Here is a 260,101-nt window from a genome sequence, read left to right as displayed (position 1 = left end):
TGTGAGCGATAAATTTCAGATTCTCATGTCTTATCACACTTGTCCACATGGTCCTCCCTTCAGGCCCCGTGTACATTATACATACAGCTGGCTTATACTCCAAACTGTCATGAGTTTACACAACACTATCTTTTATTGAGCACTGGTGTCAATGCACATGTTCAACTTGTATGTATTTGGATAAGGAGTGCAGGCATGTGCATAATTTAAGATGACTAAAAATATCCAACAATAGCCAATGTTTTTCATTATTCTCCTGCCTACTTTTCCCGAATACTAAACTCAGATTTATCTGACGGAGCTGCATTTGGGTTACACATGACAGATTCCAGTCATTTTCGGGGTTCTGTCATAACCTCTCGCTGCCTGACAAAGGAGAGAACAACTGCAGGATGAAGTGTTTTTTTAAATCGTGTGACGGATACAAAAGTTGATTTTAAGGAGGATTATTAACTGTGTTGGACTTTACGAAATAAAAAATAAAATGTCCATAGTGCAATCAATGATTGGAAAATCAAAATGACAAATGGAAAACACAGTGTCATAAAAATATGTCTCATCTTCATCTGTATTGCCCTATTAAACTAAGGAGCTAGTAAGATTTTATTAAATACATTTAAATATGTGATATTTGTAACTCATCAACTCATCAGTTGCAGAGCTAGACCAGCTTATCTGGTGTTACTTTTCTTTCCATAAGGATTGGACTGGATTGGATTGAGCTACTGCCGGAATTATGTGGTTTAACAAACTTGATTACTAAACACGTCGGAGGAGTAGAATTGAGCCTTGACTCACTTTCCTCTTGTTTTTGAGTTTCTGCAACATTTGAAATATGTCGTCATGACATCCTTGCTTTGTAGTGGAGCAGGGTTTGCAAAGTAGACCTGAATTCATTTGGCGCTGGTTGATTTTAATCAAGATATCCAGACTGTGACGAGGTGTCAATCACAAACCATCTCGCCGCAGACAAGAGATGCTGTTCCCTTTTCACAAATAATACAATACTCATCAATCAAGTCACGAGCATACAATAGCTGAGCCCATTCCTGTTGAAGTGATACAATGCATTTTGTGATCTCTGATTACACTGTGAAAATGCTCAGGGCGCATTGACAGATTCATCTTTCAACATTCAAGTACAATCTGTCCGACTATAACCTCATCTCTTCAAGGCTCCCTCTGCATGAATCCTCAATGGGGGAGAAAAAAACACCAAAGTCTCCCTATACGGAGAACGTATAATAATAAATAACAATCAATGCCTTTTGCCTTAATCTGCATATGTTTCTGTGTCGTGTGTTTTAGGTGTTGTATACTGTACATCTGCATGCACAGTTTCGTAAAACAATTAAAGCACGTCCATTGACGTGTTTGCGAGACAAAACCATGCCCTTCATTTGCAAAAAGGCATTTTAGTCGCACATCAGACACGGAGATAAAGCTGACTTTTTCTCCATTTCTCTTTTAAAGAATGTTGTAAAAAATTCTCCATTATCAGTCTGTACTGTATATGCAGATCTTTCCATCCAGTGCATTTCATGGTTCAACATTGGCCAGTGTTAATAAGTATCACTTCAGCTGCTATCACAGCTTGTGATATAAAAAAAAGAAGAAAAAAATGAATCAAACACCCTGTAATCAAAAAATAGCTTTAAATTTGCTGGTCTCAATCCTATAATAATTATCTTCAGAGGAGAGCTACTTCATAGGGGATGTTTAGTACCGAGGCGCTTGCACATTTTTTCTGGTCAGTGATGCAAAAAAAAAAAAGTAGAAAGGAGAATTATCATATAGAAGTATTGACATTACTTCGAGACGACGGCCCGACCAATGTAGTGATGTTATAAGTGCTCTAAACATGCAGGGACTAGCTTTTAGACATTTTCTGTTCCGCGGATTTTTGAACTGCAAAGACATTGTAGCCAGTCGACACAGCAATAACATGACGTGAGAAAGGCTGTAGGTGAACCGCTCCGTTGCTCATTGTTTGTCTTGCACACTGCCCGTGCATATGCCCCATGTGGGCTTTACCGATGGCGGTGGCATTGTTCAGCCTCGGGCGACACATCATCTCGAGATGCTCATCGAGAGGATTGACAAAGCGTTGGAGAGGAACTTTACCTGCTGAGCAGGACGCGGCCGGACAGGTGCGGCACACTGTAGCATCTTCACGCTACGCTGCCTCTGTCTTCACTGAGACATCACCGCGTAGATTAAAGTCACTCTTGTTTTTGGCTCAAAGTCGGTGGCAGTATCTCAAACTTTGGTGTGCGGCAAGACACGAGCCAGCAAGTTGTCGACTCCACAGTTCTGCGAGAGGGATTCCCCGCCTCTACACATTTCCGTTTGTCCCGACGAGTCTTCCTGCAGGCTGGAATAACAGCATGTGAAGTACTTCCCCTTGTTCGTCATCCAGTTATCTTTGGAAGAACGAATAATACATTTCCTGCATTAAAGCAAAAAAAGTTTGCAAATTTGGAACCTTGCTTTTGGCTAAAACAAGAATAAGAAGAGTTGCAGGAGTCTCCCTCACCCTCATCCCCCAGAATGATAAATAGTGAATGGGCTTCTGCACATTATATTCTTTTATTTAGGTTTCTCTTCAAGGCATTTGACCCCCCTTCAAATTACCTCCAAATTACCATTACAGAGGGCTAGTCGTGTTTCACATTTTCAGTCTCGAGAACAGCTACTTAATAATCATGTGTTTTCTTTTCAAAAGCAGAACTGTTCTTACAGTCAAGCCTACATATTTTCTGTTATTAGATATAGCAGTAAAAAAGGAGAAATAGTCAAAACAAGGTGAGAGAATAACGTTCTCCTGCAATCAATCGTCAGTGATGGAAATGGAACTGGGGCATGAAAGTTGTCTGTTGTCTCTTTAAACAATTGAATCTATTGAATTTCTTTTTTTTTTTCATTCACATTTTAAAAATGCAGACATCTTTTAATTTCACGCAGCGCAAAAAATCGAATTAACATGTCTGGCGCCACGTATGTCCCTCCCTTACATTCCTTAATCCCAGAGGAATTCCTAGGCGCTGATTAATTCTATTAAAACAGTCTCTTTTGTTTTGTCATCATTGACAGCAACAGGGACAACATGTTGACTCATCCGGATGGGCTACTAGAATGAAGCAAAGTGACTTTTTTTCGTGAACACCAGGTGAGGCGGGCTGTAAAGTGTACAAGGGAACGGCCACGTACAGTATTCGAGTATGAAGATGAGCAACTCGCGGAGGTTTGAGCACCTGCAGATGCTCAGCCTGAGGGAAGTCTGTGATGTGCTTCGGATACGAGATAAGCAACCACGGTGCAGCAGTGTGCTATGGTGCATAAATCAAAGGGGGCAGATAAATGATATGGGATCCTGCCAGTTCAGCAGACGACACTTGCTACTTGTTTAGACTGCACTACACACGGGCATGTGTCCTGTTTGCGTGCACTGGGCTACAAGCAAAAATGTGGGACTCAAAAAAAATCTGGCTCTCGTGCCTAGAGGATATTAAGCTGCTTCAAAGCATTGGCATTATATTTAAATTATGCTAATCAAATGAAACACAGGCTATTGCCAAGCAAAGCTCAGCGGTTCCCACACCTGTTCGGTTTGGATGGAACATTTTGTTAACTTTGAAACAATTTGGCCCCACAGGCCTGTCTGTCAGGGGCACCATTGCTGTAATCTAAAGAATAAACTGCTGTTTTTTTTTTTAACATTCAGGTCAATTTTCAGCAAATTTTTAACAACAGCCAAACCAAAGCAGACTCTCAAGAGGAGGAAACTACACTTTTCTAGCCGTGATGAATGTCAAACTTTACTGTATGCTGTATTTGTCCCAGTTTAATGACAAGACGTGCCAGTCTTCACTTACCCAGGGCAAGAGCGGACGAACAAAAGTGGGAACATGAGTCACCGCAGCACTGGCGATGAATGACAAATGTGGAGGGACGGGGGGAAAAAAAGAAAAAAACGAGGAATGACTTCACTATCTTTATTTTATCCCTCACCACAGCTTGCGCTCATTCAAAAAGTAGATGTCAAAGGCACCGTTGATGGACACGCATTTATGATAAACACATCTATACTGGATTTGTGCCAGCGTTTCCTGGAAAGACGTGGGGAAAAACCGGCACCGTGAAAGTGTAAGACCTTCCGTTTTCCCAGCACATGGGACATGAGACACATTCTCAGACCACAGTCATGGCGGAGTGGTGCGCTCAGACAGCCAGAGTTCAGCCAGGGTAAGAGCCCTATTCATTCCTCCGCGGAGACAAAGTCTGAGTGGCCTGTTGAGCATTTCTCCCACGTCAGCCCTAGATTCGAACCTAGCGTGGTCTGATTCGCCGCAGCACATATTCTAATTTCAATCTCTGCGAGCATGGCTGTGCAGTATTTGCACATGCTTCACCAATCATTGTCTCTCCATCCGCCCCGGCAATATCTTTCCCCCGGGGAAGCTGCTGGACTCAAGGCAGCGGATCATCCCTGCGTTCTTTGCCGAATCTCTCTCAGCACTTTATTCAGACAAGGATGCCTTAAGTGAAGACGCTGAGAAAGCAGGGCTGAATATGTCACCACCCATTTCATCTTCGACACTGGGATTTCCTTCTGCGGCAGTGGTGCTATAATTACAGTATAATAAGAAATGGGTGGGACGCAAACAAATCCCCGCTGCATTTAAGATTTCATGCAGTCGCACAAATTATCACACCCATTCTTACACCGGGGTGGGGTTCCTCAATAATTTATTGCGTTTTGTTATATATTCCTTTTCTGGGTTATGGTGATGCATGGACTGTGTCCCAGCCCACACTGGTCAGTGGGCGACAGACAAAGCATGAACACAGAAGGCAGTTAAGGTTCTCCAGTGACTTGGCATATTGGCACAATGGAGGAAGAAACATGCTGCCCCTTCTAACTAGATTTGTGATGTAATTATGGTGTTGCAAAAACCCAAAAACCTTGAGATTGAAATACGTTAACAACTCTAAATCATTACAAGTCATTTATTGCCTTAGGATGAACTGTATCTAATTAAATGTTTTGCTTTTCTTTGGATTATTTCTTTCTTTCTTTTTCTTTTTCTTTTTTTAATAATAACCGCGGGTCTTGTTTTTATGTTTTTGGCCATTAGTCGCTCACTCTAACACAGTTATTATACTCATTATACTCAATTAATTGGTGAGGGCTTGAAACACAGTTATCGCGCTTATTTAGTTCACCGCTTTGGTCTGAGAATTACCCCAGACATGTACAGATGTTTCGTTGTATAGTCCATTTTGCAGTTTCTTGAGGTCAACGTTTTTACCCCCTCAAACTTAAAATAAGTGTGATCATGAACTTAAACAGCTTATTTTTGGATATTTTATTGATTTCGAGGGTGTTTAAGTGACGAAATAGAAGATTGAACATTTCGCATGTGTGCAAAAAATTACAATATTCAAGTGAGCCCACATTTTGCATATCAGCACTTCTAACGCAGTGAATGTTTGTGGATCCATGTGGTGCTTTCAGGCTTGTTTCCGTAACATCACCACACCGCAAACACATTTGGTGGCATCACATTAGGTGGACTTAGACAACTCTTTGGCTATGTGTTAAAACTGATTGCGCAGTGTAATGGCAAGAGAAAAACAACATCTGTGCATATATTGGACCACTATAAGTCTCGCTTTCTCCATGTTATTCTCTTGACCAACAGCAAAAGAGATAAAACGAGTGAACCTCCCTGGAACTCTCTGGAGAGGGCTCTGGCACTCGAGAGGCAGTTTGTCTCTTTCTACTAGATCTGTCAAGCAACACAACCAGCTCGCTTATTAATACCACTGGACGTGTAACTCGAGGTTATTTGTTCAAATTGTGATTATTTTCACTGTGGGTTTCCTGCTTTGGACAGTTGCCAGGCTGCTGGCATTGAGATAGCCATGATGCAAACGCTGCCGCTAGTTAAAGCCAGGAGCCGGGAAATAAAAGTAGGAGCTTCAGTGTGCATACTTCTTTCTTCTCCTCCGTTATCTCCAAAGAGATGTTGACAACTTCCTCAGTAGCTCTGAGGAAAAGTGCCTTACGTCCTCACAGGCGTCTTGCTGCTGCAGCGGCTTTGCGACAGGGGCCAGACATGATACCACGTGGAAAAGCTAGCGGGCACGAAAGTTGACTCCCAATCTGATGGTGTAGCAAATTGAAATGAAGAAATGCATTTCAAGTTAAAAAGTTGGCATTTTTCAAAGGCAGGAGATAAGACTTTCCTTTTATCTTCACCTTTTGTGCAGCCTGTTTGTCAAGATGTTCAGAGTTGCTCCAATCCCGCAGCTATGCCCGGTGCACATCGAATGAGGTTCTCCACAATGAGCGGACATACTTAAGATTCAAATAATGTTTATCCTGGGATCTGATACGTGCATTCTAATCATATCTTGTTGGAGGAGATGAGCCCTCCCAATGATCAGAAGTTAAAGTTTTGTGCTGCTGGGTCTTCAACTTATTCTTTTAAATTCTGAAGCGGTATTTCACCTAATGTGACATAGTCGAGGTGAAACAAGGTCGCAGCTTGACCAAAATATATCGTCTGTAATTTGAAAAACAATCTATATCTGAATAAATTTTAGTAAATTTCAAGTGTACAAAACTATATGGGCAATTATATATAAGATTTATTATGTTGTGCACATTCGGGTTTTGGCCTTGAGATGTTTAACAAGCTTTGTTCAACCCAGACAATTCAGACAACAACAAAACAGGGCCCCCTACCAAGTCAAGCCAACACTGACACACATGCACAGACAGAGACAGAGACAGATAAGGATGAACCCCCGGCAGGAGTGAGCAGAGGAAAGATGTTCACAGAAAGAGACAAACTGAGACCAATGTGTGCAGACGCAAGCACACCGAAGACAACCGATGCGGACAGACACAGGCCGAGGGTGACCCGCACAGATGCTGCGGGACAGCCAGTGGAGACTCAGGGAGGGCGGGCAGCTGTAGCAAATCTTAGGAAGGTGTTGATTATATATCAGTGAGGGCTTTAGGGTTTAACGATATCTGATAATAATGACTGGGAGCTCGTCCACTGCACGTCAACAACAGACGCACGTGACCCGCACCCAGTGAGCGGTGCTGGCTGTCAATCGCACGGGATCCACGCCCCAATACATGCGGCGCTTCGTTATTTATTTTACTCTAAATGGGACCATCGTTTACAAAATGAACCTCCTGCCGTATTGAAGAAGACTTTGAGATGAAGAGATTGAGACATATGTCATATGCTCATGGTCTTATATAGAAACTGGCTTCTTTTTTGCAACCAGAGGAGTCGCCCTCTGCTGGTCTTGTGAGAGAATTCAGGTTTTAGGCACTTGCGCATTGGCTTCACTGTCTGGACCCGGCGACTACGCTCATATTTGTAAACAGTCCATGGTTGTCCACTGACATGACATGCAGCGCTGCTCCTCAACATCCATCTTACTCTTTTCATTAATGTTGTGCACTTTAGCTGTCAGCGCCCTCCGCTCACATGCCCTCAGCCACACCGCTCACCTGAAAGCGATGCCATCACTCGCCGCTCGATTTTTTTTTCCGGAAGCCCGGCATCCACCCCCGCATCCACCTGTGGGCTCCGAGTCGACGTTCTCCTGAAGGGGAAAGTTATCGCCGTCACTCCCCACAACCTGCCGTGCTGAGATCCCCCCGCTCCCTAGTTGAGAGAGACAGGGTCAGACGAGGTCACGCAGTCATTTATTCCACGCGAGTTGGCTGACTGAGTTTCTGATTTTTCGAAAGGCTGAAAAATTACAAAATTGGATCGGAAGGACTCGTCCGTGTATTTCAACGGGGACTGGAGACGATTAAAAAAGGAGCGGCGCAAGCGAGGTGCGTTTCTGCACCTGACAAAAAAACGCAGTTTTCATATGTATTTCATATGATATGTAGAATACCTCTTTGATTGTCTTCACTCATGACATTGCACATATGCAAAGAACTGTATGTGACTGAAATTATTACATTTTATATTGTCATCACAATGCGTTTCATACACTTTATGATCAATTGCATGCTTTGTTTAATGCATGTCCTTAATAATCAGTAATGTGTGGCCAAAAGGTTGTGACCTAACAGAACATAATGTCTGAGGTGAAACGGGAGCCAGACTGGTTTACAGCCTTGTACACTGTTTATGCAAATGAGTGTGGCTCTGCGCATTACAATATAAATGGGGCATATTGTACTGTAGTGAAACCCATTGTGAAGTGGGTTCAAAATGTCTAGACTGCAGCGGAACAAGTGCGAACAGCAACAAGAGCAGAGATATTACATCCAACACCGTCAATCTCCTCAACAAAAAAAACCCGTTGATAACGATTCTCAGTGGGAGTTCACTGCAGTAAAGTACGTGCTCCTCGATGGAAAGATGACATTTTTGGTGATATATAAATAAATAAAAAAGAAAGATTAAAAAAGTAACTTCTCATTGTGTGGCATCCAACCTGTCTCTGCACAGCAGGGAGGGCCTGCTCCCGCAGGAGGTCGGCCTCCGTCTCTGCGCATTTAATGCCGCAGAGTTTATAATGTAATCTGGACCAGAGGTGCTCAAATGTTCTCACTTTGCCAGATAAGTCCTGCGATCTGTAAATTGATAAATGCCTTTATCGCGCTGCCACTCAACTTAAGCTGTCGTTGCGATTGCCGCTCGGGATTAGTACAGTATCTCACCTGGCAGCGGCGACTCAAACGTTTCACTGTGGAGTGCACAAAGAGAGCGGGTCGACTGGCGTCTGTCGATTTCCAACCAGCGCTCAATCACAAACCTGCCCCGTACAGAGCTCTCATAGATATTATTGTGAAATTGTATCGAGTAGGAACCTAATTTACTCGCACTCGTAATTGGGAGACAGTTCCTCCGTGTCATGACATTTCAAGATTGTGAAAACTTTAAAGCACGACCAACTTGTGACATATTGTGACTGAACTCTGACCCAATTAAAAGGCCGTTGTGTTCATTTGTATTTACATTTCACAAGATCTCGGCCTGTGAGGTCACTTTGTCATCAGTATTCCCTCCTGCTCTTGGCCTCTGACAACCCCTGTCCTGTAAATTACAAACGTCGATGCTTCAAAGAGCAGCGTGACAAGCCCCTCGCTGACTCCGACCAGAATTTCTAGCATTGGATTGACACTTTAAATGAAATAACCATCGAACAAGTGGAGAGGTGGCCATTTTTTGTCAGCGGAGAGGCTTCTGTACCCGATGAGTGTTAGACAACAAAGAGCCACGGGGGGGCCTTCTCGGGTGTCGATGGGGGGTGTTTGGTGGTGTGGGGGAGTACGACGCGGCGCTCAGAAATGTCACGTTCATGATTGTCTCTGGTGTTTCATGCCAGAGATGCAGCCTTCGTGTCTTTGAACGTGCGTCAGCAGATGAGATGCCTCCGGTTATGTGTTTCCGACGTGTACAGTTCACAGCAGTAAAGGGAGTTGGATCAGTGCAGTGTGCATGTTCCACCGTGGGGACGACAATGGTTGACAGACCAATGGTTGACAGATCGGTTTGAAGCTGCGATGCTGAAAAACCTTATTAGTGGACAGAACTGCGTCTAAAAATAACGACAAATGCAAATATTTCACAGTGAGACGTCATAGAACACCAGTTTCTTCTCTTTTGTATTTACATATTAAAACTTTTGCTGACCATTTACTTTCATCAATATGTTATGTTGCCTCCATACTTTGATTCTAATATATGTTCACATATATTAGTATTTGTACATTATATGTTTCCCACTTATCGCTCTGTGGGAAATGTACCAGCAGGATATTTACCCCGTACACTGTCATGAGCAAATTCAATCTGCAGCAAGCTGATTGAGCAATTTGCTCAGCAATTGTGCACAAAAGGAATCAGCATGCAGGAATACTAATGTTTATCACAGACCCAGAAATCACGAGGAGTTACAAGAAGAAGAGGCTGCGGCAAGGGTCCAGTATTTGTATTTTATCACCGATGATACAGAGGGTAATTATTGTTCTGATTCTTGCTGAACTCTCAAATACCAAGACACGCTCCGGTGTGGATTGCTTTTATTTATCGGCACAGCAATGGATCACAGATGTCGTACCTGAGTGTCAGCTGAGGAAGCAACCAAAAAGGGCACAGGCAGGCAGATCAGGACAAAAAGGGCGTGGAGCAAAGTGACGGCAGTATATGCCATCCTTTACAAGTGACAGAGAGCTGTTGTCTTTACACTGAGGCTGACTGAGAGAGTCAGGAGATGGACGAACGCGGGAGGCTTGTTACTGACGGTTGGTGGACAGGTGTGGAACGGCAGGTCTGGAGTGACAGGAGGGTTTAGGATCCGCAACACAGATCGATCACGTGAAGAAGAGTCAGCGCTGGGACGAGAAGACAACACACAGGGTGTAGTAGCTGTCATTATTATAATTATTCAGTTTTTTGGGATGCAAACCTCAGTTAACTTTGTCTATAGTACAGGCGGAATATCTGTTCCCTTTTTACTTTGAGAGAGAAGGACTATTTTTATTTCTATAACCCATCTCAAATCAAAATACACATGGTTCCTTTAAGCTCAACTACACTTTTGGTGTATCGGTTCAGCGTTTCTCAGTGGAATGTTTTACACTCAAAACTCCAACAGATGAGAATATACAAGGAACTTCAAATTCAATTTAGCTGCAATGCATTTTTTTGGTAAATTATAAATCACCAAGAGCGAATGAAAACAAATGACTCCTCGCAAATGGTGAACATGGTTGTAGAAAAGGAAAGATGGTGTTTACATTAAATATGATCAAATTCCGGAAAATATGCAGTATTTTTATGCAAAAAAAGAGGAACCTCAATAGAAACGAATAAGGTGAGAGCTGCACTGCAATCAAATACACCTGAGCATACAAATACACACAATATGGTGATTTATGGCACTGCTTATTTTGTACACATGCGCCATTATGGAGAGCATATTGTTTAACCTGCATTGGACTAATGTTGAGGAGAGCAAAGATGTCCCTCTCCATCTGGGCACCGTAATTTGTGTCACCAGTTTGAGGAAAGTCAGACACAAAAGCACAAATGGCTTTCTTACTTGCACTACAGTGTCCGCTGGGAGGGTGAAGGGTTTCGATATGAATACTGAATGGAAAAACAAGAAACAAGACATCCAGGGCTCAAACTGTGGGAGATAAAATAGGTTATTGGGCGCACACATACCCTCAGAGGGGATGAATAATGCAAAATAGGCTGGTTGTCAAAGGAAAGTCCTCGTAGATTTGGGGTCACTGTTATCAGCTCAGGAAAACTGACTTTGTTCTCATTAACAGTTCAAGGCAAGCTACCAAATTATAAGTTCCCATAAATGTCCACCATGGCTTATTTATTCCTCTTATATTAGCCCTGATTTCAGATGGACGAGATATGGGGAAGAATCCTTTTTCCACGAGGCCTGACCTACATGATCGGAGAGAATAACTAAACTAGGCTGTGCTTTGATGCGGAGAAACGCTGGCTCGGGTCCATATTTTTGTATTATTAAAGCATTTCGAGCATCTGCCGAAGTGACCAGTGACACTGAGTGCGAGGTGATGCTGTTGCCCAGACATGTGTGCGCATAAATATGGGACAAGCTGGTGGCCGTCCGCCGATCTATCTTGTTTTAGTGCGGTCTAACAGAGGCAGAGCAGAGAAAGGATTTGGAGGTAAAGATTGTTAAGCTACAGTTTGATCGCGCTGTTGGAAAAAAAAAAAAAGGGTCTGACACTCTCCACTGCAAAAATAAAAAAACAGATGACAGAAAACCAAACATACACGGACAACTGTTCCTCTTTCACTGGGAAATACAAATTTGGAACATTCAGTGTCTGCAGTAAAGGGGCTCAGTGCCTCGGGGATATAACTGTTGCCAAACTCCAACCATCCGTCCATCCATCCATCAACTACACAGCTTTGAAGGTCAGACTGGACCGCTCTGTCACAGGGCTGACACGTGCTTTCAGACATGCACTAAAGTTCGGACCTTTTTCTGAAATATTCCGGAGTAACATGCGAAGGTCTCTCCGGACGTTCTCCGGAAACGTCCTGCCGGCCCCCAGGTGAAGTTTCCCGGAAAATGGTCCGATGGAGCCCACGTGAGAGTGCGGCGGGAAATCTCAGAGAATTGCGAGGGAGCGGGCACGGCTTTAAACAGATACACTGCTTTCTGCAGCCGAAAATGATTGTCACGTCCTGCCCCCTGCATGCTCTACCCAGACGCCACAGAACGTTCAGGAAGTGTTCCTGTCTGTGCGAGGGCGTGGAACTCTGACAATCTCCTGCTGCGTTCATCACATGTGAAAGGCAAATGCAAGTTTTCAGACATTTTCCAGAGTTCGTGTCTGAAAACAGCCCATAAAGACAAACAAACGCCCACGTTCACGAGTCACCTATTAACTAACCTGCATGGGTTTGGAGTGTAGGAGGAAGCCAGAGCAGCCGGCGGAAACCCACGCCGGCGACCAACTCCGCACAGAAACGCTCTGGTCCATAATCTTCTTGCTGTGAGGCTGCGCCTCCGTGTTGCCCCTGTTGCGAAATCAACCCTGACATTAATTTGGGTGACCATGACAGGGGCACCTCTGAGTCCAGGGCAGGTGTAAAAAGAAAATATAATTACGTGCGCTCTGGCCTGCTCCCCCACCCCACCATCACTCTCCATCAAATTAAAAGGCCAGAATCTATGTCCTCGCTCCAGAGTATGAGTCCCTCCTGTCAAAACGTAACAAGTTATTCGCTGAAGGTTATTGTTATCGTATGACATTTAATCCAAGTCATGATATTAGCATAATCTCCCGACCAGTCATTTTAACCTTTAGTAACCTAATTGGTCACAGGTTCTCTAATGCCCATGTTTCACTTTGCGCTGAGTGTATCTCTTATAATTGTCATGGCTGCTGCATTGTGCTGCTGGACAATTGCCATAGACAGAACAGCACCAAGTTAACAGTCAGGACACACTGCAATGAAATATATTCTCCCGAATTCCTCATGGGTTTTGCTGTAACTCGAACACACTCACCTTCATGCTCATTACTGTCTATTGATTGAAGCGGGAGCACAGTTCTTGAGAAGCTGTTCTGGGGCCTCAAATTTTAAAACAGTGTGCTGGATCCAGACCTAAAGCGTAGGTTTTCTCAAAGGTGTGTAATATATAATAATCACATTAATGACAAAAACGTGCAAATACAGACTTGCGGACGCTGTCCACATGGAAATGTGTATGTGCTCAGCCTCATCCCCCGCCCCTCTTCATGGCCACATTGAATTATATAGCACCTCATGGATGTTGATGCGTAGAATGGAGCGTGCTGATCATTGGTTCTTTGCGGTGACTTGTGGCAACAACCCCGAGGAAGTCTAAGAAAAGCAGACACAGAAGTCGAGGTTTGTGATTACGAGAGAGACGGCCATGGCTTTTTATTTGTTTTTGCTTTGCAGACTTTGCTCACTTAAACAATCCATATGTGCAGGTGAAGACGTTGCCAGGTGACTAGAGAAGGCAGACAGCAGCCACAACTATGAATCATTATTATTATTATTATTATTATTATCACAGTTTGATATTCTGTAATGTTGCTTCTTATCTTGGATTTCTATGATCATTAGGGAGGCCTACTTAAGGCCACTGAAGGAGGAAGTAGCCTACATTCAGGTTCAATGTTGGGGAAAGGCAAGCCGGACTTTCGCGCGCTTCGCGACGGACCATAAGTCATCTGCATTCCTGGGATTAAAGCGTTAAGACAGTGCCGATGAAATGGTGAGCAGGATTTAATGTGCTCACTCGCACAAGCACAAATAACACTGCCCGTCTAGATGTTTATGATGAAGTGGATCTGTAAGTAACGTGTGATGTAAAATGAAAATAAATGCGTGAGAGGCATCTCACATTCAATTTCTCCCTCACCGTCTGCGTCATCCCCCCCCCCCCCCGTCTCCAAAATGTTTTGTATGCATGGATCAGACTTTGCGTACAGGTGCACTGTTTCTTTTGCACACTTTGTACGTTCACAGCCGTTACACAAAATGGTCAGCGCGTCCAATGCAGCAGAATAAAAAAAAACAAGCCATCAAGTGAGCAACCATCTGGGTACTGCTTTGGGTAGCAGATGTGATCAGCGGCAGATATATGGACCCTGCAGCACCTTGCTGTGTGGGAGCCTTGCGCTCCCGTCTTCCCTTGGTAATGGTGTCTTGGAGATGTGTTAACTCTTGGTGGCATGAGTGTGGCAGTTTGCAGCCATGCTGTCGGCCAGGGCGTGACATGCCTGTTTAGAAGACGGATCAGCTCTTTAACTATGTGCTCCAGAATCACAAACACTGGAGAACAAGTGGTAAAGAAATGTGGCTCTCGTGAAGAGACACATGTAGATTTCTGTAAAATTAGCATCCAGTTCTAATCAAAAAGAAAAAAAAAGGACAATCAATTTTTTTCAGTATGCTTTGGAAACAAAGAATGTCATGTCTCATTCTTCGCCTCTCCTCCTCGTCTTGCTTGCTTCTATTTTTAATTTCCTTAATGAGACACTGAAATAACAAACTTGATGAAATACCATCTTAAAGTAAATTGTCTGGCAGGACAATAACGGCCACATTCCTATTTGCAAGTCTTAATGTTCAGTTCTGATTTACTGCTCACATTTTTCAACGAATAATACCAAACACATTTACGATGCTCATGCAGAAATGCATACTATGAGAAGTATAATTGCTTTCTTTGCACCAGATATGTCACTTCAAGTTTTACTTGCCTTGAAGCAAATCCATGACCTTACTCTTCCTCCCGTTAACTCACCCCATTTCAAAAGTTGAATGAAATCATCAGACTAAGGTCATATTGCCAAAACGCAAACAGTATATGTAGGATGACATATGACAGTGGCCTACAAATGAAAATGTCAGATTCAACCATGTGTGAGTCATGTGCTGTATGAAGGGGGGAAAAAAAGGTTGAAGAGTTTTATTTTCGAAAGAATCATATACATATTTATGATTTCTGTGACCTTGTGTGTACTGCAAACGCACGGATCTCCTGTTTATGTGAAATTGGCTTTTCAATAAACAGTCTGTCTCCAGTGTAAAGGATTCAGCGCAAAGCTCCTGTAAACAACACAACTAACACACGCAAATTGTTTTCATATTCAAAAACATAAACTTGTATATTTTCCTCGCTACGAAGACCTTCAGCGATGCATTTCATCATCACGAGTATCCGTGGTTCAAAATGACCAGGCAACAGACTCTTCCATGCATCCTAAACACTCTAACTTCCCTCCGTAAATGTGTTTTCTCCATCCTTCCACCTGATTTGCAACTAGCATTTGGTAATCATCCAACCAGCAGCGGCCACATCCACACGTCAGGTTCCTCGGAGAAGTGGTCAGCCTCAGCCGGTAATTGACCCCGGAGTCTGTTCTATACACTTGCCTGACCTGTGAGGGCAGTAGCTGCCTGCTGCTCTCCTGTTACGCTGGCAACGTGTTGACAGCCTTTGTGCTCTCATCCAAAACTGACTAACCCATATAGTGGGACGTAAGAGGCGTTTTTGTCTTCCCCCTTGAGAAACTGCACTTTAAATCAAGAAGCACAAAGTGCTTCACTTCTAAGACATAACATGCACTGAATGGCTCACATGAAAATAGAATAGACATAGAAGGAACATTATATTACAGAATAGTACATTCAAATCAATTGTAAATGTTACATGATGCCAGTGCAGAGCCGCTAGAACTGGATTAATGCGTGTTCTCTTCTTGGCTCTGGTTAATAGCCGAGCTGCGGTGGGGCCAGTAACGGCAAGGCCAGTAAAAAAAAGTGTGTACATTACAGGAATCAGGTCCGCTTGAAAAAAAAGGTCTGAATCAGCATAATTTCACTTTTTAAATGGTTGTACTCGAGCTATGTGTCCATGGTCGAAAAAAATATATTTTTATCACCGTTTTAATGTATGATTTTGGATCTGATTAGATCTGAATGTAACACAACACCTGATCAGACCAGTAATTTAATCCAGAGTTAATTTCCCCCAGATTATTTGATAAAATGTCTCTTTTTTATTTAGTGCTGATGAAAATGATTTTATTCTTAATAAATGATTGCTCTATCCATTGCCAAAAAACGGGTAGTAATAAAGATGAAGTTTATGGATGCAGATTAATTTGTATTCAGCCGATATTTACACTTCCGTATCGCCCCCAAAACTTTGTGAAGTTTCGCTGCTCTCTAATGACGTCCCTTGTGCAACCCCAAAGCAGATGTCACACACATGATCTTCAAGACGGACGTGGAACTTAGTCCCTGATGTATGTTTTGAACCAAGTTTAACACACGGTAAGAAACAATTAAAAAAAAAAAAAGGAAACCTGGTCAATCATATGAAACGCTGCGCTCTTAAAGTGGAAAGAATCGAGAACTTATTTTCATCTGAGTTAAGTCGGAGGTTGCAGATCATTTTAGTTAAAGCAGTTTCATGTTCTGACGCCTGACTGGAATTCCTCCAGGACATTGTTTTCTTTGAGACGGGAGTCTGCACTGAAACGATCCTCAGCGAGGCGAGCCTCTTTTCTGATTGACTGACTGATCTGTTCCTGCTGGAGCTCCAGAGAGAAGCACGAGAGACGAGAAGTAAAACTACTCTGAGATGTTTTGTGGTAGGAACCACAGTATACATGTATATATATATATATATATATATATATATATACATACACACACACACAGATATACAGGTATATATATATATATATATATACAGATATCAAAAATTCTAATAAAACACCAGAGAAAAATGTAAGAAAATATGTTATTGTTTAACCATGGGGAGATTCTGACAGTCGGGCTCTTTTTAATTCTTAGTGGAGCCGCGGTATTCAAAGTGCTGTTGGAAATTTTGACATTGTCATTTAAAGAGCTGTCACAACTGTACGGCACAAATGATTTCATAGCATCAGAGAACTTTGCTTCTGCTTTTGTCGGAATCACTTTTGAACTTAATATTCCCTTTTAGTCCTTGTTAAGATTGGGTTGGCGTCACACAGTGATGATCAGAAACAGGTAATTAGATCATCAAAACACGATCCATATTCAATCCTGTTGTTATTGCTGTTGGGTGGCTTCATTTACATGGTGGTAGAGTTCGAAACTGTCCAGTGGGTTAATAAGCTCCTTAACTTGAGGGTGGTTCTTTCTTTCATTAAGTTGAATATTCGAGTCTTCACTCTGGAACTCTCTATCATCTCTCGTGATTCCAGTTGAGATCAACTCTGAGGATTCCTGTCGGAAAAGTGATGAATATCTTGGTGACTGATGTAATGTAATGGGGAGCCCTGTTGCTTCTGCTTTGAGTTCAAGAGAAAGATATTCAAATGACGGGGTTTCACCCAGGTCAATGTCATTATTCACAAAGTGTGTTGAGAAATTGACTGTGATCCCTCCTCCTTTCCCGTTCTGTCTGACTGACTAGTAAGAATTACAGTTGGGGGAAAAACCTCCATCAGTGTTGCTACACCAATGGTGCTGTTTAGCCATATGGTCTCAACTAAGACATACAATGCAAAAAAGGGTTGACTGGTTATTTCTGAATATTGACAAAGTTAGAGTCAAACATTTCTTTGTTCGATGTGGGACCTGATTTCAACACATGCAATATGGGGATAAAGTGGCCAAGCAGCCTTGGCGGAGGCAGGCTACGCACTTTCCGAGTGCTGTTCTAAGTTAGATTTATTTTCCCATGGCTCAAACATAAATTTATTAAGCTCTGAAATTCCACTACAGATGTTTTTGTTAATAACCGGTTATAGCTCTCTGTGGAAGAATAATCACGAAATTTCCAATTGAAATTAAAAGAATGATTCTCTGACAAATATAATTTGATTTGAAGCACTTTTAATTTTTCAATTCAAAGCCTACGCTTACATCCCTCTGGTCGAAAGTAGTCATGACACCGCTGAATGAACGGGTGTAATGATTCGTCCTGTAAAGGAAAACACAGTCCACTTATGACCACAGGAACAGCGAAGCAGTGCAACCTCTCTTTCTTGCATTTCTATTTAAAGTGTGGTTATGGTTTCAGGTTAATGCTTTGTGCTTTGGCCTCCTCCCTTCAATTCTCCAGTAGTAAATCCATATCTTTCCTTGCATTCTTTTCCATTTGGTTGAGATGACAACATAATAATGATGTCTATTATGTTGTCTGTCAGGACGATGAAGGGTGGCAATTTTCCAGTCCACATCAATAATGTTATTACTGTAAAATGAAACAGATCCCATTATCACGCTTTGAGTCCATTCACTCTTGGTCACTTCATATGTCTTGAGTAGAGCTCAAAGCAATATCGAAAGAACAAAGATATAGATGAAGTATCGACCTGGCACGTGAGATCGAGTGAAACCAAATTCTGACGTAGTCTGAGGTACGTTTATAAAGTCAGATTTTGAAAAAGCGTTAATGCACATACATAGGTCTTGCTCTTCCCAGGTATACAGCAACTATGTCCATGTGCGGTCTGTGAAAGTAGCCTCCACAAGACTTACCGACTGTGATGATGGCAAAATCGCGCTGAAATTATCCGTCATCCTACCTCGTTTCACTTAAGTGACAGAAGTGGCCCAGGCGATTTCAACCCATAAGGTCGCACAGGTACACTGTGCTATTGAATTTGGGAAATGATCTCCATGGGTGAGAGAGTGGTGGGAATGATTCCAGCGAAGGAGTGAAGAGGATGAGAGTTTCAGCTGTGTGTTTGAGAGTTATTGACTGAACAGCTAATTAAACTGATATGATTATAGTGAAATTGCCAAAGGGCAAGTGATTTGCATTTAGCCCCAAAAAAAGATTAGATTGAAAATCAGATTTGGCCAGTGGGGATGCATTTATCCAGCGAATTTGAATGTATGTGGATTTTATTCAGATATAAGACAATGGTAAATGGGCTGTATTTATATAGCGCTCGTCTAGACTTATCAACCACATAGAGTTTCAATGGCACAAGTCACATTCACCCATTCATACAGTGCTTCTTCTGTCACATTCACACAGTGCCCGCACAACGGTCAGAGGCAGTCCCGGGTTAAGTGTCCTGCCAAAGGACACTTTGGAATGCTGACTGGGTGAAAGCGAGGATCGATCCTAAGCCACAGCTGCCCCCCATGAGCGGTGAAAATTGGACTATTGACACCAATATTGCTCTTATCCAGATATGAATCAGCTCTGATAGATGTGGAAAACCAAAACAAATCAGGCGAACCGAGCAGAGAAACCCCAAAAGTATTTTATGCATATTGATACGATCCATGGATTTGTAAGCGACAGCACAAGATGTTTAAAATGACATGGTCAACACGAGGTTTTTGGTTTGTGTTTGGACACACAGACGTATACAGTCACCTGCTGCGAAATCTGCCGTTTTAATAGAAGGAACCGACACCGCTGCGGGGCCTACTGAAAGGTGAATCGGGTGATACAGGGCTTGGGGGAAAGAAAGAAGAAAAGAAAAGCTTGATATCATGGCTGAGAGCAGTACAAGGAATACCAATGAGTGACCTCAAAGATATTTGTCATTGGCAGGGGTGAGCCCATCTGTTAGCTAAGCGGCTATGAAGATTTCACTGGTGTATTTGCCCGTGGCCACGGTTGCAGAAGCAGAATATACTTCATCCGACGTCGAGTCATTTACGTACAGAAGTCCTTGCCGCCCAGTTGCCGGCGCTGTTGTTGCGATACGATTTGAACGATTTCAGGAGGATCCTTTCAGTGGTTGCATCTTGTGTGTGTGCAATGTGGCGGCAAAATAACCATTTGGCTGTCATTACCTCTTGTAGCGAGATAATGGCATTAAAGCCTTATGATCCCCATCCAAGGCTGCCGTGTGCCCGGCAGAACTCAGCCACATCAGTGGTTCTCTTGCTTCATCCACTGCGATTGAAATCAGCAAACGAGATTATTTCTGCCTCTTGAGGTTTTTTTCTTTTCTTTTTTTGGTCTCCTCGGAAAAAGAACAAAACGTACGGGACAGGAGGACGGAGAGGTGAGGCAGCGCTGCTTAAAGTTGGTCTCCCCAGAGCACAGGTCACCTAGCTGAGCTCATTTCCGACGGTTTCGCCCTACCTGTGGCGTAAGATTGATTCAGGAGGCTGCCTGCCTCATGTTGTCTGCGCCCGCCGTCCACCGGGGCATGTGTGCGTTCAGCTTTTTCGTCTTTGCTACAGCGTCATTCCTTTTCCTCCCACGCCAACGTCTCATGTCCTGGCAGGAAGTGTAGCTCTAATGAAAGAGAAAAATATATATATATATATTACGGATGCAGGGGATGTGTGCGGAACTGAGATCAGGCGTGTTTAAAATTGTTATTTTAGCGTCGATCACGTATCAAGTGGCTCAAGCGTTGAGCCATTCGGCGGGCTTAATCATGAATAATCATGCCCAACCGATTCAACTGCAGAGGGCAACACTTTTTTTTAAACGGTTTGACGATAATTTATTCTGACATGGCAATTTCCAGCTGTACTGTAAGTAGGCTTCAGATATTTCAAGGAGTTAAGGTTTAAGGTTATACATCGTCTTAATTATATGTTTTACATATAACGCTGCATCCTTTTACGACGGAGCATTGTGGTCACTTAAAGAAAAAATGCTTTGCTAATAAGGTCATAATTTGACGAGAATAAAGCAATAATTTAATGAGAAAAAGACGCAATGTTGATCCAATAAAGTCTTAATTTTATTCCAGAAGGAATATCAGAAGATCAAACTGCCGCCTGCGCTAAAATGAGGAATGTGGAGCATCTTGTTGAGTTGTAGTGTAATACAGGTTTCAGAGATAAAGAACTATTTTGGCACATCATCACCACATTGTTATATGTATCATGACTTTGAGAAAAAGGTGGAAATTTCTTTCAATAATAGTATGATTCATTCTTGTAACATCATTACTTTATAAAAATAAATAAAAACCTTATTTATGTAATATTATTTATTTTTCTTGAAATATGACATTTTTCTCATTATGTCTTTATGTTGAAACATTATGATTTTCTGGCTAATTACCTCTTTATTCTCGTAGCATTACAACATTATTTTTCTTCAAAATGGCCACAATACACCGCAGTATCCTTGAAATGTAGATGCAAAAATATTTTTTCAAGCAGATATTGTCTGTCAGCTGTTTATCTTATTTTGACGCTAATAAAACGCAGTCTACCATATGTAGGTCAAGAAACTTGTATGCGGTGGCGGGGCATTGGATCCGAAGACACTAAAAAGCTGCTCCCATGTTTCCGCTGACAAACTGCTGTGACAGATGTCAAAATATTGGGACAGTCAGCATGATGGTAGGTACACATCGGTTCCTGAGTCACAAAGTAAACTTTGAGGCAGCGATGACGGAAGGACAGATGGAAGGACACTGGAGAGAGGCAGCTGGGCCTGTCTTAAATTAAAAATGGTCAAAAAGGATATCCAGGTAAATATTTACCTCTCTGGGGCGACACTAATGCTTTCACACACGAGCACAGCATGAACACAGATGTGTCCACAACTTCACCTTGGGATTTATGTATTCTGAGCCCCCCATTACCACCACATGCCTGAGACGTCGTGTCTCTTCAGTGCCACTGTAGGAAATGTCACCTCAACAAATCCCCTCTGCAGAAATAATTTCCCACCGGTGGTGTTAGCGGTTCCATTCGCTCTTCATCCAGCCAAACATGAAGAGCAAAAATATTAGAAGTTTTAGAGGTTGGCTGACTTCCCAGTCGACTGCCACATGCAACCAATGTGCCAGTCAACAACACCCCCCCCCCCCCCCCCCCTTTTATCCTCTCGGAAAACAATCAAGCTGTGATTTCAACTGGGAGAAGGCCGCGATTTGGAGCGACTGCACAGCAACTGAGGTTTGGAGAAACAAAAAGAAAAAGGAAACAACTCAGTGGCTCTAGCTACTGGTGTAAATTGGTAAGAAGCCTTGACGTGGTTCTTCAACAAACAGCTTTGCTTTGCAGTGTGTCTATAGTCTAATGGTTCCCCCCAATCAAAAGGGACACAGAGCCATTTCTACTTGGTTTAATCTAACCATAAGACTGGCATTGCAGTTATTTCTGCAAAGATGGAACAGGTGTATTATTAACTAATTTGGAAGTAACACAGATCTGCTGAGAGGAAAAAAAGCAAGTCAAAGCATAATAGCCCTTTTGTGTGAGACGGCGTTGCTGCCATAGCAACTGCTACTTGTGTCCTCCCTTGGTTAAGTAGTTTTCTCCCCCCCTCCACCCTAAATCCTGTTTGAATCAGCAACATGCCTTTTCCACTCCGCACAACCAGTGTTTTTCTTCCTTTTCATTTGTAACCCTATCACAAAAAAACGAATTCAAGATGCAACGGAGAAAATTAATGAGAAGCCGCAACCATCAACCGTGTGAGAGGAAGCGGGTCAGTCCGGATGTTTTGCGGGGGAATGAGCAGCTAGTGGTGGCAGCGGAGAGAAGGGGATGCCTGATAAAATTTTGTTTCATCCTCTCCATATATAGCATGGATAATGAGAGGCGGTGCCCTTAGAACTCGAGGTGAGGTTCTGTACAGATGGCATGTCCTCAATTTTACTCTATACGACAATATGCTTCACAAACCCAGAGCGGAAACAAAGTGCAGCAAATCAGCAAACCTCTTTCATTCCTGTTTCTACCTCATCAAAGAATCGTTTCAAGAAATGCACCCATTTCATTTTATTTGTGAGTTTCCGATGACAATATTGGTGCCAGTCTTCTGAAAGGTACATTAAATATGGAGCCGGAGCTGAGAAATCTGGACGCGGGGAGAAATATTACTGCCAGCACACAATTTACTCGATTTCCTCCGGAGCTTTCAGCACTTCGGTGAGGAGCATCTTTGGCTCTTGGGCTGATTGTCTGGTAACCTCATGTGACGACAGGACTGCACGCAGACATAGCTGTTGTTGGATACAGCACACATATTCCCCCTTAAATCTTCAGATATTATAATTCTTTAACTTCACTGTTTGCGTATAGAAAGCAAACGACACCACATGTAACGTGTCGAACACTTAGCTTCACCTTTGTTGGTTGATGTATTTTGGAAATTTGGAGAGAGCCTGGTTAGTTAGTACCTGTTTCCAGGTTTTATGCCAAATTCGCCTCTTGGAAATAAAACGAATAATAGTATTCTCTTCTCTATAGCGGCTTTCAGACATGCACTGCCTGGACATTTGCTGCCAGCCCACTAGTACAGTGCCCCTGTGAGCCCATGTGCAGGAAAATCTCTGGACAAATTCCCATTGAGCGAGCGGGCGCGCTTGCGACAGTAATCAAAAACACTGCTTTCCGCAGCGGAGTTATCGTCATGCAACCACCGAATGTTATGGAAATGTTCCTGCTTTTGTGCAAAAAAAGGCCTGCTCCGGCTGCGTTCATCGTAGAAGGACAACAAATTCCCAAAAATGTCTGAACGCAATTTTATTTTGGAACATTTTTCCAGAGTTCATGTCTGAAAACGGCTCCAAAATGTCGACCCCTGCCTTTTGATATCAGGAAACGCCTTTGGTGAAATGCTTATTATTTCCGTGGCGATGCATTCGGCAAAACCGAATGAAAACCGAGTGAATACCTGGGGATAGGCCTTCGCGGAGATGTTCCATACCTTGCTGGTAATATCTTGTTAGCAATTTCAGCGTTGGCCAACAGAGGAGGGTGCGGCTTCTGATGACATGAAGAGAATTACAGCCGCTGGACGGTTCATTCTTTTTTCATTCTCGCACACAGACAGTAAACACAGAGTCGCGTCGGCAAATGCGTTCGGCTCTGACGTGTAATTATTTAAACGGTCGGTCAATGAGAAACAATTAATGCTCATTTCATAAATTGGCGTGCCCGCTGTGTGCAGCGCCGCCACCTACGCTGGAGACACGGTTGGGCTGGGAGTGGTTTAATGAGGGGTTGTGCGCTGGATCAGCAGTCGACGCTGCAGCCCCGCCGCAAGATGTTTGTGTGTTCGAGACGTGGCCGAGCTTCCTCTCCCTTGGAGGTTCACCTCCCGTTTGTGTGGGTTTCTCCTCCTCCTCCCGCTGATGCGATTTCCTCCCACTCTTTCCGAACAGCTCAGGTCATGAACCTCTAATTTGACCTCAAATGTAAATCTACGAATTTCAACTTTTTTGCTGGTCACTGCCGGGGCTTACACACCCCCATGACTTCAAGTAGGAACTGGTGGCCATTAATAGAATTGATGGTGTAAATCTCAGCGTAGAGTAATATTTTGGAGAAAAAAAAATGCAGATTTTCACGGACTTGCATCTAATTTGAATAATGTGTAGAGTCACTGTCGAACTTTCAGACTTTTATTTTGTCTGCCCTTGTATTTGTTTATATGAGCCGACCATTCATCACTGCTGGGTTTGGAACCTTTTTTTCTAAACCACACAGAAAAAAAGAGTTTTCATCCTTCTCAATGTTTCCCTTTAGTTCCTGGAAACTGTGCCATTCTAACTACAGGTATGTGCACTGTATATCATAACTAATACTACCATGAGATATGGAGCTATGTGTGTATAATATGTGTGCTACATATAAGGTTGAGTCTTGAGAGGATGTGTAAACTCAATCTACTGCATTCAGAAGTACCTCATGCATTTATATGAAAGAAAAAAGTGAGTGTGCACATGGAAATCAGATCAGTCTGAGACACATTCAGACTGATATATTGAGGCCTTGCTTCTCTGGGACACTTTTATGGAGCATCTAATATATTCACTTAACAGTTTCAAAAAAAAAAAAAAGTGCCATTGAACATCAACTAAGATAAATGCTTTTGTAGTGAATTATGAAGGAATCACATTAGCAATGTTCAGATGTCATTTTTTTTGTTCTTTCAAGTCACTTTAAACATCTGTTGAAATTGGGATTTTACATAATTTAACAAGAAAACCAAGTGGGATCTCTGTTTTCTCTCCATGTGTCAAAGCTTTTCCTTTACAAAGGCTGGCATGGATGGACTAGATGGAGGGACATCTAAGTTGCCCCCACCACCACCACATTTTTGCATCGACAAATCAGTCCTCGCACTCCTCCACCCAGCCACCCAGCCGCCTCTCACCGACACAACCTTCACATCTATCGAAATCGAATTCGCACCAAATGTCCATGTGCGAATGCTTGAAATAGGCATGAATCATCTACACCGGGATGCAGATCTGGGGATTAGTCCTTCATCACATCGTCTCCAGGGTGCAATCATGTCATTCACAGTGGCGCTAATAAATACCAAGCTCATTTCACACCACGTTTCACTTCGATGTTGATGATATCAGAAGCATTATCCACTCCCGCCGTGTACTGACTCCGGGAACGGAAAGAAGGGTCGATCCATCAGCTATGTGTTTTTCCGTGCTTCTGGGAGGATGGGGGTGTGGCAGGGTGCGGCATGGGGGGGGGGGGGGGGGGGGGGTTAAACCGTGAAGTCTACATAAACAGATGGTCTGACAAATAGATGATGAATGGAAACAGGGAGTAGAAGCGGAGGTCAAGATACTCTGGGATGACAGCGAAAATACAGTGGCGTGAGAAAAAGAGACATTAAAGACAATGATTGCAGGAGCAGTTTACAATTATGTGGGAAGGGTTTAGTTTGTGTGTCATTAATCATTAAAAAAAAGATCACTCAACTGTAAGGTATTTTTATTTCGTAATTACCTGAAACCTAGCCAAATGATCGTTATTCTTTTCTTTTTACTGCATCATTGAGTGGCTGGCAATTTAACTACTCATGTCTGATTACAAAGGAGCTCTTTAATTTTGGCAGCAGGCCAGTTGGAAGAATGGCTAATTAATACAACAGGTTAACCGCTTAAGAAGCGTGCGCGCTTGATCCGTTGGTGAAGTGGCCCTCTCTCTCTCTCTCTCTCTCTCTCTCTCATGGAAATGTTGGCCTTGAAGTGCCAAATCGCCACAGCCAAGTTTCAGGAGGTTTGACGTCGCACCATTTGAACATGAGCTTTGAACAGAAATGTGGAGGATATTTAAAGTAAAAACCTGCATGTTTGACTTGCTCAAAGTAATTTGTCAAACGGTGTGGGCCGGGACTGTCAAACTCTGTCTCCGAGAGGGACGCAGTGAGGAATTAGAGCAATTAAACATTTGTCTAGACTTGAATCTTACATGAGAATTTTTGTAATTCATTATGGTGTAAAAGAAAATTAACATTACAATCATTGTCATTGAATGTATTTATCTTTTTTTTAATATGCTACATGTGGAGAAGAATTCAAATTGCCTACCAGTGAATGAGTTTCTCTGGGAGTGATGGATGTAATCTCGGGATACTATTTTTTGCTTTATCTTAATGATATCGGCATCACCGTATGATGTTCAGTCTCCTAATGCCACATCGGGGCTGTATAATATTACTGCAAATACAAAATTAACATTTTTTTTCTGCTGCTGCGTCACATAAAAAAAACATTTAACAGGTGAAACATGGCATGACTTAGAATATGAGCAGTCACTGTCAGGTTAGAGCTGAAAGTGACCGTCCATAAAACGAGACGTGTGCTGTAAATACATAGATCTTTTCTTGATTCTTCCTGGGACCTGCAGTATCAAACTGCACAGTTACTGTGACAATCAGTGACACTGGGGGTCACCAAGAACTCGGACTGAAACCTAATTTTGCTCTTCTGGGGTCGTGGTCAGGCTATTATTCTGGATGTTTTCGTCTTTGCACAGTCCAGACGATGTAAGAAAGAACAATTAAAGACCAAGTGAAACAGATGATAGAGCTCTATTTGTTTTGGCATATTTATGTGTTTCCGGTAAAAACCACAAAGCTACAGAGGGAATTATCGACTGATACTAATTCATGTTTACAGTAGTCAATAGCGCTGAGTGTGCTTCATGCCCTGTGCCAGTGGCTAGTAGGTCAACACGGAAAGCCATGAGGATAGCCTGCTCTCTGTTGCCACCACCTTCACCTATGCCTGCGAATTTAACCCATGAGTCAGATAGGAATCAAACGGAGAAAGGCGAGAAGTCGAATTATTTTTGGAGGGAGGCCATGTGCGTAGTATGTTTGAGTCGTGATCCTAAGTTGGCAGTGCATTTCAATTGGACGCGAAATTAGTAAACTCCTCTGAGTGCATCATGACTCATCAAATATGATGACTACAAAGGACAGGGACTGTCGACCTTGATGTAATAACATTATAGTGTTGGATTTGTGAGATATATTTGCAATAACTGCTGTAAGCAATACATATACAGTTATATAAATTGCATCAGTTTATGATTTGAAAATATTATGCATTTTCAAAAGGTTAAGATGACAAATCAGTCTTACCGCATTTGAATATAATTCATGTGAATGTAAATTAGTGTGAATTAAAGAATAAAGACATACGATACAATGCGATTTACTCAAATCCAACGAATCAGAAGCCGGTACAAGTTCAACATAAACTGCACCAGTATCATCAGAGATTCCCATAGATTATACATCGCCCTACCCCCACCCACCCCCCAACCCCACCTTAAACACACACACACACACCTTCACACAAGGTTTACTGAGTGAGAGCTGGCAGTAGATCTGCAGATCATGTCACTCGATTTGCTGAGAAGCTCGTTTTGACCAAGGGGTGACAAATGGGAAGCATGACCAACCATTGCAATCTGCAGGGGTCAGTGGATGCTAATGAGTGGGAGCCATTTTTCATTAATCACACATTGCGGCGGGTAATAAATGCTCCTCACACCGGTGCTATTGGCTGGTGGGCAGAGTAAACAGCCACGGCCATTGATCAGACCCGGAGGATCCACATCTGCTGTTTTTGTTTGCATGGTTGCTCTGCGCCTCTTCCCCGTGCCCCCTCTCAGATTTCTTTGACCTTGGGTATTCTGTGTTTCCTGCTGTCTGTAATGGTGACGTCTTCTCCTGCCTTGTATTTATAAAGCAGTTTTTTTTTTCATTATTATCATTATTATTATCAGAGGGGTTTCCAGGTGGCTGTGTAAATGAAAAAGTTGCTGGGATCTCGGATGAGAGGCCTGCCTCTCTGTGCCCGTAACCATCTCATGAAAGGTGAAAAAAACAAATCTTTACCTTCATTTCAGTGTTGACATTGTAGGTCAATGATTGTGGACTCAAAAAATAGAGGCAACATTGATGTAAATCCAATGCAGACTGAACTCTATTGCCCACGGTATAATGAAAACTATGTGGAGCCAATGTGTGACAGGTGGCTAATGGGGCGCTGCACACTGATCATGGATTTGAGCGTCAACATTAAATGCCACTTGCCTCAGCAAATAATAACGCTCTCGCCCCGAAAAACCCTTCTCACAAAGACATCAAAAGCACAATTGAAAAGCGCTGCCACTTCAAGGACAACTCAACAAAGTAATAAATGTTTTCATGCCAGTTTGCTCATCGATGTTGCAGGCAATTACACCTCTTAAAGCTATTGTTAATATCCACAGCTTGATCATTCACCTGAAAGAATCAGAATGAAATGTCAGTCGGATGTGGGTGCCATCCACCAAGTTTGAAGTATAAAAGACTTATAAACCTCAGATATGAAAGGATTAAAAAATATAACTTACTACTGTGAATCTTGCTGCTCCTGTTATTCTGGTTATTGTAAGTTTCTGGACTGATTGTATCAGGGCTGCGATTACTCTTGCTATTCTTCTGCTAATCTCCAGGGCCCAAGGCCAAGCTTATCAAGCCCCCCCCCCCGATAACAATTGAACAGGAGAACCATTTGACTATCAGTCTGTCCCCCTGCCCTCAAGATATTACTGCTACCAAATTTCTTAAAGAGGTGATGGAGAGTTTAGGCCTCAGCTTCTCTTATACCTGTATTTCTACTATTCCAGCTTCTATTTAAAGATGGCAAACATTCAGTATCCTTAAAGAAAGGGTATATATAAGGATATATATGATATGAGGTCTACACTGCAACTCGACTGGCTGACCACCATTATTACACATACAATAATTAAATCCCGCCTTCCAAATATTCGTGCCTGGTGACATTCTGAAAGGCCGTGCATTGATCAAATTAACCGCAATGTCTCTGTGGGATGAGCGCTGACAGTGGGTGGTCCATTTCTGATTTGATCGTTCTATAGACTTTTCACGTTCCTGCGCTTTACTTAGTTTGACAGTGTCTATTTTAGGTATTTAATAAGGTCTATTGGTGAAGCAGCATTGATCACTTTGAGCGGGGGATAAAAATAATTCAGCAGAGGTGGGGATATGAAGACCAGAAGGGGGGAACTCCCACGCATACCCCCGGCAAATCGCACCCTGTATATATATCCCAAGACATACATGTGTCCAATATGAACACAAAGCTCAAGAACCACATTTTAAACGGGGTCTTGAATTGTTCCTCTCCTTGCCCGAGGTATTTGGATTCCTCTTTGCAAGTTGGAAATACGGTGGGAATGTGTCTGTCACGTATTGAATTATTTCACATGTCACTGCATCAAATTGTATTGGACAGCATTAGATTGGGTCGCATCGATCTGTGGGGGATTTATAAATGATTCGAGATGTATCCGATTGCCGCTCCTGTATTGAAATGTGAATTGAATGGGTCTCAGTGGGTGAGCAGCACAGCTCATCAGCGGTTCTCACCCGTCTGTGATTGTGGCGTCATGGCCCTAAAGCCTGCATGGTTTCAGTTAGCAAGTATTTTCCTCACTTCTTAATGTTGTTGTGTCATGGAGCTAATCAGTAAAAGCATCATGTATGGTCCTGTATATAGTTCTTTGTATGCACAGGTTTGTTTGTGCATGTGGTAGAAGTACAGTATTGATAGAAGGTAGACTATAGTCCAAAGCTGAGATTTTGACTTTGGTTGCAGTTTAACTGCGCAGTGCAATAATTGCCAATTGATCATCATTTAGCATTCTCAGTTATATATTCATAGCATCCTGAATCGGGCATTTGGAACATGTTTGGACTGAAATCCTCACATTTACATAATCACCTGCAGGGTGTAACTAACGAAGGCGACACACTGTTGTGGCGTGGACTTGTGGAGGAAGCAGAGCAGCAGGACAGAGGCCCTAAACATACAGAGAGACAGCAACCAAAGCAATTTAATGGCCTCGCAACTGAATGGTCTGAATGGTCAAATTAGTCGTCCAATCTCCCTCCAATTGATCATGCATTTCATATGCGGCAGACCAGACTGAAAAGCAAAAAAAGCCCCAGGGGCGAGAGAAAAAATGAAGATGGCAGCAGTCTGCTGTAGATTGCAAACCACATTTTCAACACGACGACGAGTTTGTTACCTTGTCCAATTACTCGCTGTCGCCTAAAATCTTGCGACTGTGTACGATGGGCGTCAAATTAAAGCTGAAAGTCTGAAAGCTTGCTCTCAGAGCAATTGTTTTATGTCAAATGTAATGTGCTGGTGTCCAGGGCCAAAAAGCCCCAAACAGACAAACAAAAAGTACAATAATACAATAAGTACTATAAAGTCCTGTATGCTGATTACAGCTGGAGCATTTCTTCTCTAGTCATGATGGATGTTTTTTTTATCTTGCACAGCAGAAGACAAGCACCATGTGACAAAACACAGACAAACATGGACATCACGGCTATTGTCCAGCCCCATAGCAGTAGATGTGACTACCACAGTGCCACTGAGAAAATGCTTAATATAGACGCAGTAACCTTGGATTGACTGATGAACTAAATGAAGCCCTGTGACCCCACCGCGCTCATAATTTCCATATAAGAAAGTGTGTTAAAGTTAACAGTGCATTTGTCACCCAGCGAAGCCGCTTCCTTGAAAGGGAAAGGAAAGGTGGAGACTGTTGATAAGAAGAGTCGAATGGCTCGGAAATTACATGCTTTTTATTAAAATCCTTTTTAGCTTTCAAAAGGTGTTATTACCACTTGTGGACCTTGGATGAACCCTTGGCAGAGAGATAATAAGGACAAATCTTTGCTGCCTCCTAAAAGTCGACAACTGAGAATTCGAATGGCAGACAGTATTTTGGGGGATTTGTTTTAGGCTACCTATTCATATCCCGGGTTAATCCAATTAGGATCAATAATTTAAGTTTCCTACTAGAAGACTCGACCAAGAGAGCAGCCTCGGGCTCAGTCACGGAGTAAAAATATAGAGTTGAATAAATTCATAGAAAGCACAGGGCAGGACAAAAAAAGTGAGAGGGCAGAATTTGAGATTTGAGGGGGGAAAGTGACGCAATCCCCAAAATAAACAACCCCAAAGTTTTTTATTAGCTGTTTAGATAGATAGATAGATAGATAGATAGATAGATAGATAGATAGATAGATAGATAGACAGATAGACAGACAGACAGACAGACAGATAGATAGATAGATAGACAGACAGACAGACAGACAGACAGACAGACAGACAGACAGATAGATAGATAGATAGATAGATAGATAGACAGACAGACAGACAGACAGACAGACAGACAGACAGACAGATAGATAGATAGATAGATAGATAGATAGACAGATAGACAGATAGACAGACAGACAGATAGATAGATAGATAGATAGATAGACAGATAGACAGATAGATAGATAGACAGATAGATAGATAGATAGATAGGAAATAAATATAAGGAATACTAATATAAAGAATGCACATAATATTAATGCAAATGTTAGAATTAAAGTGATAGTTTTGACATAATGTCAAGTATACCACTGACTCTTCAGGGAAAAAAAATGTTTTCAGTTGTCAGCTCTTGCTTCTCAGACAATATTGGTTAGGATTCATATGACGTCACTGGCAGGAGTCAAACACTCTGAGGTTCTGATGGACTCCAATGATGAGGTACATGTGGGAACCAGCCCTGTCAAGTACCCTGAAGAACATGTACTGTATCTGTTGTGTACACATATAGCTAAATAAAAACAACATTTAACACAACCCACAAAGTATCACAGCAGTGCTTTAATAATCCGCATTAAGGTTATAACGTTGTCAGACTGTCCGCAGATTGCTACTTCTCACCACCACAGTCGAAATGCAAATGACTGGAAAGCACAGCTGGTCTGCGAGGATATACTGACAGGTGGGTATGTACATTATAATCAGAAAACATTTGGCTCAAAATCACCAAAGTGCTGTCAGCGCGCTCAAACATTCCCCACGACACTGTCACCGCTGCTGACTTCAAGACCTTAATATGTTATATATAAATGATATACGCGTCAATGTGACAGTTTTCACTGTTTTCTGCTGCATCTAATGGCATTATTTACTTTTCCCACTTAAGGTAGACTCCTTCATATCTTCGGACTTTTGGCATTCAAGGTGAAGACTGACTAATGACAGACTAATACCCAGATTAAAGTCATTGTCATTTTGCCGTTATCACCGTAGTCTATAATGGGATCCTCTTAAAATGGAGTCCTTGCTACGTTTGAGAACAAACCAACTTTAATAATTGCTAATCAACCACTCATAGTAAGGTAATATTCAGCACTTTAAGGCAGGTATTTGAACATACAATCCATAAAATGAACTGCCGGTCAGCATGGGATGTAATTGTGCAGCTACATCCAACTGCACTCTGCTTCTTCATTAATGTTTTTTTTTTAAAAATACCTCAGCATCCTCCCAATTTTTTTTTAAGACATTATGGAAATAAAATAATTCAGCGTCTGGCCACTCCTATGCTGCCTTTGGCCCATGCCTCTTTTTTCTGATGCTATCATCAGCCTCGCCACATTCCGAGCCCGTGTCTCGCTCCCAGGAGATCGAGATGTCCCCCGCAGCCGCCCATCTCACCCGCAGCCGTCCTCAACTCTGGCCCCTTTTCATGCCCCGGGGTTTGAAGCTTTGCTCAGCCACCCCACCATCCAAATACTTGTAGCACCAAGCCCGAGGACAGGTCTGAGGTCAGGAACTCAGGCAGAGAGAACTCTGCCTTTTGCGCTGAGACGAAATTCAAATCACACAATATCTCACCTCATTGCCCTTCTTTTTATTTTTATCGAAGAGTCAATTGTCCAAATCCTTCTGCGCACCTTCATGATAACTTTCTCTGTTTTCAGTCTTGTGGAGCAACGGAAGCAACTGACGTCAAATCCGGCATAAACCTTGAATTTAGAAATGAGTCATAAAGTCAATGTTCGATATTGTACCAGATTCAGGCGACAGTTGTCCCATTTAACTGTGAATATGCTTGATTATGTCACTTCTGTTTTACTCACGCATGCACCAGAATGATAAACATGCTCCGTGTTGAACGCAGCTCTGCAGCGCAGCGTCTCATTCTTTCGCGGGTTCATGTGAGGCAGTGCATATTTAAAAAAACCCGGATCGGATCCATGTGACGAATACTGACTATTGCAGCTCCACTGGAGCCCCACAGGTCCCCCGAGGGGCCTTGAAAAGGACTAAATTTGGCGGTCGTAGAGGTCTGCGCTTCAGCTTGGCATGTGGACACATCACACGGCGCCGTGCGTGTGTGTGTGTGTGTGTGAAAGGCTGAGTCAAAAGTATGCTTGGTTTGTTGGAGATGGTCGAAACGCTAAAGAGAATTGCCGCGAGCAATTGAGCAGCTTGAACTCAGAGTGTGCTAATTCTGGTCCCTTTGCCACTGAATAGTCAACACTCTCATGTATATATCACTAACAGTATATGTGGATTTGAATAACATGACATGTGAATATTAATGTAATGCTAACGGTGTCGTAAAGTGTGCTCTGAACAAGATTTAAATCTTTTTGACAATTCTGCTGTGTAAGGAATTTGACACTCCTGAACCACTGGTGCTTTTTCTGTTAGAAAACTCCAAGTTGCTGCTTAAAAAAAGTTTTCTTTTAAAAATATGCTGGGGAAGAAAAGAATAAACAAAAATAATAGTGAGAAAACCGTGAAATTGTAAGACTTTCCAAGTGAATAACTTACTTTAAGGCAGCATCTCGACTCTGCCCGACAAAACCAGGATCCTGCTTTTATAATGCTTTCAGTATTTTCTTTTGAGGAGCGTGTATCTACATGTGTGACCAACAGGAATTTTTTGAACAGACAGAGGCCAGCAAGTACATGAAAAGAGCAGTTGGTAAATGGACAATGTAAAATCTGCCACACCTGAAGCTGTCGCGGCTTTCCGCTTTCCAAGAGTGCGAGTGTGTGTGTGTGTGCCGGTGTTGTCGGAGCAGTGGCCGAATGTCTGTGCGGAAACATAAGCAAGGGAAATTAGAATCTTAGTGTTTTTGTACTTTGTCATTTGTCCTGGGAGTTTTATTTGTTGCTGCTTTTTTGTCTGCCAAAACAATAGTGCTTTTCATCGGAGCCCCTGATGATGAAATGATCCTGCATCTTTGCCGGATCATTCAGGGAGGAACAATTGCTCTGTAGATGTGTGAGCTGCCTGTTGGGTCTGTTGGTCTTGAATTGGTGTGGATGATTGCTTTGAGCATATCAAATTGTGTCTCGATGGATGGGTTTTTGTGCACACGGGAACTAATGAACTGACATTTTGTGTTTTACTGCTCTCAATTTGTGTATGCTGTTGGATATATGCATATGACTTATTTTTCCAATGCATGGTATTTGTTGTATAGATAAGCTGCTTGTGAGCCTTTTTCATAAAACTGATCAGAAACATTAATCAGAAAAAATATTGGAATCGGCAAGTGACATAAACACAGTGTCCACCGTGTTGACATCCATTAATTATGAACATGGCCCATGCATTGATTTTTGTCAAGAATGTGCTACTTTTTTGGCATCATTTGGTTTTGATATCAGACTCTTACTTCTGGAGTTATTACATGTCGGTGATTCTGACAGCCTATTTCAATGAACATTTGCAGACTGAAGTAAGTCTCACAGTGTCGTCCTGGCTCAGTGTTTACATCACACCCAAGAATTAATCCGCTCCAAAGGTGTTGCTGTTAACAACTTAACGATCTGCTGCAACTTTCCACGTGAACATGATTTGCTCGTGTCACACTCAGACACATGACCCTCAATCTCAGTGGGACACCCCCTTGGTGCTTCTTTTCAATCATTTGTGGTACTGCTTCATGTAATCTTGTTCTTTTCAACTCCACAGTTTCCGCTCAACCGACTGGTGTGCTGTTTGAAGAAATAGTTTCAAATGACCAGCTTCCATTCATACTCTGAAATGCCCTCAATTTGGTTCCCCCCAGTTAATTGGAGTCAAATACAGCAGACACTTTAGGCCATTAAGCCGCTACTGGGCATACTGTGAAGGCAACTTGTCATCGGCCAAGCTCACCCGAATTCAGAAGTCACAATTTTTCTGAAACATTTCAGATAAGTTACTGCTTTTAGATAAACTCCTTGTTGGCTTTTGATCCATTTGATGGGTAACCACATTAATGGACTGTAATGTAAAGCGTGACTAAGAAGAGGAAGATACCGGCTGAAAAATGACAAGTGCAGAGAGATAAACATGACTACCTAGCTAACTAACTTTCAAAGTAACATTCCATCTCTGTTGAAGTCTCATCTCATCACTTAGTGTATAATTGTATATGCTCGATTGTCTTAATACACGTGAAAGTACACAGGGATGATTTTGTTTTTATGTTAAGGGCTTAATTCAATTCAATTCCGAATGACATGCTTCTATCTAAAAGAAAAACCCCAACAACATAATAAATGAAGGCATAAATCTAAATGTATTCTTATTCTCATGAAATAAACACAGCAACACATTAACATCTGCAGCAGGGCATCTCAGATGCCCCACATCCATTTTGGGCAGCTGTTTTCCCATTAAAGGCAGAACTTAATGAACAGAAACACACTGCGGCAGACAACACAAAAGAAGCAGATGCATTAAAGTAAGAAAATAAATAGATAAATGAACACACCAGAGAGAATGTGCACCTTCCTCCCGGCTTAAAAGCCTCAGTGGTAGAAATCACAAAGGCTGAAGGAGAACAACAGGAAATAGTGAGTCTATGGCAGCATTTCACATGTGACAGATGAAAACGAGAGCTTCTGAACAGAGCTATAACGAAGGTAAATTATATGGTAAGTAGAAATGTAGGATGCATGGAAAAAATATGGGCATGGCAAATGGTAAAAAATTACAAAAGATTAAGTTACAGTGAGTCTTAGGAGTGAAAATCTGCGCGTCACGAATTATGCAAATCGGGGACTGTAATGATAGATGGCTGAATGGAAACAGAGACGGGGACACAGTAAGCTCAGCACCTTGCTCCCTCAAAGGAACAAAGATTAGAGAAAGGCCCGCTCAGTTTCAAATGTGGCTACCGTTCCATTCAGGTGTGAGCGCTGATGGCCGCATGCCTGTTAAGCTCCTCCGGCAGCCGTGGGGCATTGTCCTGGAGTTTCCCTGCAAACGTGAAAAGCAGGAGACTATTGTGGGATTTGGAGTGAAATTGAATGTTGTCTTTTGTCCCCAGCCCAGCGGCGAGGTACAGCGTTTGAAACGAGAGATAAAACAAGAAAATCACCCAGCAGGAAATGAGAGATAGTTGTTGTTTTTTTTGATCCATCACCATGAGAGATCATTTCATTCCAATTTGTTGCTGGAAGGAGGAAATGAAAGCACGTAATCATAAAAAGGCCCCCCTCTACCTGTGCGAACAGACAAGTATTTATATGGATGGCTGTAGTTTACATTGTTGGTCATGTGCAATGCATGACTCTAAAAACCTCTGTGGAGTTCTCTACTGAGACAAATAGTTGAACAGGATTTTAAACTGAAAACATGGACATATCCGGGAAATATAATTTAGGCTGCAGTGAACTTGGTAAATGAATAATCACATTCATTAATCACATTAAGGAACACTTCCATTTTCTCAAATGAAATAAAAAGCCCTTCACCTTTTTAACTCTTATCGCGAAAGCCTTTTCAATTAGATTCCGCAGTGAACTAAGCCAATCACACATCCTGAAGGCTCTTTCCGCTTCCCACACTGATAAAGTTGGAAAGGACGTGCGGTGAGAATGTGCAGATCTGGAAGTGCTAAATCGTGTCAAATTCACACAAGACTTCGGTTAAAGGAGAACACGCTACAACTGAAGCAGCAAACCCAATTTTTGGTTTACGACCCGAAGGACATGCTGAAATATTCAAAAGCAGTTTCGGCAGATTTTCTGCTGATGAATCTGCATCTGATTAGTCGCCCATGCCCAGAAGTATGGGTAACTAATGGGTTTGCGTGGAAAGTTGTAAGCAATGTCACAAAACTCATTTGTCTTTAGGTCGGGTGCCAGGGTCCAACTGACATGATTGAGTAATCTATCAGTTATTTATTATTCTCATTTAACAATGTAAAATGTAATCGTTTTCTTTTATATTCATTTCAGGCCTAGAAATAATTTGTCCGCGAAATATTAAAAATCAACAGTCAGAAATGCAAAGATGAACATTTTTCTGTCATTCAAGACAAAGAAGCAGTAAATTCTCCCATTCAAGACTCAAAAGAGAAGTAAAACGATAAATTGATATGTTTATCAAATAACAAATCAATCTATTGACCACCCGACCGACCTTTCTATCCTTTAAACCATCTTGGAGTGCATTGAAAGGCAATTTGAGAATATGCTCTTGCGAGTATTGGTATTATTAAAAATCTTAATTTCTCAAAGTTCACGGCTATGTCTTTGTTTTTTGACCAAGCTACAGTCTAAAACTAAAAAAAAAAAAATGTTTAAGACAAAACAGAGAAGCAGGAATTCACATTTGAGGAGGTGGAATCAGAGAATATTATATGCATGGGGCATCATTTTGCTGTTGCTAATTAATTTTCTGTTAAGTTACTAATTATTGAATCAACTAATGCATTGCTTTGGTTTCAACCCTGTTTATACGCGTCCTCCATGTTGTTCAGTGATTTGCTCTCATAATACACTGTATGCGTGTGAAGAGGAAAGGTGTTTGAAGTCGCTGTGTGTGTCAGTTTATCACAGCCTGATGGATAAACTCACCCTTCTCGAAATACTCGCCGGAGCCTCTTGAAGTCTCTGTCTCTCTTCTGCGCTTCAACATCGCTATGGTTACAGGCAGCGTTCAAGGCTATGTGGAACTGCCTCAAGAAATATACTCAGTTTTCTTCTTCACACACACACACACACACACAATGTGCTGAATTCACTAGGCTCAGCTGCAACGTGTGCTGCACATATTCTGAATCACTCTCACAGTAATTATTGTTTTCAACGGCAAACACGCAGAGTGCGATTATAGTCCATGACTCAGCTGAGCTGGTTGTGCAACCATATGATGATTGACTAGCTGCTGTTCTGTGGACGCTTGCTAAGAAAAATAATTGAAAATATTGGAATCAAGGGCAAGAGTTTTTTCTTCCTTCCTCCGGTTTGGACACCTGATGAAGCACAAGTTGACATTCATGAATTATGAACCTATGGTACATCTATTTTTGTCAATAATGTGTTATCAGACTTTTAATTTTGTAGTTATTACATGTCAGTGAATCCGAAACGCCTACATTATGGAGGCATTTGTATCATTTGCAGACTGAAGCCGGTTTCACAGTTTCGGACGCACTGTTTACATCACACCCAAGAATTTGTCCGCTCCGAAGGCGCCGTTGTCAACAACTTAACAAATCCGCAGCAACGACTTTCTCTTACCCTCTACATCTCAGTGTGATACCCCGTTGTCACTTCTTTTCAATCAGTTGTGCTACTGCTCATATATTCTTGTTCTCTCTGACTGTTTTGATTGATGAAATAGCTTAAAAGATAAGTACCGATTCGCACTCCGAAAACCGCCCTCAATTTTGTTCCCCCTCAGTTCAATGCGAGCAAAATGGTAGCATTGGTAATTGCAGTCAAATACAGGCCCTTAAGCAGCCTGGTATCCAAGAAAGCGGCAATATTATTTCGCATGTTACACACTTTTTGCGTGTTCATTCATACCAGGTCATTTCGCTACTGACTCACGCTTAACCCTAACCACCCAACTCAAGCAGTGTTAAATGGCGTGTGAAAAAAACTCAAAAATGCAAAGGCCTGACACGCGAAAAGGTCCTGAAAACTGGCGCGCTATTTACACGCTATACGGCATAATATCGGATGGACCATTAAGCCATTTCTGAGCATAGAGCAAAGGCTGTTCACGCTAAGCTTGTCGACCATCAGCTCGCCTGAAGAGCCAATCTCTCCCGAATGCAGAAAAAACTAAAGCCAAGGCCTCGTCTGGAAGCAGCCCCCTGAATCGCTGCTGACAATCTAGGAATTTATTTTCAATTCAGCACCCCGCTGAAGCACTCAATTCAATACTGCTGCTTCTTGTGCTGGTCGGAGAAGAGAAGAGGATGCTATTTGCAAATTTACAAAGCAAATCACTATGGTAGCTGCATTTGTCCTTGTTCAAAATATCAGTGCTTTGGCGTATGGAGGAAGGGATTGCAAATGAGAGCTGAACAAACTGAGGCAGAGGCCTAGAAAAAAGACTTCCCTGCCCATCTTTCTACAAGATTAAATGAAACAAATCTAGTCGGGCCCTCGAGGTACTGAGTGTGGGTAGTTCGAGTAATCTGGAAAGAATCTGCTTGTTTGTGCTGCCATTGAAACGTGGGAGAACACTGTGGCATCTGAAACTTTTAACCGCTTTTAAATTACAGTAGTTATTATACTTCATGGTAAATATAGTCTTCCACCGTGGCTGTCGTCTCGAATCATTCAGTGCAACCCAGCGATGTCAGCATCAGTCCCAAAAGGCACGGTCCTTCAACGCCTGCAGCAACGCGTCTGATTTAATTGGAGAGACTGTAAATACTTCAGGAGTGAACGATTAAAGTGTGAAATAAACAAATGACAATTCGATATCTAAATATCACTATTTCAGAATATAATGCCCGCAGTACTAATGTGATTGTGGGAAACGTATACAACTCTATTTTCCATGACGGTACCATTGCGGCACGTGCACGGGAGACTCGAGATGTGGAGGGGAGATGTATGCAACAGTGTCTTCTCACTGAGAAGGCACCGAGTGCCACGTAATTTGTCAGCCTGGAAAAATTGATCTGCCTGCCTCAGAGTTGGCTCTTGTTATGCATACACCCACCCCATCTACATACATACAATATCCAATACAATCAAACCTCATTGGTCACAGTATGTATGCAAACCGGGAAAAAAAGAAGAGAATCCTTCTGTCCGTCCGTGTCTGTGTGTTTTCTAGATATTTTTTTCCTCAATACACTGTGTGACTTATTGACTGGCTCTCTGTGCGCCCAACACTGTTCACTCCCAGGTTGCAGGACTGCAGGGAGATCTAAACATCAGAAGGAAAACTGTGAGGCCTCCTACCTCTGGAACGGGGCTTCTTGTCCCTGTCAATGATTCAGACTCGACAGTTTTCATATCGGCGCTCAAGACCTGAAATTCAGCACAGCTTGCAACCTGCGCTTGACTTTCCTCTGCTGCAGACTGTGCCGGTATTGTGTGGGCCCAAACACATAGTTATATACTTTACACATGCGTTATCTCCGTTACACACAGACACGCACACACTCGCTCTGTCTGCAAATTAGCTCTGCCTGTCCTCACTGCTTTCTTTGCATTTGAGCCATATTTTATTATAAAGCATTTTTTCAGGAAATGTATTCATCTTAGGCCCTGGCACTGAACAAAAACTTAGTTTTCCATCATTTGTGCAAAACAAGTGATGCTGAACAACGTTTTCTTAAACCATTTTAGCAACGTGGCTTTAGGGATACCGCTGTCGGCAGATTGGTTGCTCCACCACTTTGGTCTGATTGTAAGTATACGCTTGATTTAGTATGTGTTAGCCCTGAGACAGGCTGCTGAGGTAAAACACGACACACACAACCGGAAAAGTGTAATTATCTGGTTAAAAAACAAAAAGGAATACAATTACATCTATTGTACACCTTACCCCTCGGTGAATAATCCAGAAGCTATGAATATGCAAATATTTCTCAGTTCAAAAGTTCAACCTCTGAGCAAAATGTCTTCTACTTCCAGTTGAAGTGACAAGAATCAAAACACATTTTTAATGGAAGGCATCTAAGTATGAAATTGCGCATTGTTTTGAAGGAGTTCAGTCTGAAATATTTTTTACAGGGTTCTCATTTTAAAACCAGGCAGCAGGAAACAAACAAACAAACAACAAACATATATATATATATATATATATATATATATATATATATATATATGGTTGTGCAAGGTATCTCTGAAACTGAAATTCACCTGCGTTCAATTTTAAAAATGTAAAGCTGCATTACAGTATATGTATTGATGAGAGTCTTGGTTCAGACTTATTCAGTCTGCATTATCACCTACTCACTTACACCAATTTGAGGTTTCAAGACAACTTTTTAGCTTTAAAGCCGAGAAAGTGCTTATCTGTGAGAAAAGCTGCAGATACAGTCCTGCTGTCTTTTTTCTTCTGTCAACCCAGAGCTGTTATATAATTTGAGTGTGAATGAGGGTTTGCCTTTTGAATCTCACCCCGATGATTGCACTTTTGAATCCACTGCATGAGGAAAATAACAAAATTATACCTCTATGGCTGAATCGCAGTAATGGGTTATGCTCTGCTGCAGATTGTGGGTGGAGTTGTGGAAGTGTTTTGATAATTTGTCAGTCACGCATGATTTCACATACTGCTTCCTTAAATTTTAACCTTGTGAATTATGTGTCTTTGACAGCACTTACAAAACAGCAAACCGAGTGGCCTGAGGTGTGCAAGATGCAATTTGCTGCTTAATTATAATTATTTCTCTTATTGCAGAAAACCTGTACAGGAGCTGTTATCTCTGAAGCAAATACACCTGTCAGTATTATTAACTCACGATGCAAAAGAAAAAGAAAAAAAAGGGAATCTCAACTCAACTCTTAAAACTTGAACGAAAACCTTCTGAGCATTTACAGCATGATGATTGTCACATCATGAGGAGTTTACAATTCTGCATTGTGGAGGCAGAGTTCTCCGGAACACATAAGCAGATTGGTAAGACTGCGTGCCAAGTGGGTGTAACTCAGATAATTATGTTCTCAGGAAAAAAAGATACGTTTTCTGTGGTTCAATGTGGGGGCTTGTCGATTCGCAGTAAAAAAAAAAAAAAGGCTGCTGGCGTCAAAACGGTCCTTGTCCAATCTGGGGAAACATCCACCTCATCTAAGGCTAATTTATGGTTTGTGCGCCTGTGCAGTTTTTGCATTATTCTCTGCTAGACTTGGCAGAGTGACAACCATTTACCGCAGCGCAGTTCATCAAGTGATGATTAGTGGTCTGCGAGAAACTATTAAATATAAATAATAATAAAAATACATGGAAATAAACCTGTTTTGTGCTTGTTAATAGGCCGGTTAAAAACATTTATGAACAGTATATAAAAAACTGCTTCAATTTGTGTTTACATTTCAATATTTTCTGTGGACAATCAGCGTTACAGAACTTGAGATATGCTTAACTGGCTCTTTCTGTATTCATTCAAAAATTATTTAGGTGCCATGAAGAAAAAGAAGATAAAAAAAACAACCCCTTTTCATGGGAAAGCTTCCGCCGTAATATTGCTTAGGGTGCTATCTGTCTTCATGCTGAGGTGGATATCAATTAAGTGAGCCAACCATGTAATTGATTTCCACCCTGTTACCTTTAGCTCGGGTATTTGTGATGTTCAGACAGCACTTACTGTTGCCTGTCTTTTCCTGCTACCTTGTGTCAACACCTCCACACGTACACGCACTTTATTACAATCACAGGAATAAATATGATCTATGTAATCCATTTAAGACACATGAGCTGCTGCTCATTGTGATTTCATTAACTTAAGCTGCGCGCGGCGCATGATGGACACAGGGTCATTATCAAGCCACTATTACAGCCATTACAATAAAATCAGATTGGAGAACAAATTACATTTTTTTCCAATCTAAATGACGGTGACTGCTGCTGCCGGACCAGCCCTCCCCTCGCGCAGGAGGAGAGGGTTGTCTGCACCTCTTGGCTCTTGGCAATTTGAATAATTCACTCAGATGTGGGAAAGCGATTGGTCCTGCGACCTGTGTCTGTGCGGTCCCCCTGACTGTATGCACAGCGGAGATAAGGACGTGAATCACAGACGAGAGATACCTCAGGGGCGCTTGAGGATCAGAGCAGTGAGGGGCAACCCGGGGTCAACTGCCTGGCCGAGAATGACAACTCGTGCCAGGGAGATGTGGGAGACTTACAAGATAAGTCTAGGTTTTCGATAGGTCGAGTTTTGAGAGGGTATGATAAGGAGTGATTTGGAGGTTTTCATGTCCCCTGTCCGACTCTATGTGTTGTAAAGAAAATGGAACAAATTCTAAACTGCGCTGTAATAAATCTGCTTGTACAGAATAATTCCGACTATGATTACTTTCACCACTAAGATATTTGCATGCGTCTCTTTCTGCGCGCAATACATCAAGGAGCTGAATTGTTTAATTTCAGGTATTCTTATTAGATCCAGTCTAACAGATTCATGTCGGCATATTCTGTCACATAAATATCCGCAACTGCTTAATTTGTATCCCATTTATGGAAATTAGCCAAATATCTTATTTCTCATCTGTGTTTTGTCTTCCAGGATCTTCCACACCACATCATGTTCTTATGATTGTAATAAAAAATATAGCAATGTTAAAAGGAAATTTATATTGTAGGACATTGTAGCTCATGCTGTTTTGTTGCTTAGATGATTTTGGCTGGATGCTGTTAAGATATTTTTTTAATCTAGCAGTATTAAATTGAGCATCTCTCTATTTCCCACAAAACTGTATCCCAGGAATTTGGACTGAATGAAATGGCGGAGTGATTGTGTTCTGTGAAAAGATCATATATTTTTGGATGGCAAAATGTCCCAAAGTCAGCGTGTATATTTTGTGTTAGAATGTCATGCAGAAGTGTAAGTGTGAGTCTGTTTACTTGGACGCCATTCATAGAGGCATCGGTCCACAGAGAAGGGGAAAACAACTTCTGTTGCGGAGATGGAGTGATGAATGTCCTCTTTTTCCTACCCTCTCTCACCACCCTCTTTAATATTCTGTCAACATAAACTATGAAGGGTCACTCATGGAAACAAAGCAGCAGAAAAGGGAGGTAATTTTACTCTTTGCAGCCTGAAGGTCCAATCATTTGTTATGTGGTCCTTCTGGGTTCTCTCGTACGGTAAAGGCAGCGCTGGTCAATGCTTCAAGGTTAAGACTGAAGTGCTGTTTTTTCTCCTGCTAAAGCCGCCAAGTGCCTCCGTCACTAAAAGCTCCTGTCTCTGTCTGCCACTCTGCATGTGTGTGTGAGTGCTTGCAAATGAGGTGGTGTGTGTCTTTCTTTCCTTTGTGCCTACGCACTTGCACCATCTATCAGAGGGCGCCTCTGTTTTCATGGGCGGGCGGGGGGGGGGGGGGGGGGGTGTTCCTCCGCCACATAATGTTGAAGACAATTACAAACACTGGCAGTCTCTATTTAGCCCTCGCATCGGCCTAAGTTAAGATGGATCTTAGTCATTTTATCACTGAGTGTTACCTGGAAGGACCTGTCTGTGTGTGTGTGCGTGTGTGCGTGCGCCCGCCTTCGGAAAATTGATATCTTGACTTGCCTCAAATTATTGCCTGCAGTATGTCACCGTGATGAAATGACTCAACAGTTTCCCATGTCATAGATCATGCGCTGATAAACCGTCCATTGACTTTCTGCATACACCACACCGTCGGAAGGTGAGACTGACAGGATCATCATCGGCAGGAAAGCCCGTTACACTGACCAGCAGTGAACATCAAGGCCAACCTGAGAGGTGTGGAATTGATCGAGACTTTGAATTTCTGTCCGCGTGAGAAGTTGCCGCTGGAAGCCGCAACACTCACTGACGATAAAAAAAAAGAAGAAGGGAGGGTTACCTTGATGCCATCAGCCGCAGGGAGCCTGCGTCTTCTTGCATCATAAGGATGAGCATTGTATCGTTATTTTTTCTTCACTGTGCATCTCTTGCTTCTTTGCACACATCACAGCGGCTGACTGTTTTTTTTTCAAATTGGCAACTTCCCTGCAATCCAGATACAGAGTGTTGAACAAATTAGCTAGCCGCCTGTCATCCCAACTATCAGAGTAAGATAGGAGGTAGGTGGGCCCGGTGTCAGAAATGTTGTGTGACAGTTTGACAGCTGAAAATGCTCTTACCAGGGCGGCGGTTTACCTTTCGTCTGTGCTATTATCCTCGAGCTTCTTTGTTGTTGTTTTGTCTCTCTCACCACAAGCATAATGTACTTTGCACTGATTATGTTGCCACTTGAGAGCAATAAGGCAAAAAGATACCCGGTAGGCCATTACATTGCCCTGGTGTCCACTGAACTTGGTTGATAATATTTCTGTTTCACGTTATAGACTTCGGTTTTGTAGGCGTATGTACCTACTCACTTCAAAATCTTTAGATGTTGTTTGTGAACGTTTTGACGATACAAAAATTGACCTCAGCAGAAATATGACAGCAACAGGCTGTAACATAATAAACATCCAAGTGAGTAACAGGAATAACCATATACGTATTCTAAGCTCTAACATGTGACACTATTAAATTCGTACAAACTAAGAAAAGTTGCCCATAAAAGTCATCAATATAAATTAGTGAGCATGTAAGGAACATGAAACACAGCTTCCTGAGGGATTCCCGACAAGGATTACATTGGATTCATAATGGGAGGGTATACGTGCTCTTTTCCCTTCCTACTTCTGGTTTCCTGTCTCCCCTATCTTTTCAGGTAACAAAATGAAAGCTCATCAATCTTCCATCAAATAATGATACAAACATATCTTAACAGATACTACTACTTATTCTTTATTTTTGCTTTTAACATATAAAAAAACATTCAGGGCAGACAATTATTGGTCAACTACTATTTCGGAGGTTAAGAATTAACTATCATGCTGCATAATTTTTTGTTGATATGCCTTTTCTTTTTAGCTCATCATGTTATGTTTGGTTTTTTTTTGGTACAAATCAGCCAAATACAATTTCAGATATTCTGTAACTGCAAAGAAAGAACGACTCTCATTTATATCTCACTTGTCTCTTTCTCTCTCTCTCTATCTGTGTGTGTGTTTCATGTCAAAGAGATGCTTGTCAAGACATGTAGGAGAATCACAGAATGCGTGGTCACCCTTTAAACTCAGGACAGAATTAACTTGCTGCGTATTGAACTGATAGATGTAATATCTGAGACAACGGGGGGCTTCAATGGTCTGAACCATGTGTTTGTGTTTCATCATTTACTGTTTCAACTTTTAGTGTGATTTCATTGTTTTACTATTTTAAAACATTTTGATATACCGATCAATTAATTTCAGAATTTGCTTTTCTCTCACGTTTGAAATTTTGCTTGATAATGCTAAAAGGACTGATCAATTAATTGATCAGTTGCTCTCCAATAACAATTAACCATAATCACTTGATCATTTATCGTGTGTGAAGCTTTGCTGCTCTTCCCCTGTTTTGTATCACTCTAGTCCTAAACCGAACATCTTTAGGTCTTCAACCATACAGCTGAAGATGATACCAGAAGAGATAATCACTATCATTAGAGTTATTATTGATGAATATTTTGGCATCTGTGTTGGACTTTCTTCCAGGTGTCCTCCTCAGCTGTTGGGCTTTGGACCAAGGGCAGGTACTGTGACACCTGGTCTTTGTACTTGACATGATTTACTTGTCAAGTTATTGGTAAAAGTCGTCAATCTGCCGCTTCACTGTGAGGATATTAGCTCCAAACTCTTGGTTGTCCTCTTGGTATGAAGCTCTGACTGGCTCCAGTTCTTTAAGGAGAATCTTGTTTTTTTCTCCCTCTGACATCTTTAGGTGACAGGCGTCCTGCTCAGCGCTTTGGTTTTGGACCAAGGGCCCGTCAGTCTGCCACTTGGCCCACACTGGTAAAAATCTCAGTAATGATTGGATGGATTACCATGATATTTGGAGCTGAAATTGTTCATTCAATGGGTCATTCAAAATCATTGTGAATTTGATGATTCCCTGACAATTCATGCCCAAGTTAGTCTTTTTAGGACAGAACAAGATAAAAGGAGCATATTTTTCACTTTACACTTTGGATTAAACAAGTTTATTTACACTTCATTCCATGTGTTTTTCTCACTATATGTCCTCAGGATGTGACAGTGGTCAGTGAGCTACTTCCTCTAGCCAATTAAACAAAATCCTCATAAAACACACACACACACAAACCAAACACACGATCTAATCACGGAATATACCATGCATTATTAAGCAAGGGTTTGAATAAAACATAAAGGTTAGTGTTTCCAAAATTATTCTCACAGGGAGAGGGAAAAAAACTCGGAACATATTTGTATGGGGCTGTCCTGCAGCTTGAATTAATGGGACTTTAATCTGTGTTGTGCTCTCAACAGTAAACCAGATTCTTCTTTAATTGTCATCTGTAGGGATGTCAGGATAACAGAAGTTCGGTACTTGGTACGGACACCATTAAAATACCACGACTCTCAAATTTTATATCAATGCAAAAGGTAGAAAATGGTTGCACACAGTGTTAACACACTCACGTGTGCACATACAAAGGTTGTGTCCCTTATATTCAGTTCCTTGAGACTCACTCCAACGTTAACCATAACTAGTTACTTACCTTACCCTAACCTTAATAACTGATTGCACACTTGCACTACGATTATGTACATTCATATCTATATTCCTTTACTCCGTTCTTATATTTCTACATTTGTATTTCTTATATTTGTTATATATTGTAAGGTGTGTTGTGTGGCTGATACCTGCTGCTGTTACACTGGATTTCCCAGTTTGGGATCAATCTACCTACCTACCTACCTATCTGTCTATAGCTAACCTTAAATGTACATACTTGTGAGGATACTCATTGAAATAATGCATTCCCTGGCCCATGACCTAAATTATCACAACTAAACGCTTGGCCTCAACCCTTATCCTGCCCTTTTGGCATTAACTTGCTACTGAGTTGCCATCCCCCAGCACATGCACATCACATATTAAATTCCGTTTTATAGTTATTATTCCAAAAAGGTGAACAATTTCACGTTGGTATTGTTTTTTAGTTTTTTACTGTGACTCAGGAGATTTAGAAACATTTCATTTAGAGCCCCTTGGTATCAAAGTAAAATATTGTGTTGGAAATTGCTCTTTCCATTAACCGTGGGGGAAGATAAAGGCGGTAGGAAAAACAGCAAAGGACAGAGGCTTATACTACCTCCAGGAAATATAGTTGTTTCACAGTTCAACAGAGATTTACCGTCCAGTGATTATGCTCCCCAGAGACAGGACCACCCTTTGAGTAAGACACAAAATGGTCGCGGATAGAGCTCTCATCAATAAGTCATTGGAGGTCAGCTTAGTGTTTGTGTGTGGGAAACTGGTAGCTAATCAAGTAGAGTCAAGGTATTGGCTTTTTACGGCGTTAAGGCAAACAAATGATGTGTGAAGGACACTGTGATAAACAAGTCAGATGTGAGGAGAAAAATTGCTTGTATCTGTGCTCAAACTGGTTTTTAAAAATTCATGGGAGGCTGCTTCACTTCACTGCAAGTGAATTCTCTTTGTTTGACATTGACAATTTATTCAGGCAAATCCAAGCATGAATTTGTGAATTTGCAAAAGCATGCCGATTTTTTTGAAGGAAACACTGGATGGAAAACCAACATTTCGTACGTATTCTATATAAATGAAATATTAGTAATCTGACATTGTTGGTTTTCTTTGTGATGTTTGTCATTGTGTGTGGTCAATGAGAACGGAAGAATGAGAAATCACATTGTGATATGACTTACAGCAGAAATATGTTACTTTTTAACCTTCATAAAAATATGTTAACCAAACACTGTTAAACCTCATGTTCGGGCTACTCAGTCATCGCTGTGGTGTTAATACAGACATGCCCAGCTTGAATAAAGAGCCATCCTCTCTGGCAAAAGCCAAATGGCTGGTCTGTAGATGGAGTTAAATTTCAATATGAACCGAACATAGCACGGTTGACACATGCAAATTGAAAGCATAGTTTGGAGTTCATGTGGAACACTGTCCCCTGCTGTGATAACCAAATGACCCCCCCCCCCCCCCCCCCCCCACCCCTCATCCCGGCTCAAGAGTGGAGAAGAAGAGTATTAATAACTGAATGATGCAATGTGCCCTCTAGCGGCCATGTTGGAGGTCCACTGCTTTTGGCAACAACAGCTGATCCCATTTGCGAGCGTATGACTTGGCTCCCTCAAAAATGTGGAATAGCCATGGCTAATTTCTGTTTTATTCCTAGTTTGGGACAATTTAATTACCGCTGCATCTGTAATAGTGTCCGCCTGCTGCACCGCACTGATAAGATGGGTCCAGACTAACTTTCTACAATGTGTTTGCAAAGAATTATCGTAGTAAATGAGAGTTTTGCCTAAAGCGATACTATTGTTATTATGGCCACATGATTATGTTGATGTTGTTTTAATCACTGTATAAAAAATTTAATTTGCAATTAAAATCTAATAGAATTTGGCTAATTAAGAAAAATATATTACTTGATCACTTTACAGAGGTATTCATTAGGAAGAACATTTGTGAATCAATCATGTGCTCCTCCATTTAAATAAATGGCATGAATTTGGGGATGGTTGTTATGTTTTCAAATTGGTTTTCTTCTCATTTATTAATCTGATAGCTGAGACGAAAAAAATATTTTACGAACATTCAAATTTGGGAATTTGACTACAAGTCCAGGGGGAAATAACAGACACTGTGCAACCTCATGGATATAAACTGTATATATTATAGACAGTGGCATGCAATAGTCTTGAGGACCATGGAATTAAATATGGGAAAGTGTTTTTTACACACTGCAGTTCAGGAAATGGCTTGTGTCTCGCCACTTATAATAGGTGGAGTGCTTGTTGAGCAGCTTATAGATGACTTCTGCAGAGTTACTTCAAAATCAGCACAATAGGAGGCGCCCTGTTTAATACTATACCTCTCCGATGGAGCAGAGTCCAGCAGCTTGTGTTAGACAGTGTTTGACACCTGTTGAGGGTACATTTTACTCTGTTAATACATACTATGTATTACACTACACTAAATATCTTACTCTATATGTTATACTTACTGAAAGGGCTAATTTGTCTGTCATGACTTTCGCTTAGACATGTTAATTGCAATTCTTTTTCTTGCTATGTTTCTATAGGAACTCTTCTTGTAAAGCACTTTGTACCAGTGTTAAGAAAAGTGCTGTCTGAAGAAAGTTCATTATCATCACTTCAGAACTTCTCTACCCGTGAACTTCCCCAGCCCCTCACCGGCTCATTATGTTCTTAAGGTCACAAGAACACCTCATTGCAAAAACCAAAAGTCGGGAGAGTGGATTCAGTCTTCATCCTGCGTGTTCACATTGTTACAGTATATTGACTAAAACAGGGAAGTGAATTAAATTCCATGTCTGCCTCAGTGGTAAGTCTGTGACGAATGTGTGGACCTGGCATTCAATAGGGCAGCGCAGGCCCTTCGTCAGAAGGAGACGTGATTGCCTAACAAGATCCTCTGCTCTCCTGGTGCCACTTCTACCTTCTACTCTGACAGGTATCTCGTCTGACATTCAAATGGACACTTCCCTGTGAGCAAGACCTGTGGGGTATTTTGAAGTGTGTTAAGATTGATGCGGCCAGGCAGCGCAACTATTAACCCTCTCCATCTGCTCATTTAACTGAGCGTTAATGGGGCCAAGGAGAAAAATGCAGTGGCACCTAAAGAAAAGAAAGCTTCCCAGGAATGACATGAGCTGATGGCCAGCACAGTGACGATAATCGTGTGGAACTCCATCTATTAGTGGATCATGAGGAGACATGAAGATCAACGTGCGTGTTCTGTGAAGGCCTTGTCTGCTTCTAGAGTTCAACGGTGGCATGTCGTGGTCTGAGTAAGTGTATTATTACGGGCAATTGTAATACGCTTCTCGCTGAACCACTGGTAGAAACTGGTGAACCTCATTAAGCACTAACCCTATTTCACAGAGTCAGACTGGAGCCATCCCGTGACTGCATCTACCTATTCTAACTCCACACACATCTTAGAAGCCATGCGGATGTATTGCAGGAAGAAGACACCGCAGAGTAAAGTGACTGCTGAATGCTGAACTTGCTTGTGCTTGTTCTGGGAATATGCCTGGATGAAGACCAAGAACACAAATATTAGCATTTGCCATGCTGGAGAAAAAGGACCGAGCAGCACAGGTGACAACAGGAGTGATGTGTCTCTCCCATGATAAGCACAAGGTTACATATTCGGGGGAGTTGCGCTGATCTGTCTTGGTAAATAGTGGCTCCCTGGAGATGCTCAAATGCAGACACCAGCGGTGGGAGAAGACATTGGTTCTAAATATTACGCAGGGGGCAATAATCAATATAGTAATGGAGGTTGCTGTAGTTTATGCCCACAAGTTGAAGTAGGTGAGCAAAGGGACCGCAAGTAAGCAACTTATGTTCTTCAATTTTGGCCGTAGAAATAGGATGACAGTGGAGTCACAACGAAGATGCATGGGAGGAGAGGTCGCCCATTACTCACTGAAGACCTCACGCACTTCTCCATGCTCTGGTGGAACACACTAGCTGACCCTTTTGAGTCGGAATCTTAAAAACTTGGAGTGGGAGGCCTCCTGGAGAGGTTTTAGACAGAAATAGTGACACAATAGACATATACTGCAGCTTCCCAGGAGCCCATAAAAACCATAAATATCTGCAGACCAGGAGACACCCAGGGGAATGGACTGGATAGAATGATATCTGCCTCAGGGGACAACCCACCAAGAAAAGTGAGATGGCAACGAGGTGAACTTTAACTGACACCAATGGACATCCATCAAGGGCAGTAACCTCAGTGGCTCCCTCTGGACAGCAGAAGTGAATTCCCCTCCGATCAACTCAGGAATATGGGACATAGGGTATCTGCGTCCAGTGACCCAGTCACAGACCGTAGTATGAAGGTGATTTGAACCACACCAACTCATTAGGTGAATACAACTATATTAGAGTATATAACCTTTGGCTTGGGGCCTTCATCACTGGCCCCACCAGAAATACTATTTGAATCTTCAATAGGAATTAATTCTCATATTGTATATGTACTGTTTTTTTAGCTCAATATCCGGTAGCATTTATACTCTAGAGCAAATCTTTAATCTAAAAACTTTCCATCCTAAGGCCTTTTTAAAAAAACAAACAAAGTTAAACAATTGAAACCAATATTTCAATGATTTGAATAAATTCCTCGGCTGGAAGTCCTCAGATATCTTTTTTCTTCTTTTTTTTCCCTGAGTATCTTCAAATGCGCGTGGTGGGGTAAAAGGAGCACAGTGAATTCCTGAGAGGGAATGACTGTCGACAGCTTGTCAAGTTCAAAGGCATCTTCAGAGCGGGACGTTACCTCTATTCCTAAATCAGTAAACAATGCCTTCAGACTCATGCGCATTAGCAGGGCCGATAATGAAAGGCGCGATCTATACAGAAATATGAATAAGCATAGATATCACAGCGCTGCAGTCGTGTCAGTCATTTTCTATAATTCATGAAGATCCTTTGACAAACCAAGCTCGGTTTATTGCAAACTGTTACTGGGAAAACGGTGCATTCAAAATGGCATAATTCTGGGGCCATTTGGGGAATTTGAGGAGTTTGAAATGGATCAAAAATGTTTTGCCATGAGCCATTAGCCATTGTAGGAGTGATTGTGAGGTGTTAGATCTTGAACTGTGAGTTGCAGATGCTTATATAAATCACGTTGAAAAAAAAAGAAGAAAAGCAGCAGACATTTTCCTCATTCTGTTCTCATTCTCCTACCTGTTATTTGCTCCCTCCCCTCTGCCTCGCGTCCCTTTCTCTCTCAATCTCCCCCACTTTCTTTCATCCTCAAACAGAGGCACATAATGCACACATCAATTTCCAGGGGTTATTATTACAATATACATCCTTCCACGTTTTCGCTGACAACTGGGATCTTCTTGAACTTGTCGACAACTCCGCTTTCATAGTTAAAATCGAGTCATGTTATAAAGAAGCAGATGGCAGCTTTAAATAATAGCACAACCCCTACTTATGCGGAAGCAACGATGAATGGGAAACCAGAGAGAATGTCTGTATTTGTCAACTTCAGGGTCTTCATCTGCACGCAACACAAGACTGGATTCAGTCAGTGCCACTTTGAGAAAATCTGAGACACGGCTACTTTACGGATTAAGGGAACTGCATCAATTCCATAATCGTGGAAAACCGCAAAGTCCTCCTTTAATTATTTAATAGCACTGTTGTGTCTCCCATGACTACAGCGTGTGTGTGCAAAAAATGACTGTGAGTAGGAAGTTGGTGTTGCAAGTTGCAGCAGTTTCATTTTTTTTTTTGCTGCAAATATGAGGCATTCTTAGTGATATTGAATTGTATCCATATTTTCCACACACCTAAAGCCAGTTTTCCATGAATATTCATGTAATAAGAGGAACCAACAAGCAATAATGGCTCTAACCTGGATTTACCTCACACTGACCCTATCAGTGCCTGGTTGCTATGTTACCGGCTTTCGAATCAGGCAAATGAACAGAGCTTATCACACCTTGAGCGCTTTTTTTCACAGCGTGTGCCATAAAAAACCCCTTGGCTGTTATCCTAAAGCACTACTGTCCCTGGTGCACTGTAAAAAAAATAAAATAAGGGATTCATCCACTGCCCACAGAGGTATCAAGTTGAAGTATAGTGCTCTAACTCGCCCATAAATTATGAGCCAGGCGTTTGGTTTGTTTGCTCTTGTGTGCCGCCGGTGGAAGACATCGGGGTGGCGCCTCCTCCCTCCTCCCTCTCCATCCCTCCTCCCTCCTCCCTCTCCATCCCTCCTCCCTCCTCCCTCTCCATCCCTCCTCTCTCCTCCCTCCTCCCTCTCCATCCCTCCCTCCCTCCCTCCATCCCACCACTCCCTGGGGTGTGTCTATGGCAGCGCCTCGCCTCTGCACACCGTGTGTGTATGAGTGTGTGTGTGCTGCTGCCTCCTGTCTGCTGCTGCAGCCAACAGCTTCCATGCCCTCCTTCTCATGTGTTCCCACTACACCTGCCAGTTTCTACCCACCAGAAGAAAAAAAACTTCCCTTCCTCTCTTTTCTTTTCTTTCCTTTTCCTTTTCTTTATTTCTTCATTTGCTTGCTTGATGATGATGATGATGATGATGATGGTGGTGGTGGAGTCATCGTGCAACTCCAGTCGTGGGGTCTGGGGCGGGGGTGGGGGGACGACGACATGGGGCAGTCACTACACTAGTCGTCACTTTGGAGTACTGAGGACGGCAGCGAACCGGAGGAGAGCGCCGGATGGGAATGGGATAGGAGCCGTGTAACCCACATCACTCACCGCGAACAATTGAGCAAGCCCCCCCCTCCTTCCTCTCACCACCTCTCCATCCTCTCTCTCTCTCTCTCTCTCTCTCTCTCTCTAGTCTGCAGCCTCCAAGAACAGCCGCCGCATCATTTTTTTCCCCCCGAGCAGCAGCAGCAGCAGCCCCCTCCCTACGCCTCCTCCCTCCATCCTCTCGCTTCTCTCCATCTCTCTTTCTGCTGCTTGCACCACTGTGGGAATGCAGCGAGGGTAAACGAATCGCAGAAGCTGACCCTTTTTGGTTGTTGCTGTGTGTGCGTGCGTGCGTGCGTGTGTGTGTGAGTGTGTGTGCGTGCGTGCGCGCGCGCGCGTGTGTGTGTCTGCGTGCCGGATCTATCATCACAGTGACGGATTGCAGGCAGACAGCGCCGGGAGACGCACACACGGCTGTCACTCCGGGAGATCCGGAGTCGGGTGGTCGGTCCAGGTTGGATTTTTTTTCTTAGCCCCGCGACTCCGGACATCAACACCGCCCCATCCCCTTCTGCAGATCAATTCAGACCCCCCCCCCCCTCTTCTCTTCTTCTGCACTCGTTTCTTCTTTCAATTTCGGTGGCTTTCCCCCCACCCTCCCAACATCTGGATTATCAACAGCTGGAGTCGCCAAAAAAAGGGGGTGGCCGGGCATGGAGAGCTGTCACAGGCAAAACTTGAAGTAGCCGACAGAGAGACACCCGCGAGGGGGTAAAACGGAGCGGTCGGACGCGATCCCATGGACTCAGAGAGTAGAGGAGTAAAAGGACCGACCGGTGATTCTTTTTTTCTTCTTCTTCCGTAGGGACCTTCTGCGGCCGATGATCACCCAGCTGAGTGCTGGAGGGTGCCGCCGGAGCCCGGCTTGTTGATGTACGCGCGCGCACGCACGCACGCACGCACTTGGATTTACAGCTCCGGTCTGACGCGCACGATGCAGCGGATCGATATCCTCCTCGGTTCCCTTTGCGTCGGCTTTTTTTAACAACCGAGTGCAACGTCCTGGGATTTATCATCGCTTCGTTAGCGCCCAACCACCACAGCTTCCCTCTCTCACCTGTCCATAGCCTGTCTGCTCCCGTGGAAGTGTGGATATTCTTGTGCATATTTGTGTGCGTGCCTGTGCGTGTGTGTGTGTGTGTGTGCGTGCATGCGTGTGTGTGTGTGTGCTTGTGTGTGTTGTCCGCCAGAGGGAGTGTAGGTTATATTGCTTGTGTGCGCATTTGATTGCCCTGGCAGGTTTAAATTAGAAGTGGCTACGTGACTGTCGAGTGATTGTGTCTGCCTGTGTGTGAGTTCCACGTGTATACATCTGTGCATGTGTCGATACAGTTGTGCCGGCCAAGGCATTGTGCGCGCACCAGCTTAAGATGCCCGGCATTTCTTTCGCACCACATCCCCTTCCTCGTGCATGCCCTTGTGTCGTTCGGCCACCTGTTTGACCTCCCGGACACATATCGAAGAGGCGGAAAGCTCCGGCAAGATGAGCGAGCGCTCCGGTGCGAGCACTCTGGCAGCCATGACGCTGGAGGAGCCGGGGGCTGAACAGGAATCTCCCAGAGCCCCGGGCCCTCTCCGCTGTGGCCCTTGTGCTGTGTGGCCTCGCCAGCAGACCTGGCTGTGTGCCGTTCCCCTGGTAATGGGCTTTGTGGGACTGGGACTCAGTCTCATGCTGCTGAAATGGATTGTGGTGGGATCTGTTCAAGACTATGTCCCCACTGATCTGGTGGATCCCAAAGGTAGCATTGGACAGGACCCCATATTTCTCTCTAAACCCAGTGCCATGCCCAAGGGGCCCGACATTTCCACTGCCACCACGACTTCAACTGCCTCTACCACGACAATAGTTTCGACTACCACGCAACTAGCTGCGGACGGTACTGCCCCAGCACCGAGAACTCGAATTGGGCCACCAGCAAACCACTCAGCGAACGGCAGCACTGCCAATGGAGATGGCAACCGCGCACCACACCTTCACAATCGTGTCGGCACCCGCATTAGCGGCACTGTGGTCACCACCTCCACCACCCGACTCACACCGCCACCCAGCGGCAAGGAGGTCACCCCTCGCAGCACTGTTAGGAAAGGAAGCAACGCTGGTAATGGACACAACGGGGCTGCCAACTCAAAGCCGGGGCAGACTTCTGCCACCATCGCCACCACAGCATCCTCTTCAGCTACCGCTAGTGTGAAGACCACCGCCAAGGTGCAGCCGACCACGTCCCAACCGGCGCCCCCGGTCAAACCCACGTCGCGATGGAGTCACGGGCGCCCAGGCAAGGGCCCAGCCACACGCCCACACCACCGCTTCCGAACGCGTAAGTTCCCTTTTCGGGTTGGAGTTGGAGTTGCATGGAGTTGTATGAGTGAGTGTGCGTTTGTGTGAGGTTATCTGTGGAGCTTGAGATGAGTGTCTCAAAAGAGCTCTTTTCTGGGCCTTTACGGTTTTAATAATAGTCTGTCACTATAGCTACCAGTTATCACAAAACTATATGCCTGGGTAAAAAAAATTGCTTTGATATGACTCATGGTTTGAGAATATAAATTATTTCTCTTCATATCTACATGGAAAGTGGATACTCCAGCAGCTTAACATTAATCATATTCATTAGCACAGACAGATATCAGGGGATATTCTCAGTATTTTCACCCCTCTCGTCTTTATCTTTTACTTGTGCATTAATCCGATATGAATCTTACCTCCGGAGGATTTTTCTTTTCCCACACACTAGTTTAAGCGGCATCAAAGGCAGGGTTCCATCCAGTAGAATTTATTTTGTTTTGCCTGCCAGACTCGGGGTGTTAAAGCTTTGTGACGTGTGCTTTGACCAAGGACAGCACATTTTTATTATTAAAGCAACCAACAGGAGCCGGAGAGGTGTCGAAGTGGGAGAAAGGTTAGCTCTCACCTCCTGTCTAGAGGAATCAGATATAGCAAGGCCACACATCCCATTTAGATGAGAGGATACCGGGAGCAGAGTGTCGCAGGTACTGCTTCCACACTGCGGGGAGATACGGAGAGGGGGGGGGGGGGGGAGAAAACGAGAAGGCTCAGTGGCGGAGTATAGATGTAGAGATGAGAATAAGGTTGTAAAGGACAAGTGGAAGACGAGGTAGGAAATAGCGAAAGAGAGCGGGAAAAATACTCTGAAAAGCAACATAAAGCTGAAGATGGTGACGAAGGGAGGAAGAGAATGCGGGAAGCATAACAAAGCAGGAGATTGAAGAGTAGGAGCCGCGAGTAGAGAAAGATGGCAGATGGAACGGGCTAAGTGTGGGAAAGGCTTGAGGGAGGTAGAGGGTATAAAGCAGGGGAGCTGCGAATTTTGCATATTTAGCATTGTGTAAAGAGGGAAGGCTTCCTGATTATTCATTCCACAAGGGACATGTTTTTAACATCACTAGAGGTTTTTGTTTTTTTCCCAGACGTAGGCGGGGCAGGATGTAAGTGTAATCATGACTACAAGCTGGATATGACAATGTAGAATTCCGTTTTTCCCAAACTCAAGTTACTCCGTTTTTTTCTTTTTTTAAGCTCCCCTCAGCACACGCTCATCTCAGTTACTTTGCACGATCGCCTTAGCGTCCTGCAGGTGTAGCAATGCAAAATATCAAGTGACATACAAGTAGTGTGATTGTCAGGGACCAAGCAGTGAGGCCAAGAGGAAACAGGAGTTTTTGGTCACATGGTTTTTATATACCCCCCAAAAATACAAAAAAACTATGTTAACCAACAAATCTAACAGCTTTAGGCCTACAAGAGATGGTCAACAAAATAAAACAATCATATAGATACCAACTAAACAAAATAAGGTGTTGACTGAACAAACTGACTTAAAAAAATGACATATGAGGGGATATATAAACTGGTTTGGTCAAACCAAATAATAAACAAAGGGAAGACAAGATGGACGCCAACTACGACTAAATACCAACCAAACCAACTAAACCCAAATACCCCCCATGGTATCGCAGCATATGGTTCAGCCCAATGAGCTGGTTCCATGTGACATCAGGCCTCAGCCACACCTTTTTGCTGAACCAGGAAGAGACCTCCCATGCCCACGGTAACTCAGACAAAGGAACAAACAATTCACTTAACAGACTAAGAGGAATGAGTATCACAAAGAAATGAAGTGTAATGCTAATGAATTGAGTGTGGTTGACTGCAAACGGAATTAAACTGCATGGCACACCGAGGAGATGAAGAATGGATGAAAACAACTATGTGGGCAGCAAACTAGTCAGGTGAGTGTTCGAGCAACATTACCATGTGTGGCCCTGGCAACATGAATATGCAATGAATGGATTTACCATGGGAACAGATTATTATATTGTCGGTTTCCTGTTTGCTTTTGTTCCTTCGCCAAAGTGCAGGTCTACTGTGCGATGGCAAAACATTAACATGAAAACTGAAACCATTTCTCCACATTTCTGGTGTGGATCAAATGTTTGGACGGCAGTTCCGGTTGACTAAACAGTATCCTCTCGTTTATCTGCTGGATGCGTCATTGGCATCGATTTCTACAAGCAAACAGTGATCAAGTGACATCATTTTCTTCTTCTCCTTCATGGCAAAAATATCCGAAGCATAGCTGGTTGGACAATGGACATCAGATCACATGTACCCTGTTGGCAGTTGCACGGCACATGGAGAAAAAAATACGTTCTATTCGTCCCAAACTAGGCTGTGGTTAGCTTGAATTTAGCCAGCAACAATGGATTTAGATGATGGCAGAAGTATAGGATTGCCCGTAGACAGTCTTTAGACTCCTCCCGCAGCATAATGCACTGCGCTGGAGTCACTTACGTCACTCGACGAAGAGCCGCTGAACAGCCTAGTCGCTGCCAAACCAGGCAGCCCCCTTGTGTGAACATCGGGAAGCATCTGTTTGTCCTGTATACAATTAAAGGGCACTGCCTTCAAAAGCCAAAGCATGCCTGGTAAAATTTCCGTCTGTTAATAATAACTTTCAGATATTAAAAAATAAAATAAAACTCTGTTATTGATTTTGTTGGTTGGTCTCCAGCCTCCGTGTTGACATCATGCAGAGCGGGCTGACATTTGGGCCCATTTGTAAAATCTTTATCCTTGCGTTTCATAAATTTTTTGGCAGGCAACAGGTGGCATTTTACAGCCACCGAAACACATCTTTTCCAATGGAGACGGAGTTGTAGCTCAATGGGGACTGTTTTCAAAATGAAAAAATAATCTAAAAAAAAACCCTATGAAAGGTGTAAACTCTGCCCCTTTCCTGTGTTACAAAAAACGTCAGCATGGCAGCCCAAATCTTAAAAGTAAAGCTCTTTGGTGTAAGCACTGGCAATAATTGCTGACGTCAATGGCAGCGATTGGAAAAAAAAACCCTACTGCAAAAACTGAGATATCTGTTAAAAAAGGATTCTGTGGTTCTGCACCAGTTTGGTACTTCTTGGGAAAAAGAGGTTGTGCATATGACATTTGAAGAAAGAAGTTGAATGACACAGGGGAAGAATGATTCGAACAAAAATCATCTCTAATGGTATTCAGCAGTTTTAAACTTGTGCAGTGGTTTTTGTGCCAAACCCGAGGCGAGTGAGTCCACTGTCTTATGGAACTATCATGTGTTATCTCTCCCGGGATCCGTGAAGGATTTGCATAGAGTCAAGTCCATTGAAACAACAGTAACATCTAGAGAATATGGTTAGAAATTAATTTCCCGCGTTCACTATGGATTCCCACCACTGTTATTCATGTTTGTCTACCCTGTGCCCATCATTGACACTGTTGCTATGGGCTCAAACATTGAAGCATTTTCTTTACTGGATATTACTTGAAACCTCAATGCCCCTGTGCTGTTAATATTTATTCACATAACGCTCGTGCACAGCATTCATATCATACTACTTCTTCATCCTCTTCTATAGCTTGGCTGTTTTCAGCTTAATGCACGGTAAGATAGTACGTCGGGTTGGGAGTTTTTGTAATGGCGCACAGAGAAAACGTTTTCGGCTGATGATGAAACGCTCTATAAGATATGGCTTCAGGTGCAGTCTTGGGTCTCAGATAACCCAGGCCGCATATAGGAGGCAAGTAACGTGATTTTTGTTCCCATCTCAACTCGTTGCTGTTGTCCCTGGTCCTTGGTGAAGATCTAAATGAATCTCTGTGTCCTGGGAGAAAGACAAGCTTTGTCCTCAGGGGATAAAGACATATTTTACCTACTCCTTTTGTCTTCTTTTTTTTCTTCTCTCTCTCTCTCTCTCTCTCTCTCCCCCCCTCTCTCCTTATTTCCCCACGGTTATTGTGTCTGCTCCCGGTGTCATTGTATTTCCTCCATCTATTTTTGCTTGGCTCTCATGCTGTCTTCCTTTAGACGTTAGCTCCTCAGCTCACATTTATGAGCATATGGGCAGATGCAGGAAAAACCCTGGCCCACTCGGGAACACAAAAGCAAGCATGCAGCATGTGTGTGTGTGTTGGCCCGTACTCATTAATCTATCATCTGGGTTTGTGCATGCGAGGCTGCCATGTATCCTGCTCCGTTCTCTACATACGAGCCCCATTGGCTCAGAAGTACAGGGAGAAAGCAGACGAATGGAGCAGTGCACAGTAAACGCCTATTGGGAAACCATGCGACACGGTGCTGGCTCCGGTCTCTCATGCACCCGCTCGACGGTTGTAAGAAACCTTCCTAAGTAGAGTGTGCTTGTAATTCCTCGCGCATCTCACCAGCCTGAGTGCAGACTTCGCCAATCGCCAGCCACATAAGAATTTTTTCGGCCAAGCCATTTTAACGGTCTGGTGCTCTACAACTGATTCAATGTCTGTTTCCCCAGTTGAGGTACAACCAAGTCAGTTGGTGCCTTCATGGGTAGGATTCATTTTGGTATTGTCATGGAACAGAAGACGTGGATAGTGACAGGGCCATCAGGGCTGCTGTAAATCAACTGACTGAAACAACAGCTATTAAATCAGAACAGCTGTGCACTACAGTCAATATTAAAAAGATGAAAAAGTGTTGTTGCTGTTCTTCCCGTGGGTTTAATTCATCAGTTGGCTCCTTTGACATCTGAGGAAATGAATGGGGGAGGATGCCGTGCTTATAGTTAGCCCCACATCTTTTTTTTCTTTCTTTATGGTTTACAGTGAGGAACAGAATTCTTGAGTGTGTTATCACGTCTTTATCCTATGAAACGATTGAGCATAAACAAACGGCCGGCTGACTTTTTTTTCGTAGCCGGCGCAAACACAGAGTCTGTGTTTCCAGGCAGTGACATTGGCAGATGGATACATAGTCTCAACAGTGTCAAACTGAACACTGCGGTTTTAACGACATGGCATTTCAGTCAGAATAATGTGCTGGCAACGTACAGTCATGAATTCAAACGCATAGTCAGACATTGTGCCACAGCTGATTTCTTGTCCCCAGACAGGCAAAATACAGGAGACTGACACAGACGTTGCTTCTGATGTCACATTAAAGAAAACAGATGTTTGTTTTTCGCGACACGAAAGCCCCTGTATGTTTTGGGGTTTTTTCTCTCCTCTTTCTGACTATACATGAAGCCTGCACAAAAAAAACCCTACTCTAGAACCAGTGGAGCGTGTAAAGGGGATTAAAAACAAAGATATAAATCCAGTTTGCCTCTCTCCCTTTCTCCAGGGAGGTCAGGCTCAGATTTGCCAGGCGGCCTCTGAGGCCCCTCTGTCTCTCCTGAGACATGCTCTGCTTGTTCGTTGTGGCTGGCCCAAGCAGGGCAGCTTCGGCACAGTGTGAGTGTGCAGCTGCACGGATTTACAATTACTGTATCTGCCGGCTATGCCTCAGCTTCTATCATTTTGGGCGGAAAAAAAAACAACTTTAGAAATATTTATGCCCAGACTGTTTTTTTCTTGGTCTTAGGTATGTGACTTGAAGATCTGCAGGAGTCACGCAGCCTTGTTGTTGCGGTATCCCTCAGAAGAGTAGTGTGATGGTGCAGTCGATATCTCAAGTAATAACGGATGATGTTTATTACAGTAAAAACTGTTGTGCTACTGGGAGACACCCAATTAGAGCTGCAACAATTAATCGATTAATCAATGAGTAATCGTCTAATGAGATAACAGCAAGCTATTTCACAAATTATTGCTTTAATTAGTTTTTATGGGTGGAAAAGGTGAATATTGTCTGGTTTCTTTGCTCCTCTATGACGGTTAACTGAATATCTTTGGTTTGTGTACAAAACATCAACTTGGGGTTTGGTCAATGCGATTGAACTTTTTCCCCAAACAACCAATCGATCAATCAAGAAAGTGTTCGACAGGTTAGTGGATGATGACAATGATCGTGTCAATGGCAGCCACTGTACATCAAGTTCTCACTTTAGTGGTTTTGAAGACGTTGGCAGTAAATGGCATTGGAGTTATTTCAGTATCCATACAGTGCATGAATATTATGATTTCAATACATTTCAAATGTGACAAATTATTCATATTGCCATTGTTATTGGAGATATTATAAAAAAAACATGCCTCTACACATGCTACAGTCCAGTTTTTTGACAGTTCTCCAGATGCCTTCCATTCGTCTTCCACTGTGCAAAACATGTACATATAAAGGCAGAAAACAACAAAGCTTTGGATTCTTTAGCCAATTCATCTGACTTCTTCTATTTTTTCATTGGCATGGCTGAGATTCATCAGACAGTAAAAGATACGTGGAAATACTTTGCACATGCAAATGTATATCACCGCACAGTATTTTTGCAGTGCCGACCCTGAATATCAAGCTGGCAGAGACACTTGACACTGATGGGCGCCAATTACAAAGCAGAATACATCAGTGTATTCTGTGGGGTGAGCCTGCAGACAAATTATCCCAGAGTGACAGCCCAGCGAATGCTTGAAATTTTGTGGGAATTGATCCCGTGCCCTTTGCATTGCCAGTGCCGCGCTCTACCCACTGAACCTCACAGAATCAATAAGGAAAATGGAGGAAGAGAGCCTCGGGAAAGGAGGGCTGTGAGAGACAGAAAAGGAGAGAGAGAGAGTAGAAATAGAATGAAAAAGAATTTATTGGGGCAAAGACTGTCAAAAACCATAGAGCATGCTCCAGAAGTACAGATCCATGCTGCAAGGTGAAGGCATACAGACGTCACACCATTCATCTTCTTCTATTATTATCTCTCATTTTTATGCAGATTGCCCCCAAGGTATAATCCATATTTGAATTTTTTAAGTATTTCACTTCAATCCTGTCACCACAATGTCTGCATGATGTATCCCATACAGAACTGAATCAGCAGGCTATGTAAATCAGCAGAAGGTTATCAGTGCACTGTACTATATTATACATTTCTCTGTACCATAGGGGTGCGTGCGCGTGTGTGCGCGTGTGCGCATGCTTGTGCGCGCGCGCGTGTGTGTGACTGAGAATCTATGGAATATTTTTCAGCATAAAGATAATGAAGAAAGCTGGTATTACACAGTCTTTTCTACTTTTGTGGAGGTGAACTTGTTTAATCAGGAACTATTTTCACTATCAGTTAATCATTTCAAGTGGCAACTATGTCTAGTTCCACAGTCTCATCATCTCTTAGGTTATGGTTGAATGAAACACCTGAGGATGTCCCCTTTGCCTCTTGGAAATTATACCAGACTTTTGTGTGTTTCTGTATGTGTGTGTGTGTATATATATATATATATATATATATATATATATATACTCTCAGTAAAATCCTCTCACCATTGAGAGGATTCTATAGAGAAACAATCAGGCATCAACAGGTACATGCACAGGACTGTGTGAAAGGTTTGGACACACAAAGGTGTAACTGCTACCAAAATATGTCAGGTTGGACTCGCGCTCCGGTCACACAAGGGACATTTGAGTTAGACCTCTTAGGCAACACTTCCCCTCAGGGTGTTTGCATATCCCTCCTCCTTCAGTCAAATTGGCTGAACCCAACCGCAGCCGTGGCCCTAACCCTTCCCCTTACCCTAACCTTTTACGACCTAAAGCACACAGGGCTTGTTGGGGGTGCTAAAAGGCCCGGGACCAAGTGCGTCCTGAGGGACTTTGGCTCAAGAAACCCAATACTCGGACTTCTCTCTCCCTGTGTTTTTTTTATACTCTTCAATATTTACTGTGCATTACACAAAAAGACCTCATCACTTGAGAAGAAAAAAAAGGACTTCAGCTGCGGTTCTCAACTTTGAAACAAGATTCATTATCCAACCCGGTTCTGTCTGAAATTACAAAATTGGTGTCCATTACATTCCATGTAATGTATGCATTTACAGGCCTACCGGTAAAACCAACGCTGTGTTCGTTGCTGTAACGGATACCTTTGTGAAGTTTATCTGATGCTTTCTAGTGAAATTGACTTTGACTCTCAGCAGTAGTCGGGGATTCGTAGATCGGCGCAGGAGAAGCTTGCCTACGATGAGTACTGACTGAGGCCATCTTAGGGCTTCTTAATGTCACTGTGTGATTTATGTAGACAAAATGTCCACCGGGAGGTGGCAGAGAGAAGAGGAGGCAGGGCGGGGTTGCACAGGCTGAAATATTAATGTATGGGAAGAGAAAACGTGGAATGTGTGTTGCCGGAAGTGTGAATAATTGATGAAGCTCCCCTTTTTATGAAGTGCTTGAGATGTCCCATGCTCAGTGGTCTAATGGCAGAAACATGGTGTAGGATTTTACTGTACAGTGCTACAAAGCTACCAATAGTCATAGCTGACCTTTCATATAGAAGTCTGTGGACACATAGTTCATATTCTCCTTCTTTTTCTTTTTTTTTTTTACCTCCTGCGAATCACTTTTCATAAGGCCCTCCCACTGAGTTGATGCTCGCTAATGTTTCCACAGGGAAATAACGGTGTTCTCGGCCTAAGGAAAGAAATCATCCCAATTGAAAGTAAATAGTGAGATCATTATTCACGACTCCCCCACCTTATATCTTTTCAAATTGGAAGAAATGAAGAGAACAATTTTAAATACTGGTGGTGTGTGTGTGTGTGTGTGTGTGTGTGTGTGTGTGTGTGTGTGTGTGTGTGTGTGTGTGTGTGTGTGTGTGTGTGTGTGTGTGTGTGTGTGTGTGTGTGTGTGTGTGTGTGTGTGTGTGTGTGTGTGTGTGTGTGTGTGTGTGTGTGTGTGTGTGTGTGTGTGTGTGTGTGTGTGTGTGTGTGTGTGTGCTGGGGGAGTACTCACTAACCCGCTCATTTTAATCACATGCTGTCATGCCCACTTACCCAGAAGTCTTCCACAGTGCTTGTTTGTGTCTTAGCAAATAGGAACTCGGTTCTGGCCTGGTTCTAATCCACACCAAAAAAAGAGACTCATGTATTCCTTCACTCGTGCACTCGCTCATTCATTCATTCATTCATTCATTCATTCATTCATGTGCAGAAAAGAGAGAGAACACAGTGACTTGCTGGCAACTCGAGGGGGGGAGATATAGTGGCCTAGCGCATGTGGCTGCGGTAGTGCAGAGAGGATTACAGTCCATCATATCTGATCTCAGACTGTTAGATCCCGATATTGAATTACGGACCCTGCGGGGTCTCTGGTTCCGTTATCAATTTGCAAACGAATAACGTGGGAAGGAAGGGGATGGGGGCTGGAGGAGGGCGTGTGTGGCTCTCAGGAAGGTTTTTGGTTGGATGGGATGAATCCAATAACAGCCAATTTTCTTTTTGACTAAGGGACCGCGAGTGGCAACGCGGCTACAGTGCCACGTGTGATTTAGCTATTATGGAGCTTGCATTCTTCCCCATTCAGTTGGATATATGGTGCCATTTTGGAGGGATTACAGCTGCCGTGGCTGCATAAAGCCTTCATTAACCACCCTAAAATCATATTTATGGCCCGCAAATACTTTAAAGCTACATTTTGAAAGCTGTATGGGGGGTTATAAAAGCAGAGCAATGTAAGATTGTAAGATGTATACACACACACAAACACACTCATATTTATGTATATTAGTTGTTTTTTTTAAATACATTTCTGATTGTAGATAATTACTAATCTTATACTGTCTTATTCAAGTCTTGCACTTATCTTGGTCGTATGAGAACCAGCCACCAGTTTTGGATTGTAATTTAGCCAGTGTTGCATCAATTCCTCCAAACTTGTCTGTATCTAAACCTCGATTATGCAGCATGGAGAGACGCCTAAGTCACGACTTCGAACTGAGGTATGCGCGCCATGTGCAACACGATTTCTCACTAGCCCTGCTTCGCACATAGCATCTGGCTGCATGACGAGCCTGCGGGAAAGTGTGGATTGCGGAGGTTGCAGCACTCGGATTGATTCACTGCAGTGTGTGGCCCGCTGCCACCCCCAGTGACGGGAAATGTGCCATGGTGCCCTGGTTGAGATGGAGAGGCTTGTTGTGGTGCGTGGAGGTGGAGATGGAGATGGAGGTCACCTCTGTCTCTCTCTCCCCCACTATCATTCATGTCTCTATACTTAGTTCCTCCTTTTTTAATCTCATCCTCCTGTCCTCTATTTTAAGGCACCCTCTTTGCTCTCAGTTCTTCTTTGTGAGATGTCTTCCTTCACCTCTCATCGCTGACAGTATGAACACCAGCCAATGAGAGCTCTTTACTTAGAAGTGTACAATGAGATATAAAAGCATCATTCCATATTAGCTATACGGTGAGCACTTCCCGCAGATAATTCCCATGACAAGGGACAAAAGCTGTTTCAATATTACCATCAATTGTGCTGCTTTTTCTTATTGGCCTCTTAGATACTTGCGTCCATCACATTGTACTGGACCTTAAAGCTGCATAGACATCACATGCTTAGTCATTGCTTTCCATGACAGCTCAGTGCCATATATAATCATCTACATTCACATATTTTTGCCCCTTACTGTAGATGTCAAATGGGAATACACACAGATGATCACATCTGTTATTTTCCAAGCATTTTATAATGGTAATATGTAATGTCTCAAATCCCCAGGCGGAGGAATTAGCCAATTCAACCAATAAACAGTACATTTTACAGTTTTTTTCCAACTCTCCATGCTTCAAAAGAGAGACATGTCTTCCCACTACATTTTTTGGAGCGTGACTTTAACAGTGTCGCAGCTAATGTCCTGAAAATTAAAAACAGATCCCCTGAGAAGGGGATTGTCTGAGACTCTTTTCACACTGCATTCGGTGAGACAAGTAAGAAAACTTAACCTAGACAGCGAGGTCCGAAGTGACTTTCCATTTTCCTTAAATATGACACTAGCAAACCTTCATGTGAAATGACAAAAACCTTAAAACCGTATCCGCGTCTTGCTGTAACAGTGCCACCAGCAAAGTTATAAGTTGTGGCTCTGTTGAAAGTTTTCCACTTACATTTCACGGAGGACGTTCTACGGAAAGGAAACTGTGACATGCCCCGACATACCTTCTTCTAATGTCTGTTAAGTACAGTATACTGAAGTGGAGTGACAAGCTATTTTAACACAGCGCGACGTGTTTTGAAGAACGCTGTCTCCATGTAGCATTAGAATCAAACTTTAAAGTGCTTTTAAATTGTACATAAAGCTTTAAGTGGCTGAGGTTCAGCCTGCATGGCAGACTCTGAGCCGTTTTATGTTTGTCCACTATCAGTCAGACCCTCCTCTGTGGATTCCTTTAGATCTTGAGAACCAGGAGAGGAAAATTTGAGATGCAAAACTCTGCTCCCAAACTGTGGAATCATATCCCAAATGACGTTATGGAGGCAGCTTCAGTAAAGATGCTTGAAAGACATCTATTTTTGTTGGCTTTCATCTAGTCTTTTAACTTTCAATGTATTCATGCTTTGGTCCCTCTTTTTAGTATTATATTACTTTGACTCAAGCTAAATCGTGCCACCTTTTACATCAGTTTGCCTGTTTATCATGTTATACACTTGAAGCTTCATTATTCATATGAAGACTGTTATGTGTGAATATACTGTACTGTCTTCAATAAAACCTCTGCATAGGGATGTAGATTTGACCTGGCTTCAAAGATTTAGCGACACCTTGTTTGGGTTTTTGAAGTGCCAGATTATTCAATATCAACTGTAAGATGGACTGTCAGAAGCCTCGGTCGTACCCGATCATGGCATTGATGAATAGTGGAGAGGGCGTCCTCTCATGTTATTTTTTTTCTGGGGGCGTGCACAGCTTGTCTCATGCGGTAATCCATGCATGGAAAAACCTTATCCACGGGGATAATGTCAACTCACTCCCGAAGATAACAAGACAAAAGCCCTTGCCTAGCACTCACTCCACTGTGTGTTTCATATTCCCCTAATCTGCCATCTTACATTGGTCTGCTGTATGGATTTGTTGGCCAAGCTTGCCGATTAACACACACACACACTTAGACACACGCACGCACGCACACACACACACACAGCTTTGCGATAGTTGCTTTTAACAAAAAAAGATGACAATGATTTCATGTCACTACATTAAACGCCCTTTACTGTTGGTTGGTTGACGTTTGCATCGTCAATTGGGGACAATCAATGGGGAGTAAACACCCCTTATCAGACGTCTTGTTTGCCATTATTAAATATTATTTTAGCCTTGGATTTAAGCATAAAATATAACGGAAGGGAAAAGAAGTATGTACACTGAAGCTCCTACTTCGTTTTTTGGCCCCATATAGCGTTAACTAGCGGCAGAGTTGGCATCATGGCTAACTCAATGCCAGCAGTCTAAAGAAATAACCTGGTAGTTTTAATAAGTCGACTGGTTTTGTTACTTACTGATCTAGGTGAAAGAACATAAACTGCATATGTCGTTTTTGAAGCCTCTCAAGTCACGCAGCTACGGAGTGAACGCCCGTCCGAGCTTCACTCTTTTGTCGTATCGTTTTCCATCGCTCTCCCTCGTCGCCTGTTTTTGTTCCTCTGTCAACAGAATTCTTTTTCTCTTTGCGAGGTTTTTGTCAATTCCGCTGTTCCACCATCTGCCAATTCCATCACTGGGGACAGAGACCGGGAGAGCCCTACTCTCTAATTTTGCTTGGGGATGGATGACGTAGTTCCTTTTGTGCCATAAGTCGCAGCATGGTGTAAGGATCAAAAGATCATAAAAGGACATTTGGCAGTGCTCAGAGTGGCCCAAGAGATCCAAGGTTTAAGAACACTGAATCTTCACCAGACTGAAAGAGCATCCATCACATTCACACCCAGCACGTCAGACAACGCAGTGAATTATATATTGAAAGATCCTCCCCCCCCTCCCTCCCGAACATCCAGGCAGAGACATCTTTCTCGCTGGCTCTCCCTTCCATCTGATGCGCTGCATTGAATCATTGATAGGACATCCACAACAACAGTGCTCCTCCCTATAAAACACCTGTCACAGACAGCCTGAAAGGAATAGGAGTAGAGCGAGATGTGGAATCTGTTTTGATCTTGTGAAGAGTGAGTATGCGGCAAAATGATGCATGTTGGGGCTTGTAGGCAAATGGTGAGGTTTTACTGTTTACTGCAGTACCTGCAATGACTCCTTAAAAGTCCTGTTTCAGGCTGGCAGCTGGTAACAGTTTTTCAGTTCAATAACCGAGAATAAGTTGCTGCATACATTGTCAGCATCATATTTTCACCAAAGAACTCCAGCGTGTGTGTGTGTGTGTGTGAGTGACATACTCCTGCAGTGGCTTTTTGTACTCCAGTGTTATGTATCAATACTTACTGAGGAAATGGAAACACCAAACCCCATCATGTATCTTTCCATGACGCCTATTAATGGAATGGAATGAAGGGCTCCGCGTGCAAGTGAGACACTGCCGTTGTAGGCACTAATATGAGCTCCTCACTCAGTCATCAAGTATACTCTTTGATCTCAGCTGGAGTCGGGGATGCTTCAGGGATATGATGGAATATTTTATTGCAGTTGGGTGGAAGCAAGTGGTGCGGTTGCCTCAGTCCGACGGATTCACCCTCTCCCCCTCATAGTAACTTAAGCTTTAAAGCCTCAGCTGGGTACCCAAGTGACTACTTTGCATGTTGTTACTCCTAAACTGTCTGTTTTACAAAAGGACTGAGTTCTCTCTGAATCTTTGGTGTGTGTGTGTGTGTGTGTGTGTGTGTGTGTGTGTGTGTGTGTGTGTGTGTGTGTGTGTGTGTGTGTGTGTGTGTGTGTGTGTGTGTGTGTGTGTGTGTGTGTGTGTGTGTGTGTGTGTGTGTGTGTGTGTGTGTGTGTGTGTGTGTGTGTGTGTGTGTGTGTGTGTGTTGCGGCGGCGGCAGGAGAGGCTGGGAGGGTTAGTGAAGATGACGCCAACGGGCCAGCCAGAAAGAGTCAGAGGCGTTACAGAGAATAATGAAGATTAAGTTGAGATTTGGTAGTTGGAAGATTGGAGGGGTCAGTGTGTAAGATCAATGCATGGAGGGAAGTTAAGATAGATGAAGGTGAGGGCAGACAGATTTCCCGTTTCTCACAAGTGAAAACCATTTTAATTAAAAGAACCCACATTTCTCTGAGTGGCCACATCACGGCTTGATCAGATAAGAAAATAAAGCACAAGGCGTAGTTCGTGGTTTTCTTCTCGCCTGAGGGGTTGGAAGAGTTATAAGCTGCGGGGTTTTCGATCACAAACACTAGCATCCCTCTATTCAATCCCCATACGTGCTTTGTAGTAAATGTGTGGCTAAATTCTGTGGGTTGAATTCAGTTTGAAATATGTCGACTGCAAACTGTTGCCTGCCATTTATCACAATTCACTCAAGGAGCCTTTTCCTTCCATTTGCACTCACCTGCACATCTTAATCTTGCAGTATTGGAGTACATAATAATAAGCAGGCCTGCGCCTTTGTTTTGGGTCATGTCCAGGGCAAGGCCATGAAACACTGGGCATCAGTCAGAATATAGAGCCGCACTTGTTCTTTGGTAATCCACAACAGCTGGTGTGTGTGTGTGTGTGTGTGTGTGTGTGTGTGTGTGTGTGTGTGTGTGTGTGTGTGTGTGTGTGTGTGTGTGTGTGTGTGTGTGTGTGTGTGTGTGTGTGTGTGTGTGTGTGTGTGTGTGTGTGTGTGTGTGTGTGTGTGTGTGTGTGTGTGTGTGTGTGTGTGTGTGTGTGTGTGTGTGTCTGATGGATGGATATATCACTTGTGTCCACGTGTGTGTGTGTGTGTGTGCGGAGACAGAGGAGAGGAGATGGCAGGGCCAGATGGGTCCAGCTGTGGATCTGGTGGCCTAGATAAAAGGCTAGATGGGTGCCACCACCTTCATGAAGTGCCAGCAGAACATTTAGAGGTGTAAAAAAAGCTTGAAGGCTCTTTATTAATTTTTTAAAATATTTTTCGGGCCCAAACTTCCAGTGCCAGAGCTGCTCCTTTATGAATTCTTAAATGAAGAATGTTAAAAATTGACCTGCTGACTGCAGCCTTAGTGTCCTTTTAAGATTCAAATTACCCTAACAACTTTGAATGCTTAACTATTTATCTCTGCAACTTGGGCAGAATTTTTTTTTTTTAAAGTATTGATGAACTATTTCTTATTGGTTTTGTAGCGTATAATTTGTCAAATATTTGTAAAATTGAAAGGCTAAAGATAAGGTTCAAAATGGACATATATATATATCTATATATATATAGATATATATACACACACACACACACACATATATTTCACCATAATGTTTTGGCTGCAATTTCCATTTTTTGTTCTCCATGAACTTTTCTGCAGATTCTTTCTTTCTCCCTTTTTTTTTTTTGCTTCATCATTTAAAATAGTTTTAATGTCAAATCTCAAAAGCCCTTGGTGATGTTTTCAAATGTCTCGTCAGCAGCTTTTGCAGCAAAGTCCTGCTGATGGGGAAACTGAAACCAGAGAAAAAGTGAAACTGAATCGTTCCATTGTCAGAATAGTTATTTTTCTGGCCCTTGACTAATCAATTAATCCACTTAACTGTTTGCATTATATATAGAAAATTAAATCACCAAAATGTGTCTTGTATTTCTAAATATTTTTAGATACATTTCTGTCAACTGATCTATCAATCAAATAATCAGGTCATAGCTCTTCCATTTAAATCTGAATTCAAATACTTTCGAATTTGGCCAGACAGCGCGTGACGGCCATATAGCGACCATTTCAGTAAACCTTAGCTCACAGCACAATCCCGCACGAACACTTCAATGGCCATTGTGAAGGAAAAAGTGGAGAGCCGGTGCTGGCGTGAAGAGGAGGAGGAGGAGGCGGTGAGGTAGCCGGTCTCTGTCCTCATTCCAGGGAACTCTAGGACAGCAGGAGTCCTCACCAGCACTCCAGGGAGAGGGAAGACAGATTAATGCAGAGGCTTTAATATTTCAGATGAAAACGTATGACTGCTCTCTTGCTCTTTCTTTCCTTCCCTGACTCAGAGATGTGGTCCTCAATTTGCCGTGCTCTCTCCCACTCTCTTCTCCCCGTCTTCCTCTCTGGCTGGAAGCATGAGCATGTTTTGCAGTGGGGTAGATCCCCCGCCCCCTGTCCAAGGCCACTGTGTCTACCCATCGTGACAGAGAGTGGTGGATCAGTAAGAGACAAATCTAAATGAATAGCAGTGTGCGTCCGTCTGTCTCGCCGTCTGCGTGCTGGTGCACTTTCTCTGACAGCTCTTGACCTTGCAGCCGACCCTTACGCTCCGTCTTTATATCCACAGTGTATGTCACCTCGGATCAGATGTGCTGTTCTGTAGTTCTGTCCACTCGTGTCTTTGCCATGAAAACCTCTCAGAGAGACACCACGTGCAGAATTGCGTCATCGCCCAGGCAGCCACTGTCTCCAAGCATCACAAGCATCCATTGTGATCCCATTTTTCATCTGATCCAGTGGCAGATATCCTGGCTTAGGACGAAAGATTCAACTTATCATATAGTACGGCCTACATAGGTTTATAACATGTCTGCTGGCAAGTAAATCCAGCATAAGAAGATTAGGACAGAAAAACCCCTCGACACGTGTGTATGGTCAGATCAAATAAAGGAGCTCCATGAACATACAGGGTACGTCATAGTGCGCCTCCCATTGGACTTGTGGGCTGTGCACCAGGCTTTTAGCGACATATCTTTCGTATTTGTGCATTATCGAAATATGTGAAAAGCCGTTGGCAAGGACACTTAAGTGGACACCTTTTATAAAGAGCCATCTCTGTTATTTGTAGAAGCCCGGATGTTTGTGTGCCTCTGGTCCTGCTGGGAAATGTATTCCCTGCAGTGTATCTTGGGTCAGACCCTTGGTCTCCCCCCAAGGCACCGTCTCCGCGTGGCCCAGTGCAAACCTCCGCCTCAAGGGAGATCTTACAGGTGTGCAGCCCACCCCTGCGTCTTCCCTTCTCCATCAGGTGTTCTGGCAGGTTGATTGTGTTTTTTTCTTATGTTTCTTATTTTTTCTTCTTCTTCTCCTTCTCGTGGTTTTCAGTTGATGCACACTATTTAAGATGTCATTCTTCATCTCCCTCTCCTCTCGGGGGCCTGAGGCTGTATGTCAGGAGAATGATTTCCTCCACCCACGTATTTCCAGAGCCGCGCGTCACACGCACAGGAGCTCACATTTGCCCACCTATGACACAGGAGGACACATGCTCACACTCTGTCTCATGCATGCATTTAAAAAAAACACAGGTTTTGCTCTCCTGCTCTTTGTCCCCTTCAATCTTACCATTGTCTCTCTCGCTCTCTCTCTCTCTCCCTCTCTCTCTTCCTTACACACACACACACACACACACACACACACACCTCTGCAGTTCTTCTCCCAAGAGGCGTCCTGGCTCTCTCCAAGCCAAACACTGTGCTAATGTGCTGACTTGTTTGACACACGCCCTCCTCTCCATGTTCCCCCCCATATTTCTTCGCTCTCTCCTCCTTTTACTTCATCTCTTTTCTTTTCTTTTTTCCCACAGCTCCCTCCCATCTTTGTGAACTCACACGCAGAAACACTCGTGCACACGCACCCCTTATGCTTATATTTTCTATAAATGAATGTGAACACATTGATAACACTATTACGGATCCTTTTTCCTGCAAGTGGAACCCGAGAGCAAGGTGCAATCCTAATTGTCAGGGATTTCATTGAATTCAAGATTTATAGTGTCTTTAAAGCGGGCTGAGATTTGTAAGGAGATACTAGATGCTGTTTAGTTGCTCAGCTATCAGGTACTTTATCTTCGTAGTGTCTTAAATGTGGAGGTAGTAAAACATTAGTGTTCATTGAAAGTGTTTTCTTCTGTGCAGACACACATAGTGGTTTATTTATTGTAGATTCACCTCTATTGTGTCTATCCATCTAAACAGTTAACCACACAACGTCCGTTGTAATATCTTCAGCCTTCTCAAAAAGACTCAAACAAGTCTGATTTTCCTTGATTGTGTGAAAAGAAGCGCAAATTTGCTCTTTGCCGTATGTGTGTATGTGTGTGAAGAAACACTTCCGCCCAGAGGTGTGGCCACAGCCAACTGGCAAAGCAAAGATAACGAGAAAAGATTAGTTGATTAATTGATTTTCACAGAAGTAATCATGAAAGTATTTCATTATCCAGAAAATCGTTTATGCCATCAGTAATTCTCCGTTCCCACTTTCTATTGCTTGAACAAAATGAATCTTTCAACATTTTCAAACATTTTGTAGTCTACAGTAAGTGCTTAGTCAATTAATCTGAAAAATCATTAAAAAAAAAAGATTGTTCATTTCAGACGAAATAATAAAAAATAGTTTAACTTAGTATACGTGCGAAATCATCAAAAAGCAAGATTTTCAAGCAAAAACAGCACGTTGAAGGACACGATCAGTTCGTTTTTTGTAACCGGCCCTTTTTTTAGCATCACACAACCCATTTCTCTGAGCAGATTCCCCCGTTCGGCAGGGCGATATGATTTGTCGGTTCCCTCCAAAACCATTATGAATCACTGTTCAGGAAATCATATATATATATATATATATAGTCCTCTCACGCTACCACTGAAGCTTGCACACATTTGTACTGTCTATATTCTCGTTGTTGTGTGGTGAGGTGGACAGCTCCATCCTTAACACCGCTGCCATATAGCTGCTCCCTCTGCCACGGCAGCGCTAACAGAATCACCGCTCCGCAGTCTTATCTCGCCCTTCCTCTCGAAAAAATGGAGTCGCTCCGTCCAGTGGACGAGCTGTTCAGTGCTGAGAGCTGTAACGCGGGCGGCTACGGCGCCGAGCTTTTAGAGGTCAGCGCGAGTCAGCAGAAGAGACGGGGTGCAACAGGAACACGATGTTGAGAGGCCGAGACACTCTGGGAGCAGCTGGCCGAAAGAGGAGGGGGGGGCTTGAAGTCAGAATGGGAGGGAAATGTGAGGGTAGAGGGATGGAGGACAAAATGGGGAACGGAGCAATGAGAGTATCAGTCTCAGTTACACTGTTTCACATGGTGGAGCCCCTCTTTAAAAGGCCAATTACTCTGTAATAGTGCCAGACTGACTAGGTGATTTCTCACTGTGTTGAGTGGAATGGTAGAGCAGGAGTGGAGTCAGTCCAGTGGAGAGACCCAATCATCATCGCACTGGAGTGAAGGGAGTCGAGGGACACGCACGCACTGTATACACACACACACACACGCACACACGCGCACACACACACACCGGACACACGCTGTATATGAGTGCGCGTGTTCCTGCTGAACAGTTTGGGTGTATAATTGTCACTAGTCACACCGAACTCACTGTTGAATGTGACCTTCAAGCACCACCAGCAGTTGAACCGAAACGTTGAATACGCGTGCTCTTACATGCCGGTGAGTGAAATAACCCTCATCGCAGGTCAGTGACGTGAACATGTCCCGGTACAGTTCAACACGGCAAGGTGTGACACACACTGCCAGGGTGCTGAATTCTCTCCTCAATCCAACACATTGAATTTCGATTTTTTCCCTCTATTCCTTTTACGCGGCTTTAGTCTCTGTATTAAGCGGATTTAATTGAATGTTAACTTAATTTGAAAGGGAAGAAAAAAAGCTTAAGGAACCGTAAACTGACAGCCATGATAAATGGTGGTTCACTGTCATCTCTCCTCTTCTGAATCATGCTCGCCTGTACCTACACTAAAATCCCTTTTACTCCTCTCTGTGCCTCTCTGATGTTATTTATTTTTTTCTATCCCTCTTCTTCTTTCCCTGCTGTCATGCTCATCCAAGATGGTGGTACTGTGGGATTTAACACACACAGTATTCAATACTAATTAGTTACTTTTAATTTTGGTGATGTGGGGATTTAGGCTTATTTCATTGCTACACTACTTTGGATAGGAACATACCTTAAGTATAAATGGACAGGGCCGAGAGGATTAAGGTGTCTATATAACACAACCATAACTCATCCCGACAATGGATAGATTATAGCCAGTGAATACTGTCTACAGCCTGTACTATGAACTTAACACTAATTAAAGGAAAACCTTCAATCTAATTGGCTGTCATACAATTTCCAATGTGCTTCCAGATGCTGTAGATCGTTATTGGAAGAGTAATTTCATCATTATTGAGGGAAAACATGATTAAATTCCTGTGATTTGGGACAAGTGAAACGTGAATACGGTGGTGATTTTCAAATTTCCATGAAAAAGGCTAAAATATTCTTGCGTACGGATGATCGAAAAATGTTTCATTTATTCTGTATGTCACACAAGGGAAAACCTAAGAAAAACATCAGTCCAAGCTCAGCCAATCAGGAACTGCATTTACTAACCGACAGACTAACCCTTGGTAGCTGCTGTTCATCTGGAAAAAAAATGAATACATTTGAAAAAATCTGAATTACAATCATGTTTAGTGCCTAGTAGCTTTTCACACACAAGGAATTTGCTTCGGTGTTTTGGTGCAGAGCCAAAACTAAAAAGCAAATAGTGTAAGTACAAGGAGAAAGATAAAAACAGGAACATGAAGTGCAAGAGCAAAATTATTTTTGTAAAAATGAAAGATTTTCAACCATCCAAACGTCTGATCTAATTTGATTTGTCGCTGGAAAATAAAAGATCATGCCCACAACACGCCTAGACACAGAATCCCCTGACCTCCCAGGCTGACTGCAGTGGTCCCACCTCGGCTGTTCCCTTTAAAAGCAGACTTGCCTCAAACTAATGGCTGTGTATGAATGTTTAAACACATATGGATGGGATCAGAGATTTTCAGATGTGCGTGACAGCACCCATTCCACCCACGGTGGCCTTTGCTGGCCTCAACTAAAGATCCTCGAGTGAAGTCATGCTGAAAGAACCAGGCGACACTGCTGCTGCAGCAGCATTAGGACTGTGCGCGTGCGTGCGTGTGTGTGCGTGCATGCGTACTCACCGGGGGAGTGTAGAGAGAGGTATGATGGAGGTGGAGGAAAAGCTGTTTTCACACCCAACAACCGTCCAAGATTGTGATTTTTAAAATGATACAAATGCATCGCGTGCGGAGAGATGCAGCAGGTCCCAGATGCAGAGAAGGTTAGGGCTATACCTAAATGGACTCCTCCCAAAACATCCGGGCTTCTACAAATAACAGAGATGGCTCTTTATAAAAGGTGTCCACTTATGTGTCCTTGCCAACGGCTTTTCACATATTTCGATAATGCACAAATACGAAAGATATTATTGTACTAATACATCGCTTGCCAGAGCAGCATTTTCCCATCACACCGTTTTTTTTCTTTTTCCATCAGGCATGTGCAATAGTGGACAGACCTGTCTTTGCCTGTGTGCTTGGTGTGACCTTGTTGTTAGCTGAGTGAACACGCATGTGCATGTGTTGTTAGGATGTCCATGGATGTGGACTAGATTGCAAATGCACTGGATGGGGTTTGTTTTAGATTGATGTTGCTGCCTTTTCACCCATTTGACAAGTTGACAAGAGTTTTTAGTGCGCAGGCATGACAACCGAGGCGCTGGGGAGAAAAAGACTGCAGACATCAGAAGGAAGCATTAGAAAGGAAGCACCTGTAGAAGTCACACGTCTAGATCAAAAAAAAAAACCCCAGCGATATCATCAAGGAAGCCGGGTTGTTTGGGATATGATTAATCTGGAAATAAACTCTTGACTTATTTAGTACCTTGCCTCTGACTTGTCAGTGCTCGTTGCCTTTATTGACCGGGTTGGATTAGGTATGAAGAGTAAGGATTGATAAAGGTTAGGGTGAAAAAAAAAAAAAAGAACTTTGAAAGTTCAGTCATATTTCTGATTTAAAGACAATTACATTTAAAATGATAATGTCTTTTTTCTCTGTTATCTTGCAAAAACACTCTTATTTTGCTCTTCTTGTGATGTGAACAGTATTGACAGTAACAAGTATGAAAATGACCAAATTGTAAGTGTTTTTTTTTCTCTCTCTCTCTCTCTCTCTTATTAAAATGAGTGATTTTCTAGCAAAATACATTGACAGCAATGTTATTGTTCCTGGAGACCACACATCATTTTGAAATGTTTTGTGATTATGATGCACAGAGTGAAAATGATGCACAGTGCAGACAGGCAGACACTCGGCTTCCAGAGTTTTTTATGTCCAGATGTGAGGCAAACAGTTAAAACCTACCAAGTGTCTTATGTCCCTGTCATACTGTGACATATGGTGCAGCAAATGCAAAATTGCCAAAACACATCAGCGCAGTGGACCAACTAGATTTCACAAGTCAAGCTGCTTTAATGCATCAGTTACATGTCCTTATTGGCAAGCCTGGGGGGCAGCGAAGTAGAAAAAAAAATGCATTGCACCTATTTCTCTGTTTCCGCCACTTTCCAGCAAGTCAATAATATTCCAATTTCTCAAAAGTAAATGCAGAACGAATGATGTCGATCGGAGCAGTGAGTCAGGGCAGCCCTGGCTGGGGCCTTTTTAAATTGAATCCTTCAAGATCAGGCGTCACTTTTTTCGCCCGAGCCTTGTAAACAAAGACCAGTAGCAAATGATCTAATCCGGGATTAGATGCACCTGTAATTGTGCCTGCGTGGAGTGAGTTAACTGTTAAATTGCTCTTTAGTGAGGGGATGCCACCTGATACGCCTGGGCCAGCCGCGCGGGAAAACACGGTGATGAATCTCTAACGAGATGGCAAAGCGAAGAGCAACGAGCTGCCTACGAATCAAAAGCCTCTCGTAGTCCTTTAGGCTGTTTGGCAACACACACAGTAGATTCAGTACCGCGGCGGGCGAGTGCAGCAGGAGAATAATTATCTCTGTCCAGCAAACCCCTCATTGGCCCACCAACACTGACAGCGGACTATGGACTTTGTGCGGGGAAGTTGTGAACGCATTAGCTGCATTCATTGGTGCATTTGGGGGAGATTTCACAATGATGTAGAGTGGCAGCCATTAGGGTTGTGGTGTGGTAATGGTAATAGTCCAGCGATTGCAGCAGGTGCTTACAGGGGTTATGGGCCCATTCAGGCCTTAATCATTACAGAGCAGTTAAGAACTGAAAGAGGATTCACTTAAATCTGAATGTGAGGCAATTTAACACATGCATGCTTCATGTGTTGTTGTCTGCAGTGCCCGCTCCTTCCAATTCTACGGCTCCCATTGATCTGCACTGTCACAAACATGTGACCTGCTTCCTTATGCTTCTCCTTTCTCTGTGAAAGGATTGGAATTAAAACCTCAACACGTACAGTATGTGAACAAGCTATCATCTTTTGAATAGGTCATGAATAGGTTTTTTTCTTTTAGTTCAGTCTGCTGAGTTCTCTTCCCTTCCCATTCCTGGGGGTCTTAAATCACTGGGATCCCATTGTATTCATATGCTCAGAGCTGCCCATTTGGATGGGATTAATATTCCGGAGGGGTGCGGGTGATAAAACATTAGCCATGCTCCTCTGCAACCAGACTCATCATTCTGGACAGTGATTTAGCCATAGTGACATATTACAGAAGGTGGTTTGAAATAGACACCACAATACACAAGACAACCCAGCCTGACGGTACGCGACGTCAGCTATTAGACGGCCAAAAGCCAAGGCATTACATCAGCCCATGCTACTGTCTTTCCTGTTGTTTGTGTGGTTGTATTGGAACACATGGATGACTGCACACTGGTGTTAATGTGTTTTGTTTCCATCAGACCTTCTCAAAGTAGGCCATTACAAAAAAATATGGGAACCATAACTGAAATTCAGAGAGCTGCAAATTAAATTCTAAATATTTGATATAGATGTCTTGGAGAATCCATAGCTAATACCTGCCCCAATATTCCCCAGTGGCTCTTATGTGATTTAAAAAGCTAAAATGTAAAAGTGAAAAAAGGTCGTTGAAAGGTTTACATCAAATCTATCCAGTAAAGATAAGAAGTGCAGGCTCAGAAACAATATAAGAACTTCAAATTAGCATGATGGTGAGCAGGCACAACCTGAAATTTTAAATCACCAGCATTCATTTTCATCTACCACAGCTAGAAATACAGCGCCCCCTCTGATGGGATCGCACCTCCATAGCGGCTATCGTAGCAATATCTTCACAAGCTTTATGAAAGGGGTGGGCACCTATAATGGAGAATCTTTAAAATATCACATTTTCTCTCTTCTCCTGTGATTACTTTGTCTGTATGGTGTGCTCTTTGCTTGGCCTGCAGACGGGGAGTGGCCCTACAAATCACATCAATTATACCTCATTTCCCTCCCGAAGAAGGCCCGCACATCTTAATTTGAAAAGCGCACGCGGCCATTTATCCTGTCGCACCTCCGGGGACCGTGCGCACACCAGCTCTGCGCTCTGCCATCCTGGCCCCTCTGCTGATCTTGTGGCGTGAATCCAGAGACAAATCGCTGCTGTCGGCGTGGACAGATTCTGGGTGGTGAGGATCTCTCGGGCTCTTGAGCACAGTGTCAATATCTTTGATCTTATTTAACACAGAGATGTGGGAAATGATCAATGCATTTCTGTCATGCGGCCGTAGTTTCCCTGACGTCTCGATCCTAAGTAGTTATCATTTAAACATGACCATTTGGCAATCGTCCTTCTGTCACAGTTCATTTGTCACCATTCGTCAGTTTTAGCGCTGAATGAAGACCAATGTTTAAAATGACATATGCTCCAAAGCACTAATTCCTAGATTCCAATTCGTAGCATAATTTCTCCTTAATGAAAACAAAAGGGAAAGTACAAGTTCATTGAATATTAAATCATATACATTATAGATCCAGACAGTATAAGACAGTCAAGATGTTGTGTATCTAAATGGGATCATGCTTTGCTCAGTCATCCTGCAAAAGATTTGTCATAAAGATATTGTGTGCTTGTGGGTAGAATAAAGCTTGCGCATCTAATCTTTGAGAGTGGGCCTCTTTTGAAATCACATATATTGAAAGAAAACAAAATGTGTGTATGCTTGCCTGCTTTAAATTTTTTGTGGATAATACTCTGTGACTTCGGGAGCTGGATTGTCTTACAGACTTCAAAGCTTTCGGGTAGAAATGTGAAGGATTAATCCACCACCACTTGGAAAATGTGGTTTTAAATGCTTGACTGTCTGGGATGATGGTGTTGATGGAACTGCTCCACATTACAATTTCATATCCTTTTATACTGTTTTATACATTTTTCACAACTGCAGCTGAAGACACACAATTGAGCTAATTCATACGGCCTTCTAGAAATAACTGCATTTGAGGATTGCAATGAGAGATGAGCCTCACATTGATGTAGCTGATTTCTATTTTTTCCTGCCTGGATTGAAAACATAACACTTCAGGTACAACACTGTAGGTTGAATTGTCCGTGTGAAGGATTACTACTTGCTGAAACTGTCGAGCAATGCAGTCAATTTGCGTTGCTCTTGTAAAAGTAACTAACATGACAAACGTGTAATGTTTGAATCAAGTTATTGTAATTCAAGAAGTATGCTGTTTATCATTATTACTTCTCTATCTCTCTATCCCACTGTCCCAGCCAGACAATTGCGCTCACCTGGCGTCCCCAGGTGTGGTCGTATCTCGGTGGATTCGTTGTTGGAACGCGGAGCAGGCAGGGCTCCGCGTTGCTGAGATGAAGAACGGCTTCGAGCACTCGGGCGGAGGGCAGCTTCGGGCTCTCCGGATCTATTGCCGTTGTCACGGTCCTGATTAATGTGGACCAAAGGAGCAGGCAGCTCTCCCTCTGCCCCGGCCAGACCAGCCGTAACGTTGCTGAGAGCCGTAGAGGCCTTATACCACCTTCATCAATTAGCCATATTAGCAGCAGTCACGTCTGACTTTTCTGCCGGGAATGGCCCTCACCCCATGTTCGCCGTAACATGCCATTTCCACTTATTTTTCCCTTTACTGCAACTTTGGCGAAGGATTAAATGCGTCAAACTTTGTCAGACAGTGATCTGAGAGCGCGATAACTTTGCATAAATCTATGACTTTTTCCCTATACCCGTGATGGTTTGACCTTTAGGAGGCGATTCACAATCGTCTGCGGGGAGTGATCAGATTCAGACGGGCAACGTCTTAATCGCCCCCTGGCCTTTCGCTCCTGAGAGGCCTGTCAACAGCGTTTTTCCGCTTGACCGTGTAACCCAACAAACAGCCGCACGTCTTTACTATAAAGTTGTCAAATGTTGTGTCATGAGCGCAATTCGCACCTCTAAAGAGAATCCCTTTCTTGTTCCAGTTCATTATTTTGACTGATTGAAAATCCACCCCCTCGCGGTGGAGGATAATGTGCCTCTCCGCTTTTCCACTTCCGTGTACCGCGGCTCCTCCTACAAATGAACCGAGGGAGCGATGAAGAGAAGAGATTTGCGCATGAATCTTATTGACCAAGTGGGACATCCTCGCTCTGTCTTTCGTCATTTTAAGAGACATGAATTACTCCTGGTGCACAGCTGTATCACCTGTCACCTGTTTTTTCCGTGTCAGAGCTTGTTTTCGCTTCACTAATGTGACGCGGGCTGCTGCCGCCTTGACTGATGCGTTTCTCTGTCATGTTATTGCTGCTCTCTCTTATTCTTTTGGTCATATTCCCGCCCGCAAAGTGGCAGATATGAAACTAGGGTGTGAGGTATTATTCCTATTTTACATGAGAATTGCCCCATAGATCCACACATGCACAATAACCTGCCACAAGAGGAAGTAAATAGAATCAGTCACACCAAGCTTGTGCATTTCACCGTGTGTGAAAGGAGGATTCCATCCATTCCATCAATCATCGGGCCATCCATCAAGACCTTTTCGAACTGACTTTAAGTACAATGAAAATGTTATTGAGCATCTTCAGGACTGTCAGTTTTCAGTCTTGCTAGCTGCTCTTAGTTAGATTAATATATTATTGTACGATCAGAAAGTGATTTTCTCTTCATATTAAATGTTCAAACCTACGTTAGAAACAGGAGCCGCTCTCTGCGCCTACAGTTCTCCTATTGTTCCCACTTTTTAATTTTCATGGAGCCTGATTATGCTCAAGAATGATTTACAGTTTACAGGAAAAACAAATATGGGTTTGGGAAATGATATTAACAGTTAAAGTGTTTCTGCCCGACAGTGACTGATTATGCTTTCTGCTCCAATACTGATGATGGATCGATTGCGGGCGTCAGAGTCTGTGACTAAATGAAAATAACACAAATGGAGGGTAAAAATCTTTCCGTTGCTGAAAGGAAAGAGGTGACATGCGGCAGCATTCAGAGCAGCTATAAAAGCAGCTCCGAGTGAAGTCTATAGCTTGTGTGTTTTTGCATAAGGAAACAGCTGGTGCAGTATCCTTTTAAGCTTTTTATATTATAGGACTAATGAAAGCTGGTCGATTAAGGAACAGAGGAGAAATGGTGTCAGATAAACACACGTCTAATCCTTCTGACTTCATTACGGGGAAGTGCGAATCACGTAACGCCCACGGTTGGTGCTGTTGTTTGTCCTGTGCCCGCCTGCGGCTTCGTACAGTCACAGTCTCTCACCGTGCCTTTCACACTCTTTTTACAGTCCAATCAGATGAGCATTAGTGACCAATCAATAAGCAGATTTAAAGTGAAGAGGGGGACAAAAAAAATACTTCTGCACAAGATACAACTCTGTATATTCTCCCTCCTCTGGAAACCTTCTCCCTCTTTGCCCCCCCCCCCCCCCCCCTCCCCCCCATCTCCTCTGACCTGCATCCGGCCAATTGGAACATCCTCTGTAATGGCCGACCGTGATTGATTCATAGGTCACAAAGTGGAGAGCAAAAAAAGTGGAGTGCAGCAGATGAGGGAGCACAAATGGAGCTCATAGTCGTATAGTTCAGGCAGGAACAGAATCATTGACGCCATCCACATCAGCTGAGCATCGGCTGATCTCCCTAACTGCCATCTTTACACCTACACACACATTTACCTATGTAATCTATTTAAGGGCCCAAACGCACTTATGGTGCGCCCACGCAGGTGCTATTTTTGCCTGTTAGACGTCTCCACAGATCGGTGCATGGATGAGTGTGCTCCCCTCGCTGTCCTTTCACCATTTCTGGCTTATGGCAACCCTTGAATAGAATGGAGTCGGGACGGGGCAATTTTTTACAGGCATGAAATGAACACATCAAAGCCTCCCGTGGTCCAGCCGGTGGCAACATTTTCCGAGGCAGGGACAGCAGAGGAGCCGGGAGGCCGAGTGGGATCCACAGGCTTTCGGGCACCGACATACCGGATCAAATAACATGCCTTGTGAAGGGTGCTCATTGAGTTCGTTAATTGTGAGTAGAAGCTCCCCTTGACTTATTTTATTTCCGTTTCGTTTTGATCTCCTTTCATGTAGATTTAGCCTTACATCTTCTCAGTGACGATCTAAAAATAAGTGCACCTCGTGGTGCAGCAAACTGTATTCACCAATTCGTGCTACACTAAACCCAGAAAGTATACTCAAAGTGGATTCAAAACATCAGCTACTGCTTTAATCAAAAAAGACAATAATATCTGGAAATAATACAAATTTAATACGACGCAAAAATAGGAATGAGAGATATGGGGGCTTCTACTCACCAATACAGAAACATAATTTACAAACTTTCTTGATGTAGTCATTTCATGCCTGTAAAACGATTGTAGCATCAGGTCCCACCTCTCTATATTTGTGTCACCGCATTATCATGTTATGACAGCATCTTCGGCACCGGGGGCAGATGATCGATGACTTGACGCACTACATGGGGGGGACGGACAAAAACCGGTTGTCACCAACCAGTATTTTGGTGATCATCATGTGGAAGACACGGCGTTCGCTGCAGTGAGGCGTTTAGTTTGCTTTGACAACTTAAAGCTGTATAATGTCTAGGTCAAAAAGGTCAATGCCCAACACACTGTAGCTCCAGTGAACATCCACCGGAGCAGAGGTGCAATCAGCCTCAGTAACCGTGAGCGCTGCGGTTGGTGTACAGCGTCCTACATGTCCTCCTCCATCTTGCTACTGCCAATATGCTGCTGCTACCACCGACTGCTGTTCTCTGTCATCTTTGCAATGCAAAGCTGATTCACGAAACACGTCGGATTTCATGTGAGAACATGTAGCGCGCGTTGTGATTTGTGCACCAGTAACACCGGCCAACTGTGTTGTGCTAAGGCCACATTCACCCTGCGTCCGTGCTTCTCGTTTTTCCACTCAGCCCAAAAATATGAAATGATTTCCTGATTGAGCAGCAGCACTGTTGTAAACAGAGCCATTATACCCATTTCAATTGTATATTGCCATAATATTAGCTACAGCGTCATGATAATGTTTCTGGCTGAACTAACTGTGTTGCCTCCTTTGGTTTAAAAAAAAAAAAAGAATTACATGGACACTTAACCTCGTCACTAAAACGGGAGGGGAATAGTACCTCTGCAGCTCATTCATACGAGTAGTAGAAACCAAACTATATGCCACTAGAATGGTATGAATATTAAGTATATTCATGAACAAATGGTACATTTTATTGATTCTAACATGGCGTTCAGTATTGTAAGACGTCATCCTTGCGTACAACTGCCAAGAAATTGTGAAGACAGCTTGTGCTCATCTGTAGGAAATTTAGACAAATATGTCAAGTGGGACCTCTCCAGAACAAATAACGCCTCAAAAACTGCACCAACTGAAACAGAAGTAGCAGTGTTTTCTCAACTTTTTTAATTCCGTTTTTTTTTTCTCTCTTGCAGTGGGATCTGGGATGTGATATAACAAGTGAAAGAATGAAAAGTCCTGCTGGCCGTCAGAAACAAGTGCCGTTTTAACAACAGATATGAGGGTTTATTAATGACACGGAGGGAATATCCCACTTTCCGTAGCATTTGTTCACTGCCAAACATCCAAACTGTGCCGCGGCTGCCCCACAGAAAGCACCAACATCAGCGATGTCACAGTGAAGGCCATTCGACCGCGGGGAGGAGGGGGCAAGTAATGAGCACTGATCCTGCAAGAAAGACGAAGGCAGATTAGTTTAGACAACTCTGGTCCTTCCTACGATCAACATTTAAGTAATAGCTATAATACTATGATAATAAAACCCCCTTCAACAGTAATGACAGAGAACACTGCAGCAAATTGAAGATGCATGTGAAGTGCACTGTAAAGGAGCCGACTGTTCAGCAGCACAGCAGCCAAAAAGGCTATAACTTTTTCTTTTTTTTTGCAAATGGCTGTTCCTCAGTTTCTTTACACATCGATTTTCCCAGTGTGCATAGTGATTATAGCTGCCAGCTCTCTGTTTTTGTGTGAAAACATCTTAACCTAGACCTTTTCCGCAAAGCAGAAAGAAACCCCACTGCGACCCTGCTGCATGACAAACAAACAAACAAAAAAAAAAAATCACATTCAAATGCACCAGCAGAATTATCTGTAAGCCCGAAGCCCCTGTTGCCAGTCCTGATGCTTGGTGTTTGGAGGTGGCAGGGCGCCACGGTGAAAGGGACACCATCCCTCAACTGGTGGATCCGGGTTTAAGCTTCTGTGTTGGTAAGCATTCGCCCTGCTTAAGCATCCTTGAGCAAGACACTGATCCCTTGCAGCTTTATAGCTGCTCTGTAGCTGACTCTCGCTTGCAGGGCGGCAAGCTGCAAAGACAGTTTGCTTTTGTTACATACATTACATTTTCAGTACGATCATTGCCTGGTTAAAATGGGTCATCTAGACTGGACTTGTGACTCTTTTGAAGTCGCCAGATCGGTAAACTTGTTCACTCGATTGCATTTGTATGAAAGTAGCAAGCCAGGACAATTATGAGTTGGGAAATATACAGCGTATGAAGCGTCAGGACTGTGGCCTGTTTCCATGGAAAACACACTTTGTGGCTTCTTCTTTTTTTAGGAGAGAGAGATGAATTCATTGGGAAAGCACTCTTGTGTGGGGACAGTAGTTTTCGCATTTTTCCTGTCTGGCTTTTTTGGAGACACTGCTAAGTGCTCTACCTCCTGAACTCCAGGGAGGAGATGGGTAGAGCGAGGGAGAGCGGAAGGGAAGGGACGTGCTGTGGGGCCACTAGTGTAAAGACTTCATGTGTGACCGAGCTGAAAGTTCCACGGTGGGAGGTCATTTCATCCCCTCATGGAACCCAGATTGAAAGCATTTGTGATCTTCTGATCCTCCTTAATCTCTGCACAACAGATGCCCGACTTTCAGTCAAAATGGCTTCTATGCCACTGCAACACTGTTACAGTAATGATTGACAACGATACTGGATTACAGAGCACTAATAAAGGAGGGATTATGTAGAAAGAAGAAAAAAAAAAAACAATGTTCGGATAAGTAATGAATTACTTGTGTCAAATATTTTTAGAACCAATTTTGCCTGCTATCTTACAGGACTGGAGGGTTCATGTACAACAACAGTACAAGTCATTTTTTTTTCTCTGCAAGCGAAGTTGATGTTTCTCTGAGGATTTGTGGACACTTTTCGCACACACTCGATGTACTTTGAAAAACCAGAAGCGTGCCAAGAGTTTAACACCAGGAAACATTTCTTTGATGAAAATGTGAACATAAGGTAGATTCACACAGCGAGGTCTTAGGCCGTTCTTGGCTCTCCTATTTCCAGCCTTTGGAGGAGTGCCGATCAAATTTTCATCAGGTTTACAAGGTTCACAAGATTTCTGTTTCAAAGGGTTCTGTTTTCTGCTTTTCATCAGGCATTATGCAAGGAAAAAAAGGAATTCATTCAACCTGTTTTCATTCAGGATGCAGTACCGAGAGGTCAAGGTCAATGCTCTGTGGACCAACGAATTTGAGATGTTGTCTGTGTTGAGCTCGCAGTGACCTTGAATGAGCGAGGAAGCATAGACTGTTGAATTCACGGTGGGTGACTCAGAATAATCGGTTCACTTTGCCAGCAGTCATCAAGCAGGCAGCCCCTCATCTGCATGATCCAGAATTAATTATTCATGAGGTCTTTTTCGACACTAAAAGGGGAGCACATCTCCCACCGCTTTTGTCACAGTTAAACTCGACGATGAGGGCTTACAGTGGGTGCGTCTGTCGTCCCTGCACACGCTTTGATGCGTTGATTGTACAACAGCAAGCGACACAACCTGCACGTAGGTATTAACAACAACATCAAGTTTGGATTCCATCTAAACGTCAGCATTTATAATGGAATTTGGTGAAGTTCACGGTCTCTGTAAAATATATTCTAACACCCGTTATTTTGGAGTCAAGAGCAAATTTTTGTGAGTGTTTCTTTTATCCCGTATGCAGTTTTTCCTTTTTTTGCTCTTCCCAATAACAAAGCAGCACTGACTAACAACATAAAGGCCTTCTTGTGGGAATACCTCCTTGGTAATTTGTGGTTGGATTTCCATTTTATTTGTCAGATTCACTCACAGCTTACCCTCACCATTTATATGATGGAATCTAATAAAATGTGCCTGTGTTTGTTGGGAGAACAGGACGGGGAGGTGTCATATTGAAAAACAAGCATATTATACCATGATCTGAATGTCCTGTAATGTAAGCTATACGCAGAGCAATATTGGAGCAAAGCAGGGAGCTGTTAATGCTTTCTAAAGATGGTTATTGCATAATGTATGTGGCACAGTTGAAATAAACAAACAATTGTAGGCAAATAAATAGTTTACAAAACAAATAATTGAGCACAGCATTCGAGCAATACAGTAACACTAGTAATATATATATATATGAATAGACGAAGAAAATGATTTTTCTTCTTGCTCTAAAATCAAAATGGTTTCTTGTGAGGAACAAGAGGAGAAAAGGTCTGAATTGATTAAACTTGTATGGTAATATTTGATGTGTTCTAGGGCTGCGACTAAAGATTGCTTTCTTTGTTTATCTAATCTGCTGGTTATGCTCTCGATTGAGTGAAAAATGCTCAATACACTTGCCTGAGCCAATATCACAAAATTTGCTTCTTGTCTGATAAAAACCTTAAGATATTAAGTTTACTATCACCAAACACAAATAAAACCAGCATTTCTTTTAATTTTTTAATTGAAATTAGAGAGTGTTTGGTATTTTGGGGTTTGAATATCGAGATGGTCAATTAATTATCAAAATAGTTGCCAGATTTTACATGACGCGGAGGGAATCCCAGCTCATGATTAATTAGAATGCGCCCCCCCAATAAAAAAAACCCTTTAAATAATAAATCTTAAATGGAGCAATGCTGAAATCACTCAAGGATTACTGCTACCATTTGTACAGTACAGTGTATGGCAAAAGGCTGCCCGAGGTAAGATTAACTTGCGGCGTTATGTAACCCAGATGTTGGAAGATGTTCTCGCTGTTCTCTGTGTTGTCCCTTTGCTGTTGACTGCACTGGAATATATTTCCTACGCTTGTTATGTGTATCGCTTTCTCTTTCTTGTGCGCTTCTTTGACGCAAACATTAACTAACAAGTGACAGACTGTGCCAGTGCGCATGTTTATGTGTTTGCTTGTGCACTCGGGCTTATTTTGCCCGAGAGTTTCTTCCTCCGTGGATGCAAAGCATCCATCTCGGATAGATGTATTTTTCATGATGCAGCTCTTGATTATTCATTTGTGTGAATGTCAAGTGTGCATTCATAAACGTCTCAGTGAAATCTAGCAGATTCTGTTTCAAGTTTTAGAGGGACTCCGGCAGCCATTTGCAGGATTTACAGAACTGATGCGAGGTGTTTTCTCGCAGCTGGCGCATGTGGCTATAGTGTGTTTTCACAGTTTACTAGCTGGCGGAGCTGCAATGAAATGCATGCAGGGATAAACAGAATAGCATGAATGCTTTTAAGTGGGCAAGGTATATAAAATGCACATGCAGAGTAAAGCCTGCAGCATGTAAAAGCATATGCTGATCATAACCGCTAATATTAAATATCCAGCCGGCATACACATGCTCCAGTCAGTTCTGAGGTGAAAGGTTATTAATATGCAGAGCAGAGAAAAAAATGTTTTTTTCTCATGTTCTTAGCCACAACTGAAAGAACTCCTAACCCCCCCCACACACACACACACACACACACACACACACACACACACACACACACACACACACACACACACACACACACACACACACACGTACGCACACGCACACGCTCACGCACAATACTATCTATAATTCAGTGTCCGAGAGTGTGATGGAGGCTGTGTGTATCATCAGGAGTGGGTGCACACATCCAATATCTTCTAGAATTCGCCTGATCAAAGTATTGCCGGGTCAGAAGGTTATATGCAGTAATCAAAGGTGGTGTGAGGCATCTAGAGAGCCTTCTGCATGCAGAGCTCCCAGTCTCAGGCCTGCTACTTACAATATGTTAAGACTGGTTGAGTGGATATAGATTTTTTATGTTTTTAGTATGGCACATGTGTCGCTGTCAGCCGTGAGAGCTAGTTACCTGGGATTCAGGTATTTCCACACAATATATGGAGGAAAACCAAGGATTAGCTGCTTTCATATAACAAATCCCCAGCACTCACTGGGTAGGAGACATTTCCAGAATAACTTAGTGCTGTTTAACAGATGTGAAATGTGTACTTCACGTCTGTTGATGCATGTTTGCTGTAAAGCCAACAAATGTCCATTGTAATTAGAGGCTGTAAAGAGACACTTGCTAAGTCAGATACAACACATTCAGCAAAGAACGGCTATCCGCTGAGCTCGTTCCTCTCCGTTTGGCAAATAAAATAAAATGTGCTCGTTTTGAAAAAACGATCCACTTACTTTAGAACATTAATTCTGCTTGTGACAGACTAGGTACAAAATGAACTCCTTTCCAATCTATTTACAAATAGGTATTAGAAAATAGCAAGACTGTTACGTTGCAGATACATTACTACATTTTCTCAAACGTTGCAGCTTGTTACAGCCTCAGGGACGTTTTAATACGGAATTATGGCCACGATCATTTCATGGTGCACCTCTCTACTTGGTGGTGATCTAGCTAACTAGAGTTTGGAGACAAATCACCGCTCCTTTTCCAGATAGAGAACCAATAAGAGAGAGTTACCTTTCAGATGGGTTAACTAACAATTCCTGCTGTAAATGTTGTGTCCAGCAGTAAAACCCCTGAGTGTTAGCTTTTTGTCAGAGCGGCCTCTTTGGACTCCCATCTCTCCAGGCAAAGAAAGAAGAGTCAATATAAAGTAATCAGAAAGTGTCATGTCCTCCATTTGCCTGTGGACAAGCCCAAATGAATGTTGAGTCTGGCTGGCCTTGGTTGGTGGCTGCATCGTTTGTCACTGAAACACTGAGGGGGCAGAATGTCTGAGGCTTTTCTCAAGGGTCATTGACTAATTTGCACTCAAAGAGCTTATTCTGTTATTGCACCAGTGTGACCAAGGACCATGCCGTGTGAATCACCATGGCACCAGCCAAATGAAACTGTTTGCTCAAAGCAATTTCTCAATGTTCAGATGATCACACCTGCCTACATGGCTTTATATAAAGAAATGTCTCTCGGGCATCAAACTTCATGTACACATGCCAGATGGGACCTTTTTACTTTTCACCCTTTAAAGCGCTTTGCCTTTAAAAGGAGCCCCACTCAGGTCTCCACCAATCGTAGGGGTTAATGTATCGCAATCAGAAACACAATGTAAAAGTGGAAGTAGTCAGCGGGTCCAGAAAGTGAAGCCGATACGGAAGTGCATGAAACCTGTATCATCTCAAATGACCAGCATAGGGAGACTCAACTGGTTGCAAAAATAAGTCAGCTTCTAAATAGGGGTATGTGAATATGGCCGTACTTCTTACTTGATTCATAATGTCAGGAGTGAATGGTCTCAAGCTCTAGTTACAAGTCTTTTTCAATACAACATGATATTCAGTTTTATACATGATGGTCCATTTAGAGTAAAATAGAGGGAATACTGCACGGTATGCATAGGGGTGTGGATGTCGTGTAAATGACAGCAAGTGCTATCCGATAGGTGATGGTCGCAGGCAAAGGTTGACGTGCAGTGGACGAGCTCTCAGTCAGGCTCATCCCCCGCTCTTCCAATTTCGGTTCCTTCTGGTTTCGACGAACCGGGTTGGACGCTGGTCAATACGGCAGTCCGCAAACCAACGGGTGACGTGACAATTTGTCGCAATGTAGTCTCGCGCAAACAAGACGAGGACCCTCCCTGCGTTGCCGAACGATTGTGTAGCGCGTAGTCTGTGAGCCCAGTTGTATCACAGAGTAATTATGTTGTCCATATCTGTTAACACAGGAGGACCGCAGTTCAGCTCTGAATGCTAATGAGCCCTGATCCATCTTAACCCTATCAGTCCCAGTGGAAGCTGGTGTTCCACCTGCTGTGTCAAGTGAGGCTTGTACACCAACTGAATGCACGACGAGTATCTTAATGTCAGTCAGCACATGATTATCCCTGGCCTTCAATGAGCTACTACACTTGGCTGTAACTCCTCCTGTTGTGCTGTAATGACCAAGTGGCATCTGCGCATGAAGTTTGTTGCTTGCTTCGAGGAAATAGGCTCCAAAGAGTTGACTAAATAACTGCCGCTGTTATTTTATGCATTGGTTATGGTGTGATCTTGCAGCTTTTTTGTCCTGGGACCACGGGGGCTCTTGTTTTCTTCTACTGTTACCGATTCTATTAGTCACTTAAAATTGGGTTGCAATTTAAGAAAATATAAGAAAATTACAACAGTCCAACATTTGGATCTTCATCCAGTGGTGAGGACGGTGACAGAAGCGATCCAGCTTTAAATGTTTATTGGATCAAAAATAGCTTTTACAGTGCCTAGCAGAGTTATTGACCCAAATAACCCGGATTAATACAAATTTAGTATTATTTTGAATGTTCTTTTATGTTTTATTTTGTTTAGGTTATTAGTTGAATCAGGCTATCTAAAAAAATTGGAGTATCCATTCTTAAAGTCACTTATTGTTTAAATCCAATTTTTTTTTACATGTATGAAACAGATAATATAACCAATAATCTAATATTCAACCCATCATCCTTGATTTTATTGTGTCTTACATGCACACAGTGTAGCTCAAAGAGCAGCTGATTTAAATTACTCTTAAAATATTATAAAACCTTTGGATAAACACTCCTGGAATTAGGTTGCATCACATGGAAAGTAGTCCTCCTTGAAGCCTCCACTGTTATCTCCTTGGTGTGGACAAATTCCTATACCAAGATAAATGTGAGATGGTTTGGGGCAAAATTTCATTCTTTTGCACTGGCCGCTCGAAAAAGGAAAAGTGAAGGACAGTGGGAAGAAAACGTGTTTCGCTCCCTCCAAGCGCCAATCCTGTGATACTTCATAAGTTAACTTAAAATGGAGGAAATCAGGCTTGCCCAGGGTTAAGTTTAGGAGCAAGTGCAGAAATAGTAGAACTCACCCAAATGTCAAATGAGGTTCCACAGACGTAACTTTCAGAGAGCTGCCTGCAGTCTCTTCGTAAAGGTTCAGTAATAGCTGCCCGTTTCTTTTCGTCAATCAGTACCCACTCCACTGTGCTCTATCTACATAGATCATACCAGCTTCCCTGCACCGTCACCTCTAGCTGTCCAAAAAAAGTTTAAAGGTGGAGCGAGAGGTGTTTGTGGGGTTCACAGCAGCCGAGATCGAACCCTGAAAACCCAAACGTCCTGTTTTCAACGTTGCTCATAGAAGAGAAGCAGTGAGAATTTGAGTTGGGTATAAACAGGAGCTTCCTAGAATCCAGGATGTATCCTCTTTCTTTTTTTTAAAATCTACAACTCCTGCTTGTTTTTGAATAAAATATGAACTCTAGCTATTTTGTGTTAGCAATCTATTTATTCACTGTGTGCAAAAGGACTAGAACAGTCGGGTCAAACATTACAAACAGCGAGGGAGTCCAAACAGGCGTTAAGATGATTATTTAAAATTCACAAGAGAACAAACCTGACTCATTCTGGAAGACCGTTTCTTTCTCTGTGCAGTTCCGGTGAAAGGCCCGTCAGCAGACTTTTCTTTCCTTTTGAGACAGGACGGCCTGCAATCCACAGTGGGAGGATCTGAGAGGCCGAGCAGTGCTGCAGGGGATTGCTGCTGTGGGGGAAGTTTTCAGAGACCGTGCAGAGGTGTGAAGACAAACAGTCGCATTATAGAGTTTGGAGCAAGTGTAAAGAGGCTAGCATTGGTGTAATGCAGTATATAAATATCTGAACAACTAAATTCATGTAAAAAAAGGGAGAATTGCAGTAGCCATGGAGGATAAAGGTGCAATATATAACGGACAGGGGCCGATTCCAGAGATAATCCGTTGGGAGAAGCCATACGTCACAGTTGAGTTGATCTGTGTGTCAAACCGGAGTGCAAATATCACCTCAAGGTTTTTTTTGCCATGTGGCCCGACATGGAGGGAAAAACCAGATCCAAGCTCTGGGCCATGACAACAGCTGCGGGCCCAAACAGTATTCTCGTTCAACCGTGGAAAGTTGTTTCATCCAACTTTTGATGCTGTGTTTACAAAGAGCATTTAAGGCTTACGCTTTCTGTTCTGTGTAGGTCATAGTTCAGTGGTTAGTCTCAGTCAGTTTTCATGTAAAGGGACATTCTTTAATTTTGGAAAACGGGGCAATAGCTATAATAATGCTTTGGATTAAATTACATAGACCGGTGCGTCTTGCCAAACCATGAATGAATCCGAACCCTTGTACAAACTCATTTCTGTAGGCATGCATTTGTTAATGCTGGGAGGCTTCAGGGTCACATTACCTGTCCTGTAAAATGTTCTCTGAACATCATGCATGATTTATGTACAGTACAGGCGTTTACAGCCGCCATGCAGCACAGGGTGATCATCTTGCAGCAGGAACAAAATGTTTACTCAGTTGTGACTCGAGCTTAGCAGAAATAAGCGCTGCTTTCTGATGTAATTGCATAAAATAAAAAGCCGCCAAGCGGGACGTCCTTAAAATCAGTGTGGCATGATTGAGAGGGAGGGAGGAATCTTCTGGAGTCACAGCTGGGAGTCCCTGGGTGTATGAAGACTGGCGGCTGTGGCACAGTGTGTGTAGGTTCATGGCTTTGTTGTTTGCATTTGCACATTTAAGTAATATGTCTGGGTAAACAGTTGAAAATCAGAATAGGATGTTGGTCGCTTTGTGTGTGCTGGTGTTTGCGTGCCGTACGCGCAGTGAGTTTACTGTACTACACTGAACAATGCATGTGGGAAGAGGGAACAGGACACGTGCGTCCTGGGAGTACATTTCTTGTGGCGTGATAGTGAACATATAGAGTTTTATCATCGAGGAGGCAGGTGAAAGCCTTAATTACATCACAGCCAGCGCTGACATGCTTGGGTGAACATTGCTGGCCTAGCAGGTAATGGCTACTATACAGTTGGCATAGTAATAAGGCTATGTGGGGTGGCCTCTGATGAAAAGCTTCCCCTTACAAGTAAGTATTGTACTGGCAGGGGTATGTGGACACTTTTTCCTATCTATTTTTTTCCCTTTGAACCTCAACACCTCAGCACCTCCATTCCAGCAAGCCTTTATCTGGCGATTAGAGATCCTTATATGCTGATGATACTTGCGTCTGCAAGGCACAGGGTCCTGTCGGTTCGTTCCACATTCCGTAGAGAAGGGAATGTGGAACACAATTCACAATTCACAGTGTGAGAAATATATTTTTTACGAGTCCCGTCATAAAAGCTGGATGACTTAACCAAATGGAGCTGGTCGGTTGTTAAGAGCTTTAGAAATATTTTTTGGCACCCCTCTCCACACAACAGCACTGGGCCTCACTGCATCATTTAATTCCCTCGGAATAAACTCGGACACAGGCTGATGAATGTCTGAGGCGTTTGTGATTCATGTAGATACATTTTTTTTCAGTTAGATTTATAGTAAAGAATGTGCTGAAATGCAATGCATATTAAATTGTCGGACATTTGTCTTTTGTCGCAGGACAAATGGTCCAAGTTTGGGAGCCGTTCCGAAGAAATTCTTGGTCAAGTTTTACATTGACAATAGTTAACGGAGTCGAAAGGTGGTTAAAACCAAACATGAATGCATCTGCAGGCATCTTTCTAAAGCAGAAAGTATTAAATATCGTACAAATCACAACACAGACCACGGGCACTGTGACACATTGTATCCAAGGTGTTTGTACATCACAATGTTGTTCCTGGTAAAAGCACCTTTTTTCAGTTTGTAAACTAAAATCTTATTGCATTTTTATGAATGCCAGGAGACTCCTGGCTTTTCTCTCCACCACTCCACTGCGCGCAGCCCATCTCGCAGGCACTTTTTAAAGTTTAAAGAGCGCACACGGATACAGTAGAACACACTCGCACACTTACCTCGATGTTGTCCCGTGTGCATGCACTCTGCACCAACCGCACGAAAACCCAAAGCCCAGTTTGGCATGCGAGGGCGTAAAAAACAAACCACGGAGCACAGGCTCTCCTGCAAATGCTTGGTGAATTTTGTCCACACTGTAGGCAAACATTGAGGCCATCTCATAAATTGTTAAGATGGCTCGAGGTGAGTAAATTAGGGAGTAGACTCATTACCTGCTTTGTAGAGTAGCCTAGACAGTGCCTGGAGCAGGAGCAGTAAACACACCATTACCACAACTCTGCAGTCTGCTGCTGTGCTCTGCCCCAATCACTCTCACTCCTCCATCTCCCGCCTGATTTTCTCGCTACCTTTAATGCTGTTTTTTTTTTGTTTCTTGTGTAATGTAAAGTCGGACCGAGTCGTTTTTTTGAAATCTGTGTCTCCATTCTCCTGCCAGCAGATGATTCACTCCAGGCTTTGCATTTCGCTCACAAACATGAGAGTGGTAACATTCTTCTAATCTAATGCTTATCAAGGAGGCAAATAAGTGTGTTTCCTGAAATGTCAAACTGCCCACTAAATAGTCCTTCTCAAATGAATACATATGGTATATTCACTGGTATACAGTGAAGTTAAGCAGTCAATTACAGCAGGACTCCTCGTGGTTAACACTCTGATACAGCCTGATAAAGGGATCATAATTCAGTGGAAAATGTCCATTATAAACCCGCTGAGTGGATACGTTCCAGGTGCAGTGACCTTAAATGCTGGACATTTGCCCAACTGGATGAACTTTTTTTTTGACAGTTTCCCGAAAGGACGCTCAAGAACAAATTCGGATCACGTTGGTTCATTTTCTCTCCGTGTAAAGCCCTTAGTCTCCATTGCAACTCAGTTTCACCCACATTGTGAAGGGACAAGAAATTGAAATAAGGGAAATGTACAAATCCCAACCTCACGCCGAAGAACGAGGGAAGAGCACAGAGACGTGGCTGGAGTTAACCCAGAATTGTTTCTGTACAGAACAAACTAAAAAACCCTCATCTGAACATGTTAATTATCTAAGTGCAGAATGTGAATACATCTATAATGGGGACCTTCAAAACATGCTTTTTTTGGGCTATAGCCACCTGTGTCTAATGTGGCCTGTGTTTCTGGGCCTTTATTCAATTTTGAAGGCTTTCAATGGGGTCAGTGTAAATGCAATATCATTATGCACCACACAAGATAGGGCCCTTGTCTCAGTGCTTGTTTAAATGCAGAACATGCACAGTATTACCACACTATCTCACAGGCGCTACCACGCCACTAGCACACATGCAATGCAGAACAACACAGTATGGGGTTGAATCCAGCTGGGGAACCGTGCATTACGGGGAACGGTGTATTGAAGGAGGTCTATAGCAGTGGGATTTATTCCAATTATGTGTGTGTAAAATGAAATGGAATGAAATGAAATGGTCTAAAAAGTATTCTAACGCCTTCTTGTATAGAGAGAGCTGGTGTAAAAAATACATGGAGGTGAACAACGACGGTGCACGCTCCCTCCTTCATCCGATTAAATTGGTCCACTTTAATTACAACAGTCATTGATTTGAAGACGGGTTATTACCTTACTCATCAGAACCCGCTGTGACCTGGTCAGCCACCGAGCATAACTAATGCAGGATTAGCTATGCTTTGTTACGGAGCGTATTGGCGTACGTCTGCAGGCTCTTGGACATAAAACGCATCATAGTGACTACCTCACGGTGCCCGGCGGTGCGCCAATGGCTGTCTCTTTGTTCTAATTCGACTGTCGAGGATGAAAATTTCTCCTCTTTTTTTTTAGACGTCATGCAAGAGAAGGCAACGGTGATCAGATAAAGCTTATGCTTCGGAGGATTCAAAAAATGATACTTCATTCACCGTTTTGCAGCACGAAGATTAGCGTAGAACATTACCCTGTAGCCAGTGCAAGTTTTTACCTTTTTCTAACCAAGGCTGTCCCCAGTTGCAGGATGAATGATAGGACGCTTTGGCAACTCATGCGCCCAGCAATTGCTGCCAAAAGAATTCTGACATAGTATGTGAAACGGATTGTAAAATACACCTTTGTATTTTTCCATCCTCCTATTGTTTTCCCAGAGAGTTGAGCCTCTTTTTTTTTTATTCTTTGGTTTCCAATCATGCCTTGAACAGAGCACAACATACTGAGGTTTTAGAACACCGTTTCAAAAAAATGGAGATAAGGGGAGAATTTGTTGACATGTCACTTCATTCAGTTCCAACATTTGAAAATTCACCCTTGTGCATCGAGCAGATTCTCAAATGCAGACTGCATTGGACAAAACTGTGCCGAGAAAGGAAAATACCTCAGTATCTTGGTGGTTGACTGTAGGGAAGTTGGTCCAAATTTAAAAGTGTTGCTTAGTCGCACAGATCCAGATCTAAACTGTGTTGTGATATCAGCAGCACCATGTTAAACTACAATATTTCACTCTGACTTTTTCTTCTAAAGGGACAATGCCGTAGTTAGAACTGATTTCATGTCGTGTGGTTTCTTGGGAACTATCTGGGGTTCTGTTCGGGATCTGCTTTATTTCTGGAATCTGCATAAACTGCGTATTTAGACCCCCTTGTTGTTTGTTTTCTTTCAGACTGCTAACATTTAATATTTTATAGATGGAAATGTACACGATGCAATTTAAATCCTTTTAGATGGAATAAATATGCACAGATACACGTTGGAGATACAAATAGGGAATTCAGGGAAGAGACGAGCACCATTTCCAAAGACAAAGCAAACTGAAAAAAAAATCTTGCACACCCCCACAATGCCCTTCCTGTGAACTGAAACTGGCACGGATAACAATTTCTTCATCTATCAGGTTACGAGCCTCTGGAGCAGAGTACTGCTTGGTTAACAGGCTACTGCTTCGGCTGGAATCAGTTTAGACTTAGTCTGAGATCTTTTTGGTTCCATTTCCCATGATTTCTGTGGTTATGTTACAGGGCCACTAATCCTGTTAGTGTATAAGGAATGAATGAAAAGCTAAAAACTGGGATTGCTTTGGGTTGTGTATGTGTTTGTGTATTTCAGTAAGCCTCAAATTAGCTCATTTCTTGCAGTACTCTCCTCAGCAGCAGTCTTTCAAATAGAAATTACTTTTTCAGAAAACACAAGTTAGAGACATTTGATGAAATTGATTGTCATATCAAAATGTTTTTATTTCGTAATGAGTCTTTGTGAGAATTCAAATGGAAATAAAGATTACTTTGAAGGCAGTAGGGGGCTGCTGTCTCCTATCACTTGCCCCAATGAGATACAATGAAGACTTGTCCCTGACGTCGCAGTGAGGGACAATAGCCTCCAAAATGTTTGATGGCATCGCCTGGTGTGTGTGACACAGGAAACATCACAGATAGACTTTCCGCTCCTCTTCGGGGAAAAAACTCCAAAAGAAAAACCTTGGTTAATATGTCCCATGCAGTGAATGGGTTTTGTTTTTTTGCCGTCTGACATTTTCATGTCGGATGGCATGTCAGGTCATAGGTCAGTTAAATGGTGCAGTGTTGTTGTTTTTTTGTCATCCTTGTAATAGCCCGAACAATTCTTTTGACAACAGGTGGCATTATTGGCAATTGTACTCGCATGTTCCCGGGGTTATTCGGTGCACTCCAATGCAAGGCACACATTATGGGTCTCCTCGCTACATGTCGTCTCCGATATTCGTGCTTGCCCCTGCCCCTCACAGCTGATGTCATGTTGGGCATTAGTAATGCCAGCACAATGAAAAGCCAAAGCAGTACAGTATCTCTTCAGCGTAGAACACGAGGATGCTTGACTCTGTACAACGACAGAGGGATAAGACAGCTTTTGACTCACCCAGTACTGTTGTCGCATTGCCTTTCTTTGACTCATTTCTGTCCCTGGCATTTTATGTACTTGACTTCTGGCCAGAGCCACACTGGAATCTTGACTGTCTTTCAAATGTGGCCTGATATCTATTTATCTGTGATATATTTTCCGATACGAAGAATGGGAACCCTCGGCTTGATTTTTGGAAGCTTTAACTCGTGTACGCTGAATCTGTTTTCTGAGTCGGATCACATCAGTCTCCAGTGCTGTTGTTTTCCAACGAACAGACTATTCAAGTTAGGCATGGTGAATCAGTCACTGGTGGCTACTTTCAAATATACCAAATGACGAAATGATGATTGAATAGAAATAATTATTATTGTAATCATCCCTGCTTCTTTGTGGAAAAAAACAAAACTGCCTTGTAATTGGGAGCTGGAGAATCTGAAAGCTGCTGTGCAGTTTGTCATGCATGTCAGCCCACACATGCTCAGCATTGGTCGAAAAATGGTTCAAAGAATCCAAGCATTGCTCTGGGTACATGTTTCCCCCTGCAGTTGAATGGCATCGAAGTGAATGGAGGGTGTTGGAAGCATTTAAATGGGTCTTAAGTTGGAGACATTGATAGCATACATCATGTCATGTGATAGAGTTGAACGGGAAACGGAAAAGGGCAGCTGTCGTTTGACGCAAATTAAGTCACAGATGAAGAAAATTGTGAACACAGACTAGGGTGAAATGACATTTTTCTTTTAGGTGATGCAGTTACATCTATGTAGAGGGCCACAAGCACCGACCTGGCTCGGTGCAGGAGTCCTGGCTTGTCCTACAGTGCTACAGCTGCCAGTTTGTGTTCCACTATGTTGGATGGAGTAGCCCCCTCACAATTGGATGGTAATGAGAGTGACTGACGGGGATGCTTGGAGAGGCTGCCAAAACTAACGTTTTGTGTTTCTCTCGCTCTGTCTGCCTCTACGTCTGCTGCGCCTTGTTTAACGCCACGGTCTGACAAAAAGGCAGTGAATTTAGCAAGATGAAAATTTCCAGTGAGCTTGAGTGATTCCAGCAGGGAAATGTAGCCATTGCAGCAAAAAAGATGGGACAGAAAAAAAAATAGAGCAGATGTCATGAATATGATAATGTGCTCATTTTACGTCACTAAAAAGTTGTAAAAAAAAAAAGGGCACACATTGACAATGGACTTCACATTTGGAGGGCAGACCTGCAACTGCATTCTGCTCCCATGAGACGTACAAGTTAAATCAACCCGTGGAAATGTGTCGGTGAAAGTTGTGAGACTGGTGGAGGCATGATTGAAACCACGAATGGCACCTGGCTGCAGTAGTTGCAATCTCTCGGTTACAGCGTGCGCCGCGTTACACTGAGCATCTGCGTGCGCTTGACAGCAGAAGGGTAACAGTGAGAGCAATGGCTTGTGAAAGCAGTGCTGCTTTAAACCCCTGGCCAGAGGTTAAACATCGCAGCCACAGATATGTGCCTTCGCGTCTGTGCAGCCGGGATTACAGCATCTGCTGCTGTGGAGGAAAAAGGCGAGACCACATTGCGTTTCCCCCACCAGCCTCATTCTCCCGTGGGCGCGCCTGCACTGTGCCACAGCTCTGGAGGGGCCTCGGCTCTGAGCGGCAGTGTCTGAGTGAGGCACACCAAGCCTCGCTTTTTCCTCCCCGGTCTCACTCATTATTCTCACTGAGTCCTGAGCGTTAAGGACAGAGAGCTCACTGTACTATTTCTGCAGTGTACTCCCGTAATGATAAATGGGGGACAAAACTTGAGTCTCCTTCCCTCAGCTCTCACCTTAACCCCAGGGCACTTCTCTGTCCAACACCGTTTAATGATGTGAGAAAATGACAACTTCCTCAAGGAAGAAGAAAGTATATGCAGAAAATGAAAGGGATGGCGTTTTGATCTTTCGACTTGCACCGGGCGCCCGCGCGTCTGTGCCGTGCCGCTGTAATCCAATCTGATGTGCACTCGTGGCTGCTCCACTCCCAAGCGTTGTTTTGTGCTCTGATTTTAAAATGACCATGTCTCGGGAGAAAGAAAAATACAGAATGGCATAGGTGAACTGCCACGAAGGCTGCAGTACCTCTCACAGCCACCCGGACGTTCCCTGGTCCTGTTATTATGGTGTCATTTTGAGAGAAAAAAGGCACGGTGCAGTGAAAAGCATCAATTCCACCAAGTTATCAAAGTCCACCCACGTGGCGTCTGTAACAGTGATGTGATGGAAGGGGGCATACACTAAGGACCATCGTCATCTGTCTGATCTCATTATGCAAGATGGACTCTCTCTTGCTTCCATTTTAGATGTGAGTGCTGGTAGGAGTGATGCTGTATAAAAAATACATTTTAAAATCAGAATTATTTTCACGGAAAAGTGATGCATTGGACATGCGTGTGCATGCTGGGAAAGGCTCCCGTTTCTGAACAGAAGTAGCGGTGGACGGGCCACAAGCCGAGGATGGGCTTGTGATGCAGAGATGTAAACGTGGCCATGATCAGATACGCTCAGTTTGACTGCCCGACCAATGCAGCTGCTAAATTATCCCCACAGCGAAACCTACACGAGATTAAATTATACCTGGAAACAAAATTCTAACATCTGTAGTCCTGTGTGTCATGATTTCAACTCCTGCTTTCAAATATACAGAACTATTCTTATACGGCATAAATGGTTAATAAGACTAATATGACACTTTGCCCCCCTTTCCCTTTGGGGCGGCTGTGGCTCAGGAGGTTGAGCGGGGTTGCCCACTGATCACAAGCTGCATGGTGGTTCGATCACCGGCTAATCCAGTCCATGTGCAAGACCCACTGTGGCGGCGGCGGCGGCGTGTGAATGGTGTGTGATAGAAGAAGTGCTGTCTCAGTGGGTGATTGCGACTTGTACTGTCAAGCGATATATACATACACTCCATTTACCTTTCCCAAATTTCTGGGGGGAGCAAGTTGTTGCCATTTGTGCAGATTAGTTTTGCCTCAGTAGTTTGAAAATCTTTGTGCTTCCTTTAGTGTTCCACTTTTACCCTTGTTTCAATGTTTCTTAATCTTGTTAACATTATTTCTCCTTTCTAATCTGTGCCGCTTTGATCAATTTATCCCTGCTCTTTTTTTTCTTTGTAAGCAGTTTATTGACTCACATTGTTTTCTTCCTGTTCAGTATACAGATGAAACTGCTGAAACAGTGATGTCTGTAGCGCAAGGCTTAGGGGGTTGCTGTCGCCCACTGGGTGAAACACAGCAATACGGTTGCAAAAGAGCTCTCTGGAGTTCAAGGAGACGAACAAGGTAGGAATAAAAAAAAATAAAAAATTGCAGGCACTAGCATGAAGGGGGGCAGTGAACAGAATGAGAGCTAGAAATAAAAAAGCGAGCAGGGGGTTGAGAAGGGAGACAGACAGCGCAGGATTGAAAGTTGAGGGATCAGAGATTAAGCCAATGTCATTAGGGAGGGGTCTGCCAGCTGTCCTGCCCCAGACACCTTACTCAGTGGCTTAGGATGGGAGAGGCCTCTTAGTCTCATCAAAGTCCTCCAAAATGTCAGTCAAATTTCATGAAAAGGCCAAAAAAACCAAAAAATAATCTGCAGCATTACATCGGATAAATACACATAATTCCAATAGTTGTGCCGGCCTCTATTTTTAGGACTGCAGTTTGCATTCATGAACAAGACATACCACACTTTCTTTTTTTTTATATTCATGTTTCAGTACGTGTTGCACACACATTTCACCACTGTGCACTGTCTGCAGGAATAACTGCAAGGTAAAAATGTGATGTGGCGTCTGAGAAGCGGGGGATTATTGTTCAGTCGAGTATGTGGGACTCCATGGGAGAATCTTTATAGCAGATGTGCTCCACGCAGCATAGTGTTTCTCATCAAAAGGTAGCCCTACTTGCAATCCCTCCGCAGGTTTTTGCAGCGCTCACTGTACTCAGACGTTTTGCTCTTTGGCTAGATGTCAGACAACAACAACAACAGCAACAACAAGAAGAAGAACAGATTGGGAGGTCTGAGTCTCACTCTCCTGCACTGTTTCATACTGCACAAACTGGTATTGAGACCTTAACAATCCCTTTAGTGAATAACATACAGCGGATATGGTTCGGTTTGTCCAAATTAACCAAACGAAGTAGACGGAAGGTCACCCTACCGAAACTTTCTGTGCTGGAGATGCTTGGAACTCATTCAAGAACCAGAGGGAAGAAAACTCTCCTCACTCCACGTGTCAGCTCGGAGAGACAGAGTTGCATTTAAACGGTGACAACTTTTGCCCAAATCTGTCTGGATACATGGTGTTCGTTTCAAGCCCTGATTGGTGATATTTCCTGCTGTTCGAAGACGAAAGAAACAAAGAAATGCAGTTGGCGATAGTAAAAATGACCTGGCGCCAGCAGCAGCAGCAGCTACAACCCACTTGCCAAGGGGAACATCAGTTTTTCGGACAAAACCCTGGATTTTGTCCAGTGGCAATGTTTTGTGTTCATACACTGCACGGCAGCTACGGAGGATCTGAATCTCCTCAGTCAATGTTAAAGGGAGAGACTGATCATAGGTGATCGCGAGGGTTAATCATTGCAACCTAGGGTTGAGCGGCTGAATACTGTAGCTTACTGTAGTACATAATATATCAAATATTATAAAAAGACCTTTGGCAGCCATTTTGTAGGACATGCACATCGATCTAATGTGGTCTGTGATGAGTTTAAATCTATGCATGGTAACTTATTAGTCCAATAATGTTTGTCAAGCAACTTTCCCAATTAGGTTGGATTTGTTATAGGCTACTTGGAATCTTCTTTTTTTTTAATGAGACATTTAGGTGTGCTCATTCTCCCAAAGAAATGCAGATAATCGGGTTAAACTGGGAATTCCTTTTAGGCATTGCCCGATGCACACATGACCCAGGTTGTTTTTACACGCACTGTAGGTGTTTGCTCGTTTCGGGGACAAACCACTTAGGTTGTTCGCAAATAAATGGCCTCCGAATTCTTCCTAGAAGTGTTTTTAAATCCTCCCCCGGCGCCGCTGACTCTCAGCGCAGGTACATACGTCAGGGAAGCCAGCAGAGGGCTCAACTGCTGGTGGGAGAGGAGGGATTTAGATACTCCCTTGTGAGGACAGCCAAACCCCTGTGATTACTGCGTAATCCTCTCCAACATATCATGTGCATCATGGCAGCACAGTGAGCCTTTGTAACATCGTGGGGGAGGCTGATTTTGGGATGTTTAGTCCATATTTCCCACTTTTCACTCTCTCGGGCCCATTTCCTCTTTAACACTGTTTCCTCGCTGTGCATTTCTACTGTCAGTCTCTTTATGTCTCTCCCTCCCTCTCCATAGTCTGATTCTTTGATGGAGGAGGGTGTGTGCAGGGAGGAGATCAGTGGGGATTAACACTGTCTGGAGAAACACGGATGGATTTGTCCGCCATCTCCGTAGTTGGATGTTGTGCCAACCTGCCCGCGACTAATGGGACGGCGGTGCACTCTCGCAGCACAAGTTGATATCGGTCAAAAGCTCTTAACCAACAACAACTGACCCTTTCGGTGACTCGCGTGGAAAACCTTTCGTTCGGCATAGCTTCACGTGATGTAAGACACAACAAAAGATTCCACACCAAAATGGGGATAGTGAGACGATGAGGGGATGAGGTAATGTCCAAATTTAAAAAAAAAATACACTCAAAAATACTGAATCCGCTTATTAAAAAGAGTAAGCCCCTGGCTCACTTTCCCCTCTATAAATCTGCCTCTCTGCTGTCTGTTTTGTGTCCTGCTCTTCGTCGTCTATCTCCCTCTCTCACTCAGTCCTCCAATCATGCCAGATTTCTGCCCTGGTCAACACTGAGGTCAAAGAGAACTTGATGAGGATCTAAAAAAAGAGAAAGAAGATAAGAAATGCAGCCACAATCAGAAAATCAGTGCAGAACGGGAACTTCCAGGTCTTGATTGACTGCCTGAGGGTCCTGCGGTTTACTTCTCTGCTTTTGATTTTAAAGGCTTTTCTCTCTTGTGTCAGTGACCCAATGTAAGAATGCATGTTCAGGGACTTTGAAGTGATTCACGGGAATGTAGCATCGAGCAATATGTCTGCTTTCATTGCGGGCTCATGACACACCATCCTTGGTATATTTATTTAGACTTTTTCATGTCAAATATGAAACAAAACAAACATCAATTGGACAATCACGGCTTTTGAAAATGACATCTGAAATGTGGCCTGCAGGGCACTGTCTGAGCATCGTCTCCCCACTGATGCTCTTCTAGCAAGCAAGTAGGAAGTGATTTTAAAGCACTTGTCATGTGTATTTCAGGAAAATCTAAAATTATCTGTATGTGGATTTGCTTCTCGGCAAGGATAAGAATCCTCATGATATTTCTAACGGGCATGAGTGTGTTTATACAGTCCTTATTCCCAATCACAGAAGGCGTGGATTTTATATTTGACCGTATGTGAAATTGAGAAACCTGATGATGAGTTTTCCTCTGCTTTGCAGAAGAGAGGTAATCGTAAGCCCATGTGGAAACCAGTGGATTGATTCAATGAGACATTATGTGTTCATTTAGTTCCTTGGCAGGAAAGCCAATAAGCATATTTCCTCAAATGTCAAGAAAAACGTGTTTGTTACATACAGATTCCATCATTAAACACAGTCCCTGAACCTATACCCTGTAGCTTTCTAACCTATTTAATTCCTTACTGACACATTCCTGTATGATGCATTTCTGACAGAATTGATGATTTTTTTGGGGGGGGGCTGCAAATTTGATTGAAAGAAGCAATGAGCGATAATGTGACGTCTGAAATAGTCAAACCACTCTGTCAACTGTATTTCTGACTCCTGGAAAGTGAGGTGATATGCCGCCCAGCTCGTAGGTGAATCCTGAATATAAAGTCAGTCCTTGGTGTTTGAGTTGTCAGTCAACTTGTCAATTAATCACAGCCGTCAGCGAGGGCCTCAGAGAATGCCTATATATGTATCCCTGCATGCTCTCAAAGATGAGAAGAAAAAAGTCCATGCAATTGACAGAGACATTTTTCCGAGTCTGGATGCAATCACAGTGGAATTTCACAAAAGGGTGGTTGGATAAAATCATCGCTGAATCTTTCAAAACCTGGTGTTTTAGAATGCAAACATTTTTATGTGAGGCCCCAATTCAGTATCCATATTCCTTTGCTGATCAGAAAAATTGATTTTACTGTAAGTAATTCTGCTTGTAAAAACATGACAGTTAAAGATTCCTCATTTATTTTAAAAACATTTAACTGCAAAATGGCAGGACAAGACAGAATCTTAATTGCCCACAGATTTATTTTAGATGTAAATTTAGGATTGCAATTCATACTGTAGGGTTAGGTTAAAGTTTTTGTTTCTTCCTTGCATATATTTATATTGTAGTATATAGACACAGAAGATCATTTTTGATGTATATTTTATGACATTAATCTTCATACATCAAGAAACCCACTGGTTCCTTTTTTAAATTGCTGTCCCCTCAGCTGTTGGTAATGGGCGCTGCTAACCCTCAAAGCTACCTTCGCATATATTAACACGCTCAATTCAGAATGTCATTTCAGATGAATATACATCAAGTGAACAGTGGGAGTGAAGACCGGGGATGAAGCCACATAGGATAAAGGATAAATGTCAGATTCTGAAGAGTTAATAATAATCGACCACCCTCAAGGATCAGCTCCTGCACAGAAAAGACCTCACAGAGCTTTGTAAATGTATATACCATGGTTATGATTCCAGTGATTTATATATATTTTTTTTTCCCCACTGCTCCCCTGGTGATCTTTTCATCGCATGTGATATGTAGGAGACTGTGCACTAAGCCGATGCGGGAAACAAGGAGGGGGCTGGCATTGATGGTGAAGGAAAAATAAAAAAAAAGGATGTGGAGAGAAGTAAGTGTCAAGTGGAACATGAATTATACAACTGGAAACACTGAATTTAATCATTTGTCTCATTTTTAGGAGGTAGAGAATATTCTCTGGCACTAGTTTTGCTTACTGAAAGTAATTCATAATCAATAGCTTTTCCCTGTTTTTTTTCTATACCTGAAGATTTTCTGAGCTGTCCTGTTGACAAAAGTTTCTTATTGATTGCAAACTAGCAGTCAGCATCTTCTCCCCCCCTCTTCTTGCAGGAGAAAAAAACCCCAAGAATTTTATACAAATCTATGCCTTAAAAAATACAGTGAAGAACATCTGCAAAAAACAGTAGTCATCATATATCCCTCCATGGAGTCAGCACAAACCCAAACTGAAATATTATTATACAGGAAATATACACAGTCTACTGTTGTGTCAATGGTAATGTTTTTTTTTGTGTCTCGCCTGAAGAGAGGTATATTGAAAATCGCAATACTGAAGGCTTTTGACAAATTGGTTAACAGAAAAGGCTTTTTAAAAACCTTTTAAATCTCATTATAAAATCTCAAAATCAAAAATTGCCTTTTGTATCTAAGGCAAAGGTGCCTGTATTTAGTACACACTCAGTGACTTTGTTTGGTGCTGAGCAGCAGAACTGCTTCCTATAAAAGGCAGATAATGAGAACACGGGAACACAGGAAATATAGGCACCACATTATGTAGCACTGATGTGAAGGAGATGGTCAAATAAGGTTGCAGAGATTGTGCACTAATTTGAGTTGAGTGTTGGCCGACCTTTGTGTTCCGAGTCTATTAAAAAAAAATGGCAGCAAAGGCAAATGAGGGAGAGAGAGAAAAGTGATGCCCAAACAAGTCAAGTGACACTTCACCCCGTAGACCAGCGAAGTCTGAAGTGGCTACTGGTGAGATCCCATTGGCCAGTTGGCCCTGGTGTGCTGTTAATGCTTTTCTTCATGACTGGCAATTAGACCCGATGATGTAAATGAGCCGACTGCGGTGCCGAAGCGAGAAGCCACGGTAGCTCGTTTGCGCACGTGAGCTCCATGTGGCAGGGTGTTGTGTGGCATCGGTTGTAGTACCGCGTTTCCAAAAGTAATCTTTGCTTCCAAATGTGCTTGGAAGGTGTGGGCCTACTGCAGAGTGCGGATGATAGACGGGCTGCCAGCGTGGATGGATGAAGTGTGCTGGCAGTGCTGACGCTTGTCTGTGCCAGAAGCCCAGTGCACATTGTTCATTCTTGGCCTCTCAAACATGTGATCTGAAACAGAGGTGCTGACTCCAGTCAAAAAGCCAGAGCACCGTCAGAGAAGTAAGCTACCCCCTGCTTACCATTAGACGTCATGGTTTAAAAATAGCGCCGAAGTGAAAGAACACACTCTCTCGTCGGTCCAATTCATATTGTCCCTCTTTTATTAGCACTCGGGATTCTGATTACTTTCCAATCTTAAATTCATGCCAAATCAACACCAGTGGTGTTTGCATCTGATCCTCAGGGCAGAAAATAGTCTGTCCACATTAAGTTGACAAGACCCGCTGAAATCCCACTGTAATTCCATGTGCAGTTGCTTCGTAATGTTCTCCTTTGTACAGCATTTTCTTTTAACTGTGGGTTTTAAGCCATATAAAAAAAAGTGACGCAGCACCATCAGAGGAGGCCCTGTGATTTTTCTTTTTTCACGTACTGCAGCATCACTATTTGTAGTACACCAGGGAAAACATCTCGCGAGTATTGCACTGGTCTGCATAGCACAGCTTTGAAAGAATATGAAAAGGTAGGAGGTTAATGAAGCCCTAATCCGTGTTATTTCCAAGCCTAATGAAATGTCTAATCATTCGAAGAAAAAAAATACTGGCCCTTACTTTTGTTTTCTCTTAAGAATATTTCTAGTGTGCCTGCAGGCACCAACCTAGACTTTGTTCTCTCGAAGTCTTATTACTGCGATTAAATGTGAAATATGTTACTTCTACCCATATAGAAAAGTTAATTGAAATTGGATGAGAAAAGGCAGCCTTTTTAAGGTGAGTTATCAACAGACTGCTCATTTTTTTATGCCCTGCAGCAAAAATCTGAAATTAAAATCAGTTCGAACTTCAAGTCAATTTAAATCAAGTTAAATGTTGGCTGCGGCAAGTATAATCAAGTACATTTCCAATGAACATGACTCAGTAAACAATGGAAATTCATGATAAACACTGCAGAGCTCTCCGTCGCCAAGGGACATGTATCCAGGTCATGGCTCTTCATGTTCTCTGCACATGGCCAGGGGACACATCACATTGCATCATCTGGCCATAAGTGGACATGTTTGTTCTGACTAGTCCAGAGGATCATCGACCTCTCGCCCCCCCAGCCCCCACTTTGAGCCACAGATAGCCCGCACTTCAATTCTGTTCAAACAAATCCAAGTGACTCGCCCGCTCATGTCAAAGTCATCACCTAGCCGAATGAGATCATGTCTCATCCACCCACACTCAAAAGCAGCAATCTCACTTGAGAGGAGTTTTTGGAGTGCCGGGGAGAGACTCTTTGAGATTTGAAAGGGCAGAGACAGCGGCCTGCATGCTGGGCAGCTGGGCTGGCTGATGTGACCATTCACTGCATATTCTCTTACCCCACGCAATCAAAGAAAACAGCGATGGTGATCTGAAACCAGAAGGGTCCCTTGATCCTGACATTTTCATGGTTGTGACGGCGCAATCTGACATCAGCACGTCAGAAAATGGAAGATCTGTAACATTCCCTTCAATCCCCTTTGCACAAACTCATTTCTATGCTCAATTGCAATTTATGTCAAATGAAAGATGCCACAATTAATGTTGTGTGGGTTATTGTTTCATGGGGCGTTGAGCTTGATATTTGTTTAAGGGCTGTGAAGACAAAGCATTGTCATCTTGTCAATGCCAAACATTTTAATCACTTCTTCTTTGCTTGATTATGTCGTGAAGCACAGTTTTGCATGGATTAAGGAAAGGTCGTGTCAACTTGCATACTAAAGAGAGAGTCCGCCATCGGATTGTTTGCCCAAAGAAACCCGATTGTAAGTTATCTTGAGATACCATTTTTTGTGAGTATTGGTGCCATCACATTTCATTAATTAGCGGAATTCATCACAGACTGGGAAACCGCAATGCATTTTAATGCCTGCACACTGATGATAATGCCTTTTGTCTTTTCAGAGGCTGAAATACAAAGTGAGATTTACCAAAATGAACGTCTTGCTTGAATGAGCTTTAGCAGACAAGTTTATTGTATACAGGACACTATGTAGTTCACTCTATAAACAAATTGAATCATACTAGTCTTTACCACATTGACAGGTTACTCAAAGTGCTCTACAGACAAATGATAAGAGAAAAAAAAGATTTAAAGGATGAATGTATAGTATAAGATAAATACAAGTACAGACACGTATGAAACTGAATCAATAAAGTAAATAAAACTAACATTAAAACTGATACATTTAAAGCTGTGGGAAATAGACTAAGGCATATCTTTGCTCCAAGAGGAGCTGATGCAGCAGTGGGCATCATGAATGCTTGAAGCCTTTTTTCCCCATGTTTGATTTACCACTAACCACTAACTGACCACTCCTTGCAGAACTTATACCAACTTGTATTCAGTAAGTAAATGAGAAAGTTATTAATATTTTGGGAGAAACATGTTATCTCTTTTTTGAGTTTGTTAGTATTCTAGCAGAAGCATTTCCAGTGAGTTGCAACGGTATAATGGTCTTATAATGGATGCCAGTAATGAGTTCACGGCAGTTATCCACCCAACAAAATTTTTTTTTGTGAATAATCTTTCCCAAAATCAAAGTTTCTCATTTTAGCTTCGTTCTTAAATTGCCAGATTGATCATTTTGTTAAAGCTGTCATTCAGTAACTGAAATTTAAATCCTCCTGAATGATTTCATCAAGATTCTTTACCTGGTTGTTGGTTTTTATTGTTCTGGAATCAAGACAAGCACTAAGCTCCAGCCTCCATTATCTTTTTAAAAATTTCTTTGTTTAGTTGAAGAAAATATTGTTGCATCCAGTTGTTTACTTCTTCAAGGCACAAACATAACACTCCATAGGAGCATAGTCATTATCTGAGACTGCAAGAAAGATGAGGGTGTCATCTGCATAGCTATGATAAGCCTTATAGTCAGTAAACTTGAAGGTTGAATATTAAGGGCCCAATAACTGATCATTGTGGGACTCCATACATCATGGGAGTTCTTTCAAATTCATAATTTCTAGAAACGACTACATTTGGCCTGCCATCTGGTCTGAGCCACCTGGGGACTGTTCCAGAGACCCCTTCCTTATTTTCCAAGCTTAATAGAAGTATTTTTTGATCAACAGTGTCGAGTTCTGCACGAAGATCCATGTGCAGTTTCAGGAGACCGAATTGAACTCTGTAATTAAACAATTTTCTCAATAATCTTGCTTTTGAAAACATAATTTGAGATAGTTGTTAAATACTGAAGCATCATTTTCTTGTTTCTCTTTTTAAGGACAACTGTCATTCTTTTTGATGCTCTAAAGTTGCCTAAGAATAGTGATCTATTTATCATATGCAACCAATCCACTGCCAAAGACCTGAAAACCTGTTAAAGGCTGTTGGGCAGAATATCTTATGTGCACATGGATGGATTAATATGCTACACAATTTCTAAGAATTTTTGTACAAATGTAATCAGTATTGCTATTAATGCAGAAAAAAATCATACATAGAGGGGAGCCTGTGGGCCGGCACCAACGGAGAGAGAGGGAGCTTAGTTCTCGCAGACACCACCTCCTCCTTTTTCTCCTTTTTTCCCAAGTCGAGGGATTTGTGTTCCAGGTGATTGGGATACATCGCGGCTCTTGTCCTGGAGGAGGAATCCAGCCTGAGTCATGTCATTGAACAGACAATCCAGCGGCTGTTGTTTATCACTGTGTTCCTCAAACACAGCCATATCATCGCTGATGGCGCCAGGAGGCCGCAGCACAGCGATGATTATGTCCTTGGGCATTGAGTGTTCTGGCGGTACTCTGTTGTCCTGTTCTTGCTTGGTTAGAGGTGGAACGTCTTCCTGCAGCTCGGCAGGGGCCTGTGCCCTGGCACTGACATGGGTGGCTGAGTACGTAGAAATGGCCACACAGAGTTGTTGCTCCAGTTCTGTTGGTTTGAAAACATGTTTTCTGTATCCATGCATTTAAAGCTGAGTGAAAGAAGGAGCACATCGCTCTCCCTGGCTGTCATTGGGTCACGGAGGAATATCTGTCCTTTAAATTTGCGAGTGTTGAGAAGTAGGGTGAAATCTTTCTTTAAGTATTCCGTTGTTTCCACGTCGAGTCATTCTTGACACCCTGCACAATAGTCCGACCGATCGTCTTGTGCTCTGACAGGATCTGAGGAATCAACTTGTCATGTCAGCCACATTTGCATTGGGCAGATAGTTGCTGTGTCTCAAATCAGATACTTAATTAGTGCACTTATTTGTGATATACCGTGTACATAGTATACACACTAGTGTGTGAATTTTACAGGGTAGTTTTGACTTAAATCAAACTTGGCTGATTTGAACTATCTAGAAATTATGATTACAACACTTGACCACAATTGTAGTCAAAATATCTACTGGCCATTTTGCTCCCTTGACTTGATGGGTAAAAAATGTATTAAATTTGACTTTATTGTGTGTCCACCCTGACGCCATAGGAGCCACTGTTGGAGTCCACCGTCTGAGTACGCATAGTGCACTGCGTGTTGTCAGTGTGAGTGCACTGCGTGTTGTCAGTGTGAATGCACGTTTGCACTCAAAAAAAGCGATTGTGATTGTGGAAGTACGCAAATTGAGAGACGGTAAGCACATGTTAATACATTCCGTCCAGCCACATATCTGATGGTGGAGTCACAAATGAGCAGAGCACTGTTCCTGGCTGAGTGCCGCTGCCTTGTCAACCTTTTAAGAGCAATGTTAGACCTCTCAGTCGGCCCTGTCACATTTGTTACATTAAGACACATCCCGAACTGTTTTGATCTAAGTGCAGTGCCACTTCTGACATTATCTGTCTAATAAACGCTGGGGTTCTGGCCTATTGGCATGGTTAGCTCCTCTGAATGCAGCGCCTCTAGATTTCCAGACTCTTGTAGCCTTGCGAGCAGCTTTGGATGCCCAGCAATCTCTAGCACTGTTGCCTCAGCAAACCGCCCCGCATTGCCAGAGCTGGTTGTGTACGGTTACGTTTTGGTTTAGCACCAAGCTTGTGTTACCCACTGGTACTGCCATTCGATCGAATCCACTTACAAGGCTCTTGCTGACAACACCCTAGTAAATTTGGGGCAGTCTATGGTGCTTGCTGCGTTGCTCTTGCACAGGCACCATCGGGCTCTTCTTAGCAGGGGCTCCAGATGATCTGAGCAGGCCTACAAGTATACTTGTATCCAAATCACAATTTTCTGACAAAAGCCTGTCGCATCTTCTACATCAAGGGGTGTTGTACAGTTTGAACAGTGCTGAACAGTTTGTCAGATTATGCTGTAAATTGAGCGAGCAGGCAGGTACCAACATGGCTTCAAAATTAGTTTAACCCCTGTGTGCACTAAGTCAAATTAGATTATCTTGCTCTGTTCTGTTCTCTTCTGTTGTATAGAGCATATCAATGTGTTAGTTGGAAGGTTCGGATAGTTTTATTCAATATATAACCTCTATGGATTGTATTGTCAAAACTTTTTCCTTCATGTTCTATGCTGGAAATACTGTTTTGCTTTCCCCCATACACCAGAATAACATTCAGTCTCACACAACAAACCGGGCATATAACAATAAGTTTTTAAGTAAGTAAATTCACATTCTTGTGGACAGTGTCCGACCTATCTTTTATTAATAGCAGTGCTGTGAAAGCTGGCCAGTCCAAGGACACAAGAGATTTTTTTTTTTTTCTGGTTTTGTCTTCTGTTTTCAGCACCAATAAAATAATAACACAGTTTAAAGCAAAGTCAAGTACTCACAGTACTATGGACCTATACAATAACATTTCCTCTCCCGTCTTTCCCGGCTGTTTCACACTTAATCAAATCACTTTGTATCTCCAAAGCTCATTTGCCAGCACCGTCTGAGACCGAGCCAGGTTTAAAGAAAGGTTAATTGAGTGGATGTACCTCAGTGACCCTCTAGTCCACTCCTGACTCTCCCCCTCTTGACCAGTGCTTGTTGGAGAGACACATACCGTGCATTTGTGGGCATTCTTGTGTTGTTTGTTGAGCTTCTTAGACAATATCTAATAGCAAATTGCTTTGATTTTTAGAAAATTAACAACAACAAAAGCCAAGCAGAGAGAATAGATAAAGATCTGCTGAACCTGCGAGGAAAATAAACAGTCCTTTGGTGTGCCTTTTGAGTCCACGACCTCAAGCACACAGTTCCTCTCAAAATCTTAGGATGTGTCCCCCACTCCCGATAGGTCTGCCATCTCTAAGCATAAACTGTATATAACAATGTACAAGGTGACTCCACTTCCTCTCGATTTAAATGAAGCTAAAACATCCTGGATACACTTTCCGCAATCTTGCGCTTTCGGCATCATTTGAAGCCAGAGTTTGCGCATCAGTGATCTAGATGCAGAGCCATGGTATCCAATCCTGTGGCAGTCTTAGTCAATCATGATGTTTCACCCTGTCTTTAAAGCATCAAATTGTTAATTTAATATTAAACTTAGCCAAAAAATGATTGGACATAAATGTGATAAGACCTACAAGAAATGAAAGAAAACCGTCTTTGAGAAAAAACGTACTTAACATGCTCTTGACTTTTTTATTTGGTCCAAGTCCCATCCACTAACATGGAGGAGGCAGGATTTATTACCTAAAATGCAGCCAGCCACCAGGAGATCAATGTGATTTCATATTGTCCATCTTTATATATGGTCTATGTCTCTAAGACTCAGAATATGTTCCACATGCATAATACATATAAATACACAGAAAACCATACCCCTACTACCCCAGGTCATCATCATTAGCATTGTCCGTATCTTGTATGTATGCAGAAAAACCTGCTTCATTACTACTGAATAAGAATGTCTGGAGCAGATGTTTTGTATTGTGATGTTGTAAATTGTTATCCATTTCAGATTTTAGTCTGGGTTGACTTGGTGACAGCCCTTACAAATTAATTTGACCAGATGCAATTTAATAATACCACCTGTCCCAGAATTCTAGGACAAAAAATACTGAACTCTAATAATGAAAACTACAATCTAGGGAGACAAATTCAGACTTTAAATGCATTGAATGGTTACCAAAGAGGAAAATGCTGAACACTATCATCAATGGGTTTTTGTATCTTTGTAAAATCCCAAGAGGATTAAAACATAAATGTTTGCATGTTTTCTTTAAGGTCTGGGATGATTTCTGAATCAGATTTCCTCTGAACATAATTCAGCTCTCATTTCTACCTCTCTTTTTTCTTTTGGACATTTGTTGTTGTGTTAGTGACATACAGTTAAACCCCCCCCCCCCATTATGAAGATGTGAATTTTGAATATACCAAGTACAGAGATACACACGAGATGAAAGGGGAACAATAGTATCCCTCTCAGAGTTTTTTCTCACAGTTTCCTCAAGCTAAATGCTGAGTTGGTGACATACACTCAGCTCATGAATTATTCAATAGCCTAGTTTCATTTTTTTTTTGCGGAAAACTTGGGTTGGATGTGATTATTATATCTACTGTCTTCAGGGTGAATAAACACCCCCCCCCCCCCCATATTCTTGAGTGTGACGAGGATGAATACATCAGCTTTAATATGAAGTAGCTTTGAGCTATGTCTTTATACTGTATGGTGTGATTTTCAAATGTGTAAAACTGAACAAACGACCTTGCAGCTTTGTTTCCTAAAATTAGGATAATTTGTCACAGTGAGCACATAGACCTGATTGTGCATATTGACTAACTTGTCTGATCTTATCTGGTGTGATATAATGTTTCCATTCCCTAACTAAAGACCTATATTAATTAAAGGCATTACTTAAATATGATCTTACAGATCAGATCTTAAAGTTAACATTATGCAGAGAGACTTCAATAAATCTTTCTATTGTAAACAGGCTTGCACTTCTTAATTGCTGCCCGTCACATTTAATTGCTGTTATGAACACAAATGCATGCAAGACCTCTGTGCAGACTGTATACGTTTCTTCACCAAAACGGAACTAAACAGGCAGTAGGTAAACACCCTCCTCGTGGTTTACAACTCAAACAATTCCGAACTACAGTCTTAAATTAGAACTGCGATAATTTGAGGATTAAACATATGCTGATAAGCCGATGTGGAAAACAACATTGTAGGTGAAAAAGCACCAGGAGACAGTAAACCGAGTTTGTAATTGGGATACTCTGGATAATGAGGAAGAGGGCTGGTTTTGGTAATGAGGATTGCAAAATATGGCACGGTTCAAAGACTTCATTCAACTTGAAATTCATTCTTCAAAACAAATGTAGTTTGGATACTGCATGTTAATTTATTGTTTAATACGTCGTCTTACTCAGTCTAAGCTGAGCTAGAATTGCTTGTATGATTTGAATACTGTTTGTTTTTTTCACACGGCAACATATAATTTAGCCAAATGACAGTGGATTAAGATTATATGCTTTATATTTGCTTTCCCATGCAGGCTGATAGTAAAGCATTTATGGTAATATGCTTGGTTGGTTCATGAGTGGCCTGCTCTGATAAAGCAGTGTGTCTAATTAACACAGTGACAGCAGCACTGTCTGGGCAATCACACTCTTCCAGTTTATTAAAGTGGTTAAGGAAGTCACTCTGGCCCTTGGGGGACTGGTACAGTAATTTTCCCCCTGCAAGCCAGATGATACGCCCCGAGATGAGGCAAACCAAGTGTGACTGTCTCTCCCTCTCGCTTTCTTTCTTTCTCTCTCATCTCTTTTTTTTTCTCTCCATTTTCCCCATGCGTCTCTTACACATCAATATCTCTCCTCCTTGTCCCTTTATCCCATTTATGTTGCCTTCATGTACGGAAAGAGAAACGTCCATTTCAAACGAGGTTACCCCTCACGACCCACATACTTCAATGCGTCCTCTACGTTGGCGACTGTGGAAGAAGTTCTGATTCCATACATCATGGCAGTACATTATGGCAGAGATGTATGTAGTTTCTTACCAAGTTGCAAAGTCTTTCCTCAAGTAGTTCCGGCATTGTTGAAATTGCTTCCTTGTGTCATGGGGTCATCTCGCTTGAGCTACTGGCTACACTGCCCCCCCCCACGATTTCCGGTGGTACTGCTCCCTTCCATCCTATTTGTAAACTCGGAAGACGTGCAAAAATACAGACGCAGAGGCTCCGTTTGTCTGCGTATACGTATCTAATGTTGAGCATTAAATGGGGCCTTAAGAGACATTAGTGCTTAGCTTTACCTCCCAGCTTGTTGGCGAACAGGGGATATCAGCTGGCCTTATTATATGCAATGGGAATTCAAACTGCATCTCATGTGGAATGGATACGTCTCTGTTCCCTGCCAGCAGTCCCTTTGTAGGGGCCGGTGTATTTTAACAAAGTGGTTAAGGCACGACAGAGTTGAGGCCCGGGGACTAAAACATATCTGTCTTAAAAGAAATCCAATTCCAGGAAAAAAAAAAGAAAAGTTAATCTTCACTGTAGCTGCCATAATCTTGGGGTCTTGCATCAATTCTCCTTTGTGAAATTCGTTTTACCTCAGAGGCATGGAGGGAAATGTTTTCTGCTCTATGTATAGACTGCGATAGGACTCTGATATGACTGTGGCCAAAACCGTAGCTCGCCGAATTTCAATATTTTCCACTCACCGGTTACCGGATGATAAATATCCTGCTAACATTCGACAAGCAGTCGCACTGGCTCCGGATATCTGGCATCATGCGCTCTGGCTCAGAGATCGACCGTGGGTTGACGAAGCACCTTAATGTTTTTTACAGGAGAAGAAACCCCGCCCCCATCCACTCTGAGAGACCTCGGGGCACTTTTTAGCACTCCTCCAGCTGATCAAAGGTCAACTCTTGGCAGGGCAGTGACACTGACCTTAGGCATGTGTGTCGTGTGAGGTGGCAAAGTCTAAGGCCTTGTGACATGAGCCATACAGTGACTCAGTCAGGCTGTAACCCTCAGCGCACACTGACTAAACTGTGTCATGTACGTTTTGTTTATCTAGCATTCAAAGTGTTCGCATCACTGACCAGGACCTTTTTTTTCTTTCTTTTTTTCTCCCAGTAAGCTTAACTCATCGAATCAGGAAGGTTGTGCTGCACTTTGCTCGGAGAATTTCATGATTATTAATGTTCACGCAAAGCTAAAGATGGCAAACGCCAAAAGCATTTGGCAATGGATGAAGTAACAGCAAGGATGTGAGCTTCAAGTATACACGCTGCTAAACATTTATAAAAATAGAAACCATGTAATATGATGTGGTTTCTACTTTAATAACCAAATAACATTTGTACCATATTGGTTTTTGAATAGACAAAAAACCCCAAACATTTTTAAAAATAATTTAAATTTAAATTTTAAAAGTTGAATAGTCATGTTACCCTGCTGTTGTTTGTCTTTTACCTGCTGCTTCTAAAGGTTAGACTTATCACAACAGTAATGATGATTACAGGGAAGATGAATTACCATCACGCTTTTGTATATGTGAGGCCCAAATGAGCAACTCAGCGTGCGACACAATGTGGCTCGCGATGGAAACAACAACCGAACCAATCAATTTCCCGTCGAGCTAATTATGCACATGTTTGTTTATTCCATGTTTAATGATGATAAGGTTATACCTCTGTGATATGGATAATGATGTCACGATTTCCCAGAGTTTCCGGGGACGAGGGAGGAATGCAACCGCAGGAATGTATTGATTTTGTAATCTCTTTAAATACTGACTGTATTTTACCTCTTCACTAGGTGACAGGAATAGCTAAAAAAGATTAAACTGATGTAACTTCATGATACTGGGAAGAAAAAAACTGTCTGTTCTACAATTGACTAGGAATTATTCCATATGCCTGCAGCAAGCCCGGCATCATAATCTTTAATTAAGCATTATTTTTGTTTTTTAAAGTGATAATGGATGGTTTTTATTTTTTACAGTAAATTCATGTCTGCATGTCTGCTAAGGATCACATACAGTAGCTATTATCATAAATTTGCTATGAGTAAATATGTGCAACAAGGGTATTTGGGCTTATGCAGGCTATTTCCCTCTTCCCCAGTGGTAATCAGTCAGTGCACAAAGCAAGTCACTGGGACCATAATAGCTTCCGACCCTTGATTTCGTAGCATTGTGTACAACGTGCCCTCCTCTTGACACCTCATCCCAAAGGTCTCTTTCAATCCAAGGAGATCCACTTTGTCGAAAGGGGCGGGGGGAGGGGGGGGTGAACAAATGCATTCCACAAGTTAATGTCTGCTTACACATGCGGGCAGACAAGGATTAGGTAAACATGAAAAATCCTGTCAGAGCCTCACTGTTCTCCAAGAGCCCACCCCCCCCTCCCTCACCTCCCATCCTGAGGATGTCATTTTCTCCCGTTTTGCCCCTGGAGTGGTGGTAACCGTGACTGAGGAGGCACAAATACCTCGACCAAACACAGTAGTGGGAAGCCTCCTTCATGCCTCATTGACTTTGTTTTCTCTGGCTAATTTTCGCCTTCTCCTCGCTGCCCCCTGCCCCCCCCTAAAAAAACACACGCACTGACGCACATTCACAGATTCGCGTTACATTTTTTCTCCCTCCCTCCACTCTCCATGCCTCACCGTTTTGATAATGATTTTGACACGCAGGCTGTCATGCAGCAGTTCTCTGGGAGGGTGGCGATTAACAGAGCTGTCGCCATATGGAGTGAGATCAGCCTTCAAAACCAAAACGTAATTGGCTCAGGGAGGAAAAATGCTTAGGTTATGGTGGCTGAGGGAGGGGAGGGAGTTAGTTGGTGAGGGTGGACACCTTGCGAGGGTCCCTGCATCCACCAATATTTTATTGCCCAGTGAGACACTATCAAATGATTCATTAGTAAATGCATCGTAAAAACCCAAAGGAAGAGAGTTCACGTCTTGCTTTCAGTGTTGTAGAAGAAGAAAATTCCCCTTTGCCCTGGAAGAGAAACTAGTGTAACAGAACAGAGGCATTAGACAGTAGTGTGTGTAGCCACGGGCCACATAGAAGAGTGAGGGAGAACAATTTATCACATTCACACAGCAAAAAACTCGCATTTGATGAACCCATTGTCATGTCTGCACTTAATACTGAAATGGACTTCAAGTCTGAGCCAGGGGTTTACATTGCTGACGGCCTAATTATATGGATTGGCTGCAGTGGAGCGTAGCCTATCAGCTCTGGGGAAAAATTAATTCTGGTACAGGGGAAGAGAGAGAGAGAGAGAGAGGGGCAGGCTGCAGTCAGCTTCACTGCTGTGAATTGATGGCTGCAGAGGGCCTGTGTGTGTGTGTGTGTGTGTGTGTGTGTGTGTGTGTGTGTGTGTGTGTGTGTGTGTGTGTGTGTGTGTGTGTGTGTGTGTGTGTGTGTGTGTGTGTGTGTGTGTGTGTGTGTGTGTGTGTGTGTGTGTGTGTGTGTGTGTGTGTGTGTGTGTGTGTGTGTGTACACGCACAGTTCTGGTTCACTTCAAGCTATACAGGGCTTTACTGTAGGGTGTATTCGTTGTGATTTAGAAACTGCGTGCAGCTCTGACAGGTATGTGCTGAATTATAAAAACACCTTGAAGCGAGATGTAAACGCAATTCCGTTGATTCACTGCCATTTCCTGCGAGCCTCGCTGTTCACGGGCTGATTTTGTTTTCTCTCACCGAACAGTGTGCATTCATTAGCCCCGTTAATTTCAAAGAATCCGAGCGGCGGTCAAAGGCATGCTGCAGATGTTCACTCACAGTGTCACTTTAAGGCATCAAGTGCAGGCAAGGTAAGCTTGTCACTATAGCGTTTACTGTCAGAAGCAGATAAGTACATAGATATAGGACCATTATAAGTATAGACAAGTAAAGGTAGTCAAAAATGCTTGATTCAGACAAAGGTAATTGTTGGAGAAAAGATATGGGCTACAGATAGGATGAGACCTATTATGTTGGATTCCAGTCATTGCATAGGCATAGCAACAGATCTAAGTGAAGATAAGCCTGTGCCTATTGACGTTACATTGAACTCCAGATACGGACAGCTGTTCCCAACCTATGCGTCTTTTCTGCACCAGTCCTACTGACATTTCCACGACAGCATGTGCAGAAACCCTGTTAGGCAGAGTTTTATGTGTAACAGCTTCGGTTATGTAGTGAGGCTGATTAAATGACATTTATGCATGGTGGCACTTTCTTCCTTTTTTTTTTGCTCGCACTGATTGGTCAGCCCCCTTATGAATCAAATATGATATGCAAGGGGCTACTGCAGGGCTTATAATGTTACACCCTTACAATCTTTTTTTCAGCCCGTTGGACCCTAACAACAAACAAAGCAAATATGCAAAGTCATGACTTTATTTAAAAAGTGCTAGTAGCACAGAAGACGATAGTTTTTATGATGAGAATAATCATGGCTATGAACCAGATGGAAATCTGAGGTCTGTCCAGTAATTGTGTATGCATCATCAAAATGATGATTGTGACAGATTTGAGCTGTTGTCACGTTTCCCTTACAGTGTACAAACATGGTTTACAACCCTGCATAAACAGTATCTCTTCTTTATAAAACAGGGACAACAAGTATACAATTAAGATGTTGGAGAAATATGAGCCAGATGAGATTTTGTGCGAACAGATGCCCTACGGATAAATTGGGTGAATATGAACTAAGAAAATATCTTGACTAGTTCACAAGGGCAGTGGAAGCATCCTGCCCCAACACCTTGTTAATTGGCTGAGCTGGAGGCTGTTTGGGTGGGAACCAGTGCACATTTTTTTGACTGCTGTCAACACAAACAAGCACGTAATATTCTCTTTGCTGCATGTTCCATTCTCAGGCAGTGACTCCAGAGTCCAACAACATATTCAGACTTTTTAAGAATAGTAAACTTACTCGTGCCAAGTGTCGAAACCTTTCCCCCACTGAGTGTTAACCCGCTCCTATGGCCTCAACTATCATGCTACATGCTTAGTGCATGACTGAGAGAGATGGGAGCGGGCTTCCCCATGATTGACAGACTCTAGTGTCGAACACACCCCCACAGGCCTGAGCCTTCCGAGCAGAACATCCGTCTCTGGCCTTTGCCTTATGATGCTTCCATGTCAGTCCAGTCAGCCTGACCAGTTATGTTATTTATGTGTACCATCACCTCTTTCTCATGCTTTGTGTTGACAGGCGTCAGCGGCTCCCTTAGAAATCCTCTGCTAGATCCTCTGTCTTGCTTATGCTCAGCTGGGGGTGGCTGTCATCGATGGCAGCATTGGCTGGCACTACAAGAGCCCAGTGTCTCTGTAGCATGACATGGGCTGCCTCAACAGAATGCACATATTTCTCGAGATGCTATTCATATGCTACAGAGGTTTATATATTGCACAAAGTAGTATATGTTGATGGCTAAGCTTACAGTGATTCTGTTAGGAATAACACTTCATAGTGTTAACAAGAGACCAAGAAAATGCATGTACACTTTGTGGGTTTAAGAGCGGCATATGTAATAATAATAATAATGGTCACTTTAAGCAAAAGCAACTAAGAGACAAAAGCATCTGAACCAATCCTTCTATGAATTGCTGGTGGTCCAAGTGTCTGTCCCACAGGATTGATGCTTCAAGCAGTGTAACAGCCAGCACATCCATCAGCAGATATTTGTCCTATCAAAGCGAGACACTAATCCCCTGCCTGCTCACTATGTGTCCTCTGCTCTATACGCTACAAATGTCAAGTTCGCTGATGCTACCGAAAACTGCCCAATCAAGATTTGGATAGCCGGAGGATGAGGTTCGACCACCACGGACTCGTGGTTGCTGAGTTGGCATATGGATGAATTGTGGTTGTTTTTTGGTTGTTTTTCAAAGTAGTGGCATAATCTTGCTACTAGATTTTTTGGGGGGATGATGCAAACCACAGTCATCTTGTTTTCAAGGCTCTGTTTTATCCTCCACATCTATCAATATCATTAGATCACCTCTAGTGATCCAGCGAATAAAACATCTGCATAATCTTTGTAAGTTATTGCTAAGATATTGTTGATCCCAGCCATTGTACACATTCTGAACATGGCGCAGCCTCGGCGCTTGACCTCTGGTTGCACTGGAACGAAAATAGTGAACATGACAAGTTGAGGGTCTGGCAGAAGAAGTTCGCAATCTTCCTCGGAACACGTACCCATCTGACGAGAGCAAAGACTGCAGGCTGGTCGGGGTTGTCACAGCGGAGCAGTCAATAAGGCTACATAAACCATTACCCACTATCAACATCAGTTTTGACAGCTTATTTTTGGGAGCATTTTTGACAATTGTCGCTTTTGCTCTGGAGGCACAAAGGCGAGATCAGCGAGCTGCCACGTGAAATTGCAGTCAGGGCATTAATGTGCGCTGCTGTTGTGGTGTAACTGGATTAAGGTATGCTGCACAATTTGTCATTGCTGCCTTCCAATGCCCTCCCATTTGTCAATCACGACAACAGTGTAATTGCTATTTTCAGCCCGAGCATTTGCCTTAACGTGTTCGCATTATACTAATAATTACATTGAAACACAATATGCTTTGATCTCATCAATTCAGTCCTTTGTAATGCCAAAAGTTGCATTTGAAATTGTTCAGAAAACAATTCTATTTTTCCTTCTTCTACCCTGATGCAATCTGTATCATCTCATCTTATAACAGTATTTGCCACATCTGCAACCGGCTTTGCTGGTTGTTAAGACTTTGGGTTGGTTATGTTTAGTGCCTGGATAATGATTTAATGGTTGGTGTGGCTAGTGCAGAAGATAATATGACAATACAGTTCACTCACTCTACTGATGCCATGAATAGAGAATGTAAAATTGAAATGCCAAAAGGCTTTTATCAGTAGCATCACATTTTTACTTGTGTTAGTATAAATGCTTAAATGACATTATGAAAATCTAACTATGGCATCATTCAGGCGTTGTACTTTTTTTTAACCCTCTGCTAATGAAGCCAATTTTTACTGTTAATGTGGTTCTAGCTTGCAGTGACCACGAATGTCAGTAGCAACCGCTTTCCTTGATTAATTGCGAGCCACTCCAATGAAAAGCTCTGTTTGTTTGCCATCCAAAGAACTTTATCTGGTGCTTCAGCTTGAGAGTTTTCTGTTCTCTGCTTTGAGCCGTGTCTTCTGTCTCTAACGTGACAAATTTGACAGAAACCAAACCAAAAGACAGAGGAACATCTGCATTTCTCACTTTGTCCACGGAGCCAGAATTCTCTACCTTCGTTTCCTCAAGGGGAAGTCGTCTGCGGTAATTTGGAAACAAACACCCAGTCAGTAAAATAGATTTGCCCCTGGCAATCATTGCTTGTGACATATCAAGAAGCGGCGATATTGTTGTGTGGAGGAACGATGGGGACTGTATTGTATTCATCCCCAAATGGCTCTGAGCGAAAACTTCTTTGATTAATATGTCTGTAAGGGAATGCTAGGCACCGGAGAGAACCGCTTTCTGAAAACACGACCATCATTCACGCGCAACATTTTTGTCCGTCAGGTTTAATGTTTTTCGTGCGTCCTTTGATGGAGGCCGTAGAGGAGAATGGAGAAGAATATTTCGGGCGGGGGGGATATGTTTTGGAGGGATTTTAACAACTCCTGTGTGACAGGAAAAATCATCGCCATCAATCACTTTGCGCACTCGTGCTGGGCGACTTGCATTAACGTCAAGTCCCATTGATCACGCTGGTCATTCTGAAGCCCTGCAATTAACAGACCATGTTGTGAGCACTGCTCAGTATGCATGTTCGGTGGAATTACGGGAAAATGAAAAAGTGTCGGAAAATCATACTTAAAAAATGAGCTCGTGTGCGTGTGGGTCGTGCTTACCCAGACAACCAGGTCGCTCCTGTGCAGTTACCGCACTTTTTCCTGGCTTAGCTCTGAACACACGCTTCTCCTTTCTCTCCCGTCCCCACACACTCGTGCACATAAACACAGCAGGTGGTGAGGTGTTAAGCAGACCATGATTTGGCTCGAATTAGACAGCAGACACTCCCTTAAGGAACAGGATTTCAGTTATTGAGCATCGGGGGCCGACGCTGCCACTCTGGCACGTCTGCACAATTGGAGACAGTATGTCAGTGTGTGTTTGGCAGCGCTGCGTCACGGTCAAGCCTGGAGGTGCATGTGCGCTTATAAAACCTGCGGCATTAACTTAATGCTCCTCACAAACTCGTTGTCACAGCCCCCTCCCACTTAACGTTTTTTAGGGGTTTTTTGCTAAATCCCTTTAAAACTGGCCCATTATCACTGCTACGACAGTGTTCCCCCCTCCTCGCCAAGTCATACCGATGACAGGCCTCGCTCCCGGGGGAGGCCGGGCCGCAACCTTTTCCTTGTTTGTGCGTGTGTCGCCATGATTGGATCAGAGCTACGTCTCTCTGCCGAGAGTGAGCAGTCTGAAAGGCACGTAATCCTGTTCCCACTGTTCCAGTGAGTGCAGACGGGCGTCTGCGGGTGTGTGTGTGGCTGCGCGTTCCCTCCCGAGTTTATTTTTGTACAGCTTTGGGGTTGATAATGCCAGGGCGAATTTGCGGCAACTCTGCGTGTGCGCGCAGAGAGGAAGCCACCCCCAAGACACGGTCGGCTATATTGAGCGACATGGCGTGACATGGGAAATCTGCCTTGTTTGAGGCGGAGCACAACTCGTCGGGGCCCTGCTTTGTCCACGAGATGCACAGTTAGTGGGATTTATAATTGGGATTAACTTCTGTCCCCTGGTGAGTTTTCCAAGCCAGTTATCATTAATGTAATCCAATAAGCCCATTCATTGTGTTTACAAAAATGACTCAATGCAGGTGTACATAATGTCGACTCAAATTAATGAATCCACAGTAAATAGATTTACTTTATATAGATTACTGCATGGTATTGTTCTGCGATCAGTCATATGCTGCATTGCTTTGGTGCAGACAGCAATGTGAATTTAAGTTCGTAAATTAACATTTAGATTGTTGTTTTGGTGACCCTCCCTCACATGCACTCTCAGGGCTTTGTCACTTGAATTTCAAATGCCATTTTTTGGGGGAGTTTGGCAATTAATAAGCATTGTTGTTGGGAAAGTAAGCACAAAGAGGTTTGTGTGGCTATAGTGCAAAAGCTCGTTCCTGGTTGCACGAACCTGTGCAATCACTCTCTGACAATTGTTTTCTAGAGAATGTTCTACCTCTGCGAGGTTAAACTTCGGTCAAAATGCTGATTTGACAGATGCTGTATTTTTGTCAGTGAGATAAACCCTTGTGAAACATTTTTTTATTATTTTGTGATGTAAAAAAAAAAGAAAAGTTTAATGATTAAAATAAAGATATAAATCATAATATGAATGTATTAATCCTTGAAATACATGAAATGATCTCTCTTATTGGGCGTGCGGCTTTCGCAGTGATCCCCTCGAAAAGCACTGCTGAGCCCATTTGATCTCTTTCCAGGCAATCCTGGCTCCAACGCTAATGAGAGACGCAAGTAGGTATTGATCTTCCCTGGTGTTACTGCTGTAATTGTAAACGTAACTTTTTTTGACTCATCTGCGCCGTTAGACGTGCCTGCTGGTTGAAGAGTGTATAAAAGAAGAAAAAAAACTCTAACGCGGAGGCAGACATGAATGAAACGGGGCGTTTGCGTGATTTCTCGAAGGGGTCTGTTGAGAGTGCGTCGCCACCAACGGGTGTGGCGTGTCAAGTGACCCGTTGACCTCAAGGCGGGCAGGGGACGACACCAACGTGACATCGAAATTACAGTGTGCCGCGCCTCTCCCCTAACTGCAGCGCACATTGACTCACCTAAATAACAAACAGGCCCGGGGGCCAAAAAAATAAAAACACTTTGCAATGCACCCACATCGTCTCTAACTATACAGCCGCCTGGGATACTTACCCAGCTAGACCACTCTGCGTCAAATACAGTACAATGTAAGGCAGCACCAGCTGACAAACCCCTCCTTCCAAACTCAGAGGAGGGCTGTTTTAGCTCCATCATATCAATACAGTAGAATCACCGGATGAGCTGGTGCAGGGGCTAATCACACCTTCCCTCCAGTAAGCGTGAGTCCCACACCCCATCTCTGTCAATGTTTTACCCCAGCTCCTCTAATCCCCCTCACTTGTGATCTTCCCCTCTGTTAGTATGAAATCCATAGAAGATAAACGCAGTGACAACGCTCTCCTCCACCTTCATCTTGGCAGCCTGAGGAACCAGTTGCCGTCCCACTGGTCTCAGGAGTCGCGGAAAGGAGGAAATTGTATCAGTGGGTGTTAAGACTAGCCCCCCCCCCCGCTTTGCTCATGCTCATGCTCATGTATGCCCTCGGTGGCTCCATATGCCAAGAGAGCTGCCAGGGGAGCGGACAGGCAAGCTCAGTGACTGCCAATCTGCAGATGCAGGAGCCGTCCGCTCATGCATATTAAACCCACACCACCTGCTCGTCGTACATCACACCCTGCATTCTTGGTCCCAGGAATTTTAATCAACTGCGCTGACAGGAAGCCACTCTCTGCTCCGCGTAGCTGAATCGTTCGACTCTCTGTCTCTCTCTCTCTCTCTCTTACTCCCTCCCGCTCCTGCTGAATCGGGGATGCATGTTGATGTTGCATCTCTGCAACATCTCGCAGCTCCCTTGAGGACGGGCGGAGAGTTCGCAGAGGCACAAACCGTAAAAATCCGAATTTATCCGATGTGTCTCTTGTGGAGTGCTCACATGTTGCATGCTGGCTCGCATGTTGCATGCTGCCCCTGCTCTCCTGTCGTCTTCGCTGGTGTTCGTAATTGCCTGCATCTTGTTGGTCGAACTCAAACGAGAGAGCGCCAGCGAGACCGAAGAAACAGAGGGTAAACAGAAGTAGCTGGTGACCAAAACAACCTCTCAGTCTTTGTATTCGGCTTTATACCCGTTTGGTCGAGGCAAATTAGGCTTCTCAACTTTCCCTTCTCCGCTTTTCTTCCTCTCTTTTCATTAGTATTAGAGTATTTGATCTGTTTGCTTCTGCGAAACCGCATCTAGAGATGAGTGCTGCATAAAAGACTACTTTGAGTCATTTCCAATTCAAATACTTTTGGCAGGCATAGAGGGGGCGCATGGCGAATACTCGGGGAAGGAAAATAAAAATGGTGGTGTTTCACAATGAAGCCGTTCAACACAACTGTGCTCTGATAACACTGTAATTCTGATTCTGATAAGTTCAGATGCATGCATCTCCTCTCATCAGCATGAGGGAAGCGGCGTTGTTTAGCTTCGACTGTCATGGCGTCTGTGATATCACAGTAAGTGAATGAAGACACAGTTAGGTTTTTTCATTCAGCTGCACCTCGCAGTCTCTCTTCCAGATTCCTGCTGGCAAAGCATAATCCTCTAGAACCCCCAGGATTAAAGTTTTATGCCATCTTTTTGAATATAGTCTTACATGCAAAAAAAGAAAAATGAAAAGAAAGAAAAAAAGGCAGATGGAGGCAAACACTGCCAAGACAAGTGTGGTATCAGCAGTGTGGCGACAGTTAGATGCCCATTAAGCCAAATATGTCACGTTTGATAAATGTTTTGTTAGCAATGTTAATACATTTTAATGAAGAGCAAAATACGTTTTCATGGAAATTAATGAAATGTTTTGACGGAGGCACACACACGCACACCGTTTACAGATTGCAATAAATCACCATATCAGTAGATTAGTGTTTTCATATAACTTAAACTCATTTTGTTGGTGTTATTCAGTAGGTGAAAGAGCTGCATATGAATTTAGAGCAGTTGCTTGAATAGGATGTTTGGGGCTGTATCCTCCTGATCTTTCCAGTGAATATTCCCAAACGGCTATTATCCCATCAGTTGGATACGAGTGGATATTGTGTCTCCTCTCAAAATACATCAAACGCCATACACTCTCGATTTAATGTGTACGTCCGTCGGTCGACGGGTGCTCTACACTGCAGTATATCCCGGCAAAAACAACAGGAAGCTTTAAATTGTGTCTCATTTCTTAAGGGTCCTGTCCTGGAATCCAAATCTAAATGTAATGCCATTGGTGTGGCAAAAGCACTAAAGCTCATTAAATATACATTTGATAGATTCAAAATTTATTTCTCCAGTTGCTGGTTATCCTCCGTTATTTGCCCTGTAAGTAATGTGGATAATGGCATTAAAGTACATCGCCCACTGTTGAATATGAGGTTGAGGCACTCATTCGATTCTTAACAGCTTTTATGAGTTTCCTCCCGCAGAGTGATCGGACGCATGTTCATGGCTGTTTTGGTGTCTACTATACATCCCAGTGCTTTAGCTAATGTGTCGCACATATTTTGCCGTCACAGCTAACAAAGCTATCTCAAACCCTACAGATCTGTCACCAAATAAAGAAATACGGCAAACACATGAACATAAATGTTAGGCTCCGCAAACAGCAAAGCAAATGGCACATTTGTTTGATTTCTGAGACCATAAGCAGTGACATAGCTCTGTCCCTCCTGGTGGTATATTAAGATAATTATACCCCAAATTACAATCAATGAATCAGGATAAATTATCTGTCTAGTTCCATATTACTGCAAATGGGTTGTGAAGACAAATTAGCGCAGGAGAAATTGCATCTAATAATACTGTTGTGCGTTTGAGCATTCTTAGAAACCTCATTACGGATCCTGGTCGTAAACAGTGAGTCTATCACATCTGACGGGATTACATTTTGACCTTGATCGCCGAAAAAACAGCCGCAGGAGGATCTGCAGGTGGAAAACAAGAGAGTCACTGCTACGAACTCCAATTTGAAGTCGGTGCATGGGCATTGTGGCTTCATCACCACCCCGGTCGGAGTAATGTGCAACTGAGGTGGCAAATCATCTTTGACAGCCCTGTAGGCAACTTCACAAAAACACACCACTGTACTCATAATAACCCGACAGTATTCATCTTTAATATTCATGCACCCCTATGTGTTCTTATTATCTTCTTAAAGGTGCTTTTACAATACTCCATCTATGGGAGTAACAGTTGTAGTTCCAAGATCATGTAATCAAGTAAAGGATGCTCATGAATACATGTTCAATGTGCTTTGAGCTCCTGCTGAGGAAAAGAACAAACTCTTTTGAGTTATTTTGTGTTCCTCCTCCTTTCTGCAGGAGACGGGTGCGTTGAATTTCTGTGCTTTCCTCGAGAAACGGTTCCACTCAAAATTACACACTCGCTCCGGTGTCAGCGGCGGTGGCAGCTCCCCCGATGTTTGTACAGTCTCCTCTACCGGAGATGCAGGTTCAGTCTGACAGTGCAGACACCTCCGACAGAGGTACGGTGCACATCAGACAACAAACAAGCCGAGCGCTCTGATGGAGCGCAGCACAGGCGATTTGGACCAACTGCGCGGCCTCTTGGCTGCAAAAAAACACTTGCGCTATGTTGCGTGGGAGAAATCTCACGGTCACTTTATGATCTGTTTCGGAGCCGGTGTGGGAGAGAAGGGAGGGGTTCCGAGCTGCAGGGACTCACTTGTTGTGCGGATGCTGATCGTCCAAACTTTAATCAAGATTCAGCTGACACGGGGTCAGGAGATGATGTAGATAATTAAAACTTTTCATCAGGGGGTGAAGTGTTCCCTTAAGGTTTAATGCATGTCTGATGTCTTCTGGGGGTCTACTTTATTAACCTGCTGCTTTGGGCCAGCCACTGTGGACATATTCAAAGCCTTTGACTAATAATGATAGTAGTAGATAATGACTGGACCCAAAGGGGTCGCAGTGACCAAGAAGAAAAACGGTTGCTTTGGACTCCTGAATGCAACCTCCAATGAAAAATGAAATTAAAATGCATTTCTCTTATTTCCCTTGTGGACTATATATACATAGAAAAACAACCTTTGCGGCTGCATGTCTTCAGATGGCAAATAAGTTCAGGATCAACTTTTGTGCATTTGTAAAACATTTAACAATGAATGTACAGTGTGTCACAACTGGGGTCGGCTGGGGGGGGGGGGGGGGGGGTGGGGTTCCTATAGCCACCACCAATGGGAATGGAGTGAAGGACAAACCGAGTCACTGTGACGAATGTCCCGTCGAGGGGCCCATCACTGGGCTGTCACGGCCACCAAGGCTGTGTGCTCTTTAACCTTGCTTACAGGCCCCCACGGCCACCTCTCGCCAAGTGTTCTGTGGGTCAACCACTATTTGTTCTGTGTCAGGTCAGGGACAGAAGGTCTCCGAGGCTTGTCGTCTTGATAAACATGCAAGGCATACAGTACAGAATCTGTGTGCGCGCCCGTGTAATATTTGACAAACAGACCTCACAAGGTTACCCCGCGTGTGTCTATTGAACTGTAGGCTTATACGTATTGACCATGGCTGTGTGTGAGTGTTATGTCGGACGGCGACAAGAAGTCCTTACCCCTCGTCCGTCTTTTGAATAATTTGCCCACCGCTTGGAGTTTCAAGGTCCTTTATTCACGCTTACTAGCTCGATGTATATTTCCTTTTGCTTTTGACGTTTATCCCACTGTAAGTATTATTATGAAACTTATTTAAATAATAGTATATAGCATTTAACATCTATTTTGTTCGGTTGACGTTGGATTATTACTTGCTATCGCCTCATAGGGCCCGAGGTCAAAAACTAAAATTGACTTAGACAGCCAAATTTTATAGAGAAACATGATTGACATGATCAACATGATCCACTTTTTTTTACAAGATACAGCATCTGCTTCTTTATGCAGTGGGCCGTGGCAGATCCACGCCACCGTTAGATGACATAACTTCGACCTTCAGAAAGATAAGAGGAACTGAGTTGCACAGCCTTTTGCTTTTGTATTGACCTCCACTACAATAATGCACCGCATAGTGGTGGCGTTGTGAAGAGTGTACGTGAGAATGATTCTGTTCAGTCGTTGCTTTACGAGGCAAAAATTGGTATTTCAGAGAAAGCTTAAATGATAATGCCGGAATCTCTGGCATCATTTTTGATCAGGCGATTTTCTGGCATACGAAGACGATGTGTTTGGCCCCCCCTTTTTCACAAGACATTGCAGTCAAACGATCTGAACATGTGTCTAAATATGTTTTGGCTTTCTGTCAAGCCCGATGTTTTGTCCACGTCCACTGGACTACATATTTTCTCTCTCCAAAAGGCAGCGGTGCATGATGGGTAAAGCAATCAGCCGGCTCTCTTAGGACTCTCCCTTTTACGTAGTAAGGCTCTCTTTGATGTGTACCGCAGTAAACACAGGCAGTTCTCTCCCGACCACCGTCTCCTGGGGGATAAGGCTCAGCACAAGAACACTAATGAGCACATTAGAAGGAAGGCATGGAGGGAAAATGCTAGTTGTAAATGGAATTGTCTCTTGTGTTGTCTGTACCAAGGAGGCTCTGTCTACAGTCCGAGTATGCGTCTGCGTGCATTTCACTGCATCCGTATAGTATTTCGTGGGTGTGTGCCGAGTATGTATAAGATATGGAGGGCGTCCATGGGACAATTACTGCATACAATTTGATTGACTTCTCACCTCGGGAGGGCGTAATACAAGATTTTAAAATTGTATTTGAGTCGCAGCCGCTAAAAAAACCTGTCACATAACAACTGCTTTCAGACGCACTATAATTTACTGTCAGGGGTAATCATGCAGCAGAGCTAAGATGTGAAAGTTGGACGGTGAAACAGAGAGGTGACTTGTGCCACTGACCATAACGGCAGCAAAGCATTATGAATGGAACGTTCACCATTTATTGCATTGGAGATAATCACAGGGCATGGGGAATTCTTTTCATAGCTTTGTCAAGGCGACCGTAACCATTCAAAATGATGCTTGTTAAATGGATCTGTGTCTTGGCGAAATCTTCAGAGTTCGCTCCATGCTGTTCTACAAACGATCAAAGTTCAGAGCAAGTAGGTAAACACCGAAGGAGTCTCTGTGGTAACCACAAAATATCGTTGCAGCATGATATCTACAGGCCCCGGGCCACTTTGGGTGCGCTTTGATTCGATGTGTTTGAATTGCTATAGAAGAACGTGTAAGTACGGTCTCTCTTTTTTTTTTTATGTCTGAATGAAAAACACAACATTTTCTGACACTGTCCCATGTGTCTTTCTCAACAATAATATCATTTGTCGTGTTAGCTTACACCCAGCAGTACACGCACCTTTATTTTGATTCACTAGTTGCCCTTCATGGGACTTTGCTTGTGCTCTTGAGTTATTGTAACCTTCACGCTGACACGACAACAGATCTCCAAGCAACGTGATGTTTCCCCCGTCAGAAATAACGCCACATATTGGAAATGGAAAAGAAATTCTAATATTTACTCTAAGCTGTTTTTCTCTTTTCTTCTGTTTTTCTTTCCTTTGCTGACTTTAAGAAGACATTGCACAAAAGCGATTCAATAGTAACGACTGAGAAGAAGTTGTCGCCTCAGTATTCCTCTCAGATGACTGTGATCTCTCAAGCATCATCTGAATCTGGCCGATCCCCAGCCAGTGGATTCCTTGAGAGTTACCGAGGGAATTGGCAATCTGGATTTGCCTTTGTGCAGCGGGGGAGGGGGAGAGACGTGAACACGATTTCAAAGAGTCCGGGATTAATCACGCTCCCAATGCAGCCGCCATTTATTAGCACATTTTCCACAATGTTTTTTTTTTTTTTTCTTTCTTTTTTTTGTTACCAAAAGGGCTGTGTTTCATTGAATTTGCTTGAGGGGCTTGCATGAGGAGGGTTATATTTTGAAAAAAAAAAAAAGGGCTTCATTAGAAGTGTTGAGCCCATTGGCAACTTGTATGGTACGTTTGTCATAATTAGTCGTGGCACTACATCTCAGTAATAAGAAAAAGCAAGGGACACATCATTTATTAGCTAGTAACTCAATAATGAAGATGAAGATTCATTTTGAAAAAAAAACAAAAAACTGTGACATGCTTTCACTACTGGTTTAATATCGAAACGTGCACAAATCTGTCTTCACTAAAAACGGTGTGTAATTGGTTCGATTTGCTTGGATCATTTTACAGGGTTTACACTGATATCTTCAGGGTCAGTCCCTTGATAGTCAACAAACGACAACACAGCGAAATATCACATCAAAACATGCAAGCCCACGTTATCGCCATTCTGCTTCGTCAAATTGAAGAAACTGATTATTATTATTATTATTGCTTTCTTAACTCGCTTATTTTTTTCTCCCGAGGGAATAGTTAAAGAATATGGCATTTTAACTGTATCCATCTTGATGGGTTCGTTCAAAGATTTTTATTTTTTTTTTTACCATTTCTTGCCTGTCACAGTGATGAAAAGAGAACCCATAAGAAATTGACAGCCCGTATTGCTCGAGGCCAACATACTGTATCTGAAGACGAGTTGATGTCGTCAACAGGGCTGGAATAGTCGAAGTGAGACCTACGAAGTTTCACAGATTCCTTTTCGGGGTAATTAGCACCGCTCTGTTTGTTTGGAGACCTCACACCCGGTGAAGAATAGCAGCGCCTTTATTTTGTAGAATGGCAGAGAGAAAGAGAGCAGGAGTTTTAAAGATCAAATTAATCATGGGCTGCTGGTATGGGCACAACTCATGTCTGCCTCCATCTGTACTGGGTATGAAAGAGAGAACAAATATACAAAAGGTGCTGCACTAATGTCCCTGAGAGTTTTTCGGAAGCTTCGGCTCTCTTGAATAAAGAAGAAAAATATATATATATATATATATATATATATATATATATATATATATATAAGGAGACATCATACATCATCATCGATTCCCAAAGTGCTGTGTCATTGGTACCACGGTGACCTTGTGTAGTTTACGTTCTGCTCTGTCTCCAAAATGTGACAAATGAAAATGACGGCCGCGCTTGAACCATTTTCCGTACAGGAGAGAACAGGAGCAATTGCAGATCAGCCAAAGCTTTCGGCACTGGCTCTTTTGGGTGGAAAAACAAGATAAGATGACAAGTTTTAAAAAAACACAAAGTTTTTGAAAGGCTTGAGCACGGATACGATTACTTGATACAGGTGCTAAAAGGGTGTTTTGTGTCTGCATGACCTTGACTTCTTTAATGTAAATATATCAGAGGTTAGGCTTACAGCACAAAATCAATTTTGGCTTTTGTCAGGAAAGCTCTGCCTCATGTGCTTAAACCTGAAGCGCAGGCCTTAAAATAGCTGCCGTTGTCTTCGTGTATCAAACGTGTCATTTTTCACTTGTGGTCACTGTTGCAATCTGATTAAAAGCTACAAGGGACTTTTGAAACGCCATGACAATTATTGCCAGGGACGTGCACGCCACAGGGGAAAGTTGTGTTCTATTTTCTATTATTAAAGTTTCATCTTGAAATAGATAACCTTTTGAACACGCCGCTCTGGGAATTTGCGGAATTAATATTACAAGATGTAATGCGGTGTGTTTTAAAGCCTAGAGAGTGAAAGAGTCATCGTGGGTTCAAGGCCTACTTTCATATGCATCAAACTCTAGGGGCTGATAAATATGAACTGATCCAAGAATTACTCTAAGGAGCATTCAAAATGCAAGACGTGCAACAGATAGGCTGCAGATTATGAAAGTATTACTGTCACCACCTGTTAAATACATCCTCAAACAGAAGTTTACCAAAAAAAAGAAAGAAAACCCGAGTGAATCTGAATATCTGGTCTGAGCTTCTACACAGAGTGGTTCAAATAAAGTCTTCCAAAGTTTTTGAACTGACACGGCAGAGTCTTGCTTGGCCCCGGGAGTGCCACATTTATCTTTTTTGTGTTCCCTCTGATCTCTCATCATCTCTTGGGCCTAGCATCAGGAGCCCCAGATTTATCGATCAATGGCCATAAACAAAACACAGATTGAACCGGGCACTGGGGCACGAAACAACGGATTACCGAGTCCTTTTATTCTGCCTGCACGCGATTGGTCGCCTGAGCCTGAGCTGAAAAAAAGGCCAGTGGCCAGCACATGAAGCAGATTGGGCAGCAAAGATTTGGCAGACGCACACAAGAGGATGATAGAAAATAGGCCCGGGATGACAGTTAGAAGAATATGGTGCGTGAGTACACGTGTGTGCATTTGTGTCTGTGTGCATAATACAAATGGATGAAAGCAAAATCAGATGTGTAATCCCATTGTATTGGCAAGGCATTGAGCGTAATACCAGCCAATCCAATTTTCAATGCTTGACTACATGATGGAGTGAAAGTCCTCCTCAGTGATAATTTATGTTTCTGTATACGCGCGCGTGCATGAATGATTCTGATAGAATATTTGCACACAGTGGCGTGTGGTTTCACATGCTAGCACACATTATGTGCACGCCGCTGTGGCCACATGCCTGACAGCTGTGCATATTTCACAGGGGTGGAGAACCCTGCATTGCAGGGTCTGTACATGGCAGCCACATGCTCTTGATGCGAGTGCCGCTCGGGGTTTGGAACCAGAGGAAGAGAATCAAGGGCCGCCTCACCGCGCCCGTCTCTCGCCCTGTTCTGCCTCTGTGTAGTGTAACATTACCACCGTCTCACCGTCTATAATTCATTTTTGTGTTATCCAACTGTGTTTACTAAAAGCACCAGACTGGGAAATCCACTGAAGAGTCGAGGTTAAGCGGCCTCACTTGAAACAAACAGAGGGAAAAGCACCAGCAATGAAAATACAATCTATATATATGTATATATATATATATATACATACATATATATATATGTGTGTGTGTATATACCAAAAGCAGTGCAATATCGATAGAAATTACAAGACTATAGCATGTTACAGCAGTGAAGAACATGCGTCACCACATCATTACTTTGTTTTTCTCTGTTGCGTCGATCACAAATCTTGAGGCAGAACTTGCACATTTTTTTCTCAGTCTGAAATGAAGAGAGTTCATCCTCCCAGAGGCCCACAGAGTTTTTAGAAATCAACAAGGAATGAAAAGTCTTCTCTTTCAGTCTGAGGAGAGCGGTCAAATTAGTACAAAAAGGAAAAAAAGGAATGTGTGGAAGAAACTACAACCAGTGGCACATCAAAGAGACTGAAGAAATGAGAAATGTTTGAATTGGTTTTGATTTAAGTTGAAAGAATTTAAGCAAATTACCTTTTTTTTTCTTCTTTTTTTTTTTTTACTGTTTCTAAATGTGTCTCCCATTGTCTCCGTCTCCAGCGGTGGCCCCCACACTGCCCAGCCCACGCTCGGAGGTCTTCAAACCATGTGTGGAAGACAAGGACCTGGCCTTTTGTCTAAACGAGGGAGAATGCTCCATCATTGAAACCGTGGCCGGGGTTCACAGACACTGCAGGTAAGCGCGATGGCACTCGCCCTGTGTGCGTGTGCGTGTGCGTGTGCGTGTGCGTGTGTGTGTGTGTGTGTGTGGCATTTGGTTACTCTCTCAGCATCGACATGTCCTCTCTTTGCCCTTCCCCTCTAATCACTAACATTGGGGTCATTTTCATTCAAGCTCTTTTTCTATCTTATTTTTTTTTCCCCCGTCTCCAGTCTGACAGACCCCGTTGCTAGAGCGATGACACGCGAGAAAATCGTTGTGCAAATGCGCCTAAAATGCACTGAGGTTCCAGAGATTCAATGGATGTTCACTGAAGAGAGCCACTGAATCCATAGCGCTCCCTTGACAAAGTGAGCGCTCACTTCATCGAGGCCGTCCTGAAATGATCCCTCACTGATCCCAGATGATCCCACTGCGGGACAGCCCCCCCCCCCAAAAAAAAATAGACTTACAGTGAATGGATTTGAACTTCAACTTTTTTTCCCTTCCCCCCATAGACATCTGACAACCTCACAGCGCACACAGCTCCTTCCCACTGACCACGGGCTAGCAGCTGACTCTCTCACTCTCGTTCCTCTCAGCATAATTATTTTCTTTGACAGTTAACATTTTCCAGACTTCAGTGTTGTGGAGCTCATCGTCTTTGACAGCTGTAATTCTCGGCTGTTTGACAGATTTTCTCCCCGGTTAATTCCTGCAGCAAAAGACGTCGAGGGGAGCGGAGCGGGGGGGGGGGGGGGGGGGGGGGGGGGGGGGGGGGTGAGTGAAGGCCTCGTTTTCACTTGTCACGAATTAGTTTCCTCCTCCGTGGCAGCGGGACATGTTACAGCAGCCGTCAGTAAGTCCTGCAGGTTAAAGACGACTAACCAGCCACTTTTAAGGCTGGTTAACTCTGAAAGGCTTGGAGTGACTTTAAAAAAAAACACACACACACACACTAGCCTGGGAACAAAACAAAGCAACATATAAACTGCAACGCAACCTTGACTTATCAGCGGCACTATTGAGTCCTCGCTGTCCAGAGCGGTCGAAAGCCCTCAGCGTGATTTTTCCACTCATTCAGTTTCGTGTCGTCTCTGTGCAAATGTATGATCAGAGATCTCCTCTGCATTGGATGCAGCTGATTCGATGACCGGACCACTCAAATGTTTCCATGCGTAGTCAACTAGGACGCACGTGTGTGTGTGTGTGTGGTGGGGGGCAGATGTGACGAAACCTCTGTCCTCAATTTGTCTGACAAGTTTTAATAGTGGTAGCAGTCTGACAAAAAAAAAAAAAAGGATTTTTAACTCGTGTATTAACCTTGCATGAATGTGGTTCGATATGACCTCTTTGGTATGAGGTGCATTTTAATGAGGGGTGTGAAGAAGAAGGCTCTGGCAAGAGCCTTCTTTGATCACCCTTAAAAGCGGCTGACACTTTTTTGTTTTGCAGTTTTCCTTTTTCTTTCTTTTCTTTCCTTTTGTTCCCCGAAGGCAGATACTCAAACTCTGACTGCCCAACAGCATAAATGCAGGTATCTCCTGTTAATAGACCCTTGACATGCTTTTAACACATCGTACAGTGTGCCAGACACAATTAAATGGCTAAAATGAAACGAATTCTATCACATAGTTTTTTTTTTGCCCTACATTAGCAAGCTTTTCTGTTTTACCCCCTCTGCCACATGTTTCTTCATACTGTATTCACTATGGAGAGCACATCACGCAAAACAGAAGATACAAAGCTCTTTAAAGGATCATCAAACTAATCAAACGCAAGTTATTTTCAGGGTTTTTACGTTTTGTTAGCGATCATTGCTTGCATTTGTGATAGCCAACAAAGATGTTCTTGTGTACTGGATAAAACACATACATAAAACAGCATGCCAGGAAGAAGTCTTATAACTAATGCACATGTGCTTGCCTTGTATATGCTGTATATTGCAGCTTTATGGACGTGCATGAGCTATTAAGTTGTGGGTGCAACCTGCTAAGACCTTCAGCTTCTCTCTTAGTCTATGCATGTTCCTGCATTTCTGCAAGAAATGTGAAGAATTCTGCTGAGTGGCGCTGAATTGAAAAACAGCGCATGAGTACACCTACCCGGACTTAAAGGGTCTCATCATAAATGACATGGGCATTATTCCAGTTTTCTCAGAAAAGGAAAGGAAAGTTGAAAACACCCAGGGAATTGTGCATTTAATGAAAACTCACCTAACCATGGGGTTTGACAAATTGAGAAAGGAGCAACACTTTGGTAGCTATAAAAAATGCTAAATTATTATTATTATTTGTATGACGTGAAACAGTACAGATTTAACTGTTGAAATATTCAACACTTATATACCATATATATATAATATACTTTTGAATGATATAATATTTCAGCGGTACGGCTAAGGCTCTGTGAATAATTGAATGATAAGAGGGACAGCCTGTGTGTGTCCTCTCAAATTCGGTGGCCGGCACAACACTTTGGAAATGTGCCGCGTGTGCAACAGCAGCATCAAGAAACCCCGAAGACTCACAGCAGCTTCCCCCTGGACTATAATTAGTGACAGTCGAATGACTGCATACCACAGGACTCGGGCCAGACTGGAGGGCCTAACCTAGTTGCGCTATCTGGCGATTTCTCTTCAGCTGAGCGCCTGTTGTGTGAAAAAAAAAAAAAAAAGATTACAGGTTTGCGAATTCTTCTATTGGAAGGTTGTTTCTTTTTGCCTGAGAGAAGCCGAGGTGGTGAGTCACAAAAACGTTATCATTTCCCTCTAAAATCTCTTGCCATGTTAATGTCATATAGCCACTTGCTGGAACTTGCTGGTGCACTTGTGATTTTGAAGCGGCGCTTTTGCAGGACAGTAAACCGCGAAATAGAATGAAGACAACTCGCAAATTTACAAAATTGAATCCGCTGTATGTGTTGCAGGTTGCAGTAAAGGATTTCTGACCACAGCAAATTCCGAACAACAATTCAAGTTGCACTTGTATTGTACTGTCAAACCTTCAAAATCATTCCCTTTATTGAAAGGCATAAAATAGTGTTCACTTGTCTTTTATTCACATCTGGTCCAGATATCTGTCTCTTTTTTTTGGCGTGCGAAAAGCTCCACTCTCTTCACCAGCCTTTTGTTTACTTTTGATCGTAGCTATTTCACGCTGAGCAGGTAATGCACAGTTTACTTGTGTTGTGCTAAAACTGACTCCCCACGGTTTCATTTTTTGGCGGAATTCAACTATATGGACTGTCAAACCGAAACAACATGCTGCAAACAATTTTAGTGTGGCTGTTGTGCCATTAATATATTCATGCAACACACAACATACATAATCTTCATTTCTTCTTCCTGTCAGAGAAACTTTGAAATAAGTTAAACCTCAGAAATTGCCTATCCACATTGCTGGATACAACTAAAACAGAAAAAAAGTTACTTGTGGAAATTTGTTCACACTCATGTTCAGGGTGCTTGAGATTCTACCGTTGATCATTAATCCCTCCAAGCAAATGTCAGATCAGTGTCCTCATGCTGACAGCCACCGCTCGTCTCTTGTCTTGTGAGCAGAGGAAAGTAAAAGCTAAAACGATCGCTGCCTCCATTGACGTCATCCCCCCATCTCGTCCAATTCCTCCAAGCCACAGTGCAGAGAGCATAACAGATGTCCGGATGTTTTCCGACATGAGACAAGTCGAGATGACTGAACAATCTTGAGTCATTGGGTGCAAACACAGATTTGAATATTGGGAGTCAATTAATTTGGTCCTGAAACATTTCCTTTGCTCTCCTCCCTCGCCAGTGCCCCAACCCTCTTTTCTTTTTTCTTTTTTTTTTGCTGAATGCTCATGTTTGCCGATGCTAATAAGGAGACCAAAATAAACATGCAAATGTGAGTTTAAGACCTACTTCCACATCAGCACAATGCCCTCCGATACAACAAGTAGAATAGATGGACATTAATTCAAAGATCTGAAGATATTTGGGGTTCAATACACGACGGACAAGCTGCATACAGAGTCATCACTGTATACTATAGATATCTAGAAATGACACGCCTGAGGGTTTGTTTTTATTTAACCAAATTGTTTCTTAAGTGATCTGCCAACCCCCTCCTAAAGTCCATCCTTTTATTCGTGGAAAATGGAATGCACAGTATGTAATCTTCTGTCACTAATGGTTCCTCAATTAAAACAAAAACAAAAGACATAGTTTGGTGACACCATGTTGTTGGATGGGATTATGGGAAATGTTTTTTTTTTATTAACTGCTGGCGTTGCAGTCAGCCTCTCGGGGATTCCTTCAGTCTTTATCGTTGAGGGTCTCCTGCTTGAAAAAACGTGGACAGTCAGTGTTTTCGTTTTGTGGATGGGAAAGAGGAGAGTATTACATGATGACTCGCTCACTGAGGGCACAAAAGTAAAAAAAACTGCATATGTTCTTTGAAAACATAAATGGGCCACAGGAAGTGTGGTAGAACTCACCGTCAAACCCAATCATGTCGTTGAATCGTGTTTTCCTATTCGCGCGTTCGGCACCACAGCATTTTGATGGTGAGTCTGGCAAAATATCTCCAACCAAAGCACTTCCTCAAGGGGGAGGCATGTCCCCATGCCAGGGTTAGAGAATGGCCACCGGCGTATATAGGGCGCCCTAGATTAAAAAATAACACATGTTCCTGTGATCCTGAGAGAACTGATGCCCAGTGTAAGAATTCCGTGTCAGGACATGGAGACAAATAGAACCTGCGGCAGACCGTCGGGACACCTTGGCTTTGCCAGTGTAGCATGGACCTTACCTGTCTGGGCTGGGTATTGTTTTTCACTCCAGATGAGGGATTCGATGTAAAGTCGCCCAGCATATCATCCACAAAGAGTTTGAAAAGGATTTGTTCATGCATTTTCTTTCTTTCTCTTTGAAGAAAAAAAGAGGCAACCGACAACTTCCGTGCCCCTAGTGGTTCCAGGTGGTATTTGTTTTCCGGCTCCTGCCATTAACTAGCGGCAGCATTGGCATCATGGCTAACTCAACAAATAACCTCAAGTTAAACATCCAGTAGTATTAATAATTAGGCAGGTTCTGTTGCTTCCTGATCTAATGGAAGACAAACTGCATGTCGTTTTTTTGAAGCTTCTCAAGCCCCTCAGCTCTCTCCACGGAATGAATGCCTGTGTGGAGGTCACTCTTGTTTTTCTTTTTCTCCCTTCACCCGCTTTTGTTCGTCCATCACAGTGATTCTTTTCCTCTTGCAAGGGTTGAGTTGTTTTTTGTCAATTCGGCCCCGTCCACCGCCTGCCATTTCTGTCACTGGGGATAGATACCCGGAGAACACTACTCCGTTCCTTGTTTTAGTTGGGCAATAGGTGACGCAATTCAATTTCATTGTCGTCAATCCCGTTGTCATTTTTTTCCATGAAAGCTGCGTCCCGGTGGCCAAGAAAAATAACATGGTAAAGGAGGACTAAGAGGAGACCAATATAAGCGCAGATGGTTTGATTTTTCTATTACTATTTCACTGTGCAGGCAGTTTTACTGATTATAATGAAAAGTTTAAGCGAAAAAGTTGTCTTATATCTGCTTTAAAGAAAAATAGCATATACTTGTGGCTTAAATCCTGCACTTTTGCAACGATTTATAAGTGGGTGGTTCAAAGGTAGATGTGTTAATTCTAAACTCCGGAATATCAGTGCTGCATAACAATTTCTTCAAAAAAACAACGCTTCGGATCTTTTCCTTCCACTTACACAGGCACATTGATGGTCATTCGGCAAAATATCCAATCTGTGTTTTGTATCGTCGTGTAAAAAAAAAAAAGGGGAATAAAGCAACAGTTCCAAGTAGAGTTACTGGGAGGTTAAATGGTGGTGCAAAGAGTAATGCATTGGTGTGCTCAGTATGTGAGGTCTGTGAATTACAGGAGGGCATGTGTGTAATTCAGTGAAGCGGCGCTTGCCAGAGCCACTTAAAGTCCTTGCAGAGCACCAGACTAAATAGGACTTTATGGCCTCTGATAATATCTGTTGGAAATAACTGTGTTGTAATTGATCATTCCGCATGGACGCCGCGCATTCAGCTTAGCTCTTACTGACGATACGCCCGAACCCAAGTTAGGTTATTTCTGCAGTTTTCAATACGACCTTTTCAGTGAGGTTCTAGTTTAAAAAATACATAAATACTGGAGCTGTTCAGTGATGCAGGTTTTTGACTTTGATGTGAGGTCTCGGCAGTAACCGTTTGACATGTGCTCAGCAAACCAAAAGCATGCATTTAGCCCCAGTCGGGGGATGTTGTAGAATATATTAGTTGGAACGAGGCAGCGCTGCAGCTCTGGCCACTACCTGCTGTATTGTGTTGTCTTTTGATGATACAGAGAAGCGGTCATAACACTGAGGCATGACGAAGCTCTGCAGAAAAAAAGAAGATTGATCCTTAATTCATTCACATATAACAGGTACTTAGGTGCAGAGTCTCAGCTTTATTAAACAACTGATCTTTCTGCAGTAAAATAATCCGAGGCTGCAAAATCTTTCTCTGTTCTTTTTTTTTTCTCACATAAATGGAAAAGATTTCCTTGCATAAATCAGATGGAGGAATTTTTAGTTTGAAATACTTGCCTCCCTTTTAACATGATGTTTCCTAACTTGTATGGCCATTGTATCAACATCGCATGACACGCAGGCTCGGTTGTGTTGCACAGATGATGCAAAGCTGCTGCAAGTTAGTGTTATAGTTGAAACAGCTTGATGCTGCCACCTTGCCAATGAGAGACATGAAGAGAAAATACAATTTGTGTACGGGAACACTTTACCTGGCAAAGCAGGTTTACGATATGTATTTCCATTAGTAATATATTTGAATTCCTAAGTTGTTCTAAGGTGCGGATATTGCCAAAATCAAGGCCATAGTGGCTTGTAAATGTGAGGTCTTACATGTGGAACCAGCATTGAAGAGTTTAAATACAGATTTAATGAGCCTCTGATAATGGGTGTTTGCTTATGAAAAATTTATCAGTGCAAGTTTGGCATCAATTATAGGTTTAAATATAGTCAAAGCGAATGGAATTGCCCTGCCGTGCTTGATAAACACTGGACAGGCAAAAGTAATTTGATGCTGCATTTAATCACGATGATTATAGCAAAGAAGTCGTACTTGCCTTGCTTTTTTGGTGTTTTTTTTTTTGTTTTTTTTGCCATGCCTTTGAATGACCATTAATGGTGTTGCTTTTATTCACCTCGACACAGAGGATGAACTCTCTGTCCTTTTGTGTGGATCGTTGTGCGTGTGTGCATTAAAAAGCCTGGCAAAGCTCAAGGTAGCTCGTGTCTACTATTACCATGGTAACTTCTTCCCTGAGAGGAGAGAGGCAAGAATAGGTGTTGTTGACTCACATATATAGTCCTGCTACATTCAAATGTTCCATAATCATCTTTCCTTTATTGTAGTGTGTGTATTGATTCTGATTGATCAGACCTCACCATGCTGTCGAGAATGATTCATGACAAAATCAGCACATTTGATTGCTTCAACTGGCTTTGCTGACATAAGATATTAGCTCATATTTAAATTAACATTGATCTATTTAATGTGCTTTCCTTCAAAAGCCCATCTGTGCAGATGGATTACAAGTAAAACCGGCACTTCAAGTGTGCTCGCGCCATGTGTTTGTGTATGTGTGTGTCTGCGCGCGCTTGAGAGAGCATCAGAATGCTTCAGCAGCCATGTCCATCTATCCTGATGAGGAAGCACATGCGGGAAAAGGAACAACAAAAAACCCTGCTACTCCTCTCGAGTCTCCATGATGTGAAATGTACTGTAGGTTTAAGCTTAAGGATACGCTGAGAGTGCCAGTGTGTGTTTGTCTTTGTGAGCCTGTTTATGGGTTGTTGTTTTTTTTCCCAGGACTCTGGAGATGTTGACAGCAGTATTAACAGAGTCTGATATGACAAAATGAATCACATAAATGAACACCACAGCCTCTTAACTTCCCCATCCTGTTTTTCTTCCTCTCATCCCCCTTTTTTCTACGGGGAGCCAGTCCAGCGATTAAATTGTCACTGCACCGTCAGACCTTGACAGGCTGCACTAATCCACGATGCTGTCGCTCCTCTGCTGATCCATCCTGCTAGGGAGGACGTTCTCTAGGCTTAAAGCCAATGGGCCGTGTCCCACACTACCCCACCCAGCTGCTGTATGAAAGCAATACAATTATGAACATGGGGGAAAACTTACCTGTTGGCAACATACAGTGGCGGTCCCATCGTCAGACTTAGGTTAATTAATTAAGAAAACAGATTTCGGTTCCCCCCAAAATTAAACCATCTCCATTATCTTCTCTTTTCCTGACCTGAGTTAATATATTGAAGTATCTTTCAATACATGTGTGATTTCCCCCCCCCCCCCCCCCCCCACCACACCTGCATTTTTGTCATTTGCAAGTCAAACATAGTTTTTCCTCCTATATCTGCTTACGAGTTCATGCATACAAATATACTAATTATACAAACATCTTTATTCATGCTCCCGTCTTGGTTGGTTCACCATCATTTCGTAGGTCCGTCACGAACACCGCAGATGAAAGACTCACCCATATTCAGCTAACGAAGGATGCCTTTTTTTTCTTTTTTTCTTTTCAAGCTAAGCGTTAACAAGCATGGGACAGACATGCTGGAAAGAAATCCGCCATGCCTGCAGACAATTGAAGTCTTTCAAAGGTGTTGGTATATCGTTTGCCAATAATATATTCAGCTTACTTTCAAAAAAAAGGAAAATTAAATTGCTTTTTTGATTTCACTGGAAAGGAATGCATGCTTGTGTAATACCATATTACAAGCTACTGGAATGTCAAGTGTGATAAAAAACCTTCTTTAAAGTCTGGTGTAAATCTTTGGTGTATGTAGGGAGGAATTAGGGAACCTTCCCTTGCAATTTCAGAAGTCATGTCAGCCTTTTCATAGCCATGTCCTAACTCTCCTGCTCATAAGGGAAAATGCTTTTTGGGCCTTTGCAGTACTGCAAATGGCCACAAGGACAAAGTGGCAGCAAAGCTGGGTGGTCGTGCCACACCTACAGTAGCTTTGTTCATCCATGATCTCCTAGCAAAGCTGGCTCTGCGCTGCACACATGCACTGCAACCCTGAACCTTTCCAGACATCCCCCAGAGGCAATGGCGGACAACCCGTTGGGAGCAGCGGGACATTTCCCGGCTGGCCTGGCGGTCGTTTTTTGGCGTGCCCTGAATAGTCAACTAGGACAGCCGCGATATAACGAGCAGGAGTGAGCCACTCTTACCTCACCAAGCCGCTGAGGCTCTTGGGCGTGTGTGTCCACACTACCTTGGATAACTGATAAACTAAAACCTTGCACCTAATGCTTTATGAACTTATTGACATAATTACAACATACACTGGGTTTTTGCTTTGACTAGATAGTAGCCTCCACATTCTCCTTTAATATTATAAAATTGGTTGAAAAAAAATGATGTGAAAAAATAAAAAATAGTTGGATCACTCACAAATCTTTGTACCTTTTAATCTAGATGACTTTCCCAATCGAATGATGTCATGGTTGCCGAAATTTCCCCACCAGGGTAATGAACTTGTGACATGGTGTGTCGGATTACGAGAGACATTTTACAAGAAAAGACGCGAAGTCGCTCACACCTTCCAGTGTCTGACTCTGGCGGGATCTTATACTAATTAATCTTTGGGTGGAGCTGAGGAATGTTTGCGGAACAAACTATAAGGAACTTATAATGAAATATAAACAATGCCGTGCGGGACACACGGGGGTGGACTGTTGGCATAAGAGGGCGTGCTGTGTGTTCTGGGCCCCGGCTCATTGGCCACTCACAACCAACTTAGTTAATGTGCATTAACCAACGCAGTCTACTGCATTGAGTATGTTTAATTAACCTCCACCCACCTTTTGTAACTGATGGTTATTTTGGTTATTTTTATGATTTTGCTTTAATCCCTGTGAGGTGTATGTGAGAACGCAAAGACCAAATCAGTTGTACTTGACATGAAATGGACTGTACCCTACCAGCTTTCTAGTATAGAGTCTGTGCAAAGTCCAAGTGAGCTGATATATGAATGGAAAAGTTCGAAATGACTTGAGAATTCAAAGAGGGCATGTGATGATGTTTACCTTTCCTCCTGCCCGCTCTACCGGGTCGAGTATTTCCAGTAGTTGTGAGCAGATCTGACACGGACTTATGTGAAAAAGGGCAAATCCAATGTCCGGACCTGATTCTCTGGATACTGTCCCGAGTTCACATGTGAAAACGGCTGAAGTCAAACACTGCAATGGGAAACGCCCGCCTATAGCTGCTAGCTGTTTCAACAAACATCTTTAAAAAATGGTGGTGGTTTCTTTTGATAAACTGAAAAATAGCTGCAGTATTCAAATTTCCTCATAAAAAAAAGTGAGTGGGACTCAATTCGACTCGAAGACACCTTATCCAGGGACTGAGCGACAATACATGCGCTTTTTGCCGCTGCCATGGCGCCGGTAAATATCACAGGAGACCCAAAGGAGATCACAAATGAGATGACAGACAAACCGGCGCTAAGCGCTCTCTCTTCCCCCTCATCAAATGCAAGACTTTCGATTAGGTAATGACGGAGCATTTGAATGCAACCACCACAAAGAGACTGCGTCGGGGTTTTGAAGGAGGCAGCACAGCCCGCGTTGGTTGCCTGCAGCATTTAACTTGGCATTTCGTTGTGGGCTCAGCTGGTGAAGGGGAACGGCTGCTTCTCATTACTGATGTTTAGAGTAAATGATTTTTCTGCGGTGGAATAGAGACTGTATAACTTTCCCATCATATTTGAGCACGGTAAACACCTTGACAGCTGACTTTGATAACTCTGTTGCCACCACATGCAGATTCGAATCTGCCTGCTGTGTCTGTGGATTGGGTGCTGGGTAGTGTGTGATAATTACATGATTTTTCTTTACTTTAGTAGGGCGGGAAATGAAGAATGTTGCTCTCATCTCAGGGGCATCAGATGTTAGAGTCTCTCAGATCAGGAGTTCAGGTGCAGTTAAGACCCAAAAGTGCACACAAGAGTGCCAAGGATTGTCATGTTTACTCAACCAGAGGGAGCTCCGTTTATTTCATCGTGCGTGCGTGCGTGCGTGCGTGCGTGCGTGCGTGCGTGCGTGTGTGCGTGTGCGCGCGCGCGTGCTCTCTAAGGTGATCCCAATGCGTTGAAGTTGATATTTCCAAGTGGGTTTGCAGTGCATTGTGTAAATTCCGTTTTGTCAAATACAGCTAATCAGCCATTATAATTACAAGTGGCCATGTGCACATCCACCAATCCGAGGAACAGGATACAGAATAAAAAACGTATTTTCGTCGACATTCTCTCATGTGTTCCTCATTGCTTGTTCTCTGTCAGACGTTTTGTTCAGTAAGCCGCTGGCCTTCTGTGTAGCATCTTTACTGGCTTTACCTGAGCTGCAGCTTGTACATTTTTTATCCACAAAAGGGTGTCATATAAGATCAACAGACCAGTTAGTTGGGAAACACGAGGCAGGGGATTGAAGAAAATCAAATACAGAATGGTCCTCTCGAACTAGTAATAGAAAATGCGTGTGTGAGAGGATAAAAAAGAAGAAGAAATAGATGCGGTCGGTGGTTCTTAAGCAAGGTGATATTTCATCATCAAATGATCTGACGTGATTCTCTGTCTTCCTAACATCTCGGCTACTCCGCATGTTTATCGAGACTGTTTGCTTTGGTATCGCACCGGGAGAGTTGTCCATGTTCATTGATAGAGCGCGCTGGACTTGAATTGGAATTCAATTAAGTAAAGTAGCAAATAAAGAGAGACAGAGAGCGGCAGAACAAAGTCCCATTGTTCAACCTCAACCTGTCTCCGGCCGAGATCAATTATCTAACAACAGACTAGTATAATCCAAGTTCCCCGGAAAACAGAAAGCAAACGGGGGATAAATATTCATATGTCAATACTGATAGATGTTGAGTAAGAAAGCTGGGATTGAAGGAGGTTGAGCTGACTGCAGAAACATGCAATTAAAGCAAATTTAAATCATTATTTATACAAGAAATTTATTGTGTTTCTATTTGGATAATTTTCTTTGCTTAAAATTTGTAACAAAAAATTAAATGGTGTTCACCATCTTATCTAGGTATATGCAAATCTCAGTTGAGGGACCTTTTTAGAAAGCAATACACTGTACGTCTTTGTTGTGTATACTTGGTAAAAGAGGTTGTCACGCTTTAGGTTGAATCGATGAATTCATATGGAAGGTCAAAAGCAAACATGTGCCACGTTTTTAAAAAGTAATGTTTTATTTAATACCCAATGCTTCTTTGTGTAATGGGCTTGCGCTAGAAATAACAACGACAATGGCGGCTATACGCCAATGGCGGCTATGTCTAAGTTTGGTTAGCACTGCTAGGTTTAATTACAAGTATTAAACACATTTACCATCACTACACCACATTACCAGCATTCAAAAGGTGTCTGCCTTGCCCAATACTACTGATGTCAGATTAATTAAGGTGAAGTTACTGACGTGGAGTCGCCCTCTGCTGGTCATTCCAGAGAATACAGGTTTTAGGCACATCCGCAACTACGTCTGTTTTTATATTTGGTGTATCATCACCATGCATGCTCAGAATGTTTTCTGATATTTGACATATCGTTGATGTCGACTTTATTGGCGTCGTCTTTTGTTCTTGTTCACACGGAGATATTCTCGCAAAAGGTCGCGTGGACACATTCTTTTTTCTTTTTTAATGGAAGGGAAAGTTTTCATAATAGTGTGGACAAGGTGTTAGTCTCACTTGTTGGGAATGGAAGGTTCAGTGTCCGGCCTCATCAATATGAAGGAAGCGAGATCGAATCCAGGCCTGTTCCCTGTTTCGAATGAACTCTGATGAATGACAGAACTAATGCTCCATGCTCCGCTCAACCTTAGCACAACCTTTGGCACAGTAAATAATGAACTGAGGAATTGCCTTGGCGACTGCTCAGGACTGTTTATCTGTCAATATGTTTTTTGGGTTTTATTGGTGATTGTGTTACCTCTGCTTAATTTAGTATGTGCAGTGAGCCACAAGGTGTCTTTCATCACTGTGGATATTCCAGCAGTCTCTATAATGAGTGTCTCCCAAATTTCCTTGAGCTCCTTGTTCCTGGCTCTCGTGCCTGTCATCTCTACATAAATTAAGATGTCTCTGGCTCGTCTTACTCTGCAAACTATATCAAGTCTTAATCAGAAAATTGTTGAGTTTCATTTGAGTAATGTTTGCACTTTCAGTAACATAATAGACGGCTTATGCAACTGGGTTCTAATGCTACGTGTTCATCTTTGCGATTGACATAAAATTAAACCTCAATTAAATACTTCAAAGTGCTTGATGTTTGAAAAGACAAATTGCATTGTAATTATTAAATCACAACATAAGTAACATATGTGGAAGCTGATCTTTAGCACTTCTCGACAGACTTCTGACTGTATTCAGTTTTTGTCTGCACCCAGGAGTTCCATTCAGTTGAGGAGGCTGTCTAAGCTTTTCAGTTCAGTGGATATGAACATTTTACATGAAATCATGACAGTGATTACATGTTTTGACGTTTGGCGATGGAGCTTTGTTGATGTTCTTTTTGCGAGCGTGTGCCACTCTGCTGCGAGTCACTGCTGTTTCCATTAATCTCAGTAGAACTTTTGAAAGGTCCTGCCATCTGCAATGAGATGTTGTCATTGTGTCCAAAAACCAAAGCTCGTAGAAACATTTTGATATTTCCAAAAAGGGCTTTGCAGAGCACAGCGGCTTTTACATGTCCTGACTTTGTTTTCACAGCTGTATGAAACTTAATGAAACACATACAAGTACATTCATATGTATGATTAATCAAAAGAACAGTATATCTGGCCTGATTTAATCTTTCAAGGTTGTCCAGTGTCGCCACTGTTTACATGTGAGCTTTGAAGTGCCTTATGCTTAATTAGATTAGAAGTGTAATAACATTGTTGACAGAGTTAATCAGAGTTGCGTGCGCCTTTCACAATAAAAGAAATGAAAAATAATAAGGTTGCCTTGATGCTTGATCGTAATGTAATACTACCGCGCTTTTTCTGATGGACATACACACAAAACCACACAAAGGGGACTGAGGGAGGGAGTTTGTTTAAATATCTCTCTTGTAAATTAAATTAGCCTGGTTGGCTACAAGTTTCACAGGAAAGCAAGAATCTCACACACGCAAACACACACACACACACACACACACTACTGCTACAACACTGGTCTGAATGGCATGGGGAAATTTTGATTAACGGATACATTGAGACAACCTTATCAACCAAAATACTTGTTATGCTATGTATTGGTATTGGTTGGCTTTTTTTGAGATTCCATTTTTTTTCCTTTTTCTTTTTAGCAGCAGAGGTGAATTTAAATAAAGTCACACCCAAAACACAAACACATCATACATTCCAGTGCTCCAGAAGCTGTCAGGAGTGTGAACAGAAGGTTGAACTTTCTAATTGATGTCCTGAGCTTCCTTAATCACTGCTCATGTGCGAGACCTGGGAAAGGGTACGACATAGAGAGAGAGAGAGAGAGAGAGTGGGAGAGAGAGGAAGATTAGAGTGTCTTGACAAGGAAAGCCTTTCAAGTTTGTTGGTTTGAAGTGCTAATGACATGCAAATGTGTGCAAATGAGTGTGCACCCACCCCCTAAAACTCTCGCTGAATACTTGAAGTGGAGTGAAATTCTGGTCTGGTGTTTGTCTATAAATAGTGAAAGTTTGGGGAGGTTGGCGTGTTTTTAACTTTATTACAGATCACTGGGGAAAAAGAGAAGAATTAATGTATAAGTACATCTGTGAATCAAAGTAATAGTAACTTGACATGAGAAATAAACTTGCACGGAGTTATACTGATAGTGATGATCTGCTTATATACGGGTGGATTGGAGCTCAAACTTGATGAGGCTGAACTTAATTACACAAAACACCAACTGTATAATGCAGCTAAACTTTCGAGAGAGAGAGAGAGAGGGAGAGAGGGAGTGCAGTTTTACTACATATGACAAGACAAATAAAGGGATGAATGCACAGATCAATGATCCAATTACCTTAGCTGACACCCAGATCCATTGACAGTGTGGAGAAAGATGGCAAACTAATCCATTTTGCAGCGCTTAACCACTTTTCCTAAAAGTTAACTTAACCAAAACGACTGTGCGGCACAATGAGAGGTGAGACGAATGACGGATCCTGACAGAAAAGAGGCCGCGTTGAACACCAGACTGAGACAGCGCATAGTGTCATGGTAGATTGAGAACAGCAGTCGCTTTCCAAACACTGGGGCCAGGGGTGAAAACATTTTTTAAAATCCTTTGAGAATCATTTTTTTGAGTTGGAGAAGCAGAATCGTACACGACGATGTGGCGGAGATAATCCTCCCGACTCCTGATATGTCACTGATGTCAAAACCTCTAATCTCACGGCGTTCCTGTGTGATCACATGCACATTGATATGCATATTTAAGCAGCGTCAATTGGTATGCAGCGATAAAAGAGAAATCCTCAAAAATAGGATTTGCCGTGCAGGTGAGAAAAATTGATCCCCCCCTTTAGTGGACTTGCACATTTGCTGATATGTAGGCCCCGTGTTGTCGGTGCGGCTCGTACCAAGCAAGTCAGCAAGAGCGATGGCATGGATGCATCTGTGTATACGTCCTAACCGTCAGTCCCAACCAAGCCTCCATTGAGTTGACATTTGATTGTTTGGGTGAAGGTATCTGGCGGAAGTGGTCACCGTATGGCGACATTCACTGTAATAAGTAATAACACGTCCATGACCAGTGTACTGCAATGGTCGTGCGATCTGCGTTTTTCAGCCATTAGTTTGGAAGGAGATTATTTCTGATACGGGGCTGAAACGCCCTCCTGGCTGGAGATATATCTTTGGCTTCAAGATGAAGAAATGTTAGTGTGGGTGCAGCCTAAAGCATTCGCTGAGTGCCGGCGGTGTAGTAAACAATAAGATGACAGTGTAATATTACCCGTACAACTAAAATGTAGTTCTAGGACTGGGCAGACTTGGCAACAAGCTCGTCCTTGAAATAAACTCAAAAATGTGTTCCGATACGTATCGGCAGAACTTGTGACTCTCTTCAGAAAACATCGATCTTTCACATTATTTGAGTCAGTGTCAATCCTCTGAATTCATCCTTTGACTACGACAGTTTGCCGTTGTTCCATTGTGGTGGTAAACAAAAGGACTGAAGTCCTCTATTTTTCTCTCCACCTGCTGAAATAAAGTCAAGTTTTCACCGCAGCATTAGGCTCTCTGGAAGTTATCTGTCCCTTACTTTCTAAATCCTCCACTTATTTTTCTTTTACTTTGGCTCCCTGCCTTTTTTAAGCTATGCAAGCAGCATCCCATGAGATTGTGTACAAGGAGCAGCTGGCCAAAGTGTTATTACGGCACACCATGCATAGAATATCTGAGGGCGTTTACTAGAACTACTGGGAATCGATGAGAACAACGAGCTTCAACATCAAATCTGCAAAAAAAAGCTGCAGAACTCAAGTTTGAATTCTCACTGGGAAAAGGAGCAACCTTTTTTAAATCTAACTCAAAGATAATGTCAATTTATGTTGTTTTGTAGTGCTTAAGTAGATAAATAACTAAACATGTATTGATTTAATTTGTTAAATGTTTGCCCTTTGCCCATGTCAGGCTCAATAGGGAAAAAGTATTATTGATATTGAAAGTCTTTTTAACGTTTAAATGTTATATAATTAGATATCTAATATATCTAATCAAAAGCCTGGGAGAACAATTCTGTACCTTTTGCCTGCTGCAAGGTGAAGTTATTTCTCTGTTCGTTTCAAAGAAAAAAAAAATCTAAATGTCACCACATGCTGGTGCTTTCTTTTTCTTTTTTTTTGCTCTTCTGCTGAAATGAAAAGTCAACTACAAATATATACACCGTGGGTTCTCTTTATCATGTTTGTGCTGATCTATTAAAGATGCCTCTTGGGCATTTTTGTAAAAAGAAGTCGTGAAAAGAAATTGTGAAGTGCTCTCAGCTTGACATGCCGGTTAAAAACACCAATAAACCAATTTTGAACTTGTCTTTGTGCAAGGAGGAAGGCCATGAGGAGGCCGTCAGGGCCGTCCGTAGTTCAATAATGCTGTCTGTCCATCATAAAGGTCAGCTGAATTTAGGTGTGCTCTTAGAAATTGTGAGAGTTCGATTGAAGAGATGTAATTGTTGGTGCTATTATACATGTCAAAATAAAATACACATATCTCCTTTGACCAGGTACAAACAGATTATTTTTTAACATCCAATAAGAAATGTGGTTGGCTGCTTCAAGAAGCGGACTGGACGAGCTCTTGTCAGGAAAATTCAAATACAAGTAAACAACAAATTAGATGCAGCAGTACATTATGAAAGTAATACTGTTATTATGTTGGAGGTCTTTTGCCCGACTTGTGGTTGTTGAATAGATATCTCCCGTCAAAGTGCAAAAAATGGTCTGCCACCATTTTGTAGACACCATCCCCACGGCTTACTGTAAAAAAAAACAAGTATTTAGAGCAATAAGGTGAGGGGCACCTTAAATACTTGTTTTTTTTTCCTCTTTATCTTTTGTTCATTGTTTGACAAAGTAGCTGTTGTCGAGCCACGATTAAAGAAGCTCATGAGCAACACCGAAGTCTGTAAGATGACAGATCAATTTACAATCGTGAGCCCACTTAATTTCCCGGTACCAAATACAATCAGAAGGCAAATACAGTATAGTACACAGAGACAGATCTAATGAAAGTAACTGATAACCTGCTAGGTTGACCAGGCCTTTGCATTAGTCCTTGTATTCTTTGTCTTAAGTATCCCCCTCCTCTTCCTGACTGATAAATATGAATACATAATCTCCAATATAGTTGTTTTTTTCTCTCTCTTTAACTCCAACGAAGACAGCATGTGACATACATCATGGTGGCACTGCATTCTTAACAAGGTTATCCTAAAGGTTAGTTGTCGTCCAACTGCACTGTGGCATGAGAACTCCGGGATATTTGGCAACTATGCCGCAGTCACCCGCATCGGTTTCCTGTGTGGATCTTATCAATCACGACTCGACTACCGGTGGTGAATGCAAAATGTTGCTAACAATGACGGTCAGAAAAAGTTAAATTTTTCTGCAACTAAGCAGCTGAGACTGCAGGGTAGACTATCTGCGCCTTGTTTTCACCGGCGTGAGCTTGCCCAGTGGACGTGAATAGTCATGTGATATGGCTTCCAAGTGTGTTGGTGTGGACGGAGATTACTTCTGATGCAAAGATCGTTTTTAGTTTTATTGAACGCCATTTTAGAGCTCAGGGTATTTGTATGCATGAAGCCTCAGCCATCCACAAATATGCAGCCCTCTCATCTACAAAAAAAAAACAACTAGAGAACACATTAAAACATAGCCTAATCTCTTTTCACTCACTCTCTGCAAATGCACATATCGATTATGGCCTTGACAGATTACTCAATCCGGCATTCAGACCAAAAAACCAACAACCATGGCAACAAAGACATTTGACAATAGGAACCCCTCTTTGTGGACAAGCGTCCAACCATTGTGAAGGGAACCAGACGCTGTCTCTGTATTCAAGTCCACACTCCATTTATTTAGCACGGCATTCGGCCCACCTCAACTCCCACCTTGTGAGCCAGTCCCTTTTATCTTCTGCCATGCAGTGTGTCGATCACTCCCCTCTGCAGATTGTCCCTGCATCGCGCGCATACGGTTGCCGTGGGCAATTGCGCAGACATCTTGCCGTGGCCCAATTTGTTTGAGCTTGTTGAACAATTGTTGCAATGCACATGTGACAGTTACCCTCGTTTAGCAACGAGGTGTAATTCACAGAGGAATTAATTAATGCCTTTCCTCAGACATCGGTTTCGCTTCACGTAGTTGAACATCCAGTGAATGTGCAGATGAACAGAAGTGATGAAAATACCATCAGCACCTTTGTCTTAAAATGCGCTGATGAGGGAGGAATGAATGATAAATTAACAGCAATATAAAGTGAGATTTAAAAAACAAAGAAAAACAAAAAACGAAACACCCAGATGATCTCACTCTCTAAAAATCTAATTTGGATAGCAGCATGTGATGTGGTAATGGGAAGGAAATTAAAATAAATAAATAGTGATGGGAATGTGTGGAACAGCATGTCTACTGTAAGCGAAGAACAGTAGAATGACAAAAAAAACTGTCTTAATGAAAGCAGAAACCATTACTTTATATTATGAGCATGGGTTTGCATGCATGTGGGACTGTGTATCAGCCATGTGCAGTATGTTTCATATCCGTAAACGGCCACAGCCTCTGTAACCAGATTACAGCTCTGTTCACTAATGCTTCTGTTTTCCACCCTGCAGCTGAATACAAGCTGGCGAAAGCGTTGCGTACATCATGATGGCTTAAATAGTGTTTTCCGAGTACTGTACTTGAACACATAAATATACTTTATCAGAATCTTCACACGCTGGGAGAAGTGACTCGGTCAGATCAGGAAATGAATAACACCAACAAAAAAGGCATTCAACTGACGGCAGTTATGGGAAAGCGTAGTCTGTCTGAGAGGTGATGAAGTGAGGGGGCGAGCAGAAGGAGGAAACAAGAATAAAGTGGAAAATCACTTAATGCTGTTCATCACGAGGTGAAGTGGCTGTACAGTCCACTCAGGGCTGTTGCTCGTCACTGGCTAGAAAAAGCTACTGAAAAACGCACACAAAGTGCTGTTTTCTTTCTATAATTTGGGCCGTAATTCCTTTTCACAAAGCCGAAAACATCCGTTTCACGTGGCAAGTGCTGAACACCACGAAAGGCAGGCAATGGAGTGTGATACGATTATATTTCGCAACAAAAATGTTGGAAATCTTTATTTCCTCTGGGATAAAAATAAGTCGCAACAGTAACGTCATCCCGTCTTCTTCAAATTTCATTAGGACACAACTAAAGTGCTTGTTTTTAATCAATCAAGAGCTACATTTGTATGTGGCAGCTGAGTCGCAGGTAGGTTAATAAGTTAAGACAATTAATACATTTAAGTTGAACAAACTTAATTTAATTACGTAAATTGAAGTAATATTCTGAACGTTGGTTTATTTTTAATTATTGTTAGATTTGGGCAACAAAAAAGCACTTTGGATGAGGTTTGATTTGGATTGTAAAAATGTTTTATAGTAGGTAAATAATCTTGAACATGATGGACACCCTTTTATCAAAAATATGAGTTTCAGAAGTTACATAATAATGAAGAAAAGCCCTGTGTTTTTTCTAATTTTCACATTTGTGATTTTTTAAATTTCGCAAGATACATAAAGCCCTGATTTGTTGAATTTACCTCATCATTATGTGTGTTTGCGTGTGTTTTTTTGTATGGTTATGTTTGTTTATATCTAGTTGCACATAACTGATCCAGAGTGTATGGGTATTATTTGTGCAGGCGTGTGATCCCCCCCAGCCAGGCCAACGGTTTCTGGTTGGTCCTGGTGTTCACTGTTCAGAGTTGGCTGGTGACAGATCGGTCCAGGGTTACCGCAGGCCACTGACATTCCTTGTAGATTTCTGCTTGGACGGGTGTATGATTTGTTCATGTCTTATATAAGCAATGTTTCTGCCTCTCTCTCTCTCTCTCTCTCTCTCTCTCTCTGTGTGTTTCATTTGTACGATCAGTTGTTTATTGTCATTTGTTTTGTTATTGTAGAACATTACTAGAAATAAGAAGGACAAATTGAATTGTCACAATTCAAACTTCATAAGTCTTATTTTATTACTCTTGCAGTGGATTGCCTACTTATTTCCTGCTTCATATTTTAACTATGGTACTCCAGACTATAGCTTCGCAAGATTCACAGTTTTAAAAAAATCAACTCAGATCTCCCTGCTTCATGCAGCCCCACATTTCGCCCCACAGGGATTGCATTTACATACATTCACTTTGGCCACGTTAAAATTTGACAACTGAGGTTGTAACATCACATGTACAAAACAGACAATAAGGAAAAGCATAATAAGTCTGCTTTAATTGGAAAAAATATTCAAAGATGTATTTTTCAAATAATAATCACCTGAAAATTACCTCCTCTGCTGCAAAATGCTCCACCTTGATACCTAGGTAGTGTAGAGTGGATTTATCAGCATCTGGAAAGCAAAATGATGAAGTCAAAGGCCAACAGAAAAAAGAAAACAATATCACGATCATTTGCAGTGTCTCACAAAATTAATTTATATAGAGTTTGATCTTCATATGTCCTCACCTGGTCAGCCAGAATAGTTAACACTGTTACATCTACACTTCTGCAGATGGGCAACAACAAGCAAGTGTTATCGTGAACAGAAGCATCATTTCTACATATTACTGCTGCTTAAAGCTCATTTAAGGGCAGTTAACTGATGCGATTGGCTGAGAATCCCATCGAGACAGAAACAGTATCTTACATCAATTAATATTTGTATCAAACTTAAGAAGAGTATATAGGTTTCACCATATAGAGACCTCGGACTAAATGGAGACATACAGTTCAATTGATGCCCAGTTAATGGTTTTCTCTCTTATGGTTCATATAAACTGTCATTATGCATAGTGATTGTGCTCTACTCAAAATATTATGGTATTATAAATATCACATTATTCATATTGATAAAGTTGTTGTTTTTTAAACTTGTAAAAATCCATTATTTTAAAGTGTTCCCACAGTAGCACTTCACATGGCTTGCAGACAGATCGCGATCGCTCTCCCAGCAGATAGGTGCAGGCGATAGCAATCAGATATAGTGGCAAGACTGTGGATCAGTTTCCGGACCTCATCTGTGGGGAAAGGAGATAGATAATTTAAACTAAAGTCGGTAAGGTCAACAGAGGAAGAAGTGGACGAATTGAGGACAGGGCCAGTGGGTTTGTAAAGAGAAAGATCTTTTGAACAACTTCTCGTCATGGCGGGTGACAGGACATTTAGAGGAAGGAGGGTTGGGAGGCCCGAGGCGATGGGGGTGAAGAGCGATATACCGAGAATTATTTGCTGAGGTCAGAAGCGCAGGACTGGAATTAGATGAAGTGGGTTGAGGTAGCAGCTGAAATAAATGCCGATAAGAAGGTGAGTAGCAACTGAGAGCGAGAGAGGTCATCAGACAAGCCAGGTTTGAGCCACGTTCTCTCAGCGACCTGAACTCGTGTTTGCTCAATTTGCAAGGCCTTAGACAGCAAAGAGGCTGTCGGATTGACAGGGAAGTATAGAAGAAAGTGAACAGACAAGGTTAGCAGAGGTGGACGGGGCACACGGAAATATGGATTTAGTGTAGTCAGTTCACAGAGACAGGGTGTCAGGTGGAGGAAGTGAGATTATGGTGGAGAAGAAGAACGGAAAGTTGCCACCGGCTATTTTGCCAGGTGGTGATAGTGTGAACCGTGATGTACATTGAACTTGAGCATCTTGGGAGTTAAATGGAGCAAAAAATAGACGCTACGTTGAATGTTACTGTGCTCTGAAGAAGTCTGACAGGACCGTTTAGAGGAAAGGTAAAATTTACTCTGCCATCTTAATAGAAATCTATATCATCCCTCCATTTAACACTGCAGAAAGTCTATGAGAAATAAGCGCTATTGATAGCAGTGCAGAAAAGGGGGCAATGGCAGCCAATTCAAGGTTTAGTGTGTACTTGTACAGCACAAATAATTATTCAGTGTTACTATGTTCTTAACCATGACATACTGTACAACTACATACTGCAGAAGGTGGAATATAGTGCAACTGCTATTTGCCCAAGAACAATACATATATAATATTTTCTTTTAATAGTTGATACACATTAATAAATGTTGCTGTGTTGACTGCAAAATATGGCCAATGATTTGGGACTTGAATAAATAGTTTGATTTCCTTGATGCTTTGCATTTAAACTTATTCAAAAATGTTCATGAATCAACTCTCTTGTCTCCCTCCAGTGCCTCGTGGACAGGCTTGTTGTACACACCCATCCACTATTTATTTATAACATATGTATATTATGCATCCTGAACATATGTTTCAATCAGCTGTTGTCTTCTCGCTGTGAGCTCCAAATGTATCTGTCCAAGCGATGACAGCACTAATTCTAACTCGGCTAACACTCAACATGATGAAATGCTTGTAACGCTGCAGCCTTTCTGTTTAGAGCTACAATTCAATTTAAAATAATGTTGTTGATGTTGTTGTTGTTTTCTGTTGCACAAACATCATATGGATAGTTCCTACCTTTTAGTAATTTCGAGGTAACCTTAAATGCTAAAATTGAAAACGAACAATGTGATCATACTCTACCACGTCCTGTTTCAAATAATCACTTGATTCATCCATTTACTCATGATACAGAAATATAATTTATTGTTATATTCAGACCTACATCACAGAGAGAGCTGATGCACAACCCCCCTCTATTAACAAATGATCACTTACTATTACTAGTCTTGTCTGATGTTACGATAATACTTGCTGCTAATAAATAAATTCCATCTCCTAATACATGTGTTTACCTCCTGATGCAGTATAACTACACCCAATAAAAGAGAAGCAATTTTTTTGCATTGTATTACTCGTGCAAGTTTAGCTGCAAGATAATTTGTGTCTACACGCAAGTAAACACAACCTGCAAATATTTCCCCTTTCTCTTTCGGACTCGGACGATCAGTCACGTCGGAAGAAATTTCAACGATTTCAATCAAATATCTCAACTTGAGCAGGTGGAGCCAATGACGCAAAATTTGCATCCACTCGTATCTTTGCATTGACTTTGTATACAATCATCGTCGCGCAACATATTTATTTTAAAGAGGCACTTTGCCAATTGAACACATGAGGTTCAGTTCTTTCTTCATGAGGTGAACTATTCAGTCTGTGAACACTATTTTGGTTGCTTGATGGGAAATGTATGACCCAAGTGTTTTGGAGCTTGACCCACACCAAGAACTAAAATTCAAGATATTTTTCGCGACAATGATTCCATTTTGAAAAGTCTCCATTTAATCTGCCTATTGTAAGTTGCCCAACATTTTGTTGTGTTTCATCATACCTTGCGCTCTCTTTCCGCCATAATTATGAGCGGTTAATATGTGCTTACACTTTTATAGGATTGGCAGAGGGTTAGAAAGATGATTGTTGAACGGGACAGACCAGAGCTCAGGCTTCATTGAGTTTGACTCACAGCGAGGGAGTAAATGTGAAATTTAACTTCCTCCCTGGCAATCAATAATTATCAAACTACAATTTCTCAGGCGACCTGTTTGATGGGTGATGGTAACTGAGCCCTGACAGAAATAAGATTTGGCAAAGAAACTTTTTTCAAATTAGAGTTTAATAGTGCCGGGCCTGTGTACCGCACACAACTGTAGATTTATTCCAAGGGGAAGATATTACTGAATCTAATGGGAAAATCACATATCCTTTGGCACACAGTGTAATTGCAGGAAGTTACATGCATCCAAATGTGAAAGGTTAGGAGTAACAAAAAAAGGCAATTAGCTCTCTCCAGCCATTTTACAGAAATTCCCCTGAGACATGGTAAACAAACAAAAAGCCCAACTATTTTTCCTGTACAGGCTCTCAGCACATGCATATTTAAGGCTCAAGTGGAAAGCATCCACTACATTGAGCTTACAGTCTCAGAAGACTATAAAAGACCCCCCAAATTGCACATTTTACATTTGTTGCTCTCTGTGGTGAAATTCTTTCTTATTGTCATTCTCACAAAGAATCCATAAAACGTCTCTTTGGGTTTATGGAGGGAGTATAAAAAGAATAATACAGAAATCCCGTTTGTTAGTATTCTTACCTCTGCGGCACTTGTTTGCAGCAATTGGCCTTTACAGTGATGCGCCGCCGAGTTCCAGTGGGGTTTATAGTTACTTTATCGCCCTCCATTAGCACCAGTGTCCTGCGTTACAGCCATGTCAGTGACAGATCAATATGGTGCAGGGGAGTTTGAATTGGCCACAGAGAGCTCCTTGATTCATGCTATAAATTTTGTGTGACATGGATAGTTTGACGCTGTTCGCTGTGGTCACTAAAACCACTGAATAATATTTCCGGCCGCAAAATGAGCAACCGAACAGCAACCTCAGTGGGCCATCCGCTGACCCTTTTCGCTTACAATAGATGTTGTAAACAGGAAAATATAAATTGGATCACATTGGGGTATGTTTTTTTCTCTCCCACAAAACGCTTTACAGGCTACTGTTAGTCGTGGAAATTGCGTAACTGCATCTGGAGGCAAACATTTGTCATGTTCACAATTGCCTGCATCCTTATATTGTTGAAGCTTGCATGCCTTTAGATTTTATTACTTAATTTATTTTGACATATATCATACCTACATCTGTATTTTTTCCCCGGATTGAAGCAGACAAAGCAGAACTCTACTCATGAAACCAGCATGGCCACACATTTGTGGCATTGACAGTGTTCTAAAACGGCAAGAGAAATCCTGGCCATGACTGTGAGAGAAAAGTCGCATTGAAAAGAGTCACTGGGTGACCACAGCATTTTGAAAACACTTCCAGTCGCAATTAATTACCCTTATCCTTTGTGAGGTTATGCAGCAAAGGTTTTTCCTTCTATGCTCTTAAAAGTATGGGGTTTGGGTTAGGCTGAGCTAACTCTGACTCGCGGGTCAAACCTATATAAAATTCTGTTCCAGTTTGCTTAAGCAAGACATATCACAGCCCAGCTTTTCTTTCTTGTCAGAATCGGGGGCACAAGGGGGGTTGTCATTTCATTGAATTTAGGACAGGAAGGGAGATGCTTATCTTAATCTGTTCCGAGGAAGTCTTAGAGTAGAGCAGGGTTCCAGGCTGCATTGAAAATTGACCCAAAAATCTATTGCTCCAAAGTCACATTTGTGACAGGATCCCTTTGTAGTACAACTGAGCGGGATTTCTCGGCGACACATCACTGCAACAAAGATTGCTCCGCTTATTTCCCACGACTCGTAATAATGTGAGATGGATCACCGGGACTATGTCGTGCTGGAAGGGTGATTTATAAAAACAAACAAAAAAAACAGGTGGACTCATCCACATGTGTAGGAGAAAGTATTCATCATGGGTATATCTCCTTACATGATGTCCATCCTCCATTGTTATGTAATCTTGAAGGAGACTACCTCCTGGAACCCACTTATCCTCATCCTGTTGTCCGGCTCTCTGAGCCTCTGCCTGGGAATGGGGCTGAAAAGACACTACTGTTAATGTACCATGGACTACAGACTGCAGCTGGAAGTGCTATAACCAGGTGGAAGAAGCTTCCATGTGTGTCACCGGAAAGATTTGCAGAGTTTCAGCGAGATATCCCATTGTTAAGTTGTGCTTTCTTGGTGAGCGTCCTTTGGAAAGTTTATCACACAATGGACTTATTACGCATTGCCGTTAAGTCCTGGCTGTTAAATTTAAAAAAGTAAAGTTGGATTTTGAACCATTGAGTTTGTGTAAAGTGCCGCATTGATAGTCATAGAAGGTCGTCTCATGCTAAATGTCAATTTACATATTATATAAAATTCTGTTCCAAGAAATTTATCGGATAGGTGATTTTCCTGAAAATCAATTCTCACTCTCACAAATCCAAGTGTTTTTTGAATAAGGAGGTCGTGCACTGTGACCTACTCAAATGGGATGGATTTTTCCTCCTATCCTTGACCTGTCCTTACCTCCAAGAACCGACAACGGTTGCGAGTGACAGTATTAACTTTATCTCACAGGAAACTGACTCTGCATCATCAATGAGTCCCCATTTCTGTCCATACTAGTCTGCTTAGTTATATTCAAACCATGCTTTAAAAAAGCAGAAGGAGCGTGCAATAACTCAAATTATCATATTGACTCATTGAATATTTTGAGGTTGAAACCATGGAACATATTTAACAACAACAGTGTTTATATAATGCGTAGCCTACCAAAAATAATCATGTATTTTACGGCCAAAGTTGACTCTCCCTGCAAAAATCAAATGCAGGAAAATATTATTGGGATGTTCATTCATGATGAATATTTTAACTGGAACCAAATGGAATATCAAGAATAAATTAGTTTTTAGAAGGAATTACTTTCTTCATACTCCATAATTTCAGATGGAATTGCTTTCCATTATCACCAGGACGAGACAACAACATAGCACAGAGCTACAGCCTATTAATCTTTTGTACATAGAGGGGATGTACTCCGTCTTTGGAATAAAACAAACAAATCAGTGTCTGTATATTTCCGTTTAAAATATAACACTAATGTGAAAAAAGGTTGTTTTTGTAAATCGTCATTATGAATTTATTCTTTGTATTCTAATAATGTCCTTCTTTCCGAGCACTCATTTTACATTTCCCTTTGCATCCTGCAATATTTAAGATATTATATAATACCAGTATGAATAAGATTCAATAGAATATGAATAAAAATGAGCTCAATAAAATGAACAGTCATACTTGTCTCGCCTCTTCTTCCTCTGACCCTTCGTCACGCATGACTGAGATCAGAATTTCTCTCAGCAGAGGCTTTCTGACACGGTATGTAAATATGGCTCAGAGGAGTGCATTTTTAAATCTTCTTAATAGGTATGCTACTCATCGTGCATTTGAAATGAATTTCCAAAGAGTTTCATTTACCCTCACTCAAAAGGAACAACAGTGGGTGTGGACTAGACGGAGAAATGCACCAGTGATAATTCAAAAAGTGTAGGTTAAAAAATAAAATTACCATGGAATAAACACAATCCGATTGAATATTTAGTTATTTCTGGAGGAGTTGTGGCACTCATTCCTTTACAAAACACACCCTAAGGAACCCCAACAATCCAATAATATGTCTTTGAATTAAAAATAGTCTTAACTGTTAGATGCTTTCGGTAAATGGGACCATGGTGTTCTTCATTTAAGTAAAAGGTCGGCTACAGAACTGCTATTAAACATGCATGGATATGCCGGTTTGTGGTGCACACCTAAAAGTTTCCCCATCTTAAATGAAGAATGTGATTTGAAAATTCCCTGTGTGTGACGACATGCAAGTTTGAAAAATGTTGTGATCCGTCTTCTAGGTGTTTCATGCAGTGTGTCAGCAGACAAAGGATGAAAGCGTTGGGGCGAGACAGTTATTTTCTAATTTCATTGCCCATTTAATTTGATTTCCGACGTAAATATTCTGCACAGGACTGGGACAGAGATAAGAGTTTGTGTTTGTGTGCCCATGCACTGTGTGAGGACATGCACAATGAATTCTTGTGTGCAGAGCTTGCAGGGAATATTGCCAAAACATGCACATATACTGCCAACAATGCTAAGGGGTGGCTTAAAATTCACCCGCCCACCTTACCCCCCCCCCTAAAGTTGACAGCCCGCTGGCGTTTTGCACTGAAATGTAAAGCTTCTCACTCATTTGTATCTGTCTGGAAAGGTATCAGCGAAGAAACAAACGATTCCCCTCACAAAAACCAAAGGTGTTTTCTTTCTTCTTTTTTTTCTGTTGATATGCATTGAGCCACATGCCGTTTCGTCAACCCTTCTGATAGCAGTTCGGGCACAAATTAATGACACCAGTGAGGCCCCTTCAGAAACCACAGATGTTCGGTGACTCGACTTTAAACATTCATGTGTTCCTGAAACAATTTTCTCTGTCTAATCCGAGGACGTTAGCAGCGGCGTAAATTATTCATTAGCAGGTTGTCTGCCAGTGAAAGGAAGGTTGCGGAAAAAAGCAAGAGATCAGTCACGTTGGGCATGCGGGCACATTAGCACACGGTAATAAACATGCAGAAGGTAACTTCGCATGCATGCGATTTAAGTCAAGCAGAACCAGACCAACGTTACATCTAGAGTTGAAACATAAATCGCATGGTGTTATTACCTGGCCAGAAATGATTGGTTGATTGTTCCATGTGGTTTGCTTGAAAATGTAAAGATTTAAATGATGAATTAATCAGTAAATCATGCACTTACAAAAACACTACGTGTGCCATTAAGGCATTGATTGTTTCATGCAGTTTATTATAATTGTCCTCCCCATTTCACAATGATTTATCATTCAATTTGGATTTGAGCTTAAGCTTGGTCTTATTCTGTATTTAATTTTCTAATCTTTTTTTTACATTTGTGTGTAATTACTTCTTTTTAACAGCACTGCACAACACTTAAAAGATGCTTTTCTTTAGAATATGTAGTTCATGATTACACACATAGAGCTTCTATACACATATACATTTTGATGACAAAAAATATTTAGACTGGGTTTACACGATTTATTCATCATGGGGCACTGTACTCTTTGAAATTTATTCAGCATGCATTGTTGATTTCCAAATTAACCAATAGTCCAGCAAACATGAATTAATTCAACAACAATAATAACAAATAAATATTATACTTGTTGCTTGAGCTGTACAAAATGTGAATTCTGTTTTCCTGCTGTGGTCAGCGGTGCCGTTTTCGAGTTCATGTGAGAAAAAATGGATTGTCACGGTTCGTCCATAAATTGTTAAACGTATACAACATTAATCTGGCATCTTTCCGGCTTTTTCCAGACAAATGGTGGTTTCTCGGCCCGTCTGTTTTCAATGCTTCTCGGGTCGTTCACTGGCACTTTGGGCGGAGTGCCATGCATGTCCAAGTGACTGAGGAGTTGGCTTTCATAGTGCAGGCTGGCAAGAGGATGTGTTAGAGTGCTGATAAGAGCAACCTGGGGACCCCCCCCCCCTTCACATTGAGTTGATGGAGGGTGTGTGTGGGTGTGTGTGTGTGTCACCTCCAGGATAAGAGAAGTTATCTCCGGACTTGCTTGTGTTCTCACCGCAGGACCAAATTAGTAAAATAAACAAGTGTTAGTTAGTGATAAAAATCAAGCTCGGACCGAAAGATGTGTAACAAATAATAAGGTTTCTAGTTTTCTCATTTCCCCCCACATCCTCCAGCCTTCGGTGTATGTGGACCGAGTCCTGATTGTATTTGGAAACTTTGGTTCTCGCCACTTCATCTTACCTGCGAAATCAGACCCTGTTAAACTAATTATTTTGTATTACACATTAATCACTTTTTCTTCCTTCCTTTCTTTTCTTTTTTTTGTTTGTTTATTCTGGCATTGGGACAATACAAGCTGTTATACTCAATTTAAATTGCCATGTCGTTTTCTAACAATTTCCCCGGCAGCTGTTCTCAGAAATGACTTTTGAGTCAAGATTGTTTCTCTCTCTCTCTACTGGTCGGTTTGGTCCAGAATGCAATACGCTTGACTTAGTCAGGTGCACGGGCAATCAGTTCACCGGGTCTTTAATATGCGGCACTGCATTTGCATAATTATATCATTGGTTATCACTTGTGCTGTGTGGATCATAGAGTTGCCATGGTAACTTCACATATACGCAATAATTAACAGGTCACAGATTTTCCAAGGTGGGGTTGCTGTTATAGTTGTTCCATTGTCAACAGAATGACCATGTGTCGTGCACAAGGAAAGCGAGACATATGGCGTAGTAAATATTCAGATTTGTGATTAAGTGATCCAGCTCATATAACCCTGTGACAGTTGTGTGAACTCTTGACATGTCAGTGTGATGTTAACCCAGTTCATTTGAACTATTTTACTCTCCACTGTGCAGCGGGATATGTTGGGTCATCTGAATTATCTCAAAGGAGAAGCATTATTTGCTTGCATCGCATTAAGCGACGTTAACCCGTGAAAAATCGCTTCACTACTTAAATGGGGTTTAATCTACTTTCATGCCACCGATCCGTAAGGTTTCAAACCACGCCAGAGGGATCCCCCGTTTGCATCTATTAATCTGATCATTAGCAGCTCCGAAAATTTAACATTGCTAATTTGTACAGAGCTCATTTACATTTACTCACGTGTAACGTTGATCAAGCCCTTAACACTTTCCTGTGGCTAACCTACTTATAATATCTGATCTTTCTCTGATGTACTACTTTGTACTACTTTCAGCATCTGCACTGTTGACAGGTTACAATAAGATTAATACCTTACAAATATTAGCACAAAAATAATGAAACATTTTGCGACACGTGGTCATTCTAAGCCATTGTTTATATCCAACACGACCCTGCAGGCTTGTGGATGCACAGTTGCAATACTGGTGTACTGGCATTAAAAATACTTTTAATATTGAATACATAATCAATAGAAAACAGAAGGAAACAGTAATCATCGTGCAATTATCACTGACCTATTTAATTACCATCCATAATTAGCCATTGCGTCTTTAGAGTGTCATCGCAGATACCCCCCCCCCCCCCCCCCCCCCCCCCCTTGAACATAAAGACTACAACTACGATAATTAAATCGTCTATATTTACTACGGTTACACAATAAAGGAAACGTACCAGCTTCCATTACTCAGCATAGATCTTGGACAGTGGAGGCAGGTTTTAGGTGCCTGAGGGATTTACGTATCAGCTGTGCAAACAGTGTTGCAGGCTATCTATTAGCAGCCCAACAGTGTTAATGATGTGTGCAGCCTGTGTGCGTCGTCTGAGACTTTGTTTGGATCACGGCAAAACAGCAAGGTTAGATATGTCCACGTTAGTTATCAAAAATGTTCAATAAATCATTTCTGTACAACCAAGTACGTAATTTTATGTGGCGGTACACACAGTACATAATCAGTGATGTAACTCTCAATGTAGACGTGTACAGTATATAGCGTGTTTTCTCTGTTTGCTTTACCGTATCACTGTGGTTACATGTTCCTGTATTTCCGCCTTGAGCTCTCTCCTTTCTCAGTATCCTGACCCCTTGGCAGGAAACAAATGATTAAAGAAACCTGTTCACACTGTGCGGCAGCAGGCTCCAGTGGCACAGGTTGGAAAATGAACTGTAGGTGGAAGGAGTAGAAGATATGTGAGGTTCATTTTGTGCCTTTGGAACCGGCATGAGTCAACCATGTGTCCCCAATCTGCTGCAGCTACTGTCTGGTCAGTGGTATAAGTGGGAGACTGGTTTGTGGTTGTGCTGTTCACTCGTACAAGTTAACACTGCTTATATGCAGGTTAAAAGCCAAATGATTAAACGAGACATTCTAGGCTTTTTCAGTTTTTTTCCCTTTTTCTCTAGTGTGTTGTTCAGGTTTTTTGTGTATGTAAAAGGTCTGCAAAGTAAATAAAAAAAATAAAAAAAATCTGTGGTGAGCTCCTCCCCCCGACAGAAAAGTCCGGCCGACACTTCCATACTGTAAAGCATGACTAACGGCTAGTCTGACATACCCCCAACAAAGACAGGTACAGCGAGATCTGAGGCCGGCTGGCCAATTAAAGCAGACAGGAGAGCCTTAAAAGACAGGAGCTAAAACCAAGCGTTTCCGACTGAGGCCGAAAAGAGGAGCTGCAGAAATGGACATTATGAGGAAACTGATGTGCTTACTGAACATTAGAGCATGTAAACCTTCTTAAGTAACAACCCAAATTAAAATCATGAACCTGATTACGAGCATAATACGTCTTCTTTAAAACATACTGACCCACTGCGTTATGCTGTAGCTATTCAGAGCCATAAAGTGGACGCACATAAATGAATTAAATTAAAAATGAACCACTTCAAAGGTGCACATGAGAGTTAAAGAGAAAAGAGATTGCAAAACTCAATAACAGGAGGAGGTTGACGCATTCAGAAGTCCTGACGTAAAATGAATGCGTCACTGAAAAGCCCCAGACAACCAGACACAACCCCAAATGTTAATTTTCCTGACAGCAGTACTTAAAGCAGTGGCACTGAATAAAGTTTCTGTATTTGTGAGTTTTAATGCAACAAATCACAGGACAATTCCTGAGCTTACACTGGTGCTGATGATATTTTCTGGCCTAGAAGTGCTGTTCAAGTAATATTCCTCTTAATAATTCAATTACAGTACGCCCGCTGTGCTTTTTATTTTTCATCTGCAGCATGTAGCGCAGTGATTTCAAAGAAAAACAGGAGGGAGAGATCACAGATTAAGTCAACCCTGAGAAATGGAAACCATGCCAGAAACACAGTCAGCGCTACCCAAAACTCCTCTGTGGAGAGTTACATGGGCCTGGTGGACCACCAAAGAGCTGTGAAAATGATGCCGAATGAAAGATCGAAATGCGAATCATTGTAGTGGATACATATATTTCTTTTCACTGATAATTATATGCGTTCAGCTACTTAACCAAATGGGTTTGTAGCCTCAAATGTAATCAAACTGCGAGTTAAAAGTGGATGAAAAATAAAAAATTTTGTGAGCCTGTGACTTTTAGCACCACCAGCTGTCAAAACCTTGACTTATAGCCTGTGAAATATCTGGGTTGATTTTAAAATTATGTTTACATATTTATGTCCCACAGATGATGATTACTGGTGCCTTTTTGCGATCCTGTGATGTTTCCCGTGATGAAAAATAAACACAATTTATCATATCTGAATACACAAATACATCATTTACTACATTTAAATTCTAACACAACGTCCGAAGTACCTGGTTGGTTAGTTGGTTTATCCTCTAAATACCTGCAAATATATTCCCATTTCCATCAGCGTTATATTGCATGAGGTGTTAATTAGCTGACATGCTAAAACAAGATGGTAAGCCTGGTGTAAATCATACCTGCTTAACAGTGACATCTCAGTATAGGCATTGGGAGCGAGGTACAATAATGACATTAGGATTTAGCCCAAAGCACCCCTCTGTGTGACTCTTGTTTTATTTTTATGGCTCGAGTGTGTATTTTATTCTCAAGAGTATCATCAAACTGCAGCAGGGAGAAATATTCATGGTAATATATTGTTAACATAATATCCGTATGTCATTCTTAAAAATATTACATGATCCTACTGGCGGAACTGATCACATATCAGTCACCAGATCACTCTGACTAAGATAAGATAAGATGTGCCTTTATTGACCCTCCGTTGGGCAAAATTTATAATTGACACAGCAGCCAGGGGTGCAGCAGCACAAGGGGAAAATGTAATAGGAAATAGAATAAGAATAGCAATAGACTATTCATACATCCATCAAGAGATATGCTGTCATTTAAGAGCTATGCTCATAACAATTATTACATAACAATACTTTTAACAGATTACCAAAAAAACTCAGCTGTGTATGTGACTGTCTCTTTTTATTTAGGCCACATAATTCCCCAGAGCAGACACTGCAGAATACCTATGTGAAGTGCAAAAATGTCTTTGAGCATTGTAAAAGGCACTATATAAATGAAATGTATTGTTATTGTTGCTAAATTTGAGGCCTGAACCTCCGGGATGTCACCTGCTTTTGGGTAATCTCCACCCGCATACATCCTGTGGTGCTTAACAACGGCATTGGTGCATTGACTCTGCTGAAGATGAGTGCTTCTGAATACAAACCTAATGAAGTCGATCAGTCAGACTGATGGCAAGTGGTTGAACCAAAAGACTGAATGACTCCATTTCACCACAAATTAACTTCTCGGAAGCTGTGAACACAAATCACAAATTGGTGATACAATGTATAAGGGTGTTAGAAGCAGTTTATTAATTAGCATCTATTAGCCCACTAATTAGCTTGTAGTGTCCAAGAGAATTGAGGCATTTGTCTTTCTCGGGGCCTGACCTTTGTCTAATGCTAATGTGACAGTTCGAAGTCCCGATCTCAATCTTCCACACAGAGCAGTGGGAAACTGTGGAAAATAACCTCATTACATCAAATATTTCCCAAACTCCCATTCGAGAACAAAGCAAATCAACTGTTAGATAACGCATGTTTATATGATCTCAGCACACAGATGCACTACTAAAGTTGTGTTGCACGACTCCCGGGTGTGTGCACAAGCTTGGATGTACTAGATGAAGTCGATTTTTGTTTTTCACCCTTTGTACATTATCATCACTCATTGTAAAACACTGCAGCCTAAATAATGGCAACATATAGTCGGAGATAAGTGAAACAGCTGTCTTTTCGTATGGGATCTATTACATTTTACACACTCAAAACTCTTTATATTCATGGCAGTGTTGTTAATTAAAGTCGTGTGAAATCTGCCATGAGCTGGAAGTTCAGTACATCCATTCAGGAAAATGTAATATGCAGAAATATGCATCACACCCTACAACCAGCAGAGGATCTGCTATCCACAAGGCAGAGCCTGCAGCCGATTTCACCACATCTTACTCAAAGTGTGCGCATTTGCTCTTTTCTTTCAATTTGACGAGAACAGCGGTCATGATAGCAGCGCTGAATGTCAACGAGCGGGGAAAACCGTGTTCTGAAGTTCCTGAGCAGAGGGCGCCCTCGGGGTGCAGATCAGCCACGTGACAAGGTGCCGTGACTCATTTCCAGCTCGCTGGCATTAACGAGCAGTGCCCTTTCTGCTGGCAAGCGCAGTGTGGGAGCAGGCAAGCTGGCTTGACAGTGCGATAAGAAGGAGGGAGTGAGAAGGCTCCTGCTGCTTTCATCAAAGGGAAGTCAAGAGTGGAATACATTCACCGGCGCAGTTCTGCTCAGATAATTGCCTTGATAAAACTCATTCTTTGTTATGTTTGCTTACCTGTTTAACCGAGGCTGTCATGCAAGGAATAGCATGGTTGGATACTCCCGGAGATAATCACGCGTTTCATGCGATATGAATTTTTGTTGGCCTTCTTGCGAATACTTTAACCTACTTTAAATCTAACTTTCTGTTTGGTACCTCGTACTGCCAAAGTTGTCTTCAACTCAAAACTATAGACATTATTTTATCTGCTTGGTGAATGGAATTTGCTCATTAACATGATTGTGGACCTCTGCGAGTTAAGTTACATATAAGCTATTTTACCATATGCGCTTTATCTGTGAATGGTGTGATAGTTTGACACAGTACCAACTCCTATTTGTAGTGTATATGTTACAAACTATTCTTTGTCTGTGAGGGGTGTTTTAGCAAATAAAGCATTTCAGTATAATTTTTCATGCATATCTATCATTACATATATAAAACTTTAAAGATTTCATTAACAATGCTTGGTGGAGAAAGTTTTTCCTATGAAGCGAAGGTTTCTCTCTCACTACCTGGCGAATCTGCAATTTTAGTGTTATTCCATCAAGGTGCAAGACCACCTGGCTTTTAAAGGGAATGGGAGATGGTACTCTGATTGGTTTATTGCAGTTTACGCCCACACATTAAGAGACTAAGTACAGCCATATTGAACCATGTCCACGGCAAAGCAAGCGCCATGTGCCGTAGACCAAGTGCTTCGATTGTTGAAACAGTGCCCTTAGATTTTCTTTGGGCCAAATGCACTACCACTTATAAAGCAGGAAAAGTGCATTACTAAGCGATATATGATAAATAGATATCTATCACAGACCAAACAAGAGAAGAAACCCCCACTCTTGGAAATGCTGCTAATAAGCTCAGACATTTGGCCGACCTTTGTTCCAGCAGGTGAAAATACCCGTGCCAGAGATGTGGGTTAACAGAGTTAAAACAGGGACGGTTATCCTTGAACACTCCATGATGTAATCACATCACCGATGCCACTTCGAAGTAGAAAGGACAGATTTAAGGTTCTCTTCCTAATTCAGCAGATGTGTGATCACTTATCCCGAAATCAGACATGGTCATGCATGGAGGATTGCTGGTCTCGCAGCAGGAAAAAAACCTTGATTTTCCTTCATCTTCACGTAAAATGGTTATTTACCGGCTGCAATGAAATTGATTTTGCAGATGTGATGTTATTTCAGTGGCAACAGAAGTGATTAGGATTCTTGCATGTACCCACACACACACACACACCCAAGGAGATTTGGGCTCCAGGCATAGCTAATCAGCAGTGTGTAAGAATGTAATTAGTAGCTACAGCAGCACCTCACATGCAAAATGAACCAGTTGTAGGAAAAACTAATTGTGCGTAATGTTGAGTTACGGCTTTATGCCACCAATATGAAATACTTTTAGCCTTCAACTTATATTTGCTTTATTTTATCATCCTTCACTAGTTCATGTTCATTTGGCTTGTTTGTAATGTACCATTTCAGTGTTTTTGTTATTTTTATTTGTCCTCATTATTGTAACTAGAAAGAGCAAGCCAAGTGACTGCTGTGAATTGACACATCTTGGATTCCAAATGAAAGGTTTGTCTCCGCCAAGACGACTACAATTGAAGATTTTTACCACTCCACTGTGCAGCACTGGTGACTATAGTTGCAAGCCTGTAGGAGCAGTAGCATGTAGGGCATCCGGCACAACAGATTAATGAAGGCTTTAGAGCTTTTTTATCTAACTTTAACAAACAATAAAAATACTGTCTGCAGCAGCAAGGGCAAACAAGGATGCACTTGGTGAGGAGGTGGAAATGAATAATTTAGGACCATCAAAGATAGATAGACGGATGGATAGAGAGATCAAGTACAGAAATGAAAGGTGTTATCCTTAAGATTTAAATTGTTGTTGATACTGCAACACCTGTGGTAATAGCCAAGTGAAGTTAGATGCTACAGCACACACTCTCTGGGCAGCTTCTATATGAGAAATACTTGTGTATCTGTTTACAGTTCACCCACACAAACTCAGCAGTTGGTTTCGCTTAACGGCAAACACTGCTTTACCATTGCTGTTAGGGCTGCCACAGATATTGCAATACCATGTTACGCCACTACGTCACACCCACCGCAAAATCAAACCAACTACCACACCACTGCAAAATTTTACTCAAAATACCAGATCTGTAACATAGTGTTTGGGGCCATTGCTTCATTTTAGAGCTGTGTGCAGCGCTCTTTGCCTCTCTCTCGCTCTCTCTCGCTCTCTCTGTTTCCCTCGAACACCATCTGTCAGCAGGCAGGCAGACCTCAGTTTATCTGTCAGAGCATACTGTGTGACAATTATTTATGTATTTGTATTAATGGCGGTTTCCATTATCAATGTCTTTACCAATTTTTGCAGCTAGAAAAAAACCTCATTACTGGGACAGCTCACTTGTTGCTTAACTCCGCTGGGGGGTGTACAAGACGATGTTTGTCCATCTGCATTTCTGATTAACAAATTCAGCCCGTGACAAATACACTATGCCTCCTCTGGCTGCTTGGTAATAAAAGCCATCCTATGTTGAACAGTTTTAATGTGAAACTGCAACAGTAGGGAGTGTTCAATTTGCATTAAGGTTTACTCGATTCGTCTCTGACACAGTGCAGTGTAAAGAGTGTGAACAGCAAACAGCAACGCTGTTACTAATGAGATAAAATCGTGCTGGAGTGCATGTTGGATCTTTTCCTATGAGACCCTACCACCTAGGCAGGGAATCATACATACATAATCTAATGCAATATATAATATATGTTGTTTTTTTTAATTAGAAACAGAAGTACTTAATGGCTAGTTTTATTTAGTTCTCGATTTCTCTGCAACAATTTCTAAATTTTTCATTCATTCATTCTTACATTGATTACATGTTCTCCTCCATAGTACCTGTGACAACGTGTAAACAGAGCAAACATCTGTAATATCAACCATAATTCTCCACTCGAAGCATGTTAGCAGGCAGCACAGCTGACTGGTGACAATGCTATCAGTGTATGTCAGCTGGCTATTGAGTTGCAAAATGTTTCTCCCTTTGAGCATGATTCACCGTGCATGGGGAAATCTAATTAGCCACCATCATTGGAGTTGGAGCTTGACTGACATTGATGCACTCCACATTGACGGTTTCTCTCTTATAATTCCCAGTCTCACCCACCCTTCATTTTCATTTCTTTTGCCAATCACTTTCATGTTCATCCGTTTAGCCGTGATTCTAAAGTGTGACACAGATGGATAAACTGAATCTAACCAAAGGCTAAACGTGGAAGCATATCCACTGACAACTACATAGTTGGAGCTCTGCTTGCCTCAGACAGATGCTTATTTTAGCTTTGAACAGCTAAACAAATGATGTAAGAATCATCTGGATGAATGTCCCACTCGTCTCCCTACCACCTGTGCAGCCGACTACTTTATCTACAATTATTTTACACTCATTTCACTACAGATTGGCCTAAATCTGCTGCCAGCCACCCACCAGGTCCAAGTATAGTACCTTACCTCCACCCTTTACTGTATTGAAATTAATGTAAAAAATACAATCCAGCAAGTTAAAAAGACCCCACTGACCAAGCTGCATGGGAGCAAGGGTAATTAAAGGAAAAAGAGGTCATCTATTTCTAAATGCTACATTTTCTCGGACAGGCTGTAGGCTACATCTCGTCTTCTGCTAGCAATAACAGCAAAACTGGGGGGATTGAATAAGATTTTGATCAATACCAATTCAAAACTGTCCACGAGTTAAAAAATAGCCTTTGCTCACATGAAAAACTCACCAATAGGTAAATCATAAAATATTGGTGTATTTACAGGGTGTGTAGTAAATATAGATCACTGTCAACGCAGAAAATCTATACGGTTGACATCTGCAGTGAGACTGTGAGGTTATTTCTCCAGCTCAATTCTCTTCTAATTAGCATCGCAGCTATAACTTTGGTCTGCCGCCTCATTTTTCATTTCTAAATGTGAAATCCATTCCTTAAATCTTTTAGGGGGGGATTTTGTTTTTGCACAGCCTCAGGACTATATTTGTTTTGTGTTCCAGCTGGATCACACGGCTCAGATTTGTGCTGTGTCAAAGCGTTGACCTGCTTAGGGAGGCAAATTTTATCTCGCAAGTTTTAATATTACAGCTATAAACTATTTATCCGGGATCTGGGTTTTACAAATATGATCAGAATGCCAAATGAACTCTAAGCACATTGTTCGAGTGGGAATTAGAAGTATGTAATGTCTCTTAATTTTTTCATTTTCTTGAGCAGAACATATGCACAAGAAATTAAAAGTTAAAACAAGTGGCTCCTTTAGAGGGCACTCAAGTGGCTTCTTTAGAACACTTTTAAATCAATCTACAGAGCTGTGGTATAATTTGAAAAATCATCACGAAGAAAGGATATTACCCAATGATGTGCATGCTGAATACAAGTCCAATTTGATATGTGCCTATTTCCGTAACAAAGATTAAATGATAATATACAGTTTAATACTGGCAAAATTAATTTACACCAGCACAAACCTACATTTGAAGAATTTAATGGACACTTAACTGCCCGAAAATAATTATTGTCGAGCATGGCAGAAATACAACAGATGATTCACAGACTTTTCCATTGTTCCAAGATGTTTCATTCTTGTGGCAGCTTCACACTGTCAGTAACGTTTTTCCGTTGCGAACGCTCCTAAAGGTCTCAGTTTTTAATAAACACAGTTTTCACTGTACGGCTGCAGAAATCAATCATTTGAGGCTGACAGTATTTCCCATTTGCATCCATCATTATTTCAGCAACCTCATGTGTGAAAGACAAACAAAGGAGAAAAAGAAAATCCAGGTCCCTGTTCATTTATAGCTGAAAACATTGATGATGCACTCAGCGGCATCATACTGTGAGATATTGTACAGACAATTATGAAGACAAAAGGCGCAATATGAGTTTAATGGCAGATTTCAAGCCAGGCCTGGATGACAGTGTATTGCATAGCGGCGTCTGCCTGCAGGGTAAAGAATTGTGGCCATGTATTCAAGGCTGGTTGGCTGAGGCAGTCGGATAGATCACAATGGGAGCAATCTCTTCTTTCCCCCGGACACTTGTTTGGGTTTCTGTTTTAGAGCAGTGTAACTGTTCCACTCATCTCTATCAGAGCACACTCCTCTAAACCGCTCGCGCTCGTAGGCAGCTGGCAGAAGTGAACATACCACACTGACACGCACAGGAGGCAGCGTAGCTCTGTGCAGCCAGTCACTTAAAGATCTACCCTGTCCTCTCTAGAACACACACGCACAGGCGTGCACAATACTTATTACATTGTGCTTCAGTGTGAGAGTAGTTACAGAGGACCCTAATCCATCTTTTACAGCTGATACTGAAGCTGAGCCAGAGGGTTTGGCTTCAAGTCAGTTCATCTACAGACAAAGCTCTGCCTCGACTGTGTTGTACACTCTTTGTGTAATTTGTAATGGTGTGTGTATGAGAGTGTGCGTTTGTAAGTATAGGTTCCATCAGCATTCAGCAAAGATTCGAACTCAATCATGCTGAATGTAGCCGACGGGATTACGGTTGCAGAGGCAGATGTCAGCAGCATCCAAAACATTTGGGCACAAAAGGCAGCACTGTCCTCTTTGCTTTCAGCAAATCATTTTCAAAAACCTAAAACTGCAGTGACCCCACTCAGCAGTGGGTGGGCAGACAGAAAAGTTAACTCGACTCGACCCCTCTGATGAGCTCCCGATATTAATAATACACAATCAAAAAAAATAAAACACCAGGAGCCACGTGGCGGCGTGGCTTTTGCACTCTGTTATGCATCACAGAGCAGAATGATCCATAATACATAAAAAAAACAGAGCCAGATTTGTACTATGTGGGGCAAGACGAGAGGCAGGGAAATGGGCATAACTAATATCATTGTTGTTTGTGGAGAAAAATACAACATTATCCTGTGCACATGACAGTAGCACTCTGTTTACAGTGTCAGCGTTTTTTCACCCACTTCTGATGTCTTTTAGTTCATCATGTTTATAGTATTGATTAAAAGTGTGAATGTTCATGAGGTGCAGTGGTTAACCACAAACAGGAAAGTTATGAATCGGCATATTTCGGCCAGGATTTTTCAACTTTAATATTTGTATTGTCATTTTTGCTTGAACGGCATCCTTGAAAACATTTGTGTTGTGTTGGTTTACTGTTCACTTAAATTTTGCAAAATCCGTTACTGAAGTTTTGGTTTGTCACACAGCAATTCCCACTGTTCAAGTTTGACATTTTAAATTGAGTTTACCTCAAATTTACTTCTAATATTACATTACAATTCCGTTATTATTCTGTTACATATCAGCCAATCACGTGGCAGCAGTGCGGCACACTGTCAATGTTCACTATCAGCTTATCAACTAATTAATTAATTAATTAATACATTTTTAATTTAGATTTTTATTATTCATTTGTAATAATTTTTTTTGTTTGCAGTTGTGCTGCCTGTGTTAGAAAATAGTGAGAAATGACCTCCACAGTTTATCAAAGTCCGAGGAGATGTCCTCAAATCTTTTGTTTTGGCCAACCAACAGTTAACAAAAAAAAAGTTACTTCCTGTAATTTACAGTGAGATTAACTCCTTACATTTGTGGGTGAAAGCAGCTGTGTGCTGCTGCAAGATTCTCATACAAAAATAATGTTATCTCAAAAGAAGGTCAGATGCTGGAGGTGGATGTTTTTATTGCTGCTCAGGAGACAGAAAATGACAGTGTTCCAGCAAATGTTCATACTTTGTGTCAAGTGTCAGTCAAGTGCACTGTAAAAAAAGTACAAACATGAACATCAGTATCCCACCCCACAGTGTCGCGTCCTATGATCACAGTATAATCATGATTTAATGGCGATGCCCTCTCCTTTAAGACTAAATTGCTGGTCTACGGAAGAAGAAAAACGGTAATGTAGAGGTGTCTGCATTTCCAGCTACGCTTATGTACAAACTGAAGCGCATGTTTAGATAGAGGTCAATCTTTGACAGTTTGTCTACGGCACCATTACTTTTCATATTGAAAGAGAATGCAAGCGAATAGAGATGAATAAAGGCTGATGACGGAGAGCAAGCAAATAATTACCACCATTTCATGCTCATACGGAAGACAGGTTTTTATTTACATTTACAAATGACTCTGAAATGACGGAACTCATGGACCCCCCCCCCCCCCCCCCCCTAGATTTGTATAATTAAAGCATGTAGAGCAAATGCATGTAAAACGTACATGAGTTCTCTTCTCATCGCACACTTTAAAAACCATTCAGGATTTCAATGAACATGAGTCATGTTTCCTTCATAGAGCAAGTGAGCGATCTGGAATGTTCTGAGAGGTTCGCCAGCTCAAAGATGAAAAGCCTTTTACACAATGGCTCTGGACGCCATTGTGATGTTACATACATCTCCACTTACCCATTGCCAGGAGGAGGTGAATTATTCACATCACTCTCGCTCCCGCTGTGGTGATGTAATCCGCCGCACCTACTGCAAGTTCTTGGCACCTTTTGGTAAAGTTGAGTCAAACTGGCTGTTTACAAATAAACATGACAAATCAATCACTTGTGAGTATTGAGTTATGTCAGGACTGTATTTTATTTTAATCTGTTATCATGGATCCACAGTTGAACTTGATTACTTTTTGATGTGCACAGTGAATAATACCAGAGAGGAGAAGCTTTTACGCACCTCGTTGACAAGCAGGAGCTCTGGTGGTGTTCTCCCACTCTGGCCATCTTTCTTTATCACAGTTTACATCTTTGGACTTCTCGAGGTACAGTTCAAACACCCCTGCTAAATTCGTAATGCACCCGGATCATAGGGGAGGCAGCCAAGTCGGTGCTGCGGCTGTCTGGCGCCGGCAGTTGCTCGCGAAATGAGAGGTCTGATGAATCATGAAAGTCCTAGAAATGTCTCTGGCAATTCAGGAAGATATTGTTTTGATGGCTCCCATAACTTTGTTGGCCTCTCTAAAATTTGTCGGGATGAGCTCGGTCAAAATATTAAGGCAGTTAGCTCTCTCATCGTCTTAGAAAGCCCAAATTACCACACTGACAAATACAGTTAAAATCATCTGTGTTCGGAAACATTAAGCACAAAGTCACAGAACAATAACCACAGGCAGAATTACACTATGCATAATAGCGTAGTTACTGCAGCTACAACCTTAACATCTGTAGATAAATGTGTTCTTTAACATGAGGCTGTAAACCGGTGTCATTATCCTCCCTTAGTCCGATTTCAATGAGCAGCCTATCATATGAAGAGCAGTGAGGAATGATGCATCAGACTGAAGTGATGCTCACGGATGAAAGTCCTTAATGGAGAAATGCCCATTCAAAATGTGCTCATCTCATTGATAGTTGAATAATGTATTCAATGATCTAATCATCATCATCAACTAATTTTCAAATCACTGCTGTGTTATGACATTAGATACCTGATCTGAAAACACTGCGCCGCACCCACATGCACTAATGTCCCAATTGATTAGGTACATCTCGATACAACTGATGTAGAATAACACAACAAGCCACGCAATATGTTCCCTGCATGAGGATTCTAAAGTAGATTCATTAAACCTGCGTGTGTCGTAAGCCGTTTCAGGCATTAACTTGAACTGGGTCCGGACATGTTTCCGTCGCTTGCCTTTCACATGCAACGAACGCAGCAGGAGATTGGCCGAGTCAAATGTGTTCACATCAACAGGACATGGCGATAATTCCAGCGTATTTGTTGACAGGCATCACTCGTTTGTTGTGAATTCCGATGTCTGAATTCAGACATTGCCTGAAAGTTTTACTTGGGGGCTGGCAGGGAAAGTTCAGAATGTCCTCGAGTCCTCCCCAATACCCAAAAGTTTGAAGTCGGTATGGTGAGCGATTGTCGAGCGAAATTGTCAGAGATTTATCCATTCATAGACAGAGCCCTGTGTATCCTTGTCACTTGAGGGTGTTAAGATTTCTGTGAAGCTTAATGACGCTTAATTTCATTTCATTTGTCCAAACTTAAGTCCGGAAAAAAAAAATGCCGTCAGTTTTCAAATACCAGAAATGGAAAAGTCATCAGGATATGTAAATAATAATAATAATGATTTTATTTATGGCCACCAATCCTGGCACTCAAGGACACCTTACAGTTATAACAAGCCCCCCCAAAAAATACAATTTAAAACGGGGAAAAAGAGCTAAAACAAACGCATTTTAAAATAATAATAAAATGAAACTAACAAAGCAACATGTCCATGAATTTGATGGCGAGTGGAGTATGTTTGTGGTAACACTGATGGAGTTGCTCTTGGCTATGTGGATTATACAATATGGTTAGCAGAAACACAACGCTAATTCCAACACAGCTGGGGTGAAGCGCGGTAATAGCTGTGTATTTTACGAAGAATATAAGCTGTTGATTCTTTTTGATGATGTTTAGCAAGTCTTCTGCACACACACACACACACACACACACACACACACACGCGCCAGATGATCCTCATAAATAGACTTGATGGATGATAATGTTATTTACCCCTCATGTGCTGTGTGGGTGCTTATATGAAGAGATTCGAAGAAGAAAGAAAATGCATCAGAAAATGTCTCTCTTTTTTTCCCCCTAACAGCAAAGATAATGTTTTTTTTAATCATCTTTTAATCCAGTAAGGTTGTACACAAGCCATTTTTTTTTTACGGTTAACCTCTAAATTATTGATTTCTAGAAGTAGAAAGGAAAAAATAATGAAGTCCGTTAGCACAAGGTTACATGCAGGGGTTAATAGTGCACCATGTATGTCTGGTGTTGTTCCTGGTTAGAAGTGCAAATCTTATGAATATTTAACATCTGTGGACTGCTGCGAAAATCCATCCTTCTTCTTCAAGAGCGGCGCTTAAAGTATTATTCCCCTTCAAAAATAGAAAAGAATTTTCTCAGACTGCCGGTATTTTTATTCCCGTGCTATTGTGTACGCACGTGCACACACATACACACACACACACTCCCAGAGAGAGGGAAAGGCAAAAAGAAATCTCTGATGATGAAGAGGAATACATCCCCTTCAGCCGCAGCACCCCACCCTCTCTCTCTGACTGTGTCCGTCTCCCCTCACCCCTTTTCTTCCCCTCCGTTATCTCTAGTCCTTTGAAACAGCACCTGTTACAGACTCGCGGCTTCGGGAGCGCCGTCATGATGTAGTGCGCGCTCCCGCGCGATACAGTGCCAGCTCCCACTTTAACATTCAGCCCCGCTGATGTGCAAGGCAAACAAGCCGGGACGTCTTCGTCCCACCGCGAGCTTTAACGACGCCTTTGAGCACCGCCGATGGGGAACGTCGGACCAGGACGTCGCGTGCCGCGCTGTTCTTTGTGCCGTACGTCAGCTGGAATAGTTTTTTCATTTTGTGCGGTTAGTTCAGATTACATTTGATGGTGAGGTTTGTGTTCGGGTGGGTTTTATCTTGACGAATGACAGTAAAAGGAAGAAAAAAATAAACAGGCTGCCGCGGCCTTGTTTACTGTCTCAGCTGATGAAAATGTAATGATCCCTGCAGCAAAATGGGGACATTGAAAGCAGCAATTATACCAGGGTGCAGCTCAAGAAAATGCAATATACCGTAAACACTATTTACCAGCGTCACTAAATGTATTCAGGATAAGATCCAAAAACTAAGGACACACTGTAAAAGACAGTATAAACGGATTTTTCTCACAGTGTATTTGTTACAACTGTTAAAAATAAGCTCTTTTGTTCTAGATCTCAGTTTATGTCACTCTCTATGTCTGTAGCAAATGCACAGCGCCCTGGAGTGGTCATAGCCCCAACAAGAAGGAAAAAAAACGATATATTGAAGCTATTCGTCACCACGTTTTGTGCACGCGTCAAGTGTATAGAGAGCCAGCTCAACGGACCAGCCTTTTTCCCCAAAAGGTCAAACCAGCCACCCCTAAATTTGAAGTGCACACATATTCTGACCTTTATGGTAAATGTGTTATGGTAAACGGCCCATAGCGAGCTGAGACGCAGGGCTAGAGAGTTTATTATGTCATTTCTCTCACTTTGCCGAGACAAGTGCTGCAGTATTTATGAAAGGCGCACAAAACAGGAACATGTTTTGTTTTTCACACCTTCCCCGCTCTTCAGATTGCTACAATTTCCTTGTTGGATTGTCACAAAATGGATGCTGAAAAGACGGTTTATGTGTCAGAGCAGGTTGAAACCTATGAAAACGCAATGACTAAAATTGTAATGGTAAGCCCAAGGTCAATTTAATTTGCGATGATGTTGAAGTTGTGGTGTAGCTGAAGGACTCGAACGCCACCTTAGTCATTGCGCCACAGATTCAGTGACGGGCTTCATATTGCTTTCAGTATTTTCATCGGGGTTCTTTTGCTGCATAGAAATGAGTGGAATGCGTCATTCAAAAGGTAAATTGTGTGAGATGGCAGGTTAAGTCCATGCACAAGTTTCCGTGTTTCCGTGTATTTGGTTTAGAGTTTGTCTTAACACCTCATTTTGATATCTGTAAACTGTAATCTGTCGCATAACTTCGTCATCTGCAAACATATAGCATTTTCAGCACACAATGTAGTAAAATGATCTCTTTACCACTTCTCCACAGCTCCATATAATTGAAATGTGTTTATTAATCTACTGTCATCAAAGTCATTTAGTGTAAGTGCCAATTATTTAACTTCTGCTTATATTCTCATGTTCTCAGTTATTTCAACAGAAAAGTTCCTCGGTGACAGCCGTCCCTCTGGCGTCTTTTTGGCGTAGCTTTTAAAGTTGCGAACACGGACCCATCCTTGCAGCCGCATATCACTCGCGTATGTAAACAGCTCGCACATAGTAACAGGCATCCATCAAACTTCGCGCAAGGTATAAATCATGTCCACGCTACCTTCCCTGCCGCACTGCTGCCGAAGACAGATAGGAATATGTATGGCTTACGTGATAAAGGAGGAAGACTGTCTTTATTGGAGGCATTTTGGCCTTGATTTGTGTGTGTGTGTGTGTGTGTGTGTGTGTGTGTGTGTGTGTGTGTGTGTGTGTGTGTGTGTGTGTGTGTGTGTGTGTGTGTGTGTGTGTGTGTGTGTGTGTGTGTGTGTGTGTGTGTGTGTGTGTGTGTGTGTGTGTGTGTGTGTGTGTGTGTGTGTGTGTGTGTGTTTAACCATCTAGCAATCTAGCCAGATTTCAACCAACTCCCAGCCTATTCTTCCCTCAAAGCCCATCAATAACAATGAGTGAAGTGTCAACCGCTGATTAGGCTTTGATATTGAGAGCGATGCACGGACGACTGTGTACGTGTATATGCATGCATTTGTGTGTGTGTGTGTGTGTGTGTGTGTGTGTGTTATGTGTGCATTTCTTCTCATGAAACCAATTAGATCACGGGATGTCTACTTTTTCTCCTTCTCATAAAAAAAGTGGATTTTGAGTTAGTCACCCTGACCTTCCCAGTGGTGAAAATTAGTCTGCGGTGGAAAGCGAACGCAGCCCAAAAGCAACGGGGTGCCCTCGGCTTCCTCCTATGCTGTACTTGATAAAATAGGTGTGTATCATTGACCTACAGCAGCTGCTCAAACGTTAAAATACCAGAGCAATTCAGCGACCGCACACAATGAACGGAATTTATTTCAATAATCAGCGGTTAACATAATGCCATGTTGCATCTACGCTTCCCCATGCATATGCAAATCATGATTTTATTATGCATGACTTGTAGGTCAAGTTATGGAGATTAGGGGGTAACGCCCAATCCAGTAATACTTAACAACATCAACCGCACCAGTTGGCATGCCATATGAAATGTGGCAGCGAGTCAAAAGACGGTGCATTGTGATAAATGTGTCCGCCGCTGCCAAATAATGATTGCCTCTGACAGTGAGATTGGTGAAAGTCGTTTTCAACAAGTCAGGTAATGAAGGGAAATCGTTTTCAGTCCAAGATCGCTGCATGTCTGATTATTTGCAGAAACATTCTGTGAACTCCCCGATCATCGCTGCGCGTAGATGAGATGAAGTGCCAAGGTTTGTAGCAAGCGGCGTCTCTTCCTCTTTGGTTTAGCATTGCTGTGTCTTTGTATTTATGCCTGCATAAAAAGTTATTAATTTCATTTTTGGCACGAACAACAAGCGCTCCAAAGCTGGTGATAGAGAAATGCTCAGGGCGAGTCAGCTTTAGTTGTACATACTGTATTTCGTTGAGATAAATCAAGACATGCTGCTCGAGAGCTTTTCATATTTATCGACCAAGGCTGTGCCTGTGCTTAACTCTTTCTTTTTTTTTAAGTGGCGTAGCCACACTATTGAACTCTAAAGGAAGTCAAATGTTTCGAATCAGGGATGGGATTTTCAAAGCAACGACTGCACATGTCGCTTTCGAAAACCATTTTGCCCTCGAACATAAGAATATAGGAATATATACAGTCTTTTTTAAGTAACACTATGTTATGTATTTTAATGACATATAAGTCAATTTCTTAGCCCTTTTGGAATAGCAGAATTTAAAGGAACATGTATTCATTCACCCTAACCTATTTTATATCCAGAAACAAAAGACAAAACAAGGCATTTCTACTTATCTATTTCATAGTTCCTCAACTCTTCAGATGCTTCTGGACGGGTCACAGTTGGGATTCAACTAAATTACTTTAGTAATTAAATAACCCCTCAACAATCCCCATTTAGCATCAGCTCTGGTGCCCAGGTGTTATGGATTTAGGTGTTAATATCTCCATCAACACCCCATTCTTTTCATTTTTTCCTTAAAGGAACAGTTCAACATTTGGGCATATATGCGGTTTCTGGCTGAGAGTTGAATGAGAAGATTGGTACCAATCCCATGTCTGCACCAAGTGACAACCCACCGTGACGAGCCTCGAGTTTAGCATTTTGGCCAGCGCCATCTTGGTTTTAGTAGTGAAGGTCAGGATGACACTGACTGAGAGCTTGAGGGATACCCATTGGACGGTACTAGCTGTCAATCACAATCTAAGTTTCAGGCACTTCCTCATTGGCCAATGTCCAGGATGAACTTTGAACTTTAGCTTAAATTTCCAAGTTGAGTAATTAATTCTCTCCAACTCTCTTGTGAAACCTTGGCTGTATTTCACCAACCGAGGGCCACTATAAGCTGCGCAGCAGAATTGCATGTGTCTTTAAGATGGGTTGTCAACACACGCTGGTAAGAGTGAGGGATTAAGCCCCTTTGAAACACTGTAATTTACAATTTATCCTGCATCAATGACAACGAGATATTTTGCATCCACGAGCAAGTTGCGAGCCTGCTCAGCACTGCAGGAGCAATTTCCACTTCCAGCAAGCTGTAGTACATCCCCCCCCCGTGCCTCATCACTTACGCCTCATATGGATTTATTTCACAGGACATGTGGCAGCTAATATGGTTGGGCGTGAGAGGCTAAATGAAAAGTTTGGTCGACTCGACGCGTTCCCTTCCCTTCGCTCCTCCTTGAACCTCCCGGGCCTCCCCTCGCACTCAAACTGTCCTTTATTTCTCTTCACGCTAATTAACAGGCAGGATGGTAATTAGTCAGGAGGCAGTGATCCCCACCCCTCCGTCATCCGCCAGATTCAGAGGTGTGTTCTCTCCGTGACTGGAACATGTGTTAAAAGCAGCTGGGGTAGCTCCGGGGCCGCGAGGGGAAAAACATGCTCCCAGTCTATAGCTGCTGTTCGTACACATAGTGGCTGTAGGAAATAAACACACACACCGATGGAAGCTGGCATGTGTGCTCCAGCCCCCCCCCCCCCCCCCCACACACACACACACTCATCTGGGTGCACTGTGAGATATGTATCCCCTTTTGAAACGCGCCAACGCAAACACATAAACGCGAGGCTCTTGTTCTCCCGTTTTTTTTCTCCCCTCACTGGAGATACACACCCAAACACACACTCAAAAGCGCGTCATTATCTCATATTGTTTATCAACTATTCAGGCATCCGACGCCGTGTACACACAAACACATTTACAAAGCATTGTTTGCATCTCATTGAGGGGCGGCGGAGCTCGTCTCACGGAGATGGTAGGGAGGGAGAGATGGAGACATAGACAAACAGAAAAAAGCGAGGCCCAGACGTAAACAGATTGCCAGACAGGCTCTCTGCCTTGAGCTTTGTGATTCGGAATACTAACAAGGCATCGCCGCTCACGCCCAGGGAGAGAAGGTGCGAGGCGCTGTAGGGCAGAGCGAGGTGATTGGAGGGGAGGATCGATTAACCCTTGAGATCTGACTGGCTGCCTCGGGAGCCTCCCCGCCTGTTGCGGCGCAGTCATTGGCTGTTTGACTGAGGTTTGGCACACTGACAAAAAAAGAAAAAAGAAAAAAGGACAGCGCATGTGCTTTTCTCGTCAGTCTTCAGCTGGGAACATAGGGGTGCCCAAAGTTTGTTTCTGGTCACCCGGAACGTGTCAGCATCAGCAACAGGAACATTAGTCAAAGCTAAAGGTTCCCAGTCTGCTTTGATATGCATTTGACAGTTTTCCCGAACAAAAAGTCGATTCCGACTCGCAATTTTAACATTGGCTGTAAGATGAATGCGTGTGTCAATACTCCGCCCCTCTCCCCCGTGGCCCTGACTTAATTTCTTGCATACAAAAGCAGTTTGAATTTGGTAACTCATCTAATATCTTTGCATCAGTCATTTGGACTGTTATTTTGCATAAATCCATTTCAATGTGCTGTAAATGTTTGTTCTGATTTAATGGTCCGTCTCTATATGGGGATCAATGATTAACTCCTCAACGGATGTTCAGTTTAAGGATTGCCGAGCCTGAGTCTCGGGTATCGGGTCCGATAGTGTGCTCATCACGGAAACCACTCCGATGCTACGGCACCTGATAAACCACCAGGGCCGCTTGCCGATCACTGCGAATGGCACAGAGGTTTCAAAAGCTTCTTTTTGTTTAACGTACGCTGTTTAGCACATCCATCATCTCCATCAAGTTGTTGTTGTTGCTTGTTTGTTTTTACATCTTTCAAGTTAACTCTCTTAAAAAATTGGCCGTAATGAGTAGTTTCCAAAAATAAGCTCATAACAATGAGGAAAACCACTCAAAGGGTAACAGCTTGAATTGTTGAATGTTTTTCTTTTATTTTAACCTTGCACTTTACTTTTGTTTTGCATTGTAAATTGCATTGCATCGATTAAAATGCAAGGCACAACCTCCCTCGTGCTCCTCCGCCCACCATCGCCGAGGCAGGTTCCTTCGGAGCAGGCCTCAAAAAACTTCTCTAAGCATGCACAAATCTGAAAAAAAATAGACCCCTATTGAAAATGGTAAGGCAGCTGTATTAGCGGTACCATTACCTTTGAGCCAGCGTGAAGTTATCGGGAGCAACTTTTTATTTTATTGTCATCAGCTTTGCACTTCCGTGCTGCATTTTAGAGCAAACAGACGAGATAACAGACTGCGCACGTTGAGCCGAAACTGCAGCTTGAGATGTAAAATCAGAACGGAAATATGACAATCTATCGCAGTTTTCACCCGGATCCGGGCCCTAACCAACAACCTGCGATCTCCACCGCTGCTCAGTTCGTTTTACGGGGCTCACTTGTTGTTGGCGGCGTTGCTGTTTTGTCATTTTCATCTTCATTTTTCCCCTTCGAGCCAAGCCGAGTAAGAATGAATGGTTCTGTTTTTGCCCGTCACATTACCCCGTTCCCGGGATCTGTGACGCAGGTGGAAATGTGGAGTGGACAGATATTGACGGACAACGACGGAGTGCAAGTAATGAGTCATTGGCCAGTGGAATAAAGAAAATATGGACATTTCTGACACATCGCTCACTCATGTACACGTTTGTCTTGAGAGAGACACATCACAGCAGAATGCCCCAATTGTCTCCCGTAAGCCGGGAAGGAGCAGAGGGATGGATCAGCCCACTGAATGTGGTGACAGTGTTGAAGATAGGGAGAAAAAAAAAATGCTTAAGTCCTCTTTGAGAAAAAAAATAATTTAAAAAAACCGATTGGGGATGGTGCCGAACTGCGACTGAGTCCTGAGGAAAACAGCTTCAAACTTTTATTGGTGTGTGAATTTTATTTATTTTTCATTTTGCCCAAGACTTTTGTTGTTCTATTATACAGGGATTGGAAAAATGCCTCGTCATTAACAAGAGTCATAGGCGGATTTGACTGATTGGTGTGGCCCGTTTTGCAATTTTGAGTTCATTTTCAAATGTCAGTAATGTGATTTAAAGCACGGCTTCAAGGCTGGACTGAGTCGGAAAAAAAAAACACCCACAAAAAAACCCGACATCAACACATCTTCTACACCGAAACCGTTCGCCTGGTTTTTACGTTGTGGCTGATCAATTTGAAATCATCCTAACGAAGAATTCTCTCATTTAAAAAAAAAAAAAAAAAATCAAATTTGAAAACTAATTCTGAGACAGCCCAGACTTCAGATGTCATATCTTCAGCGGGCCTGCTGATGACAGGGTGCTGAGGGATTTGCCGGCCTCAGCGGCGCAGGAATTCGTTTGATGATGAAGGCCAAATATCTGGCCTGTGCCGGGACTCTGTTTAGACGAGGGTTCCAACCGCGGCCGCTTCCCTTCCGCTGTAGATCTTGCGTCGTCTGTCTCAAGCCAAGTACTCTTCCTCCCAGCACCCCCATGTCTTCCGCTGGGACCTGGCATTCCTGTCAGTCGTGTGCTATCAGTGAGACTGCAGGCGCTGCTCGGGCCTGCCCAACGATCTCCCCCCTCCCTCTCTTTCTTCTCGACCCACCCCTCCTGACAGTTTCTGTGTATCTCCGTCCACCACCTCAGTCCTCCCGTGAGCACTCTGCTTTTTTTTTTACGGCTTTTTTTACCGTCCATTCCCTTCTCCGTTCAGCGTCCCTCTTCTCGACTTTCCTTATCTGAAAGTCTGAAAGTCTCTTCCGCTAATAACTCAAGGTGTATCTTGGTGTTTGTACTGTGTTTGTCTCGCTCGTAGTCTCACATCTCCCTCCCTCTCTTGTTCTTTTCTCATGCAGGTGTAAGGAGGGCTACCATGGACTACGCTGTGACCAGTTTGTACCCAAGACAGATGCTATCTTGTCAGACCCAAGTACGCTCTCTTTTCTGTACTTTTCATCCAACAGTATCGGTGTATTGATCTGCTACCATGGAAAACAAATCCATGTTACATGGCCTTTGACGGATATCTTTCTATACGGTGTCGGTAAGATAAATATAATTCAAGTGAGATGGGCCTTGAATAATTTCTTGCATGACAGCATTGTGTAGAAATAACGCTCTCCCTAGCAAAGAGGAAGCAGGAGAGTCATCGGGGGGCGGGGGCGTTTGAATAATCCCAATGCATGTGCGATAGAGTTTCTCATTCTTTGTGCACAATGTAGAGTACAATGACCAAGCCAAGTCATTTTCACATGTAGTGAGTCCAAAAGGGTGCTCTTGGCAGCTCTACGCAGGGCAAGAGGAGAAGTGACATTGTATTGAAGGCTTTAATTTCCTCAGGTGTCTCCAACCGAATGCATAACAAGTGACTATATGTAAACTAATAAACTAACTGACAAACTGATGGCAAACCCACTGAGATAGAAGGAAAAGTTTTCATCTGGTTCATTTAGTTTCAATACTATTTGTGTATCGGCATAGACCTTTTTTTTATTTACGATTTCTATAACTTTCTCTACATAGCTTCAGTACAGTATATACTCTGAATATGGCCTCAGACTAGAGGAGTTCGAATATCCTGACCGATTCTTTGAAATCGGGTTGCACCGCGCACCAGAGGGGGCATCTCCGCAGATGTTCTTCCCTCTGATCTCAACCGTGCACACCCGACAAGCTTTGAAAATAATAGCACATCACACGCCGCAGGACATTATTAAGATCATGGCTCCAGAGGGAGCGACGCACCACCTCGCGCTCACCTTCTCTGACGCCATCCCGCGAAGGAAGGAGGTGCAAACGGAACAAGCGCGACGGACACTGGCGTCGTGAGGCAGCTCGCTCTGTCGACGACAATGAATAAACGAAAGCAGAAGGAAAGAGTCTGGATGAGGGAATGGTTGGGGAGATGCGGTCAACACGGCCATTCTCTTCTTCAGCGCGAACTGAGGGGGAGTTTTTTCATCCGTCCTCCGCACTCGTACAGTGGCTTTTTAAGCAGTCGCCATTTCAAAAGGTCTGTAATGCCGAGCGGCTGATTGGGACAAGTGACCACGAAAGCCTGGCAGCAATGTCCGATGCTCAGAAAGAGCTGGCAGCAGCAGGTATTCTGGGCAAAACTTCAGTACCCACCAAGGCTCCAGACCAGATTTCTTCCCTTCTTCTGGTGGGGGTGGGGTTGGGGGGGGGTTAATCAGGGTTAAATTGGCCTGGAATTGCCGTCGCCTGAGCCCCGCTTAAGTCATGTTACGATACACATTAATCTGTTTCATTCATAAGAATATAGATGTTTTCAGTTTATCTTATCACTGTAGTGTCATAAAGTGGAGATTTTTATTTGAATCTGAATATGAGCAATTATTAACATAGTGTGCGTGGGGGGGGGGGACATTGTTCAATTACTAGACACAGTCAGAGAGAGTATCATGAGATTGCGTTCCTTTATTGGCCTGAGCACGGTAGGTGATATTAGAATGACACCCCGTGCATACAGCCTCCCGTATCTTTTATTATGGTCTTCGGTCTTGCTGTGCTTTAGGCTCGCTAAATAGGAACGGAGAAAGGTCTCCACTTTGCTATTGTTCACCAAAGACAACTCCCCTGAAGTCTCTGAATTCCCATGACATCTATGTAGTGTGGTTAAAAAATAAAGCAAAAAGTCAGAGGTACAAGGAAGAGAAATTGGAGGCCCGGAGCCGTTCCCGTGAGACTGCAGCTTTACAAATTCACACAGTTTCATGGAGTGACCCGGCTCCTCTGCACCAAGAGTCAGGGAGAAAACTTTACTCCCATCGCTGTCTGTCTGATGCCATCAGGCCCACGGAGAGTCCGATAATGGGGTCGCCCGCCGGTGTCACAAAGCACATTCCATGCTCCCTTATGGCACTCAATGTTCCACAATGGGATTTATTTTATCTTCCATAGGCAAGATCCCTAGATCTTGTGTCCGGATCAGGAGATTCTAATGTTGACTTTTGAGATAAGCTGAATCCTATTGCGTTTTGCGCAAAAGTGGACAGTCGAACAGAACAAATAGATCACAGCACAGTTGCATTTATTTCCACTTTGTGAGAGGGTAAGCCTCAGAAGGAAACGTGAAAACAAGGTTTGTTGTCACTGTGAATAGTGAATTTCATAATATAGCAGATTTGAAGCGGCGGATTAAACATACTAAATGCTTTCCTGGAAGACTGGAGCTGTATGTAAGGGAAATATATGTTGAACGGAAGCTTGGTAAACTGTTAGCTTAAAGGTAAGCCCATGAAGCAGTTTGATCAGGATGTGGGAAAACACTACACTCCAGAGCAGGAATCTCGTACAGCTGCATTAACTCGTGAGCTAAAGAGCTTTGTTTGCACTGTGGCTGCTCCGATAATACTGCGTCTGTGTGTCCACAATAGTTTAAGGCAGTGATTTTGATCCTGTTCATCTTGTGACCCCTTACAAAAAGGGTCATATCGACCTTCTGCCCCGTGTCACCGATTGCGTATGTTTATGAGGTGTGAACAATGCGCAAAAGAGCAATTTTCTCATCTCATATTGATTCATTTCGAATCAGCCCCATTGAGGGGAAAAAAATCAATTAATGTGCTCAAAAAAGCAAAGATAAGAACAAATTCTGCTTTTTTCATGATTCATGTGTCAAATGAAAATATAATACACACAATAATTGTGCGGAATAGAATTGAATACGTGAAATTACATTGCCACATGTCGCCGTTAATACTGAATATACGTTAATGCATACAATATTCCAGTACTATTTTGAGAGAGAGAGTACTTGCTGTCGGTGGAAAACTTGCTCAGGTGCCACAGGAAGTGGGATTTGCATATTACAGTAATGAACGCACGACACCTCCCATTACAGATGTTTCATTACATTAGGTTCTACACTTTTTCCAGAAGGCTTCACAGTGAACCCTGCATATGTATATATATATATATATATATATATATATATATATATAATATCATGGGAAGAAACTATACGCCATCTTTTATAATGGTATAATGTAAGCTTTCGCTTTCATAGTAAAAGGCTTTGGGGGCTTCGAGGCCAGACACTAATCTTGTGTACATGCCCACTTTTCACTATTGTTATATTTCCCCCGTTTTGTTATGTTTCCATATATTAAATTCACTTTTATTGTTTTGTGGTGAGTTGCTCCTGCGCCGCCTTGGAAAGCATCACTTACTGGCTCTGTTACTTCAAAATACATAATGCTTATGTATTGTAAATACTGTAAATGCCATTTGTGTTAGTATGTACGTACTAAAGATGTTTTGTCAAATGGTTTGTCAAAGCGTGTTTGAGAAAATCTTTAAGTAATATCTGTGCCACCAGTTCCACCGCACAAAGCTGTGTTGTGTCCACAATCATTAAACCACCACAAGAGACAAGTGTACCCTGGAAGATTTGAGAGAGGAATGGAGCCTATTTTGATCTCTGTTGATACAGAGTAATCTAAAATTTACACAGATTACCAAGGATTTTTGGGATTATCCTGCTTTCAAAAGCCAAGTCATGTAATAACATACACACATGCATGCACACAACTACAACTGGGACGAGCTCCAGTGAAATTCAATTCGTTGTGTGTACATGCCTCTCCGTGTGTGTGAGCGGGTTAGTGTTTGTTTTTTGCAGTTTAATTTCACATCTTCATTCATTGGTGTGGCGGTATCAGACACAAAGTTTCATCAACCATGCACGCTTTTCCCCTCTCTATTTTATTTTCTCTGAAGTCAATCTCTGTGCACCTCGCAGTCACAGATCAGCCCCCATCCCTCATCCTTTGTCTTGGTATTGACCGGCCACAAAACAGCCACTCAGAGGATCGGCCTTGGATTGGCTTTTGGGCCCTCCCGCTCCATCATACACACATCCTCTACAGAAGTAGAAAGACGAGCAGGGACTGTTGTGCACCTCTCAAAAGCCCAGTGACAAAAGGAGAGAGGGGAAAAAAAAAAAAGAAGAGGCTCCCTGCCAGGTGCTGGGGTCTTAGATATTGGCCCACAGCGGGGGAGTGTCGGCGCCTTTAATTGGAGGTGTGGGAGTGTAGCAAGGCTGCAATTTATTTTATACCCCCCCCCCCCCCCCCCCCAAAAAAAGAACCACAATGTGTCTCTTCCGTAAACTGTGAGAGAGTTCAGGTCATGCCGCTAATGATTGTTAGTTGGGCCGGGTGAACCTTCGGGACTACAAAGGTGATGTTTAGTTGGAGACGGAAGACTGGGGGATGAGGGAGGTGAGCCAGCCCTCGGTTTTTACCCAGCCAATTCACTCAGAGGAAGAAGGCAGGCCTAATTTCGACTATTCATCTCCGGTAGATTGGAGTAAGTAGCTCCACAGGATATTGGGTTCAATAACGCACAAACACAAGCGCGCGCACACATGCACAGGCTCCCCAGTTCCCCCGCTCGCCCAAAGTGAAGGAGGGGATTAAGGATTTGATTCACTGCTGCCATTGTCTCTTCCGCCTGCCAGATTCCTGCCCGTTAATCGGAGCCAAAAGCGTCTGACATGATGCACAGGTATTCTCCAAACTTGCTCAGGGCCCCCGCAAGACCCCGTAAATGACCCCCCCCTCGGGGGGTTCTTTGACTTGCCAGCGTGCAGGATTAGGAGCCTGCACATATTATGATTGGTGAATGTCTCCAGGCGAGGCAGTGCCAGAGGAAGGGATGTGTATCAGCGTTGTAATGACATCATCTGCGCAGGCTGTGACAGTGAGGGCGATTTAGAGTGGAGAAAAAGTGCTGTTGCCATGGGCAATCACAGGGAAAGGCTTGAATGGATAATGCAGATCGGGCGACATCAGCAAGGTGCTGCCTTCACTTCTCTGGCCTCGCCGAGTGTTTGTGCCACGGTGACAGTCAGCGTCTAGTAGGGAGAATGTGGACTATATTTTTAATCGTGCACTCACATCTCAAAACTACTCGTGGCCAAAACGCATGATGCCCACCAGCCCAGGCAGGGACAATTTTCATAATTAGTTTGAAACTGAGGCGTCAGGATCTTGAAGCATCGGGGGAGCTCACACTGTGCGACACTTGAGGTTGTCAGGAGCGTGTGCTTTCACAACATGAAATCAAAATAAACCAAATGAGTGGAATCAACTTTCTAATTATATTTGTTTTTCGGCGGCAGGAGTTAAAATAAACAATAATAAAAAATTGTACCAATTGTACGCTGTCAATAGTTTTGTTTCATTTTTAAAGTTGACCAACCCCTGGCCTCAGGATTCCTTTCGACCTGTGACAAATTTGAACTATACGACAAACTGTGTTCACTCTGTCTGTAGCTCTGTCTACTTCCCTCTTCTCTTCTCCTCTCAACTACTCTGCTCATAAAAGGGATGCAGTCAAACATTCATGGATGTATTTTCTACGTAGGCCGTTTGAACACACCAGCTACAGTAATAAGAAAAAAACATGAATGCACTGTTTCCTCCCATAGGGGCTTAATAGTCATCAATGCTAAACAGTAAACATAAATCCCGGCACATTTGCACTATTTTACACTGTTAATACTTTATGTAAATTATTTAAATTTTATTATTCTTACTCTCTATATTTTGTGCAATTTTATATTTTAAATTTATTCGTGTATATATCGTATATATTTTGAACGTGTGCTGTGTGAAACGCGCTGCTGCTACACCGCAATTTCCCAGTTTGGGATGAATGAAGTATCTATCTATCTATCTAATTATTCCATACGGGCTGACAGTCACACAACACAGCGACACCACTGGACGCCAGGCTACAGGCCAATATCCAAAGCACCATCAGATGTACATCAATGAGCATACTGCTGCTATTTATTATTTACCGCAGTGTGACCAGTGGATCCCGTGCTCTGACAACATCCATCTTCCCGAACGTCCTCCAGCCTCATCCCTTCCTCTGCTTCCTCTCTGTCTCTCCTCCTCTCTCTATTGTATCTGTTAACGTTGTTGGTCAAGATGAAGCAGTGGCTCTCTGATGTCGTGACTCATCTGCTGTTCCACCGGCAGGAAACAACTCTTCCTCCAGCTCCCTCTAGCCTCGCCTGCACCTCGTTGCCCTCGTCCCTTTTTTCTTTGTTTAAAAAGAAAAAAAGAAAAAAAGAAGCTTCTCGCAGCTGCAGCCTTCGGAGTCTTGCTCGCTGGTTACAGCCGCATGCCAACGGCGACAGGCCCTGTGATGGGCGGTGGGGAGAAATTGATCACACGCAGCAGTTATCTGTTTGCAATACAAAATATAAGTGTCTGCATTTAGTTACAATTACAATTTTAAAAAGGTGGTAATCAGAATACAGTTACATTCCTAAAGGAATCACACATTTTTTTGTTAAATGTATCTTATTTACTCTTAGTTGAAGGGTTTCTGATGAAGCTGCCCCCTGCAGCCGATCAGTTATTGCATCGTAGTCATCTTGCTACCAAGTCGACCTAACAAGCAAACAACGGAGTGGAGGCCAAAATTTTGCAACATTGCTTGTTATTATGTACTATGTATTTGGTCCGTCATTTATATCCATTATTGTACGCCTGTAAACCTCCACCTACCACACTGTCTGGGAACCGTTAGACAGCAACATTTGAGAACTGCATCTTGGTATTCTGTGTGAGCTCGTCTCCTGGCTCTGTGCAGCATTGCAGACATATATCACAGTGATTTATAATTTAGCACCCAGTGGATACTGTGGGGAAAAAGGGAAGGTAAACAAAAAAAAAGTGCCTCTTTTATTTAATAAGGATCAGTTGCAAGGCAACAAAGTGAAAACGAGGGATCTAATTCACATGGTTTTGTTATCATCGTGTTCGCTGGTTTTCACTCAAGGTAATGCTCCGGAAAAGACGAAGGTCAAGGGTTAAATGTCAATATCGGAGGGACTCCCGGGTGCAGTCGATATTAGGCGGCAGCCACATAAATTCTATTCAATGCTAATGTGAAACAATGTTGAAGTATTAAAAAATATGTTACTCAATTTCAGTAATCGAACGGATTATTTTTAAGGTTAAAGGGTATTCTGTAGTCTGAGGTGAAAAATCCAACCTTTTATCTCTTTCTGTCACACACACACAAACACATATGGACACGAAATGTTCTCAGGAACTTTACCAAAATGTCATTATTTCAGCTTAAGAAAAATACATATTTTGCTCAAATCACTCCCATCAATAGGGTGGGATAACCCTGTCCAATTGAAATAATCCATTCATCCAATTCACTCCAGTTGTCTGGGTTTTATTTCTCCTTAAATCAATGAAGCCACTATTTGTTTAATTATTTATTTTGATTTTATTTCTGTGTTACACCTTCTTTTTTTTTTTGAGAGCGCACACCATATCGCATGTCATGGGCTTGGCAAGTCAAATTCTATTTAAAAAACCCAGACCACCTCTGTCAGAAAAGCAATTACCAGTGAGGGTTTCATTTTAATTTAAATGAGATTACATTGCAGTGACATGAAAAGGGGGCACTGTCAGGGAAGGGAAGAACACGAGGGATCCTTTTCATGTTTCAGCTGCACTGGCAATGGGAGAAAGGACTTACAGTAACCGCACAAAGACAGGCGTGCGTGTGTGTGTGTGTGAGAGAGAGAAAGTGTTAGACAGAGAAGATGTATGTCAGAGTGTGTGTGCAAGAGACAAAGAAATATAGACAAGGCTGTAACATATATGCCTACAGTATGGGAGCGCATGCTTGTGAATGTGCATGTGTTCTTAAAGCGGCCGGCGTGTGAATATCGAAAAGCTATGCTCGGGGAGGAGCATAATTGCTGCAATGCCTCGGGCTCAAGTCAATATAAAACGGCCTGTGCGAAGCAACATCAGTGACATAGAGCTAAATGATATGTCATTTCCAACTTTTATTTTCATCCTTCCCCTAATCCTCTCAGCAGCCCATATCTTTGTCGGTTCCTTTCTTCTTTCAAAGCGACTGCGGGCTGTGTGAATTCGGGTTGTATCATGGAAGAGCATACCAAGCATCCGGGGCTGCCTGCTTCATTACCTGGCGCACAAGGGAGAGCCATGTCAGAGAGAGCTGTCAAACTAACTTCATGGTCTAGTTGCAGCATGTCTCTCCCATAGGTGATTTTTTTTTAGTAAGATAGAGGCGTATCATATTGTAACTGTTTTCTCCTCTTTCTCTCTCCCTCTTCTTCCTTTCTCTGCCCCCCCCCCCCCTTTTCTCATGCTACCCCGGCCTTGAATGGAACAGCGGACGAACTTGGGATCGAATTCATGGGTAAGACAACTTTTCACTGGCGGCGCGGGGAGCTCAGTGTTTCATGCGCCTTAAGTCTGTGAAATACCACACACAGAAACGCACAATCCAGCACAAGAAGGCCGCTCACCTTGGAAAATGAATGTGGGCCGGTCTCCATGGAAACACCGTGGTGGTGAATTAGGTGTATTCTGTCTGCGTGGGGAACAGTGCTGTTAGAGGGGAGTTTTATTATGAGCATAAAGCAGTAAAGTCAGACCGCAGCTTTACAGTGTGCCGATGTGCGGATACTGTCCCATTCTGCAGTCCGTTTAGTGGCCCTTTCCGAAACTTGCTGCGACACAATACTTGCCTGTGACTTGAGTTACATGCACTGTTTTTTGCAAAATAATTGGTCTACAAGCCCTTAAAAATACCAAAAACAAAAGTTAACAAAGGGACTAAAAGGTAATTGAAATGCAATTTAAACCTCTTTGGGATTCCATTGATATTACTTAAGATATCTTTACACCTCCCAGGTGGTTAGGAAATCTTTAAAAACCTAATTATCAAGCCCTCTGTCTTTACCCCCCCCCCCCCCCCAATACACACACACACATGCTACCACGCCCGTACTGTTTTTCGTTATCTCTTTTGTCGTCTTTTCCTTGCCCTCTGACTCCCTTCTGTAGTAAAAAAAAAATAAGACAAAAAAAGTACCAACATTGCACGCTGTGAAGTTTTCCATTAGCATGGCTTCATACACTGCCGTCACATCACACACTTGCTCCGGGGAAGCGAATACGCTCCGAAAGAGGATTCGTCTGCGCACGGCATTCCTCAGTTCAGTGATTTTAATCTGAGGACTAAATTAGTTCAGAAGGCAACTGCAGGTGGGCGGAGGCATTAGAGAGAAAATGAGAACAGGATTGATAGCCAGACAGATGACTGACATAACATATGTAATATTTTTTTTTGATTTCTTTTTTAGGTACAGCAAGAACTGTGCTCACTTGCTTATTCATTGTGCTCCATTATGGCTTCCTCTTCTGCTTTAGGCAATGAAGCTTTTAATAGTTGCAATATACAGCATAGTCGAAGAGGTGACAGTTGGAGACAGTCAGAAATACAGCAACGATTCGTTTGACGGTGGGCTCGAGCGCCCTAAAATATGATCGTGTCATTTTCATTTTCCTGCATTCCTTCGGCGAGCAGCAGCAGCATCTCTGCGCGTTTCACCAGTTCGCTCTCATGTATCTCAGGCTGAATGCTCCCATTTTGTCATGGATACTTGAGCATCGTCTTCATTACAGCATCTTTTGTTCCTTTTTTTCTGTCATGTATAGAATGGTTGTATGGCATGGCAGGCCGCATCGGGATTGTCTTGCCCTCATGTCAATACGACATGACTCAGCCAATATACAGTAGCCGAGGCGGTTCAGTTTGTTCCCTTTCCCAGCATGCTCTTGCATCTAATTCTAAGAATGCCTCGTAGGCAAGAGGCATGAAAGGCCTGTAATGGTTTTATGCACAGACTGCATGTTGGTTTTCCCTTGCAGCCATTCAGCAGAGCTTTGTACACAGCTGTTTTTATGTTCAGATTTTGGAAAAGCTTAATTCATTTATCCAAGTAAAGCAAAGTGGGCTTGTATCGGGGTCTGCGCCACATGATGATGTCGCAGCAAGGAAAGATATTTTTTTTATTTCCAACATGCAAACGCCAAGAGAGGTCATTTCACCAATGGTAAAGGCTGGAGGCTTTATACGGACACAGATGTACAAGTGACATACGACGAAAAAATAAAAAACAGACCTCAGCGTCAACTTCTGTTCATTTGTAAATTGCAGCTTAGAGCCATTAGCTGCCGTGTTCATGAGGACGGGTCAAGAACGTGTTGACAGGTCCACCGATCATGTCTGGATGGCTGTGATATCAGTGTCCCGTGCTGTTCTGTATGTGATAGGATTCATTGTGCGTGGTAGTATACTGACCTATTATTGTTCTACTGTATATGTCACAACACATGTTGGCAGATATATAATAGAGACATTGTACTGGACTACATTGCATTGAACATTTTTTTATTGGCTGCATTTCATGCTATTTTACCTAAATTTATTATTTGAGCTATAGTCAAAAGTTTTGAATTATGGCTTACTCAATCCAAGTCAAAAGTTTTGCTAGTCAAAAGTTTTTCTATGTGTATCTCAAACACATATTTGAGCATAAATGTAGGAATTATCCCATTTTTTTTTTCTGGTGTCGGCATCACAAATCCAGAACCAGTCCGACTGTAAAAGATAATATACAACTTAATTGGTTAATTAGTCAAACAACAGATTGCTCTTTTCATGCCAGTAAAAAAAAAAGCACTAACATTCATCCTAATTTCAAACCTTTATTATAATTAGTCACAATTAAGAAAAAAACACAAAAATGATCAAGCACATTAACTGTATCTGAAGTAATTCGTGATTACAACAAGAATTATCCATGTGGCAATTTCTCAGTTTGCCAGTATTAAATAAACGTGTGTGTGTGTGTGTGTGTGTGTGTGTGTGTGTGTGTGTGTGTGTGTGTGTGTGTGTGTGTGTGTGTGTGTGTGTGTGTGTGTGTGTGTGTGTGTGTGTGTGTGTGTGTGTGTGTGTGTGTGTGTGTGTGTGTGTGTGTGTGTGTGTGTGTGTGTGTGTGTGTGTGTGTGTCACATCTGGCCATCCCTGCAGCATCTCTTCGGACTCGTTCCATTTTTAATTCAAACCCATCCTAACTTCGTTCAGTGGAGTTGAGTGGAGTGTTTGGACCTCTGATTTATAGTTATATAAAAAAAAAACTCAACTCCAGGATATGTTTATATGTTATCTGTATTCCTCGCCGGAAGCATTCCGACATTAAAAAGGTTTCCCCCCAGTTTGAACTCAGTTACACCATCGTACCCTTTAAATATGTTGATGCAGCACTGATGTAATGCAGAGTAAAATAAATGAGAAAAAAAAGAAATGGCGCAGACAGACTCCACAGTTGCACTCCAGTGTAAACTTTGAACACAGGAAGCCCTCCAACAGTCTCAATGCCCATAAAACACGAGTCGGAGGAAGTTGATGGACCTGGGCAGCCAAGCACGAATGAAGAAGACCTCCCCGGACAGTTCTCAGTTGACAGCATCAGAAGCCACGATACAAGCCCTCAAAGGTCATGAGCCGGTCACGGTGATGCTTTCTGCACTCCTCTCCCGGCCGTTGTCAAGGTGCTGAGACCGGACACCGGGATTTATTGTTTTTGAGTGTGACTGAGTGATGTCACAGGAGGTTGCGTTTAAGGTCATGGGTGACTTTGGGACAGAGCAGCATCTGCAACTTTTGACAGTGGATGTCCGTGGATTAGTCGCATGGACAGTGGGGTTTTTTGTTTTTGTTTTGTTGTTTATTTTGTCCTCATTTTGACCACTAGACGATTTGTCGTGACATTTTTTTTTTTTTTTTTTTCATAAGCCACAGCGTGCACCCGCCTCCGCCCCCATGCACTGTGGTGAGTAGTGCAGGTCTCCAATCCAGCTGCTCAGTCAGACAGATATCAGCTGGGATCAACTACACGTCCCAGCAGCTTGTGACCTTAAGCTTCTGTTGCTGATGTGCAAGGGGTTGACAAGAAGCTCTGGGAGCATTCATTTGCTGCTAATTCCCTGTCGCCATCAGTCTCTGAATGCTGACACGCACAGAGAACTGGCACGCACACGCAAACACTCGGTGTGGCCCCCGCGGAGCCGAGTCAGTCCATTGGTGTTGCCTGCTGGGTTTGTCTGAACGAAATGATTATCACACTTCAGTTAGCACATGTCACTGAGCCCTGCCCGCGTCTGCCATGTCCCTGTCCCATGCTCAAACACTGACATTTACTGACAGCAGCATCGGTCGCGTCATGCTAATGCATATTCCGGGTCAATGTGTGTGACTGTACGTGTATGTCCACCCGGCGTTTTTTGTGCGTGTCCGTCGCGTTAATTCGTGACACACCCCATCCTCCTTGCTCGGTCACGACCACAGCCCGTATCCTTTGTGTCACAGAAGAAAATTCAACGGCCTGAACTGTATTCTCTCCTCCGCAGAGAGCGGGGACACCTACCAGAGGCAGGTGCTGTCCATCTTCAGCATCGCCTCGGGGATCTGTCTCCTTGGAGTGGCATGTATGGCTCTCTACCGCCGCAACAAGTGAGTGATGCCATCCAGCACCACATTAGTAGCGTATGCCCCTGGCTGTGCGGAAAGAGCACTTTACTATCATGGCATGGAGCCCAATGAAATTCTAAGTGTGAGTCAGCTGGAGGATGTTTCAGCAGGGCATCAAATCTGAATTGTGTAGTGATACATTTGGGACAGACACTCATGTATGATTTATTCCTAAAGTGGTTGTAGCGTGCGGGTCTGTCAGAAAATGCTTCACACAAAACAAACTGCACAGACACGGCACGAGCGCGAGCATGGTGAAAAAATGTTAGACCCTAAATGTGCGTGTACATGTGTAAGAGAGGTGCCATGCAGCAAAAAGAATATCCAGCCAAAAGGGAGCGAAGATATGTAGACGTAGAAAAGTAATAGCAGAGTGGAAATAGTGGAAATAGTCTAGGTTGAGTTGAATGGGCTCGATAAACAAACAAACAAACAAAAAAAAAGGGGGGTTCTTTTTCTTGATGGTGCAGCTCCTGACGGTCAGCGCAGCCAGAGTCATGGCTCAATGGTACTGGATTTTATCCAAAACCCAGACACCTTGTTAAATTGAATCTCTTGTCCCGAGATGTTGTTTGACTCTGCAGTTCAGACGGATAGCTCCTCTTAGTTCACTCTACTCTTCAGCAAAGACTTAAAATTCTATTTGTATCGGCACTTCACAGAGAAGATTAGCTCTGTTGCATTCTCGATTTTGTTTGAAGACTACACAGAGGAGTTGGAGATAAGCGTGACACACTTCTACATATTTAAGGACCCAAAGAAATGGGAAAATCAAACGCAAGTTAATTATATGAGGTTATAAAGTTCAGTAATTGGGAAGGACGTGGCAGCGGGGCTACATATCACAATAATGCCGATGTTTTCCAAATATCTGCCGTCGTCACAGATTATCAGGGGCAATGAAGAATGCAGTGAAAATCATTAACTTACAAATACTCTAATAAATTATATGATCTAAACTTATATATAATAACTGAGCATGGCTGAATTAAAACAGACGCAGCCTGCATGAGTATTTTACTGTTTTCTCTGTTAAATACACTGTCTTTTAAGTATTTAGAGTCTGTTCCCCGCAAACCATTAGTTAGTCGCGCTTTAGCATGTTCTTTTTAACAAGTTCAGACATTTGCTTCCTAAATTTCAACATCTCGCCCGGTCTTTTGCTCGGGGAACGTGTAGCAGGCCTCTGCCCCTGCAGAGAGAGTTAAGCATCCCGGTATTCAAGAATGAACATTTAATGGTGAATTAAGAATTAATCCAAAACTCTTACGCATCAATTCATTTTTAATCCAATCAAAATTTAATCCAAATGAAGGAACATTCTCAAATTCAGTGTTTAGCATAGCTTTAAAGATGGCATTTTACTTTTCTTTCACACACACACACACACACACACACACACACACACGGTTCATTGGGGGAAAAAGAGGAAGAAATTATGTTGAAGAAAGTCACCAGATGCACAAATAAATTAAATCCCACTGTACCCACCACCATGGATGTGACATGATTACTTCACTGCAGTGGATTTCACATAATTGTGCATTAACCAAAACATGCAAACTGTATTTTTTTTTCTCTTTAATGTGACGAGCCAAACTCATGTCTCTGGTAGCATTTTTCGGAAATTCTTTGCCTTTCTGACTTTCCCCATGTCGGAATATTATCACAAAGGCGTGAAATGGATGTTTCACAGTTGAATGCTTTGATTAGATTAGATTGTCACTTGTGCAAGACATCTACTCTCCTATTTAGGAGCCATTTTGAGGGCATTTCATTCTACCATCAAAAGTCTGGAAAAATAATATGCCTACAAGTGAGTTGCAAATTGACTGGTGCTCGTTTTGTCGCTTGTACCTTTTCAAAATGCTCATTTTGTTTGACCGACAACCAAAGAATTTTTTTAAAGGAAGAAACTAAGTTATATATTTGTTCACCGTCACATTTCTAACATACAAGTCTATAACAAATAGCTCTGAGGTTAAATCCTTCCCTGAATAGGTGAATTCTTTTAGGCAAGGTTCATCAGTGCACAAAATGACATATATGTGCCTCTTAGAGAGAGGGACCACGGCAAATTACCACCATGGTCATCTTGCTCAAGAAAACCCTCTTGTTTTACATTCACCCTTTATTTTAGTCATAATATTGCAATCTCTCTCTCTGTTCCTCTCTGCTCCTGCTTTTCCTCCACAGGAGACACAGGGAAAAACTCCAGGCCCATTTCTCAGATAGCCGCAGCCTGAGGGACTGCAGCGTCCACGCCTCTGGACTCATGTCCAAATCCGCGCCCAGGCTTCAATACAGCCTTCAACTCCAAAAGGTGCGTAATACTCATATATTCATATCCTAATCATCATTTTCATCTTCATATATGTAGATATGTTGAATATTTTTTTCCAAAGAGCAAGCAAAACAGTTTGCAGAGAGTTTGACAGGGTGATGTATGATACATGTCTTAATAATCTCTCTGTTGGCGGAAGCCTTTTGTTCACACTCATATCTGTCACGAGCCGAGAGACAGTGGGGAGTTATAGTTTGAAATAAACGACTCGCGTGTTATACGGGAAAAATCTGCTTGTCATGTTCACAATGACAGATTCCCGTGACAAACTGCAGATTGGAAATTCTAATCTGCAGCGTGTGAGGAATCTGGAATTCAGCATGCAAGCACAGCAGCAATACCTCGCAGTAGACAAATAATGTGTAATGGTACTTTGTTGGTGGCGTTTTTACCACTGAGGAAGCCAAGACTGTATTTTGCTAGAGGTCTGTGCAAAAATCCCTATTTATTCACAGAGAAACACAAACAACATTTTAAAAGAGAAATAAATTTTTTTCCTCTAGTGTGTTTTAAAGTTGTTTTTTTTCCAAAAGGTCCGTGAAGTTCAAAAAGCCCAAAGTCGACGGTAAAGTGAGCTCCTCTCCATCGTAATGTCACGTGACACGCCCCCTAAACAAAGTGGGGTAAAGCAAGAGCGGAGCCCGACACTTCCTACATGCGCTGGAAGCAGTTGACCATTCACAACAAAGTGGGCCAGCTAGCCAATCAGAGCAGACTGGGCTTCATTGGGGGGCCTTAAAGAGACAATTGCTCAAAACCAAGCGTTTCAGAGAGGCTGGACAGAGGAGATGCAGGAGTAGACAGTATGAGGAAACTGATGTGTTTTCTGAACATTGGAGAACGTAGACCTTTTCAAGTAATGACTCAAATTAATATTATGAACCAGAATATGAGCATAATATGTCCCCTTTAAAGAGAAAAAGTCAGGGGGCAAAATGAAAATATGGGCATCGGTTTGTCACAGTATCAAACCTCAAAGACAAACTGCTGCTTAAGAGGAAAATAGGAAATGTCAGGAGAGAGAAGTGACCCAGTCAATCACAGCAGAGTAGGTGGAGGATGTAGATGGCACTAATGAGGCTGATGTCTCCACTGACTCCCAAGGTAATTGCGGCCTAATGCACACTTGTTAAGGTCTCGCCGAGAGTGCACCCGCCATGACGCATTAGCACTTCCCCGAATGCATCGGAAAAATGCTCACATATTGGGTCCATCTATTATTTTCTCCTGCCCTTTTCTTCTTCTCCGTCTTAATGACGTTTTATGTTGTTTTTTTTGTTTTTGAATTTCTTTTCAGCCGTGTGCAGCTCTCTTTCAATTGTTGGAGAAAGTTTTACCCGTCGCAACTTTCCTAGCATGTATACACGCGCCTGTGCGCGCCTGCTCTTTATAGAGGCGAAAAAATTCTAGGTGATGCTAACCTTCACAAATAGCAAAATCATGAAAATTGAATTTCTTCTGCTTTTTTCATGATTTACTGATAACAACCATAGATGATAACCTTAGATGGCATGAACCTTTATCATTTGACCGGGTTTAGACATTAGTTGTTGCCTAAGATTCCTCACTGAGGTTCAGCCTTGTTCTGTCATTTCCGAGTCTTCCAGATGTAACCTGTGCCGAGGCTCTTTAATAATGCAACATCGTCTAGTGTCACCCACTGAAACAAACAGCCCTCAAGCCTGCCCCACCCACAGAGCTGCAGTTGGCACAATCTGAAATGCTTTTTGGGGGTGTCATTGTAAATGATGGCTCTGAGCAGTTGACAAGTGAGAAGTTGTACAACATGTTATGTAAATGTTGTTGCTGTTAAGTAGCTGTGTTTCGGTGAAGTAAAAAAAAAAAAGAAAGAAGAAAAACACAATTCGAATGAGCCAGAGCCCGGCGCGCCTTTTCACTGCTGCAAAGAAATATTCAGGACACTCTGCAGAGAAACCTTGAATTTGTAAAGAGGCCCAAAAGTTCCACTGACACCAAAATCACTCTCAGCACATCGGAGACCAGTTTAATGTATTTCAGTCAGATGCATGCCTATTGTCCCACAGCACAATGGCAGACTATTATATTAACACTGTGACTGGGAGAATGTGGTGACGGGATCAGCATTTAGAGAGGCCTCATATCTAGCCACAAGAAGCCTCCATAGCTGGACACAGGGAGCGAACCAGGAGCGAGGCAGAGAGAAAAATAAGGGACAGCGATAACACAACAGCACAGAAACAAAGCTATAATAGAACAGTGTGAGGGAAGCTTAAGGTGGGATGTGAGAGATCACTGGCTATAACCACCCAGGAGGGTCCATGAGCCGAACAGACCGAAGATAGATTAACAAGTGAAACCTATTTTTCCACATATTTGACACAGCAACCCCTGACCGCTGCTACTCTCCACCCACTCCCGTGGCTTGCAACCACCATGTGCCGGTGTGGGCGGTGCAGTCCTTAAAGTTCTCTTCTCTTTCTTCAAAGTTAAACTGACAGAGAATGGAAATACTTCAGAAGGATGGAACAGAGAAGAGGTTCCTTAAGGAGGCTCAAAACACGTGATGCGCGCTGCATAACTGCTCAGAACACGGAGGTTTTTCTACTGTGTGCGCGTTTGAGGCCGGAATGTGGAGGATGAGCACAAACAGCTGGGAAAAAAATGCTCTATAGCCGAAGCAGGTGCAGAGGGGAGGATGAAACTGAAGGCTTGCTCTGCTCATTCCTCCATGGACCATCTCGATGACAAACGGATGCACTACTGCGATGCCTTCGACCACCCCCCAAAATACAGAACATCAACTCCCTGACCTCCCGAGACATTTTCACTCAAGGTGCGTGGAGTGGCGATGCGAAGACTCGTACAGTATATGCTGACATCATTGTTGCACAGACATTTCCGCAGCAGGGTCTAAGCCAGCAAAGAGATTCAAAACCCTTGGCATCTTATTTAATAAAAAATAAGCACCCAGGCACCTGCACTCCTATATCTGACTTCCCTGCGGATCAGCTCTGGCGCAGGCTGCACTTGAAGACATTTCCGTTTGTTCCATCTGTGATCGCAAATACCGGTACATATTTGCACATCTGCAAACCTTCCCGTGCATATGCTCCCTCCATCTGTATGTGTGAGTGTGATGAGTTTGAATGGCCATGTGACCCGCGTTCGCTCCTGCACTTAACGGCTTAATCAAAAACGATGGCATGACTCCTCTGAAAAAAACGCGTTTACGGTGGAAAGGAAATCCAAAAGACAAATGGAAATGTGATTGCATAGTTAAACACCTGTCGCCCCCTGTGCTATTTGAATCAACACCTCCGTGGCAATAAAACTGTGTCTCAAATATAAAGTGATGGAGTACGCACCCGTGAGACACGCCAACAGGAACAGACATTGACCAACAGGCAGGAATAGGGGCAGAGGCGCCGAGAAGACAAGACACAAAAACTCAATTCCCAACAGCTGGAAGCTTGAGTGGTGGTAACGAACTATTCTAGCCTCAGTCCAGGAAGAAAGCCAGTCACCCTCAGGAACGACACAAAGCTTCGGGTGAGCATTCTGTATGAATACTGCATGGGGAGAGAAAATGAATAGGGCTCCCAGACCGGGGCATTGTGTACCAAAACATTTCTAATGTCCCACAAGGCTTCTGTTACACCAAAGTCAATTGTATAAGAGCTCAGAGGTCATAAGACAGTGTCTTCTTTCTTCAAGTCAATACTGCACCAATACTTGAAAGACCAAAATCATTTCCAAATTATGTTGTCAGAGACGCCACAAAAAGCAACGCCAGGAGCAGAGGACGTGCGGAGTGAGTGTGAGTGCAGCTTGTGGAATTAAGAGACATTTCAGGTTGTTGGGAAAAAGCTTCTATGTAGCAACGCCGCATGATTAATAAAATGACAGGCCAGAGCTTGGAAATTAATATTGCTGTCAGCTGTTACAAACTCGGTATGCTAGGTGAGTGCCAGTGCATAATTTTAAAACAGCTGATTTACATGCCGATATCAGGTAGAGTCAAAATGGTGTTTGCTATCAGGCTCAGAGAAATGACATATTGCTCAGTTTGAGTATTCAGTAGTAGTTTAAGTTGTTGTTGTTGTTGTGGTTGTTTTTTCTTCTGTTGGACCGAGGTCGGCCCCTGTTGATCAAATATCCCATGTTGCCGATTTCATGACCTTCGATTTGATGGGCATTGACTGCGGAGTAACGGTTCCTACGCGGCCAGCGCCTACCGGCCCGTATCACAACGCAGATTTCAGTAGGCCATTTCGGTGCCGGAGCTACTGGTCCACACAGAAGTCCCCGTGTGTCTGTTCACCGCACTGTTGGAGGGAAAATACGGGGTTGGTCCTGGAGCATTCAGCTTCGGCCCCTTGAGAAATCTCCCTGCTCCCCGACTACAGACCGGAAGACGGGCGGGATAAAGGACCGACACAACATAGACATCACGGCACTAGTTGCCTAGTTAACATTATGGTTAACTCTGGTGGCAACACACTCTCTACATGGCTCTGGCAGTGGTAACAAGGGCAGACGGTTAGTTAGTTGCTACCCCAACACGAGTCGACAAGACAACAAAATGCTTAAAGCTAAACGGAACAAAAGTGTGGCTGTGTTTCACCTGGAAGGCACGTCAAACTTAATGAAGCACCAGGGGGATACATTTTGAAAGCTGGGGGATGCATCTTGTTTGACTACTTGCGTGAACCCACGCCGAGAACATCAGCGGCAGTGTGGGCGTCAGGTTCAAGTGCTCGAGTATTTCGCCGTATTAAGCACTGAAACTGTTATTTAGTGTTAAATTATATTGTCCGTATTGTCCATATTCAAGTTCCAAAGCAGCAGCTCTTATCATCGACTGTGGGTTTGTGTCTTTTTTAAAGAAAAAAAGTCTTGGTCCTGGCACCATTTAGGCACCGGTACATTTTAATAGTATCGATTTAGCACCGATATAGGGAAAAAGAAAAATACAAATGATACCCAACACTAGGAGTAAGACTGTTTTGATTGCACAGGTTGGCTTTAACAGCTTTATGATATAGCTGGTCGTCAACGGATTGATAGATTTTTCTGTTGTCCTGTCAGGCTCCGGCAATTTCCCTTTGTCTCCCCTTGAAATAAATCCACTTTGCTTTGTGTTCATCCAAGGCTTTCATAAGTGGCATAAAACAAGGTAAAAGTGAGATGGGAGGGAACAAGTTGGAATGGGTTACGCAGGTCTGCCATTGTCTGCCTCCAACTATGTATTTTGTCCCCTGACACAGATATCATCCTCCAGGAAAGTTTGCCACAGCAGTTGTTCCAGAAAGTGCGGCGTCCTCCACCCGCGGGGTGTATGAGAGGGTGGTCCAAATGATCCTATTTTCTTGGCCAACTAGTGAACAGCAGTAACAGCTCCCTCTGGGAGTCTGGGCTGTGCGGGAGAAAGAGAGGCTTATGAGGCGATGAGAACCCGGAACCGGCTCTAAGTCACATGCAATTGCTTTAATGAGGTACAATCAAAGAGGGAGAAAGGGCAGCGCAGGAAGTGCTGTAACTGGAATAACAGAATTATCTCCTGACTTAGTGTTTCACAGGGGGCGGTGTCGGGGGGGTCTCGGGGCATTCGCGGTGCGCAAGTTTTGTCTCGGGCCCCTCGTTGTAAGATAACGGTGTTAATTTTGATAAGAATAAAGGGGAAAGAATTGAGGGGGGAAATACTTTTGGAAACCGTTAATGTAATCTTGTGTGGGATTAACTCCTGAGTGCAGCAGGAGTGCTGTGAGGGCCAGTGTGGAGTTTATTCACCATGCGTCCCCTCCTAAGCTGCAGTTTAAAGTGTACAGTGTAATTAAAGACACTCAGCAGCCGACACTAAGCCTGACGATTTGCTTATTACTCGATCGGAAATTGTTTTTATGATCTGTTGTTTTGTATTTGTTGCCTTATGCAAAGCACCTTGTAACATTTAGTCTGAAAAGTGGTCTATAAATACATATCATTATCATTATTATCATTGTCAAGGGGTTACATTAGAGTGAGAACATCTTTAGCCTGACTGGGGACTCAAACCTGATTATGGACTAAGCCAAATACAGTATCAGCAACGTACTGCATTGTAGCCTGAGCTTGTTTACATGTGTTGACATACAAAATCACTTACACCAGGAGGTCTTGTTTTTGATGTTGATCCTCGTAACAAATGAAGCCAAGCTGAACTATAATAGAGAAGTGTTTTACACAGCATGAGAGTGATAATGAAGATACATCCTGCAGCCACAATTACAATGTTTTATCACTTACTGTACGTGCTGCTCTTCTTTATTTTTTGCAGAGCTGCAGTTCCCATGGATCATCTGTGAAGGGCGGCAGCGTGGCCCCGGGCACATCCATGGTGTCCCCTCCGATTCTCAGCAGAGCACTGTCTAAAGGGAAACGCTTCAGGTGAAAATGTGACATCCTTTTGTTTCCGGCCCTGTTTTCACACCGTATCTTTCACTCAGTCAGCGTACGTCCAGATATAAAAGGCAGCCAAGTGAGAAATTCAATCATCCTGCAATGTAGTCGTGAATATATACCTCCAAATAATAAACACATCATTTCTTGAATTGTTAGAAAGACTTATGGTGATTAGAAGAGAGAGCAGCTGTGTTAATATACAGTCTATCTTGGATACATGGCCAACACCATAAGCTTTTGCTGGTGTGGATATCCTCCAGTCAGTTCAGGAGGATTGTTGTTTTAGCCAATTTCATAAAAAGAAAATTAAGGTCTCTCTCCCTCAAAAAAAAAGATGTCCCAGTAAATTGTGCAAAGGGATTCAATGTGTACTCAGGCAGATTCTGAAATGACCAGGGATTGGGAAGAGCACACAGGGAAGGGGAGACATCATCGAAGTGAATTTCAATGTGCGTAGTTAAACATTGACCCAGCCAAATTCCTTTCATGCTATCCTTCAGATGACACGGGCGTCTCTCATGCAGTTGTGCTTTGTTATCACAGCAGTCGGTGTCAAATGCTGCCATTTCAAATCCTCTGAGCGATGCAGGGGTGTGGGTGTGTGGAGTATGCCACAGAAAGCCTTCACTTGCTTTGACGACACGGTTGCAGGCACACTTCTGACAATTAACGATATTGAGCCACACACGTTGCGAGACGTAATTTCACAAATGTGTATTGCCCGTGGCAATGAAAATGTTTGATTGCTTAAAAAAAACAAAAAACATTTGCTCGGTGGTTAATGTCTTTATTTCACCTGATCTAATGGTGTTGAGCAGCACTGCGAGCAACGCTGGATAACAGTGTTCTATCTGTGAGAGGACCGACCGCACATATGGCTCCAAATATTCATTGAATCTGTCATTACGCTGTTATGTGCATTAGACAAGCTTTCAGCGCTCTGCAGCGAGAACATATATACTCTGCAGGATGCACAGTGATTAGAGGCAACAATGTTTGGGGAGATAATGGCAGATGAAGTCAGGTTGTGTGTGTGTGTGTGTGTGTGTGTGTGTGTGTGTGTGTGTGTACAGGCAAAGGGAGTTTTTAGATGTCTGGTTGACTGTGTTGACAGCTCCAGTGAAAACCCCGCTGAGGCGCCAGTTGTTCTCTGCTTTAATGGACCAGCGATGTGTCAGGGAGGAAAGTTTTTTTTCGTCACGTGTGGCTGCAGGGATGGTGCCAACTTGTCCGGGCTTTTTTTTTTCCCATTTGCCACAGCGTCACGCAGGTGCCTCCGCGTGGAGGTGTAGCTGACAGTCAATCATCTGTTGGGCTCGTGGGCACAGTGGGGGCGGGGGAGAACAAGACTGTGATGGATGATGTTGTGATGCTTTCAGCCACTGACCTGAGAACGAGACCATATTGCGTGCTATCAGGAGAAATGCCCCGTGAAAAAATACATGTCAATATGGCCCATCAATATGGCGGCAAAATATTACGTGTGCATCGTAGGGGTTTCATCACTGAATGCTTGGATGCAGACTTTATCCGTTGAGCTGGAATTTTGTAGACATCACATACTGCCAATCACATAAAAAATATAGACATTGTAAGATAGACGGCCGTGTCGCCCGCTCTTTTAGGAGAAACAGAACTGCGGCCACACGGGCGGCACTGCGAGGCTGCACCGAGGCCCAGCGCCGCTTTGGGCTAAATGCTAAATTTAGCGTCCAAACATGCCCACAGTGACGGTGCTTACAGCAGCTGCCAACTTTTCTCGGCACGGAACGAGGGACAAAAGGTGCCACGCACGTCACCTTTTAGTCTGGCAGCGTGGGTAAGGTGTCTAGTGAATAGGGAATGCATGTTCACATTCTTATTTAATTGGAAAGACGAAAGAAAACCACGTTTCAGACCTTTGCAGCAGGACAAACAAAACATGTGAAATGCCAAAGAGTCTACTTTTGACATGGGTATTTTTTTGACTGGTCATGACTTGATTCAAGCAGTCGATTGTCTATTTGCACGGCCTGAGAAAAGTCACAGTTGACAGACATCTACATTTCATTTGTATCCATCGTCATCGTCCCGCATCTTCAGTCTGACCATTTCAAGAATCCTCTCTGCATCTTCATTTCAACCTTCTTTGTGAGCACCTGCGATGCTGAGCTTTATTTTCTCCACCTTTTTTTTCGCAAGTTGGTCAAAGACTCGCCACACGTTGGGAAAAGGCCGCAAATGTCCTCTTCGCTGCGACGTCCGACAGCCGGACGGAGAGAGAGCCATCGCGCGCAAACAGGAAACATCATTTAACGCCACTCAATGTCAAAAAGAAGGCAAAGAAGATGCACACCCCTTCTCATTTCGGGGAAGCAGATACTGGGAAGTGGCTGTAGCTCTTCATAACAAATGACTCAATATCCTCTGACAGCCGATCGCGGGCGTGCTCGCAGGTGTTACGGTCTAGGTGAGCCGGGCAATTAGCTTTTCAGACTTCCTTTTGCGTCCGTTGCCACTGCTCATTATCTGGTAAACAGAGTGGTGTTTTTCCTGAGCTGACACTGGCATTATCTCCTTGCTTAGGCCAAGACGTCTAATAACCAGTTCCAGACAGTTTCAGGGTTTGATGATGTGTGCCATTTGCAGTCTCCTCACTGTCTTGATAAAAAGTCAACCGGCACTGCACTCGCCGCAGACACAGAGAAATATCCCAGGCATGCTGGAAAAACATTTATCTTTTTCCTTCCTTTGATGGCAACTGAGAAAAGCACTGACTTCCCTTTGGTCAACTAATGAAGGGGTCTGTGATTGGATAACAGGTGTCGATAATCCCATAATCTGCTGCTGCTGTTGTATCAGATCTAGGATCTTTGAGAGTGCCATCTGGAGATTGCGGAGATGGCCAGCAGTCAATATATGGGAAGAGGGAGGAAACCAACTTACCCTAATATACACGATATCCCAGCTATTAGAGGCCAGCTGGCAACTTCAATGCTTAAAAGTAATGTCTTGCATATAATGTTTACCGTAGACACAAATAAAAATGGCATCCATTTAACAGTCGCAAAGATACTTCCACTAAAAGCTAAAAAAAAGGTCCCCATCACGGTGGCACAAGTCGAAAGATCCAGGGAATCAGCAAAGTCGAGCAAGACCCATCATCTGGAGACCGATGTCTGTACGTATATCAAATGTGTCAAATCAAATCAGTCATTTAAAAACAATCATTTCCAATTGTGATACATTCTCAATAAACTGACCAGTGCAGGTTTTTTCTGTTCTCAGACATTATCGAGATGCTTTGCCAGCAAAACTGGATTGACCCAACGCCGTCGAAGTCAATGTGTACATATCGCCCTGCCAGTGGTCACTGTTTTCAGTTGGGCTCTTGTGGAATTTGATCAATCGCCACAATTCCTTTGTCATGGTCGGATCACTTTGAGGAAATTGTAATATTGTAGGCAAATCGATACGCTCAAGTCGAGTCAGTGAGCGTGCCTTTTTTGTTTCTTTTCAAATGCATTGTGACCATCAGAGGTGCTATGTGGGCGCATCCTGGTGGTTTCAGTGCAGATGGATGTTGTCTGTTCATGTGACTTACTGTCACATGTCATCCCCCTCAGTCTCACAGCCTTTTTTTTCTGTCTCTCAGCTATGCCCAGTAAAGGCATGAAAAGAGAAGGAAGTGATTAAAATGTGTTGGATTACCCTCAGAGCCAGGCTTACCCATTTAATAACAAGGGACTGGGCAATTTTGGTGAATTGCAGAGATAAGCAGCTGCCTCTCTGTGTTGGACCTTTAACATTAAACATTCATTAATTACAATAGCCTGCTGATTTTGTCCAGAGAAACATATTTAAAATTTTCCAGTTTTTATTTAATCCTAATTAGAAAAAAAATCTGCACGGTATTAGGCAACAAAACTGACATAATTCAGCTTTATTCATATCAAGTTTTTAAAGCATCAGCCGATACAAAAGCTAATGCTGGCAAAGGCCAGAGCCAACATTAGCCATGCTTATTGTTCCACAGCTATGGACATTTGGAAATTATTATAGATTAATTTTTTTTTTTGGAACAGTGTGTTCCAGTCATCTATTGATGAATAACAATGAATTACCAGATGTCTGGAATATTTAGTTTCTGCGTGATTTGTTTCTCTCTTTACAAAGTAAGCTCACTTATAACTCTCGGCAGCAGAGGCCACTGTTGCTAAAGCGTTTATTTAAGGACAAAAAAATCGTTAAGTTTGGACATCTTTATTACTTATCAAAACAGCCAAAAGAATCATAGTCCACCACTTTATGCATAGAGAGCCTAGGGGCAAAATCAAGCTGGGGGAATGTTTTGTCACTGATTTGTGTTCAGTGCTTCTACGCAAACACATTTTTCACCAAGCAGTAATAATATGTCATACGTGTTTTTTTTGTTTTTTTGTGGTGCGGTTTAACACAAGCGAGTGACCTATTGCTCACAGGTGAACAACAGTGGAGCCCTGGCCTCAAAAGTACATGTACATTACAACAAACTGAAAATAATTTACTGTCTGCATTTCATGCGTGCTGCGGGAGCTTTTTGTTCTTGCGTGATATACTCGCACAGCGGCTCGCGATGTAGTGCAGTATAACTTTGATTCACATTTGATGTCATTGCTTTATTGCTGCAGACGTGCGGGGATCGGCTTTGAAATCGCCCACCTACTGCCCACAGAACAATTTAAACACAGAGTGCATAGGCAAAAGGGCACAGTCTTCAAAAGACTGCTCCTGAGATCATTAGCAGCAGCAGGGTAGCAAAACACACAGGTCATTTGGACGAGGGTTTATGAAATATGCCTTTGCTCGGTGTATTCTGACACACACTTGAGCATATAGCTCGGGCCTTTTGAAGTTCACAAAATAGAAGTGTGTACTTACTGGCAGTTTTGGCCTTGCAATGTAAGTCGGTCAGTCCAATTCGCATCCTAAAATGGACGGACACATCAAGAAATCTGACTTTGGCGATTTCCCTGACTTTAAATCCAGCAGCATCATCTGCACAAAATGCTTAAGTGCGACCAAGCTGCCAGCTCTGTGCATGGCTGAGTCTTCTTCTACAGCGACTGCTCCTCTCCTCTTTGATCAAGCTATGACATTTGTTTTTATGTTTATGTAAATGATATTGCTTGCCGGTGAAATACTATTCTTGTATTCAGGTATCTGACCTGGGGTGACCCCTCGACCTCGATACCCTGTTTAATTAATGCAAAGTCTCGATTGAATGTGGAATGATGCTTTTTTCTTAATCAATCAAACATCAGACAGAAAGGTCACTCCATTTTACATGAATGGACAGATAATGCAAGATATGTATTTGACACAAAATGAATTAGTGAGCGTCGTTTCAATTCATGTAGCATTTGTGAAATGATTTGCCAAACCAGAGTTTAACAAATGTTTATCCCCTTTATTTGTTTCCCCCTCCGTTTGCAGGAGTAGTTCTCTGTCACTTAGTCCTGCCCAGCTACGGAGGGAGACCAATTTTTTCAAGACCCCACCCATTTCCAGAGGGAAACACAAAATATCGACCAATCTCACCGACGGATCCAGAGTCGGACATGTCTACAAACACTTGCAGGAGGACGAGTCAGCAGACATGGAGTCCTTAAGAAGGTGAAAGCGTTTTGTCTTTTCGTTAGTTTTGTCATGTTAGTCTTTCTCCTCAAAAGAGGACATTCTCTCTGTCTCCCTCCCCACTGGGGTCAAATTGCCAGTTCAGCGATGCAGACCCCGGACTAACTGAGGTTAAGTTGGAGCGGCAGAAGGATAATTTGGGGGGAAAATGAGTTTATGACGGAAATGCTCTCCGACAAAAATCCGTGAACTAGCTCATGAAATCTGATCCCGGGAAATAAATGAGATCTGCTGTGCCCCCCCCCCCCTTCAACTGGGACTGTCACAATTAATTTGGAAAACACTCTTGATCCCAACCGTGTGTGTGTGTGTGTGTGTGTGTGTGTGTGTGTGTGTGTGTGTGTGTGTGTGTGTGTGTGTGTGTGTGTGTGTGTGTGTGTGTGTGTGCGTGTGCGTGCACACTTGCCATTGGGCTGCTGCTGTGAGTGAAAATGTGTTTCATCTGCACGGTTTTACGATGCTTAAAAATACAACTGTGCCAAAACTAATTACCAGATGGTTCACGAGTTTACATGAATTTGAAGATTTCCACGGTTTGACTTTTTTGGCTAATGCTCGAGAATTGTGTGAAAGTTAAATGGTCCACATGTCAAAGAAATAATGCATTTTTTACAATTTCATTTACAAGCCTGAACATGGCGCCGTACTGAGGGACTGCAGTCCTCTAGAACAAGACTACGAAGTGGCAAAGGATTCATTTCAGGCATTCACACATCTGGAAGTCTCCTCGTGTTCAATCCCGATGTCGAGTGAGGACAGCAAGTTGCCCTATTTCCACGGCTCTCGGAAGTGAAGTACAGCTACTGGCGCTGTTTCAGGGGGCTTTAAAAGCAGGAAGGATTTTGGCAGAGCCACCTATCACCAGTTGGCTATATCTGTGGGCTTAAAATAACTTACATTTTAAAAAGCACAGTCTGATGATCCTCGCGGGCATCGGTTCAAAAGGGTAGCCTGGTGAGGAATCCTCTTTGTGAGCAAAGAGCCAGTTTTTTTGTTGTTGTTTTTTTTGCTGGTGTCATAGTGGAAGGAGAAGATTACCAATGGAGAGACAAAGTTTCACGTTATTTCACATCAGTTCAAACTTTTCTTTGGGCTCTTTTACACCATGGAAAATATTTATCATACACTGTTCGCTGTTCGGCGTCCCTCAGTTGTGCGATGACAAATGTCAAGCCGCTCCACTGCCATTTCCTTTCAAACAAGTAATACTGAAAAACATTGAATTGTTTACAGTTTTGATTTACTGGTGCAGAGAGAGTGTTTAAGCCTGAGTGGGGCAGTCCTGTTTAGCATATGAATCAGGAATTCCCTTAATTCGCAGCCCGTGTGTGTGTGTGTGTGTGTGTGTGTGTGTGTGTGTGTGTGTGTGTGTGTGTGTGTGTGTGTGTGTGTGTGTGTGTGTGTGTGTGTGTGTGTGTGTGTGTGTGTGTGTGTGTGTGTGTGTGTGTGTGTGTGTGTGTGTGTGTGTGAGCGGTGTGTGAGCGGTGTGTGAGCGGTGTGTGTGTGTGTGAGCGATGGCACCGTTATCAGAAACTGTCATTAGAGCGGTGCGTTTCCCACGCACTTAAAGTGCCGCGCAACCTTTCTATTAGCGTGTCAACCTGACTGAGCATTAGGCCACAGTGACTTGTAAGACACACTGCATGCTGCCAAACTCTTCATGTGACCCATTTCCATAATTTCCATTTTTAAACAAAGCTCCATGTAGCTCAGCAGTTCTTTCAAATGGTTGTGCAGAGAAATCCTCCAGGACCAGAGTTTCCCTCTCAACACACAAACACACACACACACACACACACACACACACACACACACACACACACACACACACACGTGCCCTAGCCCACGCGCAGAATAACAAACAAACTAAGGAGAATTTCTCTTTTATATCTATCTGCTATAGGCAATGAAACCTAACACTGCCTTTTCGAGTGTTTGGGAGAGGAGCAGAAAGGGTTCTCAACTTTTTGGGGATGAGGCTACATTTGTACAGTTAAATAGTTTAGATCTTATTAGCTATTGATGATTCCCCTTGCAGATCCATCAGTGGAATCCGGCTTTCGCTGGCCTTCAGGAGGTTGAAATGACCTATTTCTTCGACTTAGCAGCCATGCAACACCAAGCTACCAAGCTTACAGCCCCCTCGTCGTCGTCCTCCTCCTCCTCCTCCTCCTCCTCTAGCCCCCACCTCTCCCTTGTTGCCATGGCTACACCCTCTCATCTCTGGAAATGAGAAATGGGAGGTGGAGAGGAGAGTGAGAGAACGCAAGATGGAAAGTGAGGGAAGAAGGAAGATTGTGCAGAGATGATGAGAGTGCAGCGGAGGAAAGATGGAGGCAGAGAGTGTGATCCAAAGTCTTGGGAAGGAGAGAGAGAAAAAAGGCGAGGACAGCAAACAAACACAAGGACACTCTTCTGTGTTTTCCGTTGTGTGACATCAAGTCCCCGCAGAGTATTGTCAGTTAATTATCCTGTGTCAAAACACATATTTACCCATCGCAGATAAGGAGTGAATTGAAGGCAAAATTTATTGCTATGGGAGTTATTTTTAGATATGTTTTGATCTGCTGGATTTACCTTCAGATTGCAGTCGCCCTTCTTACACCGGGGGAGGAGTGGGAAAGTGATTCAATTATTTAAACTTGGTTATGCTCAAAACAGTCTCTGAAAGCTGACAATAACGCTGGCTGTCTCCCAAGGCTTGCGCCGTGGTGATTCCAAATGTGAGTCTTGAGTAACGATATTAACTGGTACATACAAACTTATCTGTGTCACTCTGTTTCCTGCTGTGCCACGCTGTTCTCACACGGGCACATGGTGCCTTTCAAGCTCGCGAAGGCAAACCGTCCACGGTCCTTTCACACTTTTGAAGCACGCGATTGCGGGACTCATTATCATGCGTAAAACACACATGCTGAGATTCTCACAAACCTACGTCGTTCACCCCAAATGTCACATCATAAGCCTGTCAGACCGGACGTGCTCTGTGAGGCTGTGTAATGAGTCTCTCATACACCAACATTACAACACGAGTAAAGCAGTCCAAGGAGGCAATATACTTTTTTTTTTTTTTCTTTTTTTTTTCTTGCATGCTCACCCAGGCCAGGGTCAGGAATCCTCCAGCTGTATTGCTAAAGCCTTAAATCTCTGATAAGGCAGTCATGACAGAGGGGATTTTTCAGTTCGGCATTCATGCAGCAACAATAAAGGCTGCTCATGCAGAGGATTATAAATAATTACACAAAGATTATGAGAGAACAATACACAGATAATAATTTTGTTGAGGCATAATGGTTTTTTGGTTGAGCTGAAATTAAATGGTGAAAAACGCAAGGGGAACAGTGGCTTTATCTCCATATTCGCCTGTCTATTACTCACTCTCTTCTATTCCTCTTAGGATATGGGTGTCAAGGACAAAAAAAGGTCACAGTATAAATCACCTGGTTGCTCATTCTTACCCCGCCATGTCTATTCTCTCTTCTGCCTAAAGGTGTGATTCTGCCAGTGGTAGGGTCGGCGCCCTCCTCAGCAGGACCTCGCTCTCCCACTTCGCAGCCAAAAAAGGATGGACCGAGGTGCCGTGCACCCGCCTGGATAAGGGAACAACCTTCCTCCCGCCCTCCCTACGCACCCGCTCTGTGCCCATCATCCCCTCCCTCCAAGCAACTGACCTCGAAGCGGGACGTGCGGGTGCCAGTGTGCGAAACCAAGGCGGGCTCCTCAAGTGGCACCCTGTGCTGGCTGGAAAGGCAGCGGTGCCCATTAGCAATTCTCCCTCTCCCCGCTGGGAGACTGTCATGCCGCCGCCCGGTGCTATGCCCAGCAGTGTGAGCCCTCCTGCCACCGCCACTGCTCCACTGGGGTCGGGGAAGAATCCCAGCTCGGCAAATACACCCCGCCCCGCTGAAATTACAGTGGAAATCGTGCAGGAATTAAAACAGAGAAGCCTTCCCAGCTCCGTGAAAATGTCTGGCCCTCACGGCGAGATCCACCACGGTGGCACAAACACTCTTGAGACTGGGACCGTGCAGGAGTCAGAGCGGAAGGGTGTCCAATATTCAGCCAGAGTTATGCACGCAGGCAGTGGAACCAGAGGCTCGAAGGCCGCAGGCCAAAGAGAAGCCCAGGGACAGTGCCAAGGTCAGACATCCCTCGTGTACGGAGGCGCAAACTGCCCCTTGGCCGCCAGAGGACCCAGCTGCAGAGGAACTGGAAATGCTCATTCCAAGCCCTCTGCGAGCTGATTGGATTAACTCTGTAAAAGCTCCACAGACACTGTTTCCAGTAGTTGTATACCTTTTGCTGGTGGCACAGGATGGTTCGCGGCTGGGACCCTCTGTGCGGCCACACGGACCAATAACAGATGGCAGTCGATTTTGCAAAGGGACACGAACAGATTGAACTGCAGATTGGGTGGAAAAACACACACCAACACAACAAAAAGACATGGAATTATCAAGAAACAGAGACAAACACACATTGTGAATAAACGTGACTCGATAAGGAAATACAAAAACCGTGACTTGAGTGGGAGCTTGATAGTGTACTGGAAAAAAATGCCACTATTTAAAAAGGAGCTTCTACTTAGAAACCAAAATAGTGTGTCATCTCTATGTTGTTTCTCTAATGTAAAGAAATGAAATTATATATGTCATATAATATATGTCATATAGACGTATATATATTTGACATACAATTGTGACAAAATAAAGACTAAGATAACAGTGTTAATTAAGCGGCTTTGTACATCTCAATCCATTTCCACCACAAGACCTGAAGAAAAAGTCTTTGATTGTGTTTGCAAATTGTTGTCTATAATATACTGCATGAAATAATCTGTATAAATGCCAAAGATGGTCTATTCACAAAATATGCCGATATTAGATTGAATGTTGTCTGACGTACCCCAACAGACGCCAGTAGCTGGTTTTTAATGTAGTGGCAGATTTGTTATAGTTTGGCTGGAGGTAAAGAAGGTGCAATTGGAACACACACACACCCATCCCAACACTATCTTCTAAAACATGGCGATACAGAAAGAGCAGACGATAATGGATAAAGGTTTGGTGATGGAGCGCAAACAATGGAGGTGAGAAAAGTTTTTTCATGTTGTGAATGATTAGAGCACTTCTAAGATTTTCCATGCTCTCACTGAGGTGATTACAGTCCATTTTCATTATTTCCCCAACATGCACTTTATACCGTACCCATAGGCTACTAACACAAAAGAAGAACCACTTCGCTGTTTTGTAGTGCAACTATGGCCACGAGTGTTCTGGCTGGAAATGAAGCACAGCGGCCGGCAAGCCGAGTACAATTCTTTATTTATGCCTCATTTACGCCGACTTTCCGCCCTTTCAGGTTTCCAATAGCTCCAGCGAGGTAAGTTGCACAGGACTTACCGTACAAATGGGTATTACTGAGAATTATTAATCACTGCGCCGCAGAATAAAAATATCTTGAGTCTGAAAAAAGTTTTTATGAAGATCAAAATGAACGTCCTCGATCCCACGAGGGGGGAATTTAGCCCAGGCAGGTGCAAGGGAAAGATAAAATAACCAATAAATAGAAAATATTTTTAGGATTCTAAATACATTCGGTGACTGTTGGGGAGAACTCATCGCACATTTACTGAATTTCTAGGTGTTTACAGATTTACATTTTGTATTTACCCTGCAGTGCAAGACCACCCAGGTGTGCAAATATAGACAAGTGCCAAATTGAAAAAGGGGAAACCTGAATCACTAAGTGGAGAAACATGAAAAGAGTATGAAAATGATGCAAGATGAAAGGGATATATAGAGTATATATATTTGCACCTTCATCACCGGGTCGCAACCCACTTTGGACTGATAGCACTGTGCACCACCATAATTAAACCATCTAATCAGAGATTATCTTTAGCCTGGGGGCTCATGGTAGCTCGATATATTACTGAGACATCTAATTCCATGCCTCCCTGCCCATTCACAGCAGTTATATGTGCCGCATTATACCATCAAAATGAGAGTTTATTCAAAATGAGTATGTTTTGACACAGTGCACGGACAAATGTTGCAAAGTTTGATTATCTTTTTCTAAAATCTAGACATCTTGGTATTCTAACAAGGAATATTTTATGCGAGTATGGTGGCCCCATGCCGCAGGCCACCATACTCTCACAGTGGTCAGCCATATGTTGGGTAACATTGGATCGCACGGACGATGGAACCAGTTGAAAAACGTGTTTGACAGCTTAAAGCTCCATGTCATCGCTCTCCTTTACTGGTCTTCATAATTGTTCTTACTTTGATAATAAATTCATATAATCGCCACCGTGACAGCACAAGTTGAAGTGCAACTTCCAAAAAAAACCTCGTGCAGCAGTCAAATGGGAAACAGGAAATAATGGTACTCAAGCCGTTTCCTGTCAGACGAGTCTCCTCCCGGTGTGGCACTAATGAGAGGCCATGTGGATGTGAAAAATAAAAAGGATGGGTCTTTGATCGGAGCCTGCGCTGAGCACCGGGAACACCGTTTGAAGCACCCGTCCAAAGAGCCCCAATCTTCGCTGATTGCTGACTGGGTTTTTCTTACCAACAGAACATCTGAGCCGAGGAAACCGGGGAAGACCCGCCTGAAGCGCCGTGACTCGGCGAACTGCAGCTGTTACTGTAATCAACGCAGGAAAAGAGGAGACCGTGATTAAGCAGCTGCCAATGTTCAGTCGCTGGAAGAAAAGAAAAAAATAGGACTTTGATATCACATTGTTTCACACGTCTTGGGATTACTTTATGCATTATCCAAAAGATTTTTTTGTCCTCGTTTCTCAAACAAAGGAGTTGCACTTTTTGCCGTCAAGAGTCTATTGGGTGACAACGTGTGAGGCTTGTGACTTTGTGAAGGGGCGGTAACAAACACAAGCAAGGACAACGACCCGGGAAGATTTACATGGCGACCGTTCTCATTACCTGAGATGAGCCAGGTTCGTTGGAGGTGGGCCCCGTAGCCGTTAGATTAATCCTCACTGGTGTTGACTGTTTTATGTTTCTGAGGAATGTCGCACACACACACACGCGCACACACACTGGCCTCCCTCGCGCCGTGTGAGAGGAATACTAATGTGCCATAGGTGCAAGGGGACGGCGAGGTCCCCCACCAGATGGCATGGAGATTATGAGGACAGCAGCGCGGCATGTGTAATGCAGCGCTACCAGTGTGGATGTCTGCTAACATCTCTCGCCAGCTCCCCTCGACGTGGGATAACAGGTGATATTTAACGCATCCGGTGGCTGTGTCAGCACAAGACACAATTTCTCTCCTGAAATTAAAAGATGATTTATTCATCTTTGTTTTTGCCAGCACCAACCAACCAACAAACAAACGCGCTCAAAATAACTTTAGGATATTCTGTGTGTGCGTGCAAAATGCTTTGGTGTCGTGCTTTGTAACACTGATGAATGTTTAATGTGGCAGAATTAAAACCACCGCAGACGACGCCACCATGTTCTTCGTCTTTAACGCCCCAAAAAAAACTCTAAAAGTAGAAAGAATAATTCTGTGGAAAATATATTCTACAGAATATTTGGACATTTACTATCAAATATAGGCTTTCAAATATTCAACTGTTTTGAATATCTGAATGGGAGCAATGGTTTAAGTGTCTAAGCCATGCAATGTCTCTTGGATCAACTAATTTGGGCCGTGTAAAAAATTATATTTAGATCTATCTATGCAAAATAAATATTGGGTAGATTGTCATGAAATGTGCAAAGATATTCATGGTCCCCGGATGATGACGCTTTCTAACTTCGGTGATACCCTGACTTTTGCTGTATAGCAACACCATGACGCTTACATCTTGTTTCTTTGTTGACAAGTTGTCGGCAACTATTGAATCTTTTCTGGGTAAATATCTGCATAAGTAATGATATTTCCCATCAGCTTCCGCGTGAAATGTCTGTAACATTTAGGTGAGCCGTGGTGCCTGGATAAAGAGCTCACTGGCTCCCGATGAATCTTCCAGAGATTTTCCTGTGAGGCGGGAAAAGTTCCACAAAAAAAGATTCACAAAAATCACGACACTGGTGATGAGAGGGTGATTAAATCGTAACCACCTCTGTAACTAAATTTGTCCGGACTTTTTGTGGCTCCTCTTCGTGTAACTTCTGAACAGTTGTGCACGATGTGGAGCAGAAATGAGACCTTCGTCTGTGAGTCTGTGTAAATGACAAAGTCTGACATTTACCCATGATGGGTTTTTGGTTGGGTTTTTTTTAGAGCTAGTTCTTTTCCTTATCAAACTCTAATGTAGCTGCTCTGGAAATTTCTCACTGCGACATCCGTCATACTTATAGTCATTTAGAGAGTGAGATATGAGCTTATTTTTACAGTAGCAACACATAGAACACTTATAGTTCAGAGGGATTGGCAGAACAATTTACAGTAGTTGGTTGGTCAATGGCGCAGTGTTACTGGGATGCAACAGTATTTTACAATTGTCCATCTGCTCCCTCTCGCAATAATAGTCGCCCGGATATTGCGGGCTCAATGGAGTCAATAAACAGAATGTTTAGTAACAAAGAATATGAATTGCTCAGTGCTGGCTTCATTGGCAAGTCTCCAGTGTGACAAAAATAAATCTGATTGCAACCAACATTAACTTCCTGATACAGCAACACATATTTTGGCATAAATGCACTGGTTATTAAGTCAGGTCTTGAGTGATCATCACCGAAATAGCAAAACATTTGAAATAAAGCAAAAATTTAAATGCTCCGACTGAGTAAAAGTATAGTTTCATTTACCTGTGCTTGCCACAAGTAAGTACACTCTATATACCCACACCAGGAAACTGACAACCCAGTATTCTGTAAAGTGAAGGGAAAAAGAAAAACAACCTCAACAGCACTGAACTCAAATCCGTCAGGACTACCAGAAGAATCTTTCCTCCCAGAACAATCCTCTAAACTCTGCTAAACTGCTGACATGCCGGAGTGACAGGCGCGCTGCTGCATGTTTTCATAACAGTTTCCCCACAACACACATAAACCCTGAGGGTGGTTATGATTTCCGGGGCATCCACAGGTCAAGAATCCCCCCTCCCCCCCCCCCCCCCCCCCCCCCCCCCCCCGACCCTGTTGGAGCCCCAAGTCAGCTTGCAAGACAGATTGTGGTCCTGACCTCAGATTCTGTTTTCGGTCTTTGCCATGAACAAGATGCTCCCTGTGCCCAGGCTGTCCAGATGCACACTTTCGTATTCAGCCGAGTTCAAAAGAGAATGCGGGATAAATTCAAATGACCATTGAGGGGAAAAGCAAATAATTGGTTCTTTTTTTCTCCCTAATCTATTAGCAATAACTTAAAAGTCAAGGCCCCTTTGAGTTAGATAGTATATTATGGGGCAGTTCAATACACAAAGTCTTATGGGCAGGTTTTTAAGATGGATCTCCTCGCAGATGTTTCATCAGATGATGAACGTGACAAAGATTTGATCAGATCTTGCATCCAAAATTATACATAATAGATTGATTTTTACAAGTAAAACTGGCTGCATCACCTTTACCTCACCTGCCCCGCGGGGTCCTGAATACCCACCGGCTGCTGCTAACCGCTTCGTCCTATTTCAGGCGGACGCTCCCGACGCTCCCGACGGGTTGTCGAGCCGGGCCCCCTTTTTGTTCTGCCTGGGAGCTCCTGAGCATGACTCTCCCGCTCTGTTTTTCACCACCAGCCTGAAGCCTAACCTCTGTCTAGTGCCCGCGCTTGCCACTACCGCCAGCCCGTTTTCTCCTCGGCTCCCGGTTAAGGTCATCACTTTCCCCCACGGTTCTCATCTGCAGTTAACCGGCACATCCAATCTCTTCAGTCCGCCCATCTCTGCTGCCTGCCAATTTTAAACTTTTCAGCTTGTTTATCTGCCTTGAAGCCAGCATTTGGAACATTTCTGACTTTGGTGGAATGTAGTGGTAGTATTGAAAACCACTGGTAGACCGCAATGCATGCTGTTGCTCCTCACTATTCTGATCTGACCTGAGGACCTTGACAATGAACGGGCTTAGGCCTCGACGGATCACTGAACAGGCCCAGGCCCAGCTAGGGGCCAAAGGGGTCAGGGGGCCCCTGGAGAGTCCATTAGACCTCTAGAAATAGGAAAAAAATGAAAAAAGACAAAACAAAACTATCGAAAGAGACAGAAAAGACACAAATTGAGCATGAATTGACACAAAATGACTACAAAGAATCCCAGATGAGTAAAATTTGATTTAAAAAAATTCACAAAACTTGATGGCCAGACAAAAATGACCACAAAAGGAGGAGATATGTCAATGAAGAGTGTAGTGTTTTGACAGAATTTTAATATGCACTAGTAAAATGGGGGACAAGCTCCTATTGCAGCCAAGTTTGACAGTTTAATTAAATTGATCAGTGTCATCTAAGAAGCTGTGACCTCCAGTTCAACGGATCTCCATTCTATACTTAAAAGGCAATAACTGTGTAAATGTAAGGCAATTTATTATCTATCATCTACTAACATGGGATAAAGGCAAATGAGTGATAACTTATCAAAGATGCAACGTGGAACAAATTAACAATCTTAACCAAGAGTGATGAAAACGAGTGATGTAATAACTTGAGTGATGGTGCAAGATGATTATGCGTAGGCGTGGTTTTATAAGTGCAAGTAACAGCAGTGTCATCACAACCATCGGACATCAGATACCTCACCAAGAGAAGCAGTTCCAGCCATCGCATTAGAGAGATTAGTGAGAAATATGTGTTCAATAATTTAGTATGGCCCGCAAAGGATGTTTTAAAAATTTAAATGGCCCTTGGTAAAAAAAAGGTTACCCACATACAGTATATGTTTCATACATAATACAAGTGTACAGAAATGAGTCAGATGTAGTTAGGCGTCAATGGAAAAAGTGATTATTATAAAGAAATGACTTTTCTCGGGAGTGTTAAAGTTTTAGTACATTATCTCATTTAAATGTACATTTGAATTAGGGTTTCCTTTGCTGGAGAAAACATATTCTGCACTGAGTTCAGAAGTAATGGCCAGATTTTAAAGCACTTTTAAATATGTACTTCCTTCAGCTGATAAATGTATTTCATGTGACTGTGTGGTCATTGACACTATTGACACTTAATGTGGGTCAGACAATGTTCTAGACATTGATCATCTCATTGTATCCAGCACTGTACCAAGCCAGAAGAGAGCTGAGGAGGAAAAAATCATGAAGGATCTGCTTGTAAAGAGGCTCTCAAGATGCATTTCCATTCTTATTTCTATAGGTCTTGCGGCTCCGGATGACTTCTGAGTTTATGTCAACATTACAAGTACTCTGGTAAGTATTTGTGAAAGGAGTCCATCAGAAGGATCCATATTTCAGAAGTACAGTGGAGGAATGCAGAAATCAAGAGAAGTGCTGAAGTGATCCATCATATAATGGATGTAAAAGCCAGCTGCTCTCCCTGGACCTCGGTTAATATACAGTATGTATAAAGCAAAGGCTCATGGGACATGATGGACTCTTATCTTACACGTATGACAGAGGAAATTGCTATTTTGTCCGCATGGGAAATTACCTGAAGACTGCATCATCTGTATCACAAAGTCCTTTAAAAGTAATTGGGCAGAAGTGACAAGCAAATGGGATTGTACCCATGTGAGGTGGCAAGAAATCAGGATGTTCACTATACCAGTTGGATATGTCGCCTTCATAAATAAGGCAAGAGTCAGCCCCAGATACTGTCGTGTGAATTAACTCAACTGTTCTGTTTTTTTGTTTTGGTGTTTTTTCCAGACTCACAAAGGCACTGCCATAGCAAATCAATCAGTCCGGCGGAGGGAACAAGGAATGCCACTGTGCAAGAACTGAGGGCAATCAGATAACTCGGATGGTTCAATGGAGTACAAGCTCGTCTCCCACCGAGTACCTTCCTTCACTGTCGGCTGAGGCACACACCCTGTGACACAGCAGCACCAGTCAAAAGCCATTTTGTATAGTAGATAGTATGACATGCACCAACCTCGCTAGCGCCAGAAAAACAGCCAGTGGTTTTAAGACCAATAAACCAACTGAACCACTAACAACGATGAAAGTATTTCAAGGACACTCTCCAAACAATTCTCTGTAACTGCCTGTTACCTGCAGTTGGTTCAAGTACAAAACTGAAATTGTTTGTGCTTTTACCCTCTCCATTTTTATTATTTAAATGATTGGTTCGTGTTTACTTTGATTTCTAATCAATGGAGCCATAACTGCTTAGTTAAATATGGAACATTGGTAATTTTGGTTGTTACTTCTATGCTTTTAATGGTTATTTTTGGGCTGATGTAATGGCGGCCTACATTTTATATTGTTATATTATTATATATTATTATTATCATATATTTACATACATACAATGTGTGTCCAAATGTCAGAGCACTTTTTCATTTAATCTAAACTCTCAGCCAACTGTGAGCGACGCGCTAGCCTTTGTTTTTAAATAACCCATCATAAAATGTCTCTGATTATACAGCCACATCATTCAGAACAAACTCCCACTTTGTACCAAGCATTAACAACCTGATACAAGGACACAAATTTAGGCATAACTGCACTGGGTGCCTCAGAAATGCACGACCTCAGGCACTGCCGGCGACCCGTCGTGAGTCAAACCTGTCATGAGCACTGGAGTGTCCGTAAAGACCCAGCAGGTCTGCATTTTATGAGGTTTATAAAAACAACAGTACAAATACCCTATGGATCTCGAAATACACTCGGGTCATTAAGCACACCATTGGGAATCATATTTCCGAATTTTTGTTGAACAAAGTTTGACATCGTACTCTCGTAATGACCAGCACAGACACGATGATGTGGGAGAACTCATTAAAAACGACCAAAACCCCCTGTTACATTAGTGGTGGGACACTGCTGCTTCATTTTGGCCGGTTGGATTAAATGTCTTTACAGCAAAGTTGTATAACTGAGAACTTCCGAATCTCACATCGAGAGTAATCTCCAATGTGTTTGGGGCAATGTTTGAATCATCCAGATCTGCTGACACACACACATCATCAAGTAAAATATTAAGCAGCTCGCATTCAATCAAGTCTCAAGTTATGCAACGGCTTGGCTTGTGGGGAACTAGCCCGAAGCTTAATGTCTCATTAGGCCAGTCTCGTGCAGTTAAATTCAACGTTTCAAGGGGAAAAAAGGAAAAACGGCAAGACTCTGTGCACTATCATCAGTGTTTACATGCTGAGGGTCAAAACCGTACATTTAAGTAGGATAAACAGGCGTGCGTGTGAATGTGTAATTGGTCCTGTCCAAAAGGTCTGACACCTTCTTACCCTTTTTCAGGCATGAACTAAGATTGAAACACCACAAGGTTGCAGTGACGAGCAGAGGTTATGGCAATCTGAGGAGCCGGTGGACCCGGACCACAGCAGGATTTGGCTCTCAGCGGAGCACTGACGAGAGTTCGTGCCACGCTGGATGGCAGTGTTGGCCAGATGTCATCCAGGGGTAAGAAGAGATGTTGCACGAGAAACAGTCGTGTTGTTGTTTCTTACTGGTCCGATTACAGTCTATGGACTATTTACCCTTTCTTCTGGCTGGGTGCAATCACCCTCTTCCCCTTTTTTGGCCTTAAGATTAGTGGGCACTGCGGCATGAGTCTGAAACTGTGCACAGATGTCCCTGGCTGCAGTTCAAATGCTTGCAAAGTCCACTCCAATTTCTCCACTAGGACGTCTTCAGTGTAGCCCTATCTAACCTTTGATTTGATAGACAGAACCATGTTGTCCCAGGCGGAGTGAGGGAGAGCACATCCGCCGGAACATAGCGGACAGGGAAGCGGAGACCTGGACCTGAACAGCCTTTGTGACACTGACAGACATTTCACTCAGCTGCGAAGGCACGCTAAGTGCTTGGAAGAGGCCCCGCAGAAGCCCTGCAGGATTTTGGGAAGCACCTTTTATCAGCACCCCTCTAGGGCCGAGTCACTTGTAGCTGCGGGCCTTCTGCCGCTGCTCTGTCCGACTCCCGGCATATTTCTGAACCCCATTAATGATCTTTGGGTTGTTGAAAGCAGGGACAGGTGGTCCCTGGTGTGTTTCCACACCTCCTTGGCTTTAAATTGCACATCTCTCATCTTGGTGCTGGTGATCACCACCAACACCAGCATGGGAAGAAGCTTGGCGTCAGCGTCATCTAAGTCTTCAAGTTCGAAACTCCCAGAGCATGTGCTCTCAGACTACTTCCCGGCATGTCTGTCGTGTCCTCAACAGATCACCTCAGGTGGGATCCTGATAAGTTCTGCCACCGGTGCCACCTGAGACTTGTAAGAGCTGATGTACCAGCAGAGCCTGTTCCTGTCTGTGCCGAACAACACCCTGATGGGGTCTGTGAATTCCTCGGCTCCCTTCAGAAGAAAAAGCATCAAAGGGAAGATGCGTCACCAACGAAAGCTGTTTATACCCCAATCAGGCAATGCAAAGTTCTTAAAGTCGGGATATCGCTATTTCATCATGTCATCATTCATGCTTTATGATGCAAAATTATTGGTGCATCTCAAAAAAACGCAGATTGTGTCTCTAATTATAATCCAATTTGACTTCATTGGTCGTCAAGTTCGGTAGAAGTGTAGATCCCACATTAAAATCAGATTGGAAAGGTTCATGTCCTCACATCGTCACTTACAATTTTGCCTGAGAACTGAAATACCATACGCAATGTAGATTATTCGTATGATTCAGTAATTAGAAACAGAGCTGTGTGCTGTATTCTTGCTTAAGTGGTGACGCAGCAGGAAATGAACCCTTGTAAGATTCACATTTCATGTTCTGATTAAGGGGAATTCACAGGAGACCCTCTGCTGTCTTTGAAGTCTTCTGGCAACTGACTCAAACTTTGAAATAAATAAAAGGGTAACAGGGAACTCAAAGGGATAAAAACATTTTTAAAGATGTTGCCTTAGAATTTACTCCTGGTTAACAGAATCAGAATTGCAGCTTTAAAATCTGTTTGGTCTGTGCCGAAGATGGTGAAGTGAGAAACTTGCCCATTAAATTGTCCCAGACACAAGAGGAGAAGTTTAAGTTCTGGAGTTTCTCTTAAATTTAATGACGGAGTCCAACGTATCTTCCTTTTTTTTAAAAAAAAAAAAGAAGAGGGCTGAAGAAGTTTCAGACATAATCTCCGGAAAATGCTTTTACCTTTCTCGTATGACGATCGCTGGAGGAGATTGTCCGTGTCAGACATGTTAACACCAACAGGAACATCTCCAGAACATTCTGTGGCGCATCTGCACTCTCATGCAGCCACTCTCGTCTGACAGCAGCTTAAGTTAAAGTATATTCAAACTGAGCAGATAATAAACACAAAAAACACTCTGTCAGAAGGTTCAGCAGAAGAGGGCTGGCAGGTGAGACAGAAATGCTTTCCAGCAGGTCTCTTTCCCATTTGGTGAATTTCTATTCATGCACCAGTGTTCAGATATTGAAATCGGTCCCGCCTCTTCGCCAACGCATTAATCCATCTCAGTGAGATGTATTCTGGACGTGCTACGTTATTTGACTTTTGTGACGGAATACGTTGGTGATCAAATTTAGAACGACGGCTTTGGTATCCATGCGCAAAAATCCTTCCCCCGCGTATGTTGCCACCAAAACTGGCAGTATCCTGCCGCTTTGAAATCCGTAGGGGCCGTTGACAAACATGAAAGCGAAGCAGCATGGCTCTATTTTGCAGCGGAAACTCAATTCCTGTCCCGCAGTGATGCAGATGAGAAGGGCATCAAAGCATGTGTGGTAGGCAAAATGAGTGCCAGTGCCATATTCCACTGAAGGTGGAGTGGTTAACTCCGATTCGGGGAGCAAATGAGAAGGAGGCGAGTTAGACGCAGATCTCGAGGTCACACTGAGCCGTGTCAGCTGACAGCGGCTGGCGCCTTACAACACGCCACATCCAGCTGGCCGCTGATCTTTGCCGGTCAATTAAAAGGCGCCGCGTTTCGACCGGTGACTTTTCTTTGCTTTCCCCTCCCGCCGCTGTGCAGCATAAACATGCACCGTACATCCGCCGGCACATTGCTTATCAGACGAACTGCCGCCAAAAAAGATTTCACTCAGATACTATGTTGCACTCGATCGGTGCAAGGGAATGACCCGCATGGCGACCCAGACGTGGAAAATTCCACTTGATGTCGGCGCGATTCTCCACGCATGCCGTGCGTCTGAGAGATCGGCGAGGCGGTGTGGTGGAACGCTCTTGGAAAAAATTGAAAAGCTGGAGCAGCTTTGAAACCACTGCTCTCTCCAAATGGTCCAATTTGTGTATAAATTCCAGTCTGCACAAGTTGACACCAATAATCTACGTACAAGGTAGGCTGGCTGCATGCGCACAGGAAGTGAAACCACAGAGCCTACAGTACATGCTAAAAATAACCCCCTGTGCACATATTGATCGTGTGTTTGATGGCAGCATAACTAATCAGTGGATCCGCCAAAGGACGCATGTGTTACTCTGATCGAATACAGTGATGCAGGAGTGACGTGTTCAGATCCTTGCACATCATCGTTGTACCTGGTGCCATTCATTCTCAAATGATACGTTCGTATGAGAGGTCTGACCGAAATGTCTGCAGAACTGTAAAAGAAATGTATTGGCGCTGCCGCGCGGATCGTTGGAGCAACAAGTGGGCGGTGTGCCTACCGGAGGGATACACTTCTTTTATTTCTATTTCAGAGGATTCCCATTTTGGGAACCTTATTGGCAGAATTCAGAAGGAAGTCCAGGCTGCTTCTTTTTTTTTTTTACATATTAGATTATCATCTCTTTAGATGTGATTCCTTTCTACAGTGATGTGTGCAGCCGTTTTTTGAGGGAGAGGGAGAGAAACATTTCAGAGTCGGACAGAAAAAGCAACAACCAATAACAGAATTTGTTTGTCGAGCTAAAAAAGACGGCCTTATTTCTGGCATGTGTGCAGAGATTCGGAGACCTAGGCGCAGGAGAATGAGCTTTAAAGCCATGGGACTTTTCCTGTGACAGGGAAGCTTAGCGGCCGTGACAAATATATTTTTTCATTTTTTTTATTCCTGCTTCCCGCACAACTTGTGCTGTAAACATAATTGTTGTGTCATAGTTTCCGGTTGTGTTACATTCATAAAGATTTGACAGACATCCCCAAATGCAACTAGAATTTGGTAATCTGTATATACTGTATCCATAGAGTCCTAATGAAATGCTTAACGTGGTTTTGATTCATCGGGCTAAATAAACATAAAAATGGCCTGCAAGGGCAGCATCTCTACTCAGGAAGAAGTCTCTTTTTTTCTGTGTCAGGTGTTGAAATGCCCTTGTCACATTAAGTGGCAGATCCCAGGACACTTAACATTCCTCCCCACCCCCCTCAGCAGATGCAGGGTGTTTTTAATGACATTGTCTGCTTCATGTCAAGTCAGCTGGGGGCTGATGCGAGGAAAAAGTCACCTGTGGAAGGACGGCAGAGAGGAAAATCTGCCTGGGCTCTGACTTGAACGCGAGCGCTACACCTCTGCTGCACTGGGGGAATCGAGCCGCGCAGACACGGCGCCGTGAAAATGTGGGCCTGTGTGCGTTTTGGGTGTTTTCTCTAATGTTAAGCTCAGTGTTCTTTAAACTGGGCTCACAGGAATTATTCTATTGCATGATTGAATGGTTTATGCAAAATGTCCAAAGGGATATATACTGTATATATATATATATATATATATATATATATATTAAAAAATAAATCTTTTCATCGTAGATATAAAAGGATGAAATGTTCCGATAGGAGGCTGCTTAACTAGAAAATTGGTAGGAAGTCTGTGTGTGTGTGTGTGTGTGTGTGTGTGTGTGTGTGTGTGTGTGTGTGTGTGCGTGTGCGTGTGTGTGTGTGTGTGTGTGTGTGTGTGTGTGTGCATGGCATCTTGCACAGAAACTTGCACACAAAGCGCCTGCTTCACAATTCAGGTGTGCTTTGCTTGCATACACTCTGGTCGGCTTAATCTTCAATTCAAATGAATCTGCTCCCTTCAGGCGCTTGTCTCACCTCCTCCTGTCATTTCTTTTTTTTCTCTCTAATTTCCCCTCGCTGGTCTTCTTTTCTCTTTTTTTTCACACAGAATTTTCGAGCGGCTCGGAAAAATGTCTGCCAGGGCGCGGCAGCGGGATGAGGAGGTGTGACGTGAGAGGGGAGCAGGTGGTAAAGATCCCTTATACACAGGGGCTTACTGTCTGCAGGTAAATGCGTGGTTGTTCCCCCACACGCCGGTGTCCACATGTGGCTGCTAATGATTGAAGGCCGCACTGAGAAAAGTGCCTCTTGGTGGTAAAACTGTAAAACTGTTCCGAGATGAAGCTGTTGAGGAAATTGAGTGTGACGTGAGATGTTGAGTATTCATCAGTGTGAGGCCGCTGGCCTGCTTGTTTGATTTGACCGAGCACGTGGGCAATAATGCTGAGATTATTGCCTGTCTGTGACGGCAGGTGCCAATTCCATTTTGTTTCCGGGGCGATTTTGGTTCTCGTCTTTTTGGAAATGAAGCTCCTGCTCGGTTCAAGAGACAACGCGGGTGGCTTCTTTTGCTCGCCGCGAACTTTCGACTTTTGGCGCGGCGGCCTCTGTCTGACGTGTGACTCGGACAATCTCCCGCAGCGTTTGTCGTATGTGAAGGGCAAACGCCGCGCAATGCCCAGATTCAATTTTTCCAGACAGTTCCAGATCACTTAGACAACAGAAGAATTGGACAGGAATCACCACGTTTTCATGCTGTACGAGCTCAATTAACCTGAGAGTAACTCCGACGTCGGGTTCGTTCTTCTTGTGTGGAGACACTAAGCTACCACAGGGGATCAAAAAGTCCAAAAGGACCAGTCGTTACGAACTGTATTCAGCATCTGAAATAATAATTCTGTGCTTTGCTTCGGTCTAATGGCAGTGACCTCCTTTCTCTCTCGCTCTCTCTCTCTTTCTCTTGTTTTCTCCACGGCTGGAATGAGCCGAGAAAAAATATTAACAAATTCGCCGGACGAAATCTAGTCCATCAATCTTAAAACCATCAGATTGTTTCATTTATTTTTTTTCCCGTCCGCGACAGAATTGCTCTCAGCAACTCGGGCGTTAATCTTTTCTGACGATCGTTTTTCTGCCCTGACAAGGATCAGCGTAGGAATTCAAAAATTGATGCCGACGGAAAAGGAAAAGTCGGGGCGGATGAAGGAAAAGGCCGACGGTGACGTGAGGTGAAAGAGGTCCCCGCCAGATGCGTTGGTAATTGTGAGGGAAACTTTGCTCCGTATTTAATATTGCTTTAGCTAGACAAAATTTGACAGCATGTTCTGCGGGAGAGTGAAAAACTCTCGAGTGACGTGCTCCTAAGTAACCGGTTTCCTAACCTTCTCAGTGTTTCACTTTGTCTCCAGAATGTGTCAGGAATTTCTCCTGAGGGGGATGCGTGCTGCGAAGATTATAATTAGACATGTACCCACATAAGACTTTTAAAGCTTCTTTCTCATTCTCCTTTTGACTTGGGTAGAGGATCCCGGGCAAGAGGGCTGTGTACAGTTTGAATTAAAGATGTGGAGGGTGATTAGGGAGCATCCGGAAATGGACTAAGACTCCAAGTGATTTTATTGCTTTTGAGCTGCATTTGGTGCTTCCTCACTCTTGTGTTTAATCAATTGAATCTCGCCAAATCTTTGGTTTGGGATAAATCTGATGGGGAAAAGTTGATGTGGGAAGGGAAAATTATCATAATCAATTGGCTCATGGATAATGGATATCAAATTAGATTCCTGCACTGTTTTTACAAGGCCTCTGACTTGGTGGAAAATAGTTACCACAGGGCCATCATGCCTTAACACACATTACCATATATTGCTAATATAAAGTTATTAAATATCTTTCTTGGAATGGTTTCCAGTATTCCAATATATATATACAAATTCAGGGCTTCTCAAAGCAATTGTTTGTTTAAAATGATTATTATATTTTATCTATACAACTTGCAGTCCAACATTTTAACAAAATTGGGACAAATTTGGGTCTCTTCTGGTTATTCGTGTCACTTTTGGCAAACAGCAGCTGGTGACAGGTGCTTCAGCCAACTGTTGACCATTCGCTGTGGTGATGTGAAGTGTCATGAATGACTAAACACGGTGGTTTCAGACAAGATAATAAATGTCCCCAATCCACATTAGGGGCAGAAGAGCAACACCACAGTTTGGCGTAGTCGTACCAAAGCCACCGGGTTACATTCACACATCAGTCTCCTAAAAATGAAACATTGTGATGGGAGCCATTTTAGATGCCAAGTTCCTTAATAATCAAATTTTAATGAATAATGTTTCCTCACAGATCGTTACAAAGTGCACACAGAGTACATGCTTGTTTTGGACCAACACCTACGTGCTCTCTCAGGCTAAGCCTTTCTGCATTCATATTTTTTGCGCTACCACTACACATAGGATAAGAAACATAAATGAAGATGAAAGCAAGGATGCAAAACCCATAAACATTTCATCACGGAGCGGTGAAATTTCAGTCGCAAAGTGAGTTATCGCAATGTTTTAAACATGTGCACAGAGGACCACCTCACCAGTGACGGCGGCGGAGAAGAACAGAACGGAAAAGGAGATGCGAGCGAAATATGTTTTTTCTGTTCCTTTCATGCACAGTCGGTGAAGCTGTGCGTCTGCACTGAAGCACTTTAGACAAGCTGCAGGACGGTGAAGCTGAGATAACGGAAGATACGCGCTGGTTTTACAAATGCAACATTCAGCAGATAGCATTACTGTTCGCCCAGATCTGGTCAGGGGCAATATAGTTTGTAGCTTTTCACGTCTGGGCTGTCTGCCTCTTTTATTCATTTTTGATTCAGCATTTTCATATTGACATTCATTTTCAGCTGCTCAATTTGTCGTGCTCAAACGCACGGCACCTCAAATGAGCTTCAGAACATCCAACAGAGTTTAAATAAAGGTTATGATGATAATAATAATGATGTTTAATATGTAACGTGTGTTGGATATGACCCATCCCCAAAAGTTAAAGTTCAGAATTTCATTGTCATCTGCAAAGGATCCATCAGGAATCCACACAGTAAAATAATAAAACGTTTCAAACGCGCCGATGTCTTGGTACAAGAATGACCAGTTCTTTTTAATTTAGATACTCGCACTGCTTTTTTAGTCTGGCGAAGCCGTCAGAATGTCCAATTTTCATTTAAAGTTACTAGTAAAAATTAAAAAATTCAGATAATGGTGGGGGGGGGGGGGGGGATGCAGATGTGATGTCATCCCTGTTGGTGCAATGATTCAAAGGATAAAAGGCGGACACTCCTGTGATCTGTGACCTCATGGCATATAAAAGATAGTGAATCCTCTCCAGAGGTGGGACAGTGAGTTACTGGACCACATTTGAAAAAAACCTAACCGGTCTGAGACCACCACACTGAAAGGCAAGCACAATTTCTGAGGTATGTCTGACACAGTACGGGCAACAAGATTTGATTGAGCTCGTTCATTGGTTCACCGCTTTCGCATGCGTCTTGTCACGTCTCCTGGAATTCCAGGGCAGCAACGTAACATGACATTTGAATTTGAGTGACATTTTAAGGGGGTGGAGGGAGTTCACAGCTGAAAGTATGAATGAGTCGACAAGAATTGAAAATTCCCATTCATTTCAATGGAACAAAAACCGCGGAAAACGTTGAATATTAGGGAAAGTATGACAGTTGTGAACACAAGCCGGAGTGTCCTAACTGAGTTGAACATTTTGATATTTGAATGGAGTTTCAAGTTTGATAAATGTGGAAGGAGAAAATGATAATAACTAGAAATGTCATTTCCCTGGAGAAATTGGGGTGTGAATGCCGGCTGCTGAAAGGCTGACGCCGAACTGGATTGTCGGCTTGAATTTGGAAAAGTGGGGAACATGGGAACAGTTGGTAAAATTAGTATGAATGGGATTTGAAAGTTGCATAAAACTCAATTTTAAGGTTTAAACGAAGTTTTCAGCTGAAAGCGCGAATGATAAAACATGAATATTGCTTGGAAAAAGTACGAAGAGTATGAAGTCCAAAAACCTGTGTTTGGAGTGTGTCTGTGTCAAGTGCGTCTGCGGCTGCATTGAAAGGTTGCCATGGTGATGGAAACATTCCTTTTTCTCTGCCTGCCTGCCTAAAATGTTGGTATTATATCATACAGCAGTTGGTTGGCACTCCTCTCACTTTGAGGCCTGAAGTGCCAAAAGTGTACGTCTGTTTGCTTCCATATAGCCACATATACTACATCGACAAAGCAGTGGTTGCCGCCTTGTTCAGAGTGTGAGGGGTTTGGCAGAAGCGTCGAGACCTCAGTGAGTGCAGAGGGAGGCACGAGCTCATCAGACGCAACTTTTTCCGGGTTGTCAACGTTGTTCGCCCTGTGCGCTAATGATGACGACTGCCTAAGCTCTGTCTTGACTGTGGCAAGAATCTTACAATAATCTTTTATCCGCTTAAAAGAGGAGACACCTCGGAGAGTTCCTAAAATAGACCACCACTCATTCAGACCGGGTGAGATTATTCGCTACCACTTTGCAAGGTGGAAAAATGCAAAGATTTTCATGCGAGTTGTTAAAATGGGGGGGGGGGGGGGGGGGGGGGGGCACTGAGGTCCTTAGGATGTAAATTGACTCCCCACAGAGGAGGAGTGAAATAGCATTTAATAAAAACGTAGAATTCGTGCCTTATGAGCACAATCTCTCTCTCTCGCAAGATCTTTTTTTCCCTTAATATTTGATCTTTGCTCTTTTGTCATATTTCAAGGTATTTAACGCCAATTTGTGTCGGCGGAGTCTCTGCGAGGCCGCGGTACCGAGAGCACATTTTCTCAGTGGTGAGGGCGAGTCAATTGCGCCCAATGTAAACCCTTCCTCTCTGACTGCTGACAGGGCTGTTGATCACACATGTTATTCTCAGCGCCGCGTGCGCACGCGGCTCACTGTGGAGAACTGTGGCGCGGCAGCAGAAAACCAAAGTGTGACCTTGGCTGTGAATCCATGGGGAGCACTGAGCAGAGTTCGTTTGGATCGGCTCATTCACTCTGATACGTGTCAGAGTTTAACATTTTCAGGAATTTGAAAATTCACATGCTCTTACTCTTAACAACACCAAAAGTAATGCACCATTGCAGACGCCAAGAAGGCCTCATTATCTGTGTATTATTATTGGATGACTGATTGTTGTGCACTGGACACTTTGACTTTATACATAAATATATAAAATAAATGAGTTGCAACACATTAGAAGTTTAGGTTTACAGTTGACTCAGGACATGGAGTCTCAAATTAATTGAGTTACTCCCCAATCCTTCCACTCAACCCCCCCCCCCCCAGCAGCTGTAGAAGTACCGGTTGGAAATACAAGTAGCTTGAGGCCATGATTCTAAGATTTGCAGTAACAGGCTCGGTTTAATTGTTTTCATTATTTCATTTCCAAGGTGGATGTTAGATAAATCTTCATCATCGAGGTTAGATTATTTTTTCAACATGGATAATAGGGGAAAAAAGTGTTTAGTCAAAGTGAGGAAAGAAGAGTAAACTACTGAAAGTTGCTCAAATTAATTCCCTCATGTCCTGGTGGGGTTTACTGATCTAATCTCATACACGCAATGCTGTTTGACCCTCAAACCCTGCGTACACTCTGCACCAACCAACACCTGAGTGCATTTTCAATTGCATACCAGTAATTCAGAAGAAATTACTACATAGCCTACTGACAAGGCAGTACATACATTCACTGCTGAATGAGCTGAGGCAAGTTTCAAGGCTGTTCAAATAGATGATTCATGCCGTATTGAACTAAATAAAAACACACGGTTGCCTCGTCAATAGCAGAGACCCGTTCAGAAATCGAAAGCAGCATGGTTTGCTTTGAAAATTGCTCAGCACCAATGTTAAGAATGTGTTTTGTAAGGTCAGAGCACGATAACGCAAAGGCATGGTCATTAAAAGGAAAGCCAGGCAATGCTTTTTAGCAGACAACTAGATTCACATTCTTTTTTTTTTCGTCTTTGGCATCGTTAAGAATAAATTCTACAATATGGGGTTCATTTTTTTTTTTAAATGCAGAATATGAAATCATATACATTCCAAATGTAAAAATAGCCATGGTTTAGATTTTACTTTATAAGATGTAAAAGCAGAATTCAGCTTCATTGGTTCCTTTAAGGATATGTTGAACAGAGGGTCGTCGTACTCAGATATGGACATGTATCCTTACCTCTTGGTGCCTCAGACTGGGACTTGAATCAACTCCAGCAGTGTTCACACAGCACAAAACGGCACGCCGAGACAGAATATGACTCATTTTCATTCATTCTCCAGCACGCTAACGTGTAATGAGCCCTCAAACAGCATGTGCTGGTGTTTTTTGGTGGGGGGAAATTTGAGCGGTCCATGAGCATTTTCTCAAAAAGTAAAATTTGCCCGCCATGAAACAGCGTAGGGAAATCAAGCCTGGAATCCGTCTGAGTTGGGCTTGGCAGGATTTGGTTGTTCATTAATTACCTTTTGTAATGAGTATTTCATTTGAACTGGATTACAACGGTGGGATAATGACTGTTTATTTTATGGCAACACAAAAATATCCATTCCAGGCCTTTCCTAATATCATTGGCTGGAAACATCCAATCAAGCGCTCAGGGTTTTGAAGTTTCCTTTCTCCTTGTTTCTTTCTGAAACATGGAGGCCCAGGGAAAATCTATTAGCTCCTTAATTGATTGCAAACTCACGGTCGGAGTCACAGCTCAATCTTTCCAGCTTTCTGTTGCCGTGCACTCTTCCACACTGGCTCGTTGGTGTGTACAGTGGGTCATGGCATGCACAGCGATGGCTGGGCCTGTAGAGGGTGAAGAGTAATCATCTGATCATTAGACCAAGGAGGTTTGAAATAGTTCACAAGGTCACACACGAAATGTGCAGCGGTAGGGGCAAGTGTTTCTCCGGGAGAGAGAAAGAGAAAAAGAATAGCGCGGACGGACACTAACTTTATTGTAATTACAGTGGCTGAAAGAAAAGGCTGTAGAATAACGATGTGCTTTTTATTTATTTCATTTTTAGGTACGGTATTTGTAGGTGTGGCCCAGTTAGCGTTTTTGAACTCAGCAAGTGAAAAGTCGTCCAGGAAAGAGAAGGGAAACGTGCGAGAGCCAGAATCACCAAAGGGAGGGGAAGAGGAGCGCGGCGTTGAACAAGGAGAAAGAAATGAAGGGCAAGAAGGGCTGAGATAGAGAGGAAAAGATGAGAACTGACAGCAATAATTTATTATGTTGGTCAGTCCGGACCTCCAAGAGAGACCGACACCTCCGGGGACTTACTGCCTCTTCCCTCTTTTACCCTTTATGATTCTTTATTTGGTTAATAATTCATTGGATTTGTGTTTATGGTTGTTATTAATATAAGTATTTAGTGCTTATTTAGTAGGCATGTCACCAACATGACGTCACCCATTGGTTTGTGAGCTGCCGTCTTGAAAGCCTTGAGTTTTCGCATTTTGACCAGCGCCATCTTTGTTTTTTAGAAACCAGAAGAAACCATATTTGGAGGAGTGGGGGGCGGGGCCTGACTGCGAGCAACCCTGCACCCATTGGATGGTACTAGCTGTCAATCACGTGGTATCCACCCTCCTATGCATATCGTGCTCTATCATCTATTTGACTCTAAATGAGACAAAAAATTTACTAAATGAATGTCATGCTGTTTTGAAGAAGACTTGAAACTAGAGATTGAGATTCTAAACTCCTGAGCGAAATGATTATGGTGAGAATTAGAGTCATTTCTTCAAAGACTTCTATTTAAATTGACTTCTTTTTGCAACCAGTTAAGCCCTCTACTGGTCATTCGAGAGAAAACAGGTTTCAGGCATTTTTGCGTTTACTTAACTTTCCGGAGTCCACGTCCATTTTTATATACAGTCTATTGCGTCACTACATATTTAAACAAACAACTATCTGTAAATCTGATAAAGTTGCGGATGAGGATATGCCAAAGGCAGCAAAACAAAGATAAAGGATAAAGGATCAAATTAAAAGATCAAGACATTTAAGTTTTACTAGTGGGACAAAATCAGAAGATCCCTATCCGAAATAAGCTGGAAATAAACAAATGAAATATGAATAAGTGAGACAGAGCGACGTTAATGAGCTGCTGCAGAATGTGTCACGCTCTTTCAGTTTTCACTCTGTGGAGGCAGGCGGCTGATCCGCAGGTGGACTTCTGTGGCACAGTGAACTTGAAATTTGTCACAGTTGTGTTAATGTCACAGTCAATAGAGTCAGTGAAGTGTTTATTTCCAGAAACACCGTCGTACGTGCCTGCCATCTCGTTCTTTTTATTTGTTTAGCCGTGGGAGAGAAAAAAGAAACGAACACGTCGCGTCGTCGCTTTGTATTCACGATGAGCCACTTCAAAGTATTTGTGAGCATTTGAAGATTTTTAGGAATCGTGATTAAATATTGATGGAATGTTAATCTGACTTTGTTTGATAACAAAATGCTGCTCTGAGTATTGTAGTTCTGCTGTAGGTTGGCACACGCCGTCGGTGCAGAATAAAAAATAAAAAAAAATGAAAATGCTTGTTTTATCTTTCTTTTTTTCCCAAGGTCACGGGGACATCAACCTTCCCTAGTAGACAATAGATAGGAGACATCGCACCGTCTCTACACCGATACTCGCATGAACAATTTATAATCTCCAACTTACCTGACCTCTGTGTGTTCTAGAAAATGCAGTACAGGAACAGGGGAGATGAGAACATGCAGTCGCTATGCTGTTTACCTGCCGCAGCTTAATAACCTTTGGGTTTCATCGGATTTGGTCCAATCGAGGCGATTTGGCTCTCACATTACCGCTCTGTGCAGGGCACTAGACCTTTTCCTCCGGAAGACACGGGCGCTTCGCCGCTATGCAGTGCAGCGCTGCATGGTGCACGCCGTGACAGAAGTGGGCCTTCTCTCAGGTCAGTGACCCAGTTCAATACGACAGGAGCGAGGCCAGCGAGTGATGCGCGGCAGCATGAGGTCTGTTGCAAAGTGGTATAGCGCGCTACGTGCTCTGCGGACATGGCAGGGGACTGATCCATGACTGGGCCTGACTCCTCCCAGGCCTTGGTGAGGAAGGCCGGGGGGGCCCGACTTAGAGACTGGCAGTGGGAGGGACGTTTTTAAAGTTTGATCGTCAAGACAAATGAATCGCTTTACAACTTTCACACATGACTCCAATTTCTCGTAACACTGTTGTCTCCTGGCAGTCTTTCATTAGCTTGATGAACAAACCAAGCTCTCTTCGCCTTTCGCCGATGGAGGTTTACAGCTGCAATTACGGAGCATACTGACAGACCCGACTCCCACAGAATCAAATCTGTCAGAGTTAATTGATATCAGGCAGCTTAACATATTTTTTTTAAATACTAGCTACTCTGTAGCTTGTATATTTTGTTACTCCATCACAACATGAAAGATGTAATGTACAAAGTTCATTTGAGAAACTTGTGCCAACTTTCACTTTCGATATGAACATATAATAATACAACGGATGTTGAGGTGAACAATGTTCACAATTATTACACCAAGGCTACACACAGGAGCACTCTATTGACTGCAGGCATTTTTCACCTGAGGCATGTCCAACACAATCCGCCCCTTAGCCAGTCTCACAGACTGAAAAGAATTTGTTCCCACGTTGAACATTTTGAGGCAAGGTCAGAAGAATTCGAAAACAAGTTCCCAACAAGGTTCTGGTACAGTGGATTGGAACAAAGCCTGAGAGAGGTCTAGAGAATATCTAATACAGCCAGTGACTAAGTCTTATAAAAAAATCATGTGCATTTACTTTGCAGTTGTCACCTTTGTCAGGTCAAATCCGATTCATAACTCCGAAACACACTGGCAGTTTGGCCTCTAATGAAAGCAAGGAAGGAATATTTCCATCTCCATCCCTGCTTTGCATTCAAACACAATCTTACAGGGCTTTTGAGATTTATTAAACTTGTAATGATTCAGTCCATCGTGATATTTGCCTCATAAAGGAATTGAAGAACTACACCCAGGACTGGCATTCGGTTGGAAATGCATCACTACTGCCACTTGTGGAGTTATTTATATGCTTGGATGCCCCTGTGGCTGTGTCGTGTGTGTGTGTGTGTGTGTGTGTGTGTGTGTGTGTGTGTGTGTGTGTGCTGTGTAGAAGGAAAAACAAGGCCACAGGCAAAAAGAATCTGGATCCCAGAATATATAAAGTGCTCGGAAGAACACAACCCCAACTTATTTTGCGGTTGATCCATTTTTCTGGAACAGAAACGCACATTTTGCAGACAGAAAGTAAATTCCCAAAAGTGAGGGGGCAATATGGGCTCATGGCTTTTGTAAAGCAAAGTGCCTTAGAATAAATGAATCATTTTCTTCGCATCATGAATTGGCTTTTGATTGTGATTAATTTGTGTGTATCAGCTCGATGCAGTGGCGTGCAAGGAATTGAACAGGGACAGTGAAGTGATACTACTGATTTATTGGACGTGTTTTCTCGGCTTCTACATGAAGGAGTTAATTAGCATGTGTATGAAACGGACTATGAGAAACACGTAATGAAATGCAGTCGATGACAAATACAAGTGGCAAGCCTGATTATGCAGTGTTGTAATCACTGACTTTGACTTATTACCCTGTTTGCCCTAATGAGGCCTTAAACTGAAACTGCTGCTTGAATCAAGGCCTGGGCTTCAGTTCACCTTCGGTTCGCCTGTGAAGTCAATCATTATTATTTTAAAAAATAATAATAAATTCCACGATGGACCAGGCTATTATCATACTGTAGCGACAATAGGAACAAATACACCTGACTCACTAAAATACGACAAGATATTTGAAGGTCAGGCCAACAGTTTATTTGCAAGTTCATGCCTGCATGTGCAGCATCTCTCTGACACGCACACCAACGTTTACTTGCGAGGAAATGGCCGGTGTCGTACAACTGTGAGAAATAATTAATTCCCAAGCCAGAACTCCAATTCTGTTTTCAGCATTATTCAAATATAAGCTCAGTGTGGGTCATGAAACACATTTACACCCTAAAATTACAATAACCCTGCCAAATTGAAGAGGGGATAAGGACACCCCAGGCTTGCTTCTCCCCAGCCCCTCCATCCCCAGAGTGTCTTCACTCACACACTACACCACCTGGAAGAATATAGGCGGCACACACAGTATGCACAAGGGGTCTCTGTTGGTACTTTACTGTTCATTGTTGATGTAGACTTTCATACTTTGTGCCACTGTAAAAGAAAAACAGAGCTAAAAGGTTAGAAATATATCATTTGTGATCAGTCACTTAAAAAAAATTGTAAAGGTCTGACTTAAAATGTAATCCTCTGATATCCTATAATTCTGTTTTTAATATTCATTTCCGACATTAATATTTTAACATTTGTCCAAGGTAGCAAATGGCCTGTTGCACTGCTTGCAGCAGATCTGTTATGATCATCATACAGTCTATGGTTATGATGCCCACTGACAACAGGCTGCAGTGTTTGCTGTTATCAAAAATGCCACAAAGGAAATACACTTCTACTTTGAATCTGTTATCCCGGCAGATCAGTCTCCACAGACAGGTCTTTGTAATTTTAAGTGTCTTTTGGGGTTATGTTACTATGACAACAAGTTGACGTCGCCGAGATCAAGATACAAGATGAACCTGTTTGAGAGGATTGTAACGTCCAGCGCTCCTCCGTCTGTTCGCTTCATTTAACACAGGGGGCAGCCGGGCGCAGAATGTCAAACCCGGCGTTGAAGAGCAGAAAAAGCGCAATAATACTAATAAATAAATTAACATATTCACAATTTATTCAATAGTAGAAGGTACAGCAGGCGAATGGAGTTGTATCGAATGTAAAAATTTCAAATCACCACTGCTAATAAACCTTTACGAATCGCTTTACATTTTGTGGACGGCACCGCCCAACATGTGCCGTTTCGAGGCACCGCCGCTAAACAGAAACACGCGTACCCCACGCTGTACGTGACGGAGCGGACGTGACGTCAACGCGCCGTAATTCAAACTTCAGGAAACGAAAGCTCGAGTGAACCGTCTCTTCTCTCTGTGAGTGTGTGTGTGTGGAAACAAACAACGGTGTTTTTCACGGGACACATCCGACCAGCCTCTTCTGTGAGTCCGCCACACATCGTGTCTATCCGTGTGCGTAACGTGTCGTTTTAAATTGTGTCATTTTAAATCGTTTACGTCCCGTTGACGTTCGACAACAACTGCCGACAGGTGGGAGGGAGTTCCTGTTGTAACTGTCAGTGAACCTGTCAGGTTTTATTACTGGACTGTCTGTTTACAAGTTCAGTAATTCGTGGGATTAAAGAGTAAATGGATGTATTATCTTTCCTTTTTGATCATTGCGATGTGAAAAATAATTAGATTTATTGTTAATATTCCGTAGTCTGTGATCTCTCACCTTCATTGCCAAACACGAGCTTCTCTTCATATGGAGGGTTTTAATTTAAATTGAAATGAAATAGAGATGCAACAGTTAATCGATTAGTAATCGACTACTAGAATAATCGATGAATCGGTTCAAGTAGTTTTAATGGGCGGGGGGGTGTCAAATTCTCTGATTTCAGCTTCTTCAATGTGAATATTTTCCGGTTTCTTTGCTCCTCTATAACGCTAAACTAAATATCTTTTGTGTGTGTGGAAAAAAAACAAAACCTCTCACCATTTTATGGCCCAAGCAACCAAATTGATTCATCGGGAAAACAACTGACAGAGCACAGCCATATTTAACAATAATCGTGAATTGCAGCCCCTGAAATGAAACGCGTCCTGCGCAATTATGAAAGTAGACCGTAACTCTGCCAAACCTCTCGTGTCCCCAGACTCCTCCAGGTCGACGCAATGGCAGCCAAGGGCAACAAAGAGACGATCGTCAGCAAACTGGGCTTCAAGTCCAGCAGCGCCGCCTCCAAGGCCGAGGCAGAGCTGGAGAAAGTCCGGAAGGAGAACGCTCACCTGAGGAAGAAGATCGATGAGCTGGCCAAACGACACATCAAACCACCCGACTCGGACAAAAGCAAGCTGCTGGAGGTAAAAGAAGTGTTGTTGTTGTTTTGTTTCTTATGTGTACAGTTGAAAATATATCCCCTGCTTGTCTTTTTGCTCGAATGTTTATTTGATGTCCTGTGTTGCTCACGTCAGAGGATTCTTTCCCTCGAGACGCTGCGGGAGAGGAACAATCAGCAGCTGCTGGTTAAAGAACAGGAACTGGAAACTATGAGACAGCAGCTGTCAGCCAGAGGAGGAGAGGTATGTACACATGACACATCTTTTCAGAAATATAGTTTGAAAAAAGAACATCACATTTAAGGTAGACTTTATATCAATACAAAAGTCCCATGGAAACGTAGATTAACATACTGGACAGCACTTTTCTGCCCAGGGCGAGGAGATATCCCTACAGCTGTGTAGTGCACTCGTCAACGTGGGAGGATTTATTGCACTGTTGGCATTGTATTAGTGGCATATGTATTGCCAGCAGCAGACAACTGTCAGAAGGGGGAAATCATCCTAGAAATCCACTGAGCTGCCACAAAAAACAGTTGGGGGGGAGAATAGCTTCCCTCTTTTCCAATTTGACAGCAGCTCAGCTAAGTGAAGTTTAGACAGCCAGCAAAAAAAAACTGCATGACAACACATGGTGAGTTTGCTCTCCACTTGATATTTATAAACCAAGTGTCTTGCTCTGTATTTGCATTCATGACTTGTTACTGTTTCACTGACGTGACTTGTTAATGCTGCGGGAGAAAAAATTATGCGGCCCCCCCCCCCCCCCCCCCCCCTTTTTTTTTTTAGGTCATTGATTATATTTGTGAAACGTCTTTTTGTTGTGGCAGGAATTTAAATAGTTTTTTTAATTTAGGCTTGTCAGAAATGTCATCAGGCTGAAACTTGGAGATGGTGTGCTGCTAAATGGAATATTATCAGCTGTCTGTTTTCCGAGATGTTGTGAATCTGTATTGTGATTAGATCATGCCTTGCCTCTTCCATCTTAAATTTAGTCAACAATTGTGCTAAAAACCGTAGATGCTCAGTGGCCAACGTCCGGCAGACTGACTGTCGGCCACGTGATGCCATTTGCATGAAGTGGATAATTGCTTTGAAAGCAAATGTCCTCGGCAAACTGTCTCTGCTTAAACATAATTGCGTTGCCGATGTTGCTGTGCGATGGTCGGTGAATATTTCATATTGCTTTGTATTTCAGGTGATAGCATCGCTGCAGACCCAGCTGGAGCAGCGGAGGAAGGATGTCGAGCAGCGAGACACGTTGTTCCAGAGCTTGTCACAGGAGACAGAGAACCTTAAAAACAAGCTGGCCACCGTCTCTGCCCGGTGCCAATCCATGGAAACGCAGGTGACGGTAGGTTGACCAAATTAGAGCCTCTGTACCTGTCAAGATTTTCTCATTAGAACAGAAAGTTTCCTCCTCCTACAAATAGCCAATTATCTTACTGGGACTCCCGCCTTACTAAATTCGCAGGTACAGGTTGTGAAAAAATGCTCTGAATTATTCTCTGCCATTGATAATTAAATTGCCTATTCACTAACTTATCTGAGGTTGTTAGTTGCTAACCTCAGGGATATTATCCATTGATTTTATTGCAGGCTGTTGATGAGATTATTAGAAATTTTTCCCTTTGATTTTTAGGGGGGGAAAAATCACTAAACAGAGTTGGTTGAGTAGTTCTATCACTCACTCGGAAAAGCATACCCCGCCAAACCTGCGATTAAATCCTGCTCATCTTTTTGTCCTCTGACTCCCCATTCTGCTACCCTCCATCCCTGAGATTATTTTTTAGCCAGTGAACCTAATGCAGATGCACTTGCTCCTTTGTCCATTAGGTGGCACTGTGGGACCTCTGATTGTCTTCTATGACTGCAGACGTCTCCGTCTCTGGAGCAGCTTTAGTAGTTTGTGTTAATAAAAGCTAAGGGGCGCAAGTAAAACATAGCTCAGAATAAAACATGGTCAATGTCAATACACATTTAAAAAAATTGTACTCCTTTTCTAGCCACCAGTGCCAGTAAAGTAACACGTCACTCGCATTGCAGTGTACAATTCATTTCATCAAAAATCGTCTGCGCGAGAGTCTTTGGTGAATTTGTAGTGGCCTCACGCTGGTCGGCTTTTATTGCCTATCAAAAGGCAGCACTGATTCTTGGTCAGTGCTTTGATGCTCAGAGCCCAGCATGCCCCTCGCTACACACTTTAAGAGCGGTCGTCATGTCTGTCCTTGACTCACGGAGAGGCTTAGCCGGCAACGCTACAACTAAGCGCTCGAGCAATTTGAATTGCTGGAGACTGAGACATGATATGTCTCCCTTTCATGGACAAAAATACTTCTTTTTTGGGGGTTGGGGTGATCAATGTTTGCTTAACTGATTTATGTTTAGTTCTTTTTTATGTTGTAGAGGCTCTTTCACTTGAAAGAATACATATATGTCAGGCAGATATGAAGTTCAGTGTTGTAAAATTTGGATACACTGTCATCCATTGAAAAATCCATATAAATGAGAAAAAGTTTGAAGGGAGTAAAGTGCAGACTTTAACAAGAAAGACACAGGTCCAGATTTTTTTATTTTTTAAAGATTCATTGTTTTGTTGTGTTATTCCCCTCAAAGGTCAACCGGAATAGTGGAAACGCTGTCTATGAATCTCAATGTTCCGATTGTTTTCATAACTCCTGCTTTGATTTTCAAGTCACCACTTTTGGACTCAAGGTTGGACAGTATTAAAATGTAGAGTATGTACGGAACCTAAATGGATAGGAATACTTGGTACTTGTGTACACGTAGTCCTTCTGATCCCAGTGTCTCTCAGCTCCCGAGCTGCAAGTGGATTTCCTCATCTTTATGTCTTCTTGGTAATTTCCCAGGATTTCTCCCCACGCTCCAAACCTTAGCTAACCGTCGCCCCTTTTTTGTATTACTAGAAATAATCTGACCAGTAGACTCATCCCTTCCTTTGCTCTTCCTGGATTCACGAAAGCTATTTGCAAGGCGCTTAGCTCATGGGTTGCATGTTGAAATCCGTCTGGAAAAAGTTGACAAGCTCATGATGCTTGTCTGCTGGAATAAGAGCTCACAGGGCCTTAGCGCAGAGATCACCCCGGGTGACATAGCCCAGTCTCTGAAAGAAAGAAAAAATACAAAGATTGATCACTTGCACCAATGTTTTTCTTGCTTTATTAAAAATTAAGGAGATTAATAATTCAAAGCAGCAAACCCACAAGGGTTTTTCAAGCCTGTGGCAAACCTACTGTTTTTATTGTCGGGAGTTGTTTGACAGAACACAGATGGTAAACAACAACATGAACATGGAGGACATCAAAGGGAGAGCGTCCATCATTTTCCTTTTAGAACAACGTCACTTGTTCTCGGATTGATGTTCAAAACAAGTCCAAAATGATGTTGTGGAATCTCGGATCAAACGCCTTCGATTCTGTCTGTAATTATTGTCCCTACATTCACTTCTACAGTGTCGCTGTGTGCGCAACAGAAAAGTCTTCTCACTCGATGGAAAACATTAATGAGGGACAGATATGAAGTTCACTGTAGTTGTGTATCCTACTTTATTTGAAAAGTTTTGTTTTTGTTTTTCTCTCAGCAGAGTGGACAGGTTCCTCCTGCCGACGTGGCATTGCTACACGATCAACTGAGAGATGTGAGTTCAGTCAATGATTTACTCTTGTGTCTGTCTGTCTGTGTGCCTGTTTGTAATTCAAGTACACACTGTGTTACTACTGAAAAATGTTTGCGTCCATATTCCTTTTGTAGATGAAATATCTATATTCTGTCGCACTCTATTCCAGTGGGAATAGTAGAATTCTCTGAAGTTCACTATCCCATATTTCCAAAATATCTAGCAGCCATTTTTGTGTCGGTATGAACGAAGGACACACTTGGTTTGCCAAAAAAAATAAAAAATAATAACAGTGTTCCTGTTTTGAGGGGTTTTGAAAAAAGCTTTCTTATGAAGCCAAACTTCTTCCCTTTCATCTACAATAACAAAAAATGGAAGCTATTTTCCTTCAGTGTCATTGAATTGAAGTGTGGGGGCTGTGCATGTCACCACCAGGCTCTTGAGAAGAACCAGCAGTGGCTTATGTACGACCAGCAGAGAGAGGCCTACGTCCAGTCCGTCCTCGCCCGCACACTGGAGCTGGAGCAGCAGCTGGCCCAGGCCAAGCAGCAGCAGCAGCACACCAAACAAGCGGCCGGTTCAGATGGTGACGGAGGTAAGGAGGCTAATTTCCAACACCCGCCACGTACTTAGTACAATTGCATGCCATTGAACGCGACAATATAACCCTGCAACACCACTGTTGTGGTTGTTTATTTTGTGCAGTGATACATACAGTATGTGAAAAGGACATTTTTATTCTGAGCTCTCAAATATATATATATTTTTTGCCACAGCATTAAACATTACCATACACTTCTTATCACAGCTTCCGCCAACTCAGCAAGTCCGGAGAAGGAGGCTCAGCTGAAGAGCCATTATGACCAGTTGCTGTCGGGGATGCAGAAAGAGCTCGAGAGCCAAAAAGATCAGGTTGCCAGGTCCCATCAGGAGCTCAATATGCAGAGAGAACAGGTAAATGTTATAGGATTTCACTTAATGACCATTTGGTCAGTTCGACTGAGCTCTTCTCCAGGTCGATGGATTCCTGTTTCTGTCTACTTCAGACTGGCCGCCTCATTTATTCTTGTATTATACTTTTTGAGGCTTCTGCTGCTCACGTTCTTGAGAAACCTTGCAGACTCCCTCTTAAACAGCGGTCCAATTCATTTACATTCAGTCCATTCATACTTTGGTTTAGTGCGAAATCTGCATGCGACTACCCCATTAAAAATCCACTTTCCTCTGATTCAGACATCTTTGTTGACTAAAAAGTATAAACCAGTCTGAGATGTATATTTTCATTTTGCCCTGCAGACACTGAAAGCTCAGACTGAGCTGCAGTCGCAGAGGGAGCAGGTCGCCGAGCTCCAGGAGGAGATGCTGGCGCTGCAGAGGAGGCAGGAGGACAAGTGCAGAGAGCTGAAAGAGGCCAAGGCGCAGCTGCAGGCGGAGCGCTTTAGCAGCAGGTAGGCAGAGCAGCAAAGTCTGATCACACTCAACTTCACGGTTTATCTTAAATAGGAAACCTAGTGCGAGGACAATACTTAGACCTTTTTAGATTCTCAGTTGGTCCACAACAAATAAATATTTTACTGACCTTGGTGTTAAGCAGACAGTTGCGGAAGAACCCTTTACGTGCTAACAATAAAAGCAGTTAATAAGGTTTAAATGTGGGTTTTTTTCCCTAATTTTTTGAGTACTAATGTAAGTAAAAAGGATTATTCTGAACATTTATGTGGATTACACAAACATTGCACCCAGACATGCAGTGTGCGAGGAAAGAAAGGTGACATCTGAGCGGGAAGACAGGATGAGAGTGGACATTGAGAATATGGACGTCCGATTGGAGGAGGAGAGGAAGAGATCGGCCGAGCTTCTGATGCAGGTAAAGCCCACGCTCACCGTCATGTTACCGCGTGAGTCACTCTTGACTGAAAATTATTTGTTTATTTATAAAGTTAACCACTCATTATATCAAAGCTCTCGGGGAGTATTAAATTTAAAAATTAGATTTTACTTAATGAAACAGAGGAGCTCAATAGATATCTGTGAATTTTTAAATGGAATCTAATCCCATGTTCATTTGAATGGAAAATGATTTGAATAAAGAGTTTGACAAATTACTGATATTTCGGCTTTCACAGGTGAATATGCTGCAGAAGTCTCTTCTGAACCAAACTGAGGAACGTGGACGAATTGCAGCACTGGAGCAACAGGTAACACACAGGCACAGGCCCTGTCATTTAGTGAGTAACTATTAGAAGTGAGTCGGAAGGGAAATCCACACTGATCCCACTTTTTGTGCAAATTTATGCTCTCCCTTCTCATATATGTCTGCCCCTCCTAAGATCCAACTCTCAGCCAAGGACTTTGAAGATGAGAAAATCGATCGTCAAAGCATGCAGCACCAATTGCACAAGGTGCTGAAGGAGCTTCGCAAGGCGCGCGACCAAATTGCTAAACTGGAGTCTGCTGTAAGTGTCACCGGGATCTCGACCCCACGTTCAACCTCAGCCAATTTTTACTGGTTCGACCGTAGTCCGATAAATGAATGTAACGCCGTGTTTTTCTGTTTCAGAAACCGCCCAATGCCCGATTCTCAGAGCCCAGCTCCTACAACAACTTTGAGCGTCTGACTATTGATGACACCGCCTCCCCGTCTAAAGTCTCCAGTCTCCTCGATGAAAGTTTCTTGGAGTGCCCAAAGTGTCGGGCCTCCTATCCCACCAGCCGCCACAGGGAGCTCCTGGCCCACATTGACTACTGCTTCGCATGAGCTCACAGAGACTAGATCAGTGGGGGGGGGTCCTCAAAGATCTCTTAAACAAAAATCTGGTGTTGTGACTACTTCAACGTGTAGCAGTGTTTCTCTGTCTCGTGTCCAGTTGTGCAATCTTTCCAAACAACCATTCAACAGTCATTCTCGAGATCCAATTGGTTTATATTCGCCGAAACTGTTCCAGTGCAGCACGCTGCCGTCCTCACCCCGACTCTTCAAGCCTACAGCCCTGTAAGGCTGGAATGAGAGTGCACGAGTTAAATCCTTCTGCTAAACTAGTTAAGGCAGAGGATTAGTGAAGGTCTTCTTGGTGTAGGGGGAAAGGGGTTAAGTTGCCTTTATGCCTGCTGCCTTGGCAAGATGACTAGACTTGACAGACTAGACTTGACTAGACAGACACTGCTATACTGTCATGTGTTTCAGAGAGTTGTGTGATTTGGGTGTTTTTTTTTAAAGAATGTGATCCAGGAATCACACGGCAGCTTATTTTGCTGTTTTTTTTTAAGTCATGGGTTTTTATATATATTGTAATCATGCGCTCCAAAGTCCTTTAATGATGCACTGTACTGTACAAAAATGTGCAATAAATATGCAAGTCTGCTTTTATCGCAGCAGTCCTGTGTCAATTGTGTCACATCGGAGGGTAGTTCAGCGATAAAGGAGTTGGAACTTTGCCTCAATTAATAAGTTGTCTGAAGTAGAAATACGATTCATTCATGCCAATTTAAAAGTGTGGTTTTCAGCTGATACCCACCAGTCATGGAATTTCTGGCCTGCGCCATCTTGGGTCTTTGGGGCGCGGATACCGTGTGATTTACACGAGGTATCCGCGCCCCAATGCATACTATGCTTTATCGTCTGTTTGACTCAATGGGACCATAATTTACAAAATGAACATCACGCTGTGTTGGAAGAAGACTTGAATGTAGAAAATTAGACCATAAACTGCTCAGGAAAATGTTTACTGACGTTATAAATCAAGTGAGAAGTACAGTCATTTTCTCTCCACCTATAGACACAGACTTCTTTTTACAACCAGAGGAGTCGCCCTCTGCTGGTCATTCGAGAGAATGCAGGTTTCAGGCACTGATCCATGACTGGACCTAACTCCTCCCAGGCCTCGGTGATGAAGCCCGGGGAATCCGCGGTGAGATGGATGGTGAAAAAGGGGAGGAACGTTTTACTATCCAGGTAAAAAGTTTTTGGTTTTTTTCTTGCTTTCATACATAATTATAACTGCCTTTACAAATAATTAGAATGTTTACAGCTGCAATTATGGAGCATACTGACGGACTCGACTCCCGTAAAATCTGTAATCAGTATTAGACAGCTCAACATTAATTAACAGTACAGTTTATTTTGTCTTCTCTCCCCTGAGCCACATAGTTTGATTTGCCAGAACTGAACAGACCTTAAACACACTGCATCCTGGGAGTGTAATTGGTCACATGGTGCCGGGTTGTGTATTTTTTTATTTTTTTGTGTTCCGGTGAAGCCCGGTGCCGTCTTCACCCCGACTCTTCAAGCCTACAGCCCCGTAAGGCTGGAATGAGATTGCACGAGTTAATTCCTTGTTCTGAACTATTTAAGGCAGAGGATTAGTGAAGGTCCTCTTGGTGTAGGGGGAAAGGGGTTAAGTTGCTTTTATTCCTGCTGCCTTGGCAATGTGACTAGATAGACTTAGGACAGACGGAAACTGCTATACTGTCATGTTTCAATTTAGAGTCCGTTTGTTTGTGTGTTGGTTGGTTTGTTTGGTTGTTTTTAAGCAGGATTATGCAAAAAACTACTCAATGGATTTGCATGAAACTTGGTTGAAGGTTAGGGACATGGGCCAAGGAAACAGCCGCTGGTCCAAGTTTTCATTAATGGCATCCCCTCCAGCAATTGTCAAGACCTTTCCCTGAAAGCCAATGTCAACCTGTGAAACATTTTTTTGAAAACAGCTGTTTAAAATTTGTAAATGGGCCGAGGAAATCACAAAATTGATGGGTCAAGGGCCTGAAGCCAGGAATTTAACTCAGCTGTTAGTGGTAGACAGGGGCCTGTTCCACTGGGACTCTTCTTTTCCACAGATTGATGTATTTAACCCGATCCATAACACACTTGAAGTTTGAAATTTAATGTAGATGTGTCACACACACACACACACACACACACACACACTTGCCACTAAAGTTATGTTATGTTCACTGTTCTGCTTGGCTTGTCTTGCTTGTCCTCCCCATTCAGGAGGCATCCAAAAAGACTGGAGGGCAAATAGATGGACGACTCACTCACTCACACAAGTACGTACACACACACACACACATTTTTTGACTGACTCCAAAGGCCCCATGAATTCATGATTTGCAATCCCGGAATACAGATAGATATTTCAAGGCAATCAAAAACAGTGAATGGGCCAACATGATATGAATGATTTATTTCAAAAACTCAATCAGGAAACCTCCATCATACAGTCAAGACACAGCCAAACTACCATGTGTATATAGCACATGACTTGATATGGATGTATTTAAAATGCATAAACAATATCTGCCTTTGTGCTACGAGATACTCTGCGTCCTTCAGAGTAAAAGCGAGGCCAGTGACTTGTGAGCCGGGTTCTTTCAGGAAACATGGTGCTCAGAGTCGAGGGTTGCGGTAATGCTCAGAGTTCAGCTTCACTTCAAAGTGACTCTTTTTTTTTTTTTTTACAAATGATTAATTTTCTCATTGACTCGATCAAAGGCTGTTTGTTGTTTTTTTCCAGTTATCTGATATGTCTAGATTTCTCACTGGAAGCACGACAAAGGTTGTCTCACACTACACTGAAGATCCTGTACAACAAACAACATTTGTGTCAAAGTCCAGCAGATGGGGCACACAGTCCCAGAGGTGGTCATTTCACAAAAAATAAAGCAGAAAAAGAGTGTTACTGTTGATCTAACGGTAGGTTGAGG

At 42.7% G+C, this 260,101-nt stretch overlaps 4 protein-coding genes across 6 annotated transcripts in view; 3 read left to right on the top strand and 1 right to left on the bottom strand.

The window, feature by feature from the left end:
- Positions 1 to 54,447: 54,447 nt before the first annotated feature.
- Positions 54,448 to 224,385, top strand: nrg3b (neuregulin 3b). The gene is made up of 9 exons (XM_035613784.2): positions 54,448 to 56,749; positions 139,000 to 139,135; positions 192,671 to 192,744; positions 201,024 to 201,050; positions 205,112 to 205,214; positions 207,429 to 207,555; positions 213,875 to 213,984; positions 219,454 to 219,633; positions 223,145 to 224,385. The coding sequence occupies exons 1-9, from the start codon at positions 55,843 to 55,845 to the stop codon at positions 223,896 to 223,898; spliced, it is 2,418 nt and encodes an 805-aa protein (XP_035469677.2). The 5' UTR covers positions 54,448 to 55,842; the 3' UTR covers positions 223,899 to 224,385.
- Positions 224,386 to 241,001: 16,616 nt separating this feature from the next.
- Positions 241,002 to 257,762, top strand: cep55l (centrosomal protein 55 like). Of its 3 annotated transcripts, none has more exons than XM_035613006.2 (12): positions 241,002 to 241,135; positions 250,575 to 250,782; positions 250,894 to 251,001; positions 251,957 to 252,112; positions 254,360 to 254,416; positions 254,831 to 254,990; positions 255,204 to 255,349; positions 255,692 to 255,843; positions 256,139 to 256,262; positions 256,522 to 256,593; positions 256,726 to 256,851; positions 256,956 to 257,762. In XM_035613006.2, exons 2-12 carry the CDS (start codon positions 250,594 to 250,596, stop codon positions 257,151 to 257,153), a joined length of 1,488 nt encoding a protein of 495 aa, XP_035468899.1. In that variant the 5' UTR covers positions 241,002 to 241,135; positions 250,575 to 250,593; the 3' UTR covers positions 257,154 to 257,762. The 3 variants fall into 3 exon arrangements, with proteins under 3 accessions (XP_035468899.1, XP_035468900.1, XP_035468898.1); XM_035613007.2 differs by lacking the exon at positions 241,002 to 241,135 and adding an exon at positions 249,712 to 249,858 and having other exon boundaries at positions 254,363 to 254,416; XM_035613005.2 differs by lacking the exon at positions 241,002 to 241,135 and adding an exon at positions 249,712 to 249,858.
- Positions 257,763 to 259,425: 1,663 nt separating this feature from the next.
- pde6c (phosphodiesterase 6C, cGMP-specific, cone, alpha prime) overlaps positions 259,426 to 260,101 on the top strand; it is a 19,670-nt gene continuing 18,994 nt past the window's right edge. The window contains exon 1 of the mRNA XM_035613003.2: positions 259,426 to 259,444. The gene's annotated coding sequence lies outside the window, so the exon portion shown is untranslated. The remainder of the gene's footprint in view (positions 259,445 to 260,101) is intronic.
- rbp4 (retinol binding protein 4, plasma) overlaps positions 259,567 to 260,101 on the bottom strand; it is a 2,686-nt gene continuing 2,151 nt past the window's right edge. Inside the window, exon 6 of the mRNA XM_035613004.2 lies at positions 259,567 to 260,101. This exon is cut by the window's right edge and continues 22 nt beyond it. Coding sequence (XP_035468897.1) covers positions 260,074 to 260,101 — 28 coding nt within the window. The 3' untranslated portion in view covers positions 259,567 to 260,073.

The sequence above is a fragment of the Scophthalmus maximus genome, chromosome 16 (assembly GCF_022379125.1).
Source record: "Scophthalmus maximus strain ysfricsl-2021 chromosome 16, ASM2237912v1, whole genome shotgun sequence".
NCBI lineage: Eukaryota > Metazoa > Chordata > Actinopteri > Pleuronectiformes > Scophthalmidae > Scophthalmus > Scophthalmus maximus.
The sequence above is the reverse complement of the archived record's forward strand: the minus strand, read 5'-3'. Positions and strand labels throughout refer to the sequence as shown.

Coding starts and splice junctions, on each gene's coding strand:
- nrg3b (XM_035613784.2), top strand. CDS start 55,843: ATGCCCTTGTGTCGTTCGGCCACCTGTTTGACCTCCCGGACACATATC. Junction 192,745..201,023: donor TGCTATCTTGTCAGACCCAA/GTACGCTCTCTT, acceptor TGAATGGAACAG/CGGACGAACTTGGGATCGAA. Junction 213,985..219,453: donor TCTAAAGGGAAACGCTTCAG/GTGAAAATGTGA, acceptor CTCCGTTTGCAG/GAGTAGTTCTCTGTCACTTA.
- cep55l (XM_035613006.2), top strand. CDS start 250,594: ATGGCAGCCAAGGGCAACAAAGAGACGATCGTCAGCAAACTGGGCTTC. Junction 254,417..254,830: donor TACACGATCAACTGAGAGAT/GTGAGTTCAGTC, acceptor TGTCACCACCAG/GCTCTTGAGAAGAACCAGCA. Junction 256,594..256,725: donor TTGCAGCACTGGAGCAACAG/GTAACACACAGG, acceptor GCCCCTCCTAAG/ATCCAACTCTCAGCCAAGGA.